Raw genomic sequence first — 270,000 nt, forward strand, 5'->3', positions numbered from 1 at the left:
GATCAGGGCAGATCCTTGGGGACCATCTCAGAGCCCTCTTCTCCTCCCAGCAGTCTGCAGCTCATGGCATCCCTGAGCTGACATGTGTCTTCGGGTTTGTCCCTGCTTGCACAAGGTGCCAAATGCCATCAAGATGACTGATCTTCTGGGAGGACCTCTCCTGACTGTGGAAGGGGCTGACATGGGTAGCTTAGCTGAGATGCCTAAGATGAGACCCTTCCCACCTAACATGACACTCCGCAGGCACTTGCTTTAGGTTTAGCATGAGATGAACTCTGTCTGAAAAGTGCTTCTGCTATCTGCTGACCAAAAAGGGGAGTTTAAACAAGGTCAGCTGGAAGCCTTTATGTTTTGAAAACCTCCCCTTGACTACAATGGTTTCACCCTTAATAACTGAATTACCGAACAACTGAAGTTATCTAAACTCAGCCAAAGGAAAAGAAAGGAAAGAAACCACTTAAGCATGTAGTGACCCCAGAAGACATGGATCTGACTCTTTAGGTACCTGTAATTGAAAAATAAGTGCTCAAAGACTTGTCTGAAGCCATGTGGGCAAACTCTGGCAGAAGAGGGAACGAGACCAATTCAACCATGAGTTCAGGTGCAAACCTTCAGACTGAGCCAACTGAAGGCAGGGGAACATAAAAAAGCACATGGAAGAAGAGGAACCATGATTAGTCTTTATGAGAGATAACCTGCCTGAAACATCCTATTAGTGCTTATTCAAGAATTGCCAATCAGTGTCTGTAACTGTACTGAATTTAACATAGCTTGTTTGGTTAATGCTTCCTGGTTGGATTTGGAGAATTACAAATGAGCAGGTGCAAGACCATATGTAACATAACTGGAAGGTCCATGTCAATACCTGCATCAACTGGGACATGGCTGTGGTACCTGTGCATCCCTGCCCTGCTTTTTAAGGCATAGTATTTTGAATGGGACAACTCTGATACCATCTGTGTGAGTGACCTTGCCAATTGCCTTTGCCAAACACAAAGAAATTGGTGGAACAGGGAAAAAACACAGTTCTGGACCCTTTGCATTTGATCTCAGATCCTGCTTGCATTCAAAACTGACAATAAAGGAGAGGAATTTGAATCTGATAATGGATGCAGGCTGCAAGAGAGGAACAGAGTCCTCCAACTGCAGCAGATTTTAATTTCTAAAAAGACATCTGCGTTGGATGTGATGTGCCCTGGTTCTGACATAAAAAATTTGGAGGCAAGATGTGTTTCCTACTTGGTTCTCTACAACTTGCAAAGATGAGAAGTGATGAGTGTGTGTGAGTGATAACTGAGGCTGGCGATTGCCTCCTGCGTGACAGATGCTGCGTACTGTTGGAACAGGACCTCATGGGTGGTGCCCGGGACTGCTCTGCTTTCCCCATCTCGACGCCCCCTCTTCCTCTCAAATGCCAAATGGGAGGAATGTCTACACCACAAAGTCAATAACAGGCTGGAGAGTGAGTATAGGCTTGCCGAGTCCTGCAGTCTATGTGCTTTCTGCCCGCGCTGCTGGCCCTGTAGATCACGCACAATGGGTGGGATCCATCCTCACTAAAGCTGGATGTTGACAAGGCACATGCCTCTGCCTGAGTGAGCCACCCTGGAATCCCTTTACTGACATTTAATTGATATATGAAATGAAGCCAAGGGTGTGATTTCTTCCAACCCAGCACAGGCGTTTCAAGTAGGACATACGAATTAGGCCCTAACATTTCCCACTTCTCTCCATGGGAGCGATGCACTTAGCATCTACCCTGGAGACATTTGGAGCTGAATCCATCCTGGGGGGTCCATGATGTGCTCAGGTCATGGACTAGGATGTGAAGGGGTGAGTTTCTCCTGTAACTGACTCATCCTGGCTGCACTGAGCATTTTTGGAGAACTTTTGGCAAGTTGATGAGTGAGTTCTTGCTCCCTCCCTGCCAGAGGGTTCAAGCTAACCCTGTGCCTGACAATGACCACCTGTATAAACAAGACGGATAACGGGTGAGCTCAAATCTGGACTCAATTTATTATTTAGGGAGCTCCCGGAAGGACGTACAGTTTACTGAATGGGCTTCCAAGTAGGCTGGTCTAAACGACCTTGAAGGACTAGTCTGATAGCGAAGGAAAGCTGAAATCCTATCCTAGTTGTAGTATCTTTCAAGAATATGGTGTTAACAGAGTATAAAGATGCTGGGAAGGCTGGAGCATCATCCCCAGACAAATTAATGACCAGGAGAGCCCCAATGAGTCGATGATACTTGACCTGAGCTTGTTCTCCTCACAACCCTTCAGAGAAAGGCAGTAAGGCTCATCAGAGCTTCCTCCTCTCAGTCCTGTGTCTCTGCCACCGGTCCCTTCCTCCCAGCTGGCATAAGTCACAGCCAGGAAAATGCATGCTGCAGGATGGGTTTCCGAAAAGATGAGCCTCACAGCTTCTTGACGCAGCTGGGCCATTGCGAGCAGATGTTGTGAGAAGAGGAGCACTGACATAACAATTAGTTCTGTGGGGCACACTACAAGCTGTATGGATTAAGAGCAGACCTGCTTGGAAGGCTTTTAAACAGAAATGAAACATTCCTCTTTGGCAAGACGCTCAGTGGAAAATTTCAACTTGTCAGTTAGACCCTCTTCTTTCCCCCCTCCCCTGGTCTCTTTTTTTTCTCCACTTTTGGCTAAAATTTTTTTTGGTTTCTAGCTGCATCCTTGAGAAGATTTGTGAAGTTTTTGGTGGAAAAGAAACAAAAGCCACTTTTGATCAAATAGGTACGTTCCATGGGATTTTTTCACTGAGGTGGAAAGAAACACTCACAGGCAGGAAATTTTGATAAAATACCTGAATTTTGTCTGATAAAAGAAATTATCTTGCTGCTTAAAGCTTCCGTGCGGTGTATTTCGGGATCATCGCAGCTGGAACACCACAGCTAATAAAAATATCCACAGCAAAATTGTGCCTGCTTTTAATTACAAATGAGATTTTCATAGGCAATCACTACTGGTTGAATTCTGCTTCAGCAAAGTCAACCACTTGCCCTGGAGGGCAGAGAAGTGACTATTTCCAGACTGTGTGGTCTTGGGCAAACTGCTTTCCCACTCCGTGCCTCAGTTGCGTGGTACCTCACATGCTACATGTCTTCCTCCGGGCCACTCTGTGGGCCGAACAAAGCTCTACAGAGTTAATGATTATTATTAACACATGGCTGCTCTGCTCGTCTGTGTCGTGAAACCCTCAGTGCCGTTCAACATGACAGCCACTCTCCCAAAATAAATGCAGTTGTTTTTAAACATAGCTGTATTTTCACACAGATATTTCTGAGTCATTTGGGGTCAGGCTATTGATTCCATTTGTCACCCAGCTTTATCTTGGCCAGAAATTGTGTTTGCAAATAAATAATCAGCAAGAAGGAATTAATCGGATGTGATGTCATTACTCCGCTTTCCTGCGGAGCCAAAGCACCTTGTGCGTTGTAATAATGCAGTTCCTTCTCTCTCTCTTTCATCTGGCTCCCTCACTGGTATTGCTTTTGAGTTAATATCTCCATATTTCACAATGGGTATGCTAATCTCTTCCCCTTTTTTCTCTTCACCTCCTTCCGGAAGAAAACAAAGCAGAACACAGTCTAAATGTTTAAACCTGGGATGAGCAGAAGGGTTGTGGTGAGTGCAGGAAGCCCGTACATACCCTTGGGCTGCCCGCAGAGTCCCAGCCCGGAGGGAAAACGTCCAGCAGAGAAGCTCATGAGCTTTGCTGCAGATGGGGAGATGGTGCCCACAACCAGGATTGTGACCCAGATGTAGGTTCTTTCGTTAACTCCTGTGTCTTTGTTTCTCTAGCTGGTGTTGACATTTATCTGACCCGGTGGGTGGCTTCACTACATGAATGAGTTCATTACGCTCTCCTTGAACCATGTGGTTAGTGCTTGCTTTACAAGCACCATTGACTTTACAAATACAGGCTGGAATTGCATTTCTATATCCAGCTAGGGACCCATCTCCAGAGCTCCTTTGGACAAGTTTTTTGTTTTGGTTTTTTTTTTTTTTTTTTGGGTGGTGGTGCAATGTGCCTGGAAGGAGGCTGTCAAGGTCTTGCTTGGATCCAGAAAAAGGTATTCCCCCAAAACTGAATATCTAGGGAGGTTTATTCCCTGTAATGAAGGATGCTTTAGCATACCTTGAGCTGACACAACTTAGAAGTTGGTTGCCCTCTGAATGTACTCTCAACCCCGTGTGAACTGACTGCTCTGCTCTCCTAAGGGCTGCTCTGACCTCAGCTCGTCTGGTGGGTGTGTAATGGGTGGGACGAATCCTGAGCCAGGAAAGGTGAGGATGTCATGGCAGGACAGAAATCCAGCACCAGACCGCTTTGTGTGACCTCTTCCAGAATTAGCAGACTGCTGTGTGTACACATGGAAGGAAATGGAAATCAGCCAACATTACAGGCTTTATTTCTCTCCTCGCCTACACTTCTTTCCCTCATCACACACCTCCGGGGAGAAGACCTTTCTGCTCCCCTCAGATAAAGAAGGATGCCAGACTGTGGCACTTGACGTAATTTTTCTCATGAGCTCAGCTCATGGGCTTTGTTACATCATGTGGATGTACTGGATGAAGGGTGGCTTGGTTCACTTGAATCCCAGCGGTGGGAAGAAAGGAGACAGCTGTAGCTCCTGAAATCTGGTTCAGCCAAGCCATATCCTCCTTGCTAGTGGAGTGGGAGGACATCAAGGGTGTCACTGCCATCACTGGCAGCAGCTGCTCTTCTGGGGACACTGGGAATGTCACCAGCTGTGTGTGCCCAAGGTGGGCATAATTCTTTCCCTGTTGAAGGCACTGCAAAAGGAAACAGGTACATGATCGAGGTATTTCACCATCTGCTGAAGTGTGAAGCATGTGGGAGGCAAGCAATCCAAGCCAAGGGCCATCAGCAGGCTGATAAATACAACATTCCTATCCCCGCCCTTCCTTATAAAGCAAAAAATAAAAGTTTAATAGCAAACAGACAACCAAGCTGACCTCAGCTTTCGGGTCATGAGGTGTCTCTTGTTCCCGATGGCTCACATGATTACCAGGAAATGTTATTATTAAACTTGCTAAAAGTGGGGGAATGTTTGCAAGGTGTAGCATTTTGCTTGGTTTTAGGTTTTATTTCCAAGACTCTTGTGGAAGAGAGAAACCTTCTGCTAGCAGGTGGGGACCTAGAGTTCCCAGGGCTAGGCAAGGGGGTGTGGAGGGCTGGGGTGTGACAGGATGTTCAAGACTTTCTAGACCAAAGGCTGGATCCCAGTTGCTGCTGGAGCATCCCTTTCAGGTGTGCAATGTGGGTAGCTGTGTGTGCATTGCAGGATGCTCTCAACAGCAAAAAAACATGCAAAAAACCAAAGACCTTTGGAGCATTCATGCATTAAACACATAGAGAGTGAGAAAAATCCAGTTCCCATGAACTGAAACAGATGCCTTCACATGGGACTGAGCTATTGTTTCCATGTGATAAAGAACATCACTTTTCGTGTCGGAAAGGCTCGTTCCCTCCCAATGCGTGTGACGTCTTAGTGTGCACTGCCCCGAGTCTTTCATGGTGAAGGGTCTGTTTTTCCAAGGCTAAGATCTCCCATCTCTGCCTTCCTTTGACCTTTTGTTCTCTAAAAAGATGACTGTTCACTTGTTTGGGTCTGCTTAGAAGATCACATGGTCTCTTCCGATTGGAGTCATTCAAAGTATTGTAGCTGTAAAAATATTTATTGCCCTTGCAGCACATGCCTGGAAGGAAATCCCCCCGCCAAGAGGCTGAATTTCTTTCAAGTAGTGATCTAAGCTTTCTGATGACCTCCATCATATCCTGTTGTAGGGAAAACACCTCCCTAAAGGTCACGAGCTCCCACTGATGTCAAAAAGAGAGTGGAATCACCTGAATCTTCCTGCCTTGGCCATCTGGAGAAATGGTACTGTGAAGTGCATGGGGACAAACCCCCAAATCCTAATGACCATATGCATGGCCATGGTCTGAAGCGAGGCAGAATGGCCATTTGAAGGCAGAATGCCTTTGGAGCATGTGTGGTAACAGGCAGGAAAATGAGCCAACTCCATCAAAAGGGGACAGAAAGAACCCCTGACCTTTGAGGGAACATTTCTCACGCTAGAATGCATGGATTCTGATGTCTGTCCTGATCCTTGATGTAAAACACCTTCTCATGAAGGATCTGGACACAAAGCCTTGCAATCTGGCATATAATCCCTTTCCTCCTCCATCCTTCTCCTCCATGGAGCTCTTTGCTCCATGCACAATGAATTCCTCGTGTCTTCCTTCCTCAAGGAAGATAATCAGCTGCCACGTCTCCCCATCATGCTCCCTGCCCTTCTTCTCAGCAAGTACTATCTTTTCTGTCAGATGGTCTCAGGGATCCGCAGCTCATTAAGCTGAGCTGTCAACTTGAATTTAGCTGTGACATTTGCTACTTTTCCAGGTCTAAAAAAGGCTTCTTGTACCTGTAAATTCACCTTTTTTTTTTTTCTCCAGCTATAGTATTAGGTCTAATAAATATATAATTTTTACCTACTAAGCTGTCCTTGCCTATGTAATGGAAGGCAGGCAGCCTGGCTGTGTTCCAGCCTTGTATCTCCTGCGTGATAAAGGGAGAATTTTATAACTAAGACGATGCACTGGCATTGCCCCTCCGGATGGGCACTGGACCGGCAGGCACGTCACAATGTTCACCTGTGCTTCTGCTCTGTGTATAGGGGAGGAGACTCCCTGTCCCTCTTGTCTTCACTACATAGACTCTTTGGAGCAAGAACTGCTGCCTGAGGTATCTTTGATAGCATGTCCAGCTCTGGGCAAGGGGTTGGACTAGATGACCTCCACAGCTCCTTTCAAATTTAAATTAGTCTGTGGTTCTAGGCTACATATTGACATCCGTTAATGCAATGAGGCTGTGGTCTTACTATGGACTGAGGCAATATGAAACAAGGATACGATGAAACCATGCCCTAAACTGATATTAACGTGCATGTATACGTATATGTATGCATATATACTTGTTTTACTTCATAGGCTTATGAATTTAAGCTCCGTGGCTCATTTTAAAGAAGTCTTTCTAGGTCTTTCTTGTGGGATCAGGAGGGGGAGGTGGGTGATGAAAGGACTTACTGTGCATACCCAAAAGTCAGGAAAGCCATGGATTCAAGTGCTGATTGCCCTGTAGACACCTGGAAAATATGGATCACGCTAGGCATTTGGGCAGGTAAGGGGCTGTTACCCCATCACCTCTGCCTTGTTTGTTGCAGGAGATGGAAGGGATGGATGGACAAGGCAAAAGCTTGCCAAAAGAGAAGCGATGATCCTGCGTCATGCTGAATATTCCCACATCTGTACCCTCTAACCATAGGCAGTTGTTAAATGGGCACTAAGTTCCGCCTGATCCTTTCACATGATTTTAAGCACTTAACCATGGCAGCTAAGAAATACAAATGCCTGATCTGAAATAACAGGGGCTGGTTTGCAGATGTGCCGAGGGCTCACAGCTGCAGCTGATGGGTGCTGTGCCTTAAACACCAAAAAGCATTACACAGAGCTAAGTGCTCTAAAATAAAAGACCCTGGGGGAGGATATTTGTCTTGCCTAAGCTGGACATCTGAGTCTGAGCTGGTCCCTCTCTGACCATGTTACTGGAGAAAATAGGCATGTCTGAGGTCTTTCTTCTCATCGTAGGATATATTTCTCATGGAAATGGTATGATTGCCCTCTGGAATAGCTGACTGATTGCAGAGGGAGTCTGTAAGGATGGATTTGACAGCTAATGTGAAGGTATCTAAGTTTCAGAGAGAGAAAGCCTTCCTGAAGCAGCTGTAGATCTCCCTGTCTCATCTGCTGCAAGCTAGCAGATTCTCAGGCTTACTGTATTGACATTGGTTTTGTAGGATGCTGCAGTGGCAGCCTTTCTGCTCCTGAGTGTCGTGATGATGGATTCCTGTTTTGAAAGTGCCCAGGCATCAGTGTAGTGGGTGCTGCAGGGATGCCAGGAAAAACAAACTATTCAATCTTCAGAGTAGGGATGGGACAGCGACAAAAATATGGGTCACAACAGCAAACAAGGAGGAGAAAGCACACTTTTGACAATTTCTTGTCAAGCAAGCCCCATCCATCCTATGCAAAACTAGGTGATGAGCCCCAGACATTGGGCCAGAGGAGCATACAATCATCTTATTCAGTTAAGGTGTGATGCATACTCACACAGAAAATAGATGTTGGCAATTAAACCCACATGTCTTTGGGATGTAAATAGCAAATTGGTTGGAAACTGTAGTCTGTGTGGGTGTATGTGGGTGAATGGAAGACAGGGCATGGGACTTGTGCTGGGTAAATAAAAATTCTGAAGATTTTTCCGCCATTTCAAATAGAAAATGTCAGGAGGAAGCAACGCTTCTGTTTCAAAGCTGTATTTAGACATCATTTTGAGAGGATTTGATAACTCTGCAATATGTTCATTTTTATTCCAAGCTGATCCCAAATGAAGACGTTAAGACTTTTATTTGTAATCTCATTAATCCATTTCATTTCAAGGGATTGGTTCCAATCCCTTCCCCCAGTCAAACAAATAATCTGTTTTCATTTGAAGCTAATCGTTTTTTTTAGCTTTGGTAAGCAAAGTAGAAAATAATAATCCCTATTTGCCTGGCATTATTGCACAGAGACCTGAGTTCTGGTGTTTCCTATAAGTGTTTGATCCTGCAGCTCTGATGTTTTTTTGAAGGCAGGTGTTTTAATGCAATCAGAATGGCTTACGGGTTTCCACAACAAGCCTTTGTCCCACAAGACCAACCTGCGACTCTGCCCAGCCCTGTTTCATAAAATGAAACCAGGAAGCCTCCCAAACATGGCGTTTATCCTAAGATTTATGTAACAAATTAATTTCCTTTTGAGCTCCGGCGAAAGATTTGTGGGCCTGCGAAAGTGTTTATGAAATCCAGCCGGTTTAACTTCCCCTGCTTGGAGCTGCGCTCACTCTTGTGACAGAATTAATCAAGGAGGTATGGCAATTCAAAGAGCAGAAGGGCAGAGCCCAGAGCGGTGCCAATGGAAAGCATGTGAGGCTTTGTGAAAATAATTAACTTGTAACGGAGTATGTCATCGTTTTGCCATGTGGGGATTGAAACCAACTCCCTTCCCTTTATCCTCCATAAAAAAAAAAGAAAAAAAGAAAAAACCTCTCTGTTACCGGTTCAGATGGAAATAAAACTGGATGGCGCTCATTATTTTGGCTAGCAGCAGGTGAACCTGATGCCTCCTCTCTGATCTCCCCCCTGCCCAACAGCATCCCCAAGGTCCTCAGAGATCAGAGATGCTTTCAAGTGGAACCTGGGCCAAAACACGAGCATTCCAGGGCCAGTTTGTGCGGTTCCACATTAATCTCGTCAAGTCCTGGGCAAGACTGGGTTGCACTTCAGACAAACCTGGCCTGGCTCTGGAGTGGATCCAGGATGAATTTCTGAGCAGGCATGACACGGAGGCAGGCCAAGTTTCAAACTAACCTGGGCTGATTTCTATCACTCCAGTCAATCATGGGCATTTTTCCTCTCCCCCTTTCTTTTCTTTCCACCTTTTAATTTTGCTTTTATTCTGAATTTCGATACTCAGAGCATCACCCTGTCTGCCAATAGCAATGAGGGCCAGAGCTCTCTCACCTCTGCTTCCCCTTCAGTGAAGGAAGTAAAATGATAATTTCTAACTTTGGCTACAGGCTTGTTTCTCATGCTGGAGTATACCTGGTTCTACAGAGAGCATGCAGATGCTGAACACAGAGCAACGCCATGGAGAAGGAAAACCTGACTGAACCCTGCAGAGACCGGTGTTCACGCCAGAACAACTAAAGAGCCAGGCTATATTTGAATCTTCTATCGTAGCATCCTTATTCATGGGTTTTAGCTATTTTCTGAAATGGTGTGGAGAGTCAGGACCCAGCAGACGTGGATAGGAGATGACCAGAATTGTCCCTGGCTCCCCTCACCTTAGACATAGTTCGTATTGTCGGACAAAGTTGGGTGGCTATAGATGGTCTCTTTGTGGTCCCCAGAGCTACTGCTGGCTGTGAGATACTCTGTACAGTGCTGCCCATGGGCCATGAAAGGTCTCTCTGCTGGCGTCTTCTAGCTCATCTCTATTTCTTTTGCCCTCCTCATTCTCAGGGTTTTCAGTACCAGGAGTCTTCAGAAGGAAGGCAGGCAGGTGGATTTTGTGACGCTTGGGATTTGGAGCTCCAAAGTGATGGTACATGTGCAGCGTCTCCTGCTTTGTCACTAACAGCCCCACCTCTAGAGACAAGGCTTGCTTTCAGCAGAAGCACTGGGTTATACTTTTAAAGCTCCATATGTACTTATCATACCCCCACGCTCCCAGTCTTATTTCTAGTAAAATGACCTTTTTTCTTCCATGTCCCCAAACCACTGAACCACATCACCTGGTGAGACTGCTTTGTGTTGGTGCTATTAGTATATGCAATGTTCCTTCCCTACGCCGAGACCTGCAATTGCCCTCTTGGAGTCATAGAGGAATTCAGAATAAAGTGATTATTGCTGGAGTTTCGAATAACCCTTTTCAAGACGGTTGTTCCTCTCTGGACTAATCAGTTCCACAAGTGCAATAAATTGGACAAGGGCTGCATAGAGGGAGCTGAAGGAAAGCCAAGGCTTGCAAGTTAAAAAGCAGCCTCTAGCTCCAATTTCTACGCCAGGGAAAGAGTGGTTGGGGCTTTCAGGGGAAACTTTAATTGATCATGTTTCACCTTCCTTCTCCGAGTCTCCCTTTCCTTCCTGTTCCAACTTTCTCTCCTTTCTTTTCCCATTATCAATTTTTTTTCCAGAAGTATTTTCCTTGCTTCCTGAGAAACTAAGTTCATGACCATCTTTCTGCACCTAACTTCACACTTTCTGTGAATTAAGGTCCAGCATACAAAGATCACCACGATTTCCTCTGCAGTCTGGATGTGATTTTTACTGTTGCAGTAGCTGAGAAAGCTGATAGCATAAGGGTGGGGGAACACTAACCCTCTCTGAAACACATGTTGAAATTGTCTTCCCCTGATTCTAAATTGTTAAAACCCTAAATTCAGGCTTGAGTGCCTGCTCAGTCGGATTCCAAAACCTTTCAGCTCCATTAGAGCCTGCCTAGAGATGTAAAGGCTGTTTCGGGTCTGTCTGTCTGTAATGCAGATGTTTTTTTTCATGGAGGCTGGAGGAGTCAGGCAGAAGTTTTGCGGCAGTTGTACGGTTTTACCATTGTTACCAGCCCAGACACCCACCTGAGTAGGAACCCACAGCAGTGGGTCCATATGGTCCCCACGTCAAAATCAAGACTAGTCTTAACAGGCAGAGTAAACACAGATTTAATGTCCCTTTTCCCTGTATTCTTAATGTATAAAATGGAGGGGATGTTACTGCCTTTCCACCAGTTGGATGGAGATTGTCTCTCCCTATTAGACCTGCGGGGGGAAATTCCAAGCAGAATTTTACATCAGAAGCTGCAAATTCGTTGAAATGTGTTTAAGGAAAGGGTCAGGATGTGGAGGAATTTGCCCGAAGGGAGAGCTTCGTTGTAATTTCTCAGCATCTCTTCTCTTTCCAGGGCTGAAAATAAATTTGGTTGGCCTGACTCAGGCTATGTTTTGGGTTTCGTTAAAGCTTTCAGATCATTTCATCTGACATGGGGAGCCCAGGACACCACTGCTGGTGTTCCCATCTGTGCTGGATTTTAGGAATATTGACAGTCTCATTGTACTGGGCAGTTTAAGCCTTACTATAACACACACAAATAAACAAGGTATTAACATAAAAGTGCAAGATAGAAAGGGCCATTTTTAACTCACTAAGTGGGGATGTACTGAACTCTGTGCACATTTGTTGTGAGCTAAGATCTTTTAAACACTTCCCTTGATTAGGCTGCGCTGATGAATCAGCCTTGGAAGGATGTTGTCCATATGTACATCCTCTCTAGGCTTTTATCCTCCCCTTCACACCCTTCTTAGCAATGCGTCGTATTTATATACAACTTCATGGTTTCAAAAGCACCATGAAGGCACCACATCACTAACTCACGATGGGAGAGAATAGATACTTGAGTTCCTTTTCCATAGTCACCACTTGCTTAGAGAGAAGGACGTAAATAAACCTAGGCTGTTAGTCTTGACGTTTAAAGACTCTTCAATCAGGTCTTCTCTCTCCCCTTGATATTTAATAACATCCATGAATGGTGTTCTTAATCTGTCTGATGGATATTACTCTTCCAAGATACCTGTTTTTAAGCATTTTAGCATGTGAATGAGGATGAAAAATAACCTTAAAGGTGACAGGAGACTTCGATGTAAGAAAATGAAACGTTCATGTAGTCAACGATGCCAGAAATTAGGTCTTTGGGAGAACTATCAGTAGGCTTGTGCTGGGGATAATAGCATGTGATGTGGGAACATCAGTCTTTCTTTCAACTGCGTAACTCACGCAGTCACTCCCCACATGCTTGTCAGCCCTTCGAGCACCTGAGATGAGATGGACAAGGACAGAAATGAACCATGACAGGAACCTGAATACTCCTAATTTTCGTCTTGATCTTCAGACGCAAGATCAGCTGAAATAAAACACCATCATGCAGAACTTAGGGGAAACACCTCTCTGCAGCAGGAGATGGAAAAAAGGTAGGATGCCCCAGGTCATCTAAAATAGTACTAGACCCTTTCTATAGGCAATGGTGACCCTTGCCTACAGTCGCCCAGGTTATCATGCTTTCTGCTTTGCTCCATGCAGTAATACTCGCCCCCTCTCCCCAGGGAGAGGAGGAATGCCTACAGGGTTGCACTGTGTGACTCAAGGAATATGGGGAACAAATTGCCTGGAGAAACTGAGTAGAGAAAAGAGGTTTTGGGAGTGCAGAGATGTGCATTGACTGTGGAGGAGAATTGGGAAGTGCCAGTAGGAACTAGAAGAGAGTAGGCTGCAATGCCTTAATGAACTTGGGAAAAAGTGAATTAGAAAAAGGAAAGGAGAGAAAGCAGAGAAACCTGGAGAAGCAATTAGAATAAAAAGAAATCTCATAGAATGGGCAGAAGGGACTGAGAGAGCAGAAAGGGGGGAGGGAAGAGGCAAAACACACGGCAGCAATGTGTTTATCCAATCGATATCGTCTCTCTGATTGCATTACCCTGTCTGTTACAGGACAAATTCCTACAGCTTCAGGGAGGAAGGACAGATGGCTGCCTCGACATGCTAGATTAAAAATGTTGCTGCTCTGGATGCCGTAGATAGCTGTTTAATTAATTGGAGGGGAAGAAAACAATTTGAGAGCTCATCAGAATGCCCCAAGGGCGTCTCCGGCAGCAGGAGTGCAGGGATCTCCGCTATCAGCTACAGCAGACAGGGACAGGCTGACGGCAGCCCTCCAGACGTCTTCCCTGGCCACAGCAGTCTGGGTTTGCTAGTCTCTGCGCTCATCCCCACCCCTCCAGCAGTGGCACCAGCTGGGAATTGGGACAGAGCCAAACACTTCTTTTTTTTGTCATTTTGGCGCATTAGATGAGAGCACAGGTCTCCTGGTGAGCCCCATGTTGTCTGAAAACAGGACAGCGGGCAGAATTGTACTACCATTTAGTTCTTTGCTATGGATTTAATGCTCTGGAAAGGATGCCTTGGGATATTTTTCCTTCTCTTCTTTATCTATAGTAGAAACCTCTCACTTTGAGCTCTGGATGAACGTGCCATCACCTCCTCTCCAGGAACCTGCTTGCTAATTGAACTAAATCTTTCTAAGAGGTGCTGACTCAGCAGCCCCATGCTCTAACAGTGTCGTTCAATGACTCTGGCGTGAGGAGTCACGGTGGTTGTATTCAGTTCTGTGCCAGTGAGGGAAAGATCACTTTGCTTTTTGAACCTCAGCATCTCTATCTATAAATGAAGACATAAGAAAGGCAGGTAAAAAGTTAATTGCATTCAGAGCTAATGGTGCAAAATTCATTAGTCTTAATTCTGATCTTTTCCTTGCTCAGTGGATCATGTAAAAAGACATCAAACCCCACAGCTAAAGTTTGACTACTACCTGCAGAAGGTATTTGTGTCAGCTTACAATATTCTTTAATACATCATTGTACTCATAAGTAAATATTTTTTACCTGTCTACTTTCTCCCTAGACAGTGATTCTGCCATGGGATATAAATTCACAGTCCAAACAGCTAATCATGGGGTAGGTATATCTTAAGTGACAAATCCAATACAGAGTCAAGCTATTTTTATTAGAGGAGGCAATAAAAGCCAAATACCTCCAGAAATAAATGCGCATTATTTATCTTGGTCTGTTTAGAGAGTGAGCAGCAGCCATTTCCATGGATTATTTCTCTCCAACAGCCTGTTGAACACAGGCGATGGAGAGGCACAATGGGATGGTCGGGAGATTTCCATAAAGTGCCTCCTTGGTCTCCTTCCATCATAGAATCATAGAATCATAGAATCATAGAATCGTTTAGGTTGGAAAAGACCTTTAAGATCATCCAGTCCAACCATTCACCTACACTACCAAGTCCACACTAAACCAGTCAAGGGTAGACTAGACTAAACCATGGCCCAAAGTGCCACCTCTGCCCGTTTTTTGAACACCTCCAGGGATGGTGACTCCACCACCTCTCTGGGCAGCCTGTTCCAATGCTTGACTACCCTTTCTGTGAAGAAATTTTTCCTAATTTCCAACCTAAACCTCCCCTGGTGCAGCTTGAGCCCATTTCCTCTCGTCCTATCGCTAACTACTTAGGAGGTAGCCGCTGTGATTGCTGACTGCGGGCAGAGCAAGAGCGGGGACGTTTGGGGTAGAAATTAGATTGAGATGGCTCTGTAGGTCTTTACTCTTCTACCTCTATTGCAAACGTGGCTCCTTGTTTCCCATCTTCTGGGACTTCTTCCCTGCTGTTTTTGAAAGACTTGTTGAAGCTGGAAGCTCCGGTGCAGCCTAAGCTGCCGTTTGCCTCTCCAAAGCTGCGCATATGGTGGTAAAAACCCATGGGCTCCACTCCTGACCTGTGGTGATTCATACTACTATATTGTTAATATAATAACTGTGCCTTGCTTTGTTTGCTGTTACAGACAGAGCCAGTGTGTATGTAACACTGAGCAAGCAGGCTGTAGCTGCATTTTCTGCTCTGGCCCTTCCTCCGTCTATGTGAAGGGCGTTAAAAACCCGACCCAGCAACCCTGTGAGAGGTGTGAGGTAACTCAGATCAACTTGGAGAAACATTCAAACACTGAGGTCTCACGGAAGCTGTGTTATTCCAGTTTTGCGTCCATTTTGGTTTAGAAAACGTGTAGAAAAAGCTAATACCGAGAGGGAGAATGGACCTGTCATGTACAATCCTTGAGCTTGCTCCTTCGTGGTCATGCCTGGGAGCAACTTATCCACTGCTTTCTCCTCTGTCCAGGACAACATCTCTGTTGTGGTCTCAGCCTGTTGAGAGGCTGACCACTGAATCCAGCCTGTTTCTGCCTTGACAACATCATTTTATAGCCCCATGAAGTTGTGACTGCTCGGATGGCTTAAATTCCTCCAGAAAAGAGCAAACCCAAAGCACAAACCCACATGGAGAGAGGATGAGGGGATTCCCTGGTTCTCCCCATATGTCAAAAATGACAAATTGATGGGTGTCCTGGTGCCAGTTCTGTATGTCATGATCCCTTCCGAGGAATTTCTTTGCCCATGGATGCAGGGAACCTGTGCATTGGAGAAGTTATTTTGGTAGCGGGGTTAGCTCCTGAGAGTGCTGCTGATACACAAGGGAGAGATGAGGACTGTGCTCTTGATGCCATGCAAAATCTCACCCATGCTTTGTGCAACAGCATTAACCCATCACGGTCACCCCTGGAGGGCCCAGCTCTCTGAGTAGGGCTTTTGTCTGGTCAGCTCCCACTTCACCACAATGGGAAATCAGGCCCTTCTCTTACTGACATTAACGGGTGCAAAGACGCTGGATGGAGAAAAAGTGCACAGAATGGTAAATGTGTAGCCAGAAGGGGCGTTATGTAGCAAGATATCAACACCGTGTTGCTTCATGTGGGTATTTTCAAAATTAGCTTTTTTTTCATTTGCTTTTTGTTAAGTTTCGTTTTGTCTGAATGGATATGGGGAATGTGCCCTAGAGATACTTATCTATCCATTATCAACCTTTATTGTCTCCTGTGATTGCAATGACATTGGGGCCAAAGAATTAGGGGAAAAAGTGCTGATTTCTGGGTCTGTTCAGAACAGCCTGGATGTGTACCGTAGGGGGACTAACATACTTCCATTCAAACTTGATTGATCTGTATTTTTTTTAACTGCTGTATTACTATAATTGCCTGTAGAGAATGAAGTCAGTGCTTGGAATGGGAGAAGCCATTTCTCAGAGGGTCCCAAGCCCAAAAGAAATTTGTTCATTTTATGAATGAGTGAAAATGTTCAGTGGTTTCCCCGTCAAGACCGATTTTGAAAGATTTTTGGCTTCTGTATAGATGAATGCAGCAACTTCAAGTCAGGCTCTGCTCAATGCATTCACTCTTTGCTCCGTCACTTTCTTTCAAGCAGAACATTTTTTTTAGAACAGCTGTTCTATATTACAGATGTTGCCTGGCCAGGTCTTCATCTATATGCAGAGCCTAGGCTGTTCTCTGAGAACTCATGTATCTCTGAAGCAATGTTACTGACTTTCATCTGGGTTGAATATGGTTCAGTGTGAATATAACTGATTGTATAACAATATTACACCAGGTTCCAACGTCCTCTCTCCAGAACCAGCTGCACTAACTTCAGTGGGCCACCAAAGGGAAAAAGATACTATTCACTATGAAGAAATATTTTAAAGGCTGAATTTTTTTCTTCTAAGTTTCAGATTTAAATGGAGGTCACGACATGGTAGAAGACGCTCTCAAAATGCAGCTATCTGAACTTGGGGCAATAAAAAGAGTTAAAATGCAAATATTTTTCTGTACTTTCTTTACCATACTGGCAGGACAGAGCCTTATCTGGTTGCTAAGGTTTAATGGACAGCCATTGCCATCTCATCAGAGTTTAAATATTAATGTTTGCTTACTGCAAGATAAAGATGGGGTCAATAATGCCAGTCAAAATAGGTCAAATGCTGAATGCTTCTCATGAAGTGGCAATAAAAAAGGACTCTGTAGATGAAAGTCCTGTTCTCATAAATTATTTTATGAATAACAGATGAACTGGTAGAGATTTTGATATACTGTCTGACAGCTTGTCTATGGGAAAAGAGATTAAATCTTCCAAATAAATAGTCTATCTTTGCTTGGTTTGGTATACATCCATCTATTTCAGATAAAGGATCATTTGCAATGGTTGATATTTGTTACAGACACTATGCGCCTGCACCTTTATTTACATGCAGAGCCTAGCACTTGTGTAATCTTTGAAGAGCTCTGGGAAGATGATGGGAGCTGATGACAGCAGCCATCAAGTAATTCAAGGATCCTACAAACTGTGATTAAGCCAGTGATTATTGTAACAAATCTATGGTCACATTGGACCTTGCAGCTGTCATTGTGCTGATCATCTTGATGCATCAAAGTAACCATGACAGGGGATGGAGAGCTGAGCTCAATGCTTAGAGAATTATAATTGACTGTGCCTTGATACGGGTGATTTTCTCTGCTATCCCTAACGCCTGAAGACTTTGATGCAAAGCTGAGTCCTCCAGCCCTCCAGCAGAGGATGTGGCACAAGAGACCACCTGAAAGCTACTGCAAAATTTAAGCACACCACCAAACCCTCTCACTTTCCCCAGTATGCTCTTAGTTGCTTAGGTGTCCCTACTTTATTGGCTCCTTCACTATTAATATATCTGCACGGGAAAAGAGGGATTGCTATAAAAATGCAAAATAATAGGATGAGAATCTGGGGCAGAATAAAAAAAATAAATTTATATCACCATCCCTTCCTTTGGAAGAAATCTTTGCAATTTTCTTCTCTTAGGACAATGTTTCTTGTTCCTTCTTTCCTGGCCGTCTAAAGGGCTAACCAAATATTCTAGGCTCTCTTTAGAGGTGGTGAGAAAATATATATCCCCACAGTTTATGTGTTGGGCTCCAGGCCCATCGCATGTCCCAAGTGCTCTGCTTGCACAGGGGTAGTTTTGTTTAATATTTACCCAGGGTGCCCTTTAGTTTGGCTGTCTGTAGAAGCGGATGAAGGACCAGGTGATGGGAGCCAGATGACCCCATGCAGGCTTCAGGTCCAGAGACCTCAGAGGCAGTTTCTCTGTGTTGCTTTGGTTCAAATGCACTTTTTTATTCTGCACTAGAAAAACCAGCTGAGGGAAGAAGTTAGCCTTTGTGCCTGGTGCTTGTTTGTTAGTAGCAAACCCACTCCCGGCTTGCAAAGCAACAGCTTCTCTAACATGGTTGCTTGAACCTCTCTGTTGCTCCCCTGAAAAGACACAATATGGGGCTTTGCAACCAGCACTCCTTCTGCAGCACAGCGTGGAGGAGAAGCTGCACTGGAGTCAGGAGTGTGTGTGTGCGTGCATGGCTGGAAATGGTTTTACCTAAAGGTGAAGACCTCTTTGAGCTCAGTTTCTGGTGAAGTGACTCCAGTCACAGCTGCTTAAGCCTTCTTCTGGATGCACTGTGGGCCATCCTTCTGGATGCCTCTCCAAGAATGTCACCTGCTTTTGCAGATAGTGGGGAATGATGGGAGGGAAACCTCCATCTCAGCAAAGTAAAAAGCAAGGACCTCTTCCTGCTCTTTCTCTTGCATCCCCTTAAATGCTGTGTAAGGTCATGTCCCTAACCCTCCCTTTGTCTGGCTGCCTCTTCCAGACAGCTGTCCTGCAAGCTCGGTCTGTGGTTTTGCTGGTGCATGCATATAACTTCCCTGACCCAGCAGAACTTCTCCAGATTTACACCAGTCAGGCAGGAGGAGAAAAAGCCTCCCTGAACCCAGCCAGGAATTGGCTCAGGAGAACAGATTTACTGCAAAAGCTGCCGCCTGTGATACTTCCAACCTGCCGAGAGAATTAGCACTTCGATCTCCCACAGGCAGACACCCGTTCTTGGAATGACTTTTTAGGTTGACTTCGCCTTGCAATCATTATAATGGCCCACACTGACAAGGGTGGATCGCACTCATCAGCTGCATACAGTTCAGAAGTGCTTTTGAGGTTGCCTTCGTGTGGACCAGAAAGTCTCCTCCCTTAACGCTCCTCTCCATGGGTGACGCTGATCCGGGCTGAGTGCCAGTGCTGCTGTGTGGAGGGGCAGCCCTGCTTTTATGAGCCACATTGGCCAGCGGTGATGCAGAAAGGTCTAAAACGTTGCACCCTTGTGTAAGATGTGCTGGCCTTGCTTTGTTTTTAAACGGGTGTCTGCAGATCTTTTCTTGCTGCCAAGTGCCTTATTTACAAGATAAAAAATTAAATGCGTCAGGAAGCTCCTAGCCTTAAAACAGCTTGAAAGAAAATACATTATTACTGTTGTGGAATCCTCAGGAGAGGAGGGAGACTCAACAGGGAGGTGATGAGAAAACACTCCCCAAGTCCAATAATGAAAGGGGAGAAGTGGGTTATTTTCTGTCTGAAGTCAGCAGATGCCAAAATAATGATAAATCATTAACCTCTGCCATTTTTCTAGTCCTGTGGTCTAATCAGCAAAGCTATTCTCTCTCAGCTGGGCTGATGTGTTTGGCTGTCTCTGTTCTTCTGGTGATGGGGTGAGGTGACATGGTGTTTTCTGCACGCTGGGTCACTGAGGGGACTGGGACCATAGTTTTCAAGTGAAGGTTCGGAGCCTGCAGCAATGAAAATCCCTGCCCTGAGCGTGGCACCTGCGGCTGCACTAGCTGGTTAACGGAGTTACTTTTCCTCCTGCCTGTTGGCCCTACGTCTCTGGTTTCTCCACTGCCCTGTATCAATCACTACTATTCTGGAAAATGTTGGGTAAGATTATTTATTTGGAGTACTGTAATTTTAGTCCATTTTCATCTTGGGGCAAGTGAACACTTAAAATGCAAAACTACACAGACTATATGGAATCTATGGCAATACATGGAACCCACGTTGCTGCAAAGTGGTGAAGCATCCTGCTCCAGGAAAGATAGCAAGGAAGAGAAAACTTGAAGCAGGAGTAAAAGCTGAAGGGCTGGTTTGTATAGAAAGGATGGCATGGGAATGAGACATGGAAATGGTCTTCAAACACCTAGGAGGCAGCTGCAGAGATGGAAGGAATGAGTTGTTACTCATGTCTCCTGGTAAGTGATGGTCCAGAGCTGCAGCGGAGAAGAGATCAGACAACCTCTAGCAAACACTCACAGCAATAAATAGGTGAAACCTGAAACTCAGTAGCTGGGGAAACAGAGAAACCTCCATCACTGGAGGCTTTCATGACCGTGTGAGACAGATGAGAGAGGACTATACGGTAGAAGATGGAGAGAGGAATATAAAGTAGAAGGTGGATTATACGTCCTCAATTACTGCTATGAGATGTCCTGCCACCACTACTGTGCACGGTTCTGGTCTCTACAGGTGGATCAGAACACACCTACATGCAGTGGAGCAAGAAGAAGAACAAAGGAGAGCGCTACAGTGATCAAGAGGATGGATGTATTTCTCCATGAAGAGAGACTAAAACACTCTGGGACTCCTCAATCTGGAGAGGGGAAAAGAGAGGGGGATGCACTCCATGCTTCCAGCATCATGTAGGCAGTGGCTAAGGTGAAAGCAGAACTGTTCAGAAACACTTAAGTCTTCTCTGTATATTGTCCCACTTCTTCTCTTTCTCTTCCCCCGCTCCCCGTGCAACAGTTTGCCAAAATAAATCTGTTGTAGGCTGAGATTATTTTCCTTTGGCAGGAGAGAGTAAAATGTATTTCTCCTGCTTTTAATTGTTTTCCGTCTCCTGAGAAACCTGCTCTGTTTTATGGTGGTACAGCAGCCTCTACCGTGGAGCTGACATTTGAGAAGTTTCAGAGGTTTGGGTTTTTTAAAAAATTTTTATTAGAAGGAACAAAAATCTCTTCATGCATATTCCTGGCAACAGGCTTTTCTGTCTTAGCACTAGATATGCCAGCCATTGACTTCAGCCATGATAAAATGCCAGATGGAGCAGGCGACGCGAGCTGCTTGCTCTGCTTGAGAACTCCTCAGGTTGCAAACATGTTTTCAGCTGGAAAAGGGGCCCATGTTGACCTAAATTCAGAATTTCTGGTGACAGAAACAAAAAACCAATCAAACAGCATTTTAGCCCTCCCCTTTTCCTACCCTTTCCCAATCACAATTCGGAATAAAACCACGTTTCTTTCATCCTAAAATGAATCATGACATTTGGAACCTTTGTAAACCAAAAGTAGATTTCTGTGGAGGTTTGCAAAGAAGGTGCTGATTGGGGTGGAGAAAATCTGAATCTACTCTGGTCACCATCTACCCATCACCTCTGGAAACTAAACCTGTCCTCAGCCAGTAGCTGTGTGCTGTGTAGGATGACACAGAAATTAATGGCAAAAGGGGTTCTCCTTAAGGACTTGGTTTGAGAAGTCTGGCTTGGTATTTGTTGGAGTAAAGGAAGAGATGTGCAACAGAGACCTTTCCATCAGTGATGAGCCCTGCTCCCTTTCTAGTTACCGGAGTTTGAGTCAGTAAGATCAGAGTGGAGAATATAATTTGTCTCATCCTAATGTCAACGTCTGGAAATAGGACTAATTAATCGCACTCTAAAAGTACCTATTTCCCTTCCCTGGCTTTAGGGCGAGGCCAGCTTGACTGGCAGAGAGAAAGATGTTATCCCATAGACATGCAGTGCTTGATTCAGTTGCCAAACAAGTCATCTAGAGCCATGCGAGGTGTCCAAGTACCTTATCCCTCCTGACCTTCAGCTGTGGCTCTGAAAGGGCAGTGGTCTCCTTTGGTCTTAAGCCATATCTACAGTCCCATGTAGATGTTGCAAACACCCCAACATGTCACAACTGACACTATGTGCCTATTTAGACAATTACTTCTCTTAAAGGCAGATGAGGCAAATCCCACATTCTAAGTCTTTCAGGGTAAGGGATGATGTTCTGGGTGAGTACCAGCTCCTGCATTCTGAATGGGTAGCATGTTCTGGGTGAGGGGGGAGTCTTGTGTGGCCACCCAGGACACACAGGCATGATGGTCCACCAACAAGAAGTGTGGGTCTTACCAAATATGTGCTCACCCCTTTGGTCGTAGCAGAAACTCCTGCCTGGACAATGGGTGCTGGGATTGCCACAAGCAGGAATGGGTAGAAACACGTTGTGCCTATTGTGGGACCTCCACAGAAGTTCACCTAGGGTTGAAGAAGGACTTCCAAGTCAGGCACAGACTGTTGCTCATTCAATGGAAGAAGCAGCAAGTGGAGAGACGAAACAGAGCAGATTGTCTTGGGGGAAGATCATACAGGGATGAGATATCCCAACATCATTGCTGTACCTGTGGGCTTGGAGGAAGATGAGGCAAAAGAAGCTGCTGAGCAGCCCATCTATTTTCCTGGTGCATAGCATGTCACGTGCTTTCACTGGCAGTTAGCATATGCTGATGATTTAGCAGAATATGTCAAAGAACATCTGAGGTTGTGGCTCTGCACTCTTTGATAGGGACTCTTTGAGCCTCCTACACTAGGAAACACAGAGCTTCCCACTTCTCTTGCTTTCCCTGGCTTATAATCTGGTTGCTTCCCCAGCATCCTGTATCTTCCCCCTTCCCGTGCCTTGGGATGCAGCCTGGGATCTCAGAACAAAGCTCACCAGTCCAAGAGTCACGGCATCCCTCCTAGGGTGCTGCAAAACCCAGGCCACTGTCCTGTTGGGTGGTAGGCTTCCAGTCCCTGCTCTCGTGTCTGGGATGGAGTCCAAGCCCTGGAGGGGGATGCCTGTTTTCAAGTGAATCCCTTTGAGACTGCGTAGTTCTCCCTTCAGTCTTTCTTCTTTTTTTTTTTTTCCTTCGGTTTCAATTATTTCCCTCTTTGAGAGAGAGAACAATATTCATATGGACATAGGCGATTGATAGCTTGCAGAGCTGAAGGGAAATTAGCAGTCTTAAAATCCACATGGGTGGCTTTCAGTCGGAGCAAAATGAAAGAGGGGGGTATCGAGTGATCCCCCCTCTCCCTCCGATGACAGACTATACATTGCTCATTGTCACATGATGTGATGCTAAAGGCAAATAAGTAAAATACATGTCAAAGCAGAAGGAAGCTGCGAGGGCCAAGCTGGGTTCCTCTTGCTTCGCAGCCTTGTTTTGGAGGCAGCCCGAGAGTGACAGCTCACTGGAGGGAAGACATGAAGCACAGAGTGCAGGATGAACAAACAGCTCCAGACAGTAAAGTGATGAGCATCACGGGCACAGGATGGATGCAGCTGGATGGGTTGGAAGAGGCTTTAGCAACTGCTGATGCTGTTCCTCTTGCAAGTGTCTCATGAGCTCTGTGGCATGGGCTTAGCGGGCCTTTAGGCACTGGCTACAGGGCAGGTACATCAAGAGAGAGGTCCAGCATGTAGCTGGCAGTGTGAACAGGCACATGGCAGGTAAGATACAAAATAGGATGTGATGTTCCTAGTGTGGAGGGTTCACAGGGCCACTCTACTGCAGAAGAAGAGCTGGGTCCTGGGAAACTCTGAACATCAGGCAAATCCAAATTCATCACTATTTCAGGCAAGGAACGCCAGAATGGAGAGGAACACACATCAAAACCCCAGTGTGACAGCATGCTGTGAGTGGTCTGGCTTGTGATTGTCTCTGATGTGGCTGCAGCTTCTCTGACACGGCTGCAACTTGCCCGTTGCCTGTGCAGAAGCCAGGTAACACGGCACAGCACAGGAAGGGGAGGGTATTCCAGCACCCTGGCTCTGCATGATCTGTTAATATTGCCACTGGCAAGTCCCTGCAATAACTTCTTCATCTCTAGAGAGAGACGGTTTATCAGTCAGTGAGATGAGATGGTGATGGAACTGGCTGTGGAAACCCCACCTCATGTGCAGACCTTGTGGGATGTTGTTAAGGTTTGAGACAGCTCCGGGGACAGACTGTGAAGGGGAGGGTGAAGAGCTGCAATTCAAGGTGTGCTTTACAGTTTTTCATTCACTTCAAGTTCCTTATCCCACTGCCCATGAGAAATGTGCCTGCTTTCCCTGGGATGCTGGCCATTGAGCGCGGTGTGTTGGTCCTTCCCCTCCTCCACGAGGGAGGCGTGTGAGTTGCACCACTGTCTTTTTCTGAACCTAATCAGTACCACTGCTGTAATAAATCCCATCCACCCAGGACATAAATTCAGCTGGCATGTGTATTCACCACAGAGGCTTCAACAGCTTCCTGCAGGGTCTGTGCTTTCCCAAAGCTTGGCAGCTTTTCCTCCTATCGGTTACTGTGTCCTATAGGAGGGACCACCCAGAAACCCTCCTGCTATTGTTCCACTCGGGCGCAGAGTGACGGCGTGCAAGATGCTGATTCTGCAGGTAAATGCCACCCTGGCTGATCGATCCGACTGGTAAAGATTTTGCAGCCAGCCCCATAAGCAGTTGCTGAGCTGACCCAGTGGCTGCTGAGCAATTTCAGTTATTGGTCTCTCGCTGATGTTGCAGTAAAAGCGAGGCATTAGGAAAATGTCCTTGCTTTGAAGCTCCCTATGTGCTTAAAATTAAGCCTGTGCTTGAGTGGAAGATAACCACCGGTACAGGAGGGACCTCAGGAGAGTGTCTACTTTCTCCTCCTGCAGGAGAGCACAGTTTAGTTGCACTTGCCTGTTGCCTGCTTCAGAAAAGTCTTGAATCCTGGGCATTTGGGGCAAAAATGTCACCTCTAATGATTCAACAAAATGGGGAATTCTCCAGGGCAGGCACTAAGGCTCTTTCTTCTCATATACTAGCCCTTGTAAGGCAATGTGGCACTCACCCTTCAGGTGTGCTGCTCTTGCGTGGGGCAGAGGAAGGGGAAAGGGAGATCAGGAGATGTTGGGAGAGGTGCTTGGATGGAGGTTGCTCCAGGACAGCATTCACAAAGCAAGGGCATAGGGATCATGGAATAATTCAGGCTGGAAAGGGCTTCAGAAAGGAGGTCTCTGGTCCAACCTCCTGCTCAGTGCAGGGTCAGCTCTGAGGTCAGACTAGGTTGCTCAGGCCTTTGTCCAGTTGGGTTTTGAAAACCTCCAGGGATGGAGACTGCACAACCCCTCTGGGCACCCTTTTCCAATGCCTCACTGTCCTAATGGTCAAAACCACACCACTGAAAGGAAAGACATCACTGATGGCGAAGTTGAGCTGGAATTCACAATTCTTAATATTTTAACTGAAGGGGAGAAAAGTACTCAAAATACCCTAAGGAAGAATAGATCGCCACAGGGTAAAGTGGACTTGCTCTTCTGAAGAGGTGATCCTGGTTGTACCATCTGACACTGTTACTAGAAATATGTTTTCATTACCCCTCACAGAAGGAAATTCCCAAACGGAACACAACTGAAGTTAAAACTAGCTAATGTGTTGTCTGCAGTGGCTGATAAAGCAGCCAGCTCAAGCTTGGAAAGGAATAATCCTGGGATATTAGAGTGAAAAATGCAATTTGACATAATCCAAATGCAGTCCAGGAGACTGGCTATCCCAAATTTGCAACTCCAGCTGCAATTTTAAGATATCTGATTTACCAACTGCAGCAAGCAGAGAGGTTTCCACCACGCTTCCATCCTGCTGTCTCTCAGAAGCATCAAAGAGGAGCCAACAGAAGGGAAAAACGGTTCCCAGTTCACTCTGTTGCCGATGACAGTGCTTGAAGATTTTGTGTCTGACTTGGAGCAGAACATGTGACTCTTTTTTCCCACGACTATGACAGCTTAATTGGAGCTGCATGAAATTGTTTTCCTTTCACAGTAAATAACATCAAATTTGACTATGCCCTCCCTCGTTCTGTGTCAAAACTCTCAGTGACTGGTTTTATTAGGGGTATGCATCATCTGAGCAGCAGTGGAAGCAGTAGACCAATTTCTGTGCTTAGTCACAGTGGAGCAGAAGTAGATAAATCCCTAATTGAGCGAACGTAGCCTATTCTAAAGCAATTAAAGTCAATGCAGCAGTGGGGGAGGACTCTGGGTGCAAACCATTGCAAGTCAGAAGTCACCAGGATTTATCCGACCTGTGGCACATTTAACAATAGTGGACAGGGGTAAAGAGACTATGGCGATCAGCAGTCAAGTAGGGTGGGTTTCAGCTCCTGCTTCAGACACCACATGGAAGCCAACCTCCCATTGCTAGTAGACAGCAAGAAGTCTCTTGCTAGCAGAGCTTCAGGGGACACTTCTGTTGTCCACACACGGGCAGCAGGAAGCAATTTAAGATGTCCTGATGTATCTTAGACATCCATATGGGCCCAGCAAACATGGCGCAAGACTTATGAGAGATCTGTGCCCTTTTATACAGGTGGCTGGAGGACAAAAATGTATGTCAGATGGCACTAGATGTACTCTGGTAAATGCAGCCATTCTGACATGCTGTAGAGCAACTGCAAGGCTGCTGTACATTTGATTTTGGAAGGCAATCATATTTTACATCCTGTACACCAGGCCCAGCACACAGAGAGCTGGGCACCCCAGCACATCTTTTGCAAAGGCATCTGAGATACAGGTTTCAAGGAAAAGGACAAGCACAAACATATTTAGAGGAGCACAGACAAGTTGGCTCAGGTTTCTGGTTTACAATAGCCAGCTGGGAACGTGAGGAGAGACAGAAAATCTCATTGCTAGATCAAGAGTCGCACAGTATTTTTTCTGGGAGACACACAGATGTGACTGGGAGTAAGCAGGGCTTGTTTTGAGGTCTGGATCTCCGCATTCATCTTCTGGGTCTGTAAGAGCCCACCCACTGTGGTGCTGAGTCAGTATGCACGTGTATGTGTGAGCGTAGGTTGGTGCAAAGAGAGGAGAGGCTGGCCCACACTCACACCAAAGCATTAGCAGCTCATCCAGTAAGATTTGCGAAGCCCAACCCCTGAACCAGATTTGCTGTAGGAGAAGGATATTTTTTCTTTCTGATAGAAATACTGACTTTTTCTGAAATGATGAATTCTTGTTCATGAGAGGAGAAAAATAGCTTATTAAGCACCAAAACCATTAGCTCAATTTTCTCATCTTGCTCGAGCAGTTGAGTTTTAGTGATCCCTTTAAGTTTAAAATGAGTCCTTTTTTCGGCAATCAATCTCTGGCAGAAGAGAAGTCCTCAGTCACAGACCCAGCTTGCTTGTTGGGTTCTGGAAACCTCCCAACAGCTCCTCAGGGGCTGCTGAACATCTTTGTGTATGGAGATGTCCTAACCTTTGCATGTGTATAGAAACGCAATGAAAAACATCTCTACCTCACTCCATGCATCCATATTAGGACAACATAGAGTGCGAAGCAGAACTGGGAACATTGCAATTAGAAGTAATTAACTGAAGAAGAAGCCTGTTCCTGGGTGGCAGCTGGTGTGTCGTGAGGTTGGCAGGATAATGAATTTTGACTGCAAGGACGTCTCTTTCCTATGAAGGGTGGAAAATGTGGGGGTCGTGCCTAAAAGTTTGCCTCTGCTGAGGTTCACCATAGAAGCTCTGTCATGTCCCAAGTTGGTGTATTGCCGTGTTGCCCTGGGGTGGACTTGCTGCTAGCTTGTTCCTCTGAGGCTCCTCTGCTTTCAGAAAGGACTTTTCTGAGCACCTTGTTGTCCCATGCAGTTCAGTTGTGTCTGTGTACACATGGGCATGCCAAGCTCCTTCCCACTGGCAGGCAGACCGAGAATAAATTCAGGAGTGACAACTTACTGCTCGCTGGCAGCATGGGGACCTTTGCAATGCAGGGACAAACAGAATGGTGGGACCTGCTCCAGAAGCTTTCTGCTGAGTCGTGCAGTTTGGTGACCAGAGCCATGGGAATTTCCAAAGCCCTGTGAATAGCCAAGGCAGGGATGAAGCAATTGGACTTGAAAGGGATGGTAGGAGCTCCGCTCAAGGGAACATTGCCATGGTGCAGCTTGTATACCCAAAATCTCCTTAGCTGTGTTACTAATTACATACTGGGTTATTAAATTATATCTCCACTTTGGGGAAGAGGGAGGGGGAAGAAAACAAAAAAAGAATTCAGTGAAGGCTTGGTACTTTAATTCTGGATACTTTAAATCTGTGGCCTATCTGTCATGGAGAATGAGAGTGCTGCCTCTTTCAACCACAAGCGTTTGGTGCAGCACTGGCTGAGAACAACCCTCCAGCGAGTGTTGTGTGAACACGTAAGGATGAATTCAGAAAGCAGGACACCTCATGAAGTCAAGGGACATGTGTCTCTCTCAAAGGAATACCACAAACATGTGCACTTTCATAGCTGCTTTTATGGTTCTGTATGTTCTGCCATAATAAAGCGAAGATCTGAGAGGCAGCTGGTTCTTTATCCAGTAGTGCAGAAGAGAGATTGAGGGATGTGGCTGAGAAGGCTGAAGTGCAGTCTATACTAAAAATATCGGCTGTGACCAGAGAGCAGTGTTAACGCCAGGGATAAGGGAGTGAGATCTCAGTCTAGAACAGGGAAGGAGCCAGTTTCAACACTCAAACGCATGAGAGAATTTCAAATTGGCTGCCCTTGCTTCATCCTTAAATATTTCGAGACAGACAGTGGAATTGCAGAGCTTGTAATGACTATTCTAGTGAGCACATGGAAGATGGATGAGGTACTTGAAGACAGGAAGAGGTGTAATGCAGTACTTATCTTTAAAAAGGGAAAGATGAATGAAGGAATTACTGATGACTCAATTTAACTAAAATTTCTGAGGAAAAAAATGGAATAAGTAATTAAACTGTTTGTAATACCAAAAAGCACAGACTGGGTGCCAGGTGAGCTAGAAAACAGATTTATTGAAAAGGACGAGGGGGTCCTGGTGGAAAAGAAGGTGAACGTGGGTCAGCAGTGCCCTTGGGACAAAGAAGGTTAACCCCATACTGTGCTGCACCAGCGAGACTGCATGCAGAAACGGAAGGGGAATGATCCTTCCTCTGTTTGGCACTTGTGAGACCACATCTGGAGCACTGCCTGGTTTGGGGCTCTCCAGTACAAGAAAGACATGGATGTACTGGAGCGAGCCCAGTGAAGGGCTACCAGGATGGTTGGAGGGCTGGTGCACTGTTTATAGGAGGAGAGGCTGATGGACCTGGGTTTGTTCTGCCTGGAGAAGCGAAGACACAGGACAGAGATGCTTGTGTCCTAACGATTACTTGATGGTGTAGAGAGCCAGACTCTTCTGGGAAGGATATAGTATCATAGAATCATAGAATCATAGAATCACAGAATGCTTTGGGTGGGAAGGGACCTTTAGAGCCCACCCAGCCCAGCCCCTGCAGTGACAGGGACAGCTTTAACCAGAGCAGTGTGCTCACCTCTTTGGGCAACCTATTCCAGTGCTTGACCACCCTCATTGTAAAAAACTTCTTTCTAATGACTAGTCTAAATCTATTCTTCTTTAGTTTAAATCCATTATTCCTTGTCCTGTCACAAAATAGTAGATGGACAACAAGCCACGGACTCAGGTTGCAAGAAGGAAAATTCAGATTAGATACTGGGAAAATATTTTACACCACAATAGTGATCAAATACTGGAACAGGCACTGGTAGACTTTTCTGGGATCTCCTTCCTTGGAGATATACAACCCTAGCTTCAAAGTCCTGAGCAACCTGCTCTATTTTGGGGAGAGGTTGGACCAGAGACATCCACAGATCCCTTCCAGCCTATATTACTCTACAAATCTAAGAAGTTCATGCCCCTACAGCACTGGATAGTTAGGATTTGTTGAGCATTGATAAGCTATTAAGTCACTACATCTGGAGAAGCTGAGTTGACTCTGCTGAGAGCATTGGAATTTTCACAGCAAATCTCAAAGTATAGCACAGATGCAAAGTAAGATGCAGCAGACATTTCAGCTGACCTGTTTCAAGCTTCTCACAGCAACTGCTGGACTGCAAATACTCTGGGAGGCTTATAAATGCCACAGTCCTGGTTTTGTTTAGTGGAAATAGCAGCTCAGGAACAGACACATGTAGCGACCTAGGATTAGCCAAGAATACGTGTTCTGCCTATGGACAGTTAATAAGGCAGTTGACCATAAGGCTTTGGGCTTCCATGCTGAAAAGAGGGAGTTTGATTCCTCATGTTTCTACTTGATCTTAGTTTATTTTATTACTGAGCTAGCCCCATCGGGTGCCAGTTTTTTTACAAATAACACAGTCCTAATTGCAATCTCTTTTTCCAACTAGCTCTGTTCTTCATCTCTGAGATAAAAGAACTCTTGCGGATGACACGGAGGAGGCTCAATTCCTATGAGATACTGATAGAGGGAGAGCTCCATCACTTATAACATAATGAACTGACTTAATAAGGTCCATTATAGGAGAAAAAAGCCCCACAGCGGGCTGGCTGGAGGATGCCGAATGTCTCAAAGGGTATTTTCACCTAAGCTGCATCAGCGTATAGCAATTATGTGAGTTGTTTGTGGCTACTTGATTGGCAGGACACTGAGATGACTACTCTGCTTTGATGACAGGGGACAGGCTGCTGACAAGAAAAGTCCACAGGAAAATTATAGGAATGTGGTTCGAGTGGGCCTTGAGAAATCATCAAGTCCAGGCTCTTAAGTGTGCTTAAATATGTGCGTGCAAGCTGCATCTATACTGGAAACTAAACAAGACCTATTCATGGCCTTGGGGCTTCGTAGCACGGTGTAATTCTTATTCGAACAGCCACCAGCCCTGCAGCCCTGCGGAGAAGGACTTGGGGGTGCTGGGGGATGAAAAGCTGGACATGAGCCGGCAATGTGCGCTTGCAGCCCAGAAAGCCAACCCCATCCTGGGCTGCATCCCCAGCAGCGTGGCCAGCGGGGCGAGGGAGGGGATTCTGCCCCTCTGCTCCGCTCTGGGCAGACCCCCCCTGCAGCCCTGCGCCCAGCTCGGGGCCCTCAGCACAAGGACACGGAGCTGCTGGAGCGGGGCCAGGGGAGGCCACAGAAATGATCCGAGGGCCGGAGCCCCTCTGCTGCGGGGCCAGGCTGGGGGAGCTGGGGGTGCTCAGCCTGGAGAGGAGGGGGCTGCGGGGAGGCCTGAGTGCGGCCTTTCAATACTTAAAGGGCCTTATAAGAAAGACGGGGACAGACTTTTTAGCAAGGCCTGTTGTGGTAGGACAAGGGGTAATGGTTCTAAACTAAAAGAGGGGAGATTCAGACTAGGTATAAGGAAGAAATTTTTTACGAGGGTGGTGAGACACTGGCACAGGTTGCCCAGAGAAGTTGTGGATGACCCAACCCTGGAAACGTCCAAGGTCAGGTTGGATGGGGCTCTGAGAAACCTGAGCTGGTTGAAGATTTCCCTGCCCATGGCAGGGGGGTTGGACTGGATGACCTTGAAAGGCCTCTTCCAACCCAAACCATTCTGTGATTCTATGATTCTATGATGACTTCTTCCCTCCCATGAAACAAGACAACCTCACCCCACTCTCAACTGGGGACAGTCCTTGGACAGTACAATCCCGTGCTCAGTAGCTTAGGCAAAAACCGTACCAGGGTCTGTGATAAGACTTAAACAGGACAGTTGTAGGACAGTCCTTGAACAAGTGCTCTGCCCAGTTTGGACAACTGATGTCCAAAGTTGTGTCACTGCAAGACAGCCAGGTGGAATTCCTGAGGCCCAGTTTCACATCTGGAAGCAGCCTATATTTGTGTTGATTAGGTAAATTTAGTGAACTGCCAAGCATCAGGAAAAACATTAAGAACAGGTGAAGTAGGGCTCAGGAATAATTTACAGGCAAATTTTGCTGCCCTTCCTGCCTGTAAATAATTTTCTTGCAGGTCCTTGTTTTATTCAGCCAAGTTGGCTGGTAATTGCTTGCGTGTAGATGTTTTTCACTGGAGCATGAAGAGGATTCAGTAGCAGCCATTCAGTTTGAGCTGTACTTGTAAGAAATACTGGTGAGCAAAATTTGGGAGACACAGCTCTTCCTCCAGCTTTGCTGATGCATTAGTTTTGACTGATTTTCCTGCAAAGTAAGTTTGCCGATGAATGGGCTGGCTTTGCTGTTTCTCTTTGCACCTGCTGTCCCTGGAGTCTGTAGGGCTAGTAACTGTATAAAGTCTTCTGGAAGCAGGTTTTAATTTTGCAGAAAATTTCTAGATTTGGAGATTTTTATCCAAGAAAAGCACTGGAATGCAGCAATATTGGAGTTCTCTGGAAAGCAGAATGGTGGCTGGATTTTTTTCCCCACTTTCATCTGTGTCCCTCTGCTTGTTTTGGGTCACACGGGGAAATTGGTTGAGTTTTGTGCTCTACGCTGCCTCCCTTTATGGAAGATGATGACTCCCAAATGAAAAAATGTGATCTTTCTCAGTGGCTGCAGTGGTGATGCCACTATCCTATACATCAAGATGCATCTAAATGTTATACCGACAGGGTAAACCTCCTGGTGCTGAGCATGCACATTTATGTACGAGGGATGACAGCAGAGCTTTGGCGCAAATCTTGATCATTGCAGGGGACCTCTCTCTCTCCAGACTTCAGGTCCCTGGAGGATTTCCGTGGGGAGAAGGTTTAATAGGCATTTCACCGTTACTGGGGGAAATGGCCTTTTCTGTCCATTCCTGACATCATGAAGTACCTCTGATGATCTCCTAGACTCGTTCTCCTCAGCAGAAGGGAAGAGGGAAAGGGAAGACACAAGACAGAGTCTTGCCAGTCAGTGTGTGGGAGTGGGCACCAGCTCAGCACCAGTGAAGGTATGGAAAGATTTTAATGAGACCTTCCTCCCAATTAAAAGGTTCCTAGAGGGACTCCCTCATCCCTTTACTCTTGGCTGTCCTTTTATAAATCCATTGCAGCACAGTTTTAGCACTGTGGAGGAAGATTTTCCTAGAGTGAAAACCCCCTCTTTCCTGCAACTGATTAGAAAATTCATATCAAATCCAGGAGAAGGTCCCAGGCCAGTCTTTTATTTGATGTATTCCTGCCTCTTGCTTGTTGTGGAATGACTCTGTCACCCAGTGGGAATCCATGAGGGAAATGTTGGATACATGAGATATCTGGAGGCTTTGGGGTCTTTCCCACTTTTGGTCACTCCATAGAGCAATGAAAATAAGAACTTGCTTCATCTTCAAATGCATTGGAGGAATTTAAGCTTAAAAGCACCCTACTGCTGCAAGGCAGCCTGGGATGACCACTTTGAATCTAGATATTTCTTTTGGAAGACCTGAAAGGGTCTAGAGAGCAAGTCTTATGAAGAGCGGCTGAGGGCACTGGCATTGTTTAGCCTAGAGAAAAGGAGGCTGAGTGGAGACCTTATCGCACTCTACAGCTGCCTGACAGGAGGGTGCAGTGAGGTGGGGGTCGGTCTCTTCTCCCATGTAGTTAGCGATAGGACGAGAGAAATGGGCTCAAGCTGTGTCAGGGGAGGTTTAGATTGGATAGTAGGAGAAATTTCTTCACTGAAAGTGTTGTGAAGCACTGGAACAGGCTGCCCAGCGAAGTGGTTGAGTCCCCATCCCTGGAGGTATTTGAAAGACATGTAGATGTGGTGCCTGGGGACATGGTTTAGTGGGACTTGCAGTGTTAGGTTTATGGTTGGACTCAATGACCTTAAAGGTCTTTTCCAATGTAAATGATTCTATGATTCTGTGATAAAGTTGAGACAAACTCCTCTCTAACAAACTTTCAGGCTGGAAGTGACCATTCTGAGCCCCCAGTTTGACTGCATGGACTTGAGGTTCTTGCTCAGAAAGATGGGTAGGAAGAAGGAGGCAACAGAGGCAGGGGTTTGAGGCAGTGGGAGCATGCAAAAGGAGGGAAATGAAGAAGGTAGGCTGGGAATGGGGTATGGAGGGAACGGTGGGAAGGGAGGTTAGATATGGGATGAAGCCTGGGTAGGGAGAAATATGGGTTGCATTAGGGCTAATGCAGTAGGAAACATATAAATGTGACCTGCCTGTAAGTGTAGGAGTGCATGATGGATGGGAAGGATGGTGGGACTGGAAGGACCTGTAGGAGAAGGTGCAAGTGAGCTGACTGAGAACAGCATCATTGGCCAACAGCAAGACAGACTCACTTGTCCCAGGCTCTTCTCATCCACGAATCTGTCCTCCAGTCCCATCTTGGTGCAGCCACATCCTGAGAAAGCCCGATGTCATGGGCTCCCCTAATGGCTGCAGCAACCTTGCAGCCAGCTATGGATATGGCCACAAAATAGCTGCTTTTTTTTTTTTTATCTTTTTTCTCTGTACAGATGAGACTGTGGAGCAGGTGGCCTTCTGTAATTATAACAGATCACAGGACACACCTTGCACTGAGGTGTAATTGTTAGCATTGGCTGAACTCTAGGAAAGGAAACTGCATTCTGACCTGCTGACTTGCAAATTTTCCGTCCTTCTGTGCCACTAATTTACAGATTTGTTTTCTTCATGAGAAGTAAATGCATTAACCAGTAGTGTTTTGGGAGGACAGCAGGAAGTCCATGCCCCTCCAGTTTCCAAAAGTGTTTTGTTTCACTGTACAAGGTAGCTAGACAAAAAATGAAGCCCCATGCAATGGAAGGGTCCCAGGCTACTCCCTGAACTTCAGTGCTGGGCTGGAGACATAATGGTCTAAAGCTGCTGAATTGTAAATTTGACCATTGTTACCTCTGAACAAAGATGGTTCTGCTCATTTTGGGAGACATGGGAGTCTGGTGTGGTTAGTTTTCCTTCTCAAAATGCTAGCTGCTTTCCCTGGCCAGTTGGACACAGCATCAAAGGCAGTGTCCCAGGAGGGCATGTGATTCTTTCCAGACCACTGAAACTTTGGCTCTTCAGTCTCTCCCCATGGGTAAAACTGGAAGCTGCACTTGCTGTAAGGATATCTGCTATCCCAGTGCCCTTGTTTCTCCCACTCTGGTAGTAAAATCCTCTTCACCATTTATCATTCCCTTCATCCCCCTGGTCAGTGTCCCATCTGTTCTCCTCTTGTCCCAGTTTTTGTACCACCCAGGTCTCCTCTGGGCTACGCGTTCTTCTCTTGCAGAATGCACTTGGGTGTGCAGCAGCCCCCAGAAATGTTTAGGGATGGGACAGTGTTCACAAAGAGATTTTTATTAAAGAGAATGAAATTCAGGTCAATGCAATTATACAGAAATCAGCAAGGCTGAAGTGGACACTGGGTAGTATTTGCTGATGATGTGTTTGGCAAGTAGTCAGAGCTCCTTGGCAAAGAGGGAACTGTGCAGAGCTCTACTCTAGGTTGCTCAGGGTGGTTGGTCTTTGGCATGGCAATGCCAAGTGCATGGGGCTGGGAGGAAATGTAGACCTGCTGCTTTAGAGACTGCTGCACTACCTTTGTAGAGAGCTGTTGGCATGACGTGACCCTCCAGACTGCTGACAAACCAGACAGCTAGAAATATGCTGTTTTGGGGGAACCAGTGGATTCTCAAGGCTAGGATGAGTTTTGCAGAGCTGGACGTCTTAGTCTGTGTGGGAGATAAGTATTTAACTGCTCTTCCACATCTCAGTTTCTTTTTCTGTATATGGTCCGAAAATAAAATAAGCCCCCGGGGTTGGGGTACAAACCAGGATTTGAAAGATGTTATACTCTACCACCTTGGTGCAACTCAGCAGTAATCCCACCTGCAGGAGCCTGTAACCATAAGCATAGGCAAGTCTAGGTTGTTGTGTCTAGGCTACCATGGGCACGCAGAAAGGGGAGGGGGCTTGTACTTTCAATCACACTTCAGGAACTGACCCCTCATACTCCTCATTTCCCTAAGCCCTTGGGCATGGGGAGAGCTGAAGCACGCTCAGCACCTTCTCCTGGGTCCAGGCAGGTGCACTCAGTCTCCTGTCAGATGGCACTCGTGAAAGGGGACTTGCATGGTCTCAGCCCCAGGTTGGGTGTGTGCATCTCAGGAAAAGCAGAAAGTTTTCCTGCAGGATGGCCTGCCTGCTCCAGAAGCAGCCTGCAACACGGCCTTTGTCAGCACAGCATAGATGCAACGTCCCCCACTGAGTGAAAGGGAGTAGGTTAGAAGCTCCCTGGGTTCCTTGGCTTGAGTGTAGGAGCTCTATGGAGACACCTCTATCTGCATCCATCACCATAGGCTTCTCTATCAACCATCAACACCAGGGTCAATCCAGTTTGTGGGTGGAATTCATCTTACCGTAAAGCTGATGACCATCATTTGTTTAAGAACCCCAACAACACTTGCTTCTTTCTATCAGTTATGAAGGGAACCTACGTGATGAGTTCAGCTGGAGACTGCTGTGCTGGTTGCATTTAGATAGCTGATAAATCCTGACATTTATGCCTCAATTCCCTGTCTATACAAGTGGGATAGTGGTATTTCCTCATTTAATCTGAGTGTGTGTGTGCACTTGTGCAGGGCAGGGGGGTGACAGGCACAGAAATTGGTGGAAGATCACAAGGTCCTCCCTAGATTAGAAAGTCCAGATGAACAGTTGAAACAGAATCATAGAATCATAGAATCATCTAGGTTGGAAAAGACCTTTAAGATCATCCAGTCCAACCATTAACCTACACTACCAAGCCCACTCTAGACTAATCAAGGGTAGACCAGACTAAACCATATCCCGAAGTGCCACATCTACCCGTTTTTTAAACGCCTCCAGGGATGGTGACTCCACCACCTCTCTGGGCAGCCTGTTCCAATGCCTGACCACCCTTTCCGTAAAGAAATTTTTCCTAATTTCCAGTCTAAACCTCCCCTGGCGCAGCTTAAGCCCATTTCCTCTTGTCCTATCGCTAGCTACTTGGGAGAAGAGACCAACACCCACCTCACTACAACCTCCTTTCAGGTAGTTGTAGAGAGCGATCAGGTCTCCCCTCAGCCTCCTCTTCTCCAGGCTAAACAACCCCAGTTCCCTCAGCCGCTCCTCATAAGACTTGTTCTCCAGACCCTTCACCAGCTTCGTTGCCCGCCTCTGAACACGCTCCAGCACCTCAATGTCTTTCTTGTAGTGAGGGGCCCAAAACTGGACACAGTATTCCAGGTGCGGCCTCACCAGCGCCGAGTACAGGGGGACAATCACCTCCCTGCTCCTGCTGGCCACAGAATTCCTGATACAAGCCAGGATGCTGTTGGCCTTCTTGGCCACCTGGGCACACTGCTGGCTCATGTTCAGCCGGCTATCTACTAACACCCCCAGGTCCTTTTCGGCCAGGCAGCTTTCCAGCCACTCCTCCCCAAGCCTGTAGCGTTGCATGGGGTTGTTGTGACCGAAGTGCAGGACCCGGCACTTGGCCTTGTTGAACCTCATACAGTTGGCCACGGCCCATCGATCCAGTCTGTCCAGGTCCCTCTGCAGGGCCATCCTACCCTCGAGCAGATCGACACTCCCACCCAATTTGGTGTCGTCTGCAAACTTACTGAGGGTGCACTCGATCCCCTCATCCAGATCATTGATAAAGATATTGAACAGGACTGGCCCTAAAACAGAGCCCTGGGGAACACCGCTCCTGACCGTGATCTGCCTCCAAGTAGCATAAGAAATGTTGTGGCTGTTTCTGATATGCTTACAGTTCCTTGGCCTCAGGGTCCAAGGCCTTGTGTTATTGATGATAGTGAGTGCATTTAAGGAGAATCTAAAAGGGTTTCTTTTCCCCTTGCCAGGCTTTTGAAGGCTTCAGCTTTCAAACAAAAGGACAAAATTAAAAATTTGACATGTGCCAGGGACCCCTGAGGGAGGTCATGTTCTTTTAATATTTCACATATCCTTCTTTTTCTTTTTTTTTGCTATGAAAGAGTGAGGCACAATCCTGCCCATGTCTGCTGACTGGGAGGGGGAGACAGGAACCTTCAGCCTTGGTCCCATGAGGCATAGGTGGAAGGTGGCTCTGAACCATACACTGTGTCTCCAACCAACTGCTTAACACCAACATGACTGCCATCCTGAACTGCTTTAAAAAGTGGTGCTGTCATCTGTTTTATTGCCTTTTCTCTCCTTTCCTCACTCAAGAAGCCACAGCAGTCCAGGCTGCAGACCTGCAAATCAGCATCTTTGAAAAGTCCCAGGAAGAAGAATGACGAGCATTTTCTTTCGCTGGCAAAGAGACCCAAACCAGATTTCCAAGCAGAGACCACTCAGCATACCAGGTTGTAAATTAAACATTTGCCAGGACACAAGCAAAAAGAAAATGAGTAATAAAATACAAAAAGTGCCAGCATTTATTTTTCTTCATTTCAACAACCTGCTGTGATATTCTCCCAGGGAACAGTTTGGCTTCATCCCCCGAGGCCAGCGCAGGGCTGGTATGGGGAGGGGAGAGGAAATACTGTGGTTATGAACCCCAAGGGGATCATAAAGAAAGTTATGGTATTTGCTTGTGGAGCAGCCGCTTTCTTCTTCAGCCCTCACCTCACCGAAGGATGGAGCCGCCTCGAACAATAGGAAATGTGTCGGGGAGGTGCCCTAGGTGGGGGTGACCTTCACGTGTGTGTGGCCCGGCATGAATGAGTTATGTGGCCCATCACTGAAGGTGGGGTTTTGCCACCACAAATGTGTTTCTTGTGCTCAAGGAGGATGTGTTGGCAACGCACGGAAAGTTTCAGTCTGCGAAAGTTGAAAATCTGTTTCCACCTTGTTTCAGGTGTTTTGTCCTGTAAAAGCTATATCCGTTTTGAAACAGCGGTTAAAACAAACATTTGCACATTAATGCAGTGGAATACTTCCAGCATATTCCCTTTCTCACAGTGAATTGTTGACTTTTTCTATCCTCTTTGAGCCAACAATAGAAAATAAAGTCTTGCCATTTTTCTCCAGGATAAGGGTGAGGGATATCATGCAGCTCTTGCATATTAGGACATGGTCAGATGTCCTCGTCAGTCCGAGCCAGAATAACTCACTGCCTGGCTGCATCTCCTCATGGATACTGCCCCAGAGCTGAGCAGCGTTTGTGGGCCAAGTGATCGTTCTTCACACCTTCGGTGCAGTCAGCCATCTTAGCTTAAATGCCCACAAAGGTGGTTGCAGCCAACACATCTGACTTGGAACCTTAAGTGGTACACAAAACACCTCCTAGAAGTACCTCTGCATCTTTGCTGACTCTGCAGGAAGCCTGAAGGTCTGGCTTGGACCCAGGTGGGATTCATCTGCAGTTGCAGAGAGCTGATTTGAGATGTCAGCAGCAAAAGTGTCTACTTGTGCATGGGATATAAGCGACAATTAGCGACAATATCAGTGATATTAGTGACAATTAATGATTCAGCTCCTAAGCATTGATGGCTAATGTAATCTGAGATGCTTCAGGGTCCTGTGCCACCCCCTGGTAGATGGAGAGGACCAAGGGATGAAACACTTCTGCCTAGATAAACTGGATTGTACCTTTGCTTTTCATTGACTGGAAATTGTTAGGTTAATGGTTGGGCTGTATGATCTTAAAGGTCTTTTTCAACCTAAACGATTCTATGATTCTATGAAAAAGAATTTAGATTATTAGGGTGTAATTCAGCTGCCGAAACACAGTTCTTCAGTGCCGTTTGAGACTCCCTTGGGCAACGTAACACCTGTGGGCACCTCCATGTAGTCTCTAAGCTGAGAGATTTGAAATGGTGAACTGAATGTCAGCCCATGAGCCTCTCTTTTAGAAAGTTTGAATTAATTAAAATAAATCCAGTGCTCTCTCTCTAGCCCCCAGCTGCAGAAGAGACCTATGGCCAACTTTGCAAAATTTAGATAACACAGCATCAATGGGTGCCACAGAGCAACTGCATGTGAGGACAGCTCTCCAAGTGGTGAGTTATCTACAGTCCTGGGAGGACACCACATCCCCATGAAATGGATGGGGGGGTTTTACCAGGATGATGTTGCTCAAACTGGACTTTGGCCAGGAGAGTGGACTTAGCACCTCTTCTCCCCCCAGAAAAATGCCAGGGGATTTCCATTGTGGTCAGACCTTCCGTTTTTCACATGTCATTTGAAAGACATGGGAGAAGAAAAAAAAAGGACACCTTCTGTAGAATTACATGCAAGAAAACATCTTAACTTGGTACAGCTGTGAGCTGGAAAGTGCCCAGCTGGTCAGATAGCTGGTTTTCCAGTATCATTTTTCTCTCATGCTCCATTAACCCTATCTTGTTGATCCTTGGCTTTATACCGTGTCTTCATAATTCTTGGATTTATGCTTACCCTCTGATTTTTGATCTGAGGATCCTCCACACAACATTAACAGTCAGAAGGGAATTCCCAGGAGACTGGATGGTGTCTAAGAACATTGCTCCTAATGTGATAGAAAACTACGTGTATGGGCATTGCTCCAGACATATTTCACCTTGGGCTTAAAAACTTTCTACACATCTGCTGCTTTGAAATGACCTCCATCATGGATGCCCCCTTCTCCTGGCATGTATGGAGAAGCTGGGATAATTTATTGCTCTTTCTGCGAGGGAAGACCTGCACTGAATTGCTTTGCATCTGCTAAAGGGGGAGATCACTGCTCAGGCAGATACTGTGGAACAGCTCACTCTTGGTAAGCAAAGATATTTGGTAACTGTAGGTTCCTTTGATTCTCTCTGCCAGTTTGCTCTGTGCCTGAATTCATAGAGTCATAGAATCATAGAATCGTTTAGGCTGGAAAAGACCTTTAAGATCATCCAGTCCAACCATTAACCCACACTACAAAGTCCACACTAAACCAATCAAGGGCAGACTAGACTAAACCATGGCCCACAGTGCCACATCTACCCGTTTTTTGAACGCTTCCAGGGATGGTGACTCCACCACCTCTCTGGGCAGCCTGTTCCAATGCTTGACCACCCTTTCCATAAAGAAATTTTTCCTAATTTCCAACCTAAACCTCCCCTGGCGCAGCTTGAGCCCATTTCCTCTTGTCCTATTGCTAACTACTTGGGAGAAGAGACCAACACCCACCTCACTACAACCTCCTTTCAGGCAGTTGTAGAGAGCGATCAGGTCTCCCCTCAGCCTCCTCTTCTCCAGGCTGAACACCCCCAGCTCCCTCAGCCGCTCCCCACCAGCCCTGTGCTCCACACCCTGCCCCAGCTCCGCTGCCCTTCTCTGGACACGCTCCAGCACCCCAATGTCCTTCTTGTGCTGAGGGGCCCAAAACTGGACACAGCATTCCAGATGCGGCCCCATCAGTGCTGAGCACAGGGGGACGATCCCTGTCCTGCTCCTGCTGGCCACGTTACTCCTGACACAAGCCAGGATGCTGTTGGCCGCCTTGGCCACCTGGGCACACTGCTGGCTCATGTTCAGCCGCTGTCAACTAACACCCCCAGGTCCTTTTCAGCCAGGCAGCTTTCCAGCCACATTCCTTGTCCTGCAAGTGTTTTGCACCCGTTTCATCAAATTAATCCTCAAAATTCTCCTTTGCCTTGATCCAGTAGACAGACAACAGCTGGATTGCTGGCATATGAGACTAAATACTGCCTTTGAAGCTGACTGATAACTTCTCGTAGTTTCTTTGATGCGTCTGCCTTTTGCAGAGCCCGTCCTTCTGATCTGTATTTGCACCTTGCTAAGCTCAGTGGAAGTTCAGTTCACTAAAAGTCTATTAAAAACCTCCCTGGCTTGTGTCCTTCACGCTTTCACAAAGCTATATTTTGGGCCATTCACTGGCAGTTTGATTTCCGTCAGTCCCTTCACAGATGTGGAGCACCTCGTGTGCACACAAGCTCACCAGCCCTTGCATGGAAAGGTTTTCGGGACGCGAGCTGAAGTGTTAATGATGCTGCAGGAGAGGATCAGCACTTTTCTGGAGTGTGCTGGAAGGGGAGAGACTGTTGCTTCCCAGCGAGCAAACGTGCAGACCACTTGCTAGACCTGGAAAGGGGAAAATTGGAGTTGCTGGGACTCCAGCTAGCACGCTGGACTTGCATTTACATCCCCAGCAGCAAGATGAGGTGTGAAGTTGGTTTCTATGGGTGATTTAGTGGTTGGCAAAGGCGGAGGTGGTAATTGGTACCATTTGTGCTAATTTTGTCAGCATTTTTCCCCCTATCCGATTGGCTCATGTCAGCTTTTTAATTTTTTTTTTGTTTGTTTTTGTTTTTTTCAGTTTAAGGGAACAGAGTTGTGGTTTCACATTCTTGTTAAAGACCAGGGCTGTGATTTATTCTGGGTGGAGGCTGGAGGGGAGAGCACAGGGAAGGAGGTTATAATTGGACTTGGTTTTCATATTAGCTTTAAAAAAAATAAATAAACTGGCCGGAACAGCAGTAGAGCCAAGTAATTCTATTTCACTTCACACCAAATTTAGTAAGACGAGGAAAAAAAAAGCTCAATTTCACAAAACCGTGGCAATTCCTTCTTTCCATCTCAGGTTTTCATCTCTTTTCTTCAGTTTGTGTCTACTAAGAAGATGCACATGTAGCCTTCAGCTTCCCTGGGTTCCAGCTTTAAAAACTGTAAAATTTATATGCATTGAAGAGTATGTAGGAATAGTAATGAGTCTTTTTCTGCTAGGTCAGGGTTCATATCCTCCTTTCCAACACCACTAGCAAAAATCCTCCAGCCTTACAAAGGCTCTTGCTTGCAGGAAAAACCTCCAGAGGTCAGGAGGTGATCATCTCACCAGGTTTATTTGATGTGTCTTGGAACGATAAAGAAAGGGTCCTTATATTTGCTGGATACCTGGCATTTGTTAGGAAAAGGACTGGATGCTGGCAGCTTGCTTTTCTTCAAAAGCTGCCCCAAGGCAATGAGTTTTGATCGGCCTGAACCGACCTGCAAACCTGGAGTGGAAGGTGGATGGTTCTTCAGCTGGCACAACATGACGGCTTTCAAAGGCATGAGGTTGCAAAGACCTCAGCAGATCTGCTGTGCCCTCCAGCTGCCTCAGGGGCACAGCCCACATAAGCCAATGTGCTGGTGGAACTAGATCACTGGGGATCAGTTTGATCTCATCTCAGTCTAGACATTTCCAGCTGAGCTTGTTAACCTGGCAGTGAAGAAATACAGAAGCTCTTAGGACACCATACACTTGACCTGTTTTCAATACCTTCTTTGGGTGAGATGAATCACACCCATGGCTGAATAAATATCCCTTCAGTGGAAAGGGGGAGCCCAAGGCAACCAGGTCTCATAGAGATGTTATCCTGGTTTCGGCTGGGATAGAGTTAATTTTCTTCCCAGTAGCAGGCACAGTGCTGTGGTTTGGATTTAGTAGGAGAAGAATGCTGATAACACACTGATGGTTTAGTTGTTGCTCAGTACTGCTTATGCCAGTCAAGGACTTTTCAGCTTCCCATGCTCTGCCAGGGGCACAAGAAATTGGGAGGGGGCACAGACAAGACAGCTGACCCAAACTGCCCCAAGGGCCATTCCATACCATATGACGTCATGGGCAGTATAGAAACTGGGGGGAGCTGGCTGGGGAGTAGCAATCACTGCTCGGGGACGGGCTGGGTATCAATCGGCGGGTGGTGAGCAATTGCATTTTGCATCACTTGCTTTGTATATTCTATTATTATTATTATTATTATTATTATTATTATTATTATTATTATTATTATTATTATTATATCTTCCTCTGCTGTCCTATTAAACTGCCTTTATCTCAACCCACAGGTTTTACTTTTTTCCTCCAATCCTCTCCCCCATCCCACTGGAGGGGGGATGTGTGTGAGTGAGTGGCTGCATGCTGCTTAGTTGCTGACTGGGGTTAAACCACGACAGATGCCTACATTTGATCGGGTGAGCCCTGTCTTCCCCATTGGGACTGTGCTTTTCTTGGCAAAAGGATAAGAAGAAAATCCCTCAGAAACAAGTGGTAGGGCAGTTTTCTGCCTAGAAAGACATTTGCACTCTTCTAATGGTGCTCCGAGGCTGCAGAAGAGGTAACATTACCCTGCATTTTGATTTTCTTCGCTGTGTCCTCTTTTTGTCTTCAGACATCTTCTCTTCTTTGGATAAGCATTGGATTTACCAAGCAAGCATTCACCAGGAACTTGCTTAGAGCATGCACAGAAAGTCCTGTAGGTCTCCAAAGTGATGCACTTACTGTGCACACAGATATTTCCATCTGGGGACCTTCAAAAGGGAATGCAGCAGCCTTTAGGACTAAGCTGTTCTTCATGTTGGACCAGTCTGGAAGTACCACCAGCCAATGAGCACTGGTGTGCATAAAGACCTAAATACAGTTGATATTGCGGTTCACTGACTGGGGGTAAAGATTCACCTTCAATCTTCTGTTCTGGGGGGACTGGAGGGCTAACGACATGAGGTAGAATCATAGAATCATTCGGGTTGGAAAAGACCTTTAAGATCATCCAGTCCAACCATTAACCTAACACTACCACGTCCACCACTAAACCAATTAAGGGTAGAGTAGCAATTTCATGTTTTCTGGCTTGGTGGCTGGATTATTTTTGAATGAAAGTAAAAACTAGGAATCACTAAGGTTGGAAAGGATCTCTAAGATCATCAGTCCAACCATCAACCCAGCATCACCATGTCTTCTAAACCACCACCATGTCTTCCTGAAGTGCCCCATCTACCCATTTTTTGAACGCTTCCAGGGATGGGGACTCCACACACTCTGCAGTACTTTCCATCAGTATATATCCTACTTCAGACTGTCAACTCTTTACTCAAACAGCTTCCTTGGGTATGTTATTCCCTGTGTCATCACTTGCATGATTTCATGGCAGTAAAATGATTTCTCCGTTTCTAGTTTTGTTTATAGTTTCCATAGCTCCACCTTGCAGATAGACTTTAAAGGCTAACTGCTCTTGTCATTTGGCCATTTTCTTCTCTTTCCTTCCCGATGATAAAATCATGGGTTGCTACAGGTAAACCCAATGTCGTGGTTCAGCCCCAGCCAGCAGCTCAGCACCACGCAGCCGCTCGCTCACTGCCCCTACCCCGATGGGATGGGGGAGAGAATCGGAGGAGTAAGAGTGAGAAAGAAACACTCCTGGGGTGAGATAAGAACAGTTTAATAATTGAAATAAAGTAAAATAGTAATGATAATAATAACAATATAATAATGATAATAACAATAATAATATCCAAAGCAAGTGATGCCCAATGCAATTGCTCACCACCCGCCAAACGATGCCCAGCCAGTTCCCGAGCAGCGATCGCTGCTCCCCAGCCAACCCCCCCAGTTTCTATATTGCCCATGATGCCATATGGTATGGAATAGCCCTTGGGGCAGTTTGGATCAACTATTCTGGCTGTGCCCCCTCCCAGTTTCTTGTGTACCTGGCAGAGCATGGGAAGCTGAAAAGTCCTTGGCTGGCATAAGCAGTACTGAGCAACAACTAAACCACCAGTGCGTTATCAACATTCTTCTCATCCTAAGTCCAAAACACAGCACTATGCCTGCTACTAGGAAGAAAATTAACTCTATCCCAGCTGAAACCAGGACAATAGTCATAGGGAGGTGGTGCAGCATGAAACTCCCAGGTTAGAAATGACTTGCAGAGGATCCAGCTCAGATTTCCCTCTGAAATGGGGCCTGAGGCATCAACCTGAGCCTGCAGAGAAGCTGAAACAAAAGGTCCAAGAGGAGACAACTGACCTGTTGGTACTCCTGAAATTGTTCTGCATTGGGAAATATGGGGCATGTGACCATGAACATCTGTGTATGACATCCTTGGTCTGGGGTGGGGGCATCCTCCCTTGGCTGTGGCAGACCCCAGGTTGTCTCAAGGGTGGGTGGAGCTCCAGGTTACCATGCCAAGGAGAGGTGTGCTGCCAGCCCTAAGGCAGAAACAGATCTGAGATGGCAACTGAGATGGGCTGAAAGCCCTGAATGGCTCTGCTCTGCTGCAGGCTAGGCTGGCGGGACAGAGCTGGGGACACAGCGAGGCCATTGCAATTAGGTCCTGGACAGCACTGAAGGTCATTTCATTTATTTATTTATTTATTTATTTTCAAGGAGAAAAACACTACACTTCTTTCGATAGATTTTACACAGATATAGTTACCAATCCACAAACATACCTATAAAATTGGGCCTTTTAGGTGAAATCACTGCATAAACAGAAGTGTTTATAGAGAAATTAACCTGGCTGAACTGCTGCCTGTCTGGGTCAGGAGCCCACATCTACCCCCCCTCCGCGCCAGTGCACGTCACCTCGTGAGCACCGAGTACTGTCTGCTCCGGCTTTCCCCATCAGCTCACGCTGCTCAGCACAGGGCGGTTAACGTGGGACAAGGGGCTTTTTCAGAGGGGATGGGTGGTGGAAGAGCAGTGGAGATGCAGGTAAATCTTCATCCATCTTCCTCAGTTACTGGATACTCAGGATCCTGGGGCAGAGGGCAGTTAAAAAGGGAATGGATAGAAAAGCATCAAGCATGGGGGCCACCATGTCTGAGGGGAGATGGTCTTTGTGTTTTGTTTCTTTCCCAGGGACTCACGGATGATCTTGAATTTGAGGGTCATAAGGAAATGGGAGCAAAGAGCTGCAAACTCACAGGATTCACACCACTTGCAGTCATGAAGTGTGATGACTAATTAATCATTGTTTCCTGGCACTCCTTAGTGGGCAGAGAGTGCTGCCGGGAAGGGAGCTTTCTGAAATGGCAGCTGAGGAAGTCAAGATGTCTAAGGATGGGAAGAAGCTGTCTTCCCACCTTCCTTCCAGGGGAAGAAGGAGACCATGCCTTCTCCTGTGTCCCTCCTGTAGGAGGGAGCGTGGTGCACAGAAGATGCTGCCCGATTGTCCGAGGACAAAGATCCAGCTGTTATTTGAATGATGCCGTCTGCACCTGACCCACTTGCAGGCTTATACCAAAAGACCTGGACTCGTCCTCCCCAGGCACTGTTCTTGCCCCTGTCTCTGGAATATTTGGGTGAATCAGTGGGTGAGCCACTTCAGCAATTAGCTCTGCTGAGAAAGGGAGGGTTTTTTCCCCCCCCCTTAGTTTTCTGTAAGACCAGCAACCAATGCGATGCAACCTAAGGCTACCGTAAATGCTAGAGCTGAAGCAACCGAGAGGCTGGGAGCACATGGCAGTGGGTGGAGAAAGGGCAGAGGTACCAGAACTGTGTTTTTAGCAGCAGAAGGGTCTCTGATGGACTGGAGCCCACCATGACACCCCATCCTCACCCCACGGGACAAACAGCATCTGTCAGACTGCACCACCGTGCCTTGGTTTTCCTTGGCAGCCTCTCTTCTATGGATGGAGGAAATGTGAAGTTAGATGTTGAGATTTACTGCTTGTTTCCAGATGGAACAACCCCATGGTGCTAGGTGTTTTGGGAGACCAGTCATGCCTGTGGGAATTGATTTGTTATGCAGATAAGAAATTAATTCACAGTGATTCATCCAAACCCTTGCAGAATTATTTTTGTTCCTGACTTTTCCAGTATTGCTCAGCCCCTTTTCCAAGAGGAATGTGAACTACAATGCTTCACTTCCCAAAGAAGATCTAAACAGACATTTAAATGAAGGAGGGTGGGTGATTTCTCTCTTGGAGGGAACAGAAAATGTACTGAGGAGGTGCAGGTTATTAGAAAGTCCCTTGGAAAGAGGGTTAGCAGGGAAGAGGAGATGTCCTGCACCTGCAAGACTTTTTCTTGTGCTCATCTCAGGATGTGGCCATGTTCTGGTCTCCACTTGGCCAAGCCGTAGTTGGGGGACCGCTGAGGATGGGCATGGATGAGGATGCAGGTAGGGAGGACATGGGTTGGGGGTTAAGACAGTGGGGACAGGGTCTGTGTGTATCGACACCCAGGCATGGCCAGTGTGACCAGGGAAGGACTGAGCCCAGAGGCAATGATCTGTGGGCATTAAGGTACTACATGTATGCAAGGGCTAACGCTTCAAGCTGGTGATTGGGGTTTTGGGTTTTTTCTTTACCCCCTCTTTTTTTGGCTCCTGCAAGCTGTTTCCCACTTTTCCTGGCAACTCCTGAGAGCTTGCTGTGGAGTTCACTGAAATCAAAGGGCGTCTTTTGCTTTGCTGGCAGCAAGGACTGGATCAGACCTTTGGGGGCTTCTCTCTGCTGCCCACGCCAAGCCTCTAAAAAGGGATTTTCTGACTGTTTGCCTCAGCCTTTTTATTGTGCTTGGCCAGTGCCACAGATGAACATGGGTTATTTTTGTGCTCTCTCCTTCACCCACAGTCCCATGCACGCAGCCCTTTGCCCCCTTATTCTTTGGGTGCATGCACCAAAGCCCACATGTGACATCACGGTGACCGCAAGAGGAAAACCCCCGAGACGAGTGTGTGCGCAGCGTTAGTCAGGCTGCTGCTTGTGCTGTGCATGAGGAATTTAACAGATCCCTGAAGAGTTTAAACCAGAATAACAAGCACGCTTGTTTATATTTTTTATTTATTTATATATTTATATTCTGGCGGGGAGGGTGGGGGGTGGGGAGCTGGGAGGGAACTAATGGTCTGGTTTTAAAGGACGATCTGTCGAGGCCTTTTGAAATCCCACCCCCTGAAAAAACAGCCCTAAAATGCACTCAAAATAGTAAAACAAACAAAAAAACAACCAACCAAACATAGTTCATTGCAAAGAGCTCAAAAGTTGAGGGAGATGAAGTCACACCCCCACTCCTAGGTTGTTATCATAGGTTTTTTTATAAGAATGGGACATCCAGAATTTGGAATGACCAGATAAGCTTTCAGAGGGGGACCTGACAGGAGGGCGTCTGCCTAAGACATATATGTGGACCTATATGTGTACATGTGCACGCTATTTGCAGGTATGTGTCTGCAAGCAGATACGTGTGCGTGTATGTCTGCATGCCTGCTAGACCTGGCAGCATGTCTTAAAAAGGGTCCGATTGAAAAAGGGTCTAATTTACTCCTGCAGAAATCCCACCCTTAAAAGCTAAGTGGCAGGACTTGTTTTGCTTGCACAAGCAGAAGAATTTGTCCAGAGTGCCAGTGGGGAAGCAGGAGGTGTCTAACCCTGCCGAGTTTGTCGCCGCTGGGCGTACGGCCAATGACTGCACAGGGCTGCCCAAACCTGGCCCTCACCCTGAGGATGGGTGCGCCCAGCCCTGAGCCCCCTAAATTGGGAATAACCCGGAAGGATCTATCCTGGCGTGGTGCATCGGTGCGCAGGGCTGGAGGAGCAGCAGGAGCAGGAAGTGCAGAGCAATCTGGATGAGAGGAGACCAGCTTAATCCCAGTCTGGGGGTCGTGGCCTCAAGCTCGGACACCTGCTTCTCCCAGGAGAAGGGTCTCTTTGGGATCTGCTATGGCATGGGAGGTGGGAGTCAGGGACCTTGCCTTTGATGCATGGGACTCAGTTTCTCCCTCTGTATATCCCTTTCTGGCAGGTGACTAGGGAGCAACGATGCTTTGCACCCCCACTGCCGCCGAGAGCCACCAGCACGGAGAAGGAAACACTTCGCTGCTACGAGGCATCGCTCCCGACCAGAGAGGACCAGAAACTGGGAAGGGTCTGGGCTAAGGGGAGGCAATTCCTGCGTGGGAAAGTGCAAAAAGGGAGTCACAGCAAGATGAGGCAGGTCAGTGAGTGAGGACTTTGCAGGTGGGACAGCTGAAGCACGCAGGGATCAGGTAGCCTGTCCTAGATCACTTAAACCACCTGGCGAGACTGGGGAAGGACTGAGAATAGTCCTTCAGTGCGACTACCAACACAGGGACCTTTGTTTCTTCCCTTTGCTGGAAGACAGTCCTGGCCAGGAAGAAGGAGCAGATTTCAACATAAGTGCATTTAACTATTCAGGTAGCTTACCAAGGTTTGTGACAGAGCCTCTTGTCCCTAAACACTTTTTTCTTTTTAAGCGAGATAGGTTTTGCAAATGTGTTTTGGAAAAAAACACATTCCCATGTGAAAAGGAATGAATTTGGGACTGTAGCAGACAGTGTTATGCAGGAGGTAAGACCAGACATCTTCTGTCTCTGTAATCTGTGTCCTACATCTCAGGCCAGTGCTTTGACCACAAGCTCATCCTTTCTCTTTTACGCTGGAGCAGCACTTTGTGTTTGAAAGTCCATAGAAAACTGGACTTTCAGATTGTGCTCAGCATGGGTTTAGAGAAAGACCCAATAAACCTCATTCCAGCTACACCATCCAACTGCCTTCTCCTATCAATTTGATTTCCAAATGGAGGTTTTGCACTGCAATGCCCTTACAAAATATTTGTGGAGGGTCTTTGGGCCAGCAGGATCTGCTTTATTGTGCTTGCTCACGGTGGTGCCTATGTCCAATAAAAAGGCAGTGGATGGGCAGCAGGGAAGAAGGCTGCCTGGAAGTCTTCCTGGGGCCCTGGTCACTGATTTCTTGAGGAGGGTTTTCTGGGACAGCTGCGCACAAGGAGTGGGTTTACAATGTGGACACAAACTTAAAGTTTGTGAAACTTGGAAGGCATTTAATGGCCAAAACATAACTCAGCCCCAGGAGAGTCTGCAATGAACTAAAGATGCTCTTGTAAAAGAAGCACAACTGAACCAGAAGGATTTTGGCAACTGCTGGATCGCCCTTGGCTTGTGTGTAGTGGTGAGGTTGAGTATGGATGGCAGTTTACCGAGTGACTCCTCTGTAGCTGCTCATCCACAAATTCAAATTCCTGTGGGAAGCAAGGCCCATCCCACTGCATTCCCAACACAGTATTATCAGGGTGTGAAAAGTGATCTAATAACAAGATGTGACTAGGACCAAACTAAGGAACCAAGGCTGTTAAACTCAGCACAGGGGCTGGTTAGTTCAGCTGCAGCTGATGCCAAGTTAGATGCCACGGTCAGAAGTGTGATCCGCGTTATGAATGGTGGTGAAAGACCGCTGAACATCATCCTTATCTTCCAAGGCCTGAAAGCTGCTGAAAGTAGCAGCTGGAACATTAAATTACTGACAGGGATAGTCTTAGGCTGAATTCTTTGGATTTCACCCCTTTCCTTCTCTTGCATGTCTCCCTTTTTGTAACCAGGAACACAACCCCCTACTTTGCCCATGTAAAACTTATTGTTTTCATCCTGTGCTTGCCCAGTGCATGGACCAAATTCGGCGAATCTTAACTGCACCTCCCTTTCACAGAGCTGCCAAGTCCTCAGCACTACAGAAACAACCTCTGGGGCTCCAGAAGCCCAAACAAGTTTGGGAAGCAGAGGGGTCTGTTTCGCAGTCATCTACAGGGATTACCGAAGAGATTAGTTATGTCAAATACTAGGAAAAAGAGAGAAGCTCTCCCAGGAAGCACTAAGCAGGGCCTCTCTGACGAGAAACAGATAGGAAGGAGCCAAATGATAGCTGAAGGAAAGCCCTGTACTGTGACGCTGTGTTATATGGGAAATCAATCTCAAATGATCTAATGGTGCCTTGTTGCCTCAGAAAAAAAAAAGATCTATTAATTTATTCCAGTTAGTTGTTCATACAAGAGAAATTGTGGAGGAAAATGAGCCAGGAGAAAGAAAGGACTGCTAAAAAATATTTGCTTCCTGCAGGGTAAGCTAAATGGTTTTAAAAGAGTGGCTTGGAGGAAGTCCTAGCATGGACAAACCCCTGCACCCTCACGAATGGAGACTTCTTACTACTGCACATTCTTCTGTTGGATCTCACCCAAACAGGCATGCCCCCTCAAATCTAGAGGGAGCTCAAGGTAAGTTGCTGAGGCTCTCTGGATATCCATGGCTGGGCACTTCAGCGTAACTGAGGGAAGATAGGTTGTACATTTGGACTCTAATGAGGATCTATGAGTAGTATCTGCCAGTGGATGTTGGGGCAAGAGCTTCAGGGTACATCCTTGGTTTTGCAGTTCAATGGAGATGGTCTTTTGGTACCAGCAGGCCTAGGCAGCACCTGAAAGATGATGTGGAAATGCTCCCTGACCACTATGGGCTTGATCAAGGACTGTCCCTGATGCTTCAGACCATGGTGTTGCTGTGCAGATCTGCTCCTCTCTACCACAGCTCTGACTCGGTGACAGCTCCTCACCACGACCTGGATCCCTTGCTGCTGGCGTGAGGGCTTGGTGATGCTACACCAGGCTGGCCAGCTGCGTTGTAGACTAAGAGAGGACATGGAGCTTGTTGTCTATATCTGAAGCAATGGTCTGGCTGTGAAACAGGAGAGAGGCAAAAGACAGGTCTGGGAGCGTCATACACAAAGTGTCAGAGAGGGCACGTCTGCGAAGTGCTTGCAGAAATCATGGTATGTTAAGTTAAATGCCCCAAACTCCTCCGCTTTGCAGCAAAGCACGTGCTGAGCACAGCATGTGATGAGCTGAATTGGGGCCCAGTGCCTAAAACCACAAGACCTCTGTGGGAAAGCTTATTAGCTCTTCCTGCCCCTGCTGCCTTTTAATTCCTCACAGCTGACTTCCAGCTCGTGCTAACATCTCCCCAGCCACAGCGCCCATCCCCGGTGAATTCGAAGACAATACTGCTCTTAAGGAGCAGGAGGGGTAATTATGGGATTAACAACTGACCTTCTCTCATGTGTTTTTATGTGCTGGTGTGCCTCCAAGGATGGGGTTTGTACTTTTTGTCCTGTTTAGAAAAACATATTTGACCATATTTTATTTTTTTATGGAGTGGTGTAGGTTTGGCCAAGAGAAAAGCATGAGGCAGAGTGTCGTTGAAGCTGTAAACAGGGGAGGAGAGATGTTTCTTCCCTTCTGCAGAGAATGTGAGGCAAAGGAGAGAGAAAGAAAAGTGGAGAGAGCCAGACCTGCCCAGGAGGGAGGAATGAAGTGTGGTGTGATCCAGTTTGGAAGGAGTTGAGAAGATCTTGCCTGCTTAAATTAAAATACAGCTTGACAGATCTTGAGCGTGCCTGTTTTCTGTGCGGGGCCCCTGGAAACCCTGCGGGCAGGATAGAGACCTGGCAAATCTAGTTAGGCAGAAAAAGGGAAAGAAAGCTGGGAAAGAAAGCCGGGAAAGAATACTTTCCCCAGAATGCAGATTCCTAGGCACTGGCTGACTTGACTTTCACAACCCAACCAGTGCACCCACCACCAGCGGTTCATGCTTGGCTCTGTAAAGGTAGGTATGGGAGGAAAAGCCCACGAATGGCAGGGCTGAGGGAGCAGCTGAGGCACTACTGGGAAGCCCTGTTTGGATGTGCTTGTTGGCATTTTTCAGCCAGGTCTAGGCGGTGAGCCACGAAGAAATATCACCTGGTCTGAGCTGCCCGACGGCCCTGTAAGTGTGGTTAGAGTCCTTCTGCTGGGCCATAGCTCTGGCTTGGCGTGGTGAGACCACCTCTGTGTTTTGTGTGATGATGGTGGGACGTAAAACACTGAGGTGAACCTGGTTCTGCCTGATCCTCAGAGGTTTTGAGGCATTCCACATAATCTAGTAATTGGTGGGCTGCATCCGTCTGCTGAAGACATACTGTCCTGGTTTCGGCTGGGATAGAGTTAACTTTCTTCCTAGCAGCAGGCATAGTGCTGTGTTTTGGATTTAGTAGGAGAAGAATGTTGATAACACGCTGATGTTTTTAGTTGTTGCTCAGTACTGCTTATGCTACTCAAGGACTTTTCAGCTTCCCATGCTCTGCCAGGTGCACAAGAAGCTGGGAGGGGGCACAGCCAGAACAGTTGATCCCAACTGCCCCAAGCGCTATTCCATATCATATGGCGTCATGGGCAGTATAGAAACTGGGGGGGTTGGCTGGGGAGCAGCGATCGCTGCTCGGGAACTGGCTGGGTATCAATCGGCGGGTGGTGAGCAATTGCATTGTGCATCACTTGCTTTGGATATTATTATTACCATTATTATTATATTGTTATTATTATTATTTTACTTTGTTTTATTTCAATTATTAAACTGTTCTTATCTCACCCCAGGAGTGTTTCTTTCTCACTCTTACTCCTCCGATTCTCTCCCCCATCCCATCGGGGCAGGGGGAGTGAGCAAGCGGCTGCGTGGTGCTTAGTTGCTGGCTGCGGCTAAACCACGACACATGCCTTGTATGAGAAAGAAGTGCTTGGAACTCTTATGTCTTGTCCTTGCTGTCTTCTCTGGTCAAGGAAGATGCCTTTGAAAGTGGGAATGGTGCACAGAGTTGACAATATAAGATCTGGTAGCAGAGGAGAGGTCAAAACTGAGGAAGACATCGGTTTTGAGTAGCAAAATCAGTGCAGAGTGGGGATATAACTGCTGTGGTTTTTAATACAAAGGTCAGTGAGAAAAAAGAGTAATTTAAGCTCAAGGACAATATCAAAACAAAGGCAAATGAAGATAAACTCAGCACAGATCAATTCAGGGGGGAAATTAGAAAGTCTCTAAAGGATAGAAAATGGATGTTTTGGAACAGGTTCAGCAAGAAGCAACCAAGAAGAGATTGTGGCCACTTGTCACATGGAGCTCAGTCAATTTTGGAAAGGATGGTGGGTGCTTTTGCTTGTGACAGGAGGGACTGGACCTTGTAGGCAGGTTCATCCTTCCTTCCCTTACTGTTGGGAAAACAATGTATAGAAGATTGAAAAGTCCCTTTGACTAAGGCATAAATATAATCCTCACCATGAACACTAGCAAAGAGCTAAAGAACTCAGGAACCCCAAGGCAAAAGGCCTCCAGAAGCTGACTGAATTCAAAAAAGACACCCCTAAAACACAAACAGAAAGAGTCTGAATACCTCATTAGTATAAACAGGCTACAGAGAAGGCTGAATTTTCCCAGCTCATTTATTCCAGCAAGTCCATCTGAAAGCAAGAGTTATATTTCCTCGAGTACAATTTCCTTTTACATTTTTGGTCACTATTTCACAGCTTGTCACTTCATTTTGTTCCCCCACTCAAAGCCCTGAGTGAAGTTGATTGTGGATGATTGAACCAGTCGTATTTTTCTCCCTCCAGAGGTGGCTGCCTTTCAGTTGCAGGTGAGATGATAACGACTCGGCTGTAGAAATGCCCATTTATTCCTCCAGTCCAGACTGGACTCCTCTCTCAGCAGAATGCCACCTGGACAGACAGGTAGGACTCTCCAGGAGGCCAACTAGAACATGAATGCTAGGTTCCCACCCTGAATTACTCTCTGGAGATGTTTACACAACAAGTGCCATGCAATTCATGGGGTAAATGAGACACCACTCTGTGTGGGTGCCACCAAACCAAACTGGTGTGGGTGCCACCACAACCTGGCATGTCTCCAGCAATGGATGGGTGAGGTTTAGTCATGGAAATGTGCTCACCCATCACCTGGGCTTCTCTCGGTGGCCTCGGGGAAGGCCGCCTTTGTCTTACGAGTGCCATGACTAAAGAACAACAAATCTTAAGTCAGTGGTAAGGTTAAAGGAGATCTTGTAATGTCTCGATAATGGTCTGGATGCTCAAATGCAGATATATGAGTCAGCACACTCATTTAATACTAACAGACAGATGGTTTAGCTATTACAGCTCATTGCAAGAGAGGACTTTATCTGGTAACCCAATAATCTTAATTATATTATTCTGATAGTAAACCATGAGGCAAACTCAAGGGAGGCAAAGGCTAAACACAGAATTCCAAAGAGCCTCTGGTTTGTTATGTATCAGATGATTTTAAATCATGCTATCATACTGGTACTGGATTCTCAGCCCAGTATAAACCAGTGCAGCTTTACTAAAGTCAAGGTAACTTGGTCAATTTTTCCTGCTCTGAGTATCTAGTCTGAAGTGATTAATGCTGTTTAACTTGTAATGCTCATTTTAACCGTGTGAATCATGAAAGCTGTGATTCCAGTAAAAGGCTAGATCCGCCTCACATCTAATCAAGTAATTGTATGTAATTGCAGATAATCAGAAATCTTAGATCTAGAATGCATAGCAGCAAAACAGCTTGCATTTTAAAAAGGCTCCCAATTAAATGAGTGGTGAATGCAAGTGTGGTTTTCTTTTTTTTTTTTTAAATCTTTTTGTGGGGCTAATTGCAAGAAATGAGCTCATTCTTAAATGAGACTGTTTTGTATATTAAGGATTGCTTTTATTTAATCTGAAAGTCTCCATTCCCCATCACAAAAACTTCTGCATGTGCATTCTTTTCTAGAACAGCTATAGCAAGCTACATTTGTGAATCTTAGTCTACATTCACATGCAAACATAAACAAACTGAATTAGAAAGAAGCACTCATTTCAAAACAATGCTATGAATACACAAAATATGGCAATTACAATAAGGGCAGTGCTGGAAACTAGAGATGATTGCCGAAATGCAAACATATTTTGCACAAAGTTTTCTCTCTTTCTCTGGAGCCCTGAAGGAGAGAAGACACAGGCTGCTTTTCACTTTACAGTATCTGAGATGAAGTTGCCTGAGGCTGGACACAGAACCCTCAGGGAAAAGCTACAATAACTTGCCTCCACTAGATTTTTACATCAAAGAAGTTCCCTTCAATTTCACAAGGTACATTTTTACCCTAAAGATAAGACTGGAATCTAAAAAAAAATGAGATGGTATTTTTTTTTTTTTTCTTTTTTTTTTTGTGCGGGAGCAATGTTTCCACCATGGAGCTGTACTGCTATAACTGAAAGCTTCTTGCACAGAGAGGCTCCGTGAAGTCTGAAGTGACATCGCTGATGGAATTTGTGGCAGAGGCACAGAGTTTCTGGATGATGAAGCTCTGAAGATTCTGGAGACTACTGACCTGTAAAAGCCCTCTCCTGGACTACTATGCCTGTAGGAGTTTAGCCACGATGTCACTTGAACCTGCAGCCAAAGCATCTCAGGTCACGTTATCTTTGTTTTAGCCATCAGATGAGCTTATATTAAGGTGTCGGGCTGGAAACAGAGTGGTGGGGCACAGACCCATTGATCTCTTGCAAAGCCATGGAAACAGAGGCTTTGCTTCAAAATCAGAGCAAGCGATACCTTTTAACGTTGGTTTCCCTCTAATAAATTGATTTTTGCATCTCCCTTCTTCCAAGCTCCCTTGTACCTTATGAATGCAGACATTTCACTTTTTTTTCAAATTTCCCTTCAAGGTCATATTTTCTAGGCTAACTCTCATGGTCCTCAGCTGGGTGTGTCTCACTGCACCCTGAAAGCTGATGCTCTCCTGCTCCCTTCGTGGCAGGATGAATAAAGTCACTTAGTCCCAAGGAGCAGGAGGATTTGATGGTCATTGTCTCTCAGTCCCTTGAAGCTCCCTCCCTCTGATCATGGTGTTGTCTTCCATGGTGCTTTATGGTGCTGAGAATGGTCTCCACAGCCCCATCGACCACTTCTGTCTTCCTTTGTACCCTTGACAAAACCTCACTCGCTTTCTCCAGTTCTCCAAGAATCAACTCAGTCTGTCCCATTCCATATAACTAAATTATTCCTGTTATGGTTAAGAAATTGGTGGGCAAGCAGTATTTTTGCTCACCAGGTATCCTGGGACACTGTGGGATGCCCCTTCCTCTCTCCCTGCTTCTCACCACTTCTCTTCCCACCACCCCAGCTAGCGCTCCAAGTCTAAGAGCTGGAGAACCTGAAAGCATGGACATTTACCCACAGTTGTCCTGGATGTTCCCTGCACGGCACAAAACACACGTCTGGAGTTTTTCAGCTGAGCCTGGCTCTTACTGGGCAAGGCTGGACGTGCTGCTTGTTGAAGCTAGTGGAAAGGTTCTCCCCAAGGGCTACTTATGGACTGTTCCCAGATGAGAAGGAAACCCGCCAGATGAACCCCCTGGAGCGCAGCAGAGATTCCAGCACTAGCTCTGCATGATATCATTTTCTAGCTATTGATCAAGTAAGGATGTGCCCTGGTACACATGGACATGCTCCGGCACCACGGCTTCCTCCTGAGATGAAGTCAGCTAGCTTATTTTCCACACAAGCAGGACACCTTATCCTGAGTGAATTTCAGTTTGGCTGCAGAATTTTTCTTGAAATGTTAAACTGATTTGAAAGAAAGGCTGACACTTCTCTTGAATAATCTGAGACGTTGGATACCCATCAAAAAACCCAAAAGGCTTGATTGACTTGAGCTGGCAGGAAGCTCAGATAATGAGGGATCCTTCAGAGACATGGCAGCTTTTTGAAAACTGGCAGCAATTTTGGGGTGAAACGTGGTGTTTCACAGTGCATAGCAACATAACACAATAGTGTCAAACAGGAACTGCGAGCAAGTAATGTAACTTCTTCACCCTTGAGGTTATTTTAGGCTGTCATTAACAAAGTTAGAATAAGGACAGGCCAGTGAATTTTGCAACAAAAGAAAAACTAAGTAGTAATAGAACATTTAATAGCCAGAAGCTCTGTTTTACAACTACACCACATGAAAGATCCATTCACCTTCATATCTTTTTTCCATTCCATGACTATTAATCTAGGGAGGGTTTAAAGGAAAGGGATTATACTCACTGGATTAGTTACACTATGCTTCCCAAATTGGAACTCATAAATCCAGGTGGATGCTTACAGCATCATCAAAGCAGAGGAAATTCACCCGTGAAGGTGAGATTTGCAAGTCAAAATGGCAACCTGAGTGAGACGACGAATCTGGAGGTGAAATTACAAATGGTCCCTGCACGGTTCCTTCCATCTACGTGCCCTCATACCCTGTGGTGGGTGGACATTGGGCTGGAGGTAAGCTGCAGAATGCAACCAGGCAGCCCATATTTTGGGCATCTGAATGGCTTCTCAGGGCTCTGGAGAAATGCAAGAGACTTGCCTGTATGTGGTTTCTTCTTACGTGGGGAGTCCTGGGGAGGTTACATTCCCTGCATGGAAATGGAGCAGGATCAAGATCTGCAGCAAACAAGCATGAAATCTGCTTTCCTTGGTGTTCAGCTTTTTCTTCCATGGAAGCTCTCAGCTTGGTGCATGCTTTTGTCACTTTAATTACTCGGTGAGTACATTAGATCCCTGTTTTTCATTTTTATTCATTCTCTTTTGTTTCGATGCTCTTTTTCACTGAGAAAGAGGCATTCATTTCTGGCTGCTGGTCTTACATCTAACGACTCACGCTTGTCACTTTGGGGTGCTTCTTGCTGGGGGTGTAACAAATGTTTTCAGGAAGCACTGCTGCTTTACCAGACTCTGGCAACGTGTCAGGAAGGGAGAGCTGACTGTCAGGGAAGAAGCACATCAACTGCTGACGGGCATTATACTTGAGTTCAGGCCAAGCGTCTGAGTCCACTTAGTCTCCTGATTAAACAAGAGAACGTGCCTGTGGGGCTTCATGCAATTTGTCACCATGGAAGGGGCCTGGGAAAGCATAATTTACTAGGAGAGGAAGTGCATATATTTGCAAAGAGCCAAGAGTCCTTATTGTAGGGGCTTATCAATAGGATGGAAAAATGAGAGGAAAAATAATACCCATGTTCTTATTTACAGTCATTGTATTGTCACCAGTGTGTCAGGCTGTTGGAGCTCAGCATCTCTGGGCGAAGGGGTATCTTTCTTCTTGGGGTTCATACAGCATCTAGTACAGCATGTGTGGGAGAACATGAAGAATCCAGACTATGCCTGGGGCTTCAGGACAGAAAAAAAAACCAAACCAAAAAACCCCAACCAAAAAAACCAACCAAACCAAAACAAACCACCAAACAAAACAATTATTTCATTCAAAGATAGCACTTTCATGCCTTGAAGAAAAAGCAGTATGTGGAGAACAGATGGGCTCAGGAAGAAGGGCTATATTGGAGCTGATATAAGAAGCTGATATAAGAAGCTTGATATATATGATATACTAATGGAGATATGATGGAGAGGGATGGAGATGACGGATGTGCCTGAGACCTACCCCCTGGCTGTAAGGAAGGTAGGATGACTTCCTCTGGTCTGGCTCTGTGTGTAGAGGAGAATTCAACCCCAGGATGAATCCCAGGATCTCAGTGGGAGACTGACCGTACTTAACAAACAGACCTCTTTTCCTTTGCCTCCTGACGGATGAAGACGTTCTGTCAGGCAAGGTGAAGTTAGGGACACGAACCTGTGATCTCTCCTCCCGCGGAGCAATGCAAAATGCATGAGGTTTAGACAAAGGAAAGTTAATCTGCTTCCTTCTATGAGAACTAGTCCCTGGCTTCCCTTGCAATAGCATCCCCCAGGTGCTCAGCAGGGCTTGCTAAATGATACAAACAAATTAGCCATTAATTGGCTCTTCATTTGTGCTGAATATTTTTCTCTATTCCTTATCTGAAAGCTTCCCAACTACACAGTCATGTAATTAATCCTTTTTTTTTTTGGCCAAGATACATTTTATAATGAACGAGCATTAGAATTTCCCTCTTTGGGGAAAAAGAAGAGTGTTATTGCTTGTGGTGATAAGCTGAGATATTATTAAGCTTCCTGCATGAGTCCTTAAGCTATTCTGCTCTTCCGTAGCACTTTCCATTAGCTGTTTGCAGAGTGCTTTGCCGTGGACATCAGGCTTACTGCCTTAACGAGTGGCTGCAAATTACACAAGGGACGATGTTGTGATTCCTAACCTGCTGCTTTGGTCAACACAGACAAAATTACACTCCTGGCTCATTTGGCTGCATTTAATGCTGGTGAAACAAAGCTGGAGCAGGGTCCTGAGCACTGTCCCACCGTCATCTATATTATGCAAATATTGGCATGATCTGGCATGGTTGTGGCCCAGGCCAGCTAGTACTGTCCTGGACCATGCAAAGACGCTGTTCTGGGCATAGTTCCCCCAAGGCGATATGGCCAGGTTTGCATTGGTTTGACTCCTTTTGACTCCTTTCACAGTCCTTCAATACTACCCCAGAAGTCTCTGGAGTCTGCAGTGCTTGTGCACTCCAGGGCACAGGTTGCTCCATGTGCGGCCGTGGTGTCCACCAAATTTTCCTTGCAGGGCTTTGAATCTGAGCTTCTTTAGAAAATGAGCGTTATGTGTTTGTTTTACAGTTCAGGGCTGGAGGTTATAAGAGCATTTCCTACTCTCCCAGTTTGCACCTAGAGAGACAAGGCAGAAGTGGGACATTTGCAAGAAAAGGCCTTTCCCTCTGGTGATGGTTGCAGTCAGGAGGGAGGAAAGCATTTGTAAATGAATGTGGAGCTGTGACAGATGTAGAGCTTGGGGCTGGGGAGCCCCAGGGTGATAGTAAAGGCTTTGCAGGCAGTGTATAAACCATGCTGGGCATTGCTAATATATGGGCAATTGCTCACTCGGGTGCCACCCGAACGCTGGGCTTGATCCAAACCTCAGTAGTGCTCCTCTGACCTTGGTGTGCTTTTCTCCACTGCAGAGGAGAAACAGAGTCATGTCTCTGGCCAGACTGGTGACCTCCTTCAGGGAAAATCCAGTGAGAGCTTAGGTGACAGATCCCTGGATGTTCTGCTGGGGTTCATCAGTCCTGGACAAATCCACACCAACAGCACACATTTGGCTCCCGGTCTCTCTGCTTTAGTTGTTTGCTTGGTGATGGCACCTAAGGAACTTCCAGACTTAAAAGGAGGTTGAGTCGAAATGAGACAGAGGAACAAAGACTCTTTAACCTCTCTCACATAGAGATTAGACCCAGGACATTTTCCAAGGTTCAGTTCCTGGCTGAGAAGAGATAATAAACTAAACTCGGATTGGGTTTAATTCACCTGTTTATGCTAACCTGGCATATCCTGATGGAAACAAGAGGAGTTGGTGCTCATGCAAGCAGCTTGGCAGGTTGATGTATGTGAAGAGAAAGAGGACTTGGGGGAACATCATCAGTAAAAACTTTTTCTGGGGAAATTTCAACAGTGCAAAGTAAGCAATAATTTCTGTAGGCTTTCATATGGATTTAGGTCTTTAACTACTTCCAGGTTTTTGGAAATCTCCCCTGTGGAACGGGCTTGATATAAACATGGCAAGGACAGAGAAATGCACTCATTAGCAAAAGCACAGAGAGAGGTATACAGAGGGAGATGTTTAGAAAGATGTTTTGGTATACAAAGCATTGAGAATGCTGACAAAACCATTCCACTTTGCTGCAGAGAGCAATCCCTTGGCATCTGCTTAAATCTGGATGGTGGACAAGTGTCTTTTGGTCTGTGCAAGGCTAATGAGGCTGAAGATGTATGTAAATAGATGCTATTTACCAGGGAAGAGGATGTTAGTTGAGGAAATGAATAATTTCAGAGGGTATAAACTAATCAGAGATGTTTGGAGAAGGAAGATGCTCATATAATTGGATTTGATCCAAAGGGTAATGCAATCAAATGATAATGAAGGCCAGTTGTTTATCACCTGTTGTGAAAGAGTTGTCTGGGCAGAGAATAAAGAAAGAAATAGTGTTATGTCTCTATAATAAGAACCTCCAAATAGCCTCTTATAGATTTGTAGGGTTTAAAGCAAGACGGGATAATGAGATCTTCAAATCTGACCTCATGTATGCCATTGTCCTTCCAGTTTCACAGTCAGCTGTGCGCTGACTCTATTACATTGGGTTTGATGACCATAAATCTTCTGGAAGAGCATCGAGTCTTATTAAAATCTGTGAGTCAATTCTGTAGTTGAAGTTCCCAGAATTGCACTGATTTAGAGACATGGAGAGTTTGACGCCATACTTAAAGTAATAATAATGATAATAATAAAAATTGTTTCTCAGTTTTTTATAGTACTCTATGAGATCATTAAAAATGAATGTCTGTTAGGAATCATCCTGGCTTTTAACTAAGTGCACTCTCTGTGGTCAGTTTAGAGACTGGAAGAAACACAAGCCTTATTTTCTGATCAAACTGGTTTTGCAAACCAGTGGGGCTTGCAGTTGCTCGCAGCTTTTTGCATCTTGCAAAAACCCCTCTTTTGTGACAGTCCCTAGGAGTTTGGTTGAGAAGCCACCTCCCAGCCAGCAGCACATGAAAGGGCTGGCATCTTCATTTGACTTTCGTTAAGCCCTGAACCCAAGCTGGATGCATTCAATAAAGCTGCTATTTTTTTTTAACATCACGCTGAGACCTGTTGAATTCTCTCTGTTGCTTGGACCTGGCATCTTTAGTAGGTGAGTGGTATCATAAAATATGCTATTAGTCCACAACGCTGCGCACCTCGGTGGCATTCAGAGTCTTCACATAGACTTAGCTCACAGGCAGGCTGTGGAGGGAATTACTGAATTACCCATGCATGCAGTTGCCTTGGCAGTAATCCCCGTGGTTGTTGCTTTGAATCATACTAGAAACAGCTCATACTTCTGAGGTAAATTAAGTTCATTACTCTGTAAAGGTCATTTCAAAGGAACTTCAGAAAAGGGAGCCCTGCTTTGTTGCTTTCTGTGAGAGATTGAGACTGGTTTCTCTTCCACTTCCTGGCATCTATCAGAGTTGGGATTCACTGGTGCCAAGCACCCGATAAACAATTTGGAGATGGTTCTTGCACCATTAGCCTCTCGCCTCTCCCAAGCCTGGCTGCCCAGAAGCCTCATTCACTGCTGCGGAGCAAAGGTGCAGGAGTTGGGAGGTCACCCACAGAGGCCATGGCAGGACTAGGAAGGTAGTTCAGATCCTACAAACTTGCATCTGCACGTCTCAACCTTATTTTTTCTTGACAATCTTGCACAACGAGTGACACACGGTTTATCACAGCCCACATGGCTGCATGTCTGTGTTGGAAGAATACAGCTTGTAAAGCACTTTCAGATCGTTCAGGCAAGTTTCCTCAGAAGTGCTTTTCCTTCCATTGATATAAAAGTGCTGAGGCCTGTGGGCTGAGCAATCCCACTCCCCCAGGGTTCACCTTCCCACTCAGCAGCGTCATATTCTCCAGAACTGAGTAGTTCTTCTGAACTAATACAACAAAAATATGCATTTCCTCATCTTGGTGTTAATTCTCTTTACAGAGACTATAAAATAAAAGCAGTTGAGGGACGAAAGAGGAAAAAGCAATCCGTGGAATATTTTGGTTTATCTGAAGTAGTTTAACTATTAGTATTGAAAGAGACTTTTTTTGGGGGTGTTAAACTGTTTAAGAAATGCTTTTGAGATCTCCTGAAAAATGAACAGACTGTGCTGTCTCAAAGGGTTGCTGAAATGTGTGAGGGCATAGAACTTAATTTTTCAGTGGCCAGACATTTCTCTTCCTAGAAGGCAATAATCTTGGGATAGCTTTTTTGTTGGGGATCTGGGGTTTACCTGAAAGCTAAAGACATGGGATATGAGTGTGGAAAAGGAGGAAGCTTGACGGACAGAGAGGGGAAGGAACTGACATAAAAAGTATGAAAGTATTCAAGAAGCCAGGGCATTGCAGTATGTGCCCATGCAATGTGCATGGCTGGTGGAAGAAACCCCTCCTGAATCTTCCTGTCCTCTGCAGTCAACATTTTGGAAGCTCCCTGGCATTTCCCACTTACTCTGGTCTATGAACCAGCAATTCCATGTGAAATTTATGACTACCATCTCCAGACTCTACACTGCTCACTGAAGTCTGTGAATGGCACCCAGGCAAGTGAACTTTTATTAGAGTGTTCACCTGACCAGGAAAAGGTTCATCAACAGGGAAAATAATAGATTTGGCTTTTATTTCTTTTTTTAAAAAAAAATTTTATTTTTATTGCCTCTTTGGGATTGCGCACTAAGGTTGTCACATAGGGATATGGGACATTAGATAACTGGAGTCATGTGGATGAAGAAGAGAGGCTAGGTCAGGATCAGTCATAGGGAAGTGCAGAACTGTATTTCATTGTAGGTTTCTGAATCTCTGCTACCTCCTGGGATGGGACTATGAGAGGAATGGGGTAATTCATGTCTGTTTGAGCTGAACCCAAAACAGGACTGGAAGCCTGAGTCTCTGAGCTCCCCATGAGACCCATAGGGTTGAGTTCCCAGCGGATAGGTTCTCCATGGATCCATCAGAGACCAGTTTCAGCACTGGTCCAAGCAGGAATGGCCTTGATGATGCACCATGGGCTACCACCTACCTATGCACATCTGAGTCTGGTCTGTACAGGCAATGAAGTGCACCACCTACATCTTAAGCTGCTGTGGACCACTTTCTGGGAGATAATTTGCATGTGTAGGAGACATGGAACATGTTACCGTGTCTCAGCTCTGTATGCATCGTGTGTCTTGCAAAGTGCCAGCTGAGTGTGCAGGGTTTGGCACAGTCTTGCAGTGCTGTCTCAGGAGGAATCGCGTGCCCACACAAGCTCATGCTGTATTTGCAAGTCATGAAACACCCACCCACAGTTCACGTTATAAATGTATTGGTCTGGCAGGTGGTGGGACAGCCTTCCCATGGTATCAGGCACCTTGAACAGAAAAAGACCCCATGCAAAAATGAATAACAATGTCTTAGACCCACAGACACACTACATGGGGTTGAGGACAAACTGCTGTGTAGCTTTGACATTCAAAAATAAAATTTTTCAGCTTTTGCCTTATAGAAGTGGAATGCTCCATTATCAAGTGACTTTAAATTCAAAGTTGAAGCATCAACAGCAGGGCTAAATAACTCCAGCATTAAATGAAATATTGAGTTTTGTGTCAAATAAAATTTCTCAAATTGACCCAAAATGGAAAGTTCAGAATTAAGTAATTGTCAAAAAGCTTTTTTATCTTGTCTGCTGAATTCTTTCCTCCCTCCTCCTTCCCCTTTTTCCTTAGTTTTCAACTCAGCCACTGAACCAAAACTCCCATTATTCATCCAGCTCCATGTCAGCATTTGCAGAGGGCTTGCAACAGAAGTGAGGAGAGGGGCAGCTCAGCCCATTCATGTTAGCAATGCATTAACGTAAATCTGGGGTGATAATGCATGTGTCAGCATAGCAAACTCTTGCTTTGGCCTCTCAAAGCGATGTGGAGATGGGGGAATTTTGTTTTCGAGGTCTGTGCTGTATATCTTGAGTGACAACACTCTTTGTTTCAATATCATGAGAGGTGTTTTTGGAAACTCATCGCACACAGAATTGTGGGCAAAAGCATAGACAGTATGAAGAGCAAAATAGCGTTAAGGCAAAGGGAGCTGAAAACCAGACTCAGCAGTGGCAAGGAAACCAATAATAACGTAACAGATAACAGCATGTAACTGCAGAGATAATACAGTTATGAGCATGAGCTGTAACATCCTGTACAAGGGGATTTAGCCAGCCAGGAACAACCACAAGAGAGGGTTAGTGTGGTTTGAGTCAAAAGAAGTGACGGATACTGTCTGAAAAACTTGCCTATGAAGAGAAATGGCCTTACTCAAGGGACAACACTCAGAAAAGCTGGCTGACCTAAAAGTGTTAATCCTGTGAGGTTGGCTGGTTCTCACGTTGTGTTTGCATGAGAGGAACCAGACAGGATGGCCTATGCTGAGTGAAGCTGGCTTTTGTAAAAGTAAGCAATGATTTGAGTCTCCAGGAGTATCTCCTGTTCCTGGTACCCTCAGTACGTTGAGGTACCAATTGTCCTGAGATCTGACACCCCCCATGAAGGAAAAATCCGTACAAGTCTAGCAAGATCCTTCCAGGCACCTGAGCTTGCAGAGTTAAAGCCCTGGAGCAGTGACAAACCCAAGGAGGGTCCCTGAGGGACTCATTTTGGGTGACACCTCTTTCTGATGGCAGGGAGCTTGATTGTAAAGCAGAGGTACCTTCTCTGTCCCCCTTGTCTCTCATCTAAAGCTTTCCCTAAATAATTCCTCCCCTGAGCTTGCTTTCCTCTCCTTCCCTGTGTCAGACTGTTCCTCTTGCATCTTCACTGTGGCACAGAGGAAGGAGATGGTTATACAACAATAATAGTCATCCTACCAATCAGACTTAATAAGCATTACAATAAAAGCATTTTAAGCACTCTATGTATGAGACGCCTCTCATCATTTGAACTGGATATTGATGCCCTGGTGCACTGAAAACATCTCATGTAGTTTCCTCTCGACAAACAATGTCTATTCTTAACAGATCCCTGTCAAAATGAATGAGAAAGACTGAAAACTGAAGGGGAGTAGAAGGATGAGGTACAACCGATTGAAGTTTCAAGAAATTTCTGATTAGATACCAGAAAGATAAAAAAAATTACAGTGACAGTGGTCAGAAAATGAAACAGGGGCCCAGAGATTGTGGAATCTCTATTCCTGGAGATACTCAAAACTCAAGGGAATGTGGCCCTGAACACACTTTGAAGTTGGATCTGATGCTAAAGTTAGCCTGGCTGAGAGCAGGGTGTTGGACCAGATGACCTTCAGAAGTCCTTTCCAACTGAAATTATTCTACAGGAATGTAAAAAGCCTATAAAAAGCTTCTTCCAGACTTGCCACCATGCACCCTGCTATCATGTCCTCTTGGCTGTCTGGGCCTGGGTCTTCTTGGAGAGGACTGTTGTTTCCAGTTTGAGATGGAGTAGTGGGGACTGCTGCACACCCCAATATCTCTGTATTGGGAAGTAATGCCAAATCAAACAATATGGACATAGGTGGAATGTAAAGTCTAAGAAGATATACGGAGGGATGTGTATATGCATGTTTTCCTATACACACACACACATGCACAAAAATATTTTTATATATGCATGCAGAGGGAGGAAGATATATGGAGGGAACATGTACAGCATGACTCTGATGTTCATCAGATGGCTTAGTGTTACTGGCCTACCACAAAAACCTTGGCCAAGAATTTGGTCATTCTGACATTTTTAGAAGTCCTTAGCTTATACCTAGAGGCTTCTTTTTATGCCAGAATGCCTTTCCAGATGTTCCCAGTCCTGCTGCTCCATGCAAGTCCCATTGCAGGCCTTCTGAACATGGGATTGATCATGACACTTTGAGGGGAGAGGAATGAGGAGAGAAAACAAAAATTCCAAGCTGAAGCCTTCTCACAACCCTATAAAACAATTAATTTATTTTCCCAGTGATTGAGACCCTCCAATCTCATTACCCATGTGCAAATCATTCTTTTCCTCATGTTGGCTGGTTATCTTTATCTTATGAGTCCAAGGGAGCTGCCTACTAGGCATAATAACCAGCCACGAGTGTCACACTGAAATTCCCAGAGACACTCCTTTCTCTCTGTTGAAGTATTTCTTGTGTGAAGCACCAGGGCTAAAAATCAGCATAGTGAGGATGTGATGGCCTCTGGATGACCAGGACAAATTGATGGGCCAGCTTGCTTAAAGTCACCCAACCTTGTACTCTGGAGAGAGGATGTGATGTTTCTCTATCCTACTTAAAATTTCCAATAGTGCCAAGGGATGATTTAGTCACAAAGTATGGACCCCTGAACACCTACGTTTCTACTTAGCCCCACCCCCCACCCCCCCACCCCACCCCCCAACCAGGGTTTACACCTGGCCCAGACAATGAATTTTGGGGAAGAGCTCAAGATGAAGGAAACCTTTCTGCCATTGAGGCCCAGTGGGTATTTGTCAGCATGGAATGAATTTTGGGTTGATTTCTACTTTTGGGCTGAATGCAAGGAAGATATCAGATGCACGTGAAGATTTATGAAATCACTTTTACCCCAAACCCATAACAAGATCATGGAAGATGTTGGTGGGAAGGTGGATGAATAAGGCAGGACTGAGCTAAATCCAAGAGAAGGCAAAACCTCCAACCATTGCTGTCATTAGCTGGGGGACTGAGGGAAAGACATATTTTCAGCACGTCTTTTGCAGCATTCCAGATGTTTAACTTTTGATTTCTTTGCAGAAACCTTAGACCCCATTCCCCAAACCCCCCAGATACTTTTGTCTAGGGAATGATTCAGAATGCAATAAAGATGTGTTTTCCTCACTGTGCAGAATAGGCTTCAGTGGCATCACGCCGGCAGATAGGAGCTGACCAGAAAAATGTGCACAATAATAAACAAGAATAATTGTGTTGGATTGGATGGATCCCTCTGGATTAGACTCGTGTCTTCTTTTCCTTCAGCTTTTTCTTGCCAGACACTCCCCCAAATAACTCTCGCTCCCCTTCAAATGGCATTGGTGGTTCTTGAGAGTTTATTGCAGGTTTCCCAAGAGCTGTCATTCTCCTCTCAGGACTCCACTCCTAAAGTCCTGTGGTTACCAGAGAAGCCAGCTTTCTTTCAAAACCAAAATTAAATTTCCAGTCCTCATGGCTGCGGAGAAAAACTGAACATGGCTCAAGCCTAACCTGAAGTCAAACATAATATGATCTTTTTCTTCCCAAAAGCAAAATAGAAGATCATGTTTTATAGTCTTGACTCTGGATTGTTGATCCAAAGCAGTTATCAATAGCACAGGCAAGCTGGCTATTTTTTAAGCAGTGTTTGATGAGTTTGTGAGTGAATTTACACACCAGGGTCACCTACAGCAACCCCAAAGATCTTCTCTATTCTGTGTTCTTGTGTCCCCTTTCCCAGATTTCCCTTCTGCACTTCCAGGGCATGATTCATGGCAGTCACTACCGTTTCTCTGTAAGTAACCAGAAACAGCAGCACCTTCCATTTGGGAAAGTAAGGTTTTACAATGGAGATACAGATCAGGGAAGTACAGACAGCATCAGTATCCAGATATGGCACTATGTAATGTTGGAAGCAGAAGAAAAAAAATCATTAAATAATGAAATACCAGCTGCTGTTTTATTAGTACAAAAAGTAACGTGCTGTTTATTTCTCCAAACACTCCCCTATGTAGAGCAGGCAGCTGTACAACCACCTTTGCCTGGTTCATTCAGGAGAGGGAGGATAAGGTCTGGGATTTTGTTAGGGAAGGGAACAAAGTGGAGCACGTGGTGAAGACCATCAGTGTGGAGGAGCGCATGGAAGACCTGCACCTGCCTCTCCCAGCACTAAAGCTGCAGGAGCAAAAGCATCGTTACGAAGGTGCACGTTGAAAACAAAAGGTAGTGGAATTTCAGACCATGCCTTGTCCAGCTGCACCTCTGGGAAGTAGGTCTAGAAAAACGAGGAGGGACAAACATAAAGAAAAACCCTTCCAAGGGCTACAAAACTCACTGATAGCCTTGAGCTCCAGCTACCAGGTGTACGTCCTGGGATTGCCTTCGCTTGCTTAGCCTCCAGGTATATCTGCCTCATTGCAACCTTCCTTGTGGCAGCAGAAGGGCTTTGGGGCAGGGAGACACCTCTTCCACGTTGCAAAACGGGATAAAGGTCCCCAGAGTGCATTCAGGAGCTGACCTTGTGCTGACCATAGCAAAACTAGGAGGGAAGTGTTTCAGCGAGACTTCACTTTACCATCTTTTACCATGATTACATTCACCGGAAAGGACCTTGCTTCATGCCTCAGACCTTTTCCACTTTAAATCTTCTCCCTCTTTTCCTGCACTATATCCTGGCTGGTAGCGTATCTCCCTACTAACTGTGGTTGTGATATGCCTGTGTAAATCAACCTCATCCCTTGGAGCTCAGCGACATTACGCTGATTTACTTGCGTGCAGGGTCTGGCCATGCTGTTGTGTGTGATTTAAACAAGATGTTCCTCAGACTTAGACATAAGTGAATAAATGATGCTTGACATTTTGGAGAAGCTCATGTTCACTAAAAACATTTCTTGTTCCAGCAGACTCACCCTGGTCGTTTATTTACTTAGTTCCTCTGCATGCTTTCTCCTGCTCCCTTCATCTCACCTCAGTACTGTAATGCTTCCAGGACTCTCATGTTCAGAGATTTTATTTCACATGTGAGTAAAATCTTTCTTGGTCCCACTGCAGGTTCCTTCGGGACTTTCTCTGCAGATATTGTCTTCTAACTGAACTCTCAGTGTATCTGCAATTACCCACTGTTAGGTAGGAACCAAGCCATGAGTTGTGTTTGCGTCTGGTCAGTGATATCTCTCCCACTTAGACATGGCTCCCTCTTTTCTATTTGGTACCTTGTGTGTTTTCAGCATCAGGGTTTCTTTCCTGTTTTGTGACCACAGTGCCTGATGGAAATTGTTGATATTCACTGCTGACCACTCAGGTCTAGACTACAAGGTCATGGCATGGGAGAGAGGCCAGAGGATTGGCTTGGGCTTGTCTTGTCTGGAGCTGTCGTGGGTAAAAAGTAATTCCTACAGTTGGGTAGGAACGATTTCCCTGCTACAGCCCAGCTCCTGGGCTCTCCCACAGTGAGGCATCTCATGTACCAGATGAACCTTTCGGATCGTGACCCCTAAAAGGGGCAGTTCAACCCATTGGTGATTTCATTGCTTAAGAGACTGCCTTTGTATCCAGAATGACGCCATGGTTCCTCCAAAAAGGCTAATTAGGGCTGGTCTGTTCAAGTTCTAGTGAGCTAAGGTGTCCTCCAGGAATGCTTATTCCTTCAGGAGAGAGGAAAGACTACAGCAATATTGGGGGAGACTTGGATAGAAACCTTGCAAAATCAGGCTTGAAATGTAAGGTTGGAAGGGACCCTCCATTTAATTCCTCCTCAAACTAGGAGGAACTGTGCATCAAATAGGAATGAGCAGCCTTTAAAAATCAGAATTACAGGTTCCTGTTTTATAATGGTGATTTTGCTGCTTTGCTATCTCCCAAGCAGGCCATAAAGCACATTCAACAAGTATTACATGAGCTATTTTGATGCTGGAACTGATAGATGTACTCCAGATAGACCCACGGAGTAGCCTAGTTGGCTCTCACCCTACTGCATAGGTGGCCGCAGTTTACCACTCAATGAAGCCCTCCTCCATCACCATGTGCTCACACAGAACAGCTTGAAACATGGTTTGCAATACACCTGCTGCTTCAGATAAATCATTGACCATTGTTGCATCTAGTGTTCCTCCTACAGAAAATTTATACAGTACTACATATAAAAAACAGCTGTTAGCACTTTGGCAGATATCAATCCTTCTCTTCTCCAAAGGGGTATTTCTTCCAAACAGACATAGTTCGGATTTAATTTCTTTTTCTTGCTCAAAGTTTGGCTGCTTACATGTCCTCTATTTTCCACGGGTAGATGAAGGTACTTCAGTGGAGCTAATATTACTTGTTAATCTTTGTGGCATTTAGTGGAGCACAGAGAAATGGAAAATTCTTTGCAAAGTTTTTGTTCTTCGAGAGAGAACTGAAGAGATTTGGATCTGCCAATTGCTCAGCCAGCAGCAGACTGAGACTTCTGTTTCTCATGGGGCAAAAATATGCATGTTTTTATGTCAGTCTGCATCTGGCTTATCTGTCTTTGATTCAGTATTACCACCTCCCTTTCCAGGTTCACCTAGGTTGCATCTAAGGGCATCTAGCTCTCATCTGCCCCTGGTTGGGTTGAACTGTTGGCTCAAAGTGCAGAAAAGAGTTGGACAGAAAGCATCTTAACAGTGCGACTTCTGGCAGCATGGGTGGGAGTGGAACGGCTAAGTACCTAGGGATACGCTTAGGTGCTAGCTGGGAGAGGGTTACATTTGTGGTTCAGCCCAACTCCAGGCAGAATGCACCCAGCCCTCCTTTGTTCTGCCATCTCATTGCACCGCAAGTCCACTGCAGGAAAACATCATACTGTGCCGGTCATCTTCCCTTCTGCTTCACAGGCAAGATGATTCTGCCTAATTAGACATCCCACATATGATCAACACAGGAGCTGCAAGCATGCCATGCTGCTCTTGCTTCACCTGTGTCCATAAATGGCCCAGCACAGTGAACCTGCTACCCAATCTACCTGAGAATGGGATGGTGCATAAAGCCACATTTCTCTGGTTGGTCATGCCTGGGAAGAAAGCAGCTGGGTGCTGTGGGACCAGCAATGCAGGGTGCATGCAGTTGGCATCAGCTGGTTTAATCCACCATTTGTAGAGCATAGAAGGGCCCCAGTCTCACATAGGACTGCGTGAAGCAAGAGTCGCCACTAATTTGGGCCTCGTGCATAACAAAAAATTGAGTGCTTAATTGTGGACTCTGAAACCATTTAGTTTTGGAATGGCTAAATGAGAGGGGAAAGGTTACAGGAGGAATGAGTTCCAAAGAGTGCTTGAAAATACTGAGCAGTCTAGGTAGTGGGGATGACATTCTGTAAAGGTCTCCACCAGTTGGGTTTTACTGTGATTATATTTCATACTCATGAGGACCAGCATTTGCTCATGCCCAGTTACAGCCTTCTCTCCCTGCGAGGGCAGTGCTCCAGGGAACCACCCTGCATTGTTTGTGCCATGCTGGATGAAGGCATCACATAGCTGTGAACGGAACGAGGCGCCCCTCATGACAGTGATACCGTGAGTATATCAGGTGGCATGAGAGCATCCTTCAAAATAGCCGCTGCAACCACATTAGAACAATAGAGCTAGAAGGCACCGTGCTTTGGGACAAGGAAAGAGAAAAAGGTGATTTGTCCAATTTGCCTTTTGCCACTGCTTTATTTTTGTTCTGCAATTTTCTACTGCTTTCTCCAGCTGATGTTTAAGGCCATCACCAGAGAGATGCCATGCACCCTTTTACTCCAGTGAAAGTTAATGCAAATGATGCAGGAAACACTCAATCTTAATGTGAGATGAGGGGAAGGCTCAGATTACTGAACTGCATCACCCAAGCAACTGTTATCCACATAGTTGGTCATTTACCAGCTTGTATTGGGTCTGAAATCATCCATGCTGTGCTTGGGAAGAATTGAGGCCAGGACACTTGGAGGTGGATGGGCTGCAGCGTGCTTTGTCCTGTTCCTCTCCATTCAGGTGAAAGACAGCCTGGCTAAAAGCAAAGATTTGGACTAATACCGGCCTATCTCTAGCAAGATCCAGAGTTCAGGTTAGAACCTGTGGGTGAAGTCTGCTTGTGTGTAAATAATGGGAATGGGATGGGAGTCAGACCTACTCCTGCATCACACCTAAGTGGCATTGTAGACATCCCCCTAGGACAAGGGTGAGGAGCTGTGTAAGGGTGAAAGCCTTCTGCAGTGTGGTTGTTCTCTCTCCTGGATGTTATCTGATGTTGATATTGAAGTCAGTGAATGGGATCAAGACACTCAATCTATACAGCAGCCCATCTCATTCTCAGCCAAGACCCGCAGAGCTCCATCTGGAGCAAGCGTTTGTGCAACTGCCTTTGGTCAGCAGTGTTCCCACTCCTTGCTGCTGGAACCTGAGTGTTTTCTGAAGTCAGGCCAATCACTCAAAGTTTATCCATTTAAAAGAGCAGAACATTTTTACTCCCTGTTTCCACCTGTAGTCATTGGCTGGCCTTCCTGAAAATACTGCTGGAATGTGACTGCTGCTGGAGTGGCAGTACACAGCCCACAGTGTATGTGATGTGCTAAATGTTGGGGCAAGGAGCGCTTTTGCCCAATTCTTCCTCCTGTGCAAAGCATGCTCTTGCATCAAAAGAAATGCCATGACTAAACTCTGGGGGTAAAAACCTTAAATTTCAGCTTCAGTAAATCATCTCTCTTATGTTGAATTAGCATGTCTCCAGAAGCTGCTGCCCAGTAGGAAGCATTGATAGGAGCTGACCAAGTTTGTTCCTACTGCTCCTGAAAACCACAAGCTTGAGCAGGTATTTAAGCCACCCAGCATGAGGGCTTCCCAAAGGTTTTCCAGAGACATAGCTCATTCCCATCTTTCTGTATCCTTAATGAACTGGAGGGGCTCATGGAGCTCCTTCCTCATGAACGCAGAGGAATACCTAGCCCATGTCCATCTAAGGGTCCCCCGAAGGATTTTTGAGGCTCTGAGTCCTATAGGCAGGAAAAGACATGGAAGAAATATTTCATGAGAATCAATAAAGGTTTCTTTTTATTTTAATTCCCTTTTACATACACCTGTGGTTTGTCATTTTCCGCTTGTTACTTTGGTCCATACAGAAAGCAGAAGTGGAGGAATGTAAACCAAATGCCTGCCTGACGACACACAAAAGGCAATGTCCCCATAACACACAGAAAGAAATCACAGTTTTGTCCTTTAGTTTTTCAGTTTCGTCCCTCTTCTGAAGTGAAACGAGGTCTTAAAAACCACTTCAGCGAAAGCGCTGATGTTGGAGTTTGAAGAACACACCCCAGCTCCTTTCCCTCCTGCTCAGACTAGAAAAAAGGAGCCAATACCTTGAAAACAGACTCCCCGGGCGGAGCCTGGCAGGCTGCTGGGAATGGCTAAGTCCTTTTTCTAATGCCCAGACCCCATCACTTCTAGTGACCACCACGGCTGGGTCACCCTGAAGTTGTGGAGACAAAGCAATGAGTTTTAGCAGCAGGTCTACCTCTTCATGCATGCCCCAGCTCATGCAGATGGCAAGAGATTGACACAGTGTTTCTGAACACGGGGACGGGCCGAGGGCATGGTTTTGGGTGACGGTGCTTGGCTATGCCTGTCCTTCCTCTTCTGCCACCAAGTGACTTTCCTCTCCCACTAGCTCTACCTCATGCAACCTGTCCTTTAAACCATTTCACCTCTAACAACAAATGGCTTCTGGTTCATCCTTCCCTGCAGCTCTCAAGGAAGAATGATTAATTCAGAGAAAAATAAAAAGGTAAAAGCTTGGCCTGGCAAGAAACACCCAGCTGTATATTTAGAAGGGCTCACGCCTGTCGCAATGCTCTGGTTTAAATAGGTTCTGCTTCTCTGGTGAAGTCATTGGTTTGTCTTCTGTTTTAGGTACCTGAGCTCCACCTGTTTGGAGAACACCCTTCATTTAAGCTTGCTTTAAGCAGTCTTTCAAGTGGATATTGTATCTCTATTTCAGCGGATGTAGGCCAAAGCATTTTGGAAACCCAGTGCACACTAATCCCATCTATCTCAAACATTTTAATCCCGTGCCTTTTTCTAGCCAAATATCTACCACATCCTAAATCCCCACATGTAGAAGCTGCTGCCAATACAAAAGCCTAATGTTGTCACTCGTGAAGCATTTCAGGAGAGAAGACTGCCACTCAGACCATCTTCTACCTCTCGAGGTCTGCTTTCCGGTCTGATAGTGCTATTGATCAAAAGCAAAAAGACACCTTGAAATATGGGTGGCAAGTAAGGTTTTGGGAACAGGAGGGGTAGTTTATTCGAATCATTACCCTTTTCCTCTTCAGAATCTATGGGTGAAACCCAGTCCATGGAAATCAACAGACGTTTTGGTGTTGATTTTCATGGGGTCAGGATTTCACCCCAAATTGATGCCAGCACATCTGTGTTGTTGCACACCACATCGCAAGCCCAGAATCATTAACCCTCAGTCTCAGGAAGATAATCAAATACCATCAAATTCCTTAGTTAATGTGCCAGGAAAACAACTGCGGTCACAGGGAGAAGTTACTCTGTGGGACCCAGGAGAAATGGGTCTGAATTCCAGGTTCTCATGTTGAGGTTGTTCTAATGTACCCCTTTTTTTCGGGTGAAAAAAGAAGGGAAAATTGCCAGTGAGGATGAAGAAGAAGAGAAAGTTGTACTGGCTTTGTTACACGCCCCCCATTTGCTCTCTCAAGACACCCCCTGTTTAGGAGAGAATGCAATTGTGCAATAGAGGCTACCTCTGTCAGATCTGTGCTGGATAGGGAGGTCTGCTTGAAAAGAAGCCAGATTTATAAGACTTCCTAATTACTTATGATCCTCTGGGTCAGCTTTTCCATAACTTTTTCTTCTGTTCCTGGCTCCTGCCAGGCTCTGAGCTGACTTCCAGCCCTGCCCTGCCTCACCGGAGTCTTGCAAATCCATTCTGAATCAGGACAAAGCTTCTTGCACTCTGTTCTTGCAAATGCTGCCTTTGGCCCCCTTATAAAGCAGCATCGCTGCCCATCAGTACCAAATGCCATCAAGAGACGCGGTCAGAGAGGAGATGGCCCCAGATGGGAGCAGTAATTACCACATGCCACAGATGCAAAGGCTGTTCAAGGGACAATTCTGCAAGCGTGCCCCAAAGCAGCACTAATGTACCAACCTAGAGAAGGATGCAGAAACCACGTGAGCAGATCAGAATATTAAACTTAAACAAGAATATTTAATAGCAGTGTACAAGCTCTAACCCTAAGCCCTCTGAAGACAGTGGAAAGACATTGTGTGAGCTTTGCAGGTCATACTGCGTGGCTCAGGATCTTCTGTGAGCAAAACCTAAGCGAGTTCAGTTGGAGGATGAAATGCTGTGCCAAGGTTTGCAAACCTTTCCCTGGTCCGTGGGAAAGGTTTCAGAGGAACCTTATTTAATATTTCTTTTAATGCTCCCCTGTGACATTCTTTTCCCCACTTGCCTCCCAAGTCCTGGCAAAATGTCGATATTATCTTGACCTTTATATGCTGCAGGGTTAGCTTAAACCTGGAAGACAGTGTGAAAACTAGGAGGATCTGAGTTCACATGCAAGTAGGATAGAAAAGAAAAGAAAAAAGGGGCTAAGATAAATCCCTACCAATTGAAACAGCCGAGTGTGGCTAAGTGACCACAGTGTATGGCAGTGGGGAGAACAGGCTAGGAAAAAGACAAGAACAGATAAAACAAGATTGTTTTATGTGACAGCTGATGCCTTGGGTGTCCTTTTATTTAATCCCAAACAGCAAGCCTGGTCTCTAATTCTCAGCAGAGTATTTCTGTAGCTAGAGTTGGAAGCTTTATTTTAATTCCATTATGCAAATTGTACATGAGTCCTGAACTGTGGTCTAGATTCAGATCTGTTTTGCCTTGGCATTAGACCGAGTTAACTCAATTAACTTCAGTGGAGTAGCTCCTGCCTTCTGCCAACGAATACAAAATCAACATCAGGTCTGTTTCTAACTGTCCTGCCCTAGAGACTGGCTTTGAATGACTGTCCGCTCATTACAGCTATTCTGTCCACCACAGAGAACTCTCTCTGCTTGGGAGAAGCCAGAAAGCCAGACACTGCACAGACCCCATCAGAGCACTCAACAGAACCTGATGAAATAAACAAAGGATAAGTTATAATTACTGTTTTATTGTTTATAATTCTTCTTAAGCGTGGCGTAAAGACAGCGAGTCTTTTTCTTGCTCTCTGTGCCCTTTTCTTATAAATTCACCAAGAACGAAAGACTATTTTGACAAGAGCGACCTTCCGCCTCTCCCAGGGCACCTGTGCTCTGAAGCCGGTATGATGGGTGTGCTGAGACCAGGGCACTGTGCAGCTGATCTGAGCAAATCATGTTCCCATCCCAGTGCTCTGGATTGGTTTTGAAACTGAGAGTTGAGATTGGCTTCTAGCCCTAACCCCTCCACTCCCCGCCCCCGAATTTGCATCCACTTAAAATGGAAAATTAAATGCTTAACCAAGTTCTTTAAAGAAGTTTTTGCGGGTTGTTTTGTAGGCCCACTTTGGAAAAAAGAAGTTAAGTGTAGAGAAGGACTCCAACCAATCTGAATTTGGGATCGATATAGAAAGTAGGGGTGTCTACCCCGCTGGTGCCCTTTTTGTGGGCTTCTCTACCTGCTAGGGACAAGCAGCCTCAAAGATCTAAAATGGTTGATGGTTCACCATCAGCCTAATGCTACAGGTGAAGTAGGTACATGGGAGTCTGCTAGCACTGCCAAAAGATCACATCCCAGCTTCAACTGCTGGACTCTTAGTAGAAGATACCTGCTCTAAAATCTCCAAAGCCTTCTACAGACCAAAGAGCAGCCAGTGAAGATGTCTATTAGCACTGAGCAAAGAAACACCCTGATTAGGAGACCCTTTGCCTATTACAAGGTTTGATATATAGACAGCAAATTATTTTGGGGTTAACCACTAAATGAAGCACATTAGAAATATTTCTGTTTCAGCACAAGATTGCTTGATGTCTCTCAGCTTTAAATGACCAGTACCTGCTCATAGTCAAAGGTGGGTTCTGAATCGCATGTCCATGCATCTCTCTCCTTCCCAACTCATTCACAATAGCCCGTAGATTTCCTACAGAGAGGCCAAGGAGGACATGGAAACAACAAGACCAGACTTCTGGCTCAAACTTTCTGGCCAACTGAGCATTATTGGGGAAGAAAAAAAAAAAAGAAATGCCAACATGCATTTTTTGTTCTTCATATCCCTTTTGTCTTTTTCCTAAATGAAAGCAAATTCAATCTGCATTTCCCAGGCTATTTTTTTTTTTTAATCAAAGTGGTGGAGTTATGTTTTAATATTGTTCAGTTAATTATGTGTCTTTACAACACCTCACCTCTGCTTTCTTTTGCTTTCCCACCATTAGCTAAGAGCTAATCTTGAGTTTTGATTTTATGAGAGGCCACAAAAATAGTTTGGGTGGAACAGGATAAGCCAAATAATTTTTGTACAGATGGCAGGATTTGCTGCCTCAAAACAAAATGTTCCTTTGGGCCAACAGTATTTGCTGTCCGGCAGGTTCAATGTTTCACTTCCATGGGCAAAAACAGGAGAACTGCCTTCCAATTAATGTCTGCAGAGATGGACATGCTCTTTATTTTACTTACACAATTTATGAACTATTATGTTTTCCAGGCAAATCCAGACAGCCATGGTCAATCATGATGGAAATTTATTTATAGGGTCTTTCACAAACTCATTTCCTTTGCAATTTAATATTTTTCTCATTTCAAGACACCCTGGAGGAACGGGATATAAAATCTACTCTGTCTGGAGAATCACGCTGGATGCTTGAAAAGCTCTGTAGCTGGCCAGAGATATCATCTATGTCCTCTGTTTATTCTGCAGAATGTGGCAGCCCATCAGCAATAGCAGTAAAAATAATAATAACAAAAAAACCAAACAGCAAACCTGTTCCAGCATGAAGCTCGTTGAAAAAAGCTGACTTTCCTAGACCTGCCTGAGGGTGCAACATGATCTCTTCCCTAGCAGGTGCTGTCAGCGGGGAGGTGGCATGGTGAAGACCTACCTTAACCTGCCCACGGCCTTATAACAAAGCTTCCTCACCTGCTGGACGGTTTACAACTTGCAGCCATCAGTGCAATGCCAGTTTGTGACATAGGATACACAGTTGAGGAGCTGTTACTCCCAAGTTTGGAAAACACTGCCCCAGATCTTTCTTTTTTTTTTTTTTTTGTTTTCTTTTGCTTCCTGTTACAGCTAAAATGTCATAAAAATCAGATAAGGCCAGAAAGAGGATGTGAACCACGTTACTGCTGCAGAACTTTCCATGACACGGCACAGACTGGTTTTCACTAAACTCACGGGCACCAACAGGTGGAAAAAAGCACATACACCAATAAGAAGCAACGTTGCACATTAAAAGACTTCACAGGTTCATACAACCTCTCCCTTAAAGGTCAACTCTTAAAGTGCTTTCTCTCATTTCATGCAGTCCTATTTCTGGTGAAAGAGTCATTGACCATAGTGAGAGATTCAGATGAGTTAAGGGCTATACTGATCGCTCTCATCGTCAGTAATTCTGCTTGAAGCTTTCTAGGTGGAAAGTGTGCAGCCAGTGAAAAAGCAACAGAACCCAACCTGTAAGTGAGGTTTCTTAACTTTCTGAAACATCAGAATCTGAAATTTAAAAACTTTTAAGCCAGCCATTGAGTTTGTCAAAACAATAAACAGGAATAAAAATTCGAGATCTTCCCTCTTAATGTATTTTCACAGTTTAAAAAATGGAAAATTCTTATCAGCACTGTGGATGTTCTATGATTTTCAGCCAGTTGCCCATAAACAGATAAACGAAGCCAATCCCTGGCTGAAGAGTTTAATTTTGGGACTTCTTTGTGAACTGATTTGGCTCTAATATGTATCAGACAAGAGGAAGCAGAGTTGAGGAATGGTGAGGAGCAGGACAAGACATGATCTCATCTGAACCAAGACCAAGCAGTATGTAGAAGGTGTAAAAACACTCGTCTGCACATACCCAGGCAAAGCAGAAATGACAAGGCTGCTGCCAAAAGTCATCCTTAAGAAACACAAGGCTGAGAAACACTTAACAGCTCTGTGTCCATCCAGAAAAGAGGTAGATCAAGTAGGAAGGACTCATGAGGAAACGTAGACTGCGTTGCTGTGGATGGGAATAGAAGAGGTGCTGGGCTGGTACCATGAGATGAACCTGCCAGGGGGTGAGATTCCCTGCCCAAGACCAGCACCTCTGTGGCACTGGAAAAGAGGACACCCATCCAAAAGGTGGGCAAGGAGATTCCTCCCCATGTGAGCCAGTCAGCTGGGATATTGCAGTACGCAGCTTGGCCTGTGCCAGCCCAGCAGGCTTAGAGAAGTGAGGTGGTCTATAGGACTCCGAATGTTGCCAGCTGCTTTGCAGGATGGGAGGAAAAGAGGCACAAAGCTGACACCATGGAGGAAGAAAAACTGGAAAAATACAGGTAATTGGCTCCTTTGGACCTTTGTCTCCTGCTAGAAGTGCACTTGAGAAAGTCTCTTTGCCTGTGTGCCTTCTGCACACCAACTCCAAAGCAATCTTCTCTCTCTGCTCCACCATCCCATGTTGGACCTGAAGCAGGATGGGCACAAAGCCTGTCCTGCCTGCAGGGTTTGCAGTGGTCACTAGATGAATCACAGACAAATGCACCCTCACCTCACCACTTTTCTGTTTTCTGTGGCCTTTGGGGCTGTGTCTGCACAAATCAGACAGGAGAGGAACTGTCACCCCAGGTGGGCTCCCCCTTTGGATGGGGATGAACTACTCTTGAGAAATGTCCACATCTCCTGGTGACAGAGAAAGCAAAGGTGACCCCGCTCTGAAGCTAGAGGCTTTGGCTGAGCACCAACAGGACCATTCTGCTTGCCCTTCCAGGGCAAATTGCAACTGCAAATTGTGGTTCCTTCACTGTTTCTAGACATCACAGGTCTGATCCCTTCTTTACTAAAATCAGTAGAGGATGTCTTTGGAACTCTAGCTGATAGATCGTGGCCAATACACTCAATCAAGAGTTTGTGATCAGCCCAGGAACGATAGGAACAGGCTTTGACAAACATACGGTCTGCTGTGCCTTAGTGGTAGAGTTATTCCCTTGTTCATGCACATGAACAGCCAGAAAAAAAAAAAAATCCATTATGTATGATTTGTAATTGAAAGGATTAAGAAAAGATTTCTTCCCCTGTACATCCCTCGTGCATGTAATTTTTATCTATGTTTAACAACAGGTTTTAGACGTTTATTCTAAATAATCCAGTGATGATGAGGGCTGCATTTTATGAGGGGTGTTGTATCTGTTTACAAATAATTTTATGGCTTTTGCTAATTCCTTGAACTTCGCTAAGTGATTGTCAAACATGTTATTAATCTTGAGTTCTCAGTAATAAACACAAGAAAATAGTGAGTCACTGGTGGGGTTTTTTTTTGGTCTGTTTTTTGCTTTGTTCCAGCAGTGAAATGATACTAAGACATTTCATTGAGTGAGAAAATCAGGAGGGCCATTGCATCTACTTGGCAGGATTTAAGTATAATGCACTTCTGGAAGGGTGGAAAGCCAGAGCCAGCACATCCAGTGTTCTTCTCTCTCATCAGTGGTTCAGCCACATGGGACGCTAAATAATGCAGCTGTACACATTCTGACAGCTGACTGCTAATAACTTCTGCCCCCTTTGATTGCCTCCAGAAGCCATACCAGCATCTGTGAGGAGAAGGCAAGCAGTGAATGTAGCTGAGCTGACCCAGATTTCTGCAGAGCTGGATAGCTCTCCATGCCAAACTTTCCCTAGAGTTGACTTCTCTTGCAAGACTATTTAACTTCTCTGTAATACTATTGTAAGTATTGTTACATGAATAACAGCCATGACAACAATAAGAGAGCATGAAAAAAGGTTATTCTTTGAAAACCTGACATTTCAATAGCTGCCATTTGGCGGTAAATGGTTATGATGAGTTTTGCCTTATTCTAATGACACAAAACTAAAAAAAAGAACAACACAAATAAATACTGGCTTTTAAAGACCTGCTTGTGTGTGTCTGCAACTGGTGCTTCAGTGCCTGACAGAGGACTGCCTCTCAGCCACCATGTCCCCTACCAGGTCTGAGTCCAAACCTCAGAGATGTCCAGGGGACGAGGTTTTTCCCTTGACGTCGCTGGGCTTTGGATCAGGTCCTAACCTGAGAGGTTGTTTAAAGAAGTTGTGGGACAGAGAGTCAAGATTTCAACTGCTCTTCCTGACATCCTTCAGAGTTCTGGGGAAGTTAGTCCTTAATTTGCCCTCAGAAGACCATCTGATTACAGCGACTGGATTCATCTCAGAAGTGCTGGTTGATGGGACCCAGCAGCTGTATCTAAAGGATCAGGATAGAGAGCAGATTATCCCATTGGCCCCATCTGCATCCTAAAGGACTTCTGCAAACTTGCCCAATACCTCTTTCCTATTCCATTTGAGTAAGAGCCAGGTGAGGTCTAAATGCTTCAGGTACTAGAAACTTGCCAAGAAGAAAAAACAGAAATAAGAAAAAAAAAAAAAAAAAAAAAAAAGCACCATGAGGAGCTGACTCCTAGACTGCAGCAAGGGAATAGTGATGTTATGACAGGGGCTGAAGAGAGAGTCCAGGCTGGCTCAGCCAGAGTCCTTTCTCTCTGGAAACATGTGCTGCAATAGGAAGTTTGGTCACTGTTCCTAATTTCCCACTTCTAGGCAATTCTGCTTCATGCTTGGAAACTGGCAGAGACCCTTTGCTGGATGCTCAGCTGGTGTGAAAGACCCCAGCACAGCGTGCTGTTGGCCAACAAGGATGGTACCTCTTTGTCGCTGCTGAAGATGTGAGGTGTGTCAGAAAATGACCTTTTGCTACACCTTGAAAAAACCACCCGCAAGGGGAACTCTGCACAGTGACAAAAACCTCCCTGGTCTCTCTCTCTCCTGTAGGAAGGAGGCATTTCCTTGTACTCTTCTCTTCAGGGGCAACGCAATACCATTTCCTCATCTGAGAACCTCTAGGCAAACTCAATGACTTTGGTTGAAGTTACGCTTACTTACGCCAGCTAAGAGTCTGAGCCAGTGTGCATATATGTGTGTGTGACCAAACCACAAAGAATAGGAAAATTCAGAAGATGTTCAGAAGGAGACCATCTGCAAGCCATCCCTGTGCTTTTATCCAGCAAATTTTGCCTTTGGATCTCATGAAGGTAGGTTTGTCTGGCTGCATCCAGCAGCTTGTGCTTCTGGGTGATACAGGCAGACTGTTGATGGAGTCTTTCTCCTCATGTGAGTGACAAGCAGGAAATTCAGAGAGGAGAATGAGAAGCAATTTAAAGGTTTAAAAAAATGACTGAAGTCTGTTTCCACGAGCGTCCACAAAAAGGGAGGGCTGAGTTATCTACCCTCTGAACCGATTTTAGCCACACACGCACAGGCACACATACCCAAGATCTGCAAATCCCCCCTGCCCTGTCTCAACCCACTTGGTGGGCCCCTCTCCACTGCTGCATTTGGAAGAACAAAAATATCACACATTCTGATAACCACATTTTCCATCCTAAAATTGCACTGGTTTCTGGCTTGCTACTGGGACTCAGGTCAGGGAAAGGAGAACAGAGTTTTCTGCCTGCATCCAGCAACCGTGAGCCGTTAACCCTGCCCACTCCAGAGGAGCATTTTGCCAAGGAGTGAGATTGCCCAAGGGAAGAACATGCGACCGGTTGTACCGAGCTGTCCGCGTTGAGTGCTTGTCTGCAAGACCGGGCAGCTATGACCCCCAAGGGGTCTTGATCGGTGTTGTGTGTGTTACCAGGCAGACTTGTCAAGGAAAGAGCAAACCAAAGTGAAGACGCTGATGCCCAGGGTGGCTTGTACCCTCGCGAGAAGATGGCACTGTACACTCCCCGCAAAACTCTTGCTTTACTGGGTGAGACTTCCATCCTCCTTGGATGCCCACACTCTCCAAGAGGTCCAAGGACCACGTGCTGCTTTGCAACCCTCCCTCGCAAACTCTCAGTATCTCTGTTGTTCAGCAGGTAGCAAGGCCCGCGGGTCTGGATAGCCCTGCCTCCGTTAACACCAGGGAGACTTAGATCACTGAGTATATGTATGTGATCGACAGCTGGCCACACTGGTGGCTCACTTTTTTTTCCCATATAACTTAACCTCTCGTTCCACAGGACAGAGAAACTGTATGGAAACCCTTGGCATCCGATGCGTGGCCTGATATTCTTTTGCTCACTAAATGCTCTCCAGGAACCTTCTTCATCCTTTTGCTTCTTTTTTCGCCTCCTCTGTTTACATCACTGTCTCTCTTTCTTCTTCAACAAGTACTGTGGGTTTCTCTCCATCGTAAAGCCCAGAGCCATTCAGGTACTCCTCATCTTTGTTGTACTGCTCTGGTCCAGAAGAAGGCATGGAGTTTTCAGAAATGGACCCATTTTTTACATAACCTGGCAAATTCCTGTGTCCATTGAGGGTCCCTGGTATAAGTCTTGTATTGAGATGGAGGGCAAGTGCCCCTCTTGTGGCTACATTTGTGATGCTGGTGTGGGAAACCATTGGTCCATAACTGTAGGTTGTGCTCCCACTTCGTGCTTTCCTTTTAAAGTCAAGTGCTAATGTCCACCTGCTCCATGACTTCTTTATTTCTGCTTGGACCTGGGAGACAAGGGGGGAAAAAAAGCATGAGTGGGAGGAGAGAGGGGCAGAGAGTCATCAGCATGAGGTAGTATCCACAGACAGGATGGGTGAGGAACTCTCTGGAGTGTGAAATTTGAGGAAACTGTGAATTCACATTCAGTCTGCCATTTCCAAATGAAATACTTGACGTTGGGAAGCCTGAATGCTTGAAAACGCCTAACTGAAAATATGGGTTAACTCTCTCCCAGGGTTAAGGGAGACCAAGCAGCACACCCAGTCGTGAGTCATCTCAATGTACTGTGAGCATCAAGTATAAGTGAGATGAACCACCTTCGGAGGTGCCTGAGTCTCTAGAAATTTCCTCTAGAAAGGAGTTAGCTAAATACTTTAGACTGAGTCTCCTACTTTTAGATGGCTAAAGTTAGGATGAGATCAATTCCTGTTATGATGTGGATTTAATCTTGGTTTTATGCTGTAGAACATAAGCAGCATACTTGTAGTTGCATTTTCCCTTAAAGTCCATAAACTTAGGCCAAACGAGCCTTATGCTGGACCATGAAAGTAGCTCTGTTCTTTCTTGGTGTGCATCCACTGACCATCTAGTTTCTTAGTTTTCAGCTATAAAGGGAATTAATGGAAACAAAGACAGTAAAGCTTATCACTCTGGAAATAGAAGAAAAGGTTCAAAAAAGTCTGGACAATAAAAAGAGCTTGCTGGTTAGGCAGCTACTCTATCAATCCACTTTCTTCCTGCCACAGATCTGAAATTAAGCAGCACTAAACAGCCCTTGTGCTGGGGAAAGAAAAACAACACTTTTTTTTTTCCCCATTAGCTACTCCCAGTAGCTCATTTATTGGTGACATATTGACCTGGATATCTTACATGACCAAAACTGAGGGTATGAACTTTCTGTGTGGACTGACAGATCTTTCACTGAGTGCAAAACAGGGTCGCGTCTCAAGAATAAGTGAGGATATGCTGATGTGCAACTACTTTGCCGTCTGTGTGCGGAACTAACCTAACAAAGGAGGGAAATAATTAAGAAGCTAGTGACTTACCTCTCCATTGCAAAAACAGTATATGATGGCAACAAAAAATCCCTAGAAGGAAGAAGAAACCTCATATTAATGTTACTTTCGCTACATGTGAATATCTCGTTCCTGATGGTGCCGCCCAGTGTCCCCGTGTTCCTCTGAAATCAATGACATTCATAATGTGCGTAAGAAAGCTTGCACGGTTCAGTAGCGTATGAGAGACAGATAAACACAGCCATTTCCCTGCAGATTATTGACAAAGTAAGTAGACTATATAAGCCCTCTGGGTCATGGTTTAGCTAACAGGTTTATTTGCACCCCCAGGTCTTTTGCAAGGTTCTGAGATGGTGCCTGGGAAGGTGGTGGGGTCTCCCTCGCTGGAGGTGCTTATGTACATATTGGATAAACATTTCCAGTGTTTTACATGTAGTTGATCCTGCTGCAGGACAGGAGGGTGGAAGAGAAACCTGATGGGACTTTTCCAGCTCTGGCTGCAAGTGGAGCAGCCCGTGTGTGGAGCAGAACTGGCTGAGTGAGTGGGATCAGCAAAAGAATTCAGATGTGAGCAAACAGTCCACATCTTTCTGTTGCTCAATAGTTTAACCAGGTCTTGCTGAGGTCACCGACTATTTTATCCCACCTGCACCCAACAGGAATTGTGGAAGCATGCGAATGCAAGCTTGGTCCCCGCCTCCCTTATAATTTCTCTAAACTGTTGTCTGGCCAGACCCACTGCCCACCTTTCACCATCCACGCTGGTCAACCATGATGATAGGTAGTAGTGTGTGAGCCAAAAGTTACTCTCAGGGAAGCGTGTGCAGTGACTACCAAACGCTGCTCTGCTTGTAGAGAGTTGCACATTCTTGCTGCTGTGTCTTATATAGGACCAGTCCTGTAACTCAACCTGCCTTTTGCCCAAACCTAGAACTGAGGAATCCTTTCACGGGACTGAAAGACAACTTGGGACAAGCAAATTGGAAGCGAATGTGAAACAACATGTCTCTGGATTTCTACCAGCTTATGTCTAACCTGGATCTAAAGGGATTTATTTTGTAGGGCAAGTTATCTTTCAACAGGAACATTTTTTTGTTGGACACGCTGAGCCTTTATATGTTGTTTTTTTCAAATATAAAACATGCTTGATGCTAAAATACTGTCAAATCACCTTGTGAATGAAATCTGGTGTATTGTAAAAACAGCCCTGCTTCCAAAGACAACCTTGCACTCTCGTTTCCCTTCTCTCCCCATTGAAATTCTCATCGTTTTCCCCCATAGTTTAAGTTACAATACCTGGAAAGAGTTGAACAGCATTTCATAGTGCATTTGAACTTGCCAAAGAATCCCTGACACGTCTGTGTATGGCATAGCCATGAAAACAATATAGTGAACGCCAAACAGAGGCATAAGGACGAGGGTAGATTTCAGCAGCTTCCTGTAGCAATGAGGAAAGAGAAAGACACAGAGGAAATTAGTGGATGGAGTGACCCTCCCAGCCAAGCTCATCCATCTCATACCTTGGGCATAAGTCGTGCGTAATTTTGTTCTTGCTCACATGTCCCCTTGGCTAGGCTTGGATATCTTACATTTACATAGGCACCGTGTCCACCTGCAATTTCAAACTGCTGCTATTCCTATGGCATGTGACACTACCCAGTCCATCCTCCAGCATGTCTTGATGTGCTAGTCTAACCCTCTCCATGTGCATGTCCCCATGTAATGTTGCTGTAGGTACTGGAGACAAAGACACTAAGACATCTTTTTCAGCCTCAGACCATCCCTGGCTTTGGGTCAGGATCATGGGAAGAGGGTGGAAAGGTGACTGAAAAGAAATGTGTACTGCTGCTTCCAGCCCCCAGCCTCTGACTAGCACTAAATCCCCTTGTCCCGAAAGGACGTTTCTGCTTCAGATGACACTGACTGGACACAGTCCTATACAACCTACAGCAGCTGACACTGCTTGAGCAGGCAGGGTTGGACTTGATGACCTCCAGAGGTCCCTTCCAACCTCAACCGTTTTGTGATTCTGTGATTCTGCCTGCTTATTGAGGCAAGACATGAAGGTCTACCCTTTGTGGTCAGTGCCTCCTGTGCAACGAGCAGGTCCAGTGGAGAGAGAAGTGCGCTAGGAGCAGAATTACTCTACATACCAAGAGGAAGAGGACAGTGAACCATGGGGTAAGCAGGAGGTGAACACTCTTTGAGGTACTTTGGACTGCAGTATCACTTGGAAAGCCCCTTTTCAAAGAAGCAGCTCCATCTCAGCATAGGACCTATGTTGGGGACTGGGGGGAGGTAAAATACAACCCCGAGTACTTGGCTGGGTTTGCTCCTGAGGGAACCAGCCTTGCCTGGAAGTGATGCTAATTGAAGGATTAAACCTTCTGCCAAGAGTTACAGCAAGTCACCATGTTCAGACAATTATTGAGAAGGGCAGGCATCACTACCAGAAAGACCTGGTACCTCCTCTGTCCAGCAGCTGGAAACCACTGAGGGAATTTAAACACATTAAAAGGAGAAGGCCCCATCCAAACCATAATTAATAGCAAGCTTCAGCCAGGGAGAAATAAACAAATAGATAAATCAGAGCCCTGACAGGGCAGCAAAGAAAAATGGAGAGGTGTTTTCCTGCCAAATCTCATTCCTGCTTCAAATGAAACGTCTTGTGTTTGGAGAGTGAGATGGTAGCAATGAGCTCATGGTTTGCAGCCCGAATCATTCTGCTCTCCCCCCTCTGCATGTGTCATGCTGGTCAGTCCAGCTCAGGAGATTATGAGAAGCCTCGGGAGCTCTCAAGCAGCTGAGGTGTCTCAGCAATCTGCTTTTTCTCTCCAGTTTTGACCATGCTACAAATATACTAAATTATCAAGAGAGAAGAGCTGGCAGAACAAAGGAAAACAAAACAAACATGGAAACATTAGATTTCCAGCAAAGAGTCAGGAATCTTTTTGTATTTCAGCAAAAGCACTGAAACACCCGCTGAAGGGCAGATTTAACAAATAGACCAAGTTTTACGAAGCACAAGAGGGAAATAAATAGAAATAAATAAATTGGTAAAAGTTTTAGGGGCTTCAACAGCATAAGCAATGCTTTTATTTTTGCGCTCTTGGTTCAAGGCCAGCACAGTCACTTCCAAACTGGCTGAAGAGACTGAATTTCTCTCTTCAACCTATGAGGCAGGTCCCCCAGGTTGGATTTGAAATGTTTAGGAGATGTCTAAACTGATGTTGATTCATTCTGCATTACCAGACTTGGAAGACAGCATTCTTCTCAACTTATTTTAGGTGTCTACACTGTAGACACCATGAACTGGTCACCCTGGGCTCCTTCTGTAGTGAAGGGCGTGAAACAAGGACTTTGACATCTCCCCAAAAGTGGAGAGGGTATGTGACCCACCTGTACTGTTGTCTTGAGTCGCACCTCCCTGCATTCGTCTCTCGTAGCTTGGTTGCTAGGACTCTGATAATATTGATAAAAAGAATAAAATTTACCTGGTGGGGAAAAAAACAACAAAGAAAGGATAACTGTTAAAAAAGATCCAGACAGTGATACTGTTGTTTAGTCAATGCTTTCCCCAAGATGAGTCAAAGGGCCGTGGCAGTGAGCTGATCATGCTGTGTATGAAGCTCCTCCTGGGAGAGCTTGTCCTGTGGAAGGGATGAGCTCCCCAGGAAAGACCCAGTGTTTGGTGGGATCTGGCCAGCTGTGTTTAACCTGAATGGTTGAGAGAGAGAAGGGAATGGCTTTCTCTGACAAAGTGTGGGTGTCTCACATGGAAACACCTACATCTGAGCTAGCCAGCCCAGCAGACACCTGATAACTGGGTATGATTTCAATTTATAAGGCAGTGCTTACTTTTTTGAGATATGGACTACAGGCTACTCTCAGTATTTTTCACATCATCTTTTTTTAAAACTCCGTACAGTGATATGGGCCATTTTCATGGCCTCATAAACCTCTCAAACTTAGTTCGACATCTAGGGAGCAGAGCAAAATTAGGTTATATTTGTCTCTTGCAGCCCACCCAAGATTAAGATCTCCTCAGGCTAAGAGAAACATTAGTAGGATACTTTTCCATATGTCCATGAGCAAAAGGAAAGAAGAGCAAGAAAAGTGCACGTGATGAAGACACAGAGTAGGCCTAACTAGGGATGACAGATAAAGAATGTAAAACTTCTGTTGTACGTCTACTGCTAACTCTCCCTCTGGAGGAGTGTTTAGTATGGACCAGATAAGGACAGTAAGGAAGTCATATCTGCTTCCTATGCCGGGAGCCACATCTATGAACCCATCTTGTGGCCAGCTGCTCAACCAAGCTAATCTAGTCCTACAGGAACATGCTCATGGTGACCCATGCAGCAAAAGGTAAAGGCAACATCTCATGGCTACACTGCCTCTTAACAGAGATGAAAAATGGGGAGATGTTTGAGGGATTCTCAGCTTTTTGGAGCTCTTCAGAGATTGGTTTTGCTGAGGCTGGGATTACACCTGCTGCTGCCCCAGACAAACCCATTCTTGGGACTATGGCAAGGCCACAAGCAGAACCATTGTATACTGTCTGCACTGGGCAGATCCATGTTGCTGGGCTAATGCTGATGCCTACGGGTTTCTCTGGAGGCTTGCAGCACTTATTTGACTTCTCAGATGCCAGTATAGCAGCATTTCAAGGAAACAAATTACCATGCCACACACAGGCTCATAGTTTTATTGCAGAAGGGACCATTGTGAACCTCTAGCTTGATCTCCTGCAAAACGCAATCCATAAGACCTCCTTGTATTCATTTTTGTTTGAGCTATAGCAGATCTGGGTTTCAGTGTTTCCATGACGGAGATCCTACCACAACCATTGGTAAGTCGTTCCAACGGTTAATTATCCTCACTGTTAAAACAAGTAGTTCCCTGAGTTGCTGAACGAACGTGGCCTGGTTTGCTATGGCTTTGTCTTCTGTGGTTGGATGCCTTCTCCTTTAACGAGGTGCAAGTTCATTTTGAACAGCTCTCCTCTGTGTTAAAAAGAGGGTAAGGTCGTACTCGTACTACACCCTTTCCCTTGAAGGGGCGTTAGTAGAATTTCTCTCCTGTATCTATTTGACTGTTTTCATGAGGTTTGTGGGAATTTAACATCCATGCAACCCCATTCCCTTAGTTACATTTGGTTGGAATTTACTGACTGGCACAAAAATTATAAGGGAGGGATGGATAGACCGACAGGCAGAGAAGCATACAGCCTGGGGGCATACAATTCATTTTCATTGGAAACCAATCTGAAAGGAAAAAAAAAAAAGGCAGGCTTTGTTTCTCATATGAGTTTTACTAGTTTCAAAGGGTCAAAAGTGGGATCTCGTTCTGCATTTGTCGGCTAAATGTAAGATGTCCAACCTTATCACGGTCAGGAGGGAAACTCCTCTGACTTCCTGAAACATGTGCTAAGCTTTAAAAGAAATCCAGGCAACTGAATAACATCAAAGCTAGCAGCAGAGTGGAGAGATTTTAAGCCCCTCAGCCTACAAATTCTCTGCAAGTACATCCAGAAAATGCATAACTTAGTCCAGCAACATATGACCAGCCAGTGTGGGAATTGAAAAGGCAGCCAAGTGAACAATATGAACCCACAGAAATTAAACAGAAACAACCCACAGAATATTTTTGCATGATAAATAGCTGCATTTGCAAATAGCCAGGGTACAAGCACAGCAGAGCCTCATGGAGAAACATTATTTTTACAAGGACGAGCCTCAATTGAGTTCTTTCTCCTCTGCTAATCGGGCTTTAAATTAAATGCAATGGGGTTGCTGGCATTCATCTAGTTGAACTATCTGAACTTTCTTCTCCATCCTACTATTTCATTTCCAGTGACCACGATGTGGGCTTGGTGATTCGTTTCTTCCAAGGTGCAGAACTAATTGCTAGAGCCAGGTGGAGAATTTGCACCAAAAGGAAATTCTGATGGAGAAAAAAGCCCCCCAAGTCCAAAGCAACTCACCTAATTGCACGTATGAGCATATTCACCTCAGAAACTTCCCTGCTGTCTATATGCAGATGGTCTGTTTTTCTTTCCAGGCCTCCTGACTTGTGAGTCAATAGGAAGTATATAGAGCCTGATGCAAAACCCTCTAAAAACTACAGAGAGGTTCTTATGGACTCCACTCAGCTACTCGTGGATGAATGTAAAGGGGGACTGGGATGTGTAGGAGCGGACAAGCTCTTTTGCGTGCACTCATCTAACCATTAGAAGATGGAGTAATGGAGAACCATAGAGAAAGACTGAAGGAGGAAAAAGGGTAATTAATGAAAACTGTGAAAGCAGCTTCTCTAGCTAATTAGGATCCCACTCAAGCAAACACATAACCACCCACTGAATTCCCCTTGTGCAGATAATCACATCTTACAATGACCTCTCCAGCTTGTCAGAGCTCAGTCGTGTGTCTGGATAATGTCACTTATATCCTTTCTGTTCCCTCTTGCTCCTGGGTGGGGGCTGAAGTAATCCTCCATCAGTAATTAACATCATGTCCGATTATAGCTGGGATGGTTTAAATTTCATCCCCACCTTTGAGGTATCCCAAGCTTTTATCAGTTCAGAAAGATGAGTCTGAAACAATCTGATGGCACTGAAGCACGCCTGGGGAAGAGGTTTGGCCCAGCTATGGAACCCAAATTCCGGTTCTTCCCACTGGAGATGCCTGGTGAGAACATGTTATGACCCCTGAGGGTTTCCAGTATCACACAGGTTGGAAATATTGGCTTGAATGTTTGTTTCATTAATGACTTTGGGGTCTTAGCCCTGTGTCATTTGTCTTTCCTGAGCAAAACTTGAAGTTGCTTATAAAGCCCTCTGCTGCATGCAGCTATCAAACTTACAGGCAGGTCAAATATAAGGCCCTTAAACTGGCTATAGAGAGACTCCACACTATTTGGGCAGGAGCTGTGTTAACAGGGTGATTAGAGTAGAGCAGCCTGGCTCAACTTTTCCCACTGAGCCCGTGCTGACCAAAGGCACTGCCTCCCACCCCTTGCAATCAGCCAGTACTCACCACGATAGCTGCCAGGATGGGCACCTGAATAATCCATTTTAAATTGCCAGCACTCAAGTCCCAACACCTGAGAAGAGATTGACATCCCATCAGGAAATCATTGGTTACAAAGAGCAACAGTCTCAAGTGTCTTATTGGAGAAATCCACCCTGGAAGGAGGGGTTCCTCCAAAGCCTGGTGTGGTGGAAGGACCTAGCTCTAACCCTGCCTTCAGTCAGCACGGCTTCTCCTGCTGTTATAGTGTTCAAATCTGAAACCACTACTAAATGTATTTAAAGTTATGCTCTCCAGATGGTGGAACAGCTCTTTCCACAGTCATCAAGACTTGTCCCCTCTGGGCAGGAACTCATCCGTTTCCACTTCTTCTTCACCTCCTTACCAGAAAAAAAAAAAAAAACCAAACCAACACTAAGAGCAATCCAGAAGAAGACAAGAGGGGCTGAAATGGCCCAATATTACCCCTTGGAATAAACCTGCACAACTTTGCATGGGGAGAGGTCCTGTCTGAAGGCATGGTGATGGGGACAATGCTGTGGTTCTACATTCGGTTCCTGTGCTTCCTTCAGCCCTGCTCTTGCAGTGAGTCCCAGCCATGCCCCACAGAAGTCTTTATCTCCTTTTCATCTTCAGACCTTATCCAAGGGAGGACTAGGAAGGGCAAACTGTTGGTGGCGTGGATGTTGGACTACGGTCCTCCGTCTGCCAAGAAGGGGCTGAACACTATTTCCTCCCAGGCGTTTCCAGCAGCCATTGAATAAGGTCACTCAGTGTTAATTACTCTGTTTGAATTCTCTCCAACCATGGAGAGAGGAGTGCCACAAGCTTCTCTTTATCTGAGCCAGACAGCCCCCACATGGCAGCTGCAGTCTTCATTTCACAGGCCAGATGCTGCCCAGGCAGCTATTCAAGGAAAGCGAGAGGCAGGGGCAGAGAAACCACCGGTGCTGACTGAAAGGCTCTACAAGGATGAGCCTGTGCCAATGCAGATGCGTCACACTTCAGTAGCTCTGCTACTCCGTCCTTCCAAGCCTGGAGCTGAAATCCCATTTGGAAAGAAGTCTCCTCCCAGGCAAAGCCATTTGAAAAGTTGCCTGGGGACCCCCACACTTTTGCTGGTAGATTGTGGGCAGCTGAAACCCGTTGTGTGCTCAAGCCTGTGCATTATTGGGGGAAAAAGTGATCGTTTTGGGGTTTGAAGATTGGATGCTATGGATCCTTCATTCAGCATACTGTAAAAATATGAGGCCATGAGGGTGCATGTGTAGGACCAAAGAAGCAACTGATCCAGTATCTTATTTCTGACAGTAGGCAGAAGCTGATATTTAATGTGGAACAGGCAAGCAGGTAGTGATATTTTTCTAGAATATTCTTCCAATATTCTGAACCTGCAGTTCAGGATGGCTTCCTGAGCCAGAACATTACTGAGTATTTAATACTTCTGGAGGAATTTATCTTTCATGAATTTGTACAATGCTTTTTAAACCTAAGGACATGCTGGCATCCACACCTCCTGCAGTGAGGGGTTACAGCTTCACCACCTCATCAGCTCTGAACCGCCTCCTTTGACTGTGCTGAACCTGCTCTCCCAACTTTATTCCCATTCATTCAGGATTTTAAAGAACCCTGTCCTGCCCCTGCCTAGCTCTGAGCAGTTCCCTTTAGTCCCAGGGATAACAGCTGCAGGTGTTCACATTTATCAAATTCTGTAAAACGAAAGGAAAGCTAGGAAAATTGCACCCACCTTATCCTTCCCTGCCATGCACTCCCCTAAAAGTTTACTAACTTCATAGTAGAAATCACTTCTGGCTTTGCCTGGTTCCTTCTTTCTTTTCGATTCACCCACAAAGTCACCATTGCCAGAAGCCCCACAAAAGCATCACACGTAACAGGGAGAAAAGAAAATCCTGTAAGACTTACTCTGTGTCAGCTAGAGCGGCTCTCACGCTGGCCCACGCTGTAACAAATACAGCAGGGAGTCCTGTAAAAAAACACAGGTCAGACAGGGTGAGTGAGGGACTAGAGGGCTCTGTTACCATAAGCCCAGGTGGAGTGGGCTAGAGGAAGGTGGAAGAAGCAGTTTTTAAATATTCAAGCATAATTTAGACTAGGAAAGCCCAGTCTTGGTCTCACATTTCTTCTGTAGTCCAAATGGTAAACCAAACAGTGGCAGGAAGTATTTTCTGGAAGACAAATGTCATGGTCTGGACATGTCCAACCTACTAAACTCTCCTGGCTTCCAAAATGGAGCAGCTTGCTTTCCCAAAGTTGCTGACCAGGAGTGGTCCAGGCTTAAGCTACCTCCTGGTTTGTGCCTAGGAGATGCTCAGGTCTGGACCTGAGACGGGTCATGGACTTGGCAGGATAAATCATCAAGATCCTGTGCCTGTCCTCTAGCACTGCTTTGGAGAGACATAGCTTGAAGTGCTTGAACCTGCGTGACTGATACCTGCTCTAGCCAACTGGTTTGCTTTGAAGCAGAGAAGGGTTTCCTGCAGCACACCTTTCCCAAGACGTTTGTTCCCTTCCCCTGACATCAAGGAAAGGTGGATCTAGTGTCAGGCTAGACCATATCTTCAAGCACAGTGCTGGATGGATTAGAAGCTCTTTAAGTGTGAGAGACTTGCTGCATGAAGCAGATAAATGCTAGAATTAAGGGTAACTCTTGCAAAATACTCTAGCCAAAGGTTTACTCCCAAATGAACCATCCTTATTTCAGCACAGTTACATTAGGCACCATCTTTTCCCTGTGAAAAGTAAAAGAATCGCCAATACCCAAATGCAACCTTCTATTTATTTTTTTTAGGGTCCAGTTCTGCTTTATTTGTACAACTGAGTCCCCTACTGGCTTCCCTTAAAAGGCAGGATCAAATCCACAGTAGCTTCCACAAATTCAAGAAGAATAGCCCCTTTCAGGTGCAAAAAAAAAAAATTAAAAAATAAATAAAGGTGACATTTATCACCGATGACTGTAAATATGCTGTTCACAGTCTAAGCTTATTGGGGCTCGGCATGCATAAGCATACGCTTAACTTTCAGCATGCACTTAAGTCTCATTAGAGTGCTTAAAGGCTTTCCTGACCACGGACGCTTTCCTGAGCTGGGGTGTGGAGCAGGGACGCCTGTCTCATACACACACGGACAACGGGGCCGTTATCTTGGTTGGAACTTTTAAATGCCATGGTAATATAAGAAAGCATAAATAATTAAACACAGAGCCTCACTCAGGACCAGCGCAGCGGTGCTGCCTACAAAGATACATTTATAAGGAATGCACCCGGCTTCACAATCCCCTGCGATGGCTGGCATTGGAAAGAAAATACTTAACCTATTGCACTGGGAACCCATGAACGTGTTGAAGCTGAGGGCTTGGGGAAGGTGATGATTTATTGTAACAAGCACCGTCTATTTCCTCCTCACTGTTAATCACCTATCTATGAGAAATACGTGCACGCTCCGAACCACTGGCTGAGCTATCAAAGGCTTAAATGCATATAACTTTGTTGATATCATTGGTGATATTTCAGTTTATATCAGCGGAGAAACTGGCCACCATGGGAGGCTGACATGCCTGCTGCCTGCCTACGAGACGGTGGATGTTCACCCGCTGTTGTGAAGCTCTAAGTTTGAAAGATGGGTTGTTTCAGAGGTTTAGATGCGTTTGACATGAACTTGTTCCCCTCTAGCCTGTCCCGCACTTCAGAAGAGACACTGTTCCCATTCATACTAATCCTGTGCCATGTTCAAGGTTTCTAGCAACAATAAAATATACAGGAGAAAATAATTATACCTAAAAAATCCCTGTGTGTGGATTTATTGTGCCCTGTGCACTGCTGCCTCACTCCGTTCAGGCAAGCCTAGGAAAAGGATCTTTGACATTTTCTGCAAAACACACAAAGCAAATTCCTGGCACCAGTTTTATTGCTACATTTGTCTTTCTGCGTCTCTTACATTGGTTTCTCTTTGCAATGTGAACAATCGTAAATGCTCTTAAATTTTCAAAAAGTGGTAAGAATCCTCCCCCTCCCTTTCCTCTGCCCCATTTTTAGATTCGCTCTACATCAATGTAACATGGAGTGTTTGGGCCATCAGGTAATTTCTAGAGTTCAATATTTTCCTCCCACTCTGGTAGCTAGTCTTTCAACTTGGAGAGTCAGCAGGCTTAGCTTTGCCTCCAGCATCTCTTTTACTTTCAGAAGGTGACTTTTTGTGTCTCCACTTGAAAGTCCTGGTCTGTGATGCCCCAAGACTGACAATCCCTTCTGCTGAGCACTCACAGCGCCCATTGATAGGAGAGCCACTACCCAGAAAGTCAGGACTGATGTCCTTAAAGTTAGACATCTAAAGATATCCACAAACAGCAAGATACTCAGGAGGATGCAGCTCTGCGAGCAGGAAAGTCACACGTGACTAGATGCATCATAGAATCACAGAGTCGTAGAATGGTTTGGGTCGGAAGGGACCTTAAAGATCACCTAGTTCCAACCCCCTGCCATGGGCAGGGACACCTTCCACTAGACCAGGTTGCTCAAAGCCCCATCCAACCTGAACCCTTCCAGGGAAGGGTCATCCATGACTTCTCTGGGCAACCTGTTCCAGTGTCTCACCACCCTCACAGTAAAGAATTTCTTCCTAATATCTAATCTAGATCTACCCTCTTTCAGTTTAAAACCATTACCCCTCGTTCTATCACTACACTCCCTGATAAAAAGTCCCTCCCCATCTTCCCTGCAGGTCCTCTTTCAGTACCGAAAGGCTGCTATAAGGTCTCCCTGGACCCTTCTCTTCCCTAGACTAAACAACCCCAACTCTTTCAGCCTGTCCTCATAGGGGAGGTGCTCCAGCCCCCGATCATCTTCGTGGTCCTCCTCTGAACCTGCTCGAGCAGGTCCATGTCTTTCTGGTATCTGGCCAACCCACCAAGGAAAGGAAAGCGAGTCTCCAAAAAGCCTGTGATCTCCTGGCTGGCTGTGAGCACAGACAGACGGAGGCGTGGACAGATGCGTGCGTGTCCTCCCCCCTTGCACGTATGTATCCCACGTGCACGACCGGTGTCACGCAGGATGAACCCCACCGGGTGGCGATGCCGTGAGCGACTTCTACAGAATCCACATTGTATGCGCTGTGCATTTCCAGTCAATACACACAGTGTGTACAATGCAGGTGCTATAAAGTCAATATCTCCCCATCAGCTGGAAAAAGTGCAAACCTCAAGCTGGGCAAAGTCTGGTGGCCACCCCAACCCCCTTGCTCTCCTCTGTCGCTTTTCTTGTGTACGTGTCTCCTAGCAGTTGGAAAAATAACTTTCATGCATGTGTCAAAGCTGTGAGTAAGAGAGGCGGCTGCAAAGCGACTGCTAGGAGAAGAAAGCTTATGAATAAAGACCTTATGTAGGTCTGGAGAAATCTGGTCTCAGTTCCCTGCTATTTGAAAACCTCTCTGAGGAACAATGAGTGTGTTTTTTCAGTCCCTCCGTGTCACAGTTTCCAAATATTAAACAGGGCTAATAATACTCTCTTATGCCTCTTGTCCCGTTAGGTACGAATACCTTCAGGCAAGGATGATTTCTGCTTAGATAAACATGCAGGGCTCACCAACATGAGTTTTTGGACCTGAGCACCTCTACCAGTAACACATCGATCTGTTTGTCTTTTCCAGGTCTCCCTGCAATCCTCATTTGCACCGTAGCTGAAAGCCAGTGCAGTCCAGCCAGCGGGAAGGGGGGAATTAACATGGTGTGAAGGAAAAATGCCAGTGGAATCAACTTGGGTTTTCTAGCTATTGGTCATGCTTCTTAGACTTCCTTCATAAAACAGCTGCAGGGAACTTGAAGTCTGCTGGGGAATTTATTGTTGCCCATAATATCATTATTTATTTATTTTTGTTGGGTGCTGGCAAGGAACAAGTTCCTTTCTGTCATCAGTGTCTCCCTTGCAAGAAGGGCGCTGCGGACTTTCACGGAGCTGCGCTCCCTTGTGCCAGTGAGGATGTGGATTAAAAAGACTCGACAGAAATCTTTGGGTCTGACATCAAAGAGCAACTATATGTTCTGGTTTCCTCAGTAGTCTGGAAATAAGATGTTGTAGGGTGATTTTTTGCTCCCCGCCCCCACCTTGGAAATTTCCAGGCAGGATAAATGCACCGCTGTTTATTGTTACACAAGCAAGAAAAAAAAAAAAAATCCCAGCTTTTGGGGAAAACTTGTCTTTTCTGTACCTATGTGGAATGTCGTAATTATTTATCGCTGATTCCCTGTCATTCATTGCTGTGGTATGGGCAGGATCCAGTGCCCACTGCAGGGAACTGGAGTTTTTCCACTGATTCCAGTGGGTCTTGGATTGGGTTGCCCTTTCCAGTGCCGAAAAGCTATCAAAACAATACGTCTGTGCGGGGGTGTGTGTGTACACGTTATCATGCTAATCAAAACAAAGCAAAAACAAATGCAACTGGAGGGATCCTATGTTCTCATTCCAGAGGAATTTAAATTGAGGAGCCTCAAACTTTTGGAAGCACACAGATGACTGGTGTTGTGACAGGTGTGACTTCAGCTTCGTGGTTGCTCTGATAAAATGATTATACTCTGGCAGTGGTTGGAAGAATTAATGAGAGGAACCCATGCCTGTTAGACTGTTTTCCTTTGGCTGCATTACGAACAGCATCAAGTTAGTTTTTCTTGTTAAACATGTGGCATTATTTTTCAACTGCTTCCTTCTCCTCCAGAGTTTGCTCTGGGGAATTGCTTCTTTAAATCTGCCCTGTACGGTTCAGTGCCATTTTCTGAGAAGCAAATTTTACGTAGCTTGAAGGTTTGGAAGAGGGTGGGGAGTTAAGGGTTTTTTTGGTTGGTTAGTTGGTTTTTTTGTTCATTTGTTTTAAAAAAGAGGTGACATCTAAAGTCCTCTCTGTCTCACAGCAGCTGAGGTAAGAAATACCCTGTCCCCAAAATATCTCTCTTTATTTATTTCTTCTCCCCAAAACCCACCAGCTGGCTGGGACTAGACTTTGCCTGAGAGATGGATGCCTACTTTGGGACTCATATTTACATCTCCGGTGTAAATCGTGGGTGCACCAGCAGTTTCCAGCTGAACATGAGGTTAGCAAGGAGCTTGCGGTCCCCTCTCCCGCACATCACACTTGGGAAGGAGGAAGGCTGGAGACAGTCCTGCAGGCTGGACTTCCCTGGGTTACTGAATCCCTTCCTTTCTCTCACAAAGCAAGAACCTGCAATCCGCCATAACCTTGGTTCTGCACCATCTGGCTTGCTCAGAGCCCCATGGTTAGAGACAGCAATTTTCTTCCAGAAGAAATCATGTGCTGGGATGGGGATGGTGTGGTGCACACATTAATCTTGTCCTAAATGCAGTCAGGATGTGGCCAGGTGCATTTTGGACCTGGAAACTGGTAACCATAGACATCTCTGAACAGGTTTTTCTTGCTGTAAGATCCTTTGTGGACCTACACCCCATTATTCTTAGTTAGGTCCTCGAGGATCATCTAATACATTTCCTGTTCTCCCTTACAGTCCACATGCTTCAGACAACTGTGGGCAGTTGTTTTATTGTCCTCAGCCTACCAGCACCTCATAACTCCTTGCAAGCCAAAGCTAATGCCAGAAGTGAACAGAAAGCACATTTTCTTCTGAAATGTGTGTGCCCAGAATGCCTTCCACTAATGAGCACCCTCCCTGCACCCACATCCCACCCCTTTCTCCTTACTCCAGGAAAAGATGCCCAAGTTAAAAGAAAAGGGGAAAAAAAAAAGTCTTCCCCACAAATTGCAGGTTTCTACTGGTGCTCCAACACTCATGGGACTTCAGGAGCTTTTTAAAGCAACTGAGATCTGAGGTAGGAAATCAGAGCTTAGGTCTGCCGTTGGAAGCAGATGCTCATAGCCTCACACAACTTTCCGCCCCTCCAGCCTGACGCCTGTTTCTCAGCAGCAGGCACTTGGCAAAGATGAGGATAACTCACAGGGTGCACTAAAATCAGCTGCCACATGCACACATCTGCTGCCCTGGAAGGATGGCAAGATGTGTTGTCTCTTCAAACCTGGGCTGATCCTTCCAGAGATCCTGGGAGTGCCACAGTGTAAATACCATGATTTAGAAATGATAAAGGTTTCACAAGAGAGCTAACCTGTCCTTGCAAGAGTCACTGTGTCTCTGATGCTCACCCTGCCTCTGTCCCCTCTCCTATATTTATGCATATGCATTATCTGCTTCAAGGACTACCTCCAACAGGCCTCTTGCAGGTCAGCCGTAAGGAGAAGGAAGCCATGACTTACCCCAGCCAAATAACGTGAATCCCCAAAGATACTTCTTCTCTGAGAAAAATGCCATGAAGATGAGGCTGTGGAGATAGAGCCCTTCCACCAGAATCCAGTAGTAATTGGTTGCCAGGAAGTAGAGGAAGAAGGTAACCGCTACTTTACAGCCCACCTGCAATGACCACAGAAAGCCAGGGTTATGAGAGGAACACGGTGTGAAGTTCTTGTTCTACATAAAGCCGTAATTTACCAAGATGGGCTGGAAAATAAGATGGAGAAAGGAAAAAAAAAAAAAGAAAATTCTGTTGCAGGTCTTTTACAAGGGGGAAAAAATCAGTGTAAGAAGAGAAGAGATGAACAATTAAGAAGAGAGCTTCCCCTCAGCCTGACGTTGTGTCTCCAGTAGCAGGTGAGTTGGGAGGTGTAGGAGAACAGGGAACATGTGGAGAGAAGCTGACCTGATCCTACTCTTGCCCAACCCCACTGATGAGGGGCTCACACACTTTCTAAGACAGCTGTGTTTCATCTTTTCCCTGTGATTCTTGTCCTGGTTAGAGGACAACGGGCTGTGGCCAAGTCACCTTGGTCTGGGCGACCTGGTGCAAGTCACATCGCTTGGAAGCACTACTCCCTCCTCAGCTCGTGGAGAGACACGGGCACTGTGCTGAGGGTGGGTCACCCCATCCTGTCATGGATGTCCAAGACAGGGTCCTCCCGGGCTGCCTGTCTTTCCTCAACGAGTGTGAAGACACCCTAGATGGCTGCTGTAGGCCTTGGCAACTGGTCCTCCAAGAGCGAACCGAAAATGGAGGATTTTACCCACAATGTCAAGGTGTTTTCTGAACAGACTTGAGCTGCAAGGTGGGAGACCTGGCAGAGACTTCCAGGACACGCTGATTTTAAATGGGTGCATTAGCTGAACTCTCACTCCACACTGACCTGCAATCCTTTGCTTTCTTGAGAGGAAAACCCTGACTGCGACTCAACGCTCCTCTGCCCTTCCGGCAGAGTGGGGCAAAGCTGTCCTTGTTCCAACATTTCTCAGCCCTAGTAGAGAAAGGCTGCAAAGTAAGGATGCCGCCCAGAGTTAATTGGTGCAAAGGGATGCATAATGCCGTCTCTTGTCAATGTGGAAATGCTAGGACTCTGGATAGTCCAATTTCACAGGAAACTTTTGACTACCAAACACATCCTACAGCAGCAGCACATCTCCATGCTGCCCCTTACTTTGAGAGGAATACAAGCGACGCAGAAAATGTCAATAATAAGCATCTTGTAAGTAAAAAGAGAGTTTTTTTATTCTGGCACAGCTCTTAGGATAATCATTTGCCAATCAAAATGAATATGCACATATTATATACATACATATGTATATATATAAAATATGGACACATTTACTTCCATTTTCTTTTATAAAATGATTTAAAATAGAAGGAAAATCAATTTAAAAAACCCTATCCAGGTTTAATAATAATTTTTATATTTACAAAAAATCACCATCTGCCCACGCACAGGGAGCAGCAGGCAATAATTGAAAAGCTCCCACATTTTACTTGGAAACAAAAGAAATATATTAATTGTCGTGTTCATCACTTGTTTGCCTTTCAATTTGGCAGAATGGGAAATGCCACTAAATTGCTAATATTCAAAGAATGCAATATATTATCCCAATTATTCCTTATAATGAATGCAGCCCAAGAAGAAACAGAAAACAATGCAGTAAAGCATTTTGTGTTCTTTCCAAAAAGGGAGCGTTTTGAAGTGTGCTGAGTGCTCCAGCCAGAGACTCACCAAATTAATGAAATGGATCTCCGAAATGGGAAGGAAACACGATAACATATTTCCATTTGGGGGGACTTGGATACACAGTGGGATGCTTCACATATGCTGATTTTATGCAGGGGTGTTAGTGGCCAGGTCCCTGGTAGTAGCACAAGCTGTGAAAGACTTGAGAAGTGGAATGAATACGCAGGCAGAAAGTTTGTTGCCACTCCACTGGGATGTTTGAGCTAGCTTAGAGTTTTTTGTGTGCATGGAAGGTAAATTGATCTTAGCTACTAAAATCTACCTTGTCTGTCTCTGCACCCAACAATTCATGGATGATGAGCTATCATACCTAGGATCCACCATGAGAAGTCTGTGATGAGACCAATGACGAGGAAAGCAGACAGCTTCAATGAGTGGGGACAAGTTTGAAACCTAAGGATGGGCTTCATCTCCCCCAAACATATGGACAATGCAGATGTCTCCATCTGAGCTTTCTATACAGTGAAAAGAAACCTGTACTTCTGGAGACAAGTTCACCTGACCTCACTTCAATTTTTATTTTAGGATGTGGTGTATCATACCCTTGACTCGACTGGCTGTGTTGACCATACTGACTCAGCTGACCATAGATGGAACCGGAGGTGACTAGATTGAATGAAGGTGTCTCCCTTATAGACATCTGCTTTTTGCAGATGAACCCTACCCTTTCTTATGATAGCTCATAATCCCTCCATTGTTCCTTCTAAAATGTCTTTTTTTCAGGGGTGGGAGTGATAAATCACAACAGGAGCAACCAGCTATGGTTTGCTGCAAAATTACAGTGAGGTGAGACATCTACTGCTGGCCACCTTCTTCGCAAGCTACCTCTGCTCTGGCTCTGGAGTCAGGGCTGAGAGCCTCCCAAGACACGTTGAACCGTGGCTTTGCTGCATCTGGCCTATCAGTCAGATGGCACAGACGTTACAGCACAGTGATGCTTCCACGGGTCATACAGAGAGCAGCTCCAGGTGGAAAATCAGCCAATTGCACGTTGTGGTGGGAAAGGTACATAATGTGAAATGCAAGTGCTGATGTGCCTTGTGCTGGGATAGCCAGTGGAGTTTCCAGAGCCATTCACTTTGGGAGGCATCAGGGGAGTTGTTTAAAATAGAAGTCGTAGGCGGGAACCAAAACCTCAACCCTGGCTTTATCTTTGAACGCCGCAAAGAACAGCTCTTCTTTAGCTCTGGAGCTTGGCAGTCCCTCTGGGCCGGTGGATGGAGAGGGAGTGGGAAAGGATGGGGAGAGGCTGTGGAGGGTGAAGAAAGGGGAGGAGCTGGTGTCCCACAGTAGGGTGGAAAATCCAACTAAAAGAGGCGAGGTGTTGAACAGAGAGGACAGAGGCATGAAGCCCAGAGGGGCCGGCTGCTCTGGCGATACTCACAAACTGTGATTTATCGGCTGGAGGTGCTTCAGTAATGGATTTCAAGTCTTCCTCTGAGATCCGTTCCATCTCCTCCAAAGCTGACCCGGAGTACAAGACTGCGTCCTTCACGAAGATGCTCACGGCTCTCAGCATGAAGGAGACAAACAGGTGCATGTGGATGTAGTTTCTAGTGCAGTGCAAACGCCTGGAGGAGGAGACAGAGAAGGATTGGAGTAGTTTAGCCCATCTGTCGGGCAGACTCAGGGTCACCTCTGCTTCCAAAGACCCCCAGCTCCGCTCGTCAGCACTGTGCCACCATGGGGAAGCAGTCCTAGTGCCACTGCTGCCCTGCGCTCACGGTTCACCCATGGGGCTGGTAAATGAACTAATGCCTACACCAAGGGTTTGGTTGCAGCACACCGCTGCTGACTTTACATTAGGACAGGGCCGTGCCTGTACTCATTAAGCTCCTTTATTTCTGACTGGGAAATCTTGGAAGGAAACAGGGATGCGTTTTGCTTGTACCAGGCGTGGGTAGTGAGCATGCATGCAGCAGGCAGTGAGCCTACATCTGGAGGATGGTGCGCATGCAGTGTACATGCAGCCGGAGGAGGGTATGTGATACGCCGTCCCCGCTCAGTGTGTGCAAATCTGAAGTGTAGTGTGCATGCAGCATGTGTGCAGTACATGTGTGATGAGTTTGCACGTGCAGGACACCGTGTGTGCAGTGCGCATGCATCTGGAGGCAGTAGGAGGGGCGTTCAGTGTGAAGCGTGAGTGGGCTGAATGCAGCTGGTGCGCAGCCAACGTGCGGGGTGTGTGCCCTGAGCATGCATCCAGTGTGCAGCGGACGTTCAGGGAATGTGCATTCCTGTGTGCAGCGCGTGTGCAGTGAGAGGCACGTGCATTCCTGTGTGCAGCGCGTGTGCATGATGAGCACGGCCCTGGTGTTCAGTGCACGGGCAACGGGTGTGCATCAGACGTGCACTCATTTTCCAAGATGTACAGACAGAAGGCAGGATACATGCACAGTGCTCACTGATACCAAAGCGTGTATCCCGTGTGTGTCCCTTCCGCTGTTAAGTCCATCCCTCCAACAAATCTACCCCTCTCAAACCCTGCGCTTAAAGACTTCACATTTATCTCCACTTTGTGCAGAGGAAATGGACTACAAAGGCTACAGAACTTGTGGCCACTAAAAACCTTGCAGAGATCCTTGTCAACTCCTAATCTTCATGCCCACTCCAAATTTAGTAGCAACTACAGCAGTAACTATAGTGTGCTGGGCTGTTTTCTCCGTTTGCCATTAGAGACACTATCCATTGCTTGGTCACGTTGAGCAGTTTCCGGGCTCCACCCCAGCAATGGCAGCAATGACCCTACAAATGCTGATTGTAAAGCGCTTTAAGATCCTTTTTGGGGAAAAGCTGGATGGTAAGGTGTGAATGGGTTAGACCCGTATCTATGAGGTGTGTTTTAGAAAGAGTGATCCTGCCTTTGGGGAGAAGAAAGAACTAACTGACCTGTTAGTCCTCTATAACTCTGTTGCTGTCTAGCCATGCATGAATATGTTAATGGGTTTATACTCTTTTAAATCCCCAGATCCAATAATGGAAATAAAAAATTAATCACCGTAGGTTTTTTTTCTTCCTTTGGGAGGGATTGTCACAGTAATAACAGTTGTTTCCTGTGCTGTTATTATACAAATTACACCAAATGGAACTGCTGAGTTATAAACGAAGATGGGCTTTGCTCCCTGCATTTGAAATGTAGTCAATGAATCTCTGGATTATGTGTTATCTGGAATAAAATCTGGCTTGGTCCCTGTTTCTGCTTTGATCCTTGGGACAAAGATGCTCTAGCATAGTCGTCCGTGTAGTCTGAGCTGTAAGTGAGGTGCTCCGACTACGTGATGAAAGAGAGAGCACGTCTCCTGAAACTAGGAGTACGCTTGCATACGTGGACATTAAATATTTTAACAACCTTGCCAGAGACCAGCGGGAAATGAAAGAGGGGGTAAGGGTTGACAGGACAGGATGGTGGTGGCTGGAATGGGTCCTGGGACTACATCATGTGAAGTGCCTCCGGGAGGGGTCTGCAGTCCCCTTTGGCTCGTGTGTGTCACAGATTCAGGTGCTGGGGTGCTCTGCTATCCAAACAAATCCCCCTGACCTCCTTTTGCTCACTGCAGAGCGGCCTGAGCACTTTCAGAGCCAAAGGCCACACATTTTATTCCCCAGCGGTATGTGTCCGGGGCTTAGCTCGAGCTTGCATGTGGGAGCTGCTAAGTTCATCTGCAGACACCACGTGGCTGTTTGCCGCGTGGAGAATTTCTCTCCACAGCTGTTGTCTGGGTCCTGCTGTCTGCTAGGAGAAGTTGCTGCCAGCCGCCGAAGGGAGGCAAATCTGGGGCTCAGGGGACCGGGACTCCACGCCCAGCTCCACCTGCAGCTCCCCAGGTATGGTTTCCCAAAGGACAAACTTCTAGCTGTGAGCAAGACCCTCCAGCCCTCCCCTCCCCTGGTCTCTACAGCAGAGAGGAGATGCAACAGCCAGGTCTGAGGGCTGGATGACGTGGGTTCAGAATGCTATTTAGGGGTCTACATTCCTTGGTGGTGGAAAGGGAAGGCAGAAAATCAGACTTAGGAGGGTGAGTGGTCATTTTTGGCTCCCTAGGTACAGCAGCAGCACGGGGAGATTGGAGGAATCAGTCCGGCACTTTTACATGACTGAGGTCCCCTTCAACTGGTCTGCCCTTCTTGAATATTTGGGTTTAGAGTGGAATTTCCCTTAGGAAACCTTAGCTATCTAAAAAGTAGCCATCTAAACCTAAGCCAGTCATCTGCAGGGGTGACAGGGACAGAAAACCTTAGATAGTCCTCCAAGGGAGACAAATCTCTTCCTGTTTGCTACAAAGGTGGTCTAGAAAACTCGATTGCAGGCAAGCGGAAGAAGTTTAAACATCCCACCCACCATCCCCCAAGACATGTGACCTAAGTGACACTAACACAGCCCAAAGCACAGATGCAACCTCTTGTGGCTTGCTGAAGAAGCACATGCCACCCCAGTTTTATCTTTTAGGAAAGCCTGAGGCTTTTCCAGTCTAGTGACAACTTAGGTAGAAACAGAGCCGCCTACCTGAAGTATCCCAGGATAAGGACAGCAACTGTGAGGGATCCCAGAGAGATGGAGTATCCAACAGTATAAATCAAATAGAGGCGATCAAAGACCTCCTGCAGTACAAATGATGGAAAAAATAGCGTCACATTAGAACGCGTCCTACTGCATCGTAACACAACCGTGGTAGCGGCACAGAGATTCAGGCTTTCAGACCTGCTGGGGTTGTACAGCTCTGGGTCTGGGAAACCTTTAGCAATCACACTTGATGTCAGCTTTTTGACGTAAGAGTAGCTTGGAAAGTGGTATTCATCTTTCCTAATGACTGGGGGGAGCCAGGATTTTTGCAAGGGACTAGTGATGGAGTTGGGTTAACCCCATGCCTGGGAGTTTTGCAGCATTTTCATCCCAAAGGAACCCAAAGCGCTTTACAAACTCTCAGCCAAATCCAAAGATCACTCGGCAACTTTTGCTTGAACAAAATGCCCGCTGACCTGGGATTTTTGCTGGAACTGTAAAATTTAGCCAGAAGGCTATGCCATACCATTGCTGAATGACTGATGTCCAGGCTGGTGGAGTGTCAACCCACTACAGAAAACATGGGGAAGATATACTTTGGCTGCGAGACACGAGAAGAAATCACCTGCATTTATTTTTCTTTTTTAAAATCAAAAGCAGCCTGTGACTGTGGTTATCTGATCCAGACACAAATTCAGCTTGCCAAAGTCCCATTGGAAAAGGCCCTGTCAGAGGAGAGCTCATCGTAATTAAGCCTGTAGTAGGTTTTAGTTCTCTTGGCCCTCTATACTTTAGAGTTGGGCTTAGAAACCCTGAGTTTTCCGTTAAATATTGAGATGCTTTTCTTCATCCTGTGCTGGGGCATGCGGCTTAACTCAGGAATTACTGAATATCTGCCTGAAAAGGGTTAAAATGCCTGCTACTATCCTAGCTTGTACTGCTTTTCATCGGCTGAAATCAGAAATAAACCCCAAAGAAACCAACCAATTCAGCATCTTTCTCCTCGCTCCCTCCTCCCCTGTCTCCCGCCTTTCCCTCACCCCACCCGCTGGGTTGCAATATCATTAGTAACGCTGGGCTCTGAATGACAGCTCTGATTTTGATTTGAGGCTAGAAATGCTGTCCTGGAATGCGAAACCTCAGCCCTGTTACATCAGAATCCCCAGATATGTGAATGTTTCTTTGCGGTTTCCATTGGTAGAGTGGTGCGCTTGCCAATATTAATCTAGCGTGTGTGTACGTACGTATTTTTTTATCTCTCTCTCTCTATATATATCTATCTGTGGAGGCAGCAGGCACTAAAAAAACAATGTGAGCAGATTCAAGGGCTTTTGGGGAAAGACAAAAAAGCTCCTTTCCTTCAAAGCCTGGTGCACTTTTCCCACTGCCAAGCTGGAATCCTCTTTGAACTGGAAAACATTTGCCTCCATAGTGAAAATTAAAAAAAAAAAAAAAAAAAAAAATCCCACTCCAAGTTTAGAATTCTTGGTAATTCGGCAGTTGTGAGGCGTTACTATGCCTAGCTGAACAAAAGCGTCCCTGAGACCCATTCAGAAATTTAACCGGAAAGATCCACGTTCCTATCGGACAACGCCACCGTTGTAGCAGCAATGGCCTTGGGAAGGGCCTGCTGATTGGCTGGCAGGACGCTTTCGGAGGCTGTGGTTAATTCCTCTGATTAACCACAGGGCCTCTTTTTGAAAGGATCTTGAGTCAGAACTGCCAAGACATACACATGCATGCATGCATGCACACTGCTGTGCCTGCTTGCAGACATAGGTGCCACAAATCTTACTTGGTGTTGTGATGGCCAGCCTTCAGGGAAGGTGATGTTTTGGATGGGGTGCTTAGGGCCTTGGGGAAAGCCTCAGGAACAAAAGGTTGAGGTTCTCCAAAAGGCCTCAACAGGGCAGCCCTTGGGAGGGCAGTTCATGCTTGCTAGTTCCCAGGGTTGCTTGTCCTCAGGAATGGTGACACCTGGATTTACCCAGGGCTTAAAAAAAAAAAGCTCTAAAGGCAATTCCAGGTCTCACTCATCTCCTAGCACAAGGGAGGTCCCAGCTCAGTAGAAACGACAATGCTGAATCAGGAAAGGTCCTCCAGGTAACAAAACATTGAGTCATCTGCCAGCTGAAACAACCACCTCCATGGTCTGAGAACCCTCTCTTTGGAGCTGAGATGGATGGGAGTTTAAATAATTCACCAAAGACCAAAAAGGTCATGCATGGCCAAGCATGGACACAACCTGGACCTCCATAGTCTCAAGACAGTGCACTACCTACTAGACCATCCTGCTACAGCAGGAGCTCTACCTGATGTCTCTTATAAATCCACCCTGGAGACAGACTGACCGTCACTGGTCATCCACTGACCTGTTGGAAGAGGCAACCCACCCTTCAAAAATCTGGCCTTGCCACACTATGAGACCCTGGTTTAAAAGGTGTGATACTTTAACCAGTGTCATTTAATTTGACTCCTACAGTAATCCTTCACTGTTTCAACTGCTGACACACGTGCACGGAAAAAAAGAAAAACTGAAAAAAAGCTAAAGGAAAATCAGAAGGACAAAACCTCAATATCTATGATGGCAGGGGCTGGGATTATCAGCAAAATATTGTGAAACTCACAATACAGTACGGAGATTAGGCAACATGGGTTTCAAAAGTGGTGTCCTTGAATGTTGCCCTCTGCCCACTCCATCCCATGCCCTGCTGGGGTGAGATAATGATGGGGAAGGGGCGGGACAGATCTGATCCCCCCTTTCTTCCTGGCTCTTACAGCTTTCCTGTGCCTCTTGCGTCTGCCATCTCCCTCAGGAGTATCCAACTTGCCCCTTCCCCTGCCAACAGAGCCTGCAGAATAATGCTCTGGAGGCTTTCTCTTCACATGGCTGAACCAGTCATGGTTGCTTCTGGAGGGTGCTGGGCAGGATGAGGCCCCTCTGATGGGGCTGAGCTGGTTTTGGGGTTGGTGAAATGACTTGCCATCAAATCATGCACGATGCGTCCTCTCTAGGTCACGCTCTGTGGTGCTCTCAGGCAATGCACAGCCTCCAGGCACTTCCTTTCCCCCATCCTCTCTGGCCACACACTGCAAAGCTCCACCAAACCACAGCCATCTATCATCTACAGCCAGGTGAAATGATCTGTCCGCAGCCACCTAGCCCACCTGATCCTGCCTTTCCGACCTCACTCCAGCCATAACTCAGAGACTGACAATAGGCTGAACCGCAAAAAATGTAAGTGCTATTTCAGATGTATTGCGTGCTGAACCTGTAACAAGATCTCCCTTTTCCCCTCCCTCTTGGTTTGGTGGGAGACTTCCTCTCTGCTCCCCTTTGCATCTCAGCTTTCCACCAGCCCGACCTCAGGGTAGAAACTTCACAGCAGCCTGGTGGGTTTGGGAGAACAGGAAACCAAAACAGAGCTGGAGATGGCTTCTGCGTGAACTCAGAGAGCGCATGGAAAAAACAAAATAAACAAAACGTAGCCACCACGGGCATCCATGGGCTGGATGTGCCCCCCTCCCGCAAGGGTCCCTGCATTCCCCACTCCCTGCGGTTTGGACGTCTTCCAGGTGTGTGACCCTTAGAGCACTTGGCTGTTACATTTTCATACTGTGCTCAGGGCTTAACCTGACTCCTAATTTGTCCACTTCCACCAATGGGGAGATAATTTGCATTGATCTGAATCCAGAGGAAAACTGCTTTCCTCTGCACGACAGCTCAGAGCTACATCAGAGCATCAGGCATGGGGTTTTGAGGCCCCATCCGTTGCAAAACCATGGCTGTGCTTTCACTCTTGCATTGCAGCCAGCTGTAGGACAGTCGGCGTGAAGGGCATTTCTGCTCCCTCAGACTCTATTATGGGTACATGGAAATTGTCATAGCGGATGTGGTCCTCTAATTTAGATGTCTATGGTGTGGATGGCTCCACCAGAGCTGGCTACCTGAGGTTCCAGCAGCAAGAAGGGGTGCTTTAGGCTGCGGTTCACCTGTTTTAATCACAGGATGGTGCTTCAGCCACCAGCTGCATTGACTGGGTTGTCACAAGAGCAGTCCAGGGTGACTAGCTCAGATAGAGGTGTTTGCAATTATATAGTGATTCCCATCCATTTGAGTCTCAGGTAGGAGGTCTTGTAGGACTCAATACAGTTGTCTTTATATGTGTCTCATAATTTTAGACATCCAAGTGTTCTGTCTGGCTTCAAGCTGCTTCTACAGAAGGGAATGAGTTTCCTGTAGGTCCCATGTTGTATCTGCAGTTCCCATGCAGTTGTCTCATGTAGCCTAGGACAGCTCATTTGGCTCTGGGCATAAACATAGCCCATGTTTCAGCACCTGGATGAAGCCTTCAGGGCTTTGGTGTTCATGTGTCCTGTTTGCTTCCAGTGTCACAAGGAGGGACGTGGGTGACCGAGACATGTATTTTTTAGGTGACTGGTGGCAAACTCTATTCTGAGTGTCGTTGCACTGTGCCCTGTATCCAATGTTCTCCTTACATCTCCTTTTTCTTTCCCCTTTTTTGAGACAATGGCAAGACTCTGCAACATTTAGGTCATGAAGCTGAAATGGATCCAGTGGTCTTTTGAGGGGTTGGCAGGCTATGTTGAAGGGTGGGATTAGCAGTATATGAAGATGGAAGCATATGTAAGGGCTTTCCAGATCAAGTATCTGCAAAGTTTCTCAAAGCTGCTGATTCAGATTTTGCTAATGACATGTTTGAAATTAGCAGGGGAAGTATTTTACTTCTCTGAATGATAAGCAATGCCAGAAAGCCTCTGCCACTAGCTCTACGCGCTGTCTTTCTTGTCTTTTTTTTCAAATAAAAGATGTGACTAAAAAAAGCTTAATGACAGGGAGGAGGGATATTTGCAAAAGGCACAAAACAGTCACTGATTTCCAAAGCCTAAGGGAAATCATTGAGTGTTGAACATGACTTTTTGCTACAGAGTTCTGTTCCCCTCGTCTGTAGAGGTGGCAGGCACCAGATCCCCACCATCTGGATAATGACTGGGGTCAGCTCTCAGACTACGAAACCCCAATTTAGATGTGTAAATGTGCATCTCCACGTGTGTTGAATGTCTATGTTCGCATGATAGTCAACAAGGAGAGATCTTCAGATTCACTTGCCTACACCTAAGCACAAAGTGCTGTGCGAGATGCCTGTATCCAAGTATCCATGTGGACTCCAGATGCTGTTCCAGAAGAACATGGGTCTCATAGACATCTGCCAGTCTTGTGCTAATACTGTAGGTTATAATACATCTCCGGTGGTGCCAGGTGTCTAAGTGTAGGCCAAAAAATTGGACCCTTTAACTGCAGTCAGCAGAGCTCTATAGAACAATCCACAAAAAAAAAAAAAAAAAGGAAAAGGGTGGGAGTGGACCCATGTCTCAGAAGCCCGCTGAGCCTTTTTGGGTGCCCCATAGGTGTATTCATGAAAGATACTGCTTCTCCATGTCATGCCCAGTTTATCTACAGTATTCATAGCCACAGGACATCCAGGAGGCCACAGACAAAATGTGTTCCAAACCTGCTGTTCACATTAACAGAGAAAAAGTTCTCCAAATCCTATGCTACAGCAACGTGCTGAGAATGCCCCACAGCTCCAGGGTCTCGGAGGGCTATACGCGGGGACAAGAACACTCTTTGCTTGCCAGCTTTCATAAACTGTCCTGAAGCATCTACTACGGGACAGCAGTGGTTAAATATGGGGTACAAGGGGACTACACCTGACTCTGTGTGTTGTGTTGTGAGAAACCTTGTGTTTTTGTGTGAAGTATTATTCTGTTGCCGTTATAAATCATCATACTTTCCCAGCAGACTCTAGGCATAAACTGTTATCAACAGCACTACACTAAAGGGTGATACAGCATTTACAGGAACCCACCAGACCTAACCTATAGGCATGAAATGAGGACTGCATGAATGCAGGTTGCTTGCAAGAATGAAGAACACATCTCAATGACGCATTTTTTTTTTTATTCCTATGCATATTTTAAAACATCTGTCCATCTTTCAGGATGTGAACGTATGAAACTTTGATGGCGTTTCATCCGTATAACTCAGTATACACTGTGTAAACATGTTTTATGCCATCAGTTTGAGGCTACACAAAGTTGTTAGCTTTTAAAAGGACCCTAGAGAACTCCAAGAACAAAGGCCAAGCATGGAAGATTTTTGGTTCGAACAATGGAGTTTAGATAAAGCAGCCCTGCAACACGCTGTGCCTTTCCCATTGTGTTTGGTATGTGATGGATTCTCGAGGCCTCTCTGATTTCTCTGGAAGCAGTAAAACCACCATGATATAAACAAACAGTAGCAGATGAAGACAGGATTGGTGGGCTGAGGTTAGATCCTAGGATGGTCCATCTTGCTAAGCTGGTGGTTTCCAAGCTGAGCTAACCTCCCAAGTTGCTGGCTCATGTTCCCCTTCCCCATGATTTCAGTAGATGTAGGTCACATTTACCCTTAAGCTCATCCTTGAAAACACGATGGGTTTGACCTGCTTTAAAAAAAGCTGTGTTTGGCATTAGTGTTGGTTTTGGGGAGATGGGAATGAAGGAAATTTCTGCTTATTGAGCAAAATATGTCATTACTCGTGCCAGTGTCTGAAAAGGTGACCAGAAAATTGACCATGCTGAAGGTGCTGCTATTGGCTGGCTGTGTGAAAGGGAAGGGGTCCACGATTAAAGGGCTACTATGTTTTTTTGAGACAAATTGCCTAAAAAGCTGCCTACTAATGCCAGGGGCACATCAGGACTTCCCATGTGTGCCATGTTTTATCCAAAGATTGAGGAGCTCCAAGAAGACAGGTCGCCCTGACTCCTAATTTTAAGAACCTTAAGCTGCAAGGAGAATGGCCAACCTGGGCCAGACCAAAGGTCCTTTTAGCCCTGCTGCCTGTCTCCTACATGCCCAGGAACAGATGCTTAGGGAAGAGCGTAAGAACAGAACAGATTTAGAATAAATATATATATTTATTCTATGACTCTATGATTCTATATATACACCTACGTGTCTATCATCTAGTGGTTATATAGCAGTGCTGTATACCCTCTCCCAACCTTCAGCAGCTTGTGGTTCAGTGATGTGAAACACAGAGCAGACAGATAAACAGCTGGTGTTTAACCACACTGCCTTCCTCAAGGAGTGAACGCCGGCCAAGCCATTCCCCTTCCTTCTCTTGTCCTACTGTCTCTCTTTAAACACCGGATGGAAAATAAACAAGGCAAAGCTGCCTGGTCAGGGTGCTGGGGTGGGAAGCCACACATCTCTCAGCTTATCTGTTCAGAGGCAGGGAGACTTTCTGAAGAGCCAGGGTGCAACAGGGATGAGGGATGCCCATGCATATCCCCTGGGGAAGGAGTGGGAGAACAAGATTTTCCACTGTCGCTGCTGCACTGGTGAAGAGTTATCGTAAAACCAGAATATGACAGAATACATACAGACTGCAGTGTAGCGGTGGCTTTCAGCACTGCCCGAAGGCACAAAGAAAACTGTCTTATCTTCCCCTGACACGCTGCTAAGACACCTTTCCACAAAACTTCTTCCTAGCCCTTGCTAAACAGTTGTCTTCTACAGACTGTGCCTCAGACACAGTTGTTCATGGCAAGATGAATGCTATCTGCAAGGTATTTGGGGAAACATACTTCAATAGCTAGCTGCAGCCTACCTGCTCTCCTGGCTAAAGGGAGGACATCAATCTTCAGGGCTGTCAGTCCAGCATCCTTCAGCAGTGCTAATTTTCCCTTAGAAAACAGCCCAAGAGCAATTGCTCACTGGGCAGTTACGAGCTGTTAATTCTCCTGGCTCTGATGGCTTTAGCATACTTTGCTAATTTCAGAAAGCGGTTTCCGTGCTGCTCTGTGTGAAATAATCCTATTTATATGGTTCAGGAAAAGGTAGCAAAAGACACAAACTTTCTCTGGGGCCCTCTGTTCGCTGCTTTGGTCAGTCTTATAATTATCCCACAGTGGCTAAAATGAGAAAACTACACACCTAAACAAACATACATGGACATATATATGTGTGTTTGTGCGCATGGACGTGGGTGTCTATTTAAGTGTGTGTATCTGTATCTATAGCTATCTATAGATATAGGCCTATTTCTAGAGATAGCAATGCAGATATATGTATAGTCACAGACAGACATTTTTTTCTTAATGCTTTCTAATGCATAGTTTCTTAAAAGTTCCTCTGGTTACATCTGCTCGGATGCTGTCCTATTCGGTGTCAGCCCACGATCTCCTCTCAAAATGTTGGTTAAATGCAGCTGTTACTGGTGACGCAAAGATGCTGTTCCCCAGGGGGGGAAATAATAATAGAAAACAATCTCTCCCTAAAGACGACTAGTCTATCTTGCCAAATTCCCCGATTCTGACATCTCTTGACATATTTACTTCAAGAAAAAAATCAAAGGAAGGTTTATTAACACCAGCGCTTCAGAGCCACACTCTGGCATGAAAGACAACAGGCTTTCCTTGCTCTCTGAAAGTTATCACCCAACTGAGGAAAAAAAAGAAGGTCACTCCTTTTCTCTTTTATTTCCAGAGTGCTGTTCATACCGGAAGGCCCAAGAGACCTGCAGTGGATGTATGTGCATTGCTTCCCTTGTCACTAAAATGCAGCCACCTCTACGGTAAAACCAGGCAACTACACGACAGCACGCAGCATCACTATGGGGTGAGTGCAGCACTGGACTGAGGAAAGCAACCTCTTGTCAATACAAGGTTAATATCAATAATAATAATAATAATGAATAATAGATGCTGTTGAAAAGCATTTGTTAATCAAGACACAATTCCAAAGCTGGGGGAAACTTCCATTTTTTCTAACGTTCTTTGCACTGGGCAGGCATCACTTAGGCAATACCATGTTGTCCATTTAATCTGAACAATGATGAGGGTCTAATTTGTCTTACCATTAAATATCATTCAATTCACCTCTGTGTAGCTAGAAAACTCATGGTAAAAGATGACTAAGCCTTGTGTACAGAATAATGAGGATGATAATATTGGCACGGTTTATTAAAACAGCTCATAAAGAGGTAATGAAGAGCAGTAATTTTCCACGTAAGAGCAGAGTTTGAGAATAAAAATGAAGTCTTCTGCATCGTGACACTTCACCCAATGTCTCTCTGGTAGGAAGCAAAGTCCAAGTCCCCTGTCTGTGCAGTGACCACCTCTACACCCAGGGGACACAGACAAAGACTTGAAACCCAGGACAACGGACTTTGTTTTCAGCCTTTTTTACCAGCCTGGGCATGGAAGGTCTTTATTTCTTCCTTGTGCTGGTAACAAATGGACAACTGTCTTCTTCTTTGTACCCTTCCCCTACTGATTTACCTTGACCAAGTCCTAGCTGCCAGCATGGGAGGTTTAAAAGAAAGGACCTCCTTTCCCGAGGGGAAATCTAGGGGACATGTTCAGATGGAGAGCTCTGTAGCAGATGACTCCCACCTGAGGACATAGCTGAGAGAGGTGGGACGGTGAGACAATGACTTCGGAGAGCTCAAGAGGTTGTGCAACTTAGTAAAGCTCTCAGTCTGAGCAAGATTCTCAATGACTCCAACACCTACCCCAGAAACTTCCCAGAAACTTCTGGGGCTAAAATAGTTCTTTCTACTACATGGACTGGGAAAAGATGAGTCCCACCAAACTTGTTCTAAAAGCGAATGTCGTCCAGCACTGAGACAACACGCTTTTCTATTAAGTAGCTGGAGCAGTACCTGGTGTATACAACCTTGTCTGTTCCTTGACTGCGTGATATAATGCAGATGCTCAAATAACATATTTCCTCACTAAACAACTTCATTCATATGTTGCTTCACCATTGAGAAAAAAAAAAAATACAAAAACCCTATCCTGTGGTTGGATTTAAAATTAAGAACATTCTCCCAAAGGGACTGTGCATCATTTTCAAGCCTGCTCCCCACTGTGAGGCTTCTGGTTAGATCTTTATCTCCAACTGTCTGAAAATAACCCTTGCTGCAAATGATCAGTCCCTAATGCCATATGCCATATCCAAGGAGGACATCTTCCAAGTACCACTGAGAAACCAGAGGTTTCTGCCAAATTCTTTGCAAATTACAGAAATAGAGCAGCGGCAGCGTGTGGGTGGAAATGTCTTTCGCTACAAAACGCGAAGGTCACATCCTCTCAGGTGACTCCACAGACAGCTTTCCTGTCATGGCAGCATGGAATTGCTTCTGTGATGCACTCAGCTTGGGAGACATTCAGAAGCACTAGAGAGCCCCAGCTGGGCTCCGACCTAGACAGAGTGGTAGGAGATTTCTGCCAGCTATGATTTTGCCAGTCAACTGGCTTTGTGTAAAAATAAGGCCCATAGATCTGATGTATAGATAGATACTTTTCCCCCCCCTCCCACCCGCCAGCATACCAAACCCTCTCCCATGTGCTATGAATCCCTTTTCTAACTTTGGACTCATATCCCTATTTCAAAATTCTGACTCCACCAAAATTAGTTCAAGATCTGTTCTTACATGTTAATTTGCTTTAGCAAAGGACTTTGTCCCCACGCATCTCCAATGAACGGATCCCATAAAACCTCTGATCCTTAATTTATACCTCTCAACCAAGAGGTTCTCTGTTAATCACCTACAGAAACAGGGTTACTACTGATTCGATTGACACATCTTTTAGCTCTGTGTTTGTACATCCCATAGGACAGACAAGAACATAAACATTGGAATTATTTGTAACAACGTGGCAGCAAAATTATTGCCTGGTGGGGAAGAGGGAGTCTCAATGGCATGGAGCAACCTCCAACAGCTTCTTAGTGTCCCTGAGCCTGCTTCAAGTTTCCCCAAGATGTCTTTACAAATGGGATCATGGCAGCTGGAGGAACCCTTTCTGGCTTTGAGGGCAATTTCAAATTCAAATAATTCCCCATCATAACAAAGATGTGGCTTTGGCAAGCTCGGACATAGTTTCCAAGAGGAGGCAGCAAACTAGAGCTCATCAAGGGTTTTAAATGAGACAGTGCTCCTTAGGCTGGCCCTGGATGAGGCCAACACTTCATGCTCCATGCACAAATGCAATTGCCTACCCCTTCCCTCGTCTCGTTGGTGAGGAACTTGGCACATTCACTGTAGTTTGCCCAGGTGCGGTTGTTGCCTGGGACCAACTCCCAGCTCCCGTTCAGGTCACACCGGCGATAAGCATGGCCTGTGGGAGAGAAATGAGAGACAGAGTAAACAGGACTAGACCTGGTAGAATGGGAGACACTTCTTCCAAGGCTGGACCCCATCAACCCTGATGTCTCCTGCCTGCTTTGAAGCTCAGCTGCAAGAACACAATTTCCATCTCCTTAGCAACTTTATCAATTTTCTAGCTGAGAAACACCAGAGAGCTAATAACAAGTTGCACTTCGTTTAGGTTAAGATATTGGGTCTACAAAGCAAGGAGAGAAGCTTTGAAAAGTCCCAAAGCACAGAATCATCCTCAGAGTTGGGTCTCTCCCTATGAAAATAAACAGTGGTCTATATTATGCTGCTCTTTGTTTACAGATTCAGTGCATCTCAAGATAGATTTTTCTATGGCTACCCTCCTCATGATGATGGAGAAAGAAGAGAAGGCAAGGTTCATCTTGGGATTCAGCTGGCAGATGAAAACATCCACGTTCAGATGTTCATTGCATGAGCTGTGTGTAAAAAGTCCCATTAGAGTCAACAGGGATGAAACCAGTCAACAGATCTATCTGTCCGGTGACTACAGAGGGAAATTTTATAGACACCTCTGCATCTACAGGTCTTCATCCGACTCCCACGCTAGCTGACTTGACCAGTGGACATCAGTGAGGCGGGGAATCCGTGCCATGTTGCATAATGGAGAAAAAAGTGATGGATTGCCTGTTCCTCCTGGCCTCTAAGGTGAGGTGCACGTGCAGGGCTCTCTGCGAGAGGTTGTCAGCCAGGGGTTAGGCTGGCTCAGCTCACAGTCCCTTACAGAAAAGGCAGGACGGACTATGTGTAATCAGGGTGCGCTGGAATATCATTACTTGTTTTCTGAAAACAGCATCAGTGCTCTGCTGGGAACATATAGTCTTAATTCTTTAATTTTTCAGGCTTTGGGTGCACAGCTTTGCCTGAGAAAAGAGAACGCTTTAGCTTTGAAAATACACTGAGGAGCGAGTGTACTTCAATTGCTTCTGAAAACATGCACAGACTTTGTGGCACCACAAGCAAGCCAAGAAATGTGCTGCCTGAGGGAAAGTGAGATAGGGAGGAATTCGTGTGTTCTGGTCACCAGCGCTGCTCTCAGATACCCACCGTAGGGGTCTGGGCAGACATCAGGGGCTGGAATTAACAAACCCGTGAAGTGAAGAATATCATTTGGAAGAATATTTTGTGGGTTTCTAGTGCTACACAAAGTTTGTGGCATCAAACAAATACAGGTTTGTAACGCTGCAAGACTACCTGGTTGTAAGCATGTAATCGGTGCTTGTAACGCTCCATTACAGTCTGGGTGGGGCAGCTGGGAAAGTAGTCATTGTTTAGGTTAAACCAGAGCTTTTCTTTCAGCATAAAAAAATAGTGGCTGTTTCTTGACTTCCTTTTCCCTGGCTTTACTCCTGCTTGGAAGGGAGTCACCATGTGATAAAAAAGGGATGCTAAAGAGGATTTCTAATTTTCTGACTCCCAGGCCTCCCCTTGCTGCAGCTTACCAGGCTCTGCTGATTCTGAGGACGGCACCTACCTTTGTGATTGAAGTCATAAATGTACTCGGGACATGGCATAGCCACCACTTTGCCTGGCACGCCTTCAGGCCAGCAGACAATACCGTCCCACTCAGGAAGACAAAAGCCATCTGTGGAAGAGACACAAAGATAAAGAGGAGTCACTGGCACTGCAGAGGTGACACTGATGCCCCACCGTTTGGAGAAGGCTCTCCGTGAAAAAGCCAACACCACTGTCACTGAATTCAAGAAAGCCGCTCTTAGGCATCATTGCAATTTTCTCTTTAGTGTTTAGCTCCAGAAGGTGCAGCTTCTCCCAAGTTTTATTTCAGAAGGACATGGTCAGACATGGGATAATAGCTGAGCACTCTCTGAGAGGGGTCAATGATCTGGAAAGTCGTTTTCCCTTGTGGGCTGGAAGAAATGAAAATGGGGCGGGAGAACAGTGCACAACAGGAGGACTTGAGCATTCAGGATGCTTTAGATAAACGGGTAACCTGGAGATGCCCAAGAGAGCTTGGCAGGGTACAGCCTTGATAAGGCAGCACAGATTTGAGCCTAGGCTACTAAGGAGCTAGATTGTGCTGTGGCTACATTTTTGTGAGGCTCAAAGCTACCAGTTCAGGCTCCCCTGAAAGGTACTCTTGCCCACAGAGTAGATTGGCTCTGAGTTAATGCCCACAGACCATTACTCCAAATCCAGCTGTAATTTTAACTCATTATTTACATCAGCCAGTGCTATGCTACACCACGATGCTTTGCTGCTTTCTCGGATGCACTTGTGTGCCTGAATTTGGGTGCGCTTTTCAGTAACGCTAAGACTAGCAAGAATCTGTAGAGAGGTGTCTGTGGCAATATTTCTAACGACAAATAGAGAATATTTCATTACCTGGCTTCATAAGGAGTGAAACGATGGCATTTCTGTTCCCTAAAGATTTGCATCCTTTCCCACCCGCCATCCTTATCGCCTATGACTTCACTAGTCCCAGCTTCCCTCTCCCCGCATTTTCCCTGTGATGCCATCATGGGGCAAGATGCAGGTCATGCACTGATTGATTTGGAGCCGTGCCCAAATTCGCCGTGCTAATTGGCCGGCAGCGCACGCGTGCTGATTGACCAGTCGCCTGCTGCCAAGCACAGCGTACAGTGGCTGACTTTTCCCAACTTCCCCCCCTGCTTACTCACTGTTTAGGATTTCTGCCCTTCGCTCAGTCACAGGTTGACATCAAAAGAGCAGAAGGAGAATGGGCAGGTGGAGAAATCACATGAGCCCTGTTGCCTTAGGAATGCAAATATCCTGGGAACTGTTTGTCTCTCTCTGTTGTACCGCTTTGCTAGGCTCACTGCTACTTCCTAACCTTTCGAGAAGGGAGTGGTGGGGTGGTTGTTACAGGATTTTTCTTTAAATCATCCTTGTTCTCCCTTTTTGTTCATTGAAGAAAGCTAAAATAGCCCTGAAGGAGAAATCTTGCCTCCCCCCATACACAGATCTCCCTCTTCCCTCTGTGTATGTTACTTTATTTGCAGATATCCGTGATTTATGTGCTTAGCGCAAGGAAAAGCAGAGATACAAACCAAGAAAAAAGTCCTTTTCCACATTTTATGTCAGCTTTTTCTCGCAAAACATTTTTTTTTTTAAATTGGCAAGCATATAAGTATATATTTAAAGTTTTTTAATTGTCATCTTGCAATCCTCCGGGATTTGAGAAGTAATTAAGCAGGTCTTCAATCGACCTTCTCTCTTCGCAAACAGAGGTACCAGCCAATCATTTGAGGGCTCCAGCATCACGTCCTACATGAGTATGCAGGCTAAGAGGGTCATGACGGAGCTCTGCAGCCCACAGGGTTTGCCACCAGCCTCTGAGACAGCTGGGATACCAGCGATGGAGGCAGACTGCCTGGGGAGATGGGCTGCCCACCCTCCCGGCAGTCTCAACTTCCTCATCATCTGCGAGGGACAAAGCCAGAACTTATCCATGTTTGGATGGGCTGAGAAATCCTCCAGGCTTCTTGAAAGCTGTGGTGATTGACCTCATTTTCAACACTGCTTTACGAAGAGGGAAGTCAAACCCCAATCCCCACCTCTTACATCCTTCCAGCTTGCAAAGCACACGTTTCTGCAGCTTTTGATCCATAAGCTCCCAGTCCCACAAGGGAGCAAATTCTCATTCAGACATAGATGTTCAACGTGGGCTGCTTTTCCAGTCCCCGAGGAAGGACTAGGCACCTAAATCTAACCTGGTTCTTACCTACACCTTTGCATTGGGCTGTATTAACTGTACCTGCTGGTTAAAATCCAGCTGCAGTAGAGTATTTGAAGTGAAAAGCAAAAACTGGTGAATCTGCCCAGTGTCTGCCCTCTGTACCAAAGGCAGTCCGTGAAGGAGTTTATCAACAGCATAGAAAGCGTCTGACAGAGAGGAGTTACATGCGAATCAAAATAAAATGGAACAGCCTGCTCTTATCTGCAAAAGAGCTCTACTAGTAAAGAAATGATAAGGATGGCCAAGATCTCAGCACATTTCATTAGTATCAAAGCTAGTGCCTTAGCAATCTTTCAACCAAACAGCAATTTCTCCTTTATAATGAATTGGCTTTCACAAGATTAAATAAGAATCCAGGATTGCTTTAAAGACCTTTGGCTGGTATGGTGTCCTCTAGGGCTGGAGCTGACAGTGATCAATTCCGTTTGCTGGTATTTTAGGACATGAAAAACAGCAGAAAAACTCATCGCTTAACAGCTGATTTCTTATCTTTAATTTAGCGCTGATGAAAGGGACCAGAATAATCACTGCTTATCTTCTAAAGCATTAACTGGGAGTGAGAGTAGAGGAGCTGAAATTCCTCCACATCAGTGTGATATAAAGGAGGAAGACGTTTATTGCATTTTCTCTGCTTCAAGTCACATTAGAGGAAGAATAATACTAGATTTCCTATTCATGAAAACTGGGAAAGCCCTTCCCTTTGGCTCATTGTGTTGCAGGATTACTTACACTGTGAAAAACAGTTTATTTATTTTTTGGTTCTCTGGATCAAAAGAGACAGGAAAAAAAAGTGCCCCACAAAATTTGGATTAGGACAAAATGTTATTGTCTCTGAGGTTTTTTTTCGCAGACAAGAAAGTAAATAAAGATTTCATTTAGCCCTCAAAATGGTCTTACTTAAAATAAAACCAATACTTTTTACAAAATAAATAAATTTGGGTAAACTTGAAAATGAAAGCTGTGGAGAAACAACACTGAGGAGAAAAAAATTCATCCGAATGTCATGCTCTGAAATGCTGAGAGAAAAACCTTCAACTTTTTAAGATCTTCAGAATGACTTGCAAAGGTCAGCCTTCACTTATAAGTAGTTTCATTTAGTATCATACTGCAATATTTACCCAGAAAATATTAATGTGGAAAAGTATCTGGCGGTTACGTCCTCCTCATGCTGTAAACATACACACACACACATTTGTGGTGGACTCATTCAAAAGAAAACTGATGCTTTCTGGATGACAGAGTATGTGATTATTTCTTTTTGGGCACTTTGATCCCCACAATCCTCCCCAAAAGCAGAGCGTTGATGGCTCAGTGCACGAAACACAGTGCAAACCAGTGCTGGGACACCTCCGCACTGCTGCTTTATCAGGTGGACAATTTGGGGAGCCATCAGCCGCCTTAGAAATTTGAAAAAAGGTCGTCTTTGCTGCCTCTCACTGCATCTGAAATCTTTCTGTGCCTCTGTGTATTGACGCGTGGAATTGATTCATTAAAGCTGATAAGGATCTGGTGGGACTCAATCTTCAGAAAGCATCTGAGTCTCCCAAGAAAAGACGCAAATGAATCTGCCGTCGTTATCGTGAACTGTCACAACACAGAGAAACCTCTTTAACCTCCTCTCCATCTCTTCATCATCCCTTGCCTCTCTCTCCCCGCTCCATGCTTGGAAAAACCATTTCAGCCCAATTTGAGGGAGGGGTAAGACATCTCTGTCATTATTTCCTTCCTGCAAATTTTGCGATGATTGATGGTTAGTAGAGGGAAGGGCAGGTGAACATTTGGCAGCTGCCACCTGGCCAACCAGCCTTTGCTGGCTGACCAGCCAACTGGCACGTGCATAGCTTAAAACTAGGCACAGCACGGCTGTTTCTTGCCAATCCAGGGCACCAGAGGGGAAGTGGAGAGGAATTGGGCTGGGAAGAGGGACTGCAGTCATTAGTTTGTGGCAGGGGGGAGCTGCAGGGGGGGAAAACAAGAGCCAGGTCAAGCCAGGTGCCCCTGGGCCTTCTGGTTGCAGAATGAATTGAGAAGTTCCTACATTGACTGAAACTCTCATTTTTCAAATGGAAATATTGACTGACGTCAGGACCAGCCACACTTTGTGACTGTTGGATTCACATTCCTGGATTTTAATGCAGGCAAAACCTGTTTCTCCCCTCTATGCAATGCCTGTTGTCCCAGACAGGAGCCCCACCACCCTTCTTTCACTCCCATCTCTAATACCTCCATTCCTCCCATCTAAGGAGACAAACTGTGGACCTTCTGATAGAACAAGGGGTAATGGTTTTAAACTAAAGGAGGGTAGGTTCAGACTAGATGTAAGGAAGGAATTTTTTACGATCAGGGTGGTGAAACACTGGCACAGGTTGCCCAGAGAAGTGGTCGATGCCCCATGCCTGGAAACATTCAAGGTCAGGCTGGACAGGGCTCTGAGCAACCTGATCTGGTTGAAGATGTCCCTGCCCATGGAAGGGGGTTGGACTGGATGACCTTTAAAAGTCCCTTCTGACCCCAAAGCATTCTACAATTCTGTGATTCCCCACATGCCTACCTTCATCCCTCACTTTACCCCCAGTCTCCTCTGGTCTCTACAGCCATGTGGCACCTTTCCCATTAATTTCACCAGCTTGAGACCACCGATGTGATAACAGGGACCAAATTCTGCATCTTCTGCCTCCAACTTTCTCCTATTTTACTCACTCTAGAGGTCACTTAACAACTGAGCTGATAATAAAATGGGGAGGGAAAATATCGTAAATTCCATTGATATTGTGCTGGAATCCAAACAAGACTTTTCTTTTTGTTTGTTTTCCCAAATATTTCCTCCAAACATTTTTTTCTTGGTTGATAAAAATATTAACAGTACTAACAACTTGACTTCTCTCTCTTGTTTTCCTTTTCTCCTGGTCATTTCTCAAAAGAGATCTACACTGAATTACAAGAAGAAATCTGAAAAATGGTGAAGAGTTTCTGGAAAACACTAAAAAACATCCACAAGCTGACAATTTTTCCTGATGGCTATACTTTAAGATAAAAAATAAAATCCATTTTTACAACCTTTTTTATAAGCTGTCATTAGGGAAAAAAACCCCCACCACCTGCAAGTAGTGTGCTTTTGGCATGCTAAAAATAAGTCAGTCTCTCCTGAGACACTGTTAACAATAGTTAGAAGCATAAATAATCAGAAGAGAACCAGTTTGTTCTAAATGCTGATTGAAAAGCTCTTGACAAATTCCTTTTTTTGATGAAAAATAGTTTGAGGGTCCAAATATGCTGTTTGGATTGATACAGGTGAGTAGGTTTGGGACATGAAGTTGCATGTTCCAAGTGAACTGGGAATGTAAAACATTTCTTTCCTTGGAAGAAATAGTAGGATTCACTGAAGGTGTAAGTCAAAAGGAATTCATAAACATTTAAGAAAACAAGTAAATCTCATACATATCCCGCATCTTAAGTGTCTTGGATGTGTGTCAGTTGTTCAGGCAATGCTGAATGGAGGATATTGCTTGTGTGTATGTGGGTGAAGCTCCTCCAAATTCAGAGCCATAACTGTCATGGATGGAGACAGGGAAGGTAGGAATTGCACTGGAGTTTCTCATATTTAGAGGACATCACCGACCACTTTAGTGCTGAAGAAATTAGTCTTGCAGGACAACATGAGTAGCTGGAAGTGAGGCAAGAAACTTTTTTTTCTCCAGAGACCTCTCAGATGCCTCATCCTGGTGTCTCTCTTTCTTGTCTCCATAATTTGATAGGAGTTCAGGGAGACGGGGCGATTGTACTTGTGGAAAAAGTGAAGATCAGTGGCCACCACCCTCCCTGACTACAAACCTAACACAGGCAGGTAAGTGAGGTTGGTAAAAGTCAACTACTGAGGCAGGAATTGAAGCTTTGTCTTCTAAGACTTATTTTGTTTCTTCATCCCATAGTAGTTAGAAGAAGCTTCACAGGTCCTGAGACATCCTTGCTACTGGTCAAACAAAATAACCTCTCTGGGGAAAAGCTCATAAGTTCCTTTGTTGAAAAGGAACAGAAAGAAAAAATCTTCCAGCAATAGGGAAGGACTGGTAGGGTGGGAAGATTTTGTTGGCGTCCCTGGAGGAGGATAAAAGGCTTAGTCTGCTTAATCCAACAAAAGAGAATGAGAAAGAAGGTTTTGCTCATCCTACTGGTAAGCAGTATGAATGAAGATGAGCTACCAAAGTGGAAAATGATGCAAAAATAAAGAGGTGAAAAGTGGCAGTGAGCAAAGCTTATAGTGGAAATTAAGAGAGAGTTTCTATCCTTTGGATAAGTCATGTTTGGGATGAGGTCAGTAAGTTTCATGTCCCTGAGTGATTTTAAGGTGGTATCACTCGAGCAGACGGAGGCTGCGGCATTAATGGGGCTAGGAGGAGAGCACCATGTCACTCACAGCTTCCTCTGCGTGTAGCACTCTTGAGCTCTGCTGCCATCCTTGCACTGGGACAGGTCAGTGCATCTTCATCCTACTTCAATATTCTGTATGCTGCTGTCTCATGATCAGCAGAGTCCCCTGTGCTTCCCAAAGACACCTCAGTTTTCCAGCTGGCTACCTACCTCCACTCCAGATCTCAGAAATCATCTTACTTAGGCTGGAGGCAATCGCTTCCAAGGACAAGACAAATTCCTAAACAGTCCAGACTACTCCTTCCTTCCTTCCCAGGTACAAAGACACCAACACAGCTCCCGTATGTAATTGTGCTCTCATCTCTTGGTCTTGAGACCCCCAGCTCATCACTTCCTCAAGACAAGCTAAGCCACAGCAGAGCTCAGCCTCTCTTTCCACCACTACATCCTTGCACCAGCGAGGGTCACCTCCTCTAGTTTCCTGATGCATTTCCTATAACGCTGGTTTTTACTTCTCAGCCCACTCAAGTCCTCAGCTTCAGCTGAAGGCAGGCCCAAGGGTTCAGGCAACAAAGCCCTCATTGAAATACAGACTTCAGTCTGAGGGACATGTTTTGGGGAGATGATGCTAAATGCCACTTTCACCCACTGCTTTCCCAGGGCTGTGCTGGGGCGTGAACTCAGGTCACCAGCAGACAGCTCGTCCTCATCCAGCTCTGCAGAGGACATACCACCACCATGAAATAAGCACTTTGAGAAGACGAAGCATGTGGAAATGCGTCAGTTCACCATCTAACTAGAAGTTACCAACACCTCATCGAAATGCCCTGAATGACATGTTCCTCTCATATCAAGCACAATAGGCCAGGTATACCATAACCTGCCAGGTATAAGTCAGAAAATCTGATTTACTTCTCTGCATGCCATTTTATCATAGGCCATCTTTGCCCATCTTCTAAGGCTAGACTGTAAAATCCTCCAGGCAGGGTGTGTGTCTCGGTGCCTGAAGGTTACTATTATAGTGTACCCATTCATCTCCCTGTTGCTTGGACGATCATGAATACTCCCTTACAGTAGTACATACTACAGAGTAGTTACAGGAGCACAGATTACTGTAGTTTTAGAACAGATGTGCATTGCAGCTCTCCTTAGCCCCTGAGGGTTGAAATCTTCGGGCATGGAAATTGTAGTCATTATCACAAGCCAATGTGGTATTCAGGAAGGAGCAAGCAAATGCTCTGTTTGATGTCAGCGCTGCGGGACTTGCCTTTTGAAGGCAGAAAGGCCAGTCACAGAGTGCTCTGTGAAAGGGCTGCGCCACATGCACCTCTCATTTTGCTCTTTTGTTGTTTCTGCTTGCCCACCTGAGCCGAGTCAGAAATCCCAGCATGCTGCAGGTTGCTTTGGTGGAAGAGAGAGGAAAGGAGAGGCATATTTGGGCCATGCCTGCTCACCACTCAGACTGTGTCCCCAGGGTGCAATGAGGGCTATTCTCTCCTGCCTGCTACTTTTCCCTTGCCTCCTCCCTCCTTTCCTTCCCCCCCATCTCAAATCCGATTTCTGTGCAAGTGGTACATGCATGTGGAGAACACATTAAAACCATCTGCGAGGCTGCTTGGCAGCTGGACAAATGCAAACATGGTCTCGAGGTGTTTATCTAGGGGTATGGAATATAAATCAGCCCGACTTATTCTGGCACCATGCAAGGCACCAGGGAGACCACATTTGGAATACGGTGTGTAATTGTGGTCACTCTATTACGGGAAGGACATTTGGTGGATTGGAAACAGGCAGGGAGGACCAACCAAAAAAATATGACCCAGCATTTTGGGACAGGAGGGGGAGAAGGGGAGGTTTGGAGGGCCAGTGCCTCTGTATGGGGGTGTTTGGTGTTGCAGATGCATTTCAAACCTGGCTGTCAGAGCACGTGTGTATGAGTGCCTGCGCATGTATATGTATAAATCTATAGGTGGGTATGTCTGTAGGAAGGGGTGTGTACTGTTGTTGACCTGTGTTGTGCAATGCAGGGGGAGCACGTGTCTGTGGGGAAAGATGCACAGTCTAGTCTACCCTTAATTGCTTTAGTGTGGACTTGGTAGTGTTGGGTTAATGGTTGGACTGGATGATCTTAACGGTCTTTTCCAACCTAAACGATTCTGTGATCCGCGTGCATTCGACGGCATTTGCACAGGTAGCTGGGGACACAGTGCTGCAGTGTCTCTCAGTGGAATTGTGCACGGTGTGTCCTGTGCCAGTGCACGCGTCTCTGAACATCTCTGTGTGGGGGGGTACTGTGTGCTGGCCAGCATGAGGGGAGGGTGAGGAGAGGGGCTGGATGGATGTAGGTTCTGCCTGTAAATACTCAGCGACTTTTGCTGGCCTGCACACCGGTGTTGAGTGGGCAAAACACCCCTTGCATTCTCAGGCCTGGAGGAACTGGACTTTGGAGGGGAAGGACGCGTGGGCCAGGGGCTGTTCCAAGTCACAATGTGTCTTTACTCACCCCAAGGCAGAATGGGAAAGTCACAAGGTTGTGATTGCTACCAGACAATTGCTGGCATGACACAGCTCCACAGAGCTCCACAGCTCCATCGCTAGCCCATTTCACATGCTGCCTCTCCGCTCACTGCACTCACAACCCAAAAGAAGGAATATCGCCTTCGACCTCCCATCCGGTAACACCCGACCTGCCCCTACTGGCCTGGCTCAGCCCAGGCAGCCTTCTGTCTTCATTCCAGTACATCTAGTCCTTCCAAACCCCTCCAGATCTCCCTCTGAGAGGGGATAGCGTTGGTCATATCAATCATTAAAATAAGCGTAGAAATAAGGTTGATCATTAGTATTGCAGTTTAGCCAACCTGTGCACTGTTTTTCACCCTTTCTCCATGTTACTTTACATATCTAACACATGGACCATTTATGCCTATCATAACTCCTGAGACCCATTCCTCCTGTGCATTGCAAGACCTATAAAGCTGCTCAGCAGACATTTCTCAATGGGATTGGAAGCCCTTGGCTCATAAACCTTTGCAGGTAGAGGCCAGCTGTTGGTATTTCCTATCTCTTGCTAGCTCTAATTCAGGCACGACTGGCAAGTAGCCATGCTGCAAGACCTTGCTAGTCATCACAGTCTGCTGACTTGAATGGTAGCTGTGGTGGATGAGTTGGGTGGGAGATGACATCTCTCTGTAGGGTTTCAGTGTTCTTTTGACCTATCCCAGAACCACAGATGCAATGAGAAAACCCAGGCTTGACCAAGACTCACTGATGGCATCTATACTAGTTAATACAGCAGACCATAGCCCATTTGCAGGCCCTTCAGGTCCAGTATGGCTCATATCCGTGAATCTGATCCCCCCCCTCATGCACATCCCAGAATAACAGTCTTGTCTGTGCTGCTATCTTGAAAGGTCTCCTGGTCCATGCTGGCTCCTGGATGGTGTCCACTGGGTCAGTGGCAGCTGTCCCAGGCCAAAACTGTGCTGGGAGCATGCTAATAAGGGACAGTTTGGTTGTTTGCAGGACTGTATTTTGGCCAACGTTCTGGCCCTGCATCGTTGAGCCACAAGGACTCAGAACAGAAACAGGAAGGCAGAAAGAGAAGATACAGGTTTATAGAGGTCTGGGGTGTTTAGGGTAAATCCTAAGTGCCCTGGATGCCTCTGTCTCCCTTAACTTCTAAGGCACCTGAGGCTACTCACAAGCTCTGAGGAGACCCTGGCAAGCTGGATGATCAGGAGATGATGCTTGAGCCTCTGGAGAGAAAACCAGGAGCAGATCCCAGGCTTCTGCAAGCCCAGAGAGAGCCTGGGCTTGGGTATAGGTCCTTTAGGGACAATGAAGCCATAAACTGAGATGCGCAACCCACACACCTTAGGTAAATACGCACGGCTTCTCAACTAAAAATAACCCCTTTCCCTAGCAAATAGGTTTATTTATTAAAAAAACAAGCCATTTTGAGGCAAGCTGCAACACCTAGGACTCTGAGAAAGGATTGCCGATGGCCTTTGCTAATAACAGGTTTGTGTAAAAATCTCTCTTCCCCCACAAAATGTCCCATCTCCTTTTCCAAACCAGGGAAAGACAGGCTTTTAATTCATGGGGTAAAAAAAAAAAAAAAAAAAAAATCAGGTCTGATGGCTTATGGCTGGGAATTTCACTTCATCCCCTTCCAGGTTTAACTTTGGGGTGGCATCAGGCTGCCCACCATGGCTGAAATGTAATATTTGTGTACGTAGGAGAGAAATTTTAAGGTTTCCTGTTCTTTCTGAAAGGCTTTCATCTAGAGACTAAATTTAAAGAAAAAAGGGGGAGAAAAAAAAAAGAGAGAAAAGAAGAAAGGAAGCCAAATGCTGGTGGGGACAGGTTTCTGGTTTTTCTTTTTTGTTTTAATATTTTGGGTCTCTGTCCCTCAGTGCCTTAGCCTGAAGTGGCAGATGATGCATGTATCTTGCGACAGGCCTGTGTGGAAGCACACCGGGCTGGCTCAGCCCTGTCTCCCCATGGGACAGGTCCATGTGGGGCTGTGCCCATGTCACCCCATGCATCAGAGTCCATGGCAGGTCCTCAGGCTCCGAGATACGCCTGGGAGGTGGCCAGGGGACAGGTGACACTGTCAGGAGGACAGGAGGAGGCTCACCCTCCACTAGCTAGCATAAAAGTTAACATTTTTAAAGGGGAGAAAAAGGGAATTTGGAGTTTCTACACATAAGCAGTGGTTCATTATTGCTGAAGAAAGTTTAGAATTTTATCGATTTTTTACCTTTTCGTTTGCTAGGACTTTCCTTTGCACTATCAACCCTGCTAGCAATCACACATGTAACAGCCACATGTTCCCATTCTCCAGAAATGCTTGGCAAGTCTATTGTTCACCCTGATGCTCTTTAGTCCCTAATTCAACTCTTGAGTTGCGGCTTAGACACATATCCAATTAAATTGCATCTGGTTTATTTCAACTGAACAAGATATTGCTGACCCATGGTAGCAGATAACATATTTGAATACTCCACTTGACAGCTAATTGCCTGATCTTTCGGGGCACGGGACAGGAATCAGATGAAAGTTAAAACCAAGACAGACAGTGAACATCCCTTCCAGCCTCTGGAAGTCTCCTTCCAATGAACATCTCCTTCCAGTCTCTACAAGATGGGTGGACACCATTAACTCTCCATACTAGCATCAACTCTTTCCTTTTTCCACGGCATGCAGTTCAAGTTTTAGGCCTACTATACTGGTTTTTATGTCCATTTTTAGCAGCCGGAGCTACCTTAAAATCAGCCCTTTGGCACAAAGATGAAGCCAGTGTCGGCCAGGCTTGTGAGGGTGCGGGTTGGTTGGGAGAGCAATGTAACCCCTCACCAGCCACTTTGATAGGAGATGCTCTGGAAACTGCTGACTTCTGGCACCGCGCCGTGAGGCACGTGGCCCTTGCTAACAATCATGCAGGCTGAAGACAAGAAAACTGCAGACTTAATAAATCTGAGACAGAAAAAACCAGCAAAGGGGAAAGGACAATGCTGAGTGGAACAGATGGGAGACCAAGGTCTTCCTGCTTCCAGGGGATGGTGAAGCATGATTCAAGGTACTTATCTCTTCTGGGCTGGCTGTTTCCCAGGGAAGAGCTCAGGACAGGATCACATTTTCCACTCAAAGAGCCAGCTCTGGTGTGTGTCTCCATACCAAATCCAGGTCTGTGATGGAAGAACGATGCACAGAAACCTGCTCCTCAGAATCTCATTTCCCCTCTTGGGGGCAAGCAGTGGTGCTGGACTTACAGGTCCCTCCCATAGCATGTCATCTTCACTTGGGTTAAGCCATGTAGCCATTTCTAGCCTGCGATTGCCAAGTAAATGCATCAGGAGTGGGTAGCTGCAAGGTGAGAGAGGTAACAGCAGATACCAGCCCAAAATCAAGGTTTGGTGCTCATCCAGGCTGCCTCTCATCACTTAAGACCCATGGACATCCCTGAAATTTGGATTTTTCCCTTTTTAAAATGTTGGTTGAATGCATATTAGAAGGGAAAAAAAAGTAAGTTGCAGTGCTGAACTGTGGGAGAAATCAATGAATCTGCGATAAATAAATGCCCTCCCTAAACTGAATGGAAATCTGACAGTTTATACCAGGAAAAGAACTGGCCCATGAAATGCACTCAGCAATGAGACGGGCAAAAGAGGAGGAGAACCCTGGTACCCATTGCACTGCAGGAAATTTTAAGTGTGTTTTCCTCTTTTCAAAACAAAGCCGGAGGCTTTACAGCGAGAGCAATGATGAGAGTTTTGAGTTTCAGTCAAGTGGGATATGTCCAAAGATTTTCATCAGTTTCTGCCCACCTGGATTTGAATCTTTGTAGCCTCACCTTGAATTCCAGGACAAAAGGAAATGTGGTTTGTGGTTTGTGCCCTGGCTGAAGAGTAAGGAGATGAGAATCCAAGTCTTGGCTCTGCCACAGACTCTCCTTTGAGATCGGAGGCGAGGCGTTGAATATCCCTCTGCATCAGCTCCCAAGAATGAGGACAGCAGCCCTACCAAACTTTCATGCCAGCTTACATGATTATTTCTACCTAATAAATAAATAAATACATAAATAAATAAAATCAAGTTGTCCCAAATTCCCTCACTGCTTCCAAAAGCACAGATCGTTGACTATTATGGAGTGGAGTAAATCACAACACCGGGCTGCAATCACACCCAGGCAGAGGCAGGATCCAAGCAGCCCACTTCCAGGTGGTATCTGGCAACTTCTGATGAACAGGGACAGGCATGGGTCAAGGGTGATCGCAGGACAGGATCTGACAGCACTAAGTGGATGCAGCCACCCCTTGATGTGAAGTGGGGCCACATGGGAGTGATGAGAGAAGGCAATGGGGGATAAATCAGCTTCGGTTTTTCAAAACCTCAGATGTTCAGTAGGTAATGTTCAATGTGGCACTGCTTACACCAACACCTTTCTTTCCTGGCACTGCTCCTTTCCCTGTGATGGCTCTCCTGTTTATGTGGCTGCATGATGAACCAGATCAGGAAGCTGATTCAGCTGAAAAGCAAACCTCCAAAAAGGCTCTTTCTCAGGTCAATCAGTTGCGCCATTAGCCCTACCCATACTTGCATGCTAAAGGGAATCTGAAATAGCAAATGAAGTCATGCTTTTTGGTGATAAGAAAACCGTCCTCTGTGTACACACAGAGGTCCTTAGCACCTCTGTCACCATAACTGAGCTCTGCTCGGCCCTTGTTAGCCAAGCTGTCTTATCAAGGATATAGGCTTATGCTGAAGTCACTCCTTCCCTTTGCCATAGAGATTCCCTGTAGGACCAGTTCAAGACATGACATGCAGTTAGGAGTCCATGGGACTGCATCTTCTCCTTGTCTGAGAGAAGACTTATTGCTGCTGCCTCCTCACACCTTCCATCTAGCTGCCTCTGAGCTGGCAGAAAAACCAGTGCTTCATTCAGTCCGGTTCAAATCCAGGTATGAACTCAAAGTGTTGATGAGAGCAAGTTTGCAGGAACAGGTCCTCAGAAGGCTCCTTGGAGAAGCAGAGGCTTTCTGCAGAAGTGCACCCCCCTATTTCTCATGGCTTAGAGAGCCACGAGAGGGAAATATCCCCGCATGCCCATAGCAATGGATGCATCTCTGCAAATTCCTCTTCTGACTCCATCCACAAGCTATCACATTGAACGCTGAGGGTTGCAGGACAAAACCGCAGAGCCGAGATGTGAAAGTGAGACCTCAGGCTGCACAGTGGTCTTCCCTTGTTGCAGAGCTTGTGTAAGTATTTAGTGCAAAGCAGCTCTAAACCAACCATGGGGTCAAAGGCCCCTTTTCCTATGACCTCTGTGGTTAAGAGTTTCTACTCGCAAGTACAAAGCCACTCCTTGTTGACTTGGACCAGGGATTTTAAGCGGGAACATTTTCCTTTCCCAAACACCCTACACCACTGGGCTGTCTGCAGGGCTGTCCCACAGTTAGTGGCTCCATGATGAAGGCTGCTACAATGGTCCCAGAAGGACACTGGCTCTACCAGCAGATCATGAGGTTGGGCAGCTGAGATCCAGCTCTCGCACCAGGGCTTTTTGGTACTTTCAAACATAGTGAAGCAGAACCAATGGAAGAGATTTCAATCTCCTTTTTCACCTTTGACATGCTAGGCAGTAAAGCATTGTTTCTGGGATGTAATAACATAGATTTAGAGTCCTTCATGCAGAGCTGACTGTGAATCTTTTCCCTCACCACAAACAGCTATGTAAGAAAGGCTGAAGAAGTCTCATCCTTTCATCACTGTATGATGTGCTTTCCTTATGATGTCCCCAAAACTGCTGCCTCATTGTGGGCTTGTCCTTTCTCCTTCTTTGGAATGACAAACTAAGCACAGATTTGAACATGCAAGATAAGTGGAAAAAAATATGGAAAAAAAAAAAAAAACCCCGAGAGACAAAATGTGCAAAGCTCCTCTTCTTTCCCAATGTAAAAGATGGATGAGTTACCCAGACCTCCCCTTCTCTCCTTGTCCAGCTCTGTACCTGCTGCATTGTAGTTAGGCCCTCACCAATCTTTAATAACTGAGCCTTGAAGTCTACAGGGAAGAAACAATCCCTCCCAAAGAGCCTCAATGCTCTTAGCTTGTGATCCTAAATCCCCTGGGCAGGACTAATCATAGAAATGTTTGTTGGAAGGGACCCTCTGAACATCTCTTGTCCAACCTTCAGCCTTCAAAACCAGCATGAGGTCAGGTCAGTCATGGCTTTGTCTAGCCAGCTCTTGAAAACCTCCAAAGATTCCCACCACATGTTCAGGTAAGCTATCTTAGTGCTAGGCTACCCTCCTAGGGATCACACCATCATCATCAGTAACCACATCATACTGCAGTGTAAGTGTTAAGTGGTCCATCTAAATCAGAAATCCTAGGTTTAATCTGTGATCAACATCTGGAGACAGGTGGGAGACAGATGCCACCCCAAAAGATTCTCTTGTCTGTCCACCAACTCTGGAAGGAGATCAGATGTTCAAGGTCATCAGTAATCCACCTCTGCTGCACACAACTACCATCAACACTGTGACAACTTTGGCTCAGATTCATAATGGCCCCAATGACCACGACTTTTGCTTTATGGGTGACTTCTTCAGCTGAAGTTTACTGTGCCACTGTCACATCAGGTGAAACCGTATTCCCTCACCCCCTTTTGCAAGGCAGATCATTTGACCTTGAAGTCCTCCAGGATGCCATGGAGTAGCTCTGCTTTATTACGGACAGAGAGGGCAGATTGTGCAAACTTTCCAGGGTCTCATGTATGATTCTTATGGCCATTTATCGACCACATAGGGACAGCTTCTCCCATTTAGAAGACTTCCAGAAACTAAATGTAACACAGGTAGACTGAACCAGGAGTCTATGCTGCCTGCTGCATTGCATACCTTGAACCTGGGCTGATTTGTTTCTTTTTGTGGCCACTTTCATTGTCAGTGGGTTTTTTTTTTGTTTTGTTTTGTTTTCCTGTTTGTTTTTATTTTTATATTTTAAAGGGTCTAGACTGTGCCTGTTCCCTTTTGCCCTTTGAATACCAGCCAGATCAATAAATCATTTCAGGCCGAGGGCTGCACTGCTCCCTGTGAGCTGCAAACATACTTCTCAGCAGGGCTTGCCCCACCTCTAATATAAAATAAATCTGTTCTACACTGGCAGAAGCAGCCTTTGGAGTGGGACCTATTCATCACACTGCTGAAAAGAATAATAAAATCCAGGGGCAAGGGTTGAGTCTCCAGCCTTGCTTTCAGGAGGTACTGGGAGCTGTCAAGACAGGAAGGAGCACGGCTGGCTGCTGCGGGGAAGATCTTGCAAAGAGACAAGGTCCTTTGTGCATCTGATGTGGGGACGTCAGTCTGCACTGCCAGCAGGTAGACTCGGTATAGATATAGTGGCACATCAACACCATGGGCCGCCATTATTATAAAACAGAGGGTCAAATGGACTTGGGCACAGCTCTCTGCCTGCCTGCAGAGTCACTTGTTTTCCTTCCAGGAAAGGCGAGGTCTTGCAGAGCCAAAATACAAATGCATCGTGAGGGACAACTCTGCCTACACCCCTAAAAATCCAAAGACAAGACAGATAGGGGACCTCACAGGGTAGTGACACAACCCAAGTCCTCCATGGCAGTTAGAAGAGTCCTCCTGCCACCCAAGTGGGTGCTCCTCAGAAATACTCTGATATCACAGGAGACTGCCTGAAGGCTTGGGGTGGCCAGCCAGGGTTTATATTGCTCCAAGTCACAACCACTATTTCCCCCATAAATATTGTCTGCAGGTGGGGGCTGGTGCATCTTAATTGTGAACACCATGTTGTCCTTCCCAGGCTTTTTCTTTTGGGTCTCTAGTGAGGGAAGAGGCAATGGGATGAGGTCCTCCAGCTGGCTGAGAAGGGCACAGACCCATATGTTCTTGGGTGATTAGCACAAATAGAATCCAGGCCCTGGGTTCCATATCATCAAAGGAGGAAAGGACTGTACTAACCACTTTTCACCCTGGACTCTGAAGCCTTTGTGCAAAAACTAAGCTTCTGAGCCGTAGCAAAGAAATTAATTGCATTAAAGCTAACACAGTGCAGATTACAGCCTTTTGTTCTGTTACCCCTCACTCCACAAGAGGATCTAAACCTGTCCACCTCCTTCAACTCCTGCAGCACGAAGGAGCAGACACACTGCAGACTGGAGATTGAGTTAGCCTCTTCACAAATACCCCATAACATTATCATTTCACGTGTCCAAGGGCATCTGTAGTCTAAAAATCTGTGGATGGCAGCTCTTCTGCAAAGTGGGAAGATCATTTACAAATTGAAAAATCTTCTGTCTGCAACCATTGATTCTTTAGACAACCTCAGAGATGGTCTGGCAGCTCGCTACCTTTGTGAAGAGCTAGAGTGAATTTCTGGGGTGTTACAGAGGCGCTGCCGCTGGAGGGTCTTTCACAACATCTTAAGAAAATATTTCTTGGTTAAGGGTAAATCAGAGTTCATTCTGCCTTTGGATTAGTGGACCTCTTGCAGATTAATTTGATCTAACTACCTATTGTTAATGATTGCCTTAAGTCTTTAAAACCTTGAATATACTGCTCTGAGTATCGTCATCAAGATGATTCCTCCTCTTGGCTGTACTATTTGGGATTGGACGGAGTTTTGCTATAGAGGGTGGAGCAGCGAGCCTAGGTTTTATTGCCCAAGCAGCTCAGAATAGCTTTTTCCAAAGCCAGGACTTGGGTCCATGAGATGTCTAAATGACAACGTATTAGATTTCTTCCTGTTCCAGTCAATGGCAGAGCTAATGCTGGCCTCAGTCGTAGAACCAGTTCTCAAAATAGGACTAAGGGCATGTTTGCAAAGCCCTGTGATTTGATTCCTTTGCTCTACCAAACTGACCATGGTAAAGAGCCCGAAGTCCACTTGTCAGCCATGCACATCTCCCCAGCCCTACCAACACTGCTGTTGACAATTAAGGAGAGGGATCAATACTAAATGCTGACAGTCTCATGGAGAAGAGTTAGAAAATAGGGTGTGAGAGCAAGACCAGCTGGTTGATATCACCAGATCCCAAGGTAGGCAGGTGGTCTATAGTACAACAGAAGGAAATGCCTTTGCACATATGTTTTTTAATGAGGTGTTAATTGGGCATTGGGTGAACAGGACAAAGAAGCAACAGAGGATGTGGCTTGAGGTTTTGGCTGATGTAAAGCCGGAGGCCTGGAATAAAATGAAAGCTAGGCTTTTATGGCCCCTTGCTGTCATTTACAGCAGGAGAGGGACACCAGGTGGGCAGGCTACTCTGCTCTAAAATCACAGCTGGCTCTGGGGACCTTTCCCTCTGCTGGTGAGGTCTCCAGGTACTGCCACAGTGCTGGCTGTGGGAAGAGAGATCTCTAAGATGCAACAGTGAAGGTGGGAAGCATTCTGGCTTCTCCCCTTCTCTCAGGCATGAGAGGGAGATGGGACAGGATGCCCACCCAGGACTAGCTGGGTGGGTGCAGGGTGCCTCAGCATACAGCCCCAGTGCCAATAATTAACACATGTGAAACTGATGAAAGAAACCAACGGGGGATGATGACTTTGCTACCCACATGAGAGAGCTTTCTCCCTTCCTTCTCCCTCCAGCCCTACATCTGGTAGTGATTTTGCAGCCCAAAATAGAAAGGAATTGGAAGACAGAGGCTTAGCTGAGCTTGGGCCCATTTGAGGAGAATACAGAGAGTATGTCAGAGGGAAACAGAGAAGGGGTGTTGGACGGATGCTTTGTTTCCCATACCACTGGTGCCTTGCTGCAAAGGATCTTGGGAGAACTGATGGTTGATGCTATCTCCCATGCTTTGCCTGGTGATGCTGCCTCCAGTGTATTGCCTGGGCTTTGGGTGTAAGGGCTGTAAGCCCATGACCATGACTCTTGCATCCTCCTGACCCCTTGGCATCTGGATTTCTGGAGCAGGAGAAAGAGGCTGTGACAACTTTGCTTTCCAACACCTTATGCTGAAAGATCTTGCCAATAGTCTAACCTGAAAAACCAATATGTTGGGCTTTCTTCAGCTGCCTCCCTCACATGCTCTGAGCTCTGCATATGGGGCTGAGGGGAAGGGCTGGGGTTGAGCAGAGAGGGGCCCAGCCCCAGCCATGCAGTCTGGGTTGCTGTGGGAACACTCACCATGCACCTTGGGCACCTTGGCTTTCAGGTGTCGTTCACACTTAGCCTTGGCTTTTAGCAGTAGGAAGATCTGCTCCTCTTTGGTGATGACATCATCAGCATCCACCTGCAGCGATGGGGAGAAATGAGGTTAAACCTCAGCATGTGAAGAGCAGCAGGACACAAACTTCCTAGATAAGGCAGGCGATCTGAATGCAAAAATCTCTTTTGCATCAGCAGTTTCCTCCACCAGCCTTGCTCTGTGTAGCTCAGTTTGCTCAGCAATTAGTGTCCCAAGCAACACCTCTTACAAGATGCCACATGGAATCACCTGTGTACATGGCAAAGGAAGCGCACACTGCAGTTACTCACATCATACACATGCACACACAGGAAGGCAGCAATTTCTGGGGTGGCACGCTCCAGCTTGCAGGGATGAGGCTACTATCCAAGAGGAAAAATAATCCTAGTAAATAATATTGTACCAATGACTCCTCTTAAGAATTGCAACCTGCCATCATCAATGCAGTGCTATTTCCACCCCTGCACGCGGGCCTTCAGCCACATGGCATCGGGCTCTATAAACATCCTACCTAAATCCAAGAACATGTGCAGAGGGGGCTGCCTTCGGCAGGCTGCCCCTCAAAGACTGAAGGCTCAGGGAAAAGAGTCTGTGAGTATCATCCTGGGAAGATTAGATTTCTCCTCCTGGAAGGTCTCCAGAGGTCAAGGGACAAGAAGAGAGGGGATAGGGAGGGTGCTTTACCCAGAGCCTGTTTTACCCTCCTCTGTCTGCTGCTTGCTGATACATGGTGATACTCAGCCCTCAAAGGCACTTGCTGGTCATAAAAAAAAAAAAAAAAAATCTTGCTTCATGAAGCTGGCACGTTCCTGTCAGGCATAGCTGGCCTTGAGAAGCTGGGGGTACAACCGTGGGGCAGGCTTGTTCTATGAATGATTTGGTTGTTATAACATATAGAGCTGATCTAACGCAGTACGGCTGCTTTAATTTTCTGCTGTGCCTCTTGGGTACTTAGCTTGTGGGTCCTACTCAGACCTCCAGGACCAGTCCCACTGCCAGATAAAGTCTGAGATTAGGAAGAACTTTCTCCCAGGTCCGTTTGGCAGGAATGGATGGAAATTTCACTGTACCCATCCCAGCTACACTGGGATGATACTGCCTTTGTTCTTTCCTGCTTTTTTCCCCTAGCAGTATACCTTCTCCTACATTCGTTTTCTGCCCTAGATTTGAATGGGTGACGCAGATTGCACCCTGTCGGTGCTTTGTGATGTGCAGCATAGAAGGGGCTGAGGAAAGTTGTGGACTACGTCCATCTAACTGGCAAGCCTCCCATGCAGGCTCTGACCTGCAGGATCTGACCACCCTCGTGAAACCTTTGAGGTTTGGGTCCATCCTTGGTAGTCTGTCAGTCATGGCAGAAAAGTTTGGGAGGTCAGGACTGGGAGGGATCCTCATCCACAAGATCACCCCAAAGCTGGTTCAAAGCACAGAAGAGCCACATGTAATACCTTACAGGGCTCCTGAATTAAGAATGTTGGTAAGGCACTGGCCTGAGAGAATTAAGTGATAGAATCAGAGTCATCGAATCGTTTAGGCTGGAAAAGACCTTCAAGATCATCCAGTCCAACCATTAACCTCACACTGCCAAGGCCACCACTAAACCAATTAAGGGGAGAGTAATAATTTCATGTTTCCTGGCTTGGGGGATGGATTAGTTTTGAATGAAAGTAAAAACTAGGAATCATTAAGGTTGGAAAGGCCCTCTAAGATCATCAGTCCAACCATCAACCTAATACCCCCATGCCCACTAAACCATGGCCCAAAGTGCCACCTCTGCCCATTTTTTTGAACCCCTCCAGGGATGGGGACTCCCCCACCTCTCTAGGCAGCCTGTTCCAATGCTTGACCAGTGTCTGTGAAGAAATTTTTCCTAATATCCAATCTAAACCTCCCCTGATGCAGCTTGAGGCCATTTCCTCTCATGCTATCGCTGGTTACTTGGGAGAAGAGACCAACACCCACCTCACTACAACCCACTGTCAGGTAGTTGTAGGGAACAATAAGGTCTCCCCATGTTAAGTGATGTAGTAAGTTGGGATAAATCACTGCTCTCCTCATTGTCTGTTTCCCTAATATTTGCCTATCTTAATTAATCAGTCTACAAATGCAATGAGAGCAGATGTTGCCTCTCTGGATTTGTACAGAACTTTGCACTCACTTGTAAAAGCATAATGTAAGCAAGAAGGGCTGCAGTACTGTTTTATGCAAAGCAACATCCTTCTTTATTTCTTATATTGACTGTGCTGGTGAGACGGGCCACCGTAAATCTGTCATGCAAAACCTAGGGTAGTGCTCCACATCCCGATGGATGGAGCAGACCTAAACCTCAATGCATAGTACAGGCAGACAAAGGAAAGAATACAAAACCTTGTGAAGCCAGTAGCGATCTGCAGAGAAGGAAACCTGTTGATGAGTTGTAGAGCCTGCCCGTGGAGGTGGCTGCTCATTTCAGTCCCTCTGAAGCACAGACTGAAGGGAGGTTATGACAATTTGTTGTACTCCCCAAAACCACTGCTATTCAGAATTGAGGTTCCTTCAGTCATTTTAAGTTAATTCATTTTGGAAAGCAAGTAAGATAAACCAGCTGAAGGCCAATCAGTTCTCCAGCAAGACTTACTACAAATTACATAATGAGGGTTAATGAAATCCAGCTTAGAAGTAAACTCAGATTCAATTTCCCAGTGTGCTCCTATGGAGACGAACAGTGGATGTTTGAGCAGCTGGCGTGGTAATGGACACGCAGATGGATAGCTAGATCTGATAAGGGGATTCTGAGTGAAACAGAAGTTAGTTTTTCATGTCCTTGGAAAAAATCCATGCTAAAAATCCTTCAGAAGTGGGAGTTGGTTTCAAAACCGCATTAACGTTAATGCAAAACAAAGCTGTCCCTTTCCAGATGTTTGGCCTGTCCACATTTAAGGCAACATCCCACATTTCAGCTCTTTCATTAGAAACATAAAACCTCTGGGTCACATCCTGCTGTCTTTTATATCTGCACAAACCCTGAGTGATTCCATCAAAGCTGGAGGAGTTAGGCTGGATTTATAGAGGCCAAAGTAGAATCTGACCTCAGGCATTTCAGATGATTCATCCCTTGCACACTTAGTCCTTGGGCTCCTTTGGCCATGCTCTGAGTAGGGCAGCTCCCAGCGGAGCGATGTATGGTCTCCAGGCCAGGCACAGAAAATAAATTTTACTTCCCAGAAAGGGAGATAAGTCACCGAGTGCTGTGCCCAGAGCTAGGCAGAATGGCTGGGGCAGAGCTCTGAACTCAACCCAGATTTTCAGCTTTCCTGAGCCCTGGTTACAGGTTTTGAATTTCCAAAACCTGCCAGACCCTTTAAAAAACAAAAAAACCCAAACCACAAAACAACAACTCCCCATTCTCTGCCCTCCTCCAAAACTGGATTAAATGCCAAGAGATATGTTTAGGACATGTCTTTCTGTGTTTCTCCTTGGTCAAGGAGGCTGAAATGTATGTAAACACATATATGAATAAGAATAGAGATTTTCATTAAATCCTGCGAATGACTTGAAGGAGACACCTATTCCCAAGAGACTTGTAGGAAAACTGCGCAGTCTGGCAATGCTGCTCCTTTGCTGCTGAATCGGTCACATTAAGCACCTAAGTAAAATTGGGCTGATAGCTGGTGGTTCTGAACTTGCCATCTCCTCCTGTTCCAACCTCGCTTTCCATCCCTTGCCTCCATCCCTTGTCAAACTCCTTGCTGAGACATTTCAACGTGTCAGACAGGCTGAACGCTCTCCAGGGACAGAGGGTTGAGTGGATCAGACACCGAAATGGCTCAGCCTTGGGTTCAAGGGGCAGTAGGTAGGATGGGCAGACACCCAAACCATAAAGCAGCTTTGGACCTGTCAGCTGCTAGAGCATTTTTAACTGTTCAATACCACTGTTTCCTGTGCATCTGATTTTCTTGCTCTGGATCTTAAGAAAATGCTGCCTTACTCATCTTTCCATCCTGGCTGTCAAAGGTTAAACAAAATCCACAGGAACATTTTCTTTGCAACAGATGTACTCATGATATTAGACATATTTGGATCTGGCTTGGCAAAGCTTTCTCTTTGACAAACAATCTCAACACCTGATCCAAAAATACTGTGGGACGGCCTTGCTAAAATCATTAGCAGTTACGTATGCCAACTTTTGGAATCTGAATATCCCCAGGCAGCAAAATAAGTGGCTTAATTTTCAGAAGTGCAGGAGTTTGAAACAGGTGGGAGCTACTGCTGGTGAAGCAGCCACTGCTTTGGAGTGGATTTGGATCCCTTGGGTTGGGAGAGGGACAGGGCTGGAGATACTGGTATGAGAGGTGTCTGTAAGATGCTGGCTGGGACAGGGAAAGGGGGCTAATTAGTCACAATTTGGCAGAATTTGAGACCTGGGAGACACAAAATGAAGAGAACAAGGGCTAAGAGAAACAGGACAATGCATGTAAGCAAATCACATGAGTGGATTCAAAATAGGATTAGACAAATTAATAAAGGACAAATCCATCGGTAGCTGTTAAACACTGTAGCCTAGATGCAGATTTCTGATGTGGGAAGGTCTTAAACTGCTGATCACCAGAAGCTGTAAGGTGACAACCATAAGAGCTGTTTCTTTCTCTAAACATCCTAAACTGGCAGCTCCCGGGGATGGTCTGTTAGGACAGAAGACTGACTGAATAAGACTATTTTCATATATACCTATAGGCCCTCTATTTTTCTAAGGCCACGGAAATCTTGTGCCCTGCTGATCGTCCAGGAACATGCATGTCCATTCAGGGTATGTTCCAGTTTAACACAATCTACTCTGTGTATTCTCTGCACCTTCTGTTCAGGACCATGAAATAGTAGGTAAGAGATGCTACAAGCACTTCATCGAAGTGAACACTGCAGCCACAACTCACCAAGATTTGCATATTCAACATTTCACTCATCTTTTACCAAGAACCTCTACTATGAGCCCACCCATTTGCAGCCCAACACCTCTCATTAACCAACAGAGAGGAACAAACCTCATGTGTGCTTGCCAACATAACACCTGCCTTGCTGGCCAACTGCAGACATGCAGAATGACATTTACCAATCTAAGGTATCTACCCAGAGTTCCCCTTATAGTCACTGAGAAGTTCCATACACAGATCAGCTGAAATTCATTCCATCCTCAAACCACCACCTAAAATAAATCAGATCAGCTGTGGGGATTTTTTTTTTGCTTTTTTTTTTTTTCCTTTGGACAGCTGGTGACTGCAGTAATTGGTCACGTTAGCAGGACTGAGAAGATCTGTGGCGTTTAGGAGCAGAGCTTTTGCTGGCATGAGCTCTGGGGGCAAGAGAAGCATCTGAGGGAAGTCAGAAATAGTGTCACAGACAGGTACATCTCCCAAACCGAGCTATTTGGAAGTAGGAGTTCATCATGCCCCCGCAGAAGTTAATCACTCTAAAAGAGCTGACAGCAAATCCCTTTTCGTGAGTCCTCCCTAACTTTCTTCAGCATAAATTCCTGCACTGAGCATACTTGGCATCAAATTTACACAAGCTCAAGGGGTGCAGGCAGCCTGGGCACTACACAGGTAGGTGCAGGACAGCTTTGCCCTTCACGCCTGCTGTTAGAGACTAGGTGCAGCTGGAAGGGACGGGGGCTCCTCCCTGCCCTCCCCAGTTTTGCAATCAAAACCCCTCTGCTACTCTTTCGCAATGTTTATCACCTCTCGGCTTCCCAGCACTGTTTTTGCCAGAAAAAAAAAAAGAAAAGGTCCTTGGGGGGAAAGATCTAAGAATGTTTGGGTTTGGTTTTTTTTTTTTTTTCCCCTCCCCCTTGTTTCAGAGAAAGCAGAAATGCAGAGCAGGAGGCAGGCCAAGCAGGGAAGGGTGAAATGACAATGCTATCCAGAGGCTGTTAAATTGGTTTTGGTTCAGGTTTTTTTTCCCCCCCTCTCCCTTGCCCCCAGAGGAGGCCATGGGGTAATTATGATAATGTTTTCTGGTATTTCCATTTCATTGGCTGATCTCCCAGCCACTAAAGTAAACCCCAAATCTCAACGGGGAAGTCATATTCATCCTTGTTTATGGGACTCATTTTCAGAAATAACACTATCCTTTTTGTGAAACTTCCCTGGCAGCAGCTCAAAAAATAGCTGAAGGCAAACAGATTCCTTGGTCAGGGTTGAGAGCATCACAGCCGCTCAATGGGCCCAAGGCAAGGGACTGCTGGTGATCACCATCTTGGACAGCAGTAGCCCAGGTAATCGCTGGTGGGAAGCAGAAAGGGGGTGCAGGCAGGAGCGGGCTCAGGAGAAAGAAGGGAAAAATGAAAATGCTTCCAGTGCTGGTGAAATAGAGGGAAAAGGGAGGTGGGCCCCAAGGGTGTGGGATCAAGGTGGGACATCGGTGGTGCTGGATGTGCAGGTCGCAGCCCAAACCATCCCTGCTGATGTTGGTGATCACCTCTGGAAGGGTGACCATAGTGCTGTCTTGTTGTGAGAAGTGAACCTGATGGACTGGGGTGGGGTGGGGTAGGGACACAGAGACCAACAGTCAGCTTTGGGGAGCGCAATAAAACTTTCCAAAGGTTTTCCTTTAATAGCGCCTTAGGTGAGTCGGGTGACGGCTCTAACTGAAACACCAAACCAAGCAATATAAGGTCATAAGCCAAGTCCTTTTTCTGCAACAGAGACTGCAACTGAGCTGAGGGCATGGGCGGGAAGGAAATGAAATTAGAGTTTCATTCCAGGCTTGCTAATGGAGCAACCCCTCTCTTAAACTCTGTAAGGGTCAAGATAGCTGTTAGAATTAGGAAATTAATCTAACCAAGTTTAATCTAACATCAGACCTGCAGCTGCCGCAGGTAAGCACACCTCTACTGATATCAGAGCATCAGGCTGGGCTGAAGACAATGCGGTATTGATGCCAGGCATGCAGACAAGGGTGGCACAACTAAATAATGCCACGGAGCAGGGATTCAGCTGCCTTTGGCAGGAGCTGATGTAGCCTTCACCATGGGCTGAGCCAAAACTGGGTCAGCCAGGAGCTCGTGGTGATGGGGAATTGCTCAGAAGCAGGAAAAGGTGGCAGGGTGGAGGTGGTTGGGAACACAAGACGTTGCATGAGGTTGGTCAGTAGTGGGGTCACAACATGGGATGGTGTAGAATTGAGATCCTGACCCTTGTTTTTTATAAATGGAATTGCCTTCCTTTAGATGAGAGAGGATGGTTTCTCTCCATTGTTTTGTGGTTGGGTTTAGATATCTAGTTCGTCTTCTCTGTTTTCCTGCACTTCTGCAAGCACTTGTACAAGCCCTGCATCTCTTGGCCACTGCGCCCTGCTGGCTTACTGAGGTCCAGATGAACCCTGGCAGGTAGGGAGGGACCAGGGATTTGTATGTGCTGTCTTGGACAAAATGTACCCTGTGCACTCTCTTACTGGGTCTGCTGCCAGTCCTATAGCAAAGCAGGATCTGCCAGGCTGCAACTCAACTGGTGATTAACCGTGCCTTGTGTCTGGCTGTATTTCACAGAAGAAATACAGGTATGCTTGTGATTTGCTGGATTTACATGCTGGCTTTTGCAGTCACTCAGGGAACGTGCTCCCTGGCAAGCGAAACTCCTTGTTGGGTTCAGGAGGAGATCGTGACCCCACCACTTGACTCTGGAACCTGGCACTTCAGGCAAAATACATCCCTCACCCCCAAAAAGCAGCTCCAGACTTGTGCTTGGACTGTGAGGGTCTGGCACTTCATATTTCAGTGACAGCTTACAGCATCTTTCTCATGGAGAGACAGAGCAGAGTAAATACAGATAAACAGTGTTTATTCTTTTCTAATTTGGGCAATGCTGGATTTGCCCACTGCCCAAATAATCTAGTTCCCTTTCTTAATTTCCTGCTACCTCTGTGCTGCTTACACTCTGCCTGCCTGCATGCTATCAGTGCCTTGGCATAAAAACCATACAAAACCACCCCCAACAAAAAAATCCATTGGGGGCAATTTGTTGCAAAGAGGAACTAATGGGGGGGGAGGAGGGGGAGAGCAGGGAATAGTACTTGTTCTGCCCCGAGGGATTTAATTTAACTGAATGGGCATTATTTCCAACATTAGGGGGAAAAAAAAATATGATTTGAAACCTGTTTTCTTTCAGGTTAATGCTGGAAAGATTTAAAAATAAATACAGCCAAAGTGCCAGTTGGCCCAGCCCTCAGTAGCTACAGCAGTGAAAGCAGCAGAGGCACGACCCACTGCCAGCAGCTAATCGCAAAAGCTATGGAGCTGTGGTTTGCTCAGGACACCGGAGTGGCAAGGAGGATGGGGGGAGGAAGGTCATTTCCTAGCAGGAGACCCTGGGCTCATGGACAGGCCGGCTCCAGGCACAAGAAAGCAGATTTGAAGCCCCCTCTGCTGCTGGGTCTGCAGCTCGTGTGGGCTGCTGCAGCAGGACTGATGCCTCTTTGCCTCGGTCAGCTGCAGATGTTTTGCTCAGTGCAGTCAAATGCGGGGGGGTTACGACAGCAGCAAAGCAGAAGTCTCCTGGGGGTTAAGCATCAGATTTACTGAAAGATTTTACTGAAAGAGTGGCCAAGCATTGGAACAGGCTGCCCAGGGAGGTGGTGGAGTCCCCATCCCTGGGAGCATTCAAAAAACGGGCAGAGGTGGCACTTTGGGCCATGGTTTAGTGGGCATGGGGGTGTTGGGGTGATGGTTGGACTGATGATCTTAGAGATCCTTTCCAACCTTAGTGATTCTATTCTAGTTTTTATTTTCATTAAAAAATAATCCATCCCCCAAGCCAGGAAACATGAAATTAATTATTACTCTGCTCTTAATTGGTTTTGTGGTGGACTTGGTAGTGTTAAGTTAACGGTTGGACTTGACGATCTTAAAGGTCTTTTCCAACCTAAACGATTCGATGATTCTATGATTTACCCACCTGCCGTGGGACCAGATGTGAGCCTAGCAAGAGCTCCTGTTCTTATTCCTGAGCTCTGCTGTGCCCCATGATGGACAAGCACCCATCTCTCTCTCCCCCTGCCAAATATCACCCACAGCGATGTTGCAACGATGGCAGGAATTCAGATTTGAGAGCTCAGGCAGGTCTGTGCTGAGCTGAGCTCTCTGCATTGCTGTCCTGCCACGTGAAGCAATGTGTGTGTCTGTCCCTCACCCCATCCCTCTTACAGAGGATGGGAATCAACCTCATGAGATGTCTTAGAATCATAGAATCATGGAATCGTTTAGGTTGGAAAAGACCTTTAAGATCATCCAGTCCAACCATTAACCTACACTTCCAAGTCTACTCTAAGCCAATCAAGGGTAGACTAGACTAAACCATGGCCCCAAGTGCCACCTCTGCCCGTTTTTTGAACACTTCCAGGGATGGTGACTCCCCCGCCTCTCTGGGCAGCCTGTTCCAATGCTTGACTACCCTTTCCGTAAAGAAATTTTTCCTAATTTCCAACCTAAACTTCCCCTGGTGCAGCTTGAGGCCATTTCCTCTCATCCTATCGCTAACTACATGGGAGAAGAGCCCAACACCCACCTCACTACAACCTGCTGTCAGGCAGTTGTAGAGAGCGATCAGGTCTCCCCTCAGCCTCCTCTTCTCCAGGCTGAACACCCCCAGCTCCCTCAGCCGCTCCCCACCAGCCCTGTGCTCCAGACCCTTCCCCAGCTCCGTTGTCCTTCTTACTCCTTTTAAAGACTGAGCTTATAAACACCAGAATAAGACAATCAAATCAAGAGGGTGTGAAGACAGAAGGGTGAAAGGAGGAGGAGACCCAAGAGGCACCCAGATGAAGAAGAGGGTGGAGAAAAGGAGTTGATGCGAAGGGGAAGGAAGAGCTGGTTGGATCCTGATGAAATAGGACTCTGGCCACAAGCTGGGGAAGCACTGAGAAATTAGCACACAAGCTGCTCTACCCTCTACCTGCTTTTCCCAGCCTCCCAGAGGGTAAATGAAATTGGTGATTTTGCCTTAACCCCTTGACCGCATCACCCAAACCACCGCCTGCTGCAGAACAGCAGGATGTCTCTGCTCCAGCTAGCCAGGCTGGGGGACTGCAGAAAGCTGAATAACCTCATGCTGTGTTCAGGGCTGTCTCAGCTCTTCCCACAGCTGCCCTCACCAGGCTGGCTGGTTCCTGCTCTTCATCCTACCCTCAGACCCAGATCTCCCATGTCTAGGAGGTGCCTACACACTTCTGAGGAGCTTGTCTTCCTGTTTCTCAGTGCCTTATTGCCTTGTAAGGAGAAGGATGCACTCCTACCCTCAATCATAAATACATCCTCTCTGCCCATGTATAACAGAGTCCAAGTCTCAGCACAGTTCTCCCATGACTTGTCTAATAAGAAAAATGCCAGTGAATAGAGAGGAAATGTTGGCATGGGAAGATGCTGGGCAGAATTAGGAATGCTGCATCCTGACACTGTTTCCTGGGGAATGGTAGAGGCTGAGCTGGTCTCCTTGATGCCGTTCCAATCCCATTTGCTCTCACTCTGCCTTGCGGAAGCCTCATCCTTCAAGCAGCACAAAAGTGGGAAGAAAAACTGCCTGGACAAAGCACAACTTGCAGACTCATGATAACTCATGCCAAAGGAAATTAACTGATTTGGACATGGATGTCCACTGCATTTATTATCATATGGCAAAAAATTTCTTAAGGGTTGGAGTGATACCACAACAGCAATAGAAGAGGGCCTTTATCATCCTTGTCACTTCCAAACTCTTCAAGCTGATTACCTTCCTCAACCACCCTGGCATGCTAATGCCTCTATTACTGAGTGATCTCATGATTTATGGTCAGCACATATCATTTATCAAGGAGAACTGACATTTATGGTGCATTTCCAGGACGTGGAGTTTTAGGACAACATCTGTCTCACCAAAATGATTGTCTGCTTTCCTGCTTTACACCCCTGGAGCAAATGAGGTGTAACCCAAGAGGCTGTGCTATGAAAAAAGATCCTTCCAAGCAAGGAGAAAAATCACCACAACTGCTTATTGGCGCTGCCCAAGCAGAGGTGGTCTTCTCAGTGATTAGAAGATGGAGCTGGTGTAGTGAGGCCAGCAGTGATCAGTACTGATTTGAGTTATATTCTTGGATCATAAATAACACACATCACACTCTTCACTTGTGCAACAGGATTACTGTAGTCAGGAATGATTAATCTCAACCTAAAGCTAATGTCTAAAATATTCAGATGAATCACACCCTGAAACTGCCAGTTCTCCCCTCTGGCTACAGTGGGTCCAGAGAACGACTCGCTCAGCTGGAGGCATCCGCGTGTCTCCAGATCTCTCATGTGATACGAGACAAACCCTAGCCTGAACATCTCAGCTGGGTGTCCAAGCTTGAGATCAACACAACCCAAGGACTGTCCTCTCTGACTAGATCAAGGCAGGGGCTGCAGGCTTAAACCCAAACTAGAAAAGCAGTTCTGTGCTCTCTGAGCTGCCAGAGGGGTGCAAGATTGCTCCTTGGTGCTTACTTGGCAGCTGAACATGATGCCTGACCCTCCTGTGACTTGGGGTTCCCTCGCTTGTTGCTGATTGAGCCCTGTATCTGTGCTCTACTGGTTGAAATATTGGGAGAACCATAGAAGAAAGTAGAGGTCACTCTGACATTGTGTTTTGATTTGTCTTGGCTCACACCTGTACCTTTCTCTCATTTTATAATTCTCATATAATTTTAATTAGTAATTTTATAATTAATAATTTTATCATTTGCATATAATTTCATAATTCTCATTACAAATAAGTGTGCTTTAAGACACCCCACCCCCTGCCCCTCCACCCCATTTTTCGGCATGTGAGCCTAGCTACAATGCTGGCTTCTCTCTTCCTCTTTTCCCCCCATTCTTTGGAAGCAGATGGTTTGTTTTGGTTTCATACCTTGCTCTCTACAATGATTGTATCACAACTATCAGGGCTATGAGGCTTGATTTCTGCCATTTCTTTTGCCTTTTACATTTTATTTTGTCTTGCAAAACAAGAGTCCAAAAGGCCATGGAAGGGGTTCTCTTGTGAAAATGGACACCTCTTTCCTCCCTCCCAAGCTTCTACCACAGATGCAAGGAGGATGATGTGAGTACAGACCCTGTGGTCCTGAAATTAAGGAAAGTCTGTCGCAGTTATGCGACAGATAATATCACTTAGAACAACAGAAGAGATGTATTTTTCTTGATTCTTCATGGGAAAGTCCAACTCCTTCCCCTTTGTCTCCCCAGTTCTCTTGCACCTCTCAAAAACAACCCCCTCATTTAGTTTTCCCTCCTGGTTCTCAAAGCTTCAGGCACTGATTTGTTTTTAAGCCTTTCTAGGAATACCCTCCCTGGACAAGGGAGCTGGAGTTCAGTCTTTTACTCAAGTACTCAGAATTGTCCTCAGACAAGACAGATGGTTGCAGCCAGCTGAGCCAAGGATGCAAACAGAGCTGTCAGCGCACTCCGACACATATTCCCTTGTTATCGTCCCACAGTGGAAAGTACTGATAAGAAGTGCAGGAGAAAGATCGGTATCAAATCATGAGATTAGAGCTCTAGAAAAAGAGTACTTTTTCTTTTTCTTATACCAGCAGCAAAAGAGCTGGGGGTTATAAAGCACAATATGCCTGGTGGGAGTGTTCTTGGGAGGAGGATGCCAACGGCTTTTACTCAGCTCTCCAAACTGCACAGAAATGGGATTCTCTCCATTTCCCAACTAACTACCACTGCGTGCCTGAAACCAGGTCAATACCATTAATGCTTAAGAATGAAAGACTCCCAGTGGAGTGTCTAGCTGAAAGCCATTTAAGACAACAATTAAAAGAAAGGTCTATGAGAAAACACCTGCTATTAAGTAGTAAGAATGAATTACATATTATTAAGTAGTAATACTAGCAAAAAACATTCGGGTGACTTTGGTCCACGAGTACTAATTATAGGTGTGCCACTGTCACACCTCAGCAGTCTTTAGATGCCCAAAATTAGACAAAATATAGATTCATATATAGGAATAACAAATATTGCATATACTCCTCCAACCCCACACATACAAATATCTTTGTTTTTCTTTCAAATCAAGCCCAAACAAGCTTTTCCTATATTGCTTGTGAAATAGTCATTAAAATGTTGACTATAACATCATTAAATTCCACCAAGGTGCAGCTGTAGAGGGAAAAATCTTATTCTTCCTATTATTTTCCACAAAAGTGACGAGAATCCTAATTTTCCTGAGCAGTGCAGAGGTAAGAAAATCAGATATCCACAGAAAACCAGACTTTGTTTCCCCAGGAAGATGCATGGATGGTCCCGGTGTCAGGCTGCTCTGGCTCTCCAGCCATACCCAAAGGCAAAGGCACTGCCACTCTCCTTTGCCAAGAGTGTGCCAGAATTGGTATTTCAGGATAAAGATTTTGGATCCAGTGACTGATGGGAAGGTCTTGATAAGAACATCCTTGAGCTGCTCTGCATTCATTTATGGTAGAGCAGTGCCCCTACTATCACCAACTGCTGGGAACTGAGGCACACAGTGATAAGGACTGGTGACATCTCGCCTAACTTCAAGCATCTAAAAGGCAGATGTGTCATCGGAACTTGACACTCAGGGACTCTTTAGAAGAAAAAGAGAGAAATTAGCACTTTCAGGGAGCTGCTGTTCTGCTCTGTTAGGACTTTGACACCAGGATGAGAAGAATCATGCTCTGGGCTCTGCTAGCTCTACTGGTTATGTTTCCACTGACTGTAAAAGAAGCTTGGGGTGAATTCAGCCTAACCATGTCCTCTGTAAGTCACATCAGCCCCCACTTCACCGTCTGCCTCCAATGATCATGCAAGTACCATGCAGCATGAGAGGTTTTGAGCCTAGACCTTTAACAGTGCAGACACCTCTCCTCTCATGACGCCCTCCCTCCCAGGGCTGGATGAAGCTCACCAAGCAGCCCTGAGCTCTCTGCTGTAATGCCCAGGTTAGTGGGGTAAACCAGCATGACCAGTATGGTGTTCCTGGCAATGGCAGGTGGCACGTGGCCCTCTGCACCGTACCCATTCTACAGGACTGATGACATCCAGACTGGATCTGGAGACCAGTTAATAACCTCATGGAGTAATGTGGTGGATCAGGTCTCATCCACCCTCTGTACAACGTCTCTGCCTGTTTCCACTGATGATTAGGCTCCAGAGTTGACAGCGTGGCCAGCTCCGCAGTGTCATTTTGTGAAGATAAAATTATTCTGCTTTCAGTAACAATGGTTGCCACTCACAGCACAGACTGGAGGAGGGATTTGGGTTCCCCTGTATCATCTGCTTCAACCTGCAATTTTCCTTGTATATGTACAGCAGTTACCATCATGGGTTGCCATCTACAAGAGATCCTTTAAGGACAATTTCAGTACTACTGTCAGCGAGTGATGGTAGTGTTGCGCTCATCTTTCCAAGAGGCTTGCAGAAGAATAAAGAGAGGACAGAGCATCCCAAGCAATCAGATCCCTCTCCTGATGCCAGATGCTTTGAGATTCAGAGAGTGAGCTCATGCCACATCTGAGGTGACTATGCTGAAAGGGACCATTCGCTCCCCCATCCCCTGCACTGTACCTAGCAACTACATGGCCATGGGGTGAGTTATATCAGCAGTCTGTTCTGATGGAAAGATCTTATTTTTGTGGGAGGGATTGGTTATTTTCTTGTCAGAGCATAGGTTCCAACAATTCAGGTTGGAAGGGACCTCAGGACCTCAACTAGTCCAAACTCCTGCTGAAAGCACCATAATGACATTGGAGAACCAGACTTTATGCAGTCAGGTCTTCAAATGAATTACACAGCAAGCATGCAATGCAGAAGAAGAGGGGCTCGGAAAGGGGTGGGCAGGGAGATAACCCCTTCAGCAGCAGCTTGTGGTCATGTCCAGTTAGATGTGCTGAACCCTTCAGAAGACTGACTGGAAGAGCTGGTGTTATTGTCTAGGAAAACCAGACCATTCGGCTGCTGGGGTCCAGTTAGGGAAATCCCTTCTCCCTGCCTCAGTTTCCCCCACTGTAGGCTTGTGATGATGGTATTGGTCAGCTATATGGGGCCTAGTGGAGTCCACATGGCTGATAAATAAGATATCATAAGTACGCTTGATTAATGCGATCTCCTGGAAGCAGTGTGCAGGGCTGCTGTCCCTGTTATCTGAGCGGCATCGACAAGGCTGTCCCAGAGTTGAAAGAGAAGCAAAGTGAAGAGCCAACACTTGCTCCAGTCTCTGAGCCTCCCCCTTCCTCCTCCTCTTCCTCTCACTTGATTTTTTCCATATTTATCTCTAATTGCCTAACCATTTTCTTCTAGCTTCTCTGCACTCATGGTCCACCATGGTATGAGGAGGCATAAATTGTCAACACCTCTCTTTTTTCTTAGTCCACAGCCATGAGAAGTGATGTCTTTTTATTATGAACAGAAGTTTTATTGCTTTCCTCTGAGGTGAGCAAGCGGCAGCCTTAGATTTCAATGAGAACATCATGCTGCCTAGACCTGGGCAAACCAGACGAGCTCAGTGGTTGGCTGCGTCTTCTGCAGGTGTTATTTGGCAAAGAAGAATTTCTGTGTGCACATGTGGGTGTGTGACTTGCAAAAATCCTCTCAAGAGCTGGAGGCTGTGATACTCTCCTTCGCACTTGAGTCAGATCTGTCGTCAATCAGAAATCAGAGAGAGTGGGAATTTGTTACCTACAGAGCAATTAGGTACTTAAAAACATTTGTTGACTAAATAATGCTGGATGGTTTTAGGGTGTGGGGGTAGGGAGGAGAACACTGGTCTTACAGTGGGGCTGGTCCTACTGGCATGAAGTGAGAAATGCAGCCCAAAGCCAAAATAGCCCCTCGTCCCCAGTTTCAGCAGGTCCTAGCTGACTGACATCAGCCATGGGACCAATCGAGCTGGATTTCAGGGGTGAGGAATATGAGGGGACGGGTGAGTGCAATGGGTAGCGTGTGGGGCTGGGAGCTGCGCTCCCCTGGGCTCAGAGTACTGATGGCCAGGGACGTACTGCTGTCACAAGTCCTTCAGAGTGTTTCTCCTGCAGTGAAAGGAGCTAAGCAGATGCAATAGCCTGTTTTCTTGGTGAGTCTTTGACCTCACGGATAAATCCTAGGGATAGCAAAGCCCTTCATGCTCTCTGAGGGTGCCTATCAAAGCAATAGCTCAGGAACTAAAGCATTTTGCTGCATTTTGACCAAAACCCGATGGTTACAGCTATGCAAGATGTAGGATTTGCTGGCACGTCATGGAAAAAGCCAACATCCCAGAGAACATGGTGCCTAAGTCCTCTACACTTGACCAGGGCTCTCACTGCTGGTCCCCCTCTTCTTCCCCTGTGATGGCCCAGCTGCATGACCTGAGACTCCAGCAAGGGAGGCCCCAATGCCGCATGTTCAGGAAACTAATACCAAAGAATTTGTCTCCCCAGGACAAGCAATTCCAGTTTCCAAAATAAATGTCCTTGTCCTTGTCACAGGAAACACTGGGACTTTGGACAGGTCCCAGAGAGAAATGAGGTTGACAGCCCACCATCACCAGCAGTAACCCCAAACTGCTGTGCTTTTTCCTGAGCTATGAACAGAGTCCAAGGAAGTATTTGTGAAGCACTGGGGAGAGATTGGAGGCTGCTATCACCCCCAACACCCCGTCCACAGTGCCAGCCCTGACTGGCAGCAATCCTGCTAACAACAGCCGCTGAATCCCCAAGGTCAGCTGAGCTGTCAGATGCCAACCAGAGCATCCTCTTTGGCAAGCATGATCCAAGCCATGGAGCTATTTTAGCAGTGAGGTCAGGTCCTGCTTGAAAGACAGCCCTGACAACACAATTCTCTTTTCTGAATACATTCATCAAACAAACTCACGGTCAAGCATTTCAAGGCCCACCTGTTGCTGGCTGCTGGGCTCGGCTTTCAGGTGGAGGCCAGACAGTGGTGTATCGGCTGCCTCCGTCTTTTATGGATTCCCAGAGGTGGGAAGCAACCCTATTGAGATGCCACTTCGGCATCTCCCTAGCTGCAGATACAAGATCAGATTGCCTTTCTTGGTGCAACCACATGCATGTAAAGCAGCTAGGAAGCAACCTCTGTCAGCAAAGGACCTGAAACTCTGGATGTGGGGTGGGTGGCCCTCTATGTGTTTTATACATGTTTACCAGCCCTGAGGTTGTCAGTCAATCCCAGCTGGAAAAGACTTTTCCGGCTCTGCTGTACAGGATCCTGACTCCCAGGGTTTGGACACGCCATTGTTTTTTACCCTCTGAGATTTCAATTTGCTGATGAGATTGAATGGTTATTCCAGAAACCTATGAGGATTTCTCAAGAGGCAATTTTGTGTAGGCTGCTGCTCAACTCAAGGGGAGGGAAAGGCCCAGCTGGAGATGCTTTTGTGTCGCATCATCCTTGGCATGCCTCAACTAGAGCATCACTGTTGGACCACTGAAAAACTCAAGGCGGAGCTGAGGAGCATCTAGAAAGGAGGAAGGTTGTTCTGGACAAAAGAAGTAGAGTGATGGAGACAGCAATGCCAGGCTGTGAAATTAAGTACATCATGCTTTCAGGTCCACTGCCTTCATGGACTAGATCTCCATATAAAGGTACTACACTGAGGACATCCCCACTTCATCATCTGAATCCCCTTATATCCCACCTGCCCTTACAGTCATGGCACATACTCATACTCCTCAAGCCTAGAATGGCCCAGTATCGCCAGCCAAAAGAGAAATAAGATGACTCCAAGTTCAGGGAGCCCAAAATGGCACTTAAAGGAGTAGGGCCAGGACTTGGGAGCACATGCAATGCCGGGCAGCTCCTGGCACTGACTGGCATAAGCATGACCCTGCACCAGCACCTTCAGCTCCCTGATTCAGCTAACGAGTCACAACTCAGCACCCGCCCCACAGAGCATTTGCCAAGAGGCAAAAGAGCCTCAGCTGGGAGTTCAGAGTGGTCTTGCCTTGCTAATCTGGTGTTGAACTCGGAAGATTTTCAGGTACCTACATACCTTTGCAAATCCAAGCTTTCTAGGTAACTACATCTGTATCTCTGGGAGTTTGAAAAGTGAGCGTAGGTGACAGCCTTTCTGCCTTAGTTTCCCCCAGGCACAACAAACCTTCTCACCTTTCCTTGCCTTATCTGTTTTGACTACCTCTAACTTTTTTTTGTGTGTATTTCTCACCGGGAGAGGGAGTGGTGGGAGGAGAGGAAAAGACTGGTTTCAGAGCAGGCAGCTACAATGAGCAGTAACGAGCTGCAAAAGAATTAAGCTCTCTTCCACTGGTGTCAGGGGGAGCTCTGCTTGCAACGGGAATGAGAAAACAGCTCCTGCAGCCGGAATTGCTGCTCCACAGACTTCACATTGGCAAATCATCAGCCTTTTTGCTCGAAGGCTTGACTGGGTTTCCAGTGCAGCTGCTAGAGGTCATACTGTGATTGATTTCTTTTTTGCCTTTTTTTTTTTCTTTTTCTTTTTTTTTTTTTTTCTCCTTCAAAAACATCAGTTCTTCATCCTACAGCAGGCTGCTGAGCCCTGATCAGTGATCAAGCACAAGATCACACCGCGGCCCCACACAGCCCATTAGTTTTGCGAGGGAGGCAAAGTCTTGGCACATCTTCCCTGCTGCTGCTTGGAGACCTGGGACACCACAAAGCCTTTAGGTCAGACTAACCTGCTCCTTTCCAGAGCTCTGTGTGCATTTTTCTCTCTCAGTGCCAGACATCCAGATGCGTCCAGCCTCCAATCCCACCAATTCCCCAGCCAGAGACACACACAGATGTAACAGACACAACCCTGAGCTGGCTTGGTGCAGCCCTCCATTCTTCTCTCCTATCTGGGAAAGAAGTCAGCTAGAAGCTAAATTCAGTCTTCCCATCTCTGATGTCCATAAAGGGGCTTCGTGGATGCTCCTGAGATGTTTCTGCTGCAAATGGTCCATCCCACATCCCTCGGCCTGCTGCCCCAGTACTAGGGTTTGGGATTTACTCATGCCAGGTCACGTCTGCTGGTGGGATGCTACCGCATATGGACCGCAGGGAGACGAGGAATTCATACCCTGTGCACACAGTGCCAAGGCTGTGGGCCAGGCAGGTATGGGCTGAATGCCATCTCCCCCTCTGCACTGAGTGTGCCAGCAGCCACAGCCGAAGGCAAAGAAAATTCGGTGGCTCAGATAGCTCACAGCACAGCGGCAATATCTGCTCACTCTGGGGTGCACCTCCACGTACCCTCCTGTGTGGGACAGACTGGGCAGCATATCCAGTAGCTGAGGTTGGGTACAAGTGACAGACGGCAACATGGGTTTAGGGCACGGCAAGGATAAATGCCAGCATGGGTTTGGTCAGGAAAATAGTCCCTCACTGGGGGTAGCTGCCATGGTGGGGGTCAGACTGCTGTGACTATGCTGTGCCCAGAAATGCAGTAAGTGGGATTCATATCACCTGAGTTTAGAGGTCAGCGCAGAGAAATAAGCATTTCCTGGGTGCGAGGGGTCACCTCCTGGACTAGATATCACCCGAATAAGGCCTGTTTGTCTGCACTGGCTGTTGGCTATCCAACTGTGTCTGAGCATCTCTGCAACCACAGGAAGGATATCGGTTACGGATGTTGCCCAGGGTAGAAGGTGTTCTTCCAGCCAAATGGCAGAGACTCATGCTTAAGAAAGGCGCTATGGGCCTGCATGGGTGAGTCAAACTGTCCATCGCTGTTGTCTGCCCCCGAGGTGCATGGGACAAACCACATCCTCGCTGTCAAACTCTTGCACCCTTCTAAAAGAGGGTGGCTGCTTCCAAAGTGTCCCGTGGGAATGATGCCTGATGCATAATGACTCTGAGCTAGGGACCGGTCCCTTTCACCCAGATGAAAAGCATCCAAGGAACCATGTTTGGCATTTAATGCCTGAGATAGCCCCAAACCCAGAGCCAGGAACCTTTCCAGTTTATATATAAAGTGTCGTGATAGTCACTGGGTCTCAGTCACTGTTTTTTCAGGGCTGAAATCAGAACTGAAGGGTCCAAAAGCAGGAAGCTGTGAAAGAGCTAGGGCTAGGCTGGTTTGGTCTCTGTTGAAAATATCTTTGGTACATGGAGACTTACTCTTCACTTTGAGTTCTTACAGCAAGATACAGGTTCAGACCCACAGTGGAACCGAGATCTGCAGGTACCTAGATGAGTGCTGAGAGACTAAATAGTCTTGTCGATGCAGGTCCAGTATCTAAATGGCTTTGGGGAGAGTCAGTACAAGCTACAGACTCCTGGCAGGAGAGGACATGTGAATTGCTGTGGCTTGTGCAGGGTGTTTGGGGTGGCCAGCCCTCCGAGACAGGCTGCACACAATCACTTCGATGCTAGTCTGGACTTCTCAGCTGCACGTAGGCAAGCGCAAACAAACCTTCAGAGCAGGAAAGGGAGGTGGATGGGGCAGGGGGGCTGGTAGCAAGAATTGGGGAGGACCTGAATTTCTGGCCTGCCAGAACTCCTCCCAGCCCCAGGACCGAAACCCAGAAGCCCTGCCCTGGTGCGGTGGAGCTCTGCGGTGGGCGGCATGGAAGAGCGTGGCCTAGTGGGATCTCCAGGGCGGCTGCAACACAGAGCACGTATTCTCTGCAGCCCTGGAGCGTGCAGCACTGCTAATAGCTCTGGAGGAGCCGGCGTGCCAGCATTCCTCGGCCGGTGCCAGGAAAGCCGTGCTGAGTACACAAGGAGTTGGCTCCCCTCCGGGATCACATTAGAGGCACTCTCAGGTCTTCCCAGCTTTTGCTGCAGTAATACATCATCCGCTTCATTGTCCACAGGAGGCTTTGTGGACAGCACGGGATGTGGGAGGAGGCTCTTGGGGAGTCAGCCCCTGCACCATCGCAGTGCACCGGCCCCCTTTCCCTTCATGGCAGCATCAGGGCAGATGTGCACAGGGACGATTAGGCCCATTGATTGAGGACCATCCTACACTAGACCACCAGAAATGTGGTTTCTATTCCTTGCCATGCTGGGTGAGCTTCCCTTCTTTTCCCCACTTGTACAGCAGGGATGAAATCCCTTCTCCTACACTCTCTTCTTTTATGGCCTTAGGCAAATTATTTAATGCCTGTGCACTTGAAACATTTTATCTTCATGGATGCCTGAAGGCTTTATGATAATTAACAGATCTATATCTTATCTTCTGCCTAAGACGGGCTACTAAGACCACCTGCTGTAATCATAGAATCATAGAATCATAGAATCGTTTAGGTTGGAAAAGACCTTTAAGATCATCCAGTCCAACCATTAACCTACACTACCAAGTCTACTCTAAGCTAATCAAGGGTAGACTAGACTAAACCATGGCCCAAAGTGCCACATCTACCCGTTTTTTGAACACGATGGAAAGAGAGATCTCATACTCATCTCGTGTGTGCCAGAGTTACTCAGATTATTAACTGACTACGTATGAAAATACATGACAGGATCTCCTGTTAGCATCCTTGGGAGCAAAGGGGCCAAACAAAAAAGATACAACCTATAAAGCAAATCATCTCAGCATGTCTCTCAAATGTCTGAGACCTGAAAACAGAGTGCTGGAAACAGCTCTGTTGACTGCAGGAGCACAGATTTCCTTAGGACTCAAGGAGGTCCTGGGAGCATGGATCCATTCTGGGTCCTAGTCCTGGGATGGTGGGAGAAAGCCCTAAAGGAACAGAGAAAACATTCCAGACCACACTCAGGTTTCTGCAGATGTGACTTCACTTTTTTTCCCCCGAAGGAAATTTCTCCCCATTTGTCCTGGAGCCTAGATGCTTGCCCAGGACTTTTTGAATATCGAGCTGATCCATTAGACTAGGCTGATACCTTTTGCATGTGGATAACCACCTGCTGGAGAAGACAGTGATGGGCTGATCCTGCTTGCTGTGAGTCAGTGTGGTAAGCACAGGCAGAAAATACAGCCGCTCAGGCAGTCAGAGCCCTAAGGGTCCCGTGGCTGTTGTGCCAGAGGGAGCTGACACCGGCAAGCTGCCGTTCCTGGAGAGCAGATGCAGAGCACTCTCATGGTACTAAGCTTTCCAGGAAAACCAGGTTTCTCTTGACTATGACGTCTATGTCCATTATATTAACTGAGACCGCTGTGACAGTAAAAACCCTGCAAATCAAGGTAGTTTCTACTAGCAATGAAAAAACAAATCAACCCAAGCACCTGTTTTTCTTTTGAAGGTGTGTTTTCTCCATAGGAGATTAGAAGTAATGTCAGTAAAAACTTGTCACATTGACAGCAGTCCTTCGACCAGCAGTCAGACCAGGAACCTAACAAACCTCTGCAGCAGCATCCAGGACAGCAGCTGCACTCAGTGTATCGGTCTGGGCTCAGGTTAATGAATATGTCCACTCCATAATAGTTGATTATCAGAAAAGAATAAAACCCCAGCTTGTTCAGCAACTTCTGGTGAGCCCAGGGTGAGGCCAAAAATAAAGTGGGTGGGATGGAAGTGCTTATGGTGCCTCCTATGGCTCTTTCTACATCATGGAGTGAAGATCAAACCCATAAGTAGTCATACGACCCCAGGCATTTTGCGGTTGTCAACCCCACTGCAGCTCCAGCTCAAAATGTCCATGCTGTGCCTATGCTTTGGGACATCCCCCAGCAGAGCAGCCTACAGCATAACGGGTCCAACCTGTGCCCCAGATGCTGCAGAAGAAAGCTCCCGGCTTGTGCCAAGATCTCTTCCCTTGCAAAGGGCTTGGGGTAAATAAAAGGCATCCCTCCATTTCTGCGTACACTGGTAAAAATCTTGGGTGATGGCTGGGTGCAGGGCTCAGCTTTCCCTGCAAGTGTGGCTCAGGCTCCTGCTTCCTACAAACATTGATTATTTTCCTTCCAAGGAGACTGTTTCTTCCCCTGCTTCTAGACTTTCCCTCACCTGGGTGAGACCCACAGCATTTACTCACTCTGGGCTAGTGTGGACAAGGATGTAGTGACTCAGTCTGCATCCCCTTGGGGGTCCTGCAAACAGGCTGGCAGGGAGGCAGAAAATAGAGTTAAAGTAGATCATAGAGGAAAAAGTATTATTATTATCATGGCCTCAACATGTCTCGCCCTCCTGGGTTTTCTCACCTGATTCCCCAGCCCCACCGCAGCTCCGATGCGTTCATCCTTCTCTGAGACATTGTCATGCTCCCACCACCCACCACTGAGCCATCAGGCCTATCTTCATTAAACGGCACCCTAAACTGGGGGCTCAGTAATACCTGGGATTGTGTACCCTTCTTTATTGGACTAAAATGCAATGCTGTTTATTTGGCAATAATGATTTGTGACAGTCAGTTGCCTGCCTCATTGCCCTCTGGGGAAAAGAGCGAGCCTCTCCTCTCCATGATCTGGGGCCAAAAAGCTCTTTTTTTTTTTTTTTCAATTTGCCAGATGCCTCACAGAAATCTACCCAGATGGGCTGGACCAGGGGAGCAGGCTGGGTATGATGGACCCTTTGCTAACCCAGGCACCTTTCAGCCTTGCACTACCGCAAGGTCAACCAGGACTGCCAAGAGTGTAGAAGTCACTGAAGAGCAGATAAGACCGGGAGCCACCTGTAGATACTTTGGGAAAGCCGAGAGATGGATGACATTCTGGGATAGCCATTTGCAAGACGTGGTTATCGACCCCTCATCATTAGAAACTTTCAGGCTGAGGTTACAGATTCCCTCCAGTGCTAATTCCCTTCCCTCCCCTCCAACTCACTTTTTGTAGTTGTAAGACTGGAAATAGTTGCTGTCTCTTCAAATGTCCGGTCCCCTGGATCTGACTGCAGCTCTTGGTTTCCATACCTCTCTTGTAACAACAAATTCCCTAGTCTGGTAAACCTCTGAAGGTTTCTCGAGGTTTTATTTTGTCTCCCTGTTGAATTTGCTCAGAAAATCCCCTTGATCTTTTGCTATGAGACACAAGACAGATGTCTCTGGGCACCTTTTCCTCATAGGTGTGTCCCTTCTCAGCCCTGGCTGCAGATTGTGTGATGCCTTTGCTCCATGAGTCAATGCTCATTTGACCCATCTATGACCCAAGTGACTGATTTCAGTGGACAGTGCTGTTCCAGACTAACCATAAACAGAGGCAAAGTCAGGCTTAGGCAGATTTCCATGAAAAGCACAAGAAGTGGGGTAAGGTAGATTATCAGAAGAAATAATACACCCTACCGATTAAGCCCCAGTGGGGCAAACATGGTGGATCTCCAGAAGCCAAATTCTAATATCAAGTAAGCAATGGGACAAATTACACTGTAGACATAAGTTGGAGCAATGCAAGTAGGCAAAGATAAGGGGTTGGAGTAGGATGTAAGGGACTTGAGAAACAAGCTGGTGATAGAAGTCTGGATCTGAGCAAAGCCCTCTTCCTCCTCACACCAGAAGCACCTTTGCATGAAGTGGAATGAAGAAACTGAAGTTGCTCTAATGCATCAGCACCTGGTGGGGTGCAACATGAAAAGGAAGGTAGATATTCTGAGCTATAGGCCTTTCTAGGGCATTACAGGGATCCACACCATGCAACTTTGAGTACCTACAGCTCAGATGTCTACATTTGAGCTCTGCACTCCCCTTGTAGCCAATGAGGAGAAACAGGCACTTTATAGCTATGATTGATCAACTCTATTTTAAATGTTTACTTTTAGGTGAACCTAAATAATGCCTCATGTACGTTGACAGCATGAACAAGATATCCATTATTAGGACGAGAGGAAATGGGCTTAAGCTGCACCAGGGGAGGTTTAGGTTGGAAATTAGGAAAAATTTCTTTACGGAAAGGGTGGTCAGGCATTGGAACAGGCTGCCCAGAGAGGTGGTGGAGTCACCATCCCTGGAAGTGTTCAAAAAATGGGTAGATGTGGCACTTTGGGACATGGTTTAGTCCAGTCTACCCTTGATTGGCTTAGAGTAGACTTGGTAGTGTAGGTCAATGGTTGGACCGGATGATCTTAAAGGTCTTTTCCAACCTAAATGATTCTATGATTCTATGATCTGTAAGGGTACAGAAAGACTCCTACACTGCGGTGTCTACATGAATGCTGTGCTGAGTGTTTCTCATATTCTTTGCATCCTCAGCCTCTTTTCTTCACAAAAAAATGTCAATAACAATATTAACATTGGCATGTTCTTTCACATTCAGCAGCAATTCTAAGCACTACGAGATGGCAACTTTAGAAATAGATTCCCCAGAGAAAACCCAATCAAAAGGATGCCAAAGTATTATGTCATTCCCAGGAGCTGCAAGGCCAGTTTGTAGGGAATCACTGGTTTGGATCTAGGTAAAATGCTTTCACATAGACAGCACTTGCTGGCAGGACTCTGGGGTCCTCCTTTCTTTTCCCTTGCTGGTGGGGCTGTGGTTTTTGGCCGTAAGGAAAAAAGGCACAGAGCTAGTTGAAGAGCAATTAGTTCTGCAACAAAAGAAATTGGCACCACTAGGGATGTGGCTGGTTTTTTGTACTCTTGTAGGTTTTCATTACAAAAAATAAATATACACATATAAATATTAGACCAATCTGTTTGCCCTGAATAGCTGATTTTTTTTCCTAGGCTTAATTTTTTGTTCTCTGTGAAGGGAGAAGACAGATTTTATGCTTTTTCAGAAACAAGAAAAAACCAAGGGTTTTTTCCTATGAAAAAAGCTTTTCAATGAATATTCCCAATTCATCAAGAAGCCATTTTCCATTGGGAGAAAAAAAATGGTGAGCGAAACATTCTGACCAGCTGCTACAATGCATCTTGCCACCTCGGTGGGGTGCTTGCAATTTTAATTAGTGGTTAGGATAGTAATGTGCCGCACCATCCTCTGATGTGAAATGCTGGTAAATGATTATTCCAACTGCCTGTCGGATCCTAGTTTCTTCTGTTGCTTGTGTGTCTCATTGGGGTTTAGCAGTCTCTTGAGATCTGCAAACCCTTTTAATCACGATGACCAAAGATGGTCTTTTGATCAACAGCACAGCAGTGCTGAGTGTGAAGAAGAAATCAGTTAGTGAGGAGGCAGATTGCTTTTCCATCTCCTCTTCCACCTGGCAGAGCTTCTGAAATAGGGGCATGATGCGGTAGGGAGAAGGGCCATCACTGCTATAACTTCACTGCTGGACTTGGCCATTCCCAAGCATCAAGGCCACCATGAGTGACAGTTGGCCAGCTGGTTGCATCTCACAGCCCAGAGCTGAAAGGTAGCTGAACTGAGTTTGCTATGATTCAATGCGTAAATGCTTTAGATGCTTTAGGTGGGGAAATGACTTATTACCAAGGTAAGCAACACCTGGGCAAAAGGGGCTGAACCACATTGGAGGGAAAAATTCAAATTAATAGAGAAATCAGCACTAGAACCAATACCTAACTGTCTCAGGGTAACACCCTAAATGCAAACAAATTCAGCTAAAAGGCCCACTCCCCAGTCTCAGCCTGGCCCACATCACATATCCCAAGACACTGGGAATTTCAAGAGCTGCTTGTTCAAATACAGCAAAGAATCACAGCATCCCTCGTGGCCTTAAAGAAATGACTGGTTTATTTTATTTTTTCCACAGTGATAAGTCAATGGTCCAATGGTACAAGGTAATGGGTGGCCCAACCCTGCTCCAGAAATCAAGATTAAGCCTTAAATTATTCTGCATCAGTCTAGGTGTATACAAACCCTCAGGTTTTCCTGAAAGTAGCATGGGAAGTCATCTCTAGCCCTCTCTTCATCAGTACCAGAGCTATTTAAAAATATTTCATCCATGTCTGTCTGTGTTGGTGCTTAACAGAAATGTGCACAGTGAAATCCTGGATTTCATCAGCAATCAATCAAGCACTTCAAAAGGAGCTTGAAAAGCTTCAGCTACAGTAAAATAAAAATACTGAGCAAAAATTCTCAACAAAAACTAAATCAATCTCTTCTGGTCTAAAATGTTAATGGGGGAGATGGAGTCTGAGCAGAAAATTATAGAACTGCTCCAGCTTTAGCTCACTGTCAGGTCAAGTAAATTCGAGGTGGAGTCCCCTCCTCTTGCTGGTTGCCCTCGTTTTGCAAGGCAGCAAAAATAATTGTTTCGCCACACCCAGGGTCACCTGGAGCTCCCCAACCATCTCTTTCACAAAAAGGAGCTGCAGTAAGTTTTTTACTGACACACCTGAAGGAGCAGCTAGAGCCACGGCAATTTCCAGGTTGTGGGATCACAGCATCAGCTGCATCATAGAATGCTTTGGGTTGGAAGGGACTTTGAGAGATCATCGAGCCCAACCCCCCTGCAGTGAGCAGGGACTGAACCTGTGAACTTGGCGTTATTAGCACCATGCTCTAACCAACTGAGCTAACCCGGCTGGTCATCCTGGCTCCCACCCCTAGCTCAGTCTGCACCCTGAGAGCTGGTCCTCATGCCCTTGGCTACGCGCGGTGCCAAATGTCTGTGTGTTTGTCTGTGTTGAGCAGTCGCACTCTATTTCAGGCTTCTTCATCCCTGCGACTCTTGAATGGAAGGCTCTTCAGGAACTTTCTCTCTTTCTTAGGAGCCCTCCTAATTTCCAGCCTAAAGTTATTGCTGCTCATTGCACTTGTTTGTCCTGGTATCAACAACATGCAGCGTATTGATGTCCAGGGATCAGTAGGCCAGACATTTGGGGGCCCTGTCTGCACCCCTCTTGCTTGGGAGAGGTATTGCTGGTCTCAGAGGGGTTTGTGAAGGGGGTCTTGGCTCCCCTGGACATGTCTATGATGCAGAATGCGAAGGGATGCCAGTGCCTGTGCTGTGGCATAGCCAGGGTCGAGCCGACCTTATGGTGGGCTTACCAGCCTGGGCTGTGGGACAGCAGAGCTGTGCAGTGCTGGGACAGGCTGCTCAGCCTCCTTGCACCAAGCTAACTTTTAAATCTGCACCTGCCATTTAAAATAAGCTTAGCCCGCCGAATGCCGTGCTCTTGGGAAAATCCAGCCAGGGATCCTGCATCGGGGCTTGTTGCATGTTAATGGCTTTTTCAGATCTTACTGAGGTGCTGAGACAAAGGCAAAGCTCTTCTGAAAGCTGGGTCTTAATGGTCCCTTGAAAAATAAGAATAAATTTCTCTGGATAATCTGGCCTGATGCTTTTAAAAGTAATCTATCCAAAAGTGCCTTCGAGGGTGCAAAACACCCAGACCGTAGGGGAATGTGTGTATCTCTGTGTGCATGCATGTATTATTTTCCTCTATTTGCTTTCACACTTGTCTTCACAGTTGTTACTGTGCTTTGGAAAAAAAAAAAAAAATCAGACAAGTATAAATTGCCAGCAGCCTTTTAAAATAACATTTAGAAAGGATTCATCTGACTAAATGCAGATGTCTCCACTGGAACTAGTCACCTTGGGCTCTCTTCAGCGCCAGCGGAGATCCGCTTAAAATAGCTGGTATTTGTCTTCATTAGAGAATGAGTTATTGCCGGGGAACCCCTCTGGCCCTGGAGCAGGCACCGGGGCGATGGGCTGCCCTGTCCCTGGCACACCTTTGCCTCAGACTATTCCTGGGCATAGGACAGCAGTAGACTAAGCACCGTCCCTGAAACACTGCTGGGATGGGGCCACCCTGTGCTGCAGGCAAGAGCTTAGTACTGAGGAAAAGTCCTAATTGGTGTCTGGGCACTGGCAGTGTTTAGTTTACTAGAGCTGTCGTTGCATTGACTGGAGTGCCAGGCATGATTTATCTCCTCCTAAAGTAGACACGTAAACAGGGCACATGAATCATGCCTTAAAAGTGCCTGTTTTTCCTCAGCGGCTATAAAGGGAGCCTGGGATATGAGCTCAGAGGGAGTGGTTCCCACTCTTGTCACCGAAAGTGAGGTGGGTGAATTGCTCTCCTTCTCCTGCATCTCTGCATCCTCTCTGTGTGTCTGTCTCAGAATAGCTGTTTAAAATACAATCCCTTTCTTTCTTTTTTTTTTTTGTTAACCACTGCTCTCGGAGTTTATAAAGTCAACAGACATGGCTTACGCAGGGACAGATGTTCCAGATAAGCCATAGCCTCCTTAGCAAGTGTTTCAACAAAGTTTTCCTTCCAGTACTCTTCCTGCTGGAGCCAGAGCTCTGCCGTGGGGAATAGCAGATCACCTGGCTGGATCTGAGATTTTTTTTCTGCTGCTGCTTGCTCTGTGCAAAATCCACTCTGTTAATCACCAGGCTCTCCTGCAAATGACGGTGACCCCTGCACTTGACACCCCAGGACAAATGACTTGCTGATTTCTCCATCGCAGCCAAGCCTCCCTGCTACACTTGATCTTTTCAGCATGTACAAAGGCAGATTATCATTATTTATGAGAAGAAAAAAAAAAACAAAACCAAACCAACCCCTAAAAACATCTCACTGTATTTAACCACCCCAGTGCTCTACAGTTGAAAGCCTTTCCAGAAATTCACTTTGGATTCAGAAACAAGTCAGCCATCAGTGTGCATCAACAAGCCCGTAAAACAGCTAATGAGTTTTTGTCTGTTTGAAAACAGATTCTTTGTGGGGTGAGGTTGGTGGAGCGATTATGACAAACAGTGCCTGCTCACATCCTGATTTGGAGGCTAAACTTGTGTGTCAACAAGGAGAGGGGAAAGAATTTCATTGGAATCGGGAGGAGGTTGGAGAGCTGTGAGACGGAGCAGGAAGGTGAGACTGAAGCAGGACGCTGGGGTCATGATTATATGCAAATGGAAAAAAAAACCCCTGTGACAGGAAAACTGAAGGCAGGCAGGTTTAGCCTGCATTTATACTCTGCAGGTGAACTGGCATTATCAGTGGGAGACAAGGGAGGGCAAACTTAGCTATGAGAGGCAAAGGAGCAAGTTTTTCTGGCTCTGGAAATCCTCCATCTCTGCCATCAGGGAACATTCTTGGTCGTGACTTTTGGACATTTCTTTAAAGATGCTGCCAGGAGCTCTGGGTTCAGTATTGCACTGAAAAAGGCCATTGCTCTTTTTTTGGAAACAGGATGCATGCAAGTTGTCATCACTAGCCTACGACCTTATTCTCTCTGGTTTTGGCTTTACTGACTAAATACCCCGCATTCGACTGCTTTCCCAGCAATCACTAGGTGACCCACTCAAGCTATGTTTGGGGTGATCTTGCTTGCTAGTAACCCTACTCTGCAGTGGCCATACACGATCTTCTGTGATCCCAACCTTCAACTTCTGTCCATGTTGTCTGGCATTTTAGGCCTGACTGTACCAGCACTGACACCAAAGTTGTGGTCCCATGGTCCTCTGACCTTTCGTTGATCAGCTTGGGTTCATCACACCTATCTCCAGACACATAAAAGACACCATGGCACTTGGCTTGTCTCCCCATGCTGATTCCATCACTGGGGGTAGAGTCCTTCCAGCCAGCTACCACTCCACTCAAGATCTGGAGGTGCTCCTCAATCCATAGGTCATACACAGAGCAAGCTGGCCCTTGATCTAGTCATCTCAGGCACACCTGAAGCTGGACTGCCTGTCACATATCAGGCAAAAAAGGATATTTATGCACCACATTTCCAGGGCTGATCTAGAGCTACCCAAACCCAAGCAGGTCTAGGGCTCATGTTAAAGCACAACATCATCCATTTACACCTTCTTTTTGCTGCTTCTCATCGTGAAGCTGGGAAAAACAGTGCTGCATTTCTCTGGAGTCCTTCATGCTATTTTTCAATGCCTACAGCAGCTGAATGACGCAAATTCTCCCATCATCAGCAGCCCCAATGAACCGACTGAGACACAGCAAATGGACCCAGAATTTTGGCCGATGTAAATCGAGCCACCCCACTGACGTCAGCTGGACTATGCTGCGGTAGGATCTCTTACTGAGAGGCTGGTTCAGAATACCAGTGCTCTCACAATCACAATACATGATTTGTATCCACTAACATCTAGACAGATATGGCTATCAGCACGTGCAAATATTAAATTACTGTTTCCCCAGTTAGAAATACTCAGGGGAGCAGTGGGCATTTTGGTGCACACCCAGTCCTGTGACTTTTTGCTGATGCGTATAAATGTGTCTGCACCTTAAATTTAGCACAGGGCACAGACTATTCTCCATCTGAAACAGCAGGTTGGATGCCTCCTGAAAAAGAGACACCCCATGTCGACTGCGAGAAATGGGCTTTGTGCTGGAATAATGGAGTGAAATTCTGTCTTGAGTTATACAGAAAAGCTTCCTGGCTTTTATATCTAAGAATAGCCCATGCTAAGAGATCATCAAACAAACAGTGGATGTGGTGAATACGAGTTTTCTACAGCCTGGTGTTTCAGGGACTCTGGATGCCCTGTTGGCTAATAAGGCTGAATGCAAGTTTCGGCTTTAATTTTGCAAGGTCACCAACTCGTTCAGTTGCTTTCCTCTAACCAATGGCTGATTTTTACAGAGCTTGCAGGCACTGGCTGTCTTTAAAACCTCAGCCAAGAGTCAGATTTGTTTAAAGTTTTCCTAAAGATTCAAAACTCCTTGAAAGTTATAGGTGCAAAGGTAAATGCACGCAAGTGCACACACATATAGACACATAACTAAATAAATCTTATTTCTTTAGAGGACCAAATTTAAAAAAAAAGGACTTTTGGACAGCTTAGACACCCTTGGAGATTCAGGCTTTTATTCAGGAGTCAGGGATTAGAAAAAAAACCTGGATGGAGGAGAGGGAGGGGTATTACACCACATATATTTACAATGGCGTTTCTTTCACGTCTTCTGAAACGTTTGGTTTTTGGCCACTTTGGAGACAGGAACTGGGGTAAAAAGACCCCAGCTGGGTTCAGCTGAGCAAGCCCTCTGTTCTCCTTGTGAGAACTGCACAGCAAGAGCAATGACATCCCACAATTACTGCCACAAGACACTCAGCCCTGCAGTCACGGTCTCCTAACTCCCAAAGCAGCTCTCCCCAGTGGGTAATGAGTCCTAATTGGCAGGTAACGAGAAGGGAAACAGGCCTCGGAAGGAGAGAAGGGGAAATGTGGCCTCTGCCATCTGGAAAGCTGGTCACTCAAAAACAAAGACCTGCAACAGGAAACCACTTCTATCAACACGGTCGACAGCCCGAGACAGAAGCCAAATGTCTTTAGTTATAAGCAGGACCAAACTTAGTAAAGCAGATGGAGGAGGGATGAAATCAGAACGGAACAGCTTTCACTCCTCATGCAGGAGAGGATGCATCTCAGGTTTCCAGAGACACAGGAGGTGCCTGGTGAATTTTTGCTCAGGATCTCATTATGCTTGCATGGTACCCGAGCGGAGGATGGCCATGTTTCCTGTCCCACGTATCTCCCGTTGCCCCTTCACCTACCCTCTGTCCCTAGCTTTTCCTTTTCGGTGGGAACTGAGAAGGAAAACTGATAGCAACACTATTCACTTTAGTCAGTGGTCCAAGGGTGCTTTGCTTCCCCACAGCAAATGTGATGGTGATTCAATACACGCTGAAGGATTTGGGCTTCCTTGAAGCCCCAGAAGAAGATCATGGCCAAGAGATCATTGCTCCTAATGGTCTCAGCCCATCATGTTGGCATGCGTCATGCTAATCACCAGGTTCCTGAGTGAGCTACTTTCAACTGAGGCCCTTTGTAAGACTTTCTAAACAATTTGAATGGCCGAAGACTGATGTCACGTGGATACTGAGGATGTGTGGGGGAAATATGGGACCATGCTGTGCAGCACATACCTCAGGAGGTGAGAAAGAGTGATCCAATGCCCTGAGGAACCAGGAAGGATTTACTGGTGGGGAACACAATTCTGAGTAAAATGGGTCTTTTGGCTTGCATGTAACTTTAATGACAAGCCATCGAGATGTAAAGTTTATGTTTCCTTCTAAAAACACCATTGCCACAACTCATGCCTCTAATCTAACTTTACCTACTACAGCACCTAAATTAGGAGCAGAGTTTTGTGGCAGCCCCATCTGCCACAAAAGGCAAGGGATGGGCTCTGGAAGATGATTCAGCCCATCCTAAATCATGACTCCTGTTGGAGGAGCCTACACTGACGACTGGGAAAAGCTCAGATGACTAGATCTTGACTTAGGCCTCGTGGTACTTCTCCACATTGTGGGGGAGAACGTCTTCATGTCTACAAATAGCCTTCAAGCTGTGGCTTAGATGGAAAAACCTTCCTTAGTAAAACACCACTGGCATTCTTTGGTGTATCCCAATGTCTCCCAGTTTAGAAGGTTGTCCAGCTGGAAGACAAAATGATGCAGTCCCTTGTCAAGAAAGACAGCAATTCAATAGCCAAGGGTGACATCTGGTCACAAACTGCCCTCAAGAAAACATATTCTTGAGCATGTCTCCCACTAATGGGTGTCCTTGCTAACCAACAACTTGTTCAGCCTTTTCACAGTGAAGAAAGTGCTGCAGTGCCTGAGTGTGGGTTTATATGTATGCAATAATATATGCTAACAAACCCCAGAACCCATGCAATTTTCATTCCAGAAATTCTCAGCTGAAAATAAACTGATGATCCCTTACCCTCCTCTCTGCCTCCAGAATGGACAGCAGTTATCTGTGGATCATTATTTATGTGTTCCTGACTAGTGCTGTGGCAAAATGATCCCAACTATTCCCGGCAATGAGGCAACTGAGATGGTACTGTTTGAATCCTGATGGTTTTCTCTTCAAAGGCAGGTATGAACTTTCCTCTTCATCTTTGGACTTTCTGCTGGTATTTGGGTTCAATGTCAATAGCTTCTAGAAAAACACAGACAAAAGCATCCCCAGCCAGACCTTCTGGGCATGCAGTTCAGTTCGTCACTACTGGAGTGAGGGGAACCAGCCTGGAGATCATGAGCTCATGTCTTGCCTGGATTAGGGAGGAATCCTCAAGGAGACACTGAATGGCATCCACCCATTTTGATTTTTGCTTTTCCTGTGACAGAAATAACATGAAGCAACTGCACAGACTCATCTGGGTCCCAAATAGACTTGCCTGCTCCCTTTGCACCAACCTGCCAGGCCCAGACATGCACACGGCTTTTCCACACCGTTCTCCAGGGCCTTCTAAAAGAGAGGATGGCAAGTGCCGTAGCTACGAGCTATTTAAAAAGATGCTGCCTACTCCCTATTCTCCCCCACATTGTCTCCCGGTGAGCACAAAAGGTTAAGTGAACTTGGCATGTGTGAACTTGGACCTGGCGGGAGTTTGGAGTTTGCAACAAAACCTGAAGACGAGCAAGCTGCCCGGGTGGGATTTTGTTCCAAAAGGCTGCGTATGGTTCCCTGGTGCCGGGACAGGACACCAAGTGTCTCTCCTGATTCTGGGAAGATGTCCTGCTGAGCTGGAGGCATTTCAGCACAAAGCTGATTCCCGTTCTTTAAAGGGCAACATCGTACTTGAACTACACATCCTCAGAGTCCTGCCTTTGGCCCTGCCATGCATGAGTCTTCGTCAGCACAGGGGTCTGAGGTCTACCCAGAAGCAAAAATCGAGGCTGAGACAATCACAGGGTTGTTTTCTAGGGAAAGGGGGAGAATCTAATTTTGGGACCCATAATTTTCAGCCCTTCCCCATCCTGAGCCATGCACTAGTCACAGAGACACCCACCTTCACCCCATCATGGGACATGAACGGAGCAGCACCCCCAGGCAGTATAAGAGACTGTCCAGCCCCTGATGTAGCTGGGGACAGAAAAAGGGTGGAAAGGAAAAGCTTGGTGGGAGAGCAGGGAGGAGGGCGATGATGAGGCGCACTGGGAGAAGGGAGAAAAGCCATAAATCTGGGAATGAGATCAATTAAAAGAAGACAGACCAATGGATCGGGGAAGACAAGTACCGTGTAGACCTGCAGCTCAGGAGAGCAGCTAGGAACCAGAATTTCGTCTCTCCTCTGACACAGACTCATGGGGTGACCATGGGCACCTTCCTTCACCGTTCAGACTGTAACATCTCGAGTAAAAAGAGCATGCAAAACTGGCCAGCACGGGGGAGCTCAACCTCCTTTGGATATGCTAATCAGGAGGAGATGTGGAAAATAAGTAAATAAACAGAGCATAGCCAAATAAACAAGGGGTGGGGCAAAGAAAGTTTTGATTTGGGTTTTGACACTATGCCCTGAATCCTCAGTATCTCTGTGTCCTGAGAAGGCAAAGGATTTGTCACAGCTGTATATTCGCTGCTCCCTTCTGGTTTCGTTTAGCCACGTGTGAGCGCGTGCGTGTGTGCAAGAGGTGGAGCTGCGGACCAACCTTAACCCTGCACTTTTCTCAATTGGAAACAAATGGACGCTCTCTGTTTTCCATTCACTGGTTTTATAACAGTTTGAAATTAGACTGATGAGGTGTTTCCTTGCCAGCACCATTTATCTTGGTCTAATTACACAGGCTGTGCTAATTGCAGGAGCCAACCTATAGAACCACAGCATTCCTCTTCTGCGCTTCTAGGGGGAAAAGTATGGGGAAACTCACGCTCCTGCTCACTCCATCTCTCCCTCCTGCTCTCTCTCTCTCCCCTGGGTGATTATGCTCCTGAAATGATAATTAAAGGATTGCAAAGAGAAGGGGACCTGGCAGAGAAACAGCGTTCCAGGCTCTGGAGAAGAGCCATGGGTCTGGAGCCTGGCTAACAAAATGCAGAACAAAGAGCTGGAGGGAGAGAATCCAGTAATCCATCAAACTCGAGGCAAAGTGAGAAACAGCAGGTCTCGCAACGCTTCCTCCTTGGTGGTGAAGTGACTGGGAAGGTGTTCGCTTCTCTGCTTAGATTATATAGCTTGAAACACTAGGTGCGGTGAGACGCACAGATACATCTAACCCCTGCCAAGCTGCCGCTGGAGGTAAAGCAGGATTAGGACCCCCTCTCTTAAAGTGAAGGAACCAAGATGCAGAGGGAAGCTAGGTGACACCACCAAGGCTATCCAGCAAGCCTGGCCAAGGCAGGAGCCTTAACCCATATCCAAATGTGAAGCTAGTGCTGTGACAGGGGACCCAGCCTGCCGCCCCCAGCAAGTCCAGCACCTGCATGGGATGCAGGGAGACAGACAGATGGACATCAGGTCTATCCTTAGTTCCCTCCTTGAGACTGCAGAGGAGAATAGGGGTCCTCACCAAGCTGGGATGTGTGGGACTTGGTGGAAAAGAATGGCTCTGCTCTGAGAACAGAACAGACGAAACTCCTGCTGGGACAAATCATAACTGAACGGAGGAACAGCTGTGAGACACCATGAGCCTTCATGCAACCTCCAGAGCAGGGGGCCTTAAAATGGCAGCTGGGGCAGGAGAAGGGGAAGGATCACTCCCAACAACTCTGTCTTTTATTCCTTTTCCCCGAGCACCTGTGACTATCCTCTATTAGAAACAGGAACTGGGGCTGGATAGACTTTTGGCCTGATCCCGTCTAGCTTTTCTTAAGTTCCTGTAGAGCAGGAATGATTGTGGTCTTCTGGAAAATGGGGTTGGTAAAGTCAAAGTTGCCTTCATATAGAAGCGGGTATGTAGATCAACAGATGGGAGGCCTTCAGTTTTGCCTTCTTTTTCTATACCTGGACACAATGGCGGCATTTACACTGGCAAAATGAACCAAACCAGGGCCCTTTCTCTGCTGCTGTCCCTCCTTCCCTGTTGCAGAACCTTCCCCATCCTGGGGCTGGGATTGTCCACACCCCTGCCATGGGCAGGGACATGTTTCACTAGATCAGGTTGCTCAAAGCCCCATCCAACCTGACTTTAAACACTTCTAATGAGGGGGCATCCACATCTTCTCTGGGCAACCTGTTCTGGTGTCTCACCATCCTCATCATAAAGAATTTCTTCCTTATGTCCAGTCTAAATCTACCATCTTTCAGTTTAGCACCGTTGCCCTTTGTCCTGTCACTACAGGTCCTGGTCATCTCCAGGACCGCTCCTGGTGAGCAATACTGAGGGTCTCACCAGGCCTGGCTCCCTCCACAGTCCCCCAGTTCATCCCAGCAGCCTGGAGCATGGGGGCCTGGAGGAGAACCAGGGCTTGCTTGCTAGTGGCCACTAGACCCGCTCTGCTGGAGAGCCCTGGATGGGAGCCAGCCGGTGACCGGCACCTCTGCTCCTCTCTCCCTTTGGAGAAGGGACCATGCTCGTACAGCAAAGGGATGGAGGAATTTCCCTGGCTTGTGCCTCTGCTCCTGCAGCTCCCAGCTGCAGCCAGCCGACACAGCGGGATGCTTCGAGACGTTTGCTGCCATCTATGGCCAATAATAAATAATGCAAAAGCAGGTAGAGAGCTGGGGTCTGGCTGCAGACTGGACTTTCCTCTGCACTGCATTTCCACAGGGGTGCTTCTCTTCCATGGGGGGCAGGGCTGGCTGTGGGGATGGGTACGGGGAGGCAGGGAGGTGCTGTCTGAAAGGGACTTTGTAGCAATCCTTTCCCAGCACAGCTACGCCATGAAAAGCTTCTGTCCCGAATCCACAGGAGACCAGGGCCGTGCCAGTCATTTGACTCAGAGCCCATCGATGATAGCTATTAAGTGCAGAGACAAGAGAGACAAGGAGCTATCTGTGATAGTCTGGGGCTGCGAATGATGTTGCACAGCTGCCCCGCAGCCAGGCATTTCCTTCAGCCTATAGGAGCAACACACACACCCCACGCACGCACTTGTCCTTTCCAGCGCACGCAGCCTTTGGTAGACATTTCTGCCCCTTTCTCTTGGTGTCATTTCTCTTTTTCCCTTTTACACCCTGGTGTCTCCAGAGCAGATGCCTGGAGAACATCCAACTCTGATTTTGGAACTGCCATTGCATCAGCATCCCCCAAACCTCAGAGCGCTATTTCAAATGTACATGAAAGGTTTGAAGGTGGTGATTTTGTCCTGGCAGGCTTGGCACCAGATCATATATCATCTCTACACCCTCTTTGGTTTCCTACCAGATCAGCTGCAGCCACCGCCTGTAGCACAACCCTGTTTTCTGTGTTCTGGCTATAGCTGCAGAAATGCAGGTGCTTAATCTGTCCTGGCTTTTTTTGGGATGTCACAGGTCACAGACACAGTTTTAATGATCCTGGGATAATTGGGAGAGGGCTGGCTGTTCAGAACAGCTTGCACCTTTGCAGCAGCCCTTTAGCAAGTTTTTCCTTCTCCTTTGACCTGTGCAACAAAAAGGGCAGCAAAAAGTAGGTCCTCAAGGATTTTCTCTGCCAAGCATGGTGGACATAGCCAGGCACTGTGGAATGGGATGTGCATCTGGGTCATAGACTGGGACCACTGGGGATCCGGATCTGAAGGCCCCTCTGAACACTCGGCTGTATATCCTAAATCAAAGCACGGAGTTGAAACTCCTCTTCCTCCCCATGACCCCACAGGCCAGATGCAGCTTGCTGCAGGTTTGATGTCCGCTGAAACTCAGAGAAATGAGTGATCCTGATAATGCTGTGGATCTGCCCAAGATCCCACAAGAGGCTTATGATAAAGCAATAATGGGAAACAAATAAAAGCCTCACTATTGCCCCAACGACCAGGAAACCCCCCCTTTCTGAACTGCAAGATGAAGCAGGGGTCCTGTTGTGTTGTAGCCCACCATCCACGTCCTATCCTGCTGGGAAGCCCTTTGCATAGTCTGTGTTTCCCAGCACATGGGATATAAAACCTGTCAGGGCTCATGTGTATTTCTCACCAATTCTTGGCTCATGTGTCTCCTGACTGCATGGGACCTGAGAGTCACCATGCCACACTTCAGCCAGCACTGGGGCTTGATGGCAGGTAGAACCTTGCTCCCTGGACAATACTTTCCCTAGACAACCCTATTGCATTAATTCCTGCCCACTCCCCATGACAACATGGGCTCACATGCCAGAGACCTGCTTTCTGCTCCGTGACTGGGCATGGGAGCTGAGGGTTACATGAATATACCTGCTCCAGGGACCGAGAGCCCATGGAGCATCACTGCTGGTGGCTGAGACACCGTGAAGCCATGTCCTTTCACCGTCGCACAAAGTGTGGAAACATTAATCCACCCTGCTTAATGCAAAACCCGTAGAGGAACAAAGTCCGTGTTGTATCACATGGCTGATACCAAGGGTATTTTGGTGAGCACGTGCTGTGCAGGGAGCCCTTTGCCATCCGGGCTGGTATAGGGGAGCCCCAAGGATAGCACATGGCATCAGCACAGCAGAGACACTCACTGGGTGGATCTTCACCAGACTAACTGGAGACATTCCAGTGGGGGAAACAGACACTTTTAGGACAGGATTCCTTTGATCTACTTTACACATCTCCTTTATGTGCAGTGAGCGCTGTGCATAGATAACGTGCCTGCATATATGTATGTGGGTGTAAATAGCGTGTTTGAGCACATGATGTGGGCTTGTTTGTAAGGTTGTTAGAAACGCATCTCAGCTGCTCTGCCAGCAAATGCACTTTGCGTGCAACACAGCCAGAATCACTGTGGTCTTTCTAACTTCCTCCCGAGATACCATCACTGCATGCACTGGGGCTCAGTGCACGCAAGAAGAGCTGGGAGGCAATGGGGTGATGGGTGACCAGGGACAAAGATCTTTCATGCTGTGAGTGAAGGCTCTTCTTCAGTCCTTGTGAGAGCCCAGGCAATGCATCTGACTTTCTGAGGGCATGGTCTTCTCCTTGACTACACCCCTCCAACAAAAACACAACTGTGAGTTGCATCAAAGTACCCTACAGAAAACAGAAGCTCAACTTACAGACTACAGCATCTTTCTTAACACCGTACAAGTATCACCGTCACTCAACAGATCAAATTTATTTTCCTCTTTCAGTGAGCCATTTCATCCCCGTGCAAATGTCTGCTTGCTCTCTGCCTCTGCAGGCCACCACCGCCTACCAGAGGACATGCCACCCATCCCCAGCTCCTCTTGGGCTGGGCCATGCTTGGAGTGGAAGGCTCTCTCCCATTCACTGCAAGGCAGAAACCTGAAGCACTGGGTGCCTTATGCTCTTGGCCTCCATCCTCTTTCCTTCCTTCTTGCCCAAGAGCCATCGGATGAAGCTAGTAACACAGCCTAACTTGACAGGAAGACATTTATGCTCTCAGGGTTGTTTGCCCCTCCTCTGTCTCAGAGCTGTCACCTCTCAGTGTTGCATCCTGTTCCCAAGTACTTAGTGCAGCTAAGTCAGAGCATCCCTGGGACGGACTGGGTTCGACTCATGGACTCGTGGATTGGGACACAGGGACTTAGGTATAGCAGGAGGTCCCTCCAGAAGACCCCCCAACCTCCGTTGCAGCCATATTGTACAGCTCCTCCCAACAGGTGGGAAAGCCTTCTCCATCACATACCTGCTTTTCACACACTGGGGACTTTGCAGAGCTGTGTGCCCAGACCGCTGGGTGCGGTTGCTCGTCCGAGAGGGTTTCAATGTCCTGCTCAGTCTGTGCCTTAGTGTCTGGACACGTGTTAGCCTGCCTGCATCCATGCATCACTCAGGGTTTTTGCATCCCGCCCATGCCTGAAACAAGTTCCTGGTGCAAGTGCCACTGTGCACGCACATGCCGTGCGAGCACAGGTCTGCCTGCGAGCATCTGGGAGCTGCAGAAGCGAGCGTGTGGTGCCTCCCTCCCTCCTTCCTGGCGAGGCAGGAGAAAGCATTCCCAGTGTGGATGGCCACTGCTAATGGCCCAGGAATCCTCAATGCAGCTGTTTGTTCTGGCACCAGCGCAGCGAGGTCCTGAAGTCTGTTGAACCGCATCGACTTCCCTGCCAGGGTCAGATTTCAGAGGTATGCGATTGGGGATGCCCCCACTGAATGTTTCCAGCACCTGGCCTCCGCCTCCTTCCCTGAGCTTGCCATCACTTCTGCGGGAGGGAAACCTAAGCCTTTTCAACACGGGCAGGAGAACGCGGCCGCCAGGAAAGTGATTTACAGCCCTGTGAAATCCCATCACCCAACCAGCCCACGAGGCAACAGTGCTGCTATTGTGACGGCCGGTTTGGCGATAGCAGAGGACCCCTGGGCCAGCCCCTCTTCCTCCGTTCCCTTCCTCCCCTCCCCCTCCCCAAACCCAGGTCCCATGGCCCTGTGACCCTCCAACATCTGGGGGACTTGTGTGGCAAAGCATGTAAATGAGCTCCAGGGTCCATGGTCTGGCTGGGTCTCTTGGAGCTAATGTGTCTGGTGTGGGCATCGTAACTGTTTTAACCTCAGAAATCAGAGAAACTGAAACCAGGATGGGGTGGCACAGTTACCTCCACAGCCCCAAGCAAACACCATGTCCTTCCAGTTCAGTTCAGCCCACCCCACGGGGAAGTCTGTATCAAGAACGTAGCTGGTGGGGAGAGAGGGGGTCCTCCACAGAACCACTAAGCCCTCTTCAGAGCATCCTGTGGCAAGGAGTCTGTCGTGGTTTAGCCCCAGCCAGCAACTAAGCACCACGCAGCCGCTCGCTCACTCCCCCTACCCCGATGGGATGGGGGAGAGAATTGGAGGAGTAAGAGTGAGAAACACTCCTGGGTTGAGATAAGAACAGTTTAATAATTGAAATAAAGTAAAATAGTAATGCTAATAGTAACAGTATAATAATGATAATAATAATAATGATACACGAAGCAAGTGATGCACAATGCAATTGCTCACCACCCGACGACCGATACCCAGACAGTTCCCGAGCAGCGATCGCTGCTCCCCGGCCAACCCCCCCCAGTTTATATACTGAGCATGACGTCATATGGTATGGAATGGCCCTTTGGTCAGTTGGGATCAACTCTTCTGGCTGTGCCCCCTCCCAGTTTCTTGTGCGCCTGGCAGAGCATGGGAAGCTGAAAAAGTCCTTGACTAGCATAAGCAGTACTCAGCAACAACTAAAAACATCAGCGTGTTATCAACATTCTTCTCCTACTAAATCCAAAACACAGCACTATGCCTGCTGCTAGGAAGAAAATTAACTCTATCCCAGCCGAAACCAGGACAGAGTCTCACATGTAATGACCTGCTGTGTGAACTTCTGCACGCCCAGCTTCAAACCATTGCTGTGGGGCAGGATGGTGATGTCTACCTATGCCACTTAGAGGAGCCAAAAGATGGTTTGTTGGTGCCCTCTCTCTACCCTGACCTCTGAGGCACCCAGGTGTATCCAGATTGTGAACTCTGCTCAGTCACATTCTTTACTCCAGGTGAAACAAATTTGGGCTGTTTAGTTCAGAAAGTCAAATGGAGCTCAGTGACAGATCTAGGCACAGCAGGGAACGTGGTGAGGAATGGCACAGCCCTGAAGGACCACCTAGACTGGTCACAGCCAGGATGTTTCCAGAGTCCACATGTGACTGAACACAGAGATGCCCTGGCTGCCTAGGGAAAAGAATTGTGTGCCCAACAGCCCTCCAGTAGATCTGTGGCAAAGCCAAGTATAGAAATCAGCTTTCTCCATCTTATGCCACCAGCCTGACTTGACGATCAGCAAGGCCCTGCATGAGTTCTGGTAAAGTTGGAAAACTTCTTGACGCAAAACCCTGTGGACGCTAAAAGTTTAAGGGAAGGCTGGACAAATTAAAAAACAAACAAACAAACATCAGATCTGGTATGTACATGGGAAAAAAAAAGTCTTGCTCAAGAAGTCCGTGAACTTTGTATGGATTGGGTATTGAAAGGAAGCATTGCATTATGCTTGACCTGTTATATGTTTCCAAAGCCATCTGCTTTTGGCCACCTACAGAGAGGAGACTCAGGAACCTCTGCTGAGCTGTAGGGCTGCTCTTTGTAGAAAAGCTGTGCGGATTAGTCTTTCTGCATGCTGCTCTCTCAGGTATGAGTTTTCCCTCTCCAGAGACCTGGAGCAAATGTATCTGGAGTATTGCACCAAGCAGGGCAGACAATTATTGTGTTTTCTGTGTGTTTTGGGAGGCTCCCAGGAAGGGTTGGGTGCTATTGTGCTGAATGCTGTGTGACTGCAGTGAGGACCTGAGTGGGGTTTCCTCTGTCCTGCTTCAGAAGCAGAAAGTATCTGAAAATTAGATGTTTCATCTGAGCTAATCTCTGCAGGCTGCTTTCAGCCAGCTGAGAGAAATCAGTCCTGCATAAGGACAGCTCAGTTTAGGGGACATTTTGACAGCTGGATATTCCCTCCATGACCTATGTACGTGTGGGCTAGGGTGACCAGCTCAGACAGAAATGCTCATCTTTTTGACATCTAGAGAAAAGAGAAGTGCCTCAGCTTGGAAGACAGCACAGCCCTTTCCACCTCCTGTGCCCAGGGCTGAACCACAGACTGATGGGCAGACCCTGGTGCACGTGCCTGTCCAAATCAGGACCTTGTGCAGACAGAAGGACCTGCTATCATTTCACAGGAGAGAGGCGGTGGTGTGGAGAGACCCAGGGAGCTTCTGGTGCCGCAGGGAGTTGTACGGTGGATTGCAGGATGAGAAAAGAGGAGGCGGGGGGAAAGGACCATATAATTTTTCACTGAAAAGAGAGACAGGACTCCCAGCAGACACAAGCCTGGGGTGGTCCTCATGGTCTTTCATCTTCCCTGTCACAGCTACTGACTGGACCTGCTCTGGTGGGCTGGTGCTGGGGGTCCCCACACTGCTGTCTGGGATGATTACTTGTGTGTACCTCTTATTTAACCATGTCTCAGATGCACAGTGAATCTCTCCTCTGAGCTGGGTTTGGTTTGAACCGTTAACTTTGTTCTCGTGTCTGGGCTGCCCACGTGCATGTGGGAGCGTTCCTGTTTAAACAAAACATTTCATGGAGAGTTTGAAGGTATATTTCAGCTAGAAACCATAGCAGACTCTGCAGCTGTAGTATTCCCTCTGCTTCCTTCTCCTCCCCTGCCATCCCTGCCCTCGGAGGACCCGCAGAGCAGATCAACACTGCTTCATAAATGTTTTACCAACTACCTAAATAGGCACAGAAGAGACTCTTCATCACAGATCAGAATCCTGTCACCAGACAATGGCGTTGTGCCATCAAAGTGATACCCATACTAAGCCTCTGGGACGCCACCAGGAGAGCAAGAGACGGTGTCTCTATGCCAGTGACACCATGCCTATTTGTTATGGCGTGGAGAGGGGGATCGCTGCCGAGGGGGGCAGGAGATCCGCTTCAAATGTGGTCCCTTGGCCCTTCCTCAGGAGATTTATCCCGGCTCTTTTCTGTTGATAGGGGAAAACACGAAGAGCCTATGGGGAAGGGTGCAGGGAGGCTGCCGATGCAGTTGATGCTGTGTGTCCTCCACCTCTCATCACTCAAGAGGGGTGTAAGAGCTTCAGAGCATCTCTCTATCCTTTCTCCAGTTGCTACCTCCAGGGGAGCTTCTATGTCCCCACATGGCAGGTCTAAAAGGAGAAACAAGGGCCAGGCAGAGGCACAGCTTCAGGTTGGGAGGATTGCATTCATCCTGGGGCTTCCTGTTCAAGGGTTCAGCCTCCCAACCACATCCTCCTCTGCAGAGGTGGCCGATACCCTGGACATGCCTTGGCCTTGCTCTGTTCATGTCCCCTCATGCGGGAGAGGGAGGGAACTTGCATGAGCTGCATCTCCCAGGTTGGAGTCCCATCCTCACTGACCAAATTTCTTCTTCTACCTCTGGCCCACTGGGGGCCAGATCTGATCTCCCACTAAGAGCAGTTGTGTTTATTTCCATTGGCTCACAACCATAAGACTAAGACCCCTCTCTTAGTCTTTACTCCAGCCTTCTCAATGACGCACGAGGGTCATTGCCCCTGGCTTTGGAGCAAGCTCTAGGATGAGGAGGAATAGATACAGCTCGGAGCAGAAACCCTGTCAAACTAAGCCTTTCCTACTGAGCCCATCATAGGACGTTTTGAGTCCTGGGGCTGCTGAAACTCTGCACAAGCTTGAGACTGAAATATTCTGTATTTGCTGAGCACACTTATTTTCCCTGATCCTTCCTGAATGCCAGTTATGCCACGTGGGCTGAGCACCGATGAAGGGCTGTTGGGGTGCATGCTGTGTACAAGCATGTAATACCTCTTGCAACAGACCTGCTTTGCGTGGTGGTAAATCACTCCGTAAGCACTCTGTGAGTGAGTAAGAAAACCCAAGGGTGGGTGGGTGACCATTAGTTTTTGCAAGCTGCAGACTCACTGGGGCAGCATTTGCCCCACTTCTTCCTGCAGCTGCCAAAGGCCATGTGCAGAGCTGGTGTGGGTCTGAATTTTGAAGAGCGTAGCACAAAAATATCACTGCTGCAAGGCCAATTTCATTTACAACCTGATAACTTTTACAAGAAAATAATAAGTTCTTTTCTTGCAAGGCAGACACAAATATGTGGTATCAGGCCTGCCTTTATTTCCAACCCTTCTGGGTATTAGCAAATGAGTCTGTCTCTTTCCAGTCTTCTGCCTCTTTTAGGTGCTTTATACTATTAGATAAACCCGTGGTAGAAGGAAAGGAAATGGAATTAAAAATTGATCTGCTCTACCTCCTGGGAGCTCTATGAAAGGCAACATCCCAGCATTTCCTGGGTAGAACAGGCGGAAGGAGAAATAATAACCCTTAAAAAGCAGAAAAAGGTGGGAGCATTAATTAGACTGAAAAGATACACAGGTTGCACTGCCTATATACTTATTTAGTAGTCAGACAGGTGGTGCGTAGGACTATCCAGATGCATGACAGGTGATCTTTCCAAAAAGCACTGTTGACCAAGGAAGCAGAACTGGCACCAGTTCCAGTCCAGTGGCCCAGTCATGTAGATTCATACACAGGTGATAATGGCCCAGAGTTTTTGGAAAATATCTAATGTTTTGGGGGTCTGAACTTGCAGCACTTTTAGAGGGCTCGAGTCTGCAGATCCATGTGTGTGTCTGGAGAATGCAGATCAGCAAGACCTGGAAATCAGGTCCAGATGCAGAGGATACAGATTTCCTCATGGATCACCTGCCTTGAGCGCGAATGGAGGCTGATCCAGGTCCCCGCTGTGCTCATGCACCTGACTCCCACGCACCCGCGCTCTGCAGTGACGTTATGTGGCTACCCGGAGAGTCAGAACATGGAACGTGCATAAGCACGCTGTAAAACACAACCAATGCAGTAAACACAGTGAAGATTACAGGGAGTGATTCGGCTGGCCTGCGTTAGCTGTTTTGCAGGGCTCCGGTGATGCAAAGCAGCTGTCAACTTGGCCATTCCCGTGAACAACCGTCTAGTATTAGCCCAGCCTTGCACTTGGGTCTGGGTATACTTGGGAATCCGCTCCACGGATTGCACCCTCGATGCACATATAGGCACTCGGGACACTGAAGGATGTCTTCAAGATATTGGCATGCTGTGCAAGTGCTGGGCTGTGAATAAGAAACCCATTGAACCGAAGCCAGCTGTGGAGAATGTAATTACACAGTTAAACTAGGAGACCACTGACAGTTACATAACAAAGGAAACCCAGCCTCGCTGGAGGCAAATTGCTTTTGTTCTGCTTGAGAAAGGAAGCTTTTGTTGACAGCCCAGATATCTGCTTTCAGACAGGAAGACTTAGAAAGAGTCACACAGCAATGTCTTACTCCATTAGATAGCTCTACCCAAGCTGATGGGCTTCCCTGTCCTAGAGGGCTGCCATTCTGGGCTGGGGCCATTAAAATAGTAAGTCAGCTAATCTCGTCCTCTAGTCGCTACCGCTGTCTGCGGAAAAAACTTCCAGGAGTGTATTAAAAATGTAGTGATTCATTTAGGACGTGCTGTTTGCTTCCTCCTCTCCTTCCCTGAAAGACAACTGCATGCAGAGGGGATTGTCTCCAGGTTTTCAAAGATCCTGATTGGGTTTGTTTAGTCTGTGCACTGCTGGGAAGTTGCCTTAGAGAAGGAAGGTAAAACTAAACAGGTCTTGGGCACAGAGAGGAAGGTGGACGTGGTGAGCTGGGTGGTCTTTGGGAAAATCATGTCACTGCTGAACTGTTAGAAAGACAGGTCTGGTGGGAAGGACTGTGCCCATTTTCTTAATTAAATGCAGAATAAGATCTGCTGTAATTGCTTTGGCGAGGTGCTGGAGCTGTTTTAGAAACTCTCAGTGACTGTCTCTCTCCCTTCATGAGGTAGTCTGGTCGCCTGCCCTACTCTCCTCTCTTAGAAAGCTTCTCCTGACATTTAATGCAATTTCCTTTGCTGTAATGTAAGGTCATTACCTCCTATCCTCGAGGGACATGAGGAATTTTTTTTTCTCTTCCTTCCTCTGTGCAGAAGCCTTTTATGTGTTTGAAGGCTGTAATCATGTGTCCCCTTGATCTCCTCTAGACTAGACGTCTTCTCTGCTCAGCCTCACAGATCATGAGTTCTCTGTCGCTCTTGGGCCACCTCAGGACACAGCTGGGTGTCTGCACAGATGATCTTTGCACTGCTATAAGGAGTTTTATGCCAGCCAAAGAATGCTGTTATTATTAATGTCTGCAGCCAAAGTTAAAGATTTCTCCCATATCTGGGATGTAGGACATGCAGCCTCTAGAAGGAAGGGGTCAAGGTCTCAACCTTGAATCCAGGCAGGCAGTGTAAAAAGCAGAGGACCTGTGATTTGCCAGCCTTTGATGCTAAAGACGTGCCTTGCTGTGTTCTGAGTGAGACTGTGGGGTCTCATGCAGGTACTGGCGGGGTTTCCCCAACATACAGACATACTGTATATAGGCTGGCAGCTATGGACTGTGAACAAGAAACCCACTGACCTGAAGGTTGCTGCAGTAGCTTCATGGGCCTGTGGAAACCCAGCCAAGAGGTGGCAAGGAGTCATTGCCTGCCAGAGTGGGACAAAGTCACCACCTCCACTGGATGTATTATTCCTGGACTCTGTTACTTAAGAGGGATGAGATTGCTCAGAACAAATGAACCAAAGGGATGCTTATGGCAGATGCATAACCTTTGAGACAAAAATCTTCTAATGTGTCCTAAACACCTTGATGGAGGATGTGCTGACAGCTTCTTGGTAAGTGGATACAGGCTAAGCACATCCTTGTGGCCTGAGGAGCCCTGTCAAATCCTCTGGGTCTCTCCAGGGAGGGAGAAGGATGGTTCTTAGTAGCATTGGCAGTGCTTGGCTGCAAGAACTGTGGAGTGATGATGCAGCTGTGGGACATCAGCTAAAGTCAGGAGATGGCAGGTTTGAGACACTCCTCATGCAACATGTTGTTAATCCATGGGATTCATTGCTGCAAGATGTGGCACAAACAATGCTGGAGCATGTCCAGAGAAAGGCAACGAGGCTGGTGAAGGGTCTGGAACACAGGGCTGGTGGGGAGCGGCTGAGGGAGCTGGGGGTGTTCAGTCTGGAGAAGAGGAGGCTGAGGGGAGACCTGATCGCTCTGCAGCTCCTGGCAGGAGGGGGCAGGGAGGGGGGGTCGGGCTCTTCTCCCAAGGAACCAGCAATAGGACAAGAGGAGATGGCCTCAAGCTGCACCAGGGGAGGTTTAGATTAGATATTGGGAGAAATTTCTTCATGGAAAGAGTGGTCAAGCATTGGAACAGGCTGCCCAGAGAGGTGGTGGAGTCCCCATCCCTGGAGGGGTTCATAAAACGGGCAGAGGTGGCACTTGGGGCCATGGTTTAGTAGGTATGGTGGTGTTGGATTGATGATTGGAATGATGATCTTAGAGGTCCTTTCCAACCTTAATGATTCCTAGTTTTTACTTTCATTAAAAAAATAATCCATCCCCCAAGCCAGGAAACACAAAATTATTCCTCTCCCCTTGATTGGTTTAGTGGTGGACTTGGTAGTGTTAGGTGAATGGTTGGACTGGATGATCTTAAAGGTCTTTTCCAACCTAAACAATTCTATGATTCTGTGATAAAAGACTTGCAGGGATTGAAGGCAAGTCAACCAGAGTTTCTTATGGAAGAGCAATCCACTGAGGATTTTTCAAAGCAGAGACCCCAACACTAGCTCACAAGCTCAGTGCGTCAGTGGAGTTGCCTAGTCTCTGACATTCTCCTGTGGGCAAAGCATTTTTCTCCTTTAAAGAGTTCTGGAATTTGCTGGAGTCTTTGAACCCTCATGACTACATCACATTAAACACTCTGCTTTGTTGCCTGGGAGTTGGCAGGTCTCTGACCTCTGCCTGAAGGAGCTGCAAAACTGTGCTTGATTGTGATACCCTTGATCTTGAATTCTAACATCATGCCTTTGATTCTGGCCAGCACCACCTGCTTCAGATGAAGACGAAAGAAATTTTGTGATACACAGCTATTAAATAGTCTTCCATTGGAAGAAGCTTCTTCTTGGCCTTTATTTAGAGCAGACCAGCTTATGTCCTGAAGCATGACAGTATAGATCACTTCCCAAAAATGTTATTAATGTTGTATATTAATGGTACTTCTCTCCATTTTTATGCCCATAAAAACTTGAATTACTTGAAACCTCCTCTACCTCTAGTCATAATGCAGTCTTACGGCAATGAGTTCCACAGATGAAATGTGCATTGGCTTATTAAAAAACAGCATGAGGGAGGGATATTTTAGACTAGACTAGACTAGTTCAGTTGGAAGCCTTTTTACCCAAAAAGCTACCAGAGGCTACTCCTCCTAATCATTCAGAAGTCTCATAGACATTTTCATAAGAAATAAGAAGAGTCAGGAGACAGTTTTGGAGAAAACAGATACCCTCCATAAACTCAGCTTGTCCTGCTCAGCTGACCAGGAGTCTGAAACAATATCCATGAGCACTCAGATGCAGGGCGAGAGGGAAGATAGTTATTTCAGAGTGGCTGCTGAAACCACGCCGTTGTGCACAGTTCCCATTGTAACGATCTCTCAAATCCATTAACTGTGATTCTTTTACACCCCCCTGCTCCCTCCCATCATGGGTTTATTTGCAGCAGAGGCAATGAGAAAGCAGAAAGCTTCTCTGGACAGATTCCATCCTCTACAAGGGCAAGCAGACACTGGGGAACATCGCTCCCCATCCTCATTTCACCCCCTGATCATCCACGATTGCTCTCCTGACATCAAACACCTTTGAACAGGAGCTGGCATAGCCAGAGTGTCCGCGAGATGCACATCTCCGTATATGTGCTCCCCTCCATGCTGAGGCTCCTTCGCAACTGAAAATAAAGAAGCTTCATCTGAAATAAGACACTAGATCCACACAATAGATTTTGGAGAGGGAGGACAAGGAAGATGTTATTTTTGGCTGCTTGCCTACAGCAAAACCAGCCACCACTCTAAAGTCAATACATCTGTATTAGTGAACTCCTGTGGGAGGTGCAGGCTAGAGATTTACATCAGTATTTGTAGGACAAACGTATTTTAAGGCCACAGATAAGTCTGTTGCTGTTATGCTTACCTTCATGCAGGCTTGCAGCAAAACACATCTCTCCTCTGAGGAACTTATGGCTCAGGGCCCAGAAATTAGGGTGTAGAGTTGTTTTGGTGATAACTCCCTCAGATTTCAATTAGTACCTAGGTGCTTTGAAAGCCAAGCCTAAAGAAGCAAGTTGGACAAAGGGGAGAAGAACCAAAAAAGGAAGGGGCTTCTCAGAGTCACCCCAGGGTGATTTGTGGAGCCAGAAATAGCACACAGGTTATTTTGGTGCAGAGCCATCCTCATCCTCATCCATATAAAGGTTAAGCACCTAACCTAGCGTGTTGTTCAAAGCTCTTTCTATAGACCACAAAGCAAAGCAGGAACAACCAGCAGGCGATACAAACCACCTTACATGGGATGAGAGGAGAGGTCTGACTGACATCCTGACTGTAGAAGAAACCTCAAGAAATAATCTTTAAAAGGCTAGATAAGGTGAGATTAATCCCACCTGCTGGTCTGCAGTTCAGCAGAAGCCAGCAGCACACTCAGTCTCTGTCTAGGCTGGTGTTCCCATGCCATGGTCCACAACAGCCGGTGGCTGACAAGGTCTTGACAGGTGATCCCCAGTTTCTCTACAGAACCAGAGTAAACACTAGCATTTTCAACTAAAGGTCAGAGGATTCAAATCATGGTGATCTGAAGGAAATATTACTGGCTAAGTTGCCTTGGCCACAGAAATGTGGAAACTATTGACCGAGCAGCGGCTTTCAACTTTTCTCTGTCATTTGTAAGCCCTTCACCATTTCTTGGTGGAGGTGTGGACCTTGTATCAAAACTGCATATCTATTAACGCCAGACTTCAGGGTTTTTATCCACCTTTCACAAACCCCTCAGGAGTATCCATCGCTGCCAATGAAGCTGGAGACTGCAGACTCAAAACCAGGGAGGTACGGCCTGAAACAGCAGGTACTGCTTGTGGTTCCAGGTGTTCCTGAAGATGATGGGAGTCTGTGGTGTAACTGTACCAGCCACTCTTCAGCATTACATGAAAATGCAAAATGATGGCAGGGACAGGGACTTGACATGGTTTCATCAGCAGTCCCTGCTCAAGTGGATGTTTGCCTTCTGGTCTTTGAAATTAGTAGGTTTATTTACAACCAGCTAAATGGCTGTTTTCTGGCTTTTTTTCCCAACAAAAGGATTTAAAAATTTTATTTAAAACACACCATTAGATTTGAAGTTTAATATTCTGGGCAGAAAGGAAGGATGAAAATTAACAGCTTTGCTGCAGTCTTGGAGGGATTTTTATTGGTAACAACCACTTGCATTGCTACGGCAGCTGCAGGTTTTGACCAGGAATTGGAACTGTCCAGAAATTACTACAGCATAATCACTTAGGCCAAAATCCACCACACGTACCTGAGCTGTCCTAGGGTGAGTCCCTCCAGCTTAGTCAACAGAGAAAGACAGACTCTGCTTGTGAGGGGTGATGCACCCTTTCCAGGTCTCTGTCTTGTTCCACTGACCACAGAGAGGAAAATCCCAAATCTTGCTTTGACAGAGGCAGTTCAGTGGCAAGAAACAAGGTGTCGAGTGCAACCTGATGCCCTGCAGTAGCTCACCTGGCCTCCAGTCCTGCTCCATAGAATCATAGAATAGTTTAGGTTGGAAAAGCCCTTTAAGATCATCCAGTCCAACCATTCACCTAACACTGCCAAGGCCACCAGGGGAGAGTAGTAATTTCATGTTTCCTGGCTTGGGGGATGGATTATTTTTGAATGAAAGTAAAACTAGGAATCACTAAGGCTGGAAAGGATCTCTAAGATCATCAGTCCAACCATCAACCCAACACCCCCATGCCCACTAAACCATGGCCCAAAGTGCCACCTCTGCCTGTTTTTTGAACCCCTCCAGGGATGGGGACTCCCCCATCTCTCTGGGCAGCCTGTTCCAATGCTTGACAACCTTTTCTGTGGAGAAATTTTTCCTAATATCCAATCTAAACCTCCCCTGACAGCTTCCTGCTAGTACTGTGCCATGTCTACCTGCCCTTGGTAGATATCTCAGACACCCTGGGTGCCTCTAGGTGACTACATGGAGGCAAATGAACTGAGCCTTCATCGCCTGTGTAGAGTGAACTGAATATCTCCCCAGGCACATTGCTGTGCTGGCTGGAGGTCCATGGACAAGCTCAGACCACAAAGCCCAGGTAGACACCTAGACATCTCAGAGCAGGCAAGAGGAGTCTCCTGCTCAGGATGCCCAGGACCAGAGCATGAGGCAGCCTCTGCCTCTAAAAGCTCCCAGCTCCAACACAGCCAAGAGGAAACAGGAGCACTTGGAGAAAGCAGCTTCCTGAGAATGTAAGATGCTCACACAGCTACTTGCAAAACCTGCGCTCACTTACTCCAAGACAGTCTCTGCATCCCCCAGAGACCACTTTTAGCTCTGGGGTCTTCCTGTGACTGTCCTCTTTTAGTCATGTTCAGGACTTTTTTTTTTTTAATATTTTTAATTCATGCACACAATGCAGGGTTTTGATCTTTCCAAAGGCGCATTTCCCAAACCTAACCATGAAAACTTCACTGTCAAGATCTCCTAACTCTGAACATCATAAATGCAAAAAAAAGACCAAATCATCCCCCAAAAGCTGAACAAATGAAACCAATTTGCTTTTGAGGCATTTGCAGAACACCACCTATTCATATACAAACAAAACACACAGCAGTAATCCCCAGAGGAGTAAAAACGCAGGAGATTATTGTTTCCTTTCAATTTGCCCTGACACTTTCCTCTACCACACAGTGACTGGCTAGCTGATGAACGTGAAAGACAGCAAAATAGCTTTTACTTTCAGTAACTCCCCTAACCTCTTTAGACATCTACTTTGTGAACTCCTTCCAGAGGACGGCTTGCTGAAGGACATGGCAGGAAGAAGATAATGGTATTTTCTTACTCATTTCCCCCTACTGTTTAAGGACATGGATAGCCAGCCATGCATCGGGACTGCAAGTTCTCATGCCTTTATCTGGTGTTTTTTAAGTCTGGTTTTGTTTGAGTCTTAGCTTCTGGAGTCATGTGTTGGGGGACACACAGCTCACATTTAAAATAAAAGCAAGCATTTCCCTGCCATGGCAGCCGAAAGAAGCTGGAGGTGATTATCTCCAGAGAGCCAGAATAAGGGGAGAAACAGGAAGAGAAATAAAAACTTCCCCTTTTTGAAAAGCTCATGATATTTTAAGAAACTGTCATAATTTTGGGAATATTTTCCACGTGTTAGCATTCAAATGGGTTGCTAAGGCAGGGTCTCCTTCACTGCAGCACTGGCTGCTACCTGCAACCCTCTTTCATTAGGAGGAGAAAAAGATGTCCGTTGTACTGCAGAGGCTGAAGAGGGTTTTTTCTACATGGCAGAGGAGAAAGGACTGACAAGGTCAATTGTTGGCATCAACTGGCAAAATAAATTCAGAGCAGACAGTGTTCACGGAAACCGGGAAGCCTTTGAGAACATCCTGCTGATGCCACTAACCACGATTCCACAAACGCAACATTATTGTCTTAAAAACAGGATGGCCTAAAGCCCACTGTGGTTAAAAGATGCAGTAATAAAACAACAAAACCAGAAAAAGGTAAAGAACAACAAAAAAAAAAACCCACAAAAAAAAAGAGGAGAAAGATGCAACGCTAAGCCAACAATGTTTTGCCTCGTAGGGTGGCCTACCACCTCCTGTTTGGAGGTGGCTGACGGTGTCAGTCGGCACTGATGAGGTCCCATCAGTGTCCCACCTGTCTACCAGGTCCGGTAGACAGACACAGAGTCTCCTGAGGGATGCTCTGCCTCTGTCCAACCCAGTGCTTCAGGTTGCCTCACTGCAGAAATCCACGGTATCCTGAGCTCACCACCCAGGCTCTCCCGAGAGTAGGGCAGAAATCAGTGACGCCATGGTGTCTTATCTGCTCCCCTTTAGGTGCCTGCTGTAGCATCTCTCTCCTTGCTGGATCTCTGCTGCCTATGGAGGAAAACTGGGTTACGTCCCTCCCTTGGAGGCTGTGGCCTCCAAAAGTAGGTGAGATCCATCTCATCTGACTTCCAAGCAAGTCTGACAGTGTCATGGTCAACCCCATGCTTGCTATGGGGACTCCTGCCTGCCTCCAGGCAGCAGAGATACAAGGGCAAATGTAACTTCGCTGAGCCAAGGTGTCCCCACGAATCCCTCACAGCATGCTCGGGTTTTGATCGCAAACACAGACCTCTCCCTCCTTACACCCGCCACTCTCCCAGCCTTGTGCATTTGCAGCGTGCTGTTACGGTCCCTTTCCCACCCTGGGATGCCCCGTGCTGGGCATGGCTGGGCCAGCTCTCCTTGCGTTGTCAGGGACTGGGAGGAGAGCGGGGTGGGTGGGAGCTCTGAGGCTGGGGACCACAGCCTGCTTCTCTGAGGGCAGTCCTCAGACGGGGCTGGCTGGTACCCTTCTGTCTTCAGATGACTTGCCATAGCAGATCCCCCGATCTTCTCCCATCCTGTGAGTTCACCTGTGGTGTCCTGTGATGTGTGGGGAGAAACCAGCATGGAAAGCCCTGCAAACTTCCCATGTGGACCTGAACCTGAACTCTTGACAGCTTTCCTTAGACTTCATAACACCTAATGTCATCTAAAAGCCAGATGCAGCTGAAAGCCTGTTTCATGTTGCCTTGGAAGGCAAAGCAGCCTCAATCACAGGGACAATGAAGGGGCCCTGTGTCCTCTGGTCCCCCCATTCCCAGGAACAGGAATCCCATTTATTTTTCTCTCCTAAGCTTCTGGCCCAGCCTTTAGGGCCTTGCCTTCCCACCCTCCTCTGCCACTTCTCCTGCCTGGTTGGTGTAATTAATTTTCATGCTCTCATACCCTCACTTTCTTGCCAGTGCTTGTGGGAAGGGATGTGCAGCAAACTCCCTGCACCGAGGATGCAGGAGGCAAGGCAAAGGTTCAGCAAGCAGGTTATAAAGCAGGCAGCCCTCTCCTTTCATACTCCTGCAGAAAAGCCAGGAAACCCACGGAAAGGCTTTCTTTCTTTCTATTTTTTTCCCTCTTCCCTTCGCCTTTCCTTTCCCGCCCCCATCAGCAGCCGCCTCCCCAGCCCGTCCCCCGTCCCTCCCGGCACCATGCCTCCTGGAACGTCGCAGCTCCGCTCTTTCATGAGCAGTGTGTGGTATTATGACTCCGGCAACGCTGAGCCCTGCCAGCACGCCTCAAACCACAGGTATCTGACCCCGTCCCAAGCCCCATAACACTGATTAATGTCCTGATTCACAACCCGATAGGGTCGGCACCATCGGTGGCCGAGACGGGACACCACCCCACTCCCTGCTCTCTCCTCCCCTCCCTGCAGACCCCTTCTCCCTTTGCTACGGGAGTGTGTGGGGGGATCCATTCCAAAAAAACCACCCGGCAGCAACCGTGGGCAGGGAGCGCGGGAGCTGCCAGCAGCGGCCGGGAGCCGTGCATGGTCGGGGTGCCGTTACAACAAGGCCAGCTCTGTGATTACGGCACATTAAGCTCTCAGTGCAGTGCAGGCAGCTCTGGGGCATGACGTTCTTCCCTGCTCCAGCCAGTCAGCTCCGGCATCCCCACCCCGTCTCCCTCTTTTTCTGGGCATGGAGGGGAGACACTGGAGGGCTTGACATGCTGCTCACCTGGAGCTGAGGGCAGTCACGGCCTCAGAGCTGTGGGGGAAGGCACGGCGGGGAGAAAAGCTGCAGTGGCTGTACAATGCCCTGCCAGGAGGTGGAGGGGAGGGAGGAGGAATGGTCCCTGAAGTGAAAAATACAGGCTGTGACCCATTGCAAGAGGCCAAATCATCTCTGGAGCACGTTGCCATGGGGCATCCATGCATCTTGCTGTTGGGATAGAGGCATCCCCACACTCCAGCGGTACTGGGGGGTGGCTGGTGGTGGGAGTCCCAACAGAGCCTTGTTTTAGGGCTGTTGATGCCTCGGATGTGATGGTAGCAGGGATTGAGCCAGGCACCCATGGAGTGGGACCTGCTGCAGTGTGGGATCCCTCCCATGGGACCACAAGCGTCAGCTAATCCTGTGTGAGAAAATAAATGACCTGGGTCCTGTTCTCTGTCTCCTTTGACCATGCCCATGTCCACGTGTCTACAATATCTTTTTCCCAAAGTAGTGTGGCCTCAGCCAAACCACCTCCTATAAAACACAGTGCACCTGAAATGTGTCTAAGCATTATTTGGGGTGGTGCAAGCTGGTAAGAGCTAAAGACAGGCCAGGGAGAGTGCTGGCAGTAAAACAGCATGGAGGATCGCAGGACAGCACTTCAGCCCTGGGCTGCCTGGTTTTACTTTTTAGTGAAGGCAAAGCCCTGTCCGCTGGGAGTGTCTTCAGGCAATGCCAAAGTTTTGTCTGTCCTCTCTTGTCCATCCTTCTCCCTGGGCTGGAGGAACAGCCCTGGTCCTCAATACCTCCTCTCCCTTAGCCAGCTCAAAGAGAGCCTCTTAGAATCATAGAATCATAGAATCATTTAGGTTGGAAAAGACCTTTAAGATCATCCAGTCCAACCATTAACCTACACTACCAAGTCTACTCCAAGCCAATCAAGGGTAGACTAGACTCTTGCCCCATCAAAGCAATGCCAGCCCTTGGGATGGGACCTGTCCCCTCCCTGTACGCTTGCACATACCTCTGCCCTGTTCCAGGGTTCAAATACCAACCCAAGGCTTTAAGCTAAGGCCTTGGTCCCTCCCAAAAATGGTCTTATCTCCTGCCATCTCATGACCTGTCTTCACGAGAAATATCCTCTTTGTGTCCCAGCAAACCAGAGATATCAGCTTTGCCTTCTTGGGCACCATCTGTTTGCAGCCAGGAACAGGTGATTTGTAGGAGGTGTGGGACCTGTTCCTCTGTCTGTCACACTCCTTTTCCCCATCCTTACAGCAAGAAGACTGGAAGAGGAGACACAAAATGCTGGGGTTTTATGGGTCAAAGAGCCTTCTCTTCCCAATTCATTCTGTTTTGCATTCTTCTGCAGGCTTTCTGGGAAACACGGCCTTCCCAACCTGATGCTTTTGGAGGCGTGAACTACAGATCTTTGTCTGGTCCACTTTCTACAGGGTGTTAACTCTGAACCGCAAAGATGTACTTCCCAATGGAGTATCCTTCCCTTCCATTTCATTTTAGATGTCCATTTTGAAAGCTGGCGGCTTAGGGCCAGCAGTAGGGTAAGAAGCAATGGTGCTACCAAGAGGCAAAAGGGAAAGCGATGAATAAGGAAATTCAGAAGAGAAGCAAAGGCTACTGCCACAGCAGTGAGACAACGCATAATTGGTTCTTCTGGAGGACTAACAGTGCTGATAATGAAGGCTGGCACTGTCAGTAGACTCCAGGCTGGAAAAGGAGTTGCATGCCCAGGTCTAGTAGATCTCTGTGCACACCGTACGGACCCTCACCTATGCATGCCCCCAGCAGCAATGCTGATGGCTATTATGCAGCATATTTGGCTGCATTGTGATTATAGGAGGGATGGGTGATTCACCTCTGTGTCAGCAGAAACAAGAAAAGTGGCAAATGGAAGGACGCAGGCATCCACCTAGGCAGGCTGCAAAGGCTGGGCTGTCTGCTTCTACTCCACCTCAGGCCTGTCCTCCACCCAGCTCTCTTCATGGCATGGCATCAGTTCACCCTTTAGCTTGGCCATTGCTCTGTTCATCTGGGTAACTCAGAGCCCTTATCGCCCCAGGAAGCGCTGAGTCAGGTCAGCCAAGCACGTGCCCGCATTGACCTCTATGGAGATCCTCTTAGTCTTCAGACTTGTTGGCACAGAACCCCGGCCAGATCCTTACCTGGGTGCAAAACTAGGTCTGACTCTGTTCCATTTTCACCAGCTGAAGCAAGCTTCCCTCCCCCTGCTCCTCCATAAACCTGAGTCATCTTTTGCTGATGACAGAGCAAATCAGGAGTATACAGTAGCTGTGACTTTGAATGGCATGATTTCCCACTTCCAGTGCCACAAAATAGGTGCAAAAGGCACTTAAAGTTCAATTTGTTGATCACACTGCCGTTGTCAATGACACCAAGGGATGCAAGGGCAAAATCAGTATAAAAATTTGGGTAGGAGAGAAGAAAAAGCAATCATCTATTGCACAGTCTGCTTTAAACAGTGATGCTAAATTTGCTCAGATCTCAAAGATTCAGACATCATTATTTGGCATCCTTTAAGAATGGACCCAAATCCACAGCTGAATCCAGCCCTGTCCTGTGGTTTGAAAAATCCAGCCTGCCTGCGTGCTTATCATCCTTCCACACCGCCACCATAGCCAGAAACAAGAGTGACACCCCCGGCTTTCAGATCCCCCCCCCCCAGATTGCTCTTGTTTAAATGCTTTCAAGAAGGCATTCATTGCACAAGGCAGCCAGCCACAAAAGAAGCTACTGAAGCATGGCCGAACATGGTTTGGAGAAGCATCTGGAAACTGCGAGCTTGTCATCCGACCCAGATCTCTCAATTTGCAGAACCTTCTCCCTTCCAGTCCAGCTGCAACCCAGAGCCAGGAGACTGGGACCAGCATGTGCCAGTTGGACTTCTCCAATTTACCTTCCGTCTCCCTCCTTATTTCCCTGCAGTAACACTGATTGACATCAGATGAGACTCTCTTGGCCCTTCTTCACTCTACAGGAACACCACTGATTTACGCCAGCAGAAGGCTCCGGCCCCTTGAGCTTTGTGGTTGCTATGATGAGGTTAAGGCAAATCACAGAGAAAATCTGATCCCAGGAATGAAACAAAAAAAACCAACAAACATGCTTCATTGTGGTGGTGAAAGGCTGACGGAGAAACACCAGTCATGGTGGGAAATGAACTGGAAATGAAGCTTGTACTCTGCAGTGGGATCATATGGTGGGATGCTCCGAGACTGTTTAACAATGCTACAGCATGAGTCAGAGCCGTTCAGTTATACCCGCACGCTCCCTTGTACACACACGCATACATAACAGTTTTGTACCAAATCCCGTCTCTTTGGCAGCTGAGGAAATAAGACCTCGAGGCCCACCCAGGTTCTGTGGGGTGCAGTCACAGGTGATCTGTGGCGGGATGCCCTACAGCTGAGCAGGTCCCTGGAGGCTATGGGGCAGCTCTGAGATGCACCAGCACCCCTTGCTGACATCTAAAGCCAAGCGAGGGAAATCAGCCCTATCCTGCTTTGTCCCCATCCAGTGGCTAGCCTGGGTAAACAGTCCTGGTAATTCAGCACCGGCGAAAACAAGCCATGTCTGCATTAGATAGAGTGCATCAGACCCTCTGACCACCTACTGGTGTGTGTTTTAGTAACCACGGCTATTTAGACTGGGAAAACGTTTCCACCTCAGTGACTTTAGAGCCATCTCTCTCTCTTTTCTGGGAAGAACAATAAAAATAAACCACGCTTCCAAATGCAGAGAGTCCACCTTCACTCCCCACAAGTCCTCTGTGCCTATGCTGCACATACAGAGCAAGAAATACCTGCAAGCACACAGAAAGTCAGTGGGAGAGCTAAATCTCAACTAAATCTCAACTCCTGGTCTCCTCTCCTTACTGAAGAGGCAATTTTAGAGCAAACAATTCAGTGAGCGTAACCTTGAGGGCACTGGAAGAAAACATAAGCTCAGAGACAATTTCAGGGATATCAACTCTGAGAGGTTAAAAGGCTTCATAAGCTGATGGCTCTTGATAAGCCAGCAATTCTAGCTTTTGAAGCTCTATATGTTGGTCATCTCTTAGCAGTCCCACCTCTCATCAGCTCCCTCCCAAAAATTTTTTTTGCTGTATTTTTATTGAGCTGAGTGAAATTGCTAACCATGAAATAGATACACTACGTAATGTTGCTTTATTGATCTTACTCTTCGAGTGCGGCCAGGAGAAACGGGTCATTTCCTTGCAACCACTCACCATAGCTGGTGTCTCAAAGCTACTTTAACTCTGATTGCTCAATGTCTGAAAGGAGGAGTGGTTGGGATGTAGGAGTTGAGAAGAAAGTCAAGGTAACATCGAGGCATGGCAGGGGTTTAGGCAATAAAAGTGGGGTAGATGGAAGTAGCATGTGAAGTTCATGGAAATCTGTCCGGTGGTTTCACTGAATTTTGGGATTTGATTTGTATCTTTGCAAAACAAAAGAGGCTACTGGCTGTTTGCTCCTGAAGGAGATCAGGCATTGCCTAACGTGTTTTAATTCACAAGGTCAATGAATTAATTACTCTGCGGGTCAGCCTATGGTTTCTTACAGCTGAGCCATCTCAGGAGCCCTTGGCCTCACTGTGTCACTAAATAAAGTGGGTTAGAGACTGTTCCCAGGGCTTGCAGGCAAGGGAAGCTGTAGTAACATGGTCGGGTGTATGAATCAATCAGCCTTGTCTTTTGGTGGGCTTCATTGTGCCTACAGGGAGTGGGCTGAATGCAGCAACATGTGTCTTCCAGGTTGGTCAAAAATGCTGATTTCTTTCTCCCTAGCCTTGTGACAGAAAGGCCAAAGACAGCAACAGAAATGACAGAGCAGGATGTCATCACGATGGGGAGATGGAGCAGGAGAACAGCACGGTGCAGGAAAGTGTGAACAAAATCAGGTTCAAACGATGCTCCCAGGTCCAGCAGTCTCAGCCTTCCTGGGCAGAGCAGGGCCAGGGTGCCTCCAGTTTCTGAAACCATGCTTTTCCTCCTGAGCTAAGAAATGTCCCACTGCGTGTCTGCTACCAGCACCATTCGTGTGCTTAGTGTATGGCATGGGCTCAGGGCTCTCCTGGGATGCTGTACTGCCTCGAGCGCCCAAGCAGTATAAACCAGGTGAATAAATCAAGGCAATGAGATGAAGATTAAATAACTTGCTAGTGGTCCTAAATAGTGGCAGAGTCCCCCAAAGTGCCACTGAGCCTCAGTTAATTGATCATTTGTCCTCTGCTATGTGGCCAAGAGATGGTAGCTCCCTACCATCTGCTGCTCCTTACAAAGTGCCTCATCCCTTAATCCGTGCCAAACGTGAGCTAGGTTTTGCACGCCACTTACTTCTCTGTTAAAACATACTGAAAAAACCCATTTAGGTCCCAAGCCAAAGTTCAGTGAAGAAAAGAAAAGGTTTTCTAAGGACACCCAGTGACTTTCAAACCTGCCTTTACCGATGCGATAGAGGTTGCTTCTTGCTCTCAGCGTGGCAAGACCAAGCAGATAAATACACTGCAATGCTTCGAGAGAGGGGAAAGGGAGACTGAAGTAAAGATAACATCGAGAAACCCTGATTAGCAACAGGGCAGTCATGCGAAAAACGAGATAACCAGCCTGCCTTGGGTGCTGAGACAGCAACTCCTGTCTCCAGCCCTTGCCCCAGACACTGATCTAGGAGGTCTTTTTCAAGAGGCCAAGTCTTCTTCTGATGAGCTGCCCTTGTCCAACAGACGGCTGATACTTGAGGTCGTTACGGTGGAAAGACTCAAAGACACCAACCACCTTTGGACTTTGAAGGCTCGTTTGTTCTGCGCTTTGCCAGGGTCGGAGAGGTGGGCTAGGGCGGGATGGCTGTGCTGCCTATTCCTGCCTGGCTCAACACCTTCCTTGACTTGAACGTAGCGGGAATCGTTTGGCCTGATCATTTCACTGTCCCTGCAAGCAACAGACCAGAAAGCAGGTAAGTAGGTACCAGCTGTGTTTTATCTCAGCTACTCCGGGCCACTTCTGAGTCTTGGAAGTCCCTGTTTATGTCTGTATTGCTAAATACAAGGGCTGGGTTCTGTCCTCTGGCCCTGATGCCAAGCAGCAGAGCACACCTCATGTCTACAAGCCTAAACTCATTTTTTTTTTCCCTGAAAAAAGAGTGTGGTCACATCCAGTACCCTTGACCTGTGTTATCCTGAGCCATCACTAGGCACTAGCTACAGGACTCATCAGCTCAGATGAAAACTCTGCCAGGAATTGCGCTAACCATCAGATGGTGAGGCTGATGGAGGGGAGGTTCAGAGGTAGCACGGAGCCTACGATGAGCTCAGCTGCCAGCCCCATGGCTCATGTTGCTCTACGCGTGTTTATTGCCAAGGAGCAGGAGGTACAACAGGGAGCAGAGCAGGGGTGTGTACCTGTCAAAAAGAGGATTTTGGGGGGCTTTATGCCAGAATAACTTGACTCTACAACCATGGTGTCGGGGCAAACCTGCACACATTGCTGGCCGCTCAGCCCTTCTTGTCCCCACTTCTGTGACCCAATCTCTCCCTCATCTGTCTCGGGGACTCATCTGAGCCTTTGCTGTGTAGATGCCATTCATTGACCCTGCAACAAACCTTCTCCTACATTTATTTTCTTTTTTCCACCTTGGATTAGTTTGGTGCCAGCTCAGTGAGCTGAATCAGCTCACAGAGGGGTGCACACGGTCAGGAGGGAAGGAGGGAGACAGGAACACAATCCCTGTGCTGCTGAAATGCTTCGAACCAGGGATGCTGGAGGGGTGAGAGGGAAAAGGGGCAGAGAAATCCACTTTCTGCTTTATTGGGTAAAGGGAAAAACATGTGGCCAGAAAGACAGGCCAGCCTTGCAGAAGATTTCAGCAACTGAACCATCACCTGAATACTGTCAGAGGAATTTGTGTTACAGAAGGATCAAAGTATGACCTGATAAGAGGGAGCCAACAGTCCAAAATTTTCCATTCTTGAAAACTGGGTTTCTGGAAGTCAATCCAAGCTAAGCCTCCAAAGGAACACCCTAAAACACAGAGCTCCTCTAATCACTGGCAAGAGTCATCGTGGCCTCAGTGGAAATAAAGGGGTTAATGTCAAGCCAGGTACACTGAGCGTGAGTTTGGGTGTTTTCTTCCCATGACACAAGAGAGCAAAGCTCAATCTGACCCAGCAGGTATTCTGCTGGCTGAGTTTCAGCCTCAAGTGTAATTTTTTTTATTACTGCGTCGTGAAAGGCACAACACAAAGATCGTCTTTAGTGCACCAGCCCTTGCAAGGCCAGCTGAAGTTTGAGGTGTTACGGGTCGAGATAGCCAAATTATATTACAACAGCCAAGTGGACGCAGAGGGAGAAAGCAAATTCTCCATGTTGGGGCAAAATGTCTTTGATATGGTCTGATCTTTAACACAGGCTGATCCTGTTGAGTTCTTCCTTTCGGACAGGGCTTGCCCTAGGGAACACATTTTCTTTGGGTTTTTTATTGTTGTAATGGTTACTAATTGAGAGATGCTAAAACTGCACTTAGAGCAGGAGCTGAGCAGACAGACAAACCCCTCCATGCTTGCCCTTTTGCAGAGAAACAGCCCATCCGAAAGGGAGGGGGATCCCTGCTGGCTTCTCCCTTTGATCCGGACAGTGTCAAAGGGTGAGGAAGTTTGGAGGGATCAGAGCTCAAAAGGCCGAGATGAGCCCAGCACGAGCCATGGGGATGGGAGAGCTGCACAGTCTAGTGGGTACCTAAACACACGCCGGACTCCATCGCCCTCTCCCAGTGGTGCGGGACGAGGATTGAGCCGTTCGGCAGCAACGAGGATGAGTTCCCAGGAAGGGTTTAAATCAGAGGCAGCCATAGTCTGGCTCTGCTATTCCTTCCTCCTCGTCTTTAGGCGCAAAGCAAATGCAGCGACTGCAGGGCTTAGCTGGAGCCATAGCTTTGCTACCAACTCCAGGGAGCAGGATTTCCCCAGCCCTGCATCCCAGTGCCAGGAGAGGTGCTTTGCCACCTCAGCCCACGCTGCCTGGTCGGAGGCTGCATGGTAATAGCTGCCATTTAGGGGGTTCGGTGTGATGAGTGTGGTGTCCGTGCCCCAAATAACTCTCCAAACCAGGGGCTGATTTCAACTGCATTTTGTCGAGGGGCTGAGCGGCGCATTTCCCAAGCGGAGGGAAATCCTCCAGCCAGCATCTTTACACCGTAGGAGAGTCCCTTATCAGTACACCCAGCCCAGGAAAAGAGACGATAGGAGACACACAGCTGTGGGATGACTCTCAGGCTCTCAGCATCATTTTTCAAAGGCACATGGGAGCGCAGGGAGGCGGCGGCAGGGGCAGCAGCTGTCTCTGCTTGAGATGTCTGGGCTGGGGGTACCCCTCGCAAGGACTGCAGACACACCGCCCTAGCCGGAATAATCCCACTGATCTCAAAGCACCGCTCTGGGGCTATTTCTAGGAGGCAAGAAACCAAACAACAACTGCCTGGACCTGAAAGATGCACCTCGGATTTCATTTCCTCCAGCCTTGACCCCGCTCTGCGCACAGTTGCCCTGCTGCTTTTCCTCTTCCCAATGCAAGGAGCTCACACCAAACTCGGCTCGCTCAGGTCAGACTTGCCACCGGGCAGCTGAACTTTTTTTGGCTTGCACGGGATGAAATCACAGCCCATGCGTTACCCTGACACGGAGGCTTGTTTGCTTTATATTTTGTGGTTGAGTATTTTATAGTCCAGGGATATCTGCTAATCCCAAAGCACAATAACAAAAATCTTATCTTTCATAAATACACAGGGCAGGGATGGGCACGCTCCCAAGTGTGTGTGGAGAAAACAACATTTCAGACATTGTTTCCCTGCACTCGGAGCCTGTCTTTATTTAATGAAGTTAGACAGCTAGTCAGGATTTGCAGGATCTCTATATAGGATTATTTTACTATTATTCTTCTTTTCATTATGGGCCATATTCTGAGGCAGAATATGATTCTCTTTCCCTTCCCACTATAAATTATTCAACTTCAAATCCTTCCCCTTTCCAGATCCATGAAGACGTGGGTCTGATCAGAGGAACAAGAGACAAGTCAAAGAGCAAAACACCGACCGGCACCTCCTTAATCCAGTTGCTCTACTGCCTGAGCACCGGGATCTCAGCTGGTTGGTGACCCAAGAATCGCTTTGGTGTGAACAAGAGTTTTTCTGATTTATGCAGGACCTTCCTACCGGAGATTAACACCAATGCTGGTGTGGATGTGGCTCCCTTGGGAATAGGGGCTGGGACCCCTCTGCAGGTGACCTGGCTGCGCTTGTCCCTGTTTTGGGTTATGCCTGCAAGAAAGGGCTCCAAATCCCCTCCTGACACCCCTTGAATTTCTGGGGGATTGCTACAGCTTCTCTGCAAAATCAGAGGCAAACTTCAGCATTGCCCAGTGGGGCCAGGGCTGGGAAATTACAGGCTGCAACAAACGGAAAGGGGTTGAGACCATTCTGCTGCTAAAATGCATCCCCCTAATGAGCAGCACCTTCTGGAAGGCACCGAGCGCTGCTAAAAGGCAAGACCCCCACAGTAAAGTGCAGGTCGCTTTTGCAACCCCTTTCATACCCCATACGGACCTGCTTCCCTGGGTCACGTTGAGCTGAGCAGCTTGTAGCTGGCTCAGGTTGATACCCGTTTCCCAAAACGGAGCTATTCTGATCCAAAGCCCTGCAGAAGGCTGGTGGCTTCTTCTTATTCTTCTTCTTATTATTACTATTACTATTATGATGAAGAATATCTCCTCCAGTGACAACTGGGTTGGGGGGCTGCTGGGCTGAGGCTGGCAAGAGAAGGAAACCGAGTGAAAACCAAAGGGGTCAGCAGACCACACCATGGGGCTTTCTGCTGGGAGGTGGGACATGGGGAGGTTTTTCTGCAAGGAGCTCTGGCAGCGCCTTTCAGATAAAATCCTAGTGCCGACGTCTTAACTTCTCCCATGCTCTGCTGACGTCAGACCCTACTTTTAAAGCTCCTTTTGCGCACATCTTCTTTGCAAGCCCATGTTTGCAGGGCTGTCTGGCTCAGGCCAATCCTTCTTCCCTGGCCCTTGGACAAAATAGCAAAATTAACCCAAATTTACCCGCTTGCCCTGCCAGACGTCAGGCACAAAGCGCTCAATCGACAAGCGAAATTCCTCTCGCTGTTTAGGCAGGTGTTAACCATGATATTCCCAGGGAAATGCTGGGGGAGGACTTCTCCGGATTGTCAGGGGAGTTGGAGGAGAGCAGAGCTTCACCCAATACTTTACCCCACATCAAAGACTGTCTGTCCCTCGCAGCTGCCCCTCAAAAGCTCAGGGCAGGGATGCTGATCTCCCTATGGATTTTGCGTGGCCGCAGGCTCATGGCGGGGCCGCGATTTCTGCATGGACACTTTTGCTTCTGAGGGCACCCACTCCCACAGCATTTTTCCACATGCTGAATTTCCCACTGTGGTTTACAGTTAATGCAGCCACACGCAGCTCGCATGCTGCGGAGATGTCATTCAGCTGCCAGCGTCCTGCCCCATGTACCAGTGATGTACCAGTGACCCAGACAATTAAAGAAAGCATTTCCCATCCCTACTTCAGCACTCCTGCTGCGAAAAGTGCCTTCATTATCATCTTTGCCCGCTGGCAAAAGGAACAACGGGAGCGACAGCTTCAGATTTAGGATGCGTCGTGCTCTGCCCGATCTCAGCATCACCAAGTCTCAGATGCAAAGCAACCGAGCTGCGAAGAGCCCAGCAGTTAGGGTCACGGTTCTCAAGACTCAAACCTTCCAGCCTCAGACAGATGAATTGTGCCCTGAAGCTCTGAGCGACCGGCTGCCTCGGTCTGCAGGAATCCTCCTGACTCAAACCCCACAACAGAGCTTTGCTCTGCTCTGCTGGGGGAGTGAAAGGTTGGGTACCACTTTTAGCTTAGCCCAAAGCTGCCACGGAGCCTGTCTCTAACTTAAGTCCTTGCATCCCCATCCTTCTGCAGCTACCCTCATTGATTTTTGCTTGTTGCTTCTAGGAGAGAGGCACTTGGTGACTTCTATTGATGGCAGCACATAAAACACACTCAGACCCTCTAGCCGAATATAAAGCATATATACATATATACGACCCTTCTTATAGCGTAGCTACCGAGACATCACCGTGCTGAAACATGCAGTCAATACCGTTCCGTGTTTTCAAAGTTCATTTAAAAATCAAGTTACTTTGGGAAAGATGCAACAACAGCAAAAAAAAAAAAAAAAAAAAATCAGGCTCTAGGCACCCTGCAAGTTGTTCCCTGCCTCGCAAGTTGTTGTACAGTGGGATGACATGGGGCTGACCTTCTTATTCTGCCTAAGTGGATGCCAGAAGGGACGTACAACATCTCTGCAGACCCTGGATTGCCAGGACAACTTGTCAAACCTTCTGGCAACACCTTCAGCTGTCAATAATGGGTTTGAAAAGCAAGCGAAGTGTCTGAAACGTGCACTTCAGCCTGGGCCTAATTAAAGCGAATGGGGTTTCTAGCGGCAGGACCCTAAATCAGTACAGCAGGGGATCAGGCTTTTGGAAATGCAACAGAGCAAACACTCCCGTGCATTCCTCCCCCAGCCCTTCGCAGCAAATTTCCCTGCTTTCTTGCCCCTCTGTGATTCTGGCAGAGCTATTCCTGCTTTATGCCCAGGTCCAGCTTGCCCCGAGCCGGTGCACGGGGCACGCTCAGCTGCTCCAGCCATGAGCCCTTGTCGCCTACCAGCGCTGCTGAGCAAATCGCTCTGTGATCTGAAAGCGTTTGTTGTGATGGGAGTATCGAAAATAAAAGATCCTCTGAGAACCCGAGACGGCTGACACTTGGTTCACTGGCAGGTCCTCTACACCTTCTGGAGGTACCGGGATGTACTGGGACAGGGGAGGAAACTTGGAATGGGACTAGAGACGCACCATGCAGCCTTGCCTGTCTTGTCTGCGTCCCGAAGTTTGCTGATCTGCAATCTGACTGTTTCACGTACCTGACTTTCACCGGCAGCAACCGAGACACCAGTTAGCAGAAATTTTGGTGCTGACTTCAGCGGCAGCAGGGCTGTGGAGGTGGGGGGTAGCAGGTGCTACGGGACCTACGCTGTCATGCTACGGCCCCAAAGCCATACGTGGTCATGGAAGGATGCTGATCCAACTCCAGAACAGGGGAGAAACCTCAACCGTCACTAAAACCTCAACAAATCTACAAGCGGTCCTCCCAATTTTCTTTGAGTTTTGAGAGGTTTATTTGTGCTTAGAGATAGAGCAAGACAGGGATGGACTGCAGCAATGATTGTTTTCTGAGGGGCTGTTTCTTCTCATTTATCAACGAGATGTTTCCCTCTAGCATGATGCTAGACATGGGGGGGAAATACCCCCCTACCAGCCCTGCACCAGGTCCCAAGCAGTCCCTACCAAACCCACAGGACGTGGCCCAGGGTGATTGTTCCTAGCGGGTCAGGGAGGACCTGGCTGGAGCCAGGGTCATGGGGAGCCCGCTCCCTTCCAAACACATCTCCATCCCTCACGGAAAGCAGACACCGCTTTAGGTGGTGGCCATGCCCCTTCCTACACCAGAAGGCACTGAGACACGGCCAGCGGTGGTGGGGATTCCAGGGATGGAGAAAGCACATGTCAAAGCAGCATTCCCATCAGTGGGTTAATATCTGGTGGCTGGTTCTGTATGACATTTCCCTTCACTGCTGCAGAAGTGCTTTGGAAACCATTTGGGGCTGCAGAGGAGGGTCTGTAGATCTTAGCCCATTCCCCCCCACCACCATCAAGGCAGTTTTGATAGACTTTAGCCCTTTTTGCTACTTCTGTAAAAGTATTCTGCCTTGGTGTGTGCAGGAACAGGTGAAAACAGCGCCAGGAAGCAAAGGGTTAATACTACTTTCATGCTCCAGAGTGTAAACTGCCTGCGAGCCCTGCACTCTAAGGTCCTCTCCAAATTTAATCCCAAAGAGGAAGACACTGTTTCGCTGACATGAAGCAGATTTGCAGATTAAGAAGATTAAATTAAAATTAAATTTGTCTGTCTTGTGGAGGGGGGTGGATAAAAAAAAAAATAAAAAGAAAATGAAAAAATTGCCCTTTACTTATAGGTGTCTTTTAATTTATCCTCCAAACGCTTTCCCCAGACCCCTGTCAAACTGCACGCGTTCCTGTCCGGAGGGGTTTAAAAGTGATTCAAACTCTTCGGGAAGCACAGACATTTTAATTTCATCTGGTGCAGCAACTCTTGAGACCAACTGCACACACTATCTGCCAGCAAAATAAACCACTGGGCTGCAAAAAAAAAAAAAAAAAAAAAAAAAAAGCAACCCAAACCCAGCGCTCTGCCTTCTAAATCCTTGATACAGTAAATTACTCATCAAGGAAACAGCCGCGCGGATCGTTCAAGAATGCGAAGGGAAAAGATTGAGGGACTCACCAGAGCGTAGACTGAACTCAACACGGAGCAGCAGAGGATCAAACCCAGGCTGTGATAAACCAGATATGATCCCATATCCAAGAGGCTTCTTCCAGCATCCAAGCTCGCGCAGGGAAGTAGGAGGACGAGAGGGCTTCCAGCGCTCCGGTTGCGGATGATTTCTCTTTCTCCTTCCCTCCCGCCCCCCCCCACCCCCCCCCCCCTCCAGAATTTGTGTTTGTTTGATTGTTTGTTTGTTTCCACAGTTTTAGCCAGAAAGGCACATGACAAGAAAGCCCGGTCCTTTGCTCCGTTTTCTCATGGCTGGAGATCTGGGCAGCTCCCTCAACGCAGCCGAGGAGCCCATGCGAAGCGGAGCGACTTCGCTCCCTTCAGAGCTGCAGCCCCCGGTGCTGTTTGTTTTCCGTGTGCATCTGTCTCAGAGCAGAAAAAATCACATCCATATGTCAAAACTGCTCTTCTGGTTCCCTTTTATGAGGCAGTGGGAAGTTCAAATAATTTCTTTGTCAAACGCAAACACACAGAAAGAGGGAGAGAGAGGGAGGGAGGGAGGGAGAAGGCGAGAGAGGGGTGGAAGGGGTGGGAGATTGGAGAGGGTGGGGGAGGCTTTTAACCACTGCTTTATTTTTAGATCCAGTAATTTTATCTTTTAGGTTTCAGAGGGGTTTGGAGCGGGGGGGGGGTGGGGGGAAGAAAAGAGGCTTTTTTTTTTTTCCCCCCCCGTCTTCTCTTTTCGGCATGCAAACAAATCGCAAAGTCGAAAGTTAAAAAAAGCGAAAACTTGGAAATATTTTCACGTAGCGATTACCTTTTCTCAAACAGTGGTACTCGGTGGGTTGGGGGGGGATTTTTGCTTGTATATCCCGGCGCGTTTCAGTCCCACAATAGGTTTATTCTGCCAGCCTTCCAGGTTGCAGTGTGTTTTAGTTGCAAAGAGGGATTTTTGCTTCTCTCGCCCTCTCCCTCTCAAAGGATCTGCAGTTTCAAAAAGCCGATTGAGTACAGCATGAGAGCATGGGGCTGCACGGTCGCTCCCCCCCGCCACGCCACCCCCTTTAAGTAGCTTATTTTAGATTTATTTTTTTCCCCCCGCCGCGGCAAAACCACTTTTCACTTACTCGGCGAAATGTTCTGAAATCCTCAGATTTTTTTTTTTTGGGGGTGGGGGTGGGTTTTTTTTTTTAACATTTTTTTCCACTCACGCACCCGCATGGGCAGAGTCCTCCTGTTCCGTGCCCGGGAGGAGCCTCCCAAAAACCGGGGAGGGGGCTTGCAGCCTCCCGGGGCTCTCTCAGGACCTCAACCTGTGTCCCCCCCCATCTCCTTCCCCACCTGGATTTCACCCAGCTTTTCGGAATTTCAGGGCAGGGATATTACTCCCAGCTCAGCTGGGAGGTTTCATTCATAAAACTAGGAGGCAAAAAAAAAAAAAAAAAAAAGGAGGGGAAAAAAAAAAAAAAGCCCCCCCTCCCACTCACCCCAAAGCCAAGCTGTTGGGGGTTTTATTTAAGAGCTGAAAGCAGGCTCCAGCCACCATCCCCTTATCATTTTTTCGCTGTGGGAGGAGAACCGAGGAGGGGAGGGGGCTAAAAAATCACGACAAGGATGCACCACGCGGGTGAACACGCACAGAGGCGGACACACGGCTCTGCGCTTAGGGCTGACTCATTGGGGGAACTTTGGAAATCAAGTCGTGGTGGGTTTTCTTTTTTCTTTCTTTTTTTTTTTTTTTTTTTTTTCCTTTCCTTGCAGAAGCAGCGGATATTTAGGAGTTGAACGGTAGCAAGGAGGGGAAAAGAAAAAAAAAAAAAAAGCCAACCTCCTCTCTAGATCTATCAGGGAGCAGACGGTACAAACATCAAGTTTTCGCAGAGTGGAGCTGTGTGCATTTCTGTTTTATTTTTTGGAGTGAAGAAAAAAAAAAAAAGAAGAGAGAGAGAGAGAAAAAAAAAAAGCCAAAACTCTACAGTCGGTTTGTTGCTTGCTTTTTTTTTTTTTTTTTTTTCACAGCCCCATGGTTGTGAATAGGTGCCTTCAGCTAATTTTATGAAAAGGGGCTCTTTCCAAGGCTAAGGTAGAGTAGGGCTTCCTGTAAAGGGGGGGTGGGGGGGAAGTTCTGCTCTTGATGCAATCTTTTCCTCCTCCTCCTCCTCCTCCTTACAAACCCTCTGCCTCTCCCTGCCAGCCTCAGCGGATCTCCCCGCTTTTGGGGGGAGCAAGGCAGGTATAAAAGTGCCCCCCCCCACCACCTGGCTGGGACCCCATTGGTTGGGTGTACCCAGCCTGTGACCAACGGGCTGGGAAGCACGGGGTCAGTCCTGCATCCCTCCCACCCCACCCCACCCCACCTCTTCCCACCCCACCCCATCCCACCCCATCCCATCCTATCCCACCCCACCCCATCCCACCCCATCCCATCTCATTCCATCCCACCCCACCCCACCCCACACCATCCCAGCCCCATCCCACCCATCCCATCCCATCCCATCCCATCCCACCCCATCTCATCCCATCCCATCTCATCCCATCCCATCCCATCCCATCCCATCCCATCCCATCCCATCCACCCCACCCCACCCCACCCCACCCATCCCACCCCATCCCATCCCATCCACCCCACCCCACCCCACCCATCCCACCCCATCCCATCCCATCCCATCCCATCCCATCCACCCCACCCCACCCCACCCCACCCCACCCCATCCCACCCCATCCCATCCCATCCCACCCCATCCCACCCCATGCCATGCCATGCCATGCCATGCCATGCCATGCCATGCCATGCCATGCCATGCCATGCCATGCCATCCCATCCCATCCCATCCCACCCCACCCCATCCCATCCCATCCCATCCCACCCCACCCCATCCCATCCCATCCCATCCCATGCCATGCCATGCCATGCCATGCCATGCCATGCCATGCCATCCCATCCCATCCCATCCCATCCACCCCACCCCACCCCACCCCATCCCATCCCATCCCATCCCATCCCACCCCATCCCATCCCATCCCATCCCATCCACCCCATTCCATCCCATCCCATCCCATCCCATCCCATCCCATTCCATCCCATCCCATCCCATCCCATCCCATCCCATCCCATCCCACCCCACCCCACCCCACCCCACCCCATCCCATCCCACCCCATCCCATCCCATCCCACCCCATCCCATCCCATCCCATCCCATCCCATCCACCCCATCCCACCCCACCCCACCCCACCCCACCCCATCCCATCCCATCCCATCCCATCCCATCCCATCCCATCCCATCCCATCCCATCCACCCCACCCCACCCCACCCCACCCCATCCCATCCCATCCCATCCCATCCCACCCCATCCACCCCACCCCACCCCATCCCACCCCCATCCCAGCTCCTTCCCTCCGGCTCGTAGGCGACGCATGCCCCCGGTTAGGCAGGGCATGGGGGCAGATGGGGGGGGGGCAGATGGGGGTGCTGAGGGTGGGGGATTTAAAAGCAGTCAAGCCATACCCACCCCAACCCATTTTCCCCCATCTTCAGGCTAATCCCAAATCTGTTTTTCAAGCTCTTGCAGCAGGGATTAAAAAGATATTTATTGGGGAGAGGGGCGCAAGAAGTAGGTGATGGGGGCTTAGTTTGAGAGAGGTTCCTCGGGGAATCTCTGGGCCAATATTTCCAGCTCTGCTGGGGTTTGTTTTGTGGGGTCTGGTCCATGGCGCTCGCCTAAGCGGGGGCTGGGGGTGGGAGAGCCCCAGTCCCCAGGGGAGCCAAGCATCTGTGTGTGTTTAAGTATGGGGTGAACTGAGCAAATATGTACTCAGGGCTCTATAGTCTTTCTGAGAAGGAGGGGAAAAAAAAAAAAAATCCACTGCAAAGTTTCAGGGGCCCCATCACAGCTCCCTTGCTGGATTTTTTTTTTTTTTTTTTTTCTAGGAGAGAAGGGAGAAGCAGGGGAAAGCCTTGGATATTAAAATGCCCCCACCTCCTGCCGCTACCAGGAGGAGGAGGTGGTGTAAGTAAAGCAGGATCCCTGTGGTTTAGGGGATGGCCACATCCAGGCTTTGGTCGCCCATCTGCATCCAGTCCCCCATGTGCGAGGTGCGGGACTGGACTGGGGATGCCTCTGGGCTGGTATTTCTCCCCCGAATCATTTAATGATTAAAGGCAGATACTACTGAACTGCTGAAGCTGCACAAGAAGGAAATTGTTCCCTCCCTCCAGCCCCAGTTTAAAGCTTGCCCAAGAAGCACAGCAGGGAAACCTGACTCTGGCCGTGTCTCGCTCTCATGGCCACCAAGACTATGAGGGATGTTTTCCTGGATCCCCTTTATCCACAGGCAAAATAATCTCACACCTCAGGACTCCCTAGAGCCAAAGTCAGTGCCCTGCTAGGTATAGCCGTCAGGGCATGATTCATTTCTCCCTGCCTGTTCCCTTCTGGGAGGATGGGAAGTGCAAGGGCTGTTCTTCAAAGGGATGAGCATCAAAAGCGCTGCAGCCAAGTCTAAAGGTGGGTTTCCCCAAGTGGTGGCTGCAACCCTCCTCCCGGACTACTCAATGCAAGGCACAAGTGAGGACAGGCAAGGTGCTGCCCCACAACCCCAGCCCTCTCTCAGACACAGCCAGAAGAATGAATCTAAAGTTCAGTTCACGACTCAGCATCGCCCATGCAGATTTTTGCCACTGCTGCAGACGAGCTCAGACACACAGGAGAGGTCTCCTTGGATGCCACCCTGCTCACCTCATCACCTTCTTCTCTATCCTCTGGGCAGAGCAGGAATGCAGGACAGAGCTGAAGAGCTGGACTTGTGTGGGTGGTTGATACAGATGTCTTCTAAAGCCACAGTGAATCATGTCCAGGGACTCCCAGTACCAGAGGTGGACATGTGAGCATCTTCACCATTCACGTGACCCCAAAACAACCTGTCCAGTTCTTTCCCCACATAAAAAGGGTCCCTGTCTTGACTCGTGGGGTGCAGACAATCAGGCCCTGCAGTTTTAGGCCCTACCATCCTTGGGAATTGTGCAAGGTCAGACAAGAAACAGCTCTACTGCTGTAGTTTATGTTTGAGCAGGTGCTCCAGGAAAATGCTTTCGTCATCTCCCATCATCCCCAGACACTGCGTATGCTCTCTGCCCTGGTTACAAGAGGTTTCTTTCTCTCTCTACAAACTTTTGAGGGTGAGATGGATTATTCTGCATGTCCAGATGCCTGCTTTTGTTTGGGATGATGAGTGTGAGTGTGTGAGGTCCCTGCTTGGAAGTCTTCCCACCGGTGGACTCCATTCTCTTAGCAGATCTGTCCCAGGCTTATATTGCTATCAAGGCAAAGGTAATTTGGACATCTAAGTTTTGTTTTGTTTTTCTTTCAGATTGTATCCATGAACGTGTATATAATGAACCAAGAAGGAATGCGGCACTAAAAGAAGCCTTTGTAATGTTGCTATTTTAAGGAGACCCTTGGGGATGGCACGGGTTGAAATGAGTTTCTCTAACATCTTACAGCAAACCTCTCCAAACGCATTTAGATCCTTCTACTCATGTAAAACAGTGTTAAAAAAAAAAAAAAAAAAGGCAAAATCAATTTAAACTGTCTAAGGTTTTGCCCAGAAATGATCACTATTGTGAATAGGCTCTGTATTGTAGGTATCTTTTACACAGCCAAATAATAAACCTCCCCTCTCCCTGGCTTGTTTTCTTCCCAGCTGGGTGAACGCTTTCCTTCTGCGGGAGCTGAAATCCCATTCTGGATAAAAAAAACTCCTGTCCTTTCTCTCCTGGGTCACTCAGGTTCAGTGAAACATCACGACTTATGTCAGCCGAAGCCATTGATTGGGGAGGGAAAGGTCTGACACAGATGGTGCTGGCAGCCATGCTGCAAAAATCCCTCATTGTCTAAGAAGTCAGTCCAAAGACCGAGTGTTGCAGAGAGTGCGATGGCCTTTCTTGCCCTGTTTCCACTTGGCTATTCCTCATGTTTTTTATGCAAAGTCAAGGCCAAAATATACAAGAAGGACCTTTGGCCAAGTCAGGTTTGCGCATTGGGCCAAATGGCCATCATGGATTTCTGGCCATATTCGCTGGATGTTTTATATGTGTTGCAAAGAAGAGAGTTTTGATGTCACCGCTTTCTTTTAATGTGAGCAAGAAAAGGAGTAAAAAGAAGGCCTGATACTTCAGGCCTGATGCTGTTTGCACAAGGCTGAAGTCGTTAACTGTTGGCTGAGATTATTGCAAAAGCGATGTGCGATGGCTTCTTCTTTGTTGGCTCTTAAAGGAAACAGCTGTTCTGGGTGTTATGGACAAAATCCAAGGTGAAAAGCTCTGTTAAAGCAAAATGAAAATACAGATGAGGGTCCTGAGGGTAAGTCATGAGCCCCTCCATAGTTTAGTTCTTGCTGCCTCAGTTTATCTGTGGTGCAGTGTTACCACAGCAAAGAGCCCGTATTGTTATTGCCAGTGGAGGTCAGGACCTCCACATCCTTGCTGTCAAACACTTCTGTGACCTGGATGAGACTATCCTGCTTCAAAGCTCCTTATGCCTTGGATAGTCTTGCCTGAAGATCTGCTTTGTGGGAAAGGAAGGGCAAAGCTAAACATTCAGCCCCAAAATCAATGGCTCAGTTGAAGTCTCCTTGCAGGGCTTTCATGTCATCAGAAAGGAGGTGTGAGAAAAGAGGTGGAATAGAGGAAGGTGTTAGAGATGAGTGTATGGACATGGACTCAAGAGCACCTAAGAGGTGCCAAAATGCATTGAAAATGCTATTATAGATGTTCTCACTCAGTAGCATCCAGACCAACACAGACCCAATTTGCTAAACTGAAAAAGGGGGTTGTTTTTTTATCTAGGACTATCTGCTGCAAATGTGGTATTTGGCTTCACAACAGACCAGACATGCATCTGCCTATCGTTATCAGAGTTAGGGTGAATGGAATTAAATCCAGTTGGTGGGCGGTCACAAGTGGTGTTCCTCAGGGCTCAGTATTGGGGCCAGTTCTCTTTAATATCTTTATCAAGGGTTTAGACGAGGGGATCAAATGCACCCTCAGTAAGTTTGCAGATGACACCAAGCTGGGTGGGAGCATTGATCTGCTGGAGGGTAGGATGGCTCTACAAGGGGATCTGGACAGGCTGGACCAATGGGCCGAGGCCAACTGTATGAGGTTCAACAAGGGCAAGTGCCGGGTCCTGCACTTGGGTCACAACAACCCCATGCAGCGCTGCAGGCTTGGGGAAGAGTGGCTGGAAAGCTGCCTGGCCGAAAAGGACCTGGGGGTGTTGGTCGACAGCGGCTGAACATGAGCCAGCAGTGTGCCCAGGTGGCCAAGAAGGCCAACAGCATCCTGGCTTGTGTCAGGAATAGTGTGGCCAGCAGGAGCAGGGCAGGGATCGGCCCCCTGTGCTCGGCACTGGTGAGGCCGCACCTGGAATGCTGTGTCCAGTTTTGGGCCCCTCAGCACAAGGAGGACATTGGGGTGCTGGAGCATGTCCAGAGAAGGGCAGCGGAGCTGGGGCAGGGTGTGGAGCACAGGGCTGGTGGGGAGCGGCTGAGGGAGCTGGGGGTGTTCAGCCTGGAGAAGAGGAGGCTGAGGGGAGACCTGATCGCTCTGCAGCTCCTGGCAGGAGGGGGCAGGGAGGGGGCGGGTTGGGCTCTTCTCCCAAGGAACCAGCGATAGGATGAGAGGAAATGGGCTCAAGTTGTGCCAGGGGAGGTTTAGATTGGATATTAGAAAAAATTCCTTCACTGAAAGGGTTGTCAAGCACTGGAACAGGCTGCCCAGGGAAGTGGCTGAGTCACAATCCTTGGAGGTATTTAAAAGACGTGTAGATGTGGTGCCTGGGGACATCGTTTAATGGTGGACTTGGTAGTGTAGGTTAATGGTTGGACTGGATGATCTTAAAGGTCTTTTCCAACCTAAATGATTCTATGATTCTATGACTCTATCAGCAATGTGAATGATGCAGTCAGATAAGTGAGACAAACTTTGGGCTCCTTTTGTCAAGCAGAAAGGAATCCGAGTATCAGGATGGGTAGGCTGTTTGACCTAAATAGGTCTCTGTCCTGCTCTTTCCTACTGCTCCACTGACAACCTTTCAGACAGTCACCACTACTCTCAGCCTTCACAGTAGGGTTTCCCTAGGAGATCGTCTCCAGAAAGCCAACCCATCTTGGCGTCTCGGCTTCCAGGGATGGCAGATTACATCCTCACTCAAGGAACAAGACTGCCCTGCAAGTGAGTGAGACAAGGAAAACACACTTGTTTTTCCTATACAGCCTGAGTGAACAACCAATGAATCCTCATGAAGAACTGAAAGTGAGAGTCTAAACTGTTAAAACACTTCCTAGAAGAATATTTTGGGTTTCAGCAGTTTTCTGTTTTGTTTTGATTCCTTCTAAGCCCTGCTTCCCTGCCTCCATGTGATAGGAAATCAACCTAAGCAAAAATATTAATCTTAGTCAAAAAAAAGATGTTTATATATAGGAGAAACCTAAAAATAAGTTAAAAAAGTAGCTTACTTTTCTCTGCAAAGGCTTTTTAGCTCTCTAGGTAGGAGTATGCAGGACTGCTTGTGATCTGTAGTCAGGGGTGGACTAAAGAGACTGTACGCATCTTCTAACACTTTGTGGTAATGGTTTACAAGGTGGCATAGCCAACATGTGGGTCTTCTTTCAGGCCTGTGTCCCTTCCTGAGCTATTATCCAGGGACTACAAACGTGCTAAATGGTTTGTGTGCTGTATTCAGGAGGACAATGAGATGGGACAAAAGTCTAATGAACCTGAAATTCATGGGATGAGGCATCTACGCTGACTTCCACCTATCACCTTCATTCTCAGTGGTAACTCCTTCCAGTGGGAAATGTATGCCTGAGATCTTGAATGTCTCCAGTCAACAGGGTACCTCTATCTGTGCATATGGAAACTGGGCAGACCTGGGAAGTGGTGCATACAGCCACCAGCAGCTGGAGTGGTGAAAGAGGAGGTTTCTGGGTCACGCCATGGGGTCCTGATCTGGGTAGCTGGCAGTGAGTCATCTCCATGGGGTTGGGTGCCCTGCATGAGAAGATGCAGAAAGTGTAGCAGAAGGAGGATCACAAAGGCTGAAACTCTGGTTTGGGATAGGAAGGAGATGAGGCATGTGGGGTTGAGGGCTTGGTTTAAGGCAGACAAAGGAGTGTTGGAGGTGAAGAAGTGATCTCTCTTGACAACAGTCAGATCTGGAGGCATTTTCTATCTTAAGCAGACCAGGTGACTAACAGCTGGGCTAGCAAAGAAACCAGCAGCAGAGACAGTAGCCAGTGGCTTCAGGCAGTGACCTTCAGCAGAAACGAAGCTGTGCTCTTCAATTTTTCATTATGAAACAGGTTTGATTCAGTCCTTTCTGAGCTTTTCTGAGCAATTCTGTGTAACAGGACTGAAGGCATGCAGGTATGTCATGGACCATCTTCCTAAGCCATGGGTCTTGGCCTCTATTTAGTTGCATTTTTGTAATGATGAGGGGATATGGGTGCCTGTCTCCCAGCCTCTCCTCTTCTAGACAACCCTGGAAATGCCAGCCTTTGGTGAACTCCTGATGAGCAGGTGGGACAGATGGGCTCTGCAAAGTGTCCTGGGCTCTTCTCTTACTCTTCTTCTGTTGCTTTCCTTGCTGTAGGCCTGACCTGAGCTGATGCTATGAGCCCGGGTGGACATGGGCAGGATGGAGATCAGAGTCTGGGCTCTGGAGCAGGGGTAGGACTGGGAAATGCAGCTCTAACTTGCACCATCTTGTGTCAATCCCTCAGTCTTCAGGCTGGGCAGAAGTCATCAGCATTCAGCACTGTCTGGTCTACTACTTCACCTCTCTGCTGTGGGGAGAAACACTTGGGAAGGTGAACAGAACAAGGAACAGGGTGAGCACTGAAACTCATGTCTTTACCAGATGAGGTTTCCTCCATGCTGGTGACTGATGATTTGCCTTTCAGGTCATTCACCATGGCTTTATCTTCCTTGCAGAGCAGCAATGGAGGCCACTTCTGGCTTGTTCTCTTTTTCTTCCTTCCTAGGGAGGAAGGAAGGTCTTTTGTGATTTACCAGCTCCATCTTTCAAAGTAGCAACGTGAGTTGAGAGGATTTGCACTAGATTTCACATGTAGTTGTGAACTACACATGTGTACTGTGAACTACAGTTGCCTGCTGCTCATCACAGTTTAGTGATTTCAGTGATTTCTGCATACCACTGACCAATCTCATTCCCACCCTGAGAGAGAAGCAAGTGTCTCAAGCCTGCATACTTTTCTCCATATGCACAAGGTCTTTTTTTACTCTTTTTAAAAATTATTTTTCCCTCCCTTGCCATGTGTGTGACAGACTGGACGTCTCTGGGCTTGAATCAAATTGTCCTTTTTTCATGTTGCCATCCGATGCACAGTCAGAACCAAGAGAAAACTCCAGTTCAGAGGTGAGCAATAAAAACCTCTCTGAGACTGCCAGGGGCTGAAACAATTTGGCAAGCTTTGCAGAAGAAAGCTGCCAGCATGGAACGACGAGGTGGAAGCGTTCCTTCAACAGAAGAAGGTCTGATTAGCACATTATCGCTTACGTGATGTTGATCCCAGCCACGCTGCCTTCCAAATGAGCCCTTTCACAGCTGCCAGCCGCACCACAGTCATGCATGTAAATAAGTGGGCCAGATCCTTTGCTGGCATGGCTCGAGGCAGCTTTGGTGGACCGTCGTGGAGTTACAACAGCTGGAGAAGTCGGTCTATAACAGGGAGCCTGACTCGCATCTCAAACTTCTTCGAGAGCTTGTGGATGAGAGAGTCTGAAGCAGAGCTGCCTGCGTATTGCAGGATGGGATGGCTTCTCCCACTCCAGCAGCATCAAAACCGCAGCACGCTGCAGCTGCAGGGACCCTCTGAATTTTGATTGTGTCCAGTTGCTACTGGACAAGGTGTTCTTTGTAAGTAATACTTATTTTTTTTTTCGATCGCAGATGCGAGCCTGAGCTCGCAGACTCTGCAGCAGTGGCTGGAGCGTGCTCAGAGCCGGCGTGCAAAGAGCCTGTGCAAGCGGCATGACGGAAGCTGGAATCACCTTATCACTAACTGTAAGAGAGACCCTTGCTGAGTCAGATGGGGGAATGATGAGGGATTTTTTTTTTTTTTTTTTTTTTTTTTTTACAGTTGCTGAGCTTGTAACCTGTTTCCTGGGACCATAAACCAGTATTTAGTGTCTTGCCCTCATAAAGCTCTATTTATCTCTGGTGAGCCTGTTTGGCTGAGTGTGTGGGGCGCTTGGGGTGAGCTTTCCCCAGAGTTCACAGTCCATTTCAGCTCTGATAAGCGTTCAAAGGTGACAGCCTGCAACCTGCAGAGCTGGCGGTGAAGGTGGGGGAAACACAGTAAAAATCAAGCTGGTCTTGCAGGAGTGGAGATAATATCCTTCTCGCATTGTGACTTGTTAGCACTTCATATGAATATTTTATTTTAAATAGAAATAAGAAACTAAAGCGTGGAAGAAGTGCCACCAGCTACTCGGAACAGATTTTTAAACATAATTTACACAGTAAAATCTGTGTAGTTTTAATGAGCAGCTCTTCTTTTCTTTGTGTGTGTGGTTTTGTTTTGTTTTGGTTTGTTTGTTTTGTTTTGTTTTGTTTTGTTTTTTTTGCTGTTGTTGTTGTCCTGGGGATCCAGGCAGAGTGAAATAGGGCCCCATTTCCCCTTTGACTGTAGGGCTGGCTTGGCCTTTTGCGTAAGACTTGCCACAGGACTTGGCGGGAGGCAAAGTTGGGGAGCGGGATGTGATCAGGAATCACTGAATCCTTTGTATTCCCTACCTGCGCAGTTCACCAGGAGCTGCTGGAAGTTGCTCGGAGTGTTGCCTGGACCAGGCTGACACATATCCAAGCTCCCTATGCCACCATTGCCTCCAGAGAATGACTCTCAAGTCTGGCTCAGGAAGGATACTCCAGCTGGGCAAGCTGTACAGCTCCTTGGGATCACCGTGCCCCAGATCATGAGCTCTCCTTGTGGAGGTGTCTCCAGGGTGAGGAAGAGGAAGGGGCTCTTTTGGCTGGCGTCCCTCCCTGAACGTTCTTTCTGCTTTGCGGGAACTTAGTCCTGAGTTTTTCTTTGGCCTTTTGGTCAGTGTAACAGCAAATACCAGCTGGCTCCGGTACAACAGAAACTGCTTCCATGATGCTGCTTGTGAATGTCCCATATCCCACCTCTCATCCTTAGAAAACCCTCCTCACTTGCCTGGGTTGTACCTCATTCCCACCTGATTTCCAGACCTGAAGAAGTCACCGCTGTCCCAGTCCCAGCTCTGTCCTTATTCACACATCCAATTATTGATGGGAAACCAATTTTACCTGCCATGGGAAGTCTTGCAACAGCCACAGGAGCTTTGCCTCAAAAATCAGTAGCAGGGCTGGTGCAAGAGAGATGGTCAAAGATTATAAATAAGGTAGATTTTTAGATGAGCATGCTTTCTTCTCATAGACCATAGATGCGATTGGAAAAACATGCAAATATTTTTTACAGAGAAGCCTGGAAGGAGGTGTTCAGAAAACAAGACTGAAAGTAGTGCTTGTGGGCTGAAAACCTTTGTTTTTTTCCATTCATATCATATAGACTCGTAAGAGAAATCCCCTTTTCTATGAGTCTCACATTTATCAGAAAAGCTCTAAAGTTTTTAAAGAGCATATGATGACAGTTTCTCTGAAGTAGTAAACATGAGAGGATCTGTTCAAGGACAGAGACTTCCTGCCAAGTCACTGAGCCTTCTGCACAAAAATTTTGTGGTTAGGTCATCATTCTGTGCATTTTTTTCATCATAAATAACTCTGGTTTTATTTTCTTAGCTAATGAAGCAAAACGATTCTTTTCCCCTGCAAGATCAATGCAATGAACAATGGTCCTCTTGCACCTTTGTTAAAAGCTACCTGGAACTTCACCATTTCTCCCGTTTTCCTCCTAAATAAAAATGAAGAAACTTGGAAAAACTTGACAGTGGCAAAAGAAGAAGATTACTAATTCTCTCAACTGGAGCTAGGTTCACGAGGAAGCTGGCCTGCTGTTGTGCTGAAGGTGCACTTTGCAGGAAGGAACCAGAATAGCCCATCTCTTCCCCTCCCACCCAATTCGAAGCTGAAAGCATTCAGAAAAGCCAGCACTTGGCAGTCCTGCTTCTACCAAGTGTCAGAAGACGAGTCAGCCAAAGGCTGTTCTGAAACATGTTAGTATGGAAGAAAATAGCCTTTATTTGGTCAATGTTGGAAAAGAAAAAAGAATCAATCCAAGCTCGCTTCTCTGGCAGGTAAAAGTAGATTCAGTCCGGAACGGAGATAAAGTTGTAGCTTTTGAGAAAAAGACGTACTTTGCTTAAGAAAGTGGGATGACATAACTGCCTACTGTATCTGCCAACACTACTGGTGTCCAAGGCATCTCAGGTGTAACCAGGCACCTATGTTGAACCAACTGACTCAAGACCCTGAAGTTAAATGAAACGACTTCTACCTCTAAAATCAGGAAAGATGAAACTAAACCCTACATACTAAGGAAGGTCTGGAATTTATTCTCTCCCCAGTTCTGATTTTTTATATATCAAATGGGACTTTTTAATATAGAAGTAAATATATACAATGTATTTAAATTTATGAAAATATAAAATATAGTTAAATATATAAAGAAATAGATATAAATAAAATTAACATGTAGAAAAATAAAATACATAAAAAAGAAATTAAAAAACTATAAGAGCACAGAAACCCTGATTTCTGCTCTGCTCCCCCTGCTCTTCGTTTGCTCATCTTTCTTGAGAGGTACGTCTAAAATTGAATTATGTCAGCTGGTGAAGAAGCATCGTTTCTCCAGGCCAAGTGTAACGACTAGAATATGACATGGCTGCTGAAACAAAAGGCACTTGTCCCTCACTTAGAAATAATTGATTATGACCTAGAAGTGATCACTAGGACTGGTATCTTAAATTTCTCCTCTCCCACCATGTAAATGGGACCTGTAATTTGGAGGGGAAGGATACCACGTCACTGGGGAGAGCCACAGCGCTGCAGAGAGGGACGTGCCTTGTAGCAGCATTGCTTTCAAACCTGGTTCTGCTCATTTTCTTTCCCTCTGCCATTGCTCTTCACTGCATCATCTCTCCTCCTCCATGACCTGGCCAGCAGCTCAGAAAAGGGCAGCTCATATCTTCAAGTACGTGGGGTCATGACGCTGAACAAAGCTGTTCCAGCAGGTGAGATCTGGGATGAGCTGCAGGGGAATGTGATGGTGTGGAGTCAGGAACGAGAGGTGGGAGCCACTCTTGACGTGAAACCCAGCAGGTTAGTCTTTGGAGCGTGGTTTCTGGTTCAAAACCAGTAGGTAAGCCTTTTCCAACACAGCCAGTAGGTAAGCCTTTTCCAACACAGTAGCGTAGAAGTGGCACCACACTGAGAATGTCTCAAGGGGCACCTGGATGCTCCGGGCTTCCTGTAGATGCTCTGAATCCTGCTGTGTACACATAAGACATGCCTGTTCCTTTTCATTACCTGACATAAGCCCGGCAGTCGGGGCTGGAAGGAAGTGTCACGCTATCACTGCAGCACCTCACCTCGCTCAGCCACCTGTGGGGCAGACACCATGACTGTCTGAAGCATCCCTCAAGTGGCCATTCGCTAAGTGAGATGGTAAAGCTGGTCCCAAGGGTCTCAGTCAATCTGAGTGGAGTGCCTGCTCTTAGGAAAAGATTGCAGAATAACATCTAGGCAAACCGGAAAGTGCCTGGAGGAGAGCCAGCAGAAAACAGGAGAGATTTCAAACATGTTCTGGGAGGAGAAAGTGAAAGAATTTTTATTATTTTTTTTTTTCCAAGACTGGGAGACAGTAGCAGCCTACTCTTCATTTACAGGGGAATAATAGCTGACTTCTCCAGGACTGCATGATGGACCCAGAGAATCAGAGAATCAGAGAATCCTAGAATCGTTCAGGTTGGCAAAGCCCTTTAAGATCATCCAGTCCAACCATTCACCTCACACTGCCAAGTCCACCACTAAACCAGTTAAGGGCAGAGTAGCAACCCCACGCCTCCCGGCTTGGTGGCTGGATCATTTATAATGAAAGTAAAAACTAGGAATCATTAAGATTGGAAGGACGTTCACAACAGGAAAGAGACACTTGAATTTCCTGTACCTCAGCTCAAAGTTGTTAAGCTGGGGAGAATGCTAGCTGATTTGATCTTGTGCAGTAGAAAAATAATTTAAAGTTGGAAGTGTCTTTCTGCCTATCCCCACTATACCAAGTAATATGACTGCCAGGACCTTGAAATACCAATGTAATATAAATCTACTATTGCACTCTTTTGTTTCATTAAATCATCTGGATGTGGAATTGTGAGAAAAAATCCATTACGAGTCCAGGGCAAAATCTGCCACGCTGTTTTTAGATTCTTTTACAGGTCTATAAATCTCTGGCACCAGCTATCATGTGAGGCAGTTTGAAGACAATGAATAAAAGTTCTGAGAGGAATTAGAAAGTTTGTGTCTCTAACTGAAATATTTTCTACTCCTTCTTTTTTGAAACTTTTTAGTGTGGGAATTAGATTGTCTCCAGAGATGCTTGGAGTGGGAACAAAAGTGCAAAATTGAACATAATTGAGTTATGCAAGCATTTTAGGATACAAATGGGAGTGCTAGAGCTGAAAAGTGAATTCCTACTTATGTGGTGTCTCCCCCCACCTCCCAAAAGAGAAAACTGGTAGAGGAGAACCTGTGAATATGTAAATAATAAGAAAATAAGCAGTTAAGATAAGCTTATTACTCCATTGAAATGAGACTCCAGAAGACTGAAATATTCTGAGGCTTCTTTGCATTTTATTTGCATAAAAGCCCAGTATTTTTATGATAAGATACTTCAAAAAACTGTATTTTATCTGGAAGAGTAGAAGAGGGTAAGGAGAGGGTTAGGTAAAGAATAACTTGGTAGATTAGATTAGGTTAGTTTAGATTAGATTAGATTAGGGGGAAATCTCAGTTGACTGGAGAAAAGCAGAGGCACAACTGATCTTCATACAGAGGAAAAAAGGAGGGTCAGGGAAGGTGCAAGTGGTGTTGCCTGACTTCAGGTCTCGGGAAGTTACTGGTATGAATGAATTATAAATTCGTAAGCACTTGGAAGTACTAATATGGTGATGAAAAACAACCACTATGGATCTGTCAAGAACAGATCGTGTCAAACTAATATACTTTCAGTTTTGACAAGATAATGGGATCAGGGAGGAATAGGAGGCTGTGTTATGTCTTGCTTCTGACAAAGCATTTGGCACTGCCTCATACGATGCTGTCCTAAGCAAACTCAGAAATATCAAGGCAGTATTCATCTTCCTCATATTAGATATGCATTTGGTATTTGTTTCTGAGCCAGTCACCCTGAGGTAGATAAAGAGGAGTGTCCAGGAATAATTAATCTCACCCATTTTAGACACTGAGCTTAAGATGGGAAAAATTGCACTCTGCAGGTGCCCATTTCTCTCCTCTGACTGTAAGGACAACCTAGGGTTACTGGCTCAGCATTTTTTGTCTGTCTTTTAGACACTCAACTTAGGGTAGACGAATCTTACTCAGAGTCTAAATCAATTTTTTTTATTATTATTTTTGTGGTGGTTTTTTTTTTTTTTTTTTGGCACTTAAATATTCACACTGGAGTGAAGATAATTGTCATGACAACTTAATACAGATTTGCTGCCAGCCAGGACAGAAGATCAAATAGTCTTCCTGCCGTGGAGACTTATTTAGCATTTTTCTGAGCAACTTAAACTGCTAAAATTTAGTCCAACACCAAGTTTGGAAGGGGAGAACTCACAGGAGAGTTCAGAGTAATATTCATCACCTGGAAGGACTGGGCCTAAGCAACGAGATCAAATTCAGTAATGGCAAAGGCAAAGCACTGAGCAAGAGGGAAAGAGAGAGATCTAACATGTTTGCTTTGAATTGAGACGATATGGGAAGAAGAACAGTAATGACCTCATTTAACAGCCTGGGAATCTGCTAAACATCACATAGATACACCAACATAAAGGACTGAATCGAAGTCTTACAGGACTTTTTTTTTCTTCCCTTTCCCTTTCCTTTACCTTCTTCTTCATCCCCTTCCTCTTCTCTTTCTACTTCCCCCTTTCCCTCCCCTTCCCCTTTCTTTTTTCTCAGGTATCTTATTATATTTTATTCTCACTGAGATAGCATTTGTGCATCCAGATGCTGTCTCCCTTTGTTCTCTGCTGAAACATGATGAGAACCTGCAATATCTAAACCACCAGTTTATTACTTCCCCTATGTGCGGCGGAGGAATCCTGTGTACTCAGCAAGATCTCCCTGGAAGACTAATATTTGTAATCAGAATAAAAACCATTTAAACCCCAGACACTTCCTCCTTCCTCTGGAAGCTCATCCCAGTTCTCCAACAATGTAAACAATTTAATTTCTACTTGAAACTAGTTTATAAGCTCTTCTTTCCTCCAAACAGCCCTTTTCAGTTCCTGGTCAAGAATGCTATATCAAAATATACTTTTATTTCATGGGGGACCATATAGTGTAGTTGAACCTTGACACTTGCTGTTTGTTAGTTTCTTTGTTTTCTCTCTCTGTCTCTCTCTCTTTCTTTCTCCTTCCTTCCTTCCTTCCTTCCTTCCTTCCTTCCTTCCTTCCTTCCTTCCTTCCTTCCTTCCTTCCTTCCTTCCTTCCTTCCTTCCTTCCTTCCTTCCTTCCTTCCTTCCTTCCTTCCTTCCTTCTTCTTCTTTTTAAAAATTTATTTAGTTTGGCCTTTTTTTTTTTTCTCCTTAGTTCATAACTGCTGCTCTGAGAAATGCAGGGTAGCAATAGGTTTTCTGTGGCACTCACACCATATTGCTTATGGGGGAATAAATCCCACTCCACTCCAGCTTTATGAAAGTCGTATATCTGAGATGCACAGGAACTTCCCAGGGTCTGTACTTAAACACTTGAGAGGCATGAATCAACCTGTGAGGGCACTGATATTTTTCCATAGATTAAAGAGGGAAGGTAGGGTGATGATTCATCCGATTTGTTTTAGAGGTCAGCTTTCGGGAGGTGAAAAAAATGGGGTAATAGACTCCAGCTCAAACTTTCTTATTCCAGTCCTTCTTGAAAAGGTTATTTACTGAATTGTGGTGGTGCCCAGAAAATTAATTCATAAATGCCCAGATGTTCTGAGGATATCTGTTGAACTGAGCACTTCCCAGCCTGGGAGCTGGCCCTTATAGATTCTTGGTTTGCCATTAGTAGCCAAGAAAGATGCCACGAGCCAGGATACCCAGAAACAGGTGACCTGGTGGTGGATATCAGGAATGGAAATCCATTTTTGGGGGGTTTCCACAGAGTTGCTGGAGACAAACAATCAATTTTAGTAAAGCTATATTCTCCAGCTGAAAACCAGCACCCATTCCTCTTGGATTCCTGATTGCTTAGCCTTTACAGCAGTGTTTCTCCATCTTTTTTTCAATCAGGGTTCTGCTTACCCTTCTAAGTTAGAAGCACAGACAGAGAAATGGTCCATCTTGTGTTCCCTTTTTGTCTGCTAGTTGGAAAAGAAAGAATTGTGATGGATAAAGAAATTAAGTTACGAAGCTCCTTTAGCCAAAAGAAATATAATCGTTACAAAATCGTTACGTTACAGCATTAATTGAGAGTATTTCAACTGAAAAAGCTAAGAAGTCTTTCTGCCTTTGCACAAGTACTGACACACACCTGTCAGCTGGCGAGGAATTTCCAAAGGAAAAATTGCTTGTGCCTTTCTGATCTCTTCAGGACTGCAAGTGGTTTGGAGAGCATCTGCCAGACAGCTTTCTGGGTCGTTTACATCCATTAATGAGAGAGTGTTGTGGTTTAGCTTATGTTATTTTCCTTTTGTGTCTTTCAGTTGTTCCTGTTGTTTCATGCCAGGGGCTAGTAAAAATAAGTTCTTCTAAAAAACCAAACAAAGCCTCCAACAGCCCCCATCCACACCAACATACTCTTTTATTACATTTGTAGCTTTTCCATTTGTACCTGAGGAGTCCTTCTGAGAGCATTCAGCAAAAGACATCGCAAGAGGATGTATGAACTTTTTAACCATCTACATTATTAAGCCAAGCTTCTTAGTCAATTTGTGTGAAAGTTAGGTGCCCCAAAGCTGCAGTGGAAATATTTGTGTGTGTCTGTGCTTGTGCATTTCATCCTACATATGCAGAACCTGTGCAGAACCTAAGATGAGTTACATTTCTTGGTAAAAATCAAGGAAGACCTTGTTCCCCACAATAAATGACAGCCCAGAGAGGACTACATGTTCAATCTCTTTTTTTCTTCTTTAATACAAGGATTTGAACCTGAGCATCTCACGAGTTCCTTGATTGATCATATCAGGAGTTCAGGTCACTGATTCTGAGCAAAATGTCCTCTCCATCCAGCAGCACCTTCCCCAAATTGATACATTTTGCACCAACTTCTTCCATTTCAAAAGGCCAATATTGTTTTTCATAAAGAAACTCCAAAGATTTTATGAGGAATGCTCCAAAACAGCTCCAGTCATGTACCCATAACAACCTATGAGCCTTAAGAGGATCCAAGGATCCATCACCTTCAGTAGACGTAAGTAGTTAGCCAACAGTTAGGAAGATAAGATTTTACAAACAAATTACTTTTGCTGGCAAAAGTGCCTTCTTAAAATGGAACTCTGAAAATTATTCAGCATTTCCTATCATTCTTAGAGCTCTTGTTTTTAAGTTTTTCACTACTTTTACAAACTTTTTTTAAAATGCAGGTGGGTTACAGTACAATTCCTGAACATCTTTGTAGGATGAAAACAGACTTTGATAAGAAAGTTGTGGATTTTTTCCTTTCCTTCAGCAGAAATAGAAATGTTAGAAAATAATCAATGAGAAATAGAAAATACTTCATTTAATATCTATGAAATGTAAATATTTTTAATATTTCCCCCAAGGATTCTCCTTTCTTACACCTGGCAGTTGTGAATTAGGATTTTCCTTAAACATGCTTTCTTCAGACAGAACTTGGAGACATCCTCATACACCTTTAGCTCGCGCTACACTTCCATGAACTGTGTACCTAAAGGCCATCTATAAAATACACCAGGATACTGTATGGTTACACCCCATAAACACTTTTTTCTGCATGAGGAAATGGTGGAAGTTGGCTCTTGCACATTTCAACAATGTTACTCAGCCAAGCATAAGAATAAGGGAGCAGAATGGAAAAAAAGAAAGAAAAGAAAAGAAACACACCAGTCTTTGGAACATTTACTTTTTGCCAGGATTTTAGGTATTTTCAGTTTAGGAACATTTTTCAGCTTCTCTATTAAAAACCTTTTCTTAGTTATAAATAGTGTTACTTTAGCAGAAGTGAGTGACAAATTAACTTTCATTTGATAATAAAATTTCCAAATCGGGGTTCCCTGTTCTTTCAGCACCAGTGTAGTCAGAAACAACAAGGTCCTACCATCTGAAAAGATGAGATCTTTGAATCAGAACTGTTCTCACAGAGATGCCTTTGGCAGTGCATTCTGGGCTCTCAGTGTGCAGGACTGTGAAAAGAATAAATTCGTGTATTGTATTGGAAGGATCAGTCTTAATGTTATAACTGAACATGTTGAGGACTAGTGGAGGTTCATTCTTTCTCTCTCCTTCTTATCTCCAGTTTTCTCCATGTGGTCCTAGTTGAGAGACAGTCTTCCAGATTCTCACCTGTTAGAAATTTATCCTCTTCTGCCTAAGGGGAACGTAGTAATCTCAATTTTGGATGTTATGGAGAAAAAAAATAAATAAATATGTTTGGGGATGGCTAAGGTAGGGTTGTTCTTAGCGTGAGGCAGTGGTGTGATCAGATGATGTCTTGAGGTCTGTTTTGTATCTATGTTTCTATGATTCAGTGATGCTGAAGTGATGCTGGAGCACAGGCAGGGAACCTCATCTGTGGCCAGTCATGCAGCTTACACATTGATTGGTTCCTTTGAGCTCCAGATTGGTTCTTAGGGTGGAATTTACTTAAAAAGTATACTGTTCAGCCATTGTAGTGGGTGACCATTTCCATAACAATATCTCCTCCTCTCTCCATAGGGTTTTTACCTGGCAGATTACTTTTTCATTTTGCTTGTTTGTGTTTCTGCAGGCTTGGGTGTAGAACTCATGGATTTTTTGACTTGTCCCAGGACTTGAGCAAGTCATTAAATTTTCCCAGTTTTGCTTCATTGAAGTGGAGGTTATTTAAAGCTTCTTTTGTGGCAGGAGGTCCTGTAGGTTATGTTCTGCCATGTCCATGAAGGTCCGTGGAAGAGCCTGGATACCCAGCATTCACCGGAGGCTGAACCAGTCCAGTAAAAACTGTTTACAGTATCCCAGATGGTGCCTGGTCTGGGTCTAGTGAACTAAACAGTAAAATATCTTCTGATTTCACAGTTTCAGGATGTAATTATTTCATGTATTAGAGAGTGGGTGGGAGAGTTGAAGGAGAAACTGAAACAAGCTGCAGGTGTCACAGGAAGTGGACTTTGTGAGCCAACTAGTTAAACTCTTATCTCCCAATAAATGGAAATGAATCAGTGCTCTTTAATTCCAGAGCAGCTAAGGAAGGAAGGGTTTGTGTGCCTTGCCCTGCCAGAATCAGTGAGACAAATGGAGTCCTTTGCCACCTGGGTCAATAAAGAGACAAATGACCTGTTTTGTAGAAGTATGGTGAAGAAGGGAAGAGGTCACAAAAGAGTTGTGCAGTTGCAGCTTTTAAGCATTACTTTCTGTCACCTCTAAATCAAATGTTCTCTCTGCTTGTCTACAGCAGGTCTTCTTCATTGCCTATCTTAAAAAATATCCATTCACACCAGGCATGGAATTGATTTTCCAAAAAGTAGACAGTGTTTTCTGAGTATCTTGTGCTATCTAGCATAACCATGTGATGCTGGTAGATGGGACACTGGATTTAAGGGAGACCCATGTCCTTCTGGAGTGGCAGCTGGAGGCCAGGCAGATGCCTTGTGGCACTGCAATTGTAGATGTCTGTGTTCAAACCACTGAATCCCTCTGGTACTGGGACATCGGTCCTTCAGTGGGATGGCAGCTGTTTGTAGCAGAAGAGCCTGGATGGTCAGAGTTACTGCATCCCATTATTATATACACAAAGTCACAGAAATTTTTTAATCATATTGGCAGCACAGTCCTATTGTCTGAGCTCAGGCCATTTGGGGCAACAAAGAAAGGAAAGCAGAAAATGCTACACATCATTGGAGGAGGAGCTCTGCCAAAGAACTGGGTCCACAGGGATCATGGCAGAAAGAGAGACCCAAAGCAACATCTTCCATGTGGCGTTAGCTTGACTCAGTGGGCAACGTTAAATGAAAGGGAAGCATTTCATCGGTCTCCTGTTGATGTCAATCTCTTGTGTTGAGATGAAAAGTTGACCTTTCTAAACTGAAATGTTTCCCTCCAGGAAAGTTTAAATATTTTGACTTCGTTCCAGTTTGAGAAGAAAACAAATGTCAAAATATCTCCTTGTGCAAAAGCAATGTCATTGCCCCATGTGCTGTGCAGTTGCATTTATTGCTTTGTTTATTCATTGCATCTGATATTTTTCAGTGGAAAGTTTTAAATGGAGATGGTTTGGGTTGGTTTTGAAGACTGGAACAAGGCTGAACATACTTCTCTGGGATTTCTTCTCTTCTCCTCCTCCTTTGCCAAGGAATGGGATAAACTGAATCATGTCTAGATTCCAGATGCACGTGTCTAGACTTCATTCGCACATGAACATGCGTTTGTATACACTCATGCACGTGCAGTGGCAAGAAGATAACAAGGACAAACAGAACCTTGTTTATGCCAGATAGTATCAGTAGAGAGCAGGGAGGAGGGAGAAAACCCCAAAATCACCATGACAGAAATGTGGGGGGAAATGTGTCAAAGATAAAAGGGAGAGCTGATTGCTACATGCATGTGTTCAGAGAGGAACACATTTTTAGCTGAAAGGTAAGAGACTTCCCAGAGTACAGTAAATAATATAAAGATTGTCCAACATGATAGCAATACTAATCTTCTTAACTTCAGCCACTTAAAGATAGTTTTCTACGATATTTCAGAGGCTTATCTTTGGGTGGGCAAGAAGGCCAGTGTTGTCTTCTTTCTCTAGTGACTCTAGAGGGAGCCTAGAGGATTAGTTTCAGCTAGACAAGTCAGTGGCTGAAGTTAGGTGAAATTAATCCTATTTTTACTGTCCATCCCCTGCTGCTGCTCGGACTCCAGTTGAAGACACTACATACTCATCAACTCTAAGTGAGTTTCTAGTGAGCTAATAAAGGAAGGAATTTATGATTTCAGAAGAGGATAAACATCAAGATCCTTACTCCCAGCAAACAGCCTTGAAAAAACAGAAGGCAGGCAGTGGGGGACATGATACATGGACAGAAGAGTCTTGAAATAGAAAATCGGCCCAGCATTTCTGTGAGATGTCAGCAATTTTTAACTGAGCTTTGCCTGGAGATACTCAACTGGTTGGAACTAATCCATTTCCAGAAGAGGTGAATCAGTGTCTAGCAATTTACTAAGCCAGTTGCCCAAGTGCTGGTTGTTAAAAATCTCTGCTGGTTGCTAAAAATCTGCATTTCATTGCCTTCATGAGGGTAGAGTCCACCAGCACGCACAAGTGCATTCAAGGAGGCAGCCCCCAAAGACTTGTTTGAGCTGGTGAGTACCGGAACTGCGGCTGTCAAGCAGAACATCTCAGGCTAGACCATAAACCTTTGTGGGTGTGAGTTGAGACGCCGAGAGTGGGTGAGGGGTGGGGAGGGAAAAGTGCTGTGTGAGCTAAAGAACAGTTTTGTCACCCAGTAAGTATAAATTGGCCTTGAGTAGGTTCAGACTGCAATGAAAAAGATGGTCTCTGTCCATCCAAGGGGAGCGGGTCCCCAATTAACTCTATAAGGCAAAGTGAGAGCAGAAGCTTAGACTGTTACTTGAATACAGAGCCTCATTTATTTCCTTGTGCATTATGTAATAGATTTTCCTGAAATAAGAGGGAATCTGGATATAAATGGTAAAGAGAAGCTCTTTTCTATTGGATTGGATTATGATCTGAGACTGCAGAGATTTGCTACCAAATTACTGAATGAGCCTGGAGGGCTTTTCAGGTCATTTATCTTCCTAGGACACAAAGGCCAGCCAAGAAATTAAGCCCCTTCTTTAGGATTTGAGTGGCTTTAGACCCAAAAAACTAAGAACCCTCCTTCCTGTAGGACAATTACTTCAGGTGGGATTCAACTTGCATATTAAGACAGCGAAATTAGAGATGAGATTCAACTGAGATTCAGACATCTTTTGTGAAGGTGTAGTCCCTGCATGGGTTAATTTCTTCACATGGACTCAACCACAAATGAAAGATTCTGATCAGTTCTTTCTCCTGCAACAGCCACAGCATTCCTGAAGGTGGAAAAGAGGACATTATGTTAACAAACAGCATTAAAAGCAACAAAGTGAGGAGTATTTTTGGTCTTCATTCACTGATGTGATGCTACTTAAACACAAAGATTATGCTATCTCACCTAAGGTTATATGTCTAAAAGTTACATGTCCAGTCAAAGTGAGTGATCTAGGCTCCATCTTGAGTTGGTGGAAAGAGGCAGGCGTTTCCAGAAGGTGACTTGGTGAGGCATCATCCTTTGGAGGTACCTTTGAGCATGTAGTCTGTACAACTTGCCGAGAGGAGAAGCTTACATTTTAGACAACCACCGTTCAGTTCAGTGAATCCCAGGTGGCAGCCTTCTGTGAAACCTTCTGTGTGTTGTTTTATTCCAGTTTTTATTTACCCTAGCTTTTAGCCTGTTTTCTTAAAGCAATGACTCTGTATTAGAAAACCATATGAAAAACCCCAACTATTCCCTAATACCTGTGTTGACCATCCCAGCATAATGCCCATTTTGTCTTTTGTTACCTGGTGAGCTAATGTGTGGGAATCATCCAACATTCTCGCAGCTGAGGCTACTATGTGCTAGTGGCCAATGATGCATTTTCTTTCTCATCCAAGGAGGCTTTTTAGTGCTGGAGACTCTGGATGGACTGTGGTTCCTGAGTATCTAACATGACACCTCTCTATAGCCTACCTGAGAGGAACATCGATGGTCACGTCCCAAAAGTGACTTATTATTCTGAGAGGAAATACACTGGCAGGGTTGAGTAAAGCATGAGTGCTATCCTGATGTCACTCTTAACCTGTTCTTTAAATAAATAAACTCATCCACTTTATGAATTTACAGGAATTCCCATGACTTTTAATTTCCTAGGGCTGGACCATTTTGTGATTAAGGCTCTGGCCTAAATCCAGAAAATGCTCCAGATTCATCCCTGAGTCTCACATCTGAGCTGGTTACTTGGATACCAAAAGTAGTTGTGCCAACCATTTCTCTCCCCTTGCCTGAATAAGGTACAGGTCCAACAGGCTTGGGTAATGGATTGGCCAGGTCATTGGTTTCTTGACCTTAGGTTTCACAATATCTCTGATGTACCTGCTTTATAGGGTTTTACAGCCTTCTCTTGTAGTAAGTGGGCTTCAACTCACTTAAATTTAAACATTTAAACATTGGCATCTAGTCTAAACTAGTTATGTAGGTATTGTACCAGAGATTGATTCACCTTAGAAACCTACCCTAGCCCAGGCTGAGCTGCTCTCTGGAGAAGCCGATCTCTCTTCGTGAACTCTAGAGGGAGCCTGGATGACTGCTTTAGAGTAGATACGCAATTTCTAGACAGCTAAATGAGGTGATTCAAATCCTGACATCTCTGTTTTCTATCTAGCAGTCCGTATTGCATTTCACTATCTCAGCAAAACGCAACATTCAGTCTTGGAAGCTGTGCAGTTCCAATTGTGTTTTATATATGCTTGGGTGAGAGGCTGCTACGACAAAACAGGTATCATAAGTGAAATCCAAGGATGGTGGGGACCCGGTGAAAGAATCCTATTGTCATTACTTTGTTGATGGATCAAAAAAATGAGGCAAGGAGTGGTAAATGTCAAGGACTGGCAAGGACTGGTAAAAAAAAAAAAAGGAAAATTCCTTAGAGCATTCATGAATACAAGAAAAATATGTATCAGTCATATTTAGTTCTAACCTTCCTCATCAAAACAGTCAAGTTTATCACAGTTATTTTATAGCATTACACTTATTTAATTTTATTCCATATATGTTTTGCCCCTGTCTGTCTATCTGCTTGTCAGGTCTCTCAGTCCCTGCCCTGGTAACTTTTGAACCTGTTTCTCAGTGTTAAATAAATTTAACAGATGGATGAAAGTCCTGTAAATATTAAGTGACTGCAAGATTTCTGAAAATACATTGCTGAGTGGAGAGGAAAAATTCCAGAAAAGAACCACCCCCCAAAGAGAGAGGCTGCAATGTGAAATCAGTCACCAAAGAAACTGGGGTGAAGCTACAGGAAACAAAAGTTTGTAAGTTCTGGTGTTTGCAGAACAACTTTTCTTTTTCTTTCTCTTTTGGTCAAAGCAGAAATTGTTTCCCTACATCCCTCCCAAAGTTAAATAAAATTTATTTGTTTTGAAGGATGAGTAAGCTGTAATCATGCCACTGCATTGTGGTCTGCTGAGTTTGAATGGACAAAGCCTAATTTAGAACTGTGTTATAAAAGAAAACTAGAGAAGCCCAAAATCCCAATCCTATAGTGAAATTTGCTTAAAATTATTTTTAGTATTTTTTTTAATGGTCACCTACTTTTGCAATGTTGATTTCAGCAACTGAAGTTCATCCACACAGAATTTATGAGCACATGTTATTGGAAGACTCTTGAGAAAACCTAACTGTAAAAGGTTTCCCTGACAAGACAATTGTTATAGAAAAGAAGGGAAGGGAAGGGAAGGGAAGGGAAGGGAAGGGAAGGGAAGGGAAGGGAAGGGAAGGGAAGGGAAGGGAAGGGAAGGGAAGGGAAGGGAAGGGAAGGGAAGGGAGGGGAAGGGAAGGGAGGGGAAGGGGAAGGGGAAGGGGAAGGGGAAGGGGAAGGGGAAGGGGAAGGGGAAGGGGAAGGGGAAGGGGAAGGGGAAGGGGAAGGGGAAGGGGAAGGGGAAGGGGAAGGGGAAGGGAATGGATAGGGGGAAAAAGGGGAAGAAACAGCTTTCAAGACTATATCCCATCTTCTTGATGCCGATCAGAATATTTTTTTATTGCTTTCTTGAAATCAGCATAGACAATAACAACACTGGAGGCTGGGAAGGAAGTGTATGATATGACCAGGTTTGCTGTTGACATGCTGCTTTTCATGCTGGTAAATTCACAAAGGCTGGAGAAAGCTCTAACAAAGCTGAGAAGTATGTTACAACAGCACCTCACCGAGAACAATGTGTTTTGCTCAACACTGCAGTTATGGTAAGATTTATGGCTCCTACTCCAAGAATTTAGCTTTTAGCAGATGAGTCAGGCAAAAAATGTTTTGCTTACAGATGGTGAGCAGAATCATGGAGAAATTAAGTGACTTGATGGGGTTATAAAAGCAGATTGTTATAGAGCTGGGAATTGATCCCAAACCCCTTGAATCCTTGCCTCATGACTTAGAATAAGGTTGTCAATGAATTTTATCCCTATGCAAGTAGAGTGTCAAGTTTAAGTCAGTTATCTGGATTCCTTTCTCCCACATCAAAGAGCTCCAGATGTTTTGTTTCACCTAACTCAGTCATCTATCTTAATGTGGGACTATCGAGCTTGGACTGATGCTTCTTCAGCGACTGTTTGCAAATAAGCACTCAAAAGATTTGAACAATATGGTACACACAAAAAAGAACCCGTACATTTGCCTTAGAGCGACTTCACGCCACAGTGCAAGTTCTTTTTACATATCATTCACTATATGGGCACTGTTGGACAGCCAAATTGCCCATCCAAGCACCATTCAGCCTATTGCAGCTGAATTATTAATGCCTTAATAGAGATCTCAGGATGAGATTCCTCTCAATCAAAATTAAGTTGCTGTATGTTAAGCATTCAGTATTTAACTCTAAACTCTTTGCTCCCCTCCAAGCCTTTCCCTGCTAACATTTTAGTCAAGCCATCACATTCATGCAGGCTGTCTTGAACAAGGATGGAAGGCTGATCCAGAATAAAACTAATTACATTTTCTGTTGGGTTAGTTTTAACCCAAGACGTTTCCTGAACAAGCCTATATGATGGTCACAGGAATGCCTGTGGCATTACTTACTAAAATATGGCATGGGAGGTCAGGAATGAGCAGACAGATGGGCAGAGAGAGGGTGAGACCACCTCTTTGGCAGTGGTGCAATTTATGCTTCAACAGGACAGGGAGCAATGGCGAATGAAATACCCATGTGCCGATAGAGTCTAAGTGCTCTGCAACCTGCAGATAAAGTTAGTGCTTGTGTTTCACCAACAAGGGCAAATATTTGCATAATGCTCAGTGGAAAAGTTTAACCAAAGAGCAAACAAAAAAGCTGGGTTACATTGAAGATTTTTTTTTTTTTTTCTGTGTGCCTGGTCATCCCACCCTCCTCACCATGAGCATCAAGTCACTAGGAAAAGAAGACCTTCCATTCCTCTGTGTTCTGAGAGGCCAAAGCCATGGGAGCTGCAGGGCTGGCTCTGTATCACTTGTATAACACCATACATATTCACTAAATTCAATTACTCATGTGTCAATTGTTAGAAAGCAGGGAGAAAGCACAGGAGTCAACATTGCTTGATTGGAAGGTAAACATGGTGCGGTGAAGAGTGAGGGAGAGGCTACTTTGGAGATTTTTTTTTTCTTGGCTAAGTGCTTTTCTATAGGAATTTTATAGGCCTTAAGCAAATGATTTTATCTAACTTCAGCTGTTCATACAGTGAGCATCTAGTCATGCAAGTTCCTTCAACAGCTACTGGATGTACTAGAGTGCAATTTGTCCCAGGTAGCTGGGATCCAGTCTGTGGTGGGTTAGTCCAGGTTATTTCCATGCTGAATGGCATGCCTGTATGAGTTGGCAAGGCAGTACTTACATCCTGATCAGCTAGATGGTTGCTACTAAATATATGCATAATGAGTGAATTCAACCTGCCCATCTTGTTCTGGGCATTGATTTGTACCCTTTTCCTCTGCTCAGCTGCTGATTTTCATGAATCTTGTAAGAACTTTATTATCCCTGAGACTCCCAGCCCTGTTTCAGTTGAAATTGTCTAGAAGTTTCCAGCGTTATTGAGGAAGAAACCTCAAAAGAAATGGGAAAACAGCTAAACCCCCAAACCTTTATTTTTTCAGGAAATTATGCTGATAATGCACTCTGTTATTTTGAAAGGAGAAAGGCAGGCAAGGCAAGGCAAAGCAAGGCAAGGCAAGAGAAGGCAAGAGAAGGAAAGGAAAGGCAAGAGAAGGCAAGAGAAGGCAAGAGAAGGCAAGGCAAGGCAAGGCAAGGCAAGGCAAGGCAAGGCAAGGCAAGGCAAGGCAAGGAAAGGCAAGGAAAGGAAAGGCAAGAAAAGGCAAGAGAAGGAAAGGAAAGGCAAGAGAAGGCAAGGCAATGCAAGAAAAGAAAGGAAAAGAAAGAAGAAGAGAAAAGAAGAGAAAAGAAAAAAGAAGAGAAAAGAAAAAAGAAAAGAAAAGAGAAAAGAAAAGAAAAGAAAAGAAAAGAAAAGAAAAGAAAAGAAAAGAAAAGAAAAGAAAAGAAAAGAAAAGAAAAGAAAAGAAAAGAAAAGAAAAGAAAAGAAAAGAAAAGAAAAGAAAAGGAAAGGAAAGGAAAGGAAAGAAAAGAAAAGAAAAGAAAAGAAAAGAAAAGAAAAGAAAAGAAAAGAAAAGAAAAGAAAAGAAAAGAAAAGAAAAGAAAAGAAAAGAAAAGAAAAGAAAAGAAAAGAAAAGAAAAGAAAAGAAAAGAAAAGAAAAAAGAAAAGAAAAGAAAAGAAAAGAAAAGAAAAGAAAAGAAAAGAAAAGAAAAGAAAAGAAAAGAAAAGAAAAGAAAAGAAAAGAAAAGAAAAGAAAAGAAAAGAAAAGAAAAGAAAAGAAAACAAAACAAAACAAAACAAAAAACCTAAACAGCCTGGAGTGTATTTCCAAGTAAGTTTTTTCTTATCTGGAAACACACCTTAAACATAAGTAAATGCCTACTGCTCATATAAGGCAGACTCTAAGGTTGTTTAGGTGATATGGTATAACATGTTTTATATTAACAGGTTATAATTAGAGTTTAACTGTAGAACTCCTAAGGTCACTAGCTTGATATTATTTGAGGTTGCTTTTTTTCCCCCTGTAATAAATAATTGCTGTAACATGTTTCCTATAAAAATACTTCAGTGCATTTATGGCCCGAGCAAGGTTTTTATGAGTCTTGTTTTGTCTGGTATCAGAAGAGCACGTAAATATTTAAATGACGCATTTGAAATGGTCCCGTCACCATGTTTCTCAACATGAAGAAAGGACCATGGACTTCAGCTGAAATAAAGGAGATTTGAATTCAGGACCAGGAAAACTTTCTAACAGAAGGATAATGAAATACCAAAACTGACTGCCTGGAGAGGAGCACATGGCTTCTCATACTAGAGATTTTTAAGAACAGATAGATAGGTATGGTGGGAAGGGCTTAACAGACTTGGCTTTCATTTGGTGATGACCATGGGATTTCTGAAGGTCCCTTCTGACCTCATTTTCTAGGAAACAGGATTTGATATGTTTGGGGGAAAACACAAAAGTCCTGGCCAACACACGCTGTTAATATCTCCAAGTCAACAAACTGTGGTGTAAGATACGTATTTACAAAGTCAACACAGGCTTTTTGCATAAGGGTATTGAAAAGAAGAACTAAAATTATTGTGATTACCAGGCTTTTGGAAATGATATAGAAGGCCTACGGATGCCTTAGCAGGACTTTTTTTCCTTTGGATGAATTCAAATTTGTTCTTATCAGGGCTATTTTCTCATGTTGAGACTCAAGTGGATCTCAGATGGCACCAGACACCAAATTTCGGTCACCAGAGTTGTGCTCCAGGGGTCTGTGTTGAACAGGCTACTCCAATCTGCCTCCCCATGTGCACAAGACCCAAGAAACCTGAGAAAATGCCAAGTTTTTGAAAACTCAACCATGATTGTTGAAAAAGAGATGGAAGCAGAGACCGGAGGTAACCACTAGAAAGGGTGGTATATACCAAATGCAGGTGTGGTTTAGACCTTCGAACATGATTCTGCTTTGAGATTTATTTTATTCATTTTACGAGAAAGCCGTCAGCAGACATGTAGAGATGAACCCATCAGAGAAGTTGGCATGGGACTTTATTGCAGCAACCCTTATCCCTCCTCACCCCACTCCTATGTCAGCTGCACCTCCTAAGTAACAACAAGGGTTAAGGATAACACTGTGGAGACCAAATATTGAAAGCCGATAAAAAGAAACTGTTTTTCCGTCCACCTTGGTTCATTGAGTTCAAATGCAGGAGAGTTCATAGACAAGCACGTCTTTGTCTGGATTTCAAGGAACCTTCACCTGTGAGGTCATTTGAAAATATATGGGCTTGCACTAAGGGCAAAATGCAATCTGGAGTGAAACGACCCATGTTTTAGGGAAAGAAATCATTCTTCTTGCCTCTGTGCCTAAGCCACCTTTCTAGGCAGTTAAAGGCTTGGATTTTCTAAGGGATCCCATGCCAGAGCTGCCCAAATGCAAGGACTGTTGCACTTTTTCTGATGCAAGTGATGTGGAAAGCTATCTGAACCATTAGATACATGTCAGTTTACCACCACGAGACTCACCGTAACTTGTCAGTCTGTGATAGTTTGTGACTCTGTGAGTCCTCGGCAACATCAAGTGCCTGAACTATCAGTGAGGTGTGTCAGGTACGCTGATAAGATCCCACAGATCTTGTGCCTCAAGTGAAATGCCCAGTTTGCTTGCAATGAATTGAAGGAGAGGGTTGCGCAAAAATGTTTAGGGACATGACTCCTGCATTCACTGAAAATCACCCCTGCCCCTGTTCTGGGAATTGCACGGCAAGTTTGCAAATTAATCTGTACACCACGACATGCAACCTGCAAGGTTTCCTCTGATACTGGCAGGACTTTTTTCAGCTCCTGCCACAAACTATCCTCTTTGCTGCCGTGTCATAACATGTTTTAGCCCTCAGGCGAAGAGCCAAACCTGCAGGCTGCAATTTCAGGTGATACACCAACAAGTCGCTTGACCTATATGATGAAGCATGTGTTTCTGTCTGGCCAGCATCTGAAGTGTTGTGACTACTGCCAAGCCTGCCATAGCTGCAAAGCTGTTACAATATTATGACAAGCAGTTTTCAAGTCCCAGGGTGCTTGTGAAATGTTGGGAAGTTTATGGCCCACGGCGTCCCCTTCCCTGCTGAGAAGGATGAAAAAGAAAGAGCACAGTCGCCTTATCAGAAATGAATGAATGGATGGTCTGTTATTAGCTAGCGGTCCCAAAGGCAAGAAACAGTTAACAGTTAGCAAACTCCTACTGTAAGTACGGTACAGGCTAATGCCCCAGGGATATATTTTTTTTTTTAAATAGCAATTAATCATGCAGAACTGAAATGCTTTCCTCCATGCTCCTACTCTGATTGCATAGACAAGGGAGAAAAAGCCAAAGGTTTAGTAAGAACTCCATTGAAGGGGAGTGGAGGAAATCTCTCTTTAAAAGCTTTTTAAAAAAGAGTGCTTTTCTATTTTCTTGTAATTTGCAAAGAGCTCTGCCTTGGCCACCTGCGCCCTGAGGCAGGAGGTTTAGTGATGGCTGTAGGATCCCAACAGCCCACAGGAGGGATGAGCCAGTTGCACATGGCTCAGCTCCAGGTCCCCTTTGGAGGAGGGCAGAAACAATTGCAAGAGCCTGGTGGGTCTCAAAACGTGCAGATTTACTGAGGAGGAAGCTGGGAAGGACATTTACCTCCTTCTTCCTTTAGCTTTGATATGGGGGTGAACAGTTCTGGGTGTGAGCTAATTTATGGGTGAAGGCAATAGCTGCAAATCAAGGGGAGGAGGACTCTTTCTCCTGGAGCACTTGGAGGGTGGGATAGAGGTGGTTGGGACTGAGGACACAAGGTCAGCTTAGCCCTACTTATGGAGTACTTACCTACTTATGGAGCTCCTTGCTCCATGTTTCCCACTAACCCTGCTTTCTGTGTTACTTAAGCACATGGTCCTCCCTGCTTAAAGTCTCTACAAGATCTACACTTGCTTCAAACCTCTTTCTCAAAGATGAGTCAAGGTGGCAAGTGCTTTGCCATTCACAGACATCAGGATAAACTTCCTCAGTTTTTTGCGTTTTGTTTTGTTTAATGTAAAATTCAGGCCATTATAGAAAGTGATCTTAGATGCTTTGACCTGTGTCGTGGTTTAGCCCCAGCCAGCAACTAAGCACCACGCAGCCGCTCGCTCACTCCCCCTACCCCGATGGGATGGGGGAGAGAATTGGAGGAGTAAGAGTGAGAAACACTCCTGGGCTGAGATAAGAACAGTTTAATAATTGAAATAAAGTAAAATAGTAATGCTAATAATAACAGTATAATAATGATAATAATAATAATGATACACGAAGCAAGTGATGCACAATGCAATTGCTCACCACCCGCCGACCGATACCCAGACAGTTCCCGAGCAGCGATCGCTGCTCCCCGGCCAACCCCCCCCAGTTTATATACTGAGCATGACGTCATATGGTATGGAATAGCCCTTTGGTCAGTTTGGATCAACTATTCTGGCTGTGCCCCCTCCCAGTTTCTTGTGCGCCTGGCAGAGCATGGGAAGCTGAAAAAGTCCTTGACTAGCATAAGCAGTACTCAGCAACAACTACAAACATCAGCCTGTTATCAACATTCTTCTCCTACTAAATCCAAAACACAGCACTATGCCTGCTGTTAGGAAGAAAATTAACTCTATCCCAGCCGAAACCAGGACAACCTGAAACATAGAGGTCAACTGTTGGAGCTGAACTGTGATCAGTTAATTGTAATACGCCGTTACTCTGCTGGCAGATATGCCTTGCACAATGTCAAGCACATTGCGGGCTCATAAAGAATGCACTTTGACCAACTGTGACAATAAAATATCTTGCCACGTTTGGGAACGCTATCTATTTTACTTTAGCCTTTTAATTAACATCACCCCTCCCAACAAACCCCAAACCATTCGAACCGCTGTAGCATAACCCTGGTTTTGGAAATTCACCTTAAAATGTATGCCAACACCCTGGAGGCAACAAATCTAGAAAGTCAAGGAAGAAAATGTTTCTCTCATCATTTTAGCATCACAGAAGGGAAACTTCCCCTGTCATGTTCACTAGTGAGTTGAAGTCCATCTGGAGGGATTCTGTTATTTCAAATTGTCTAAACAACTCCTCCTCTGTTACACTAATTGCATTAATTGTAGGCTGATTTTTAAAATAAGCTGTAGAAACGTAGCATGAAGCAAAGCTCAGTTCTGAAGTGTTTCCCACTCTTTCTAAACACAGTGGAGGCAGGCTGTGTAAGAACAAGGGCTCTGGCTCTGTTGGAATTTGTTGGACGTTGTTGGTGAGCTGCTCTCTTTTCACCCACCAGACACTCTGCAAAGCCTGAGCTTAGGTAGCTCCATCCAGACTTTGGTAGATGTCCTCCTGCTCAATCTGGTGTCCTGTTGCACTTTTGCTATGGGCACAGTTTTGCAATGGGCTACTGAAAAAGCATGGGTTTAAAAATAAAAAATATTGTTACTCTGTTCAGAGTTTTAACAGCCTTGTCAAAATACAGTTATTTTATGCTGTTACAATGATTCTGACACAGTCAAAATTATCTACTTATTGCTAATTCCTATTTATAATGCAATTACAATTACTTTATTATATACAAACCTCCTACTATTTACCCCTTTTTCCAGAATTATATTCACCCTTTCCATGTGCCATTACAGTAAGCCATCAGCATGACAAGGTCTTTACTAGGAGGGGTGCAATGTTGAGTGCATGGGTTTCTTCCCCCCAAGTCATGGTTCCACTAAGAGTTGCCTTTTCTATATTTCCAGAAGTATATTGATAACACTTTTTTTGATAACACTTTTTTTCTGATTGCCCTAAAAAATATTTACAGAATGATTGCTCGCATTCATTTGTTCTTGCATGTATGTGGAATGCTTTGTTTTAGAGTAAAGCCACACAGATGCACAAATCTAAGCAAACTTTAGGTTAAAAAACACCTTGAAAATAGTTAGATGATTTACTAAAACAACCCCAAACCACAGAGTAGGTAATGAACACTTGATGAGTGGGTAACTTTCCCATTATGTTTAAGACAAGTTAGACAAGGGTCATTTGAACCTAAAGCAAGTTGCAAGCACAGCAAAACATTCTTAAATAATTTTGCAAGCACAGGTGAAATGAAGAAAAAAAATGCATTCAAACCCAGAGAAGTCCAGACAAGGCCTGAGGAGTCCAGAGTAATGTGCTCCATTGTTTTTGACTGCAATTAAATGTTGCACATTCCTTCCAGAAGATGAATTTCCCCAAGAATGACATGGTCTTTGAAAGGGAGCCCAGTACCAGAACAATCTGCTCAAAAGATTTTTCTAAAGGCTTTATTCTGGTTCTGCTCTGATTTTCACATATATAAAACTGGAGTCAGTAGACTGATCACAGTGCATGCATGCTTCAGAATAATGTCTCAAAGGAGACATCAGCTGGAAAGTGCATATACCTACTGAATCAAGGAGGATTTGCTGAGTTATTGTCAGCAGAGGGTTGTGTCAGGCCCATTTGTACGAGGTGCTAAGCTACATCTACTTTCCCTTTACCTCCAGTGAGAGCTAAGCCTGCTCAGTACCCTGCAGAATTAGATCTAGTGTATTTTGCATGTTTTTCTTCCTGGCAGGATGTGATCAGAACAGGCTAGTTCAGTCTCAGCACCATGCCTTGTTTTTTCCAGGGTAATCTAGGATTTGCTTCATCAATGACTTTTGCTCTTCCTCTTGTGACCAGATGTTTATGCCCTTTTTTCTATACTGTTGAATTGAAATCTGGGGGAATCACAGGCAACTTGTGGCTGGATAAACTTAAAGGAATTGCTCTGTTTTTAGAAAGGAAGAATGACAATTAATTCAACCATATGTGAAGTTGGTTTTTTAGAAATGGATTACCCAGAGGAGAAGATGGAGAGAGATGAGAAGGAGAGATGGAGAAGAAAAAGAAGGAGATCCTGCGCAGGTCCTGGGCTTGTCTACAAGCTCAGTGAAGACCTAAGCGCACCCATGGAATCTAAGCTTTCACTGAAAGGCAATGGGATCTCTTGGGCAGCTAGAAGAGAAAGGTAAAAAGTCTGAGGAAAAATGGGACTCCAAATACTTCAATATATTTGGGAGCCTAACTAGTTTCAGTTTTTCTTTGAATATTTGGCTCGCTGGAGGATCAGAACCTACACTGACTCCAGCGAGCAGAATTATTCCTTCTAGGGCAGGCAGCACAGGTTTGGTCTGGTGGCTTGGGACAGGTGAACTGCAAGAGGTGCATTCCTCAATGCCCTTTGAGGATATTAAATTGCAAGGAGAGGAACAAGCTTTGCTGTAAACTGCTCAGAAAAAGCCACAAAGGCTGTGCAGACTGAAGCTAGAATTGCAGCCATCTAGTGATGTACAGGTTTTCTTTCTGAGACGGTCAAATCAGCACTGAATTCACGGTCCTGCACAGTTTCTGGTGTCTCTTGGAAGAAAGTTGTGCTCTAACCAAAGTCACTGAATATGTTAAAACTTCTTGAATATCCATCTGCTGTAATAGTAAGGCTTGTATACATCATACAACATTGGGTTTGCCTTATATAGCTTGCAGAAAATGGGAATAAAGTAGTATTCTCAACATTTGGTAGCATTCAAGCTATTACAGCTAAAAGGAACATGAATGGAAGGGAACTGAAATGGGGTAATGTCACTTCAAATGATCCTGTAGTAGAGAGATAGAAACACAAGACATTTCAAGAAGGGAAACCTTAGCTGAAGATTTCCACAGCAGGAGTTACAAATCATGGTAGTTACAGTGGCCACATTTGACAATGACTGGGAAATAAAGGTTAAATAGAGAAGTAGGAGATATTGTATCTAGAGCAGGTCAAAGCTTGATATTTCCATTTCAAGACAAAATAAGAAATGCTGAAAAGAAAACAGATCTGGTTCAGCTGGAACAAAGATTACAATTTTTTTAGTAAATGACGATCCTGAAAATACCATTTCACAGTAACCGGAAGCATTTAGTGGGACTGAAATGAACACAAAAGTCCCTTCAGAACTTGCCATGGATAGACTGGATGCTTAACTTTTAGCTTGCTCACAGGAAGCTACAATGAACCCCACATTCACCTGCACTGGATAAAGAGATAAGGTGTGATTTTCAAGGTAAAGTGCAATCAACTTTTACTGCAGCAGCTTTTCATAAGACTAGGTGTGGTTGCCACCTGATTTGAAGAACAGGCTGAACATGCAACCACACGTCCCTGTCCTCATCACATGATGCTGGGAAGTGCACTTAGGATTCCTGTACTTAGATCTACGAAAATCTTTGCAGAAATACGGGTGTATGCATCATCCAGCACGTGTACAGGGAGGCTGTTGATGTGTTGAACCCCGTGTTCCAGGTAGATCAGCTGCATGTGACCGGTACCCGTGGTCCTGCGGACTGAACATCCAGCCACTGTGGCTGAATATTCAGAAGCCACAAGCAAATGCACTTTTCCAGAATGAGCAAATTGTGGCATAGCAAAGTAGAATGGAAGTGGATCAAATCCCTCTAAACGACCCTGACTAACTCACAATTGAAAGTGAGATGGGTTCTTCTGAAGACCCTCTCTTGGCATAATCTGACCTAGAGAAACACTGCCAGCTCCAGACACCTTAGAAAAGAATCCGACATATTAATTGCTACAGTGTCTTATTCTGTTTGGCTTTTCACAGATGAACTGTGGTTCAGTTCTGTTTCGCAGATAAAGTTTAAATATCCTTGCAGTAAAGCTGCTTTTTAAAAAAATCTTTTTGGAAGGGATTGGGGGTGTTGGAAAGTAGTTTAAAAATTAATAGAGGTTTTTTTTTTCTTAATTGAACTATAAATGCTACCTTAATGGGTATTCACTAGAGTGAAAACCTAGTCAGGAACTCATCTAGAAGACTGAGAAACAGCCACAGGATCACAAAATGGTCCATTCTCAGAATAAATATGAAATAGAATTCATATTTCCTGTCGGTGGTGATTTCATAATGAATAAAGCTACCAACAGTTTTGCCATTCCTCCAATTTGTCGTTACTCGCTATTACATTTTAAAATGTAATAATTTTAAAAAGTAATAGTAAGAAGAGAATCTTTCAAGCAGAACATTTGTAGTAATAAGTTTTCCCTTTCTCTTGGCTCAGTTATTTGAGCATGACTCCATCCATTTACATGTTCTGGTGGGGGGTTTAAGTTTTTTCTTTTTTTTTTCCCTTTTCTTATATCTTCATAAAGTAGACATCTAACATAGGTCAGACAAATCACACCTAGAAGCGCTGGTTTCCCACCATTGACAATATAAAGCTGTAACAGTGAACCTTGAACATGGTGCATGAATCTGGAGCTGAATCCCAGCATCACTGGTTGAAGCGAGATGTGGTGAACCTTAGCTGTTGATTTGGACAAAATGGATGTCTACGCTCTTTATTTAGTCTTTGACTTGCAGCTGCTGTGATGTAACATACCAGCCGATATAAGCTGCTCTTTGCTGTCCATAGCATACTGTCACATCAGATCTTCTTATACGTCCAGCCCACTGTTTAGCTGCATCCCAAGTTCTCTTGCAGGGATACAAAACAGTGTCCTTTAAAGCATCAGGTCTGTCTTCCCTTTTGGGCATATTTCCAGTCCTGGACAATACAGACAGGGGGTAAAGTAGAGCAGGACCGGAAGAATCAACAGAGAATTGTAAGCAGGCTGCTGTCAAGATTTTTGCATGCCTGGGAAAACTTGAAATTCATAACAAAAGGGGTAGGAATAGGATGCAGCTGAGACTGCGCTAATATCACAAACTGGCTTTCACAAGAGTCCTCTGTTGTAGGCTGATTGGGAGGTAGCATACTTGGGCAGGTACATGGATTTGTGTGCTCCCTCTTCCAATGCTATCAGCAAAAGCATGGCCAAAATGGAAACAGAGAGAAGACAGATCCTCAGAGACAGTTACATGTTGAGGTCCACTAGAGCTGAGAGAACTTATTTCAATGGCAGTTTATAGAATCATAGAATCATAGAATCGTTTAGGTTGGAAAAGACCTTTAAGATCATCCAGTCCAACCATTAACCCACACTACCAAGTCTACTCTAAGCCAATCAAGGGTAGACTAGACTAAACCATGTTCCGAAGTGCCACATCTACACGTTTTTTAAATACTTCCAGGGATGGGGACTCCACCACCTCTCTGGCCAGCCTGGTCCAATTCTTGACCACCCTTTCCATAAAGAAATTTTTCCTAATTTCCAACCTAAACCTCCCCTGGCGCAGCTTAAGCCCATTTCCTCTTGTCCTATCGCTAACTACTTGGGAGAAGAGACCAACACCCACCTCACTACACCCTCCTTTCAGGGAGTTGTAGAGAGCGATCAGGTCTCCCCTCAGCCTCCTCTTCTCCAGGCTAAACAACCCCAGTTCCCTCAGCCGCTCCTCATAAGGCCTGTGCTTCAAACACTTCAGAAAATTTTGACCTGTGCCTTTCTTCTGGTTGCGTCTGCACAGGTAAATAAGGTTGATCAAGGACAAAAGGGACTTGGTCAAGGACACAAAGGGATCAAGAGCCATGACAGGGATTTACATTTGGGTCTGCTGAGCTGGAGGCTGAACTCTTCTGTACCTTCCTCTGCAGGGAGCAAGAATGTACTTAAAGACACATAAATATGTGCTTTTCTTCAGTCCTGTTGGTAAAGTGAGATGTAAAGCAGCTGGCAGAGATTGACCAAAATCTAGTTTGCCTGATGACTAAACACAAGATTTGTTTAGAGAAATGCAAATAACATGGATGTTATTTTTGATTTATAGACCTCCAGAAGTCTTATTCAAACAAAATAACGTCCGTCTCTCTCCTGTATGTCAGCCAAATGCTCTCAAGACCCTGTTTAAGATGTATTCATTGTTTAAGATTATTCATTGGTCATATTGTGACTCAGTATCACCTAGACTGGAACCAAACTGCTCTAGTCATTCAAAATTACCTTCTGATTTCCAGCCTAAGTTTATGTTGGGTCAATCTTTAACCTCTCTTCCTGTGCCAATAATGACTTTCAGCGTAAATGAATAACTCCTTTCCTGGTGGGAGTTCTCTCATGTATTTATATTCCCACTCAATGTTCATTTTGCTGCACTAAGCATGATATGTTGGCAACACCCTTTGTTTTGCTCTTGTGTCCTTGTCTCCTGGTTGTGCACGCAGTTTGCGTGCTGTTTTGCTCTGGGGTGAATAACCAGTTTTTGGTCTGGGACACTATAATCCTAAGATTCAAACCATGCCCCTTGGTATGGAAAGAACAGGGCATTTGTTAGTATGCACTCAACGATAACATATTCATAGCGTTAATCACCCCTGACAAAACAGGCCATCCCTGCCCGCGGTCATCCTGGGAGCTTTTTCATGTAGCTATTTTTATATCTTTTCATCTTCCTTGATCATGGCATTGGTAGGACTGGGAAAGTACATAGGGCAGGAGGTTCATAACTAGAACTGTCCAAGCAGTTTATCCAGATCTAGCTGCAGAAACTTTCTTAAAAGTCAGGACAGGGAGAAAGTTCTTCTCAAGGGTATTCATCCTGTCCTAAGACAGGTGTTTAAGACAGCTCAGGTGAATTGCCTGGTAGAGACCATTCTTTCTCCATTGATGCTAAGGGGTGGCTACACAGTTGAGACTACAGGTGGGATTAACTTAATCCAACTTCAGCTATCTACAGTGTCACTCCACTTGAGCTAACGACTAATGACTAAGGCTTTTTTATAGTCTGTGGGGAGAAATAGGAATTTGCAGGATTAGGAATAGGGATTTGTAGGATCTGTAGGAATCTGATCCATTTTACTTATTTATTCTGTGTCTTTGAGAAGCCTGTTTCTGTCTATAGACTATGGAAAAGTCTAGGAAAAGTGAATAGGAAAAGTGAATAGCTCAAGTGTAGATATTAGTATAAATTACATATCTACGTTCAAAAAAACAATTTCTGAAATATCATCAAGAGCAAGGAAGATCGCTGCAGGTGAGGAACAGAGCATGTTTCACTGCTTTATTACAGTTGTGAAGTCTCTTACAATCACAACTTGATTCCTTTTGCCTATATTCTTGGAACAACTCTGCAGAACATCTCCTACTGTTTTCCTTGGGCTGTGCTTCACCAACCAATCCTGACCAGCCCACAGCACTGCCTCTCTAGAGGCAATACAGTGTCGGAGGGAGAAAGGAAAAAAAGGTGTCCTTTAGTAGGAATGCATATTGAAAGGGATCCCATGAAAAGATAATCCCCCCTCCTTATAGCTGCCCAGAACTAAAAGTAGTTTCTTATTGTACGAGTATAGGTGTCTTCATTTACCCAGCAAATGTCCCTAGCAAGTTATCCAATGCAAAGGTCCTACATGCAAGGAAAAAATGTATTCTGCAAGGTTGGTTTGTCCCATCTTTTGGTGGGGGACTCTGTCACCCACCTAGCCTGGGAAAGCTACAGAAGATATGAAATTGCTTGACTGGCTTGTTTTGTTTGTAGGATGTGTCAACTGAGATTCTTCTTGCCTTATTTTACCTCAATTTAAGGTGCTTATGGGCCGAATTACACTTTCGTCTGTGTGTTTACTTTTCTCATCACATGTGGTCATTTCTCAAACACTGTCTCACACCTTGACATTAATTGTCCAGCAGAAATATGTTGAGGCTGCACAGTCCTTCTGCACCAAACTCAAAGCCAGCCAAATCCCCCAAGCCAAGGGCTACAAAAGGCACAGTTCCTGGTATTTGTAAGTATTTCAATAATCTGTAGGAGTCCTAGGGAAAAATCAGGACTCTACGGTGAACTATCATGCCAACTACTGTGCATACACAGAGATCTATTTATATAAGGTAGATATCCAGGCATTAGATATTTAATTCCAAGTTCATCACCCTGGCTTCCTTCACGATGAAAAAAGGGAAATAAGCATCTTCAGAAGCTGATTAATTTGACCTGTCTTAGATGACTCTCTTAAGACTGGACAGCTTGTCTTTTAGACTTTTGACCTTAAGAGAGATTAATCCTACCTTAATCGTTTAATCTAAACAAAACATCTAAGCTCTCCTGCTAGAAGAGGGAGTATAGCATGAACCTCTGGAAGGAAGGTCATGCTATTTTAAGAGCGAGAGCTAAGGCAGGTGGGATAAAACATATGAAACGAATGGGTTTTTTTTCCACTGTTTTAGAAAGAGACCATTCAAAATAGTAGGGTAGACCTTGAACTTTTGTATGGCTAAGACTGGGTGAAAGCTTAGCTTCCCAGTTTGTCTCTAGTTACTGGCTGGAATGTCGTATAATCCCTCTCAAAATGGTGCATGAAGGTACAAGCCATTGAACTATTCCAGGTGGTGCATGTGATAATGCGCCCTTAAAACAATGAGAGAGAAAGATACAACATGGACAGGGACAAAACTGTTGTCCTTTGGTACATCAATGCTATTTCTTGTACTTCTGGAGTGCAAGCAGCACCTTCTGTACTTCACCTCAGGAACATGGGCTGAAATGCTGTTCACAAATAATTCCAGTAAGTCAGTCCCTCCTCCCTCTCAGAAAAGCTGAGATACTTTCTGGCCTCATTTATTATTAACTGGCATATAAAATATCCCAGGGCCCTGAAGGCAAATGCAACATCATGCCATGAGTCCTACGACAAGGTTCTCTCCCCTCCAGTTTGGGTTTCTTGCCTGTATACGTACATAAAAAATATACATTGGGAACAGCTCTTAGTGCATGTTGTTCTCCTAGTTCTGCGTGGGCCAGAAACAGTTTCCAAAAGGCAGTCTGGAAGCAGACATCACTTTTTGGGGGAGTAACACATCTTAAGAATATTCATACAGAGCCCTTACTGCCAGTTGGCCTCCAAGCACGGTCCGTGCATATTTAACTTACTGCCATAGACACAGCCAGCGAGTGCAGAGCTCTGCAGGAGCTAAGAGCCACTTCTCCACCCAGAGGCTGTTCACTGGTGGTATCTGGGCTTCTGTGGTTCCTGGAAAAAATGACTGGCCACGTTCTTCTTTTGTGTGAGGCAGTGCCTTCTGATGATTCCTGCTGAGGTGCTCAGAAAGAAGCCATTGTCTAAAATAAAAATAAAAATGGTGGCAAGGTGCCCTTCCATACAAAGGAAAGAAAGCACAACTTTGGCTTACCAGGGAATACCACCCTGATTTCAGCAGTGACTGACAGCTGAGGCAGGCATGGGTTGCAACTAGAAAAGGCTATCTGAGCTGTAAAGGCATGGGCCAACCACGTTCTTTAGCACTGAAAGAAAAATGAATGACGGGATGTTGCTGGGGGATAGAGCAGCAAGTCAGACTGCAAGGACTGCACATGCAGCGATAGCTTCCCACAGTAATTTTTGATACAAGGCTGTTTTCCGGTTGCTAACTAAAACTATCTTGTTTAGAGAACACTGACCTTCAGGCTGCAAACAGCTGGTGGTTTTGTGGCTTTCTAGGAGGGAAAGGCTTGGGAGTCCACATCCTTTTGGACTTACTAAAAAAGTCATGATGGAAAAGAGGTATTGGAGGCAGGGAGACAGTTTCAGCATGCAGTCTCATGATGCAAAGGCTTGCTTCTTACTGAAGAAAGAATGATCCCACCCTCTCTCCTCTTCTTAATGAAGTGCTCTCACTCTTCTGTCTCGTACCTTCACCTGTTTGGGCAATGCTGTGTAGTGAGATCAACCAAGTTAGTTGGTTAGTTTTCAGCCCGAGTAATCACCTGATCTGGCTCACTGTACTGTCATACTGGTGGCACAAGAAGGGGAGAGAGGACCACTCCTTTTGGCAGCAGTGTGGACTTCAAATTTTTGTCCGACTGCAATCTTAAAATAATGGAAATAGATGGCTTTCTGTTAACAAAAATAGATGGAGGCCAAGAGCCAAGGCCAAAGGGTAAGATTTCTGCAAGAATGCTTTAAAGACTGAAGGCAAATGCAGCCAATGGCCTCAGAGTAGAGAGACCTCCCCAGAAAAGACAGGAAGAAAGTCTGCAGTATTTCAGATGTGTAACTGAATGGTAGAATGTTATGGAAAGCAACTTCATACATGGGATTTAAAAGGGATTAGAGAAACTCCTGGAACATAAATCCAGTGGCTTAGACAGTCCTAAGCTCCTGACCTCCCCAAACTGGTAGGATACAGCCATGGGAAATGCAACTCTAGCCTCATCTTGTTTCTTCTACGCTTTCCTCACTGCCCACTGTCAGAGAAAGGACACTGAACTCAGTCACTTGCCTTGACTGCATTTTCGTAATTTCAGTTTGCAGACCTGTAACAAACAGTTGAATAGATGAACCAAGATGTTTTGCCTGGTACACTCTGACAGACACAAAGTTTGGCACTTGCACTTCAAAACACAGGAGCTGTGTCAACGGGATCACTATGCAGACGCATTGAGGCTGTTTGAAATCACAGCCTGCTTGCACGCCCCTTCCCCCCCCCCTTACCCCATCTCCCTTACGAGTGAACGCTAACCAACTTATTCTCCTGCCAAAACAAAAACCAGTCCTTTTTCAAGCAGGCCATGTTTACTGCACTTGATGTGATGAGCACTGCAACATGCATACAGATATTTAGGCTATATAAAAGTTATCAATGAGTCCCTTCTTGAATATGAAGATTTATGAGCCTTCTCCATTCATAAAAAATCTCCAAGGAATGCAGAAGAAACCAGTACTGTGGGAGAGATGTTTTTTCTGCGGCACTCAGTACCCTCAACCTGTATTTTTTATCTGCAGGTCGTATAATAGGCTCATATGACAGACATTGCATTGATTTGTCTTTGCACTGAGTATCATCAGGAAAAGACAAAGTATTAGAACTTCATTGAGTTTGCTTCTTTTTTAGGCACTTCAAAAAATAAAAAAAAAAATGGTACTATGGTGGGAGCCTCATTTAAAGTTAACCTGAGGTCAAGTTGTATCTTGCTGTATCTGAAATTGTAAACATGCCTAGCTTAAATCAAGAGACATTGTTGAGTTTGTTCTTGCTTCCTGTGGATAGTGGGAACAGAGGGTATGAGAATGGCTGAAGCTGTGTAAAAAGTCAGCATATGTTAGTTCTTGCTTGTACCCATAATGCTGTCAAAACCAGGAAGATACGTTGGTCTTGTGGTTTTACCAAGTCAGTCATGCTTATTCATCCTCAACAGGTTTGGTAGAAAAAGTCCCTGCAGCTTTGCACCTTCAGCTGTCATCCAAAGAGATTACCTTGCCTAACTTTGTTAAGGTTTGTATGACCCACTTGCTCAGAAGAAGAAGAAAAACTCCACTTCAGCAAAGCATTCATTTGATTTCACATCTGTGCTTAAACATCACCAGCTTCTGTTGGACCTCTGCATGAATCTGTTTATCAAATTGGTTCTTCCTAGGTTGTGTTATCGCAAAGAGTGAAGACAGATATGAACTATTCTCCAAATTCTCCAAACTGGCAAAATTTCAGCCTGTTCTGGTTTGCAATATGCATGGGTGCAACACCTCCTATGAATTTACAGACTCTGGCACAGAGCACACTTATAGTCTGAGTGCTCAAGTCCATCTTCTCTACATATATTTGCCTTCAGTTGCTCTATAGCTCAAGTGGTAGGAGGGCCTTTTTGCAGTTTCAAAGACCGTAAGTTCAGTCCTGGATGGTAGTTGTGGTTGTATGGATGTGGTCATGGTTCACTACACAGTTATGCCTTAGCCATGATAAAGAATAAAGCTGGGCAGAGGGTGAGGCTGAGGGATAAATACTCCCAAACAGCTCAGCAATCCCACTGACCAGAGCACTCACTTTGTCCCAGTCACTTAAGGCCTCCAAAGAATTGTTCCAGGAGTTCAGAAAGGAAAACACTCCTCTTTCTCTGCTAGCTGCCTTGAACGTGGCTCCTACCCATGCCACGGACTCCCCCACTGGCAGGACAAATAAAGTCATGTTTTCTTAGCTCCAGCCTCCTCACTCCCTGGGAGGATTCATGCGATTTCTTTCCTATCCTGAACTCTCTTTGGAGGCTTTTTCTTATATGATGTATTCAAGGGTAGGAAAGAAAAAAGCTTTTGTTTTAACATATGAATAGGGAGTGTTTGATGAGGTGAGGCACTGTTTCTGTGAGAAAGGAATAACTAAACCCATGAAGCTGTAGAGAAATGTCTACCACATCCCAAGACGTAGAATTAGTGCTTAATGAGAGATTACCAGCATCCTTTGAGATTTTGTAAACAGATCATGTGTGCTTATGTGTGGTCCTAGCCCAATCTAAATACACTTTGAACCACCAATGGATAGCCATGAAAGGTGGTAACTTCTGAAAACACCTCATTGTTGATGATGCTCAGGGTTCACATTAGTGCTCAACCTAAACAAGGACCAAGCGTTTTCCAGTTATTAGAAGGAGAACAATAACGAGTTATTCACATTTTTGACACCAGAGTTGAATCCAGGGTAGAGGTAAAGAAAGCACAATTCAGAAAGAAGCTACAAGGTGTGGCTGAAAGAAATACATGAAAGAAAGTTTTGCTAAAGCTTCACTAAGAAATGTAGGGAGAGCTGTCTTGTATGAAAGGTTAAGAATTGATAATTCTTCAGTGCCTTGGTCCAGAATCAAATAGCCAAAACTCCACATATGTTCTTCCACCTAGTGTTTCCCTCTGTCTGGCTCGACACCTTCGGAGGTATGTTGTCCATGGGGCAGACTGAGTCACAGACTTAGGAGGAATTTGGATCACTGGCTTTCTTAGCCTGGTACTTCAGCCTAGAGATATTAAAACATGCAGGAAGTCCAAATATGATATCACTTAGAGTGAGCGAGCTCTTGAAAACATTGGCAGCAACATCATCTTTCTTTGTATTATTTTCACACTCACTGTTTGCTGCCTGAACTCTCACTGCTCAGAGGGTAATGCTTACACTGGCAGCAGAGCAATACACTTCAGTCCTCAGCTGGGGAGGCACTTCCAGGGCACCTGATTACATTCCATTTCCCTATGGCTGTCGTGGTTTAGCCCCAGCCAGCAGCTCAGCACCACGCAGCCGCTCGCTCACTCCCCCTACCCCGACGGGATGGGGGAGAGAATCGGAGGAGTAAGAGTGAGAAACACTCCTGGGTTGAGATAAGAACAGTTTAATAATTGAAATAAAGTAAAATAGTAATGCTAATAGTAACAGTATAATAATGATAATAATAATAATGATACACGAAGCAAGTGATGCACAATGCAATTGCTCACCACCCGCTGACCGATACCCAGACAGTTCCCGAGCAGCGATCGCTGCTCCCCGGCCAACCCCCCCCAGTTTATATACTGAGCATGACGTCATATGGTATGGAATGGCCCTTTGGCCAGTTTGGATCAACTATTCTGGCTGTGCCCCCTCCCAGTTTCTTGTGCGCCTGGCAGAGCATGGGAAGCTGAAAAAGTCCTTGACTAGCATAAGCAGTACTCAGCAACAACTAAAAACATCAGCATGTTATCAACATTCTTCTCCTACTAAATCCAAAACACAGCACTATGCCTGCTGCTAGGAAGAAAATTAACTCTATCCCAGCCAAAACCAGGACAATGGCACAAATGGCCCAACCGCTACCGGTGATGGGTTAGAGCATCATCAAGTATCCATTTCCCAGTGCACTGTAAAACTATCTTCTAGGGAATTATTCCACAACACCAGCACATATTTAGTGACTCCTCCTTCTCTATATGATAGCATCATGGATTCATAGAATGGTTTAGGTTCGAAAAGACCTTTAAGATCATCCAGTCCAACCGTTCACCTAACACTGCCAAGGCCACCACTAAACCAATTAAGGGGAGAGTAGCAATTTCATGTTTCCTGGCTTGGTGGCTGGATTATTTTTTAATGAAATTAAACCTAGGAATCATTATGGTTGGAAAGGATCTCTAAGATCATCAGTCCAACCATCACCCCAACACCCCCATGCCCACTAAACCATGGCCCAAAGTGCCACGTCTGCCCGTTTTTTGAACCCCTCCAGGGCTGGTGACTCCCCCACCTCTCTGGGCAGCCTGTTCCAGTCCTTGACCACTCTTTCAATGAAGAAATTTCTCATAATAACCAATCTAAACCTTCCCTGACACATTTCCTGGCCCTGAGGCCATTTCCTCTCATCCTTTCACTTGTTACTTGGGAGAAGAGACCAACACCCACTTCACTACAACCTCCTTTCAGGTAGTTGTAGAGAGCAATAAGGTCTCCCCTCAAGAGAGGGGAGGCTGGCCAGGCAAACCTGGCATATCATAGAATCATAGAATGATAGAATCATTTAGGTTGGAAAAGCCCTTTAAAGTCATCCAGTCCAACCATTAACCTAAAATTACCAAGGCCATGCCATATCCTTCCAGGCTTGCCAGGCTCTGCCTGAAGAGCTGGCCAAGGAAGGAGATACACTCACTCAACCAGTGTATTACAGCAGTGTGGCTTGTTTTGATCCATCCTGCTGCTTAGTTACTAATGGTAATTGAAGTGCAGATGGTGCACTGACTACCTACCGGAATAGCAGCCTCCCATGGGGTTTTTGCATGTTTGGTGTGCAATGCCTATGCACATAGGCCTTTAGAGTTTGCTAACCCAGAACTGCATCTGGGTCACTCTACTGACACTGATCTATCTGCACCACTTAATCTAAAGCCAGTATGGATTCACCCCTTTTAGCTGCAAATATGCTGCTTCTGTTGAGCCTTGCCCTTTTCAGAAACACATTTTGATTTTCGATTGCTGCAGTGCTACTCTAGCTAGATTCACTTTTAAGAGCGCTTTCTAGTGTTTTGGTCTCAGAAAGCAACCTCTGTGCTTATTTCTACATTCTTCTGTTCCTTATCCAATGTACAAATGCATTGTGATTGAAAAGTGCCATTATTTGTGAGATGGTTTTCATTTTCAGACAGCACATCTGCATAAGTGAAATACAACTCAGGCTCCATTCCTGCTCTTTGCTGTGCGGAAAGGAAAGGGAATACTGGCTATAAAACCCAAGCATTTTCTGAAAGAGAAAAACATGTTTGTGATGGAAGCGTCAATATGATGTCAGATAAAACTGGTCTGGAGAATAAAAGGGAGACAGATAAACTAATCAATGCTAATGGATGAAGAGGGGAAGGATGGTCCAGTAGGGTAGGTATTACTCTGGGACCCTGGAAACTGTCAGTTTGCTGCAAATGATGGTATTAATGTGTTTTGAGATATTGCCTCTGCCTCTCTGGGTCAGCACAATCGATTGCATGTACTCCCTTGGTGTGGTCACTGGAAGTGTGAGTAGTTACGTTAAATCGCTACTATATTGTGGTCTTACTTCTTCTCCAGGTGGTCATTCGTGTTCCTTCAAGTCCTGTCTGCAGAATTCATGGGCTGCCCTTGAGGTGTGACTAACTCCCTGTTCTCAATTTATAAAGCAGTTGTGGTCACTGTCGGCAGCAAACTGCCCAGAAGGTTTAAAATCAGTGGAACCGCTAGATCAATCATCCTAACCTTGCTTCAACGCAGGGCAGAGTTTCTCCTGATGGGTCCTGCACAGTAACAGCCTTGTAAATGTCGTGCAGAGCAGCACTGCATTTTGAGTTGAAAGATCAACAGACCACATCTTCTTTTTGATAAAAGGAAAAGGTTAAGCTTTTTCACTCCCTCACACTGCAAAATATTTTCTAACTTTTTTCTACAGTGCTACTGAACAGCTTTCTCTTTTCTATATTATTAGGCATAGTTTTACTCCTTCTACCCACAAACTTTTTGCTTCAGATATACTTCAAAAGCTCTTTCAAATAAGGCCTCTCAGGCAGGAATCCTCCAGGCTCTCAAACTCTATTATTTACCTCTGTGCACCTCAAAACCTCCCACTTCTATTCTTTGTTTTCTTTTTTTCTCATTTATTTTATATTGATTTTCTGACACTTTCTGTTTTTACTTTGCCATCTGTCCTTGTGAAATCACACCTTTTAGAGATCTAATAAAAAACTCCCAGACTTCATGTGCATTTTTCATCTGCTTTTTCTCCTCTGAATCAATTTTACTCATTAATCTTTCCAGGCCAGAGACAAGAGGCCTATCAGAAGTACCAAGGATATAAATGATAGGTTGAGGCACTTCCATTTTCCTATAAGAACTGTTATCAGGCTATGATCACTGACCCCTCAGAAACCACCAAATTCCAGTTCTGTGAGTAATTCATCTTTATTAGGTAATGAGTTCCAAAATAACCGGCTTGTGTTACATGTGTGACCTTCTCATGCTACAAAGTGACCAGAAGAAACTTTTATGATGTTTTAGCTGGATTTCCATCTTTCATTAAGGACTGTGTAGAGCAGCTGATACATTCACTCCATTTAGGTGCTATTCTAAGAAAGGCGATCAATTCTTCATGTGTGCATTTGGCTGCAGTTCCTGAACTGGTGGGTCACTGGTGGGTCACAGCCCCAACCAGTTGTCTTACACACAAGTTACCATGGGTCTCACCGAAATATATGGCATGGGATTTGGTTGCCCACAAATGAGCATCCTGTGTCCCTATTCCCAAGGTATATCCATATACTCAAGGTATAAGAGAAGCCTACAGAAGGTTGGCTGATGTGACCAGGGTCCTGCAGAAGATCTGTACTAAAGTCACCAGACAACAAGTGAAGTTGAGAGCTAAGAGCTCCTCAGTTGATCCTGGTAACTGCCTGTAAGCACAGGCTTTCATTTAGGGAAAATCAGTGTTGTGTTTACCATGGGGGAAGAACTGCACAGAGCCCTCCTCACTTGTGAGTCAACGGGCTGCAGTCTCTATGCTGTCTTTTGGAATTTGTTCATATCTCCAAACGTTTTGTTTTTTTGTTTTTTTTTTTTTTTCCATGATCCCATAGGATGAAGTTGCTTCCTGATTCAGAGATGCTCAATGTCTAGCTTTGGTCTCTGTGTTTCTCCTTTCTTTTCATATTTCTTTCACCATGCTGGTTTTGTTTGCTTTGGGAAAATTGCAAAACAGCTGATCCAAACCCCATGAAAGTCAGTGGGAGGCTTTGAACAGGCTTTGATGAGGTTTGGATTAATCAAGTGAGAAATAATGATAGACTGACAGATTCAGCTTTGGCATGAGTCCTTTTGGTTGAAATGGCTGGCTGACTCTTGTAATGTATGTCTGTTGTTTCTTTTAAGTATTCTTACTTAACTGTTCAGAACTGAATAAACAGCTCTTGGAAGGGAAAGAAAGACAACAAACTATTTATCATTCTTTGTTGCAAGTAGCTGTTTGCATTACATTAGCACCCGGTGGCTTTGCTGAGTCAGGTGCTGCAAAAGCATGGGCTCAGAAACACAATCTCTGATGAATTCTTGAATAGCGAGTGTAGCATCACCCTCAGTCCCCAGCTGGGGACTTGAAACACAGAGAGATTAAGTCACTATTCTTCAAGTAGATGCCGGCTTAAGTCTGTGAAACAAGGTTTCATAGAAACCCTGTAATTGCAACAGTCAGTGGAAGAATCTGGGCTTCCCTTTTTCCAAAACAGATTTTTTGGGAGCTTGGTGATGCAACTAAGGGCAAGCTGGACGTTTCTAGACAATTTTCGACACAGAAACACTGTGCACTTGCTGAGTAGTATCTTCTAGTCCCCCCTAGGAGAAGCAAACGGCATGGGGTCAGCAGTGAGCAACCAACCATTCAAACATGGTTAGACATACTGTTGATGACACAGAGGTGTCATATTTACGTATTGGTTAGCTTTTTTGACTCTGGTACATTTATTAAGGGTGTCATGGTAGCAAGTTGATGATAAGTTTGCAAGCAGAGGCAGCTGATATTCCCCAGACCGGTTTGGTATCCAAAACACAGCCTTGGTTTCATCTTCCCCCCCAAGATCCCATTCTCACTTTGGCCACCTGGAAGGTGTATGGAGTCAGGTCTGGGAGAAGCTGTCTAGGCTGAAACAAGACAGATCAGGGGCTGAAGTGCATCTGGACTGAGTTCACAAAGACACTTCAGTAAAGAATCAGCGTTCCTACTTATTTTAAGGGAAAGCTAAGTGCCCGAGTATTCCTCTTCATATTTTAATCTTGTCTGTTGTGGCTTTCAAACGATAAACCGACAGAAAAGGTGAGAGGATGTTACCAATTCCAAAAGGTTCTTTAAACAGTAGAGAGGAACAACACTGGTGCTAAGAGCTGACAGTTTGCATCCTAGCCTTTATCCTTTTGTGAAATCCATGTAACAATAGTTATTTCTCCATACTGATTAATGTACAATCTAATTAAAAAAAAAAAAAAACCCTGAAAATGGGAAGCCTTGCTTTCTTGTCTTCATTCCCAATGTAAGGTTGTTTCACATTGCACGTTCTTTACTGACAGCCTTCAGTTTATCTGATCTGTTTGGACAACTGCTAGAATAAGAATATGTAGTATTCATAATTCTTACACGTAGATTAAGAGATTCTCACTGTTCATTAATGATGCTTGCTGAATTTCCATTGAGTGTAAAGTGAGATCAGATGTAGATGTCACTGCATGGTGAACAGACTCAATACAGTTCCCTAAGCATAGGGATTTTTTGGCATTTACAATCGTAGAATCATAGAACTGTTTAGGTTGGAAAAGAAGTTTAAGATCGTCAAGTCCAACTGCTGCCAAGTCCACCATTAAACCATGTCCCTAAGCACCACATCTACACGTCTTTTAAATACTTTCAGGGATGGGGACTCAACCACTTCCCTGGGCAGCCTGTTCCAATGCTTCACAACCCTTTCGGTGAAGGAATTTTTCCTACTATCCAATCTGAACCTCCCCTGGCACAACTTGAGGCCATTTCCTCTCATCCTATTGCTTGTTACTTGGGAGAAGACACTGACCCCCACCTTGCTACACCCTCCCGTCAGGCAGCTGTAGAGAGCGATAAGGTTTCCCCTCAGCCTCCTCTTCTGCAAGCCTGCAGCATTGCATGGGGTTGTTGTGACCCAAGTGCAGGACCCAGCACTTGACCTTGTTGAACCTCATACAATTGGCCTTGGCCCATCGATCCAGCCTGTCCAGACCAGATCCCCCTGTAGATCCTTCCTACCCTCAAGTAGATCAACACCCCCCCAACTTGGTGTCATCTGCAAACTTACTGAGGGTGCACTCAATCCCCTCATCCAGATCATTGATGAAGATATTAAAGAGAACTGGCCCCAATACTGAACCCTGGGGAACACCGCTCGTGACCAGCTGCCAACGGGATTTAATTCCATTCACCACACTTCCTAGGAAATCTGAGATCTCTACATGGGACTGGCAGAGATGCACGTATGTATATATGAAAGCCTTACCTCTTCTTGGAACAGAAGCTGGAATTTGGGTGGAATACCCTGCAGCATCTCCAGTATCACTAGATTCCAAAGACTAAGCAACTGCATTAGTCAATGGAGCTTGTATAGCCCTTGGCATGTGCTCCTAAAGGAGATACCTAAACCAAGGACTTGAGTGACTCTTTTCTGTTGATCGTACAGGAAGTCCAAGAGGTGAGATGTAACCAGCTCTGGTTGTGTACCTACAGCAGGGTGAAGAATCTTCTGTTTGCTCCTGGAGGTCCCTGGGCACCATGAAGTGCTTGACTTTCCCAGTGTCAATATAATAGTCAATGTGGATGTCCCATAATAGTAATGATTATCAAAAGGGTCCTTCCATAGCGATTACAGCTGAACTGTGGTGGTAATTGACTTTTTTTGGTACTCGGGGTTGCTTATAAGGCCAAAATATAAAGAAGCACTGTCATTGTCAGAAGACACATGCCTTTCTTGCCCTGTCCTTTTACAAAGAATAATAATGCCGGAGTTCATTTGTAGCAAGATGAATGGCTTCAAAGGGTTCCCAATAAAAAACACAGCCTCATGTGGGGTTGCTGCATATTTTAGTGGGAGGTCTGGAAGAAATATGATCCCCTTGTCTTAGGCTGCCAAGTGTGGGTAATTGTCATACTCTGAAGATTTTAGATAGGGATATCTTTGGCAGTTCTTGTCCGGTCAATAGACCTACAGCTCTTATGCAATTTCCCTTTGCTGTAGGTTTAGTTTGTTCTGTCACAGAAACAGAGGGAGATTTTGTAGAGCATCCATAAGGGAGCAGCTAGCCTCCCATGCACAGTATTTGCTTGGCAGAGGAAGGCTGTCCTAATGAGAATAGAAAATACAGAGAAATTTTCTAACTGGGCAACATTACACTGGGACACGCTTATTCACTGAGTCCAGCATAGTTTGTTCCAAATGTCTGAAGTCTGATGAACTTCTGCTGAAAATACAGGACCCAGCAGGCAGTAAAACAGAGGATATTGTCCCAGAACTGATATCCAGAACTCTTCTTATCCTAAGTGGCATGAACTCTGTTCAAGACATGTAGAAAGTACTAAAGCAATGGCAGCTCCTGTTTCAGGATGCAGGATTGAAGCCAAAGTTCTGCCTCCAAATTTGCTCCTACAAGAAGGGGCATCCATGAGATTTCTGTACATTTGGAAATGTGGGATTTCTCTTTCAGGCATAGAAAGGGGTGTTAAAAAGGGGTGAGCATTTTACCCTGCCTTTGTGTGTGTGCTGGTGTGCTACTAACATATCCTTCAGCTCCTACTGTCTCTTTCCACAGTGGGAAGAGAGACTAAGGATAGGGAAAGAAAACTTCAGTATGTTCTTTTATCTAAACATGTGCTTTGTATGAACTATCTACTCATTTCAACCTTTTGCATCAAAATCTTGAAGGATAGTACAAAATAAGCACAAAAACCTCAACAACCACAAAACAAAACAACAACAGAGTCCCGTTTTCTTCTTCTTTCATCCAGTTTCCTTCCCTCCAGCCACAGAAAGAGTCTGAATTAATTTATCGCATCATTGATTTCATAGCACAAGATGAGAAGTTTTCATGTATTTGATATCTGAAAAATAACCTCCACCCACTGGAGTGGGACCCTGCAGTCCAGCCACTGATGTGGTGAGAATAACAGGGAAAAGGGAGGCAAGAACTTGAGATATTGCCATAATTTTTTATGAGGACAGAATTCCTGCTCTAAATCAAATCCATGCACACTTTTGAACTTCAGACAACTTTTGTTCAGCACTCAGGTCAGTGGGAGTTTTATGGTGAGCTCAAAGAGATGAAGATCTAGCCATAAATGAGTTGTCCTGCCTTTTCCAATCATGGCTATTTGTGTTCTCACAGTCAAGACCCAAAATTGTTCTCCAGCCCTGGTCTTCTGACTTTCCATATTGGATTTCTGCAAACATAGTCTCGGTCCCCGCTAGAAAGCACCCTCCAGAGAACTAGGGATTTCCTTGCACCCGAGTATGACCAGTTATACCATGAAATGTACTCATAAAACCTTCCTGTGAGCCAGCTGGGCGATGGAAAGTTGGGCACGGTGTGGAATGCACTGTGATGGAACCTGCTACAGCAGGCTAATAAAATCCTGAACGGCATGAAGAAGGTGACAAGGGCACTATTCCTCATCGTCTTTTGCACTACCAGCACTTCTGCAATCAAATAAAAGTGCTGGGTAGCTGGTTCAGAAGAAGCCAAAGGAGATCATTTTTCATATGAAGCATAGCTAAGCTATGAAACTTGTTGTCAAAGACAGTGTGGATGCTGAATGGTTAAAGGGTTTCAACAGGTAAGTAAACCTAAGAAAGGTAAAAATCATGCAGGGCTGTTAAATAGAAATACACTACATCCAGCTTAGGAAGCTCCCGAGCTGCAGACTTTCATCTTGTGCTCACCTTATTTCTATAGTTTCCTGTAGGCATCTATTTCTGGCCACTATCAGAGATAAGATATTATTCTTTTTCAGTTTATGGAGTTGATTTACATTAAGTGGCTTAACTAGAAATTCCACATCCTCCATCACGTAGATTTTGGTGGTCCATTGTATGTGGTCAGAGAACATTCAGCACAGTTTCATGCCTCTTCAAGCTGGTACCAGTTTTAAAACTGGGGACATGCTCAAATAAACATTTTTTAATAATTTTTCTTCACTGCATTGATTTTTATGTGAACCCCACATTCACAATTTATCTGGGTTGCTCCACATTGTTGCAAATATCTTACACGGTGGGCTGGCTCCTCTCCTCCCATGCCAGTCTCTAGCAGCATCTCTGGTGTACCCCAACAGTAACTACCTCCCAAATGGAGCCTTTCCCACAGAGCTGTGTGTTTCAAAATATCCTGAATTTCTTCAGTGTTCCCTTTCAAACTTTTTTTTTCCAAAATGAAGGTCCCCTTGCTCTTCTCACCAGTCTTTGTACAGGCTTGTTTTGATATGGACACAAACGACAGTTGTCTTTCAGAAGGAACATGTCACTCTGCTCCATGCCTTAGGACAGAGATGATTAGCAACTGATTAGCACGTGGACATTCCCTTGGATTTCAGGTGGCTGGGGGCTCTGTTGCTGAATATTTTTCACAGGTTTGCAGTCTATTGCTGTCGGGGTATGGCAGACCTAAGGGTGCCATAGACTTGTTTAGTGTGAAACTCAAGCTCATCTGACACTGTTGACTTGAAACTCTCTTGGTAGTGTGTGTCCTACCCCAGCTGAAGGTGCTTTATAAACTGAAGACAGAAAGATAGTTGTGCAGAGAGGGCCGTTCATGCAATCTGTATATGAGCTTTGAAGAAAGATGCATGCTGCCCCCGGTGTCAGATGCAGCTATGGTGTCACCTATCCTCTCCCCACCACATGACTCCATCTCCCCAGCCTTCTGCTTGGGAGATGCCCCTTGCCCCATGACACGGAGTTCTGGTACTGTAGATGTGCTCGAGAAGGTCTGTGTGGGAGGTGAATTTGCTTACTGTTTTCTTATCTCTTCAAACTATCCTTCTCATAGCTTTCTCCCCCTTTCCTTCCCTCCTGCCTGCATCTTATCTCTTACTTGGCAACTCTCTGAGTTGAATCACCGGCCAAGGGGGTCTGCTCTTCTTGGGAGCTTGGAGAGGGGGAATGCTATTGTACCACCTGATGGGAGACAGGCCACTCTGTGAACTACAGGGAAGGGAAGATCCTAGGATTCCTTGTTTAAGGAGAAACTCAGAAAACTGTCCTATTTAATTGACTTCAGAGACTGATCTTAACCAACAGTACACGCTTAAGCTGTTATTTGCCACAAAGCACATTTTTATTTGAAATTTTATTTTTTCTTGCAGTACTTGCTCATGCAATTACTGCAAAAACAGTCCTGCCCTCCTTTCTACCCCCAGCCATGCATTTCGAAATCATTCCTTATGAGATCACACGAATTGCTAATCACTTTCAGTCAGATCAGTTCTCTGTCTGAATCACTGCATAACAATAGAGGCAGAGGGCTAGGACCTGTGGCTAGGACCAAGTTCCCATGAGGAAAGTAAAAACATTTTTTTCAGCAACTGAATGAACCTGGCTCAGGTTGAATGCTCATAAGTTCGTAGCATTGGAAACCACATGGAAGATAGTGCTAAGGTCCTTCACAGATAATGTTAGATGCCTATAAAGTAGATGTCTCCATTTGAACGAGTTGCACTTGCCTTTCTTTTGTTGTCAATGGAGAAAAATGGAACCTTCTAGAGAGAAGTTCATCTGATGCAGACATCTAGAGGGGGATTGAACTGATGATGTATAGGAATCTTGTGCTGTCAGACATCACTGTGGGATCCAAGGCATCTAAACTGGGTTAGCAGGTGGAAGACCGGACAGGAGGAGATGATATCCTGCAGGACCAGAGGACTAAGGCCATGCAACCTCCCCTCCAATTCTTAAAAATATCACTGGACACTTCTTGGTTGGACGAATCATTCCTTACAGTGACTATTTCTGCCCCAGAGTAGCTGTAGGTATGTACAGTGCCAAAGACTGAAGTTAAGTGAGAAGAAACTTGCCTGGTCTGTGTTAGACTTGAGGAGATCTTGTGCCAGGACTCATACAATTTGACTCCTGTCTCACAGGGTTGCACCACAGCCCTTCTTCTGCCTTGTCATCCCTCCCCAGACTTGACGTGTCACCACAGTGTGATGCATGATCAGCTGTGTGAGGAGGCCCAGGCATAGCCTTAGCTGGGGCAAAGTCCTCATAGGAGACCTCATAAGAGAAAATAAACTACCCCTCCAAGTACCCTGGTGCTGGTGCCTCTCCCACACATCATTTGTTGACAGGGATGAAAGCTGCATTGTGCAGAGGAAACGTCACCTCCTAGCTTGGGACCTGAAAGGTTTGTCCTGGGACTAACTCTCGTTAACGTCCAGACCTTGGTCATGTTTTTGGCAGAGTCAAGCCTTAAACTTTGCTCTCTCGAGTTCTTGTCTCAAGCCTAGGATATGAGCATACGTCCCTGCAGAGGAATGGGTAGGATACTTTTACTTTCTCATCCCTGCCATTCCACTGCTCTAAGAGGATTTCAGATGCCAACAAAGGAACATTTTAATCCACAGAAACTTGAGTACTGCTGCAGAGCTTGGTTGGCGTGAGGCCAGAAATCGTTCTTCCTGCAGTGAAATAAAACGGACTGCCACCAAGATCTGTGGAGATTTTCACCTGCTTCAAACTCATGATTAGAAGGAGCCTCCTGGCTTACTGAGTTCAGAGATTATACTGTAGCCTGTAATTTAAACTTCCCCAGGAATTTATCAATCTGCATCTTACACCAAGATGGCTTTTTTTCTCTTTTGTGTGACATCCATGGCCCTTTTGAGTAAAACATAATGTAGCTTCATTTTTTTTTTCTTTTTTTCTGATAGACATTCTGATTTTCAGCCAAACTGGGTATTTGTTATAAAGTGCTTGATATGACAATGGCTGAAGCAGGATACTGGAATGACTGGTCCAAGTAGCTGATCAGAGTGACTGATGTATTCCTTTATTTAGCACTGTCATTAGCAAACAGGAGAAAGAGAAAGGCATTTCTGTGGGGGCATTCTTGTGAAGCTGGAGTGGAATTGAAGAACAGCCCCAGATGAGAGAGAGGTGCCACAGGGACAGATGTCATTATCTTCAGAAAGAATTTCACACTTCAGCTATAGCAGCACTAAAACCAAAGCCCAGTGGGATGCAAAACTGTTGGTGTGTTGCCCTTCTTCCCTCCCTTCAGCCCTCCATTCCTGGCTTGCTTCTGTCTCCAAGATGCCTAAGTCAATGAAGGTTTGCTATACAAGAGGGAAAATGGATGCTGGGCTGGATTAATTACAAGGCTGATAGTGCGAGGGTTTCAAGACAGGACCCTGCTAAAGTCAACGGACTTTGTACCTGTGCCCCAATTAAGAAGGGGAGTGCAAAGGGGTAGCTGAGTTAGTTGCTTGTATATGCAGGGGTCTTCTAAGGGACGTTGCCTGTAGATACCTAAGAATATCTGCAGGGGAAAAAGAAAAACCTGGAAAACAGTTTTGAGAAAAAGGAGGAGTTTTGGACTCCTCTACAGAAAACATGCCCAAATTAATTCCATTAAAGGTACTTGTTTTCAAAATTAGCCTTGATTTTCTTTCTGATCCAGTGCTGCTGGCCAGGCTTACTAGGGAGATGCTCCTAGAGGATGCTGAACTTTAAAAGCAGCCAAAGATCTATTGCAAAAGCAATGCAGGCATTTGAGAGAGAATGATTCAGACCTTGGTGGGTATAAATCAGCAGAACCTTTTGGATGAGATAGGGGTGTTCAGCTGGTATCTATCAGCTTAGTCCTTCTGAGGTTAGTGGAGGTAAACTGATATAGATCAGCTGAGAATCTGTCCTAAGATATCGTTTAAGGGTTACGGGAAACAGAGACAGCTTCAAGACTGGGCTGCAGGGTTGGTCAAACCCAAGGGCTTAAAGAAAAAGGACAAAAAAGGCATCAGACACTCTAAGAAATGGTTGTTAACAGCTGTCCAAGGAGAGTTTATTCTTCTTAGAAATGAATAGCTCATGTTTTTGGCAACTTTTCTGGGAAAAAGATATGGACCACCTCTCTTTCAGTGGAGCAGAGGAGTGATAAAGGAACTGCTGTGTGAATGGTTAAAGAGACTAAATCAATCCCCGATTTTTGGCAAATGGAGAAACCAGTTCAATAAGCTTGGACACACCACAAATATTTCACTTTATCATACGGCTGGGTCCAGAACTACTAGGTCCTGGCCTGGTGATGAGCTCAGTAGGGCTTATTTGAGTGAGTGTACCCCTCTGAAAATCGTTAAAGGGCTGGTGTCTAATTTTGCACAGCAGGTCTTGGCTCTTTTTCAGGGTGAGGCAAGACCATGCAACAGCCCACATTTTTGGCTCAAAGGTGGAAGCATTCATGGAGTTTCAAAAGTTCTCACTCTTACTTTTTAGCTACTTAGAAGTTGGGTAAGACCCCTCCCTTCTTAAGATAGGTCCTCATGGAACTATTTCCATTTTCCTCCTCTGCTGAGAACTGCCTGAATCTTTAAGTGCTTGAAAATCTTTCAAGATCCATGTGGAGGGTCTAAATAAGTGTTTAGTCTAAGCTAGGGTCCCTCCCAACCAATAGAAAGGTCCCAAGATATTTCCAAATCTGAAGCAGTCTGTTAAAATATCCTCTCTCGCCTACACACTGAGATAATTTTCCATTTTACATGTACTCTTGCAAGAGTTAACTGTGTTCATTGTTACTAAGTCTAAAGATCCATCTTTTATTCTATGCAGCACACTGCTTTTGCAGGTAGAAATTCTGTTCTCAGACATGCATTTATCTGAGTTATTCCAAAAACAAAGCCAAAATGTCTGGCAGAGGTCACCTTGACTGGTCTGAGTTTTACCTCTGCCACATTGCACAGCATGAGCTGTGCCTAATGGAATAGGCCATTCCAGCTGGATTATGTCAGAGTCTGTTAAAGAAACAATTCCCTGCATCTGCCTTTTCCAGCCTGACATAACAATAACCGACAATTCAAATGAATATGATTTAGAATTGCAGCTCCTTATGACAATATCATTAAGCAAAGTAACTAGGAATGCCCAGCGTTCAAGTAATTGCTGAGGTGTGACGGGCTGCCACATAAACCTGTATCTCCTCTTGCAGCACCCTTGCAGCAC

The 270,000-nt window shown here is 46.0% G+C and overlaps 1 protein-coding gene across 3 annotated transcripts; it reads right to left on the reverse strand.

Annotated features, from left to right (window-relative positions):
• Positions 1-84,633: 84,633 nt before the first annotated feature.
• Positions 84,634-208,907, reverse strand: PTH1R (parathyroid hormone 1 receptor). Of its 3 annotated transcripts, XM_075705861.1 has the most exons (15): positions 208,833-208,907; positions 193,520-193,621; positions 165,666-165,674; positions 139,616-139,721; positions 120,334-120,444; positions 118,685-118,803; positions 107,617-107,711; positions 104,497-104,683; positions 101,325-101,478; positions 94,962-95,022; positions 93,045-93,111; positions 89,407-89,501; positions 87,304-87,445; positions 86,038-86,079; positions 84,634-84,996 (listed from the first exon to the last, which is right to left on the reverse strand). In XM_075705861.1, the coding sequence occupies exons 1-15, from the start codon at positions 208,905-208,907 to the stop codon at positions 84,634-84,636; spliced, it is 1,728 nt and encodes a 575-aa protein (XP_075561976.1). The 3 variants fall into 3 exon arrangements, with proteins under 3 accessions (XP_075561976.1, XP_009480851.1, XP_075561977.1); XM_009482576.2 differs by lacking the exons at positions 165,666-165,674; positions 193,520-193,621; XM_075705862.1 differs by lacking the exons at positions 139,616-139,721; positions 165,666-165,674; positions 193,520-193,621; positions 208,833-208,907 and having other exon boundaries at positions 104,488-104,683; positions 120,334-120,436.
• Positions 208,908-270,000: the final 61,093 nt, after the last annotated feature.

The sequence above is a fragment of the Pelecanus crispus genome, chromosome 2, assembly GCF_030463565.1.
Source record: "Pelecanus crispus isolate bPelCri1 chromosome 2, bPelCri1.pri, whole genome shotgun sequence".
Lineage (NCBI taxonomy): Eukaryota > Metazoa > Chordata > Aves > Pelecaniformes > Pelecanidae > Pelecanus > Pelecanus crispus.

Excerpts from the sequence above, each read along its gene's own strand:
- PTH1R (XM_075705861.1), bottom strand. The coding sequence starts at position 208,907 with ATGGGATCATATCTGGTTTATCACAGCCTGGGTTTGATCCTCTGCTGC. Across the intron at positions 120,445-139,615 it reads CAAGGTGCCCAAGGTGCATG|ATGGCTTTTGTCTTCCTGAG; the intron begins GTGAGTGTTCCC and ends TCTCTTCCACAG. Across the intron at positions 86,080-87,303 it reads TGCTGTTCAACTCTTTCCAG|GGATTTTTTGTTGCCATCAT; the intron begins GTATTGTAACTT and ends TCTTCCTTCTAG.